The 288,358-nt window shown below is 39.5% G+C and overlaps 2 protein-coding genes across 2 annotated transcripts in view; both read left to right on the top strand.

Annotated features, from left to right (window-relative positions):
- Window positions 1-5,524, top strand: part of zc2hc1a (zinc finger, C2HC-type containing 1A) — a 9,501-nt gene extending 3,977 nt beyond the window's left edge. Inside the window, exons 5-10 of the mRNA XM_053342336.1 lie at window positions 637-778; window positions 994-1,151; window positions 2,984-3,089; window positions 3,221-3,296; window positions 4,302-4,406; window positions 4,954-5,524. Of these exons, the coding sequence (XP_053198311.1) occupies window positions 637-778; window positions 994-1,151; window positions 2,984-3,089; window positions 3,221-3,296; window positions 4,302-4,406; window positions 4,954-5,089 (723 nt within the window). The 3' untranslated portion in view covers window positions 5,090-5,524. The remainder of the gene's footprint in view (window positions 1-636; window positions 779-993; window positions 1,152-2,983; window positions 3,090-3,220; window positions 3,297-4,301; window positions 4,407-4,953) is intronic.
- A 54,290-nt stretch (window positions 5,525-59,814) lies between these two features.
- Window positions 59,815-275,486, top strand: ctnnd2a (catenin (cadherin-associated protein), delta 2a). Its single transcript, XM_053342297.1, has 24 exons — window positions 59,815-59,943; window positions 111,737-111,849; window positions 140,519-140,553; window positions 141,489-141,593; window positions 145,528-145,700; window positions 150,543-150,597; window positions 151,443-151,662; window positions 152,006-152,123; window positions 152,946-153,078; window positions 157,751-157,924; window positions 169,303-169,609; window positions 196,351-196,483; window positions 205,607-205,820; window positions 218,796-218,982; window positions 230,299-230,416; window positions 235,250-235,432; window positions 238,969-239,142; window positions 241,794-241,944; window positions 255,681-255,930; window positions 259,988-260,072; window positions 268,665-268,791; window positions 273,628-273,759; window positions 274,044-274,114; window positions 275,064-275,486. Exons 1-24 carry the CDS (start codon window positions 59,815-59,817, stop codon window positions 275,484-275,486), a joined length of 3,810 nt encoding a protein of 1,269 aa, XP_053198272.1.
- Window positions 275,487-288,358: the final 12,872 nt, after the last annotated feature.

Here is a 288,358-nt window from a genome sequence, read left to right as displayed (position 1 = left end):
ACTTAATGAACTTGAACTGTAATCCGCTAGGAGGAAGCAGGAAGCCAGTAAGGCTATCATGCTGCTACAAAAGGCAGCTCAGAGGACAGTGAACTACTTCTGTCAGAAATAATTAGCTTTAGAGGGGACTCAGATTGCCACTATGCAAAGAAAAAGGACTCTGTGATTTTCCTGTTTGTTTGTCTATTCAGCCTTGACGTGGAAAATAACAAAATGAATTAGTGGTAAGAATGAAGGCATGAGTGTCAGCTGATCCCTGACTACTAAGAAACAAAATTGAGCATTCAGTAAAACTGGGGCTATGATGACAAGGGTTTCCAGGTTGAGAAGGATTTTAATAAATATGGAATAGCATAAGCTAAGCCAAGAAAACGCTGCAGGTTATAACTGGCTTTCTGGTGGTTCAGTAACATTTTATTATTTGTTTGTTTAGGTTGAGAGTAATTAGAGAGCGAGAGAGAGAGGGGGTTGACCTCCTTTCCAAACCATGCAGTTGTCAGTCAGCTCATCAATAATGTGGCGACAAATTCAGTTGAATTCCTGATAGCACATCAGAATGACGGTAATGAGGTTCATCATCAATAGCCGTCTATGGCTGGTGTAAGAGAGCGTCTCCTCAATGTTTCCTCCTGCCAGGCAGAGCCACCTAAGAAGCAGTCCAACTGGCGCAAGAAACATGAGGACTTCATCGCTACCATCCGAGCTGCTAAGACGGTCACTCAGGTCATGAAGGATGGGGGACCTTTACCCCCACCTCCTCCTCCTACTTACGACCCAGGTAACATGCATCTCTACAGTAAATGGCTTTACCCAAGAAATAAACAAACAGAAAAAGTTGATCACAGGCAGACACATCATGGAGCATCAAGTAACTTACATGTTTATGTTCACCAAGCAAAAATGATTGTCTCTATATACAGGATTTATCTTATTGTACTAGATTTACAATAGATACATTTAGGTATGTTTTCTTACCACTTGCTTTGTCTTTAGACTATATCCAGTGTCCTTACTGTCAGCGGAGGTTCAACCAGGGTGCAGCTGACAGACACATTAAGTTCTGCCAGGAGCAGCATGCCCGTATGCCCAGCAAGGGCAAGCCAGGAGACACAAAGAAACCTCCTACTCGTACACAGACTGCACAGCTCGGCGTATGTATACACAAAGAGATTATGTTTTTTGTTTAATTTGAGTTTATTTTACTTGATTTGACGTCTTTGAGTCGGCATTTACAACCATTAACGTACGGTTTACAACCATTCGGGTTGTAAACAGACCTTTGTTTTCATGCACTAACTGTAATTTTAGTAATATAAAAAAGTATTGATGATACAGTGAATACTTTAAATTCACACATAGGTAATTTGTTGCTTACAGCTTTCTTTTTGTGACTAAAAAAACAGCATTGTTTACTAATAGCAAGCATAATCATTCATACACACACACACACACGTATATATGCACATATCTGTAAATTGTCAGTGACATGTTTACCAGTTTTCTACATTTTTACCATCACAGCTCTCTTTTCAGTGAGTGACAGCTCTCTCCACTGTTGCACTGCTACAACAGAGCTTTCCTTATATAGAGAAATTGAAAGTGGTAATATGATAATTACATTGACATGCCTGTCAATTTAGAATGATGATTCTGATTCACTAACATACACACAGTGATGGGAACAAATTGGTCAATGCACACATTAATCTGACTGTAACTTTGCATGCACATTTATTTTTCTGCACAAATTAAAAACATGTATACACACATATTATTGAATGAGGCCCATTGTGCATGTGTGGAAAGCTGTGGAAAGCTTCACAAAGCCATAACCAAATATTTGGTCGGGCAGTTCTCAATTCTGCATAGCTGCCAAATCTTTGTAGTTAAGAAGTGTTGTTGGTAAATGCATAACAAGTTGTCATCTGTTATTACCATGGCAGTACACCCACTTTGCAGCAGTAGTAGAATTACCAGTAGAGTAACTTAGCAACAGCTAAGCACATGACTGAGGAGTTAACTCTGCAGGCAATAAAAACAGCAGGTTTTCTAATAGGTCAATTATATTTGCTGGGAATCTGTGTAGTTCAGTCAGTTTTTCTGTTCTTATAGCTCTCACAGATATTCTTCACAGTATTTGAAATCATCGTATTGTATCTGTTTTTTAAAGCCAAACCCTCACACATGTTGTTGTATCTGAAGGTTTCTCAGTGCATGAACAACTTTTAAACAAGGCCCAAGTACACCCCAGGGTATGATGTGATTGCAGTTATGATCCATTTTCAGACGTCATTACAGCTTAACAGGAAGAGACTATACTCATGCAGTTATTGGCTCCTCGTGCACTGGACTGGGAGTGGTGAGTTAGAAATCTTATGATAGCAAGGAAGGGGAGTGTTTGCTCTCAGGCTGCATCTCTGATTAAGAGAACAGTTAAGTTTATATATAGCATCAAATCACAACAAAAGTTATGTCAAGGCACTTTTCACATAGAGCAGTTCAAGACAGTACTCTTTCATTTAATTTCTAAGAGATGTAACATTCCCCGACAGCGGCAAGGAAAAACTCCCCTTTTTAATTGGGTTAAGATATGATGTATTTGAGGATAGGGATTTTAAATTATGTTCTGGGTTTTAGGTGAAGCCAGTGCAGTGAAGCTAAGATGTGAGATTTTGATTTTGATTTGATATGTTAAATCATCAATTTCACCAGTTAAGTTATAAAATGGCAAACTCTGCTTCCTGTCATTATCAAATTATTAAGACTGGATGGCAGGGTGCTCTTTTGTAACCCTCACTTCATTTTCTATTCAAGAAAGCTGTACTACTACATACTGTATTACTGTACTGTATACTTACCGTGTCATTTCTGTGTGAGACTCTTTTTGTGTTCTCTAGCCAATGACCTCTATAGCTCTAGTTTTATATAATATATGTACTTATTACACCGCTTGTTTTTAGCCATTGTGCCTCTCTTTCTTCAGTACAAGCCTCCTGGTTCTGTAAAGAAGGCCAACTCTCCTGCTGTGTCAACCATACCTTCAGCCTCCTCCCGTTTACCTCAGAGATCAGGCTCTGGACAGTCCACTGGTAAGAGCGCAGCTGTGGTGATGATAGACTTTCAAGTTTTTCTTTAGTTACATCACAGTTATTACATTGACTACAGTAACACACACATTGCCTTGTTCTCCTCTCTCATTATTTGTTCTCTCCCTTTCAAGGAATCCCTTCCAGTAAGATCTCCTCTGCAGGTTCATTGAGGAGCAATCCCTCCGGCCTCACAAGCCCCCCATCTGGGTCAGTACACACATGTGCAACACATACAGCCACACATACTTCTTTTCAACCAAGGCAGTTGGAGGGCTGGTTCAGAGCCTGTGACTAATCTCAAACCAGCTCTTTGTGTTTTAACAGCCAAAGAACTGTCTTGCAACAAGGAAAACTGGTTCCAGAGCAGCACCAATACTTTGCTGGTCCAGGAAAGAGTGGATTATCATGGCCAACCAAAACCAAATTTATTGCATCCAGTCAGACTAAAAGCGGTCAATATGTCACTTTTTAATAAGAAAGTAACCATATAGATTCCCACATGTGGTCAGTCCTGTGTGGACATGAGGGACATGAGGGAGCCGCTGGGTGGTGTTACAACATATTTAGTGACCCATCAGATTCTGTGACCTGTAGTGAGGGAAGAAATTCTCAATTCCTTTAGCTACTAATGTAAAAGAATCTGATATATTAATACATTTAACAAAGTACATCATCAATACTGATGAGTCAATGCCTAAGCAGTCATTAGCAGTTTGCTCATAATGGCATACTTAATTGTTCATTTCGTAGGTTACTACAAGGGGAATTAAAGCTGTGATGTGATGTCTTCCATTGTTGTTGTGCTTGGTTCTTCTTCTTTTTTTCTATTTTATGATTGTTGGCAATCAACGTAGCAGTGTATTACCGCCACCCACTATGTTGGAGTGTGAAGTGCTTGAACTTGGTGTTAGTATTGCTGGGAAGCCAGAGGGTACAATTACATAATAATTTGGCTTTCTTTCCTATGGAAAAGGGGATAACAGACAACTGCAGCCTTGTTCTTTACTTCAATATACTGATGGTATTATTCCTCAGCTATTTTGTGCTTTCTGCTAACGATAGTATCCCTCATGGACAAATGTGTTGATATACTGTATTATCAGCACAATGATTCACTGACAAATACAATCATTGCGTAAAAAACAACCCCTCAAGTGGTTTTCATTTGCCATGTCTCTCTTCTCTTTTGTTTTTCTCTGTTCTGTGTGTTAGTGCGGGAAGTAAGACCCGATCAGTCGGCCCTGGCTACGGCTCTGCGAGGAACACTCAGTCTGGGATAGGACTCAACAAAAAGAAAGTAGACAACTACATAGCTAGGTGAGTCAGTTCGTACATTTGGTCAGAAGAAAGTTGTGTGAGAATGAATAAAAGAGCACAACAATAGAGACACCATATATGGTAAATGGACTGTACTTGTATAGTGCTTTTCTAGTCTTTATGACCACTTAAAGCAAATACAGTCTTTCTAAAGTATGCTGACCTCTTGTGGTTTGGTGATGTATTGCATACAGCTGTAGAGTCTGTTGCCATTCTTTAACTTGTTTGTATACACACTCTTGGTAGAATGCATGTCTAATTTGACAAAATGTGTTTTAATTGTTTTCAGATCTGCTTTGTTATGACTGACATTCATTTGCATATGTTCTAGCAAAATGGTGTTTTACACATAATCAACAACACTATTATTTACTTCATTTTCTTGGGGTTTGAAGTTATATTTTGTGTTTTTTTTTATCACAACACAGTGTACCTCAATATTGATTCAATTGATACTTATTATATCTTTTTGTATGTTATTCAAGAGCAACATTATTTAAACCTCTAGACATACTTTTTACTCTGCCATCTTTGTTCAATTTCTCAGACATGACATCGACGGTGAGAACGAAGTGGGCAATGGTGGGATGAAGAGTAAGTTCTGTCATGCTTGTGGAACCAAGTACCCCGTTGAATCCGCCAAATTCTGCTGCGAGTGTGGGATCAGGAGGATGTGTATGTGATGGAGGTCAGGAGCAGGAGAACGCAGAAGAAAGTAGGGATGGACTGGTACGCAAAATACCAACAGAGGGTTTCACCAAAGCTCCTAAGAATTTCAAAATTCATATACGTCTGTATTTTCAAAATTCAGTCTAGTTTCACAGCAGCAAAATGGTGTAATTGATCAATGACCTTACAGTGCTGTGTTTTGTTTTATTATTGTTGTTCAGCCTTCATATTAAGGCTGAGGGTTATCATTGGTGACTGATTACTATTATCTGCCCCTTTCATGACACAACATACAGTAATAGCCATAGTTTATCCTAAATGCTGCATTTGGTTAGTCCTTTTTTTTTTGGAGGATGATGGATCTTGGTGGTGAACTTAAGTTTGGTGAAAGTGCGATAAAGTTCATGGTATTAGAAGCTGACATGGCTGAAACGGGCGCATAATGCAGCTCATTTCTTTAGCTCTCACAGCTGGCTTCGTCCACATCTCTGCTGTTACACATGACCATTACTGCTGTGAAACTAGAGGTTACAGGGATTAACAATTTGTAATGAAGATAACTATTAATTAATAGTAACTCTTTCAGTCATGAGACTTTAAGGTCAAAAATGAATTTTATTGTCACTGGTCAATAATGAAGAGTTATGTAGAGCAGAGTCAGTATCAGCAATTGAAAATTGTTGGTGCATCCTTAGAAGAGGAGAAAGGAGAGAGAAAAGTAAGAGTAGATAAAAGCAAGGGGTGGGGTGGTAAAATGTGAAAAAGGAGATTAAGTAATAGTGTTGGTTGAGTCCTTACAGGTGGGTGTGATGGCCCTTGTATCTCGAGCCCCAGTCAACCGTGGTCTGAAATGCACCCCTTAATCCCATCTGCCTCTGCTCTCTCACAAACAGAATATGTTCCTCTTGATGTGCAATACAATTGACTACTGAAGAAAACAATGTGGGAGTTTTTCAAAGGAAATATTTTGGAATTAATTTAGGAAAGATATCACCTTTTATTGACAGGGACCAGTCCAAAACTGGACAAACTGTTGAAGGTGAGTCCTCCCTTTAAAGTCACTTTACAGGCAAAGGTTGTTTCCAGTTCCTGTCATGTTACCATTGCAGGCCTGACTTGTCTGAATAAATGTAGCATTTAACCTTTGATTCCCTCTCATTTTATACAATGAAAGTAGGTATTTATTTTGTTATTCCCTTTTCATTTTTACTGAATGAAAAATGGCTGCATTGTTTTTGTTAATGCTCTACACAATTAAAATGTGTTTTTATTTGAATTTGTATGAAACCTAAATTCACATAGATGTATTGCAGTTGTTTTTTCCTTTACAGTGTTTCTGGCAATTCAGTATTCAGTGCATTATGGTTTTTAGGATCAATAGTGCAGTAACACTACAGTCATTGTAAATGCTTTGAATGGGTGGAATATGGTAATGAATTAAGACAAGCATGTTTGCTGTTGTACTACTCAGAGGATGTTAGGCACACATTTTGTCAAATATTTGGCTACTAGGAATTTAAATAAAAAATCAGTCACTTATTAAAGGCATCCCTGTGTGGTACTGAAAGTGAGGTCTGATTTGGGCCCTTCCTTCACACAGTAAGTACAGTATACTTCATTTCCGTTGACTTTCAATCTGTACCACTGGCATTACAGTAACTCTGTGGTCTAGGGCTCATGAAACATACAGGGTAATCAGATTAGAGGCTTCCACAGGTACTAGAGCTGCTTTCACTTGACTTGCTGATTGATGACATCTCTCCCAAACATTGAAGTAACAACCGTGCACCGATATTATCACATCCATCCAAAGTAACAGACACGGTTTATGACTCAACACTGAGAAAAACTAAGAGGCAACGGCTTCTTTTTGATGGCCATAGGTAAGACTGTTGCCAAGTAATGCACATTATCATTTAACAGTGATTAAGTATGATAACCTTTGAGAAGTTGTTGTTCCCAGAAGGAAGTGCTCTTTGTGTCACGTGACAGGAAATTTTTGAAATAGACCAGACAGGTGTGTTTTCCTGTACTGATTACAATGGCTGATAGCCTGGATACAGTTGTGCACTTCATACAATGTATATCCACTTTCAATAAACTTTTATGAAGACAGCTGTGATGAAATTGTGACACTGTCTGTTGAAGAGAGAGGAAATAGAAAGCATTGTGTTGTGTTGTCAGAAAGGGTAATACTGTTAGTACAGAGTAACATACAGTAAGCTTTCACTTTGTTGTTTGGATATAAATATATTTGGAATACATATGCCAGGTCATATACACTATTAGTTGCTTTATGCATTAAAAACAAATATACATTTTATAAAAAGAGAGTAGCTGCATGTTATGTTATGCATTCTCCCTGACAGGAAGAGAAAATAGCTGCTGCACCAAAACTGAAACTAGGGGCAAAGGCTGAGCACTTAAATGTTTTTGCTTTTTGGCATTTCTGATACGCGAACCAACAAACTGTATATTTTAAAATGATTCTTTTTTTTAAAAAACTGTAATAAAAAACAAAATACTGAAATGCTTAGTGGTGTTGTGAGAAGCATTGTATCCGAGGGGCCAGGATCACTGTGTCCCCTGCCAAATTAAACATGCCAATTAAATGTATTATTATTATTACTATTATTGACGGTTTTAACTGTGTGAGTTCTGTTATACTTCAACAGCTCCAGCAACAAATGTGATGCGTGAGCTATCTGTTTGTATAGTCAGGGTGTATCATTGGGGATTAAGTGAAAACATTTCCTTGTTATACAATGGGTTGGTTGTTTTTGTCACTGTATAAAGTGTGAGGATTCTCTGGGAATGGTAAGCATTCTTCTTCTATGTCAAAAACAAATGTGTGAATTTTGCCCTCCTCAGGTTTTGTTTTCAGTTAAACAGGTACCATTAATCAAAGCACTAAGTGACTGTGACGGGAAAGTTTGTAAGACGTATCCCGGGTCTGTGTGCTGAACTCAGCCATCTATGGCAAAACGGGCTTTTAAAATATCAATCATGCTCAATGAATAATCAACAGTTTCATCTTAAGGACACTGCCAAAGACTTGACATGGAGCCTAAAACAACTCCCTGCACACAAAAAAACACACGGAGGAGTTTAAAATAACACAGATTTGCCAGGACTAGTTATTATAATCCAAAGTGAAAGTAAAACTGTATCTGAGCACCTTAATATTTCCTGGTCGCGCTTGAGCAATCATCATTAAGTGCAAGTAAATGTCAGAGCATATCTTTACAATCTGATTGCTTTTTAATAATAAAAAAAAGGCATTTTTAGCTGCACAAGGGCAAGGGCACCTTTTTAAAATTATCTCACAAACTAGTTTCCCTTTTAAACAGACTTTCTGCCATCTGAGAACTCCATGCAAAATGTATCCTGCACCTTTTGTGGACTCCATAAGACATTCATGTGAATTCTGCATGCATGTTGCTAGTAGCAGTACACAGGTAGGCCTAAGCACTGTATATGTGTTGGACGGCTTTGGAACTTTTTTTCTTTTTTCCCACATGGCTTAATAGCTGGTTTCTGTAGCTTTCTAGCTTGGAAACATATGTTAAGAGTCAGTAGTCATACAACACCCAAAAGAGCTGCAAGAGAGATATTGACAGGATAGCTTAAATAAAGGGGAAGCTTCCTCTTTCGTAATCCGATGAAGGACTGCATAGTACAGAAGCAGGACGTGAGTGTTTTGGGTTTTTTCTTTTGCTTCACAGTGTACTCGGGTGTGATCTCAGGTGTCCATTAACATGGTATTCAGCATTTTGTAGCATTCAGTCATGGTAGACAGGATTGCATTAGCTTTGCAAAGTTTTTTAATCTCCCTCCGGTTTTGCCTCCGCTCATTTCTCCTTTTTCTTGTTGCTGTCCTCCTCTTCTTCGACTTCACGTTGGGTTCTTTAGTCTGGTCAATAGAATTGAACAAACACTGCTTATCAGTTTAGTTTCTACATTTTGATTGATTTCATAAACATCAGTTAGGCATAGTGGTAAAACTAGAAGGTGTCTTTCATTCATGTGCACTTAAAGAACAATTCTTACCCCAAATCCAATTAAAAAGTTTGATCTCTTGCAACCATTAATACAAAAAAACTTTAAAAGTTAATAAAAACAAACAAATGAATAAAACGTTATAGTGAAAGCCAGTTTTTGGCTGGATTGCAGGGGCTAGCTTTGTCAATGCAAAAGACTGTCCCTGTCTGACTGATGAATCCTAGGTATTGACCCAGTCATGTCAAACTCTTGCCTTCCTTCTCTTTTGCCTGTGGCTAAAGAGTCTCTGATTTGCTCTGCTGTATGACTCAGACTTGAACTATGATGATGATTCAGACTACGAGCTTGAATCATAACATTTCAATCTAGTCATCCGCTGATTCATCAAAATGAAGTACTTGTACATAGCAGAAAGAATACATTCTGACTTGTTTTATTTGAATTGCAGCGTATGTAACTAACAACATAAAGGTGAGGATTCAAAATTGTTCTGAAAGCAGTGTGACTCAGAAATATAATTGAATATGAAATGGAACCAACAACACCAAATACTGTTTTCTTTTCTCGTTACCTACTGCACAAACATCCTTCTTCCCTCCACCTGGTGCTCATAAGAGACACATAGGCTTATGTTTCTATACTGTAACAGAACTGACTGCTTTCTAGTGAGTCACTAAGTATGTGGCAGACTGCAACACTTGAGTCTGCTGACATTCCCCAGTTTTTTTTCCAAAACAATGCCAAGAGAGACTGTGAGAATGATTTCTCTTTGCTGATGTTATTCAAGTACTGCATTTACTGAAAAATGCACATCTCCAGCACTAGTCAAACGTTTGGACACGCCATCCCATTGGACGATGTGTCCAAACTTTTGACAGGTACTATTGCTGTGCACTCAAATTTAACCCATTAATGTGTCATGACTTACCGGTTTCTCAGGACAGGGGCAACGTATGGATTGCAGGACAGACATGGATAGCTGCTCTGTTTGGGAAAGCCTTAGATTCATCATTTTGCAGGTTAAGTTGTGTAAGGTGCTCACAACATCCTGCAGAACAAAGGTATATGAATCTTTTGCAACATATTAAACAATTACATGCTGAGTGACCAGAAACATTCTTATTCAATTTCAGTAGCATAGCTGACCACCTTTGGTCTAGATAGGAGCTTTAATGCATCATGATTATACAACAATGATTGTGCAAGAAGTCGATGCTTTGCATAATTAGGTCAAAGGTTGATGGATGCTGCTTTCCAGGGATGCTGATATAAGCAAATCCATCACAAAAACTTTGAATGAGAGTGACATCTGGTTTCCTGGTAGCCTGAATGTGATTTTACCATAAATATTTATCACTATTTCTTTTACTATATTACTGTTGCATGCAGCTGTGTATGTACTGACCATATGTAAATGAAGAGCAGGGTCTCTATTTTTCTGGTCACTCTATGTACATTTTGTTATCCCAAAAATTAAAAGATCATGCAGAAAGCAAATAAGAGCTAATGAGTGACAGCTAAATGTAACATCACCATGCATTTGAGTTGACAACCACAGAATGATCATTACTCACTGTGTTGTCTGATGTACAGTGATACCTGCGTTTCAGTTCTGCACAGGATGCGTTTTGCAGCAAGGATGCGATATTTGTGGTCTAATGGATGAAAACATGACAGTGGTAAATATAATATCACTTTATTTGTGTAATTCATGAAAAAAAGTTGTGTACAGTCAATATCAAGGTTGATCCCTTGAGCTTAGCTGTAAAAGCTTGCTTAGTGCTGAATGACAACAAAAGTCCATGAGTGCAGAGTGGTAAAACATATGTTTAAAGAATATACAGTATAATAAATGAATAGAATTGGTGTCTGTCTTACTGCGTCGTTGAGATTAGTTTGCACCACCGCCATGTAATCGTTTCTGATGTCTGTAGGAGGCCTTTTGCTGCCACAGGACAGGGATAGAGAATGAGGTAGAAGCACAAGAGCAAAGAAACTGATGCGGAGAAGAGGCTGAGAGTTTGTATGAGTATGAGGGAGACAGGGAGATATGCAGAGAGGTCAGTCCACCATTCAAACTCATGCTTGGATCTAATACAGTTAGGAACCCCACTATCTATTTATTTCAGTACAGATCTAGTGAGGACTTGCACCTCATTTTAAAAATCCACTCCATCCAAATATCACAGAAAAAAACAATACATCACTGACAGTGTAACTGAAAGTTAGTGGAAAGTGACTGAATAGATTTACAGTAGTTTACTTTAGTATTCCCACTCTTTGCTACTTTTTATTTGATAGCTAGACTAATCAAAATGTTGCATGATATATGCTGATACCTTACATCATGTTAATGCGTCAGCAAAAATAAATCAATAAATAATCCAGTTACAACATCCTGCATAATTCTGAATATGTGAATACTGTCTATTTTTAAGTGGACCTCAACTTTTTTTTGGTTTTTCACTACATCAACATTAAGTGGAGTTCCTGTGAAACAGACGCAGTTCCTATAAATCCTCAACTAAATTCAGTTTCCTTATGACTGAGTTTCACAAGGAATTCCCCTCATTTATCAAATCCTTTCAGTCTCCCACATACAGTATATAAGCCAGTCACTCGGCGAGGACGGCAAGGGGACGGATGCGCGCGTCGTTGGCTCCCGGTAAGTTTTGGAAAACGACATAGCTACTACTCTGCTTCACACAATTTGTACTGTATGCTTCCCGCACTAACTAAGACCCGGCTTTGAATCAACTCGAGTTTTGAGGGTTTAATGTCAGTTTAATTCAGTGCGTCACCAGTTTAGGCCACTGGAGGTGACGCATTTATCCAGTGCGCGTTCTGTACTTACCATTGGTCATTCTTCATTCATCGTGTTTCTTCATTGCTGCTCAGATACTCAGTTTGCCTCGTTTTACACAGTGGGAAATTAACGCAGACAGTCGTCCTCTCACTTTCTCCCAGGGTGGTGGTGACGTTTGAGTGCAGGGATGGTCCTTTTCCACGTCCTGCGCAGCTCTCTGCAACCACAGCATGTGATTTTACTTCCGTCCTCTTAAGCATAGGTTTCACTTTACTCTCGGAGGAATTAACGTGAATAACGTCAGTCCCAGCGCTTTTATTTGCATGTGATGGATGAAGACACATTGAGTTGATTTACTCTGTTTTCTGCCACTTTCACAAAGTGTCACAAGTAGTTGCAGGACACAACTGTAGACTGATAGACTGATCGTTGGAACCATTCATTCATTAGTCAGGAGCACTCCTTTCTAGGGAAACCGTGCACATGCCACATGCAGGTGAGCATAGTGTAAAACCAACTAGGACAGCGATGGTGTTAGAAATTAAGTGCCTTGCTCAGTTCCTGAGGTGTGGGTGTTAGTCATTCCCTTCCCCACCCAGACTTTTTGCACGGGGCAGAGGTCCTTTTATCACACATATCTTCCCACATTAATTCATAGACAGATTTATTGCCACATTCATTTGAGTGATCAGTAACTGCTTTATCTCTAATTGCTTCATAGCTTAATCAGAAGTGAATCATAAGCTACAGCTGTGTTCCTGATGTGTGTAAACTGCTGCATGATCCCTTTGCTTTTTTCTGTGAATGCTAGGAATTGACAAGTGAGTTTCCACAGGAGCATTCTTGTAGAAGTGTCTAACTCCCACAATTATTCCCTACTAACTAAAATATGGGTCCCTTCCAAGGTTACATGTGAATACCACTAGTATGTATTTCTCAAGGTAAATGCTCTCAGCCTTTCTGTTTGTAAGTGCAAAAGCTCAGTCACCTTTAGCCTTTAATTTGTCCTTTGGAGCAATTAAAACAAATTTGTCTGCCAACCAAGAGCTACACCTATGCACCAATGAAGATAACAGCCATGAAAAGGAAACTAAAGCAATAAATGTCTACAGGGAGCAGTTGGTAAAGCGTCTTTATGGTAGAGGCTTAGGTGGATGCATGGAGGCTACTGGCATCAACAAGTACAACTACAAGTACAACTGTATCAACCAATGAAAGGTAAATATAACGGTCAAGCTGATCAAGCAGAGACATTTAGGACTAGGGTCATAAATCCACACGCATCTGTAGGGAAAGATAACACAGGCTTAAAATGGAGTGATAAAAGCCAAATCTTTCAGGGTTAGTTATTAATGTACAGAGGTAGAGTCCACCTCCTATACATGTCAGCCGTTCACATAACTATATCGAACCACAGTTGGAATGTGAACATGGCGATTAGGATCACAGCCAGTAAGCAATGATGAAACATTTGGTGATAAGATTATTTAGTAGTTTGGTCAATAAAAAACATCAAGGCATTCCTAAATGTCCATTAGAGAGCTATGTTTGGGAGGATTATATTTTGGCATCTGATCTGAAATATGCTTTTTACAAACCGTAAATGGATTATAAAGTCTGGATGTGGGAGTAAGGTCAGGCTCAGTGTACATCATTGACTTGACAGCTGCTTCTGTCTGAAACTGACTCATTGTACCTTTGCCAAAGAAGGATGAAAAGTGTTCAACAAAAAATCTGGTGAAGTTGTACTTTGTAACTGACACCTACGCCATTGCCATGTGAGGAAGTGCCTGGCACATTACCTTTCACCAAGACAGGTCTAAAGCATGACATCTTAACATGTGGGACATAACAAGCATGAATTGGAAATAGCAAGTTAATTATATAATTTCACATATGGATTGGACATTACTGATGGATCACTGCTACCACTCTACCACCAGACTCTAAGATATAATCTTCCATTCTAAAAAAACAGGTGGGAAGAAGCTGCAACATCTGCACAAAAGTTGTAACACAAACAGTTTAAAGATTAGACAGATTTGACTTTACAGTGATATTTCCCACTCATTTTCTAATGACATATTGAAGAACTGAGCAAATAATGGTGTCATTCTCATTTTCAGTGCTAAAGCCAGATTACATGAAATCAGCATGGAAGGTAGTCTTTTCTGCCAGCTGTTTACATCACACACATGAACCCCGCCTCCTCGCTGTTTGTTATGACTACTGTGCAAATAAATAATTTAATTAAATATAACATTGTTATAGTTTAAAAAAAAAAAGCTGCTACATGAGGGATTATACGCTTGTTATTGCAGACATTTTGGCACAGTAGGAAAATGACAGGTGTAATTATTAAAGTGGCTGAATTCCAATTAGCTGCTGGGTCCTGGTATTGTGCATGCTGCCATTCTGCCATCACTTAATGGGACAGTTGAATGAACTAGAGTCATCATTATTGTTATTACAAACATCTTTGCTTCTCCTATAGTGACAGCTCAACTTTTTATGTGGGAAAACCCTGTTGCCACAAGAGAACACCAGCTGATGTTATTGTATTTAAGGGCAGAATGTAAGTGTCTTTTTGGATGTGGGCTGTGTTTTTGAGGAAGATAAAATTATTTGCAAGCCTCTGCTCTGTGTCTGTTGTTATTAGGTGTGCCTTTAATCATTTGTATAAAGCAGAGTCTTCATTGTTTTAACGTGTGTGTGTATGTGTGTGCACTACAGTGCTGGAGTCTGCTGTAATTAAAGACATCCATCAGATTATGACAGTGGTGCCTGGAAGCATTGCATCGTGGGACCCAGAACGTGACCATGGTTACCCTGACAATGGCAATCAAACCCGCAGATGATGTCCCTCAGCAAGATTCCTCTGGTTTGCTGGTGCGTTGTGATTCACTCTCAAACTATGTGTGTCATTTGTGAGTTCATGTTCAACATTCCCTCTTTTTTTCAGGTGTTTTTTCAGGAGTTTCCTCCATTTTATATATCTTTTGGCAATAACAGTACTCTGTGTCTTCCTCATGAATATGCTGTTTATGACACCTAAGTAATAGACCAAACAAACTGGAACAAATTTTCAGACGCATATGCTTAAATATACTATGGTATATATTATAGCCTTTAGCACCTGCGCCTTTGCACTCCCAGTTAGTTTTGTCTATTTTATGATCTTGGACATATCATTTAACAACTTTAACAGGTCCCTTTACCTTAGACTTTAGAAAGATTAGACAAATGCTTTCAAGAGCAGGAAAGGAATCAAGTCCAGACTAAATAATAAAAGATAAGAAAAAAGTCTCACAGCCAAGAAACACTAGTGAGCCTCAGAGGAGGAAAGAAAGATGATTCACTACCCAGACTTGTTTCAAGTGAAAGTAGCTACTCTTTACCCAAGAAGTTATTCAATTTTAGGCTAGCCTTTTAGATAAAGTAAAGTTAGTTGCAGAAGCTAGTGACAGATAATTGGATAAACAGGAATGGGTAGCCTTGAAACTTTCATGCATATACATGTCTACTGTGTGTCAATATTTTGAAGGTGAGGGCCATTTACGGGTTGCTGCTTCAAAAAAAACAACGCTGATTTTCTCAGGCAAGACATTACTCTGTGTTGGGTGCTAATGGGTAAGTGTCTGATATTCTTTTTATTCTAGACTGAGATAAAATGCTTTAAAAGGCTATGTTCAACATTCTCAGGTTGCATTTTGGCTCCCGGTCATTCATTACCTTGAACATAGTGATCACTGTGCTGGAAAATGCTTCAAATATGAACAGAAATGTCTCTGAAATGTTGTTATAAGTACTATAGCTGGTCGTAATTAGATTTAGGAATCGTGTTTTTGAAAAAACACCCGTAGTTTCTGAGGACAAAGGAAGTTGGTTTGGATTTTCTTTTTTTTTTAATCAGACGTAAAGCGGAGTGAGATAGCTGTTGATGACAGCTATAGATGTCAAACAGGTCTTTCCAAAAAAAACATCTGTGGGAATGGTGGCAGGCTCCTGTGAGAAAAACAGCCACCTCTTTAATAGACTAGGTTAAAAGTCAAACACACAACTCCTTTATTATAACATATCCAATTTGTGATTTGTTGGCTTGTTTCTGTTTCTCTCTTTTAGATCATTACATGCTTGTTTCAGCACATTTACTGTAACATGCTTTGGTTTGGAAAGTTCCTCTAATGAGATGCAATATTAAAGACTTCAGATTTAAACAGCAGCCTTCAAGACTCCGACCAGGTGCAGCAAAGAGTGGAGTGACTTACAAATCATTTTCATTTGTAAGACAAAAAACAATTTAGGATTTTACTTTCCACATTGTATACCAGCTGTAGTGACTAAACTCTGTGAAAGTATATAAACATAATATTTACAACCCACCTATGAGTAAAATTCATTTTAACCCGTAGTTGTTCGTTTAATTGCTATTTAATCGCAGTATTTAATACCTAATTAAACACAAAAGACTATTTTCCCCCTCCAGTTATTTTATGTTCAAATAAGACTAAATATAAACTGGATGTAAACCTAAATGATCTAATTAGCTTGACTAAATTTTGAAACAGTCGGTATTATCTCATGATCTTATGGTCTAGATGCTTCTGGTAGTATCTGTGGACTTGTTCTTTGCTGAGTGGGGAGGGGAGTTGATCAGTTATACTGTGTCATCCACTATCTTTTATGTCAGTCAAAGCATAGTTTCTGGTCAGCAGAGCAAGCATCACAGCTTTCACATAAACACAACTGATGTCTGGTCAAGTAGGAAGCGTGACATGTAGTCATTTGTTCATCATTGCTTGTACATTTGAAATTAGTGTGTGTTTGCAGCATGCACACATACACACATGTACACGTCCCGCATGCAGCTTTGCAGAATGACAGACATGAGGGGTGTGACATCCTGGAATAGGTTGTTGCTTAATATCCTTTAGTGAAAACTACATAACTGAGACCGTTTCCCATAAACTGTTGCAAAACATTTTCTTAATGGGAAACTTTTGACCAACGTTTTGGGGTGTCGATTCAAGGAAACGAACCAAAAACCGGAATTTGCCTATGCTTGTGTAATATCACACATCCATTGTTGGAGATAATGTGGCAATGATTATATCAGCCTCCACTCAGACCAGATTAATGCTGATTAACAGTTTTGGATGACTTATCCTTATATTTTGCTGTAAAATTATACTTGAGGTTTTATTATACATGAGCTAACTCATATTTCCCACTGAAGAAAACTCCCTCTTAATAAGTCATCTCATGTGGATCCCTGTCACTCTCACTCCTTCACTGTTTTGGCTTCACACTATTCTGGTACACTGAATGCATTTTGTTTGTACTGTCCACCTCTGCAGCTTCCACCTGAGGGTTCTTTACTTCCATTCCCTGAGGGGAGATCGGTAGTGATTTCTCCCTGAGGGCTCATCTGCTGCTCAGTATGTTTCACAGAAGTTTGAAGACACTGAGCCCAGATGGCAAAACTAAACTAAATTCACCTTTTCTGAAACTGTCTTGTTTCCACAGCATACAGTTAACGCTACTCCTCTCTAATAGTCCACTTGATGAAAACCTGCTAGCTGTCGATGTCATATGGATAAATCTAGCAATATCCAAAGACTCCGAAGCAGACATTCCATCTAATCTAAACATACCGTGACTTGTTTTGTCTATTTTGATAAAGTGTACAATTGGATGCAAGTTTCTCTCTCTCTCTCTCTCTCTCTCTCTCTCTCTCTCCCTCTCTCTCTCTCTCTCTCTCTCTCTCTCTCTCTCTCTCTCTCTATCTATCTATCTATCTCTCTGTATCTCTCCCTCTGTGTGTGTGTGTGTGTGTTTGAGAGTGAACGAGTGAGTAATGACTCTTTTTTCCCCAAAGTAGTGCCACATATTCCATAAAAATAGGGGAAAACATGGAACTTTAACCAAAGATTTCTACGAGCCTAATTCTGTTCCATTTCCCTAAAGTGACCATTAAACCAGCACCAATGAAGGTTCACATGTTAATTCGTTTTTCATTTGGCAGTTTAAAAAAAAGAGTCACAGGCATGCCATTGAAGTGAGTCAGTAATACAGCTGCTGTAAGAAACTACTTACAACCCCTTTTTATAGCATGACCTCCAAATCTTCATTCTCACACACATATTCAATATGCCAACAGCATTCCAGATGTTGGTGGGTGTACACTACTACAGTGGCATTTTTAACTGGGCTCTGAAGGAGAAAAAAGGCATAATTCCTGATTACAGTAGGTTATTCCAAGTATTTTGAGGAGGAATGAGGAGGAAGGTTATGCACTTGGCATAGATATAAGCTGATGTGTTTATATGTATGTTGAAATGTCTCATTGTGGAATGAAAATAATATTTTGTCAGTTTCTGTGATTTCTACATTTGAGATGCTTTGGGAGGCCCTGCACGACAAGTCATAGCCCGAGCTAATGGCGCCCCCTAGTGATTATTCTGCAAACATGTAAGTGCACACAAACTCACCTTCACACACATCACATTTACAGAGAGCAGTAGAAAGACACTTACTACCTTATTATAATAAATATAAAGACATGAAGTGCACAAGTTAAATCTTATTGAACTTTTCTCCTCAACCTGTAAAAAATCTGTTCCCAGTCCATCAACAGCAGGCTGAGAAGCAAATGAATAAACAAACAATATTTGTTTGCAATATGGGAGAGATTTTTATTATTTACTTTTCAAATTCCTTCTGCTCTTGCAATATGGGATGACAGAATAATGAAGGGAAATATATCTGTTTTGTCCATATGCGCAGGATGAATACAGCAAACACTAACAGCAAATTCTATATTGGCATGACATTACAGAACAGGAAAAAAAAGAGAAGAGATACAATTCAAACAGGCAGTGAAAGCAGACTGCAAGACCAACCTGCTGCAGTAAATTAATGAAACTGAAACAAGCATGGAGGGCGATAATGAGATTCTTGATTGCTATCCCGGTTTGCCACAGTGTCAGCAGTCCTCTGGCTTTAGCGACTAGCCGATAGCTTCAAAATACACAAAGTTCTCAGTGACTGCTGTTCTACTGAGTGCTTTTACAATAAAGTATTACACCTATAATCAAGACTTTGTTCATTCCAGTATCAGAAATTATGTAAAAACACCTAGAGTATTTTATATTTCATTACAATTAGTTAACAATTATTCTTACTTTCTACAAGTTCAGTGTACTAAACTTGTTTCAACAGCTAAGTCAGCACATTACTGTTAACTTGTTAAAGTCTTTGTTAGGCTAAGGCACATCAGCTGTAAGATAAAGATAATAGTAGGTGAGTCAGGGATTTTGGAGGGGTTTTGTTGTTGTAGTTAGATATTACAAGCTGAATGTTGATTTAAAGTATTCATATAACAATTTTTGTCTGAGACTGAGTCAACCTTTTGTCGAGAATGCTTACATTTCATCTGCATTATTAAACGCATCATTGGCTTTGCATAGTAGACTGATAGAATGAAATCCACTCGGGTATGACTGTTAAATCACATTACAACAACTGTTCATTCATTTAATGGAGATGACATTTTTAAAGATGTGTGTTCATTCATCTTATTGTCTTTCCAAATATATACCTGTATGTGCAGTTTTAGTGATGTAATGTACACTGCTGATAATTGACTCATACCAGTGTTGTATAAAGGGTACAAGTGGCATAGCAGAATAAAAAGAGCGGAAATTTGTGTGATATTGGTGGATGTGACACAGCGAAACTCTGATTAAAGACGTCTCATTTTAAACCGTCATTTGTGAAATTTCCTCCTCCGTGATTGATTCTTTTCCAGCTTCCTCTCCCAACATTTCCCATCTGTATGAAAATGAATATTAAAGCTCCACAGTGTCTGGTTGCATTCATTATTATCAACATTTGTTTTTTTGTTTTACCTCGACAGGATTTCTTATTATCCCACCACTGCAGTAACATCTTATCTAACGCAAACTACATTTGGGTAATTAAATGTGCAATTTTCTACTGTTCAGATTTAAATGCAAGCTGTACCACAACTGTTGGGGAAAACAGAACATTAATCAAACGTGGTGGTTACATACTGGAGAGGTTTTTTTTATTAAAGAAGATAACTCAAACATATTTCAAAAGCATTTCACAACAAAAAAGTTATTTTATGGCACAAAACAATCATTGCTGTTTTTAGAAATGACAAATTTATAATAAAGAAAATCACCTTGCAAGCAACAGACAGTTAAGAAGGAGAGAACGGAGACAGAATATAGCAGCGACACAGCCAAAAGCCATAACTCAACATAATGAAGATGCCTTAGTGCTCTTAAAGACAGCCAAATCTGAATTATGTGAAAGAAAGAAAGAAAGAAAGAGAGAAAGCACTGACTGCGCAGAACACATGATGTAGCCAGTAACACCAGGCTATCTGAAATACTCAGCACTCCTCGACCTTGGGAAACCAGGTGTGTGTGTGTGTGTGTGTGCGTGTGTGCGTGTGTGTGTGTGTGTGTGTGTGTGTGAGTGTGCGTGTGTGCGTGTGTATGTGTGAAAAGGGAAGGAGAGGGGACTGGGGAGATAGAGTGCAGGTCAGGTGACATCATCATCATCATAACCCCATAGGGATCTGGTCTGGTTGCCATGGAGTGTGTTTGCAGAGGGGTATACCAACATGGGTGGGGATGAGGTAAACCACATTAAACTGGAAGGTTAAGGCATGAATTGAATGCTTAAGGTGAGCTATGGGGTTAGGTATATAGGTATATAGTGGTGATGGTTAAGGTCAGGGATTTGGATTTGAGTGCGCATGTAGGGGCTTTTACTAGAGACAATTGATTCCATTGATTACTCTCTTCAAACGCACGAGCACATGTTTATCACATAACAGTGAAACGCAGCTCTTCCTCAGTTGTATGATTGGGGAACATGTAAGGCACTGAGGGTGCAACATGCCTCCCAGGCGTGCCAGTGGAGCTTCACTGACACTCCCTCAGTGCCCTGTCAAAAAAAAAAAAAAGCTGAAAAATCCGACTCTGCACATATGTCACACATTAAATAGATGAGGCAACTCCCAACAGCCTCCAACCACTTTTCCCCTGAAGATGGCGCTCCATATCCTCGTATGACAGCTATCCTGCGTGCGCGGCTGTGCTTGTGTGTGAGTACGAGAGTGAGACAGAGAGCTGCTGTCTGCCTCCTTTTTGGTGGTGGTGCCTTCCCATCGCTGCAGTGCTTGCCTCTCTCTCTCTCTCTCTCTCTCTCTCTCTCTCTCTCTCTCTTCCCCCTCTCTCTCTCTACCCCTCTGTCTCTCTCTCTTTCTTTCTTTCTCGCTTTCGTACCCAGCGCCTCGCTTCTTCATCTTCCTCTTCCTCCTCCATCTCCTCCACCTTCCTTCTCCTTCTCCCTGCGGATGCCTCAGCCTTGCACCCCCGGCCCAGCATCCCGGCAAATGCTCGCTCCATCCCTGGCAACTCTGGACGCAGGACGCAGCGAGAAGGCGCACTGCTCCGTTCTGATCTGATCTGAGCACACTGCGGATTGACTTGAAAGAGAGGCGGACCAGGGGCAAAAGGGAAACAAGGAGACGCCGGTCGCTGACAGTGGCCAGGATCTCATTTTGGTAAGTCATCGCGTTATTTTCTCCTGTTGTAGACTTAATATGATCTGACAGTGAAGGAAAGGGTGACAAGTCTCCAAACGCCCGTGCTTTTTAGTCTCTTATCATTCATCAGAATGAGACGTGCTGTTGCAGTTTGGAGATGCGCAGGAAATCTGAACATGGTTAAGACTTCTGGATCGTGCATGCTGGGTGATTTGTGGAAACTATTAGTTTAAACATGATGTCTCGCTTTTGATAACAAGCTTGCTGGGAAGCTCATCTCAGAAACAAGCGTCCGACTGTTCTCAGATCATCCAGCACACAACAGATATTCCAGCTGACTGCTGACCCAAATTCACCAATGGTTGTGCGTAAAAGTGCTCTCAAGGTGCGAAAAGCCTCTTGTAAACAAAGAAGTGGGGTTGCTCTTCCACGCTAGATGACTAATTATTTTGTTTTCACAACTCCATTCTCAGCCATAAGTTAAGCTGTTGTTATATCCTTAAAAATGTGATACTGACATGTTGTTGTGGTATAGCATGGTGCCTGACTTATAATTGGACCATATTCTGTTATGAACAGTTTGGCTTTTGTGGCACAGTGTGTTACTAATAAACCAAATTACCTGGGGGATACCCATCAAGTGTTAAATTGCTTTTTTCACTTTGAGGTTCAGTAGCATGAGTCCAAGAGGTGACACGGGGATAAGAGTATGGGTAAGACTCCGTACCTTTCCCACTACTTGTATTTTGATCAATAGACATTTGCAGGAGGGGGATTGCGCGCTGGCAGTTTGTCAAGGGCGTACAATATATCCCGCAGATGATGTGGAGGAGAAGAGGAGAAGAAGGAGGAGGGCTGGGCTGCTGTTAGGCACGCTGTAGGTACTTGCACAGCCTACTGCATGTCAGCACTTTGGCAGGTGCATGATGGACAGCAGAGGCACAGTTGTACAGAGAGGGAAAGGATATGCTTAGGTTTATATTACATTAAACCCTTTGTCTTTGTGCTGCTTCCATACAAAACAACTTTGCAGGTTAGGCAGCTTCCTCTGTGGTCAGGTAAGCAATCGAGTAACAAGGAGAATCCAATCGCCTCTAATTCTCCTCAAACTGACCTCTGGTGCAGGAATATGGGGATATAGATTTTTGTTCCTCCCTCCCATGTCCTCCATGGACTTCCACTCCTCAGTCTGTTTCAACCAGCATGTTATCCACTTTTCCAGTTCTTTAAGTGATGACAGTACAACACCCTCCTTGCCCACGAGCCACACATCTTCAAGAGCTTCAACAGATTTTTTTATTGTTGAAGGATAAGCAGTATTACTAAAGACCTATCACTGTGGGAACTGTCTAAACTATTCTTGTGCATTCTCTCTCACACACATATGTGCACACACCCTCCATCCCCTCTCTAAATTTCCTAAAGATTAGCTTCTTTTATGTCCAGTGAATGTCTCCAGTGGGCATGAAAAGCCTCGTCCTTCATCGCGGACACAGATTAAGCTAATTCACACAGCAGCGCAGGCCTAATGCCTAATCACTATGCTGTGCCGGCAGAACAGAACAGTCTTTATACTGTGGTAGCTGGGAGAGAGGGAGGGGAAGACAGGGAGAGAGAGCAAAGGGGGAAAGCTAGCCGCCGGTGCCTATTGATCGGACGGAGGGACTACTGGCAGGCGTCCACAGGATGGAGTGCTGACGACAGTCCAAAGAGCTGCCGGGATGAGCTGGTCCCGCAGTTGCCTTATAGAGTAATGCTGATGAGAAGGGAAGAGTTTGCATTATATTTATTCTCCTAGTAGCCGAGCAGGATCAAGGAGGAACTGAATATACTGGGGTTTTTTTTATTCAATAAAAGTGGGGTAAGATTTAGTTAGTGTGTCAAACAAGTTGTAACAGATCAAATACCTTTCTGTTGCCAGCTTTGAAGTTTGGATATTTGGTCCATTGTGTGGTGAGAGAATTGGCATCAGAATTGTCTTTCTTTGCTACACAGTGGCTTCATCCAGTGTATGATGGAGCTTGTAGTCTATACACTTTGAGCCTGGTAGAATTTTGATGTCTGCAGTGAAATTTAATCTCCTTTAATTTGATTTTTTTCTTTGACTTGATAACAAGACAGAAATCTTTCAGTGGTATGAGACTACCTCCATCCTTTCCACTCCACAATGAGACAATGTAGAGAGCAGAAAGATGTGTCCTCTAGCAGCAGTATTGGGAACACCTGTCAATGAGGACCTATAGGCAAGCGTGCTGTTCTACACTCCCTATTAAAGTAGGCAAGGCCAAACAGTTCTTCCTTACAGTGCCGCACTGCACATTTACTATTTCAACACAGACACAAGATACATCCCACATCTCCTAAATACCAAAACAAGCGAGAGTATCATCGACATTGACAGCGGATTCTACCAGTCTGAATTTAAGACGTTAAGTATTAGATGACTGCAGAAAATGCACAAATAGCCTTTCTCCAGATGAGCTATGACACCCGGTAGCAAATGTGCTACTTCTGTGAGGCGTGACACAAGCCCAGAGGCAACATTTGACGTTGTTCATTTTTTCAATATGACAAGCTATTGTCACACTTGTTTTGGGTGCAAAATTAGATTGTATCTTTTAAAAGCAGTCTAATTACTTGTGATTTGAAATGTACTCCTTATGACACTTTCTCCTTGAACACTGAAAGATGTCTAGTTTCTGTTATAAGGAAGTATATTGGTCTGTAGGTCAATATGCAGTTATGCTACAGTAGATTGTACATGCTTTCTATCTACATCTACTACATGACTGACAGAAATAAAAAACAGACAGGAGACAGCTGTAGAACATGAAACACCATCAAGATGAAAAAGGGGATGTACTGTAGAACAACTGCTTTGATTTAACACTTTACTGTCATCGAGCAGTTATCTGCTGTATGCTAGACATGTTTTTCTCTGTACGTCCACTGAAGTGCAGCGTGAATGGGCCTCAGGCACCGGGCAGACATTTGGTCCATACTTGCTGGGTTGCATTGATTGCATATTCATGGTCACAGGGGAGGTGCTAATTGACAGCCACAGAGTGTTCATCAATCAGATGACTTGATGCTTGTGGTAGTGGCTAGATGCTTATGGGCTTGCTTAATGACATAAAAAACACTGATGTGCCAGTGCTAATGGACATTTTTACACTATCCCCATTACTGTGGAATTGTTACAAGATTACATACGTTATGCACCATTAACCCTGTAATATTACTCTTCCTCCCTTTAAGAGTGCTGCATAGTGCACCCAACGTTGCTATCTTGTGTCCAGGTAATATTCTAGACGTTACACTTTGTGCTTAAGTGTGTCCTTGTGAGTCAGTCATGAACCAAGTCCAATTATCATTGCTTTCTATGCTGTTGTTAGTCAGACTGAGAGTGAAAGACGTCAGCAGCTTGCCCTATCACGAATACATTTAACCCTACCAAAGATGCTGCACTGTGTTATTCTCTTCATCTTATTTTATATCCAGTGGTTGTTAAAAGTAAATACTGGACAGAAAACATATTCTTCAAGACAGAAATACTAATAAATATGCAATTAATTTAGTGGAAATATGAGAATTTGCAACACTTCTCGTAAACATAACCCAAACCTATCTAGAATTTTAAAGTAAACTAAAAGTAAAAATGATTAATTGAAGCATTAATGAATAAATCATAAATAGTACAACTCAATGCTGAGGCAGAAGATTCCAACACACAATGTAATAAGCTGATCTTATTGAGTGAATTTACATTAAACTAAAAATATTTTCACCTTTGATCATTGGGTACATTTGACTGAGCACGACTGAGGCAGCTTATTGCTCAGACTGAGATCCATTTGAAATTGTGTTCAAGATGAGGTATATGCTTCTAGCATGGTGTAGTGATAGCAGGCCATTCTGCAACCAGAAGGTCTGAGTTCAAAGCCCCATTTTATTACCACAGTGTCTTTGAGCACTCCAACTCAAAGGATGTTGGTTTGTCACTGACCCTTTGACTTCTCTGCGAGGAGAGGGAAACAGATTTAGAAACAGACTTTTAATTTTCCTGAGTTGATTCCTCAAGGGAATCAGCTGAGGAAAGCATGCTTAATACAGTGCATATTAAATTGACTCACACCATGAGAGAATGATAGAATGATAATTCAATTGTTTAAAGGTCAAAGGGGGGTACAGTAGATACAGGAGTGTGCAACATTTTGCCTGTTTAAATCTGCACTTTACATTTCAGTAGCTCCAAATAATTTTGCTAAAGGGTGAAGGTACACATAGTCAAGGATAGAAGGCTCTTTTCTGTTTCAGCCCCTACAATGGGAGACAGGAGATAAGACTTAGAAATTCCCCCAATCATTTGTCAGGTACTTGGTTACTGCATAGTTCCATGACATCAACTACAAAAGTAGGGTCAAGCTTGGGCAGCGGGTATTTAGCTGTCTGAGGTGTCCTTGAGCTTTTAATCTTCCTATCAGCCATGTATCACACACTTTCTTCTCACACTGTAAAAGAAAGAAAAGAAAGAGTCGGAGAAAAGTTGTGCAGCTTTAACAAAGCATTGGATTTATGGCTCGATTTTCACTGATGCCACATGTAGTAAAAATATATAGCCTCATAGTACTTGAGGGTGGTAAAAGCTAAAACCATTCACCAATTGCTGTGTATTGTATATTGTAGTGATTAATGAGAGCAGGACTTTGAGGAGCGCAGCAGTAGGAAAACTGGGGGAGAGAGCGAGAGAGAAAGAGAGAGAGAGAGAGAGAGAGAGAGAGAGAGAGAGAGAGAGAGAAAGAGAGAGAGAGGAGGCATGCGATGTGTCAGTGTTGGAATGAGTCCAGCCGGGAAGCAATATGTGTGTGAGAGAGTGTGGTGTGTGGATGCCTGCTAGTGTGTTTCTGCCGCCGATTCTCCTCCCATCTTCTAATGAGCTCACTGCAGATGGGACTCCCTCTGTCAGCCCACTAACCCTCCTCCTCTTCCTCCAATCCATTATCCTCCTGTGTTCCCTTCAGTCCTTAGTATGGAGGAAGACGTGGATAGAAACAAAGAAACACAGAAAAGAAAGAGGAAAGAAATATGTGATGTGACAAAAAAAAAACATGAAGAGAGAGGAGGTTAAGGATGCAGGTGAGAGAAGAGGGAATTCACAGGTAGGGGTAAATGGTGAAAAAGATGGGGGAGATGGGGTGTAAAGTGAAAGACAGGGAGTGGAAAATAGAGAGCTAGTGACAGAGCTTGTTGGGGAGTGAAGTGAGAGAGGCTTGTAAGGCAGTGAGAAGTGGGAGAGGAGGAGAGGCTGAATGAGAGACCAAGAATCATCAAATGCAAGAAGTGATAGAAAGGTGTGAGGTAACAAAAAATAGTGCAGCACAACAGAGTGTGATGAGAAAAAGCATTAAACTGCACCATGCAGTATTTACTAGTGTCAAATGTTTAAATGCTGCATTAAAAAAATAAAAACTAATGCTATGTATTTAATGCATGCCCTACAGTGAAAGCAGTATATTAGCGGTTGCCTAGCCATGACATCATGTCTGTTCCTTCCACACTGTACTTGCTAAGCTATATTAATAATTGGCTCCACTAGCCAGGTCTGCCTGAGTTAATAGAGCATCAAAGAGAAGCCTTAGCTGGAGCGCAGATCATCTTGATTTCCCCGGGTGAAAATGTAGTCAAAAGTTGGCTTGTGCATGTATGACTCTGAGTATGGAAGTGTGCATGTTTGTTATTCTGTTGGTGTGTGACCTTAAACACATGTGCATTTTGTGGGTTCATCAGAATCCATATGTATCTACAGCTTTCAGAGTCTGTGGTCTACGCCTCTGCTTCACCACCTACCTGTCCTTTTCTGGTGTACAGAAATGACTAAAACACTGAAGTGCTCCCCTTTTCCTGGCTGAACCTGCACTTTGACCCTTTTGATAGGGTCTCTATACGTGTGTGGAAAAAGTAAATCAACAGTTTCCAGTAAGACTGATTGGTCTGAAAGATGCTTCAAAGGGATTCACAACAAGCAGGTGTAAGGGCGCACAGTGGATGGCGGGCGTGGCGCATGTGTCTTTGTTAGTTTCCCCCAGCGCAGTTGTTATTTTCTCACCCTGCACCCACGATGTCTAAACGCCAGGCGCTATAGATCGTTAAAATGGGGCCCTAAGGATCAGGTGACAAAATGTTAGAGTTGAAGACAAAGAATGAGCAAGAGAAAAGAAAAAAATACCATAATGACATGTTACGTGACAGGAAGCAGAGATTTATATTATTGTTGGCTTCATCTACAGTCTCTTTGCACAGCAACATAGTATTATCTTTCTGGCTGGTCAAGTGGGAAATAATGTGTTTGATGGGCTATGAACACCTGCGCCTGAATGTGTGTGCGTGGGCAATTGTGTGTTTCTTTCTTTTCTGTTCTTTTAACACACATATCATTGCTTTCTCAGTCTAAGCAAGGCCACACAGTGTTATTGATGTGAAGCACCTGATATAAGCCAATATCATCCAATAGCAGACATACAGTACCAACTCTGTGCAGCATTTACAAGCAAGGAAAATGTTAGCTAATGCAATTTTGGCTCTTGCCAACAATGAAAACTGCACATTGTTTGAATTCAGTCCCAGAGGGGTGCTCTCCTCCAGGTGTGTGTAGTCAAGATGGTAGCAAAAACAGGAATTTATTCATCTCATACCAAACTTGAGTGGATAATTACATGTTAAGTATGGAATTAATCTGCAGATGCTCCAGTTCATGATGAAATGAAACTTTTCTATGGGTGTCAATTGTTGAGTGATGACAAAGGCCAACACGTGGCCTGTAAAAGACTAGGTAAGCCTTGTTTTTAGCCTAGCCAATTGCGAATAATGTTTTTTTGCTATGTTACTAAAATTTGGCACCTATTTGGCATTAAAAAATAGTATTAAAAAAAGTGACTCACCACAACCATGAGAGGCCCTTGAGCATACAGTCATTTTGTGCACATTTAGCACAAAAAAAATATTCCGCTGCTGGGTCTAGTTGTATATTTGTATCTGTCCGACCGATTAGCTGCAGACAGATACACATATGAACACATGCACACACATGACTGAATGCAGGAACCCCTCCAGGCTTATATTTGACAGAGATAATAATCCTAAACTAAATTGTAGAACAAGTAATGCATCTGCTGGCTCACTTGAGACAAGCTAACTTAAATGTAAGGCAGTTGAATTTTAAGTCACAGTGAACAGTCTCACCTATAATCATGATTTTTCCATCTATGGTGTCAACTCCAAAATGTTCTCTCCCATTACTTTTTAGATGGATTGGTGTCATGATTATCCATTCAGTATGGCTCATTAGCGTTCTCTTTTCCACTTTAGCAAAGAGAATAGCAACACCTGCTAGAGTACAATTCACGGCCCTTTGCACTCATACACATGAATTTTGAAGTCGAACAAATCATTACTCATCAAATATTGAATTTCTTCCCCTGTTTGACATGCAGTTCAAATTTAAATGATAGAGAAAATATTAAAAAAGTGACAGCCAAATGTACATATTAATGTCATCTCCTGCAGGCAAAGAGTTTGAAAGTGTGCCGTAGCAACTTCACAGTGAAATATTGGCAGCAATATTGGCACAGAAAAAGCTCAATTGGCAAGTGACGTTTACTAATAGTCTCTTCTTGGTTATTTTAGGGTAGTTCTTTTATTTAATGGTGTGCTAGATGTCTTTGGGGGCTTTGCAAGGTAGCAAAAGGTAACTGAACTAAATTGAGCTTTAATTTAATACTTGGGAGGCTGCTGTCTGTAACTTACCCACAACATGCTCACATTTACCATCCTGGCTAGTCTGTGGGTGTTTCATACTTCTAGAAATGGTATGAAAAGAACAAATGAAGCAAAAACTTCCTGATTTATCTGAACTAAGAGGTCGCTTATTGGCAGTTTGTGTATACAGCGGGAGGGTTTTTTGGCAGTAATGCAGTGTTTTAGAATTTCATTGCACGTATTCACATATTTTAGCAATTTATTTCCCAACTGATACCCATATTTGGCAGTATCACCTGAGTGCTGTCAAAGTTAACAGATGTTCGATAAAAGATGTACTACCTCAGTACACTTGGCACAGAAACATGCTTCAGTATCCAAATATTATCAGTACTCAGATGTTTGTTTTTTTTCTTCTAATTTTTACAATGTTACTGAATAGGCAAAACATACTGGTATTCAATTTATCCATTTTTTGAAAGTACATACAGATATATGCCATGAAAGGGTAATGTCTTAACGTAGTTCAGTAACATTTGCAGTTTTTGATTATCCAAAGACAAATTAATTACTGATCTTAAGATTCCTAAAAAGATGACTTTTGTGTGTTATTTAAGTATATGTCTAATCTAATGTTTTTAAAGAAAAGAGTTGTGTATGATAGTAGTTTTATAGCTAAAATGGTATCATAAACAAAAAATCATAAACAAGTGTTACTTTCTGAGTTACATTGCTGGCCAATATTAAAGAAATATTTTATTTAAAAAAATATTTTGGTGATATTAGTGCACATTTATTGGCATTGACTTATCTTTATTTCACAGGCCTGTAACATCAAGAAAGCTTTTTTCTTGTTTAACATCAAAACTAAAGCAAGTTGAAATATGATGAAAATACCATGAACTTTGTTTTATTCATCAAAATGACTGGCTTGTTGTATAAAACATAACCTAGATTTTCCTTGTATCTGTTACTTTATGAAAACTCATATTGCTTTACTTTACTCTCCTCATTCAGCAAATCTTGGATAATCCTTGATCCCCTTCCTGCACCCACACACACACACACACACACACACACACACACACACACACACACACACACACACACACACACACACACTGGTGTCTCTATCTTAAAAGCTTGAGGCTAGCCAAGTGGTATAAATGCCATACCCGCTGCCTGTGGTCGGATCAGTAGACAGCCCATCAGTGATCCTTATCAGCGGTGTATTGCTGTGGCTTCTTCCACCTGTCAATCAAATGCTCTCTCACATCTGTAGAGGGGGATTTGATGGAAATGATGGAAGAGAAAGAGAGAGAAAGAGATAGAGATCATACCAATATAGCCCGTTTATGGATCCAGCCACCTTATTTTATTGCCCTGGCTTGTGGCTTTAATGTGTGTGTGGCTTTGTGTTACAATCAATGACTAGAGAAAGGAGAAGGTATAGAGAAAGAGAGTGACACCACAGATCAGAGGTGGCAAAAAGAAAAAAAGCAACATGGCAGGAAAGCAGAAAGTGGGAGGTGCTTTTGGGATAAAAGAAAAAGGCACGGTACATGACATGCTGGCCATGAAGTTAGAGCAACCACCTGTAGGACACAGACCACATGGTACAATTTGTAAAGAAGAAGCTGAGTGAGGATTTAGCTGTAAATGTTCAGCCTGTCTAAAAGAGGAACGGCAACTGAAATAATGTTTTGACCACAGGGTGTTTTATTAGGTTGTTTATTGATGTGTGTTGACACAGGAGAGCTACATCCGCAGTCGAGCCTCAGCTCCCGCTGTCCACATTATTCGATTTCATTTCACAGTCCCAGAGCTAACAAAGGCAGGTTTTCTGTCTAGCTGCACATTGTGCTCGTTCCAAGCAAAGCTCATGTCAATGTAAGCTGTGCATGCTCTATCCTGATATTAAGCATTTTTTATTTATGGCCAGCTCCTCCTGAGGCATCCTTTGTTACACAGCACTACCAACAATAAAATGCTTTCTTTTAACTTAACAGTTTACTGAGCAGGTTATTCCTGTTGGCTAGATCCAGATTGAAATACAAGCGTATCTCCCCTGGACTGCTGAGTTGCTGAGTTATTCAGGAGTAAAGAATGATAAAGATCAAGGTGCATGTTTTCTTGAGTTGATGATGGTAAGCCCTGAATTATATATCATAGACATCAGGAAGAGGAAAGCTTCATGTTAAAATCCCAAGTAAGCATGCAGTGGATGCTGGAGATACTTTGCAATTTGATGAAGTTCAACAAGCTGGTGGATGGGATTATTCTTTTTCTGCAAAGTCTGGGAGGTGTCAGAGTGGAAACCTTTGAGTGTGTTGCCTCGAATCATCCCTTTAAATTACTAATTATGTGCTTATTATACACTTATTTTCTCTCTCAGTCATTTACTCATTTATAACCTCAAATTATTGGCATTCTTAAATCACTTAATTCGCCCTTTCCCTTGAAAAATCAGCAACACATCTTCTCCAAGGGATGCAAAATATAAACCAATGTTGTGTTTGAGAGCCAAATTATATATCTCATTGCAAGATTGAAAGAAAATAATTGAAATGTATATGGTTTATAGCTACATTGTCAAGTAGATGAGGACAAATGATAATTTAAGAGTCCAGTGTGCAGAATTTAGTGGCATTTTGCAGAATGTACAGACTGAAAATAACAATTGTGTTTTTTCTTATCTTAGAATGAACTCTATCTCTATAGGGTCCTCTTCCACGAAGCCCACCATGTTCACTGCCATTTTGCATCGCTATGTTTCTTCAGTAGCCTAGAACAGAGAAACCAAACACTGGCTTTAAAGAGAGCCTTTGCTCAAACAACATGTTGCTTCTTGGATGTCCCTGAGTTGTTAAAGTAATATTAAATTATAAATAATAATTTAAACAAAACAACTAAATGTTAATGTCTGATAGCTTTAACAAAATAACATACACATGTATGCTACACAAAAATAGGTATTTTCTGTAAATAAAAGATAAATAATAGATTCCCCTGCTGCTCTCCTCATCTCCTAGCTACTGCTGACTGTGAGATCTGAGCAGGTAGAAGCTGATAGTTGACTAACTATAACCAGGGAGCACACTGCAACAAGGTTAATGATCCACACAGTCACATTATATCATTGATATGACGCGCAAAAGCCATAGTAAACCGATCGGTTTTTGTGCACGCGCGCAGTCACTCTCTAGTGCGCGCTCTTGCTTGGTCGCTCCAGATTCCAGGATATTGTGTCTCATTTGCGGACGTCAAGGAGCCGCTATCAATATGCTGGAGACGCGTGGAACGTCCAGGAGAGTCGGGTTGTCTGCTTTTGTTATCCCCCTACTTCAGTAGCTTATGAAGGGAGGGGGCAGGTTGTGTTATGAAGCCTACACCGAAGCCAGAAGCAAAGTTATATGGTTAACTAGCTGCTAGCAACTTCTAATGAAGTCGAGCAAGTGATCAACATAGTTAACGTCATGTTACTTCAAGCACAGAGAATTTGAGTTTTGAATCAACTATTCTCCCACAGGCTTGGAAAGGAGAGAGTGAGGGGAGGGGTATTCAGTTCACTACTGGATACCACTAAATCTGACTCACTGTTCCTTATAACAATATTAATTTGAAGGAGAAGTTATAAGGGCATGAATTACTAACCCGAGGGAACAAAATAACTATATTGAGAACACTAATAAGTAATTTGAGGGTGTGGTTTGTTATTTGAGGGTTGAATTACTAATTTAAAGGGATTATTTATCAAAACCTCCCCTGTTATTTTCTCTAGTTCATAGTGAAATAAATGTTTTAGTCATTCCTAGGTCAACCATGTCTCCAATTCCTCCAGCACTCCTGAAGCATAGGATTCAATGACTTGATCTAGGACACTTGATAAGAGGCTCAGTGTTCCACATATTCACCAGGCTGCAGTCAAATTCACTCTGAAACCTTGTTTTTCCCACTTGTCTTCAAAATGTATGCTATTTAATAGGGATGTACAGAACATTTTTGTTAGCGAAGGGAATGCTGTGATTACCCATTTGGCATCAAATTACCCGTAACATTTTATAATAAGAGTACAACGAATATACTTATGTAATGCTTAACTAAAGCATGAGTCATGATGATTTATTGCATTAATCAATGCAGAATGTATCATGAATTCCTGTTGCTCACTATTAACAAATGATCAAGTCACTATTACTTTATGTGATTAACTACCACTTAATAGATAGTCAATTAATTAATGTTAATTCACAGTTACTTACATCAATTGATATGCCACCAAATTTGCAGAATTACAGGAACAGTAAAGTACATTTTTACCCATTTTATCAGCCTTTTATGAAGGTGTCAAATGGTAGATGCAAACATCTACATATTCCTGTATAACCCAATTGTGTTTCTGCCATGTTTAAAAGCTAATATTGTTAGTATTTTACATAATCAGTTTGTTTAATGTGTTAATCTTATACCCACATAAACTATGGGTATAAAAACAGACATTCATTAACTGACTATCTATTACATATAAACTCATCACATAAAGTCATGGTGACTTGATGATTTGTTAATGGTGAGTAAAAGGAGTTCATGCTACACCCTGTATTAATTCATGCAGAAATCTCCCTGACTCGTGCTTTAGTTAAGCATTATTTAAGTATATTATGTGAACCCTTATCATCCAGTTTTGCCAAATTGCCTCATAAATTGCATTTGATGTTATTTCTTCATTCCCTGTGATATCTCCTGCTTGGATATGGTGTACAGATCCCAACTGTTGCTGGGCTCTAGAACTGCAAGTGCACATTAATTTCACTCATCTGTCTTCTGTGTTGTATCTGCTATGTATAATTCATCAAGTAACTCTCTGTTGATATCCGCATATAAATTAACTTAGATATTGTGCAGCTCATGAATTTCTAACAGCATATGTACACAGTGGCACCACAGCAGTACATCAGCTCTGCTGTCTCTTGCTTGTGAGAAATGGAGTGAAAAAATATTTCGTGTTTTGGAATGTTTTCAATCATGAAATGGGTTAAAGAAAAGAAAGAAAAGTGGCCCAAAGGCTTTTCATGAAATGTTGCAGACTTTTGCAAAGCTGAGCCACCCCTCACTGTTGTGCGTATCAATTATGGCTGGAATCTGCTGGGGTCTGTTGGAGATATGTGGCATTGAAGCCGAAATGAAAAAACAAAAGGACAACATGGCTGCTTGGGTGTGTCTCTGTCTCTGCTGTTGAGTGGAGCACACTCGGTAAAAAGCTACATTGACCGAGAGAAGATCAGAAATGCGGGGGAGGTTTGGTTGTTTTAACCAACAAATAGTTTCACACACAATTTAAAAATAAAATAAAACAAAGTGTCTTGACTTGTATATTCAAATACCATCTGGTCATTTCTTTTGTAATTACAGTTAATTTGCAGTATATCTGCATGTGTTACTTTGCAAATGTTAAGGTCCAGTTATATTTAGGGAAGGTCTTTGGTTTTAAACAGACCAAACAAATGCAGCAAGCACATTCTTTGCAAAATGCTTCAGTCATTTGCAAAGACAAGACACCCCTTGCTGTTGTTTAGGCCAATTAGGCTCAAAATCTGCCGGCTTTGGGTTTGTGCCAGATTTAGAGTGAGTGTCTTTATGTGTCAGAGAGAGGCCTTTAAAAGGGATTGAGAAAAAAAAGACTTGCAGATTCCCAGAAAAAACACAGAAATCTCACAACACACACAGACACACACACACACACACACACACACACACACACACACACACACACACACACACACACACCGTTTCTGTCACTCTCATCTCTCTTTTCTCCCCTCGCTTTCTCTCTGTGGACTGCAGATAGACAAGACGACACATATTCTAAAACCAAGAGACAAAAAATTGATTATATACGCTACAGTTGCAACAAAAATCCACTTTGGAGCCAGGGAATTTTACACACACACACACACACACACTTACAGGCACAGACACACAGAGCCACTGCCAGAAAACCGTGGAGGTGGGAGGGTTGACTTAGTAGCTCCCTGCTGCACTGATACCAGTTTGCTTATGGGATATTAATTCAACTAATTTGAGCTTCATCGAAGACATGGAATGATGGAAGATGTTTTCTCAGTGGGTCTCTGCAAAGGAACGTTTGGCTCATCGACCATTCAGATAATTTTTTTTGAATAATGAAATGAACTCTATGGTTCTCTACCAGGTGAAATAAAAGGATATTGATTTCACAGATGTAACAAACAAAGCTGGGAAGTACATTATTACTGGCACGTTTCTTTATGTCTTCCCTTATAGATGATCAGAGCCACTGTTTCAGATTCAAAAGGTCACATCTTAATGAGGATTTTTACTGTATGACATTAACCAGTTAAAGTATGAATCTCATTGTGTGCCAGGTCAGGAATTGCTCATAGATGGTATCATTTCTCACGTGCATGGCCCCTAATGATTTCAACCTCTTTTTTGCAGATGCGTGACAAGTTTGTTGAACTGTTGAATAATCCGGGATCACAAGGTCTAATGAAACCAAAGGCACGGTGAGGTGTCTGTCTTTGATCAGGGTTCTTAGCCCCCCAGCACACCAAACCTTAAGCTGTTATGATAGGGGATGGGGGGGGTGGGAGGTGGGAGCGGAAGTTTTTAGATCCTGTCAAATGTTTCAAAGCATTACATCATTTCCATGTCTTCCAACCGGAGAGTATTGCAACAAACCTTGTTTTAAAAGGAGTCGATTCCTTTTGTTGCCCATAGTGTGATTTTGATGGGTCAGTAAGGAACGTTCATAAAGGAGACACACACAGGATGTGACCAGACACATGGATGCACAATAGAAACACACTTAGATGTACACATACACATAAACGCACACTTCTGTTTTGTATACAGAGTAGGATGTTCTGTGCAACAAATTGAATTTCCATTCTCTTATGGTTAGTCAGGCAGTGATACGCTTTCTAATGTTATGGTGCATTCAAAAAGACAGCAGGAGGCCAGAGAGAATACAGAGGTCTCCATCAGCTTGAGGCTGACTGCCCTCAGCCTCAAGCCCAGCGGTGGACACTCTTTGTCAGCTGACTGGTGGGGGCTGAATGGAGACGGCTCCATGCTGTGTCTGGCTCATGCACATATTGTTATTGTGCACTCACACACACAGAGAGACACACAAATACATGCAGGGAACATATCCCAGCACACATACTGTAATCAGTTGAGAAAACATACACCCACTGCCTTGTTTACTTGTCTTTGTCACATACACTGCAGGGTAAATCGAGGGTCAGCAGGTTACCAGCAAGAGTCCAGGGTGCCATCAAGGTCAAGAAACCATGGTAACTATTAGCCAGGTTGCTTTGGTTGCTATGACAGCGTAGAGATCACTGGCCCACCACATGGATGGAGTGATATAATGGGTCAGTAGACTTTGTGAGGTATATGCTGAGGTACGATAAGTTGATACAATATGCAGCTGTAGTACAGGTGAGGTGAAGTGGCTTTAGTTTATAATTTACACAATATATTAACAAGATTTTTTGAGATGTTTTCTTAATCCATCTGTAGTGTTACTCATTATGGCATAGCTGCAAATCTATTTTTCATGTTCATTCATATTTATTTCTCATATGTATTTATTCATGTGATAACGGCATGTGTAGGAATACCAAGGCAGGCAAGATCTCATTAAGCACTGCCTAGTGGGGGAGGAACTGATCTATCATTGAAGCAGGATCATTATTACCTGTTGGAGGGGAAATTTGAATTTGAAATTCTAATTTTATAGTAGCAGTCTGTCATACATGCTGGTGAGGGAATGACAAATGCCTGAAAATATAACAGAGTGACCTTTGATTGCTTAAATCTCAGAGGCAAAGCTGTGGTCAAAGCAAAATCAATAATGTCATTAAATATCAGGGTAGCAGTGGTATATAGAAGGTTAATCAGTTGAATTTAAGTCTGCAGTGCATTCAGTGTTATTGCGTGTTGCTTTGTTGCCAAACTGTGGGCAGAAAGGACAACAAGACAAGCAACAAATATCCATTTAATGTAAATCTAGCTGCTGCATTAATTCAGACATGTCCACTTTCACTTGTTATGTTATGTTTTACAAACATAATGAGCACCCTCCAGCCAATCACAATCAATCGCAGACCAAGGCAGAATTAATACACAGTAATGGTTGCGTGATTAAAATTAGATTAGCATGTGTGTCAAATGCATCATGTTGTAAATACTTTGCTATTGATTATTCTTGTTGGCTTTACAATGGTGAGATGATTTTATGTAGTTAGCAGCAGTAATTCAGTCAGTGTAAAGTACAGTTGCTTCCACCTCATAGCAGCATGACATTACTTGTGCTATACAGCATCATGCATTGACCCCACATCAAGGCAACGTAAGGATAAAACAGCAGACAGTGTAAAATTCATAGCAACAACTAAGGGTTATGTTCTCATTTTATGTGTGGGTCTTGCATTGTTAAATATTACTTAAAATTATTACTGCTTTATGGATCCATCTTCCAGTTTATTTTTGTTTCCTTGGCAACTATTATTCACTGAATGTGATAGGCTTGCCGTGGGGATGATGTAATATGTGTGAGTGTGGGGGAAGGGAGCTGTAAAATGTACATTGGTTGTGCATGTTTTCTTACATGATTATGTCCCTTAAAAAATAAGTTGTATACTTTGATGAAAATACAATATCTTTCTACTAAAAGGATATAATAATCATGTAAGAAATAATATTTGGAACCAAAGATCCAGTATTAATCACTTACTGAAAATAAAATATCATAGAAGAATATGAAAATGAATGTACTTTATTCGACCCTTAGAGACACACCATAGACCTGTTTTTGTTTTTTTTAGGGGGGCAGGAGATAGTAGGTCAACAACGTATGCCACATATGTAGAAGTGGTATACAGTACATCATCTGATGTAGCTGGGTACCTAAAGATTAATTTAAAATGTAGTTTAGTACTGTGTGCTAAAAGTTTTTTCTTGTCATTAATCTGTGATAATCATTGTGTTTTGGTAAGGCATCTATTCAAATGTTAAAAATGTTAAGGTGGCCATTCCCATGCTCTATTATATCTAAAAAGTTGTTGTAGCAATTTATGAGTTTACGCCATATCTTATACAGAACTGGTGCAAAATGGAACCATTTTTGACCACTGGAGAATTTATTTAAAGATCAAAAATACTGTTTTAAGACATCAAGACTTTGAGGAACACCACAGAAAAATGTATGCTGTGTATCAAAACATTTTGAGAATTTCATTTTTCGGGCAATTGGATGGCAAGCACTTCTGCAGAAATATTCAAAAACACAAATTTTAGAATAGGTGGGAAAAAAACACGAGCTCCATGGATTTTGCCCAAAACTGCATGGGATAAGCATAACATGGACAGGTTTGTAAAGGGGAGATATTTAGCCTAACTTTGGAGCATTGACCTTGTTAGCATGACCTTACTGGTACTAATAGATGCCTTAGGCCATTTAGTTTAGAATCCACTTATATATGCTCCTGTGAATCTCAGAGGGTTTATAGTTGTGAACATGCAGGTCTTCTATGTTTCACAAACATGGGTGCCTAACCAATCCTAGCACTTGTATGCTACACATGGCTTGCCAAGAAAAGCAGTGGAATCCATAATTACACCGGACTGTTAGCTAACATGCTAATGGATGCCACCATATGTTTACAAACATCCACAGATACACACGTATATAAGAGCAGGGGTTAACAGATAATTACAATAGTTATAATTAAAATTAAAGTAAGTTCTCTTTCAAATCAAACATCCGAAGATTGAAGTGGAAAGTATTGTTTGTGCAACTGTATTTTTATTTTATTTTATTTACTGTATTGTTGTTTAAAGATGTCATGTGATATGCTACTTCAGTACACAACACAAATATTACTGGGACCACTACAGAAAATTGCATATTTTCTAATATCCAGGAATTCACATTATAGACACTACTACTGTCTATCCCTAGGACAATTAGCCACAATTTCACACATTGACCATACCTGGTCCAGCCGTGTACCAGGTTTTGACCCAGTCTCGCCTACTCCTACGCAGTGCATTGGATTTATAATGATGTTCTGTCCCATCTGTGTTTGTGTGTCTTTGTTTTCATGGAAACCTGTTTTGAAAGCATGAGTCAGGATTCAGGCAGAAGTAGCTTCTAACCTCACTTACTTTATTCAGATCAGACAGAGTGCGCTATATCTGGCTTTCAATTTTCAGGCATGTGTACATGTGTACACACAAACACACACACACAAATTCTGTACTCACACAGTTAGACTGGCTAACCAGCTGCCCCAAGGCCTTTTGGCTTGTGAAAAGGGGCAGAGAGCTCTATTGTTTTCTCTGTGATTCAGTTATTACACAGAGATTAACACAGTGAAACTCTTCTGTGACACCCAAGGGCTTTGGACCCAGAGAGAGCGAGCACTGAATGCCTTTATCTCTCCCTCTTTCTACTTTTTTCTCTCCCTATCTCCTTCTATTTCACTGTCTCTCTGACAGACACACACATAATTGCACATGATGTTGCGCACTTATTCAGGCATTGCCAAACAAACAGTCGCAATTATAGCTAAACATGGTGCTCGCACACAAACACACACACACACACACACACACACACACACACACACACACACACAGACACACACACTGTCCATGCATTTGTCTGGAGCAGTGTGTTCAGTGGCTGATAAGGAGGAGAATGGGACAACAACATTTGAACAGAAATGCCAGCACAGCAACAATTCTTTTACACACACACACACACACACACACACACACACACACACACACACACACACACCTGCCACACACACTTGCACACTTGGACAGTTCATACACATGTACACACACACATTCATAGGTCATTCATAGGAATTCTGCTCTTTTTTACTATTAATGATGGGACATGCTGTGCATGACAGCTGCAGCAGCAAACAAAAAGATGTTATAGAGTTACAAAACACATTTGAAGTAATTTACATTACAAAACAGTGGAAGGTATTCAAACAGTGCATTTCCAGCAAGACTTTTGTCTATTCAGAGAATGACTGTATGTAAGATACATGACAAAAAGAGTAGGCTAAGGAGAAAGATACAGGGAAGCAAGAGGAATGATAAAGACCAATAAATGGAGGAAGGGAGAAGTAGGGGGAGAGGTGAGCGAGCAAAAGGGTGACATCATGCTGACAGGACTGAGGCAGCAGAGTCCCAGTGGGATCTCCCTTCCTCTGACAGATGTACGGCATCTCAGTGCGATCAAACACAGCCAGCAGGAGGACTTTCAGCTTGGAGCAGCTGGAGGAGCATGAAAATAACATCCAAGCCTTCCATGTGTGCCTTCACCTCGGTGTGTGTGTGTGCGCCTGAGAGCGTGTGCTTCACACATGGCAGTTGACTGTTCATATGTATCACACATCAGATGGTATCAGTATACTTTCTAGTTGAATTCCCTTCACAACATGTCAACACAGAGCAATATTTCTATTTGCACATTGTATGCCAAATGTGAGGATTAATACATGAGTCTGGTTCAGTTACAGTAGCAATGCAAATCATCAGATAAACTGACTGTTAAACTGATAATTGTAACCAGAAATATCACACACAATTGGAATTCAAAACTCAACTCAACCTTCTCAGATTTAATAACATTTATGCAAATATGGCTAAAAACAAAGTAAGGTGTTTTTAATGTCTTATTTAGCTTTTGCAGAATCAGAAGTATTTAAAAAGTGAGGACAAATAATATACAATTTATGAAATGATCAGAACAATGCATTGATTGAGCCACCCTAACCCTAATATTTCAAGAGCCAGCCAATCTTTTTCTTTTTTTCTAATTTGTACTTACAAGTGGTTTCATAGCTCTTATATTTAAATATCATCTCTCTTCTCTCCAACAAGTCCTCCAATGCAGAACTGCTTTCACAACACTTGACGTTGATGGCGGCATGTGCATGTCTGCATGTATTTTGCATTTGCGGATGCTGTCACCTCATGTAAATTATATATGTATTAAATGTCAAGGCTGTGAGGGATAGGATGTGTGAATGATTGTTGATATAGCCGTGTTCCCGACAGCTCCCGGGCTCTCTTATCCCACTCTCAGGGGAATACTCTTCCCATCATGCCACAGCACAGCCACTACACTGAAGCTTTATAGGTTTCAAACTGTGGTGAGCTCTTCAGTCAGCAGACACTTTTGCTATGGTTGGGAAAGAATAAGCTACATAACAAATGGGACGTTGCTGCTGTGGATGGAGTGGAGAGGCAAAATGTGCATCATCGAGTTCCAAAAGAAGCTATACTAGCTACGATTATTTTACATATATATGGTTTTCTTATACATTTTGCATATTGAACTTTAGGTTGTACTTGAATACCACAGACTACCCTTTCCATGAAAGAAAAAAAATCTATCCAAGTCCAATCAATTAATAATTTATTGGATAAAATGTCAGAAAATAGTGTCAAACATTTCCAGTCTTTCCAAGTCCAAAATTGTGAATTTCATTTCAACCAAGAGTTTCCCACCAAGTCACTGAATTAACATGAGTGAGGCACTGTATTCATACTTTATGTATTTTTTTGGTTTGTAAAACAGCTTGTTACATAACACTGTGTTTGTGAGTGTATGTTCAGGGATCTAAAACTCACAGAGGCTCACATGATTATCAATACTGCAGCAGGGTATCTGTGAAGTCTCTTCTCTCTCTCTCATTCTCCCTCTCATTCATTCCTGTTATTCCTTCTCCAGCTAGCTCTGTCTTTTCCTCTCTAGCTTCTTTTCATATTCTTTCCCATCTTTTCTTCTCTCTCCCTCTATCTAGCTCGTTTAGAGGACTGACCTGTCAGTTTTGATCTCCCACTCTCCAAGTTGCTGCCCTACTTATTTAGAGGGGGTGGAGGAGGGGTTGACATCACACTGATTGGAGAGTGAAATACAAATAAGAACAAAAACAACTGGAAGCTATCTCAGAAGGAGGCAGAAATTAGTGAAAAGGACAGAATTATTGGAACCCTGGGTCTGCGTGTGATATTTCTTTTACTATCTTACTGTACTATAACATTCCCATGTTTACTACAGTATGTAAAACTAATAAAAAAACAGTCTGATACAGAATGACCACCCATTTTCTTTGGTCCTGTATCTCATTTTCCCCTCTGGTTCTGTCAAAGAGGAATCCACTCTTTCATTAGATCACACACTGAGTCAGGCCTGCTGTCTCAAAGATAACACCCAGGTAAATGTTGGCCTGTATCCCCTTTGAACGCCAATCATATCTTCACCTACAAGACAGCGCATGATGATAATCGCGGTCAAGGTTATCGACTGAACACACTATGCCCTCATTGCTCTCTGTCTGTGCAATGTCTTGTCACACACGTTCCCTTTCTCCCTGTTTGTGTCTCAAATAAGTGTTTGAGATGGGATACAGTGGCGCCGCTTTTAGAAGCACTTCTTACAGTCCAGTCACGCTATCCTTCCACCTGTCAGAGTTGCTAGCAATGCGTGTCATCTTCAGCATTAACAGGTTAGTCCTCGATAAAAGTCAGTGGCTCAGATGATAATTATGCAGACATGGGTGAGCAATGACTTAAGAGTGATGCGTGTTGGCATTTTCTATGAGTTCCAGAGCACTTCAGAGGAATGATGTGCTCATACAGTGCATTTGAATGTACAAGTAGATTGCAGGTTTATATTTTTTTCAAAGTGTTTGACATCTTCAAGTCTCTAGCTCGGTTATGCAAGCCACAAGAAATTACTCTGGACAGATTGCCTTCACTTTGTTTTCTAAGGCAACAGCTGTGCAAGGTGTTTTGATGTAGTTTGTGTTTTCATCCACTAAATCAATGGCTGAAGCTCCCTTTCTGTCTGATTACACTGATGACATTAGAGGTAACACTCATTTTCAGCACCATGGACAGCTCCAGGATGTGTCTTCATAGAAAATAGCTGGAGTCTGCAGTATTATTTGGAGCTTGTATGTCCAACATTGGCTATCACCAGCCCGAACCCTACTACAGGGTGTCAAAAATCCAGTCAATGCCCACTCATTATTAATGCCATCCAATTTCCAAAGTTACTGAGGCTCCTTTTGGAACTAGTTGCCCTACAGGATTGAAGTCATGCTTTCCTTTCAATTACATTATTGAAGGTTCTGAAAAGTTAAAGGTCTCTTAACATGCTACATTTAGCTATGCTTTTAGTCAAGGTACTAATGATGATTCATATCCCCATCAGGGCCAGTTGGATCGTGCTGAACTTGAAGCATAAAAATAAAAAAAATCAACAGAAACACAAAAGCATTAGCAGTAGGAGAGGGCAACATAATAAGTCACAGGACATTATACTTTCACAGTTGTGGGACAGGAAAAAACATTTCCTTTGAAATAAAAGTAAAAAATATATATCATTGGAGTTGTCTGTGATTTACAGCCACATCCCAGGAGCAATAGATGAAGATCACACGGTATTCTGTTTTCTTACACAGTTGTCCTTTCCCAGAGTCAATCAATTACAGTTACAGTTGTATAGTCCTGTACTGTGGTAAATGTGCCTTTGCAAACACTGTGCAATGTATATGACGCTTCAGGTTTCCTTGAAGGATTGCAAGTCAAGGACTGTAATATTATACAGTTATGTATGCTTTGGGATAAATACTGCTCTGTAAGGCTAGAAAGCCTCTTAAAAGAAGAAACAGTTGGAGCCAAGGCTAGCCTTCCTTCAGGCAGCTGTTAGCTGTTAGCCTTTATTCAGTAAATGGATTTGGGGATATCGCACATGATTACATGCATGTGTTTCCGTGCTTCAGGAAATGCAGGCTATATGAAATGGGTTTTTGCTCATGCAATATGTCATTGCTGTCATAAGGTTTACATAATATATAAAACGTGGAAATGTTCCACACAAACATGCATGTTTCTATCCTCAAAATGTAGGCCAGAAAATACATTGGAATGTGTAGTTCCTTTACAGAGAAGGAGGTTAAGAAATATCTAAGAAAGTGAGACAGTGGATTAATGCCTGGTCTGCTGACTGATTGATTCTGAAACAAATGATCTCTCTGAGCTCTGATTCGTGCTGATGGTAGGACTCTGAGCTCATCCAGGAGCACTGGGCACCATCAATAAACCATGCCATACAGATCACTCAGTCACTGAACTGTGACAAGTGGGAACTTAAAGGTTGTAAAGGTTGTACATGTAGCAATTTTAAGCATAATATATCAAATGTATGACTACTATACTTACAGAAAGTTGTGAGACCATAAGGCTGGTATTGCATCTATCACACCCATTGCCTTTCATAAAAATGACTGGCTACTTATTATATAAACTGTTGTTTCTTGTCACAAGCACAATATTGTCATGGCACTTGCCCCTTCTTCACCATGAAAGTTGAGAAAATCAGTTTGGTCAGCGTCAAACTGTGAAGGTAAGCAGAATATTTATTTGTACCCTTTGCGTCATGTGTAGATGACAGCATGCTGATTATAAGAAGATTATCAGCTGCACATTGTTCTGACAGGTGTGAGGGAAGTCAGAGGTAGGTGTTGGACAAAAGATGGAATTGTGACTCAGGAAATAAAATGTCTGTTTTCTTCCCACCTTATCTCCTACTTTCTCCTTTGTCCCTTTGTTTAATCTGCAACTATGGTTTTACATCTCATCCTCTTGGTCACTTTTGCTCATATGCTCCAATATTTCCTCTACATTGCATTCATCTTTGTTGCTGTGAGGGGCAAGTTACTGTTACTTCCAAATAAATAAATATAAATATATACATATATGTGTAAATATATCTTGTATCTTGGGTTTCTGAGGTGATATTGGAGTCTGTTGTTTGCTGCCTTCCTGCTGACAGCTCTTCCTCTCGGAGGTGACAGTATTATTTCAGATGTGTTAATGAGCCACACTATCTATTAGTCTGCCAGTCAAGGTGATGAAACCTGCTAAAGAACCATCATTGTTTCCGGGCACCAGGCACAATGTTGCATTTGTTATCATATCACTATATGTCTTTTCCTCCTGCCAGTGTTTTATTGTTTCAGTCACAATTTGCATTGACTTTTGTCTTTATCTTTGTTACTCTTTGTTTTGTCGAAGATTGAATTCAAATTGATTCATTTTATTGATTTATTAATTTATTTGACAGGGTTGATACATGTCGTGCTTGTTACATTTAAATAAAATGCAACCAATACAGGCATAGAGACTAACATTAAAAAAGACTATTACTATTAAAATAACTACTACAAACAGTAGTTGAGACAACAGTACAATTAAGAACAATGACTGAAAATGAAAATGAGCAACAAAAGGGAAATAAAGCATGTATGCTTTATAAACCCATTTATCTCAGTGTTCATAGAACTGCATTTGTTTAAACCATAGTTTTGCTTCAGTAGCAAAAGCTTTAAAATTATATGTTTTTATTTCTGTGGTTCTGTGGGGCTTTAACTGGAAAAAGAGGAATGACCGATTGGCATATTGAGTTTTGCTGGTTTGCAGTCACCACTAACTTCTGCCCTTGTTGTGGCTCCTTTGCTTTTATTTTTTAAATCATTTGACTGACTGGTTATGGGGCAAGGCCATTCACACACTTTAAAATCATTTTTTTTATAAAAGAGAGATTTATAAAATTCTCAAAGCTTAATAAATTATACTTCTTTCCAAGTCAAGTGCATTGTGAGTAGACTAATGAAAATGCCATATTTAAGGTCAAAATTTGTAAGTCAAATATAACATCTCAAATCCCATTGGTCCATGTGTTGAACCTTAAGCGTGATGATGCATCTTGACACTGAATAGCCCAAGAGGTTGCTGTATTCATGAAGAATTACATGCTTCACAGCCATTTAGCTGAGCAGAACACCCGGCTTCTTGTTTTTACTGTATAAACAAGCTTACACCTCACTCTGTGCTCAAAATGTGTTTTTCTGTTTGTTCATGAGTACAGAATTTTATGACTAAATGAGTACTGAGAGGTAATCCACTGTATACTGTATGCACACACCATTCAGATGCTGCTCTCCCACTCCTATACCTGTGGGAATAGTGGGTCCAGGATCAGATGGCACCATGGTGGTCTCTATGCTTGTCTGTGTGGCTAGTTTCCTGTCTCCTAACAGTCTCCCTTCCCCACTATCCTTCTTCCTGCCTTACAGATGTCTAAATGAAAGCCACAGGGAGGGAAGTTTACAGTAATCTGGAAAAAAGTTGGACTTATTTCTACCTCTTCTCCCTGGTTTCTCTGACTGTGGGGGAAGAGACTTCTGACTTTATATGCAGCTGGTTTCTCCTGCATGTCTGCAAACCCAGCACCCAATCTAGGTCAACCATCTCAGTGCTTCCCAGCTGCCTGACTGAGCTGTGTGCGTGTGTGTGTGTGTGTGTGTGTGTGTGTGTGTGTGTGTGTGTGTGTGTGTGTGTGTGTGTGTGTGTGTGTGTGTGTGTGTGTGTGTGTGTGTGTGTGTGTGTGTGCGTGCGTGCATGTGTGTGGCGTGTGTGTGTTGCACTTTCAGTGCTCCAGGCTACAACAACAACAACAAAAAACTGAACTATATTTGCTTTTTTTTCCTTTAAGAGAAATCTATTAAATATTAATTTTTGCTATAGAGGACTTCCAAATAATTGGTGTACTTGGAATAATACAGTAGAGTATATCATAGAAATGCTGCAGTAGCAATAGCTGGAGGTATTGATTGAAATAATCAATTTTGCTGTCTCTGTTGACTGCTTGCACTGGGGCTTTTGAAAGCAAGCAAAACAGGCCTCAGGCATCAGATCATAATTGTCTGTGACCAGCCTCCTGAATCACAGAGGCTGCTGGAGCCATGCGATCCACAGCCACCTTCAGTTTCACTGTGTGGTCTGATTTTGCCTCTTTTGGGGTTATTCCAGCTTGTGCATCCCTCCAGAGGGAATATAAATTTGACAAACATCCAATATACAATTTCAAGACGTGCATATGAATGTAGACACATTTCTTTTAGCACATTTATAAGCTCAAGTTGTTGTTTTATTCAAGTTAAAAAATATCATTTTTAATATGCCAGAAAGTCATTATATGACATTTGCAACTCATGTTTAAAGATTCTTGAAATGGATAAATGGAGCCCTAGGAATATGCGCTCAGTTGTTGATTCAACTTTATGGTACTTTGGAGACTGCAGCTTGAGGTGCTAGTGGATTGTATTGTTTTATACTGAGAGGTGCTTGTTCCATTTATATCAATGAGGCTGGGAGATTAAACATTAGAAACCACTGCCATTAAAAGTAATGTGTTCTTTTAATATCCTTCATTCAGTACCCATCATCATACCTTTAATACAAACTGTAGTTGTAGCAATAGCTGGAGGTTTGATCTCCCTGGTTTCTAATTGTTGTATTTATTTGCAAATCCTAATTTGATGAGTATGTAAGAAACTGGAAACTCTGCATTGCATTCAGGCAATAATTCATCATTAGAGATCTAATAATGGAAATTGTCAAATAGGAGATAACCTTCATCTGAAATCTAAGAAGGAAGATGACATAGAAGGTCTTTATAAGACACCATACATTTGGGAACTAAGGGACTAAAAACACTCCTCACTGTCACATCAAATATGTCAGTTGGCACCCTGTGTTGTAATATATTTAAACTTTGACCACAGGACTAATTGACCCACTTTGAATAGTTCTAGGGATGTCCCTTTCAGACTTACTCAATGACTGTTTAAAAATACAGCAGTTATTTCAAAATGCTGCACATGGTTTAGAGATCAAAACTCATTAAAATGGTTCCCAAATATGCAAAGAATAAATGGTGTTATAGCCCACCCATTGTAGCTGTTTCAGTTGTTTGTTGTGTTCTTCACATCAATTCATGAACATTCTCCACACGAGATTACTGTATCTATATATAGTTGTGGGTGTGTCCGCATATTTAAAATGTTTATGAGTGTGCCTATACATGCATACAGTTGTGAGCTGTGATGTGGTGTGCACGTTTGTTTACATGCAGGTAACATGCACCCTCTCCATCCCTCAGCATCGCTAACTGAATTATGCATTATTCAGAATTTAATTTTAGACTTCACATAGACGTAAATTGGAGCTATCAATCATCCAAGACATTCATATGTGCCACACTTTGGGAATCATTTTTGAAAGGCAAAGCAGTCTTTGGGACTCGGGAGTGATTGGCTGGGGAAATTGGCTGTTGAAATTATAATTATTGTTTCTTCATTTTCCAAACTTGCCTCATTCTGATGACATTAGCATCATTAGCCATATGTTAGGGATAATTATTATTTGAGATTTCAGGATGCTGATGAAGTGCACACCAAGAAACACAGCTTGTGAGTTGCAGTATTGTCAAAACTCTGAAAGTCAGATGCAAAGTTAGGTCTAATTTATATGTTCCTCATTTTGAACAGGAGAACTTATATATGAGAAATCATATGACAAATCAACATTTGCTTGAAATCTAATAACAATGTATTAGCTTCTGTTAGGCATATTTAAGCACGTCAAAGGAAATATTCACTGAATGCTGACTTTCCCCTGGGAGCAACAGGAAATGCTTTGTGTGTTTGTTCTTGATAAAGCCAGCCTACAAAAAAAACCAAAACATAAAAGAATTACAAGAAGGTCAAAGAACCAGCTATGAATCTGAAATTGTTCCAAATTTAGTAGAACTTGATATTTGTTTATTTGCTGATGCCTTAAGCTGTGTTGACTACTGTACTAGTCAGTTGGCTGTTATGAATATGCAAACATGCATGTTTAGTGTTTATAATATGGTGCCCAGAACTGGTACAGAGGTATGTTGTGTAAATCTAGATTATGTTAAATCTAGATTAAATTAACCCAAGTTTATTTTAGTAAATCAAACTTATGTTTATAAAATGTAATTAACTGCTTCATAAGGGAGGTTTGTATATGTGCCAGTCAAAAGTTTTTAGCACACTTTCTCATTTGAGGGAAAGGGAAGGTGTGTCCAAATTTTAGACTGGTGCTATCAGCTAGACCCCTGTTACCATGGAAACATATCCTTCTTTTCCACTAGTGCTGGTCAGGCTAATTTTCAGGCTTGGCTTCACCTCAAGTTTAACAAGTGTTACCACCAATTTGTCAGACTGAAACACAGTTTTCAGTGTACCTCCTTGAAAGTTACTCTTTACTGCTGCACTTTGAACATGAGTGAATTTACATTACCAGTCATATAATATCAAAAAGATGCTATCTTAAACTCTGAGTTAATAACTTTTGGAGTCCTAAGTAGGCTATCTGCACAGCAGGCCTTGATCCCACAATGTCATGACCACAAGAGCGCTGCAACGGATGATTACTATATATTCGTCTCTGTTTGTGTCAAAGTCTGAACTCAATGCTGCTCTGCTGCCCAGTTATATTTATAATATTTATATTAATGAATATGTGGTTATCTGTATGGAATATCACAGTTTTGTTTTCTAAACAGTGTCATCATGAAATAAACCAGATTTGACTTTGAGTTGGTTTTATGAAACAATAATAATACAGGTTTGGGTTGCTCATTCAAGACAGGCTTTTCCCATTACAGCACACTTTTCTGACTCAACTCTATGACACAACCTTCACTTGTGGATACATTTCACAAGACAGTAGAGATACAGTAAACTCTAGTCACTGTGCAAGAGAAAACATCCAGGCTGTTTAGTAGTGCATTTTCTTCCTCCAGTATATTACTTGCTAAACACTGAGTGGCTGAAATGACACATCTCATATATCCAGCACAGCAGAGGTGAGTTGACGGCAGAAAAAAATCAATGGTAAACATGAGATTTTGGTGACAGCCTCTCACAAGTAATTCATTGTAAAAGATTGTAAGGTGTCAGGTCCTCCTGCAACAACAAACCACAGTTTTATGGGTGATGTCACAGGCCCCCACATGTCTTACACAACAGAACAACACATATTAACACCACATAACACATAATGGTGTTGTGTGTCTAATGTCTTAAAGCCCAATACACGAATACCATTGCAGTGTAATGCTTACTGTTTGGGTCACACTTAATACAAAATTGTGCTGAGTAAGTATTTAAATAGAATACTGTAAGAGACAGGCTATTATTTATTATTTTTCACAAGGAGCCTTGTTTAATGATGTTATACATTAAAAACAGGACTATCATTTTACCTGAATGTTTGGGGCTTAAATTTATTGTGATTAAGTATAATTCTTTGCCTTTCAACTTATTTTAAATGATTAAAAAAAATAAATTCAAGTCAACCTGCAGATCTTATTAATAATATGTCAATTTTCTCATACCCCACGAGTCTTGCCTTTAACTGTAAGATGCACTTATTCAAGGCAATACTGGGAAGACCTATAGGAAACATAATGGAGCATGTTGTGTCCTTATTGACGGAACCGTGGTCATGCGAATACTCTCTTCCCCCACCTATTTGTATGTCACACCTTGTTATGGTTTGCCTGCAGCACAAATCCTTAATTGAATATAATGCAGTCCTTGCAAGGACTGATATGCAAATGGACACAGTTATATTTAATGTCACCAGTTGGATATCATGGGATAGGGAAAACTGCTGCCTCTATTTTAGTTGTTGCCTTTTTTAATAGTAAAGACCCCACAAATGTTGTAGATTAAAAACAGCCTTCATACAGCCATATGACGTCATGACAGCTGGCAGCCCGACTTTTGCACAGAATGGCTCCAAATTATGGCAAACAAGCAGGACGATAGCTCCCGGAAAGGAGATATTTTGGCTTCACTTTGCATGGCGGTAGCAGAGACTGTACGCGTCACGAAGACAGTGAATTCAAGTCTTCGCTGATCCACACAGGTATTGCAAAATTATCTTTCAACGGGTGAAAGTGCCAAGGGAGGTGTTGTAATGTTTTCTGTGGGTGTGAAGTGCGGAAAGTTTGCAGCTATCCGTTTTAGCTAACATGCTAAGTCTTGGCGTATGTGTTGTCAGGTGTGTTTTTAGCTTTAGCTAGCATCATCACGGGCATTAGGCTAGGTAGCTGTGCTAATTTGCAAACAACGGGAAACGGTGGAGGTGTGAGCTAGGTTTTGGTTGTTGTAGACAGTTTATTGCCAGAATATGATGGACGATTTGTAATGCAGGCACCCTGTTTAGTTTTCATAATATAGTGGGAGTAAAAATGAAGTGTACTATAAGTAGCCTTTTAATTGGGCTCCATGTTTCTTTGTTAAATGTGGGTATTTTTATCCTGTCAGACTCGGAAAAGTTAACTTTAGCTGAATAAAAATCATATTCTTATACATTAAGTTGTGGTTGGAATACACAAACTTGAGAGTAGTTTCAAATAGCTACTCTAAAATAGTTATAAATGAGGACTGGCTTGAGCAACAGACTAACTCTTCACACTCTTCATTGATCCACAGTGCTGTCTAGCCTGTGTATCCCTTGCTGCTGGTTAAGATATCCTCTTTGTCTGAAGAAAGTAAGACTTACTATAAGCTTTTTCACAGCAGGCTTTCTGGCTTGTCACAGGTGTCACTGGCTCTGTTCTAGTCATTCATTCATTTAACCCTTACTTAAATCTTGAGGGTTTATTGAGGGCAGGTCCTCAATTTAAATGATTTTTAAGAGAATAAATACACATAAGAACAACATACAACAAAAAAACGAACAACAATAACAGGACACAGTTAAATAACAGTTATATACACGAGGACAGTAGTTTGTAATCATAGTTTTAATTTGAGTGTACAGCACAAAGGCTAAAAGCTGTTCTTCCTAATTCAGTGTTTGACATGTAACAATGATGTCACATGGGACATCGAGTATCAGCCAATCTGTTGATCGTGTAGAGTAATGGCTATGGGACCAGTTTAAAATGGAAGTGATGTATGGTGGCATTTTGCAATGAAGGGTTTTGTAAATGAGTAACAACCAATTCCTATCAAGTCTTATTTTTAGTGATGCCCATCAGGTGTGTCTGTAAATCATGACAGTGTCACAGTGAGTCAGCATGCACAATACCAGAGCCCTGCAATCGAAGCATCTACTGTAAATTCAGTCAGTGTTAATTTTATTATTTACACCTGTGCTTTCCGTGCTGCAGCATGTCAAAAATCCATGAAAAATGCCTATTGTGTTTCAGCATAGATCTGCAGTAGGATTCAAGTTTCCCCTACAGTATTTCACATGCCCAAGGAATCTCCTTTTTGTACATCCATCACAAGATGTCTTCCAACCTAGGCTGTATTTCAAAGCCTTGTAAATATTTCAACAATGTCATTTCATGTGAAGGGGAGAGGCATGCTTTCAATTGTGTTACTCATGGGAGCTACCCACTCAAACATGCTGGGGACAATGGCTTCCTGAACACGCAATACTTGGGAACCTGGGCTGGGGATGTAACAGGAGATTTGGCAAAAAGACAGAGACAAAATATAAACAATTCATACAGCCCCATAGTACATTCATGATTATTCATTCATACTAGCTACAGCTGCAGTATATTGCTAAAATTTTGAGTCTGCGTTAAATTTTGATGCACAGACATGGAACTCTTAAAAAAAGACCACAGTGCAAGTAGCATGGACAAAATTGAACGGTCCATTATTTCAAGCTCACAAAATAAGAATACTTTGACACTACCCATAAAATAGAGTATCAGCATCAATGATTAATATGTTTGCATTGCTTTCTGCAACCAAGGGGCACAGCTTGCTGCAAGCTGCTGGCGAGACAATCAAACCAACTAGAATTTAAATGTAAAAGTTAGAAGACAGAATAGGTTGAAAAGAGGATAAAGAGAGAAGATAAGGTCAGAGGGGAGAACAGGGTGATGCAGCAGAGCCAACAAGGCATGGAGTCAGACAGCTGAAGGGCCATGAGGTAAAAAGAAAAGAGACCTCACAAAACCTCAGAGGAAGGTGTGTGCATGCACTGAATGTTTTTGTGTGCAGGCATGTAAGGTGTTTTCAGCTGGAAGGGTTCAGGTGTGGAGGCCTGTCAGGTCATGGTGTTAGCATGGGGCACAGGGGCCAATCCTGCCAAATCCTCTGACTCAGAGTGTGAAAAACCTTTGCGTTTGTACTTGCATTCATGTGTTTTTCTTTTTTAGTGTGTTGCAGAAATACTTTTTTTCAATGCCTGGAAACTGGGAGACGAGGTGTCAGACAGTCTGTCAAATCTTTAAACTAGTTGACAGTCAATGTGTTCAATTCCAAATCCCTCAAACAGTATTACTGCTTTCCACTTACTAATCAATACACTGATTTGTACATTGAATGTATTTAATTAAATATCAATTCACAAACAAATATTGTGCATATGCAGCACATCTTTTTAGGATCCTTATTTATGCCATTTGTGAAAATGTGACATATTTAAGGATTTATTGTAGTCCAATAGAAAGAAAATGTTTACTGATGAGCTTAGTCAGCATGTATTAAAATGAGCATAGCAAACATAACGCTTCATCAACACTTTATCTATTACTGGTAGCAGTAAATTAACCTCATGGTGTGACTAGCAAGATGGTATGATTAACCTAACAAAGCTTTCAAATTGCTCTTAAAATATACAGTGAAATACAACATTGAAAATTATACACACATGAATAGAAGCATGGTTACAGTGTATGGTTTATGGAATGAATGTTGGGAAAGTGCAAAAAGAAACCTACCAAGAGCAGTTATCCTCATGAGTACACAATGTATGTTGTAGTATATTGTTGGTTCATTAGTTGAGCCTGGATAGCAGACATGTGCCTGCCAGGTGTAGAGAGTAAGATATAGTAGTTCCTCGGCTGCTTGTTCAGTTGTCTCCTTTGCGTACTATAAACTAAAGAAATTAGTCAGAGTAAAACTTCAAAACTGTGATGTGAGTTTTTTGTGTTTACTCTTCTCCTAGGTACTCTGTTAAATACTAGGTCCTCTACCATGCTGTCAAAAACACGAGGCTCTGTCTGAGCTTTTCATGTCTTATCTAAGTCTGTGCCAAATGAAATGTCAGGCCATCATCCCGCCACAGTTTAACAGGAAGCCACACAACTCAAACCAGTTAGAATGCTCTGCAATTAAATGCGTCCCTAGAGCTAGAAAAGCTCTCTCTAAGCTGAGGTTCCTGTTACATTGTATGCTGCAGGACGCAACACATCTATTCAGTAGCAGCTCAACTGTGCCTGCCGACAATAGCACAGGAAGAATATTTGGGTGGTGGAGTATTGTGACATTTGATGGCAAATGTGTTGGTACTGGGATTATCTCTGCAGCAGCCAATATACAGTCAGCCAACTTAACAATTTTCTGAACGCAGCACCTGTCTGTGCACTAATCACAAAGGGTTTGTGTCTGCTCTGTACATGATCACTGGCTTTCTCAGCCAATAAATGGTTCACAATGATGTTTATTGTTGTATGCAAAAGCTCAAACATTGCATTGCTGCAGGGCTTGGATTCAGGACTTTGGTCTTTGGCTCCAGGACTGTATTTGTCAAAATCACTCAAAACCTATTTCGTTTACTGAATGTAATGTCTTGCTTGTATATGTCAGTTGACTGAATATACTGAGTAATAGAGATTATGTGTTGAGCCAGTGTCACACCATGCTGTTTCTTAGTGTCAGTAAATGCAGAACATCAACATGGAAGGTAACAATAAATTATTAATTCAGAGTTAAACACGCATTGTCCTAGTAGTGCAAAAAATACCCAGCCAGTTGTTACAGATATTTTGACTTGTCTAAACAGGTGTAACTAATAACAGCTGTATTTAATTTAGATGTGCCAGTGCAGGGGCTCTGGTATTGTGCATGCAGGCGCACTGGCGCGGCTTACTGGCACAGCTAAATGGAATAGAGCCATCATTAATGTTATTAGTCACACCTGTGATTTTTCTGCCATGTGAAAGGTCTATTGTGCCTGTTTCATAATACAGTAGGTTTTACTGCTGCAAACATGGTTTGTGGAACCCAAACCAATCCACCACTCCACAAATCTATTACCAGGAAGCCACTTATTAAATTATTGATGGAGCACGTGTTTATGATGGGTCATTGTGTTGTGGCAGGTCAGGGCTCCAGTTTATTGCCAGAGGTGTTTACTGTAGTAAACAACTGAAGGACTCCAAATAAGGTGAGGTGAGTCCTTCCTCAGCCCACTGACTTGCATATTTGGCTGTCTCATTCAAGAGAAATGCGGCAGTCAGCCAGCTGGTATAATATGGTCTTTGCTGGGGTTCTGGTTGCTCAGGAGCCAAACTCTGGTGACTCATCTCCACTCAGGAGGGGAGATGCCAGACACAGAAGTGGTATTTGTCAGTGAGAGTGAAAATAACCATCTGCAGGCCGTCTCGCTAACATCTTTTATTTACCGACACCACCCTGTCTTGCCTGCTGTCTGTCCGCTGGCTAGCTGACTGGCTAATAGACTGACTGGATGTTTGATTTGCAGGCTGTGTGGGTCCTCGCTGACTTGTTTTATGTCTGTGTAAGCTGACTGACTTGCTCGTCGCTAATGGCTCACACACCCTCAAACGTCTATCTGATTAGCTCTCTTAAATTACATTACTGTAAATAAATATTTGCTATCAGAAAACCTCCTTAAAACTGTAAAACGCTAATTAAATCCATGACTAGACTAGATTGACTAGACCAGTGTGTGTGCATGCAGCATGTATGACTCTAACCAAAGCTTGCACAGATTTGGATCTCCATATCAGACGGTAAAAGTGGAGGGCTGAGACTAACAGCAAATTGTAAACTAAGAGACTCAATGATCAAATGCCCTGCTCAGTCAGTTCATTATTTAGTCTTTTACTGAAGTCGAGGCTGCTGTATTGACAAAATCTGGTCCCTATGGTCTGTTCTCTCTAAAACTCGCAGACCAATTTCCTGATTTTCCCGACTGTGTGTGCGTGCACTTTGCGCCAACAGGAATGATAAAAAGGCTTTTATTGATGAATTAAGACAATTACAATCAATGTTATTTTACCTAATGGTTCTAAATCATGAACAACATGCTACTTGCTCTTTTGTAACACATCATGAGCAGAATGTACAGTCTGTAACAGCTATAGTAAAACGGTGTAGACATAAGAAATCTGTAGTGTGAATCTATGTCCTGGAAAAAAAAGTTAATTACCACAGAACAGCGGCTTCATTCTACCAGTTATTTTTAACTAGAGCATTTCAAACCAATCAGCTGTCCTTTTCCGAATTTGTGTCAGTTATAGAGTAAGACCAATGACTGGAGGGGCTAATGAGGTTAATGAGGTTTCAGGATTTGCAGTGACCACTGACTTGCTGTGTATTTTAGACAAAAAGACAATCTGTGTGTTTTCAGTTAGCGTCTGATCGAGGACCAGGCTACAGACAGTCAAGTCTCACACAAAGGAAATGTCAATTCATTGTATGTCAGTGTCAGAAAATCACCTTGTATATAACTGAAAATTAATTCAATTTATTAACAAGTAGGGGATAATTGTTTGTAGCTGGTCATCTCTAATGTTTTGTAAGATATATGACACAATTGTAAAGGTTTCAGTGTTTATGGCATCTAAAATATTGCTGCCTTTATCCTAAATAAAGTAATTAAAATCGTGATAAGTGGGGCATCACATTTTAACGAGTGTACAAGGACCCCGATTTGTGAAGTGACATGCTGGCAGTGGCACAGATGAGAGTGTGATTCTGTGTGTTGCAGACTAATTGCTGTATATAAATAGAGGCCACGCTTTGATACTCACTCACATGCCACAAGCTTATCTAGAGTATCGTAGATTTATGGGTGTTGGACACATGACAGACTGACATGTTTAATGAAGTATTTCTAAAACTGTCATGTTCGACTCGCTCCTCTTTCAAGAGAATTCAAGTTTGTATGGCATCCTGGCATTTTAGTATAGGGCAAAAAATTACTTTCATTTTTGACATTGTGACGATCCCCTGACTTCTCATATTCTCTCATACTGTACTGTAAGACTCCACCTTTCTGGCTGAGAGTCTCTCTACGTCCCCACAAAGCGTGTTTGATTTTCTATTGTCTGTATTTTGCCATCACAGGGTTTTGGAAGGGTTTCTCCAGGGATTCCCTATAGTGCTGTCTTGCATACATAATTCCTTTGTGTGTCCAGTAGTAGGAAATAGGTCCTTTTGTTTGGGGGATGCAGTAGTTAGTAGTTATTTTTGGTGAGGTGATTTGTTTGCTCAGGATGATGGGAGAGTCTCGTCTCTGTGAAAATGGAAATCAATGCAAGTTTTGTCTGGCTGGTGTACTGAAAGGTACTAAGTAAACAGGTGTTCCCCTGTCAGGTTCAGGAGCGTTACTCCTTTGGGTTTTGTCTTGTTTGTTGTTTTTACTAGTGCTGTGGAGACCATGGTTAGAGCATCTGGCTCAGGAGCACATCCATGGTTCAGGAGGTGTCACCAGTCTGGTTGCTTTCCCTCAGCACTGAGTTTCAGTGCATGAATACCGACCACCAGTAACTTCATGAAGTCCAGGGTTGAGCGTAGGCAGGTATTTATGGTTAGGCAGGCAGCTAGAGGGACACAGTTGTATGCTGTTTATGTCATGGTCTTTGGCTTGTGCACCAGTGTAGCCTTCACTATTCATTGCATTGATTTTACACCTTGAGTAAACCATGGCAAGTGTGGAAGAATTTTTTGCTTCCCTGTCAGAGGACATTTCTATGCACAAAAGAGAAGGTGCTGAAGATCACAGAATATTGTGATATTGATATTGGAGATAAATGTGCAAAAGAAAAAGTGAAGGCCATTTTGAGATCAAATTCATTGGAAAAGAAGGCTTTGATTGAAGATCCGCCAGCTGTTTCCCTGTACTGTGCTGTCTCCATCCTTAATGGCAACAAGTTTAACATTTGACCAGCAAAAAGAGTTCCTTATGTTACAACTTGACCATGACAAATTTGAATTAAAAGCAGAACTGGCTGTGGAGAAGATATGTCAGCAGACAGAACAGGCTGAGAGAGACAGGCCTAGATTGGTACTAATTAATGAAGGCTAGCTTTCAGCTGTTGGTGAGTTAAGTAGAAAGGTGAATTATATGCTGCAAAATGGGATTGAAGAGCCCTGTTCTTCCAGTTGGTCCTCACCATGCTTGATCGTTTCAAAGTCAAATAACAAGTGACGTTTCCACTCTTACTTTACTGTCACCAAATCTGACTCCTTTCTGCTGCCTAGGATTGAGAGGATTGCGTAAATAAGGTTGGCTCAGCAAAATTTGTCAACGTATTTGATCTTCTTAAAGTATATTGGCAGATTCCCTTGTCCCAGTAAGCGTGTGAGATAGCTGCTTTTATAACACCGACTACACCCTACTCCTACACTGTGATGCCCTTTGGGATTTGGAAAGCACCAGCTATGTTGCAGCATGTTATGAACCTGAGCCTAGTGCCCTCAAACCATGTGACCCTGCTTTCTAATTACTCATTATTTGGCTTCAGCCTGCTTCCCCCTCTCTTTTGTCATGTACCAGGTCATGACGGATACTTCTTTTAGTGGCATCTAACAGTGAGGTTGCAGATTAGAATATCCTTTCTCCTCTTTCTACCCTTCCAAGTGTGTAGGGGAACCTATACTGGCTGCAAAACTGAAAAGGCTCTCTCTTGAGCCAGTGTTTGGTTTGTCTGTTCTGGGCTACTGTAGAAACATCGCAAGCTCTGTGCAAGAGGACCTGCTCACAATGGAGATATAAATGGCTTATTCTAAGTTATGAAAACACAGCAATTATTTTCAGGTAATCATACACTACTTAAAACATACTCATTTTTTAAATTAATATTATAGTTCATTTCTGCAATGTCTGTTCCATTAGAAGCCATTAAATTCTACATGCTGAACCTTAAACACTTTTACAAATAATTCATTGACGTTTTACTTATAATAGCTCACACAATTACCATATTGCATCTTGAACTGTGTAGAACAAATATAATATATTCATATAATGTCAGACCATTTGGATTTTATTTGAAGTTATTCCAAGATCACACTATATTAGTATCAAGTCGTTTCGGGTGTTTTGATAGATGCTGGGATTTGTATCTGAACTCTGGACAACTGTATGCATTTATGTTGTTTCTTTGAAATTCAGCTCTTATGAAACTTATGAAACTGCAGTATGATTCAAGTGGCTGCAACTGTAGATCAGAGTGGTGGTTTTTGTTAGTAATTTCAGTGCAAATATACAGTAACTTGAGTTTTTACTTCTAACACATGATGTTCAAAGCAGAAATGTTAAAATAGGCCATCATTTCAGAGATGCAGTCATTGAACAACAAGTTCTACATTTCTGCTGCAATGCTGTTACTCCATTTCTCCAGATCAAAGTGGAATTGACTGGATAATCCTGCATAGCTTCAAGGTGATAGCAGAGGTCAACATAGACCTCTCTCCAGTAGATTTATTTAGCTTCTTTAAAACTGGGTTGACATGGATATGACCATTATTACACATTACTTTTCTGTGCTACTTAAATACTGTAGCTGTACTTCAAGGACCTAAAGATCATGTTTCTTCTTTGTGTGTTTAATATTAGCAATGCCGGTGCCAGAGCAACCTGCAGAGCAGGAGAAGGGGGCCATGGTTCCCCCTGTGATGCCAGCATCCAATGGAGACAGATCTGAGACAGAGACGACCTCCTCCATCCTGGCCTCTGTCAAAGAGCAGGTAGGAACTTTGTCATGTACATGGTAAATGGGCTGCATTATATAAGCCTGTCTGGTCTCCCAACTGCTCAAAACGCTTTACACTACATGCCAATATACACACACACTGACACACTCATGCACTGATACAGCACATATGCACGGTGCCAGCCTGCTCATCACAAGTTTTAATGCTCATGCACAAACATACACTCACACACTGATGGCACAGCCTTCGGGTTTAGTATCTTGCCTAAGGATACTCCAACATGTGGACTTGAGGAGCCAGGGATCGAGCCACCAATCTTCCGATCAGTAGACAACCTGCTCTACCTCCTTAGCCACAGCTGCTCATGTGTACATGTGAACATATATGCCAACTGTAATGTGTTCAATTTTGATAAGAGAGACACATTTTGGCTTTAGGTTCCCTCTCTTTCTTTTGCTCTTTTGTCTTTGTGCCCCTTATAGCAGCCCTTGAACAGCTTGCTATGAGGGGGGGTCAGAAGGTTGTCACTGTTATTCAGGGGAAAAGGCGCTCTGCTGCTTTTAAGTGTTAAAAAGAAGAACCAAAGATTGATTAGTGCCAAGGGAATGCAAGAGTTTAATGGACTGAAATGATGGCGATTATGGGGCAAGAGCTGTAGCCAACTAGACATAATTGAAAAAGTCATTAAAATCAAGGCAATTACTCGATGGGGAGCGTTGGAAGGTAACTGCAGCGCTGCAAGAGGACAGGCCGGATGATGATTCTGGCTGGTTTCAGGTTAGAATCTGAAATGGGTAAGAGGGATGGAAATGAGGTACATGGAAAAGATGGGAGAAGAAGTTGAGAATAAGAGGATGTCAGTAGGAGGTGGGTTGGTTTGGTCTAACGGAGGATGGGGATGTGTGTAAGACTGTTAAGCGGTTAGCAATTAACACATTTTTCCATTAGAAGTTACTGAGGTGACATGTTGGACTGTGAAGGCCAGGGTGAGAAAGCACAGAAAGGGTGAGAATATACATTTTGTAGAATAAGTTCACAGTCAAGGAGCATGTGTGCTGTTAGGTAAGTTTGCACAATTAAATCAGTGTATTTCTCTGGGTTTGTTTTATACATAGTTGAAGTATAAAATAAACAACCTCACACACAAGTATGCCTGCAGTCCCTGTTTGCAAGAGGAAGTGACATTCTGAGTCTCGAGCCCCTCTGAAAAAAAACCTCAAGATCATACTAATTGAATTTAGTGATTTGTGTTTAGCCTTGGACTTATTCCTTTGTGTAATAGGACTCTGTTTCATTTAGATTTAGCTCATCAGCAAATGCAATACACCATAGATTTATCATTTTGGGAATCTACATTGGCTCTGAAGTTCTCCTTAATTTAATACCATGAAATATTCCATTTACCCTTAAAAAATGAAGGACAAGTGCTGATGGCAATTTGAGCTTTTTTCCCTTGCAAATGGCATTCATTTGTGTGTGTGTGTGTTTCTTTTTTCTACTAGAGAGTCTCTCTGTGTTCTTACATTACTGAATCACTGAAGCACGAGTGTTTAGTCACATCCCTGCATTGGACCAGATTTGAACCAGCAATTCCCCCCTCATGTTGGGAGAGCAAATGTACAGAAAGCTAATGTTTACCCAAAAGACAAGGATCCCCCCCCCCCCCCCCCCCAAATGTAGCCAGTGTTGACATCTTATTTTCCTCTAAAGCTCTAAAAACTCCTCCCCAATATAATGGTAGGGAAACCATTACACATGTTGATTTGAGACTGGGTTGACATGGCAGCACTTTGGAGGGAAGATGCAGCAGTGACTGCTGAAGTGTAGTTTACCTCATCAGAAAATGTCTCATTGCTCCTACATTACCAAGTCACTGAAGTGTGTCTGATTTAGTCAGATCCATGGAGCTTTACTGATACGAGGTAACATGTTAAAAAAATAAGGACAATGGTATACGTCATGCTGTGGTGGTGTTCATCCAAATATGTTTACATAATGTTTAAAGAAATTCTTTATACAGTCCATTCTTTGTGTGTGTGATTTAACTGCATATGGGGTACATACGGTACAAAAAGGAAAAAACCTTTGACCCCCCTGTTGCTTCAGTAGAGCTGCATTGCATAGGAGAGGCCTGTGGTTTTACTGCATAGGAATGGTCCAAACTAATTACTGGATAACAAACAGGAAAGCAAATAGAAAAACCCATCTCTACTTAGGCTACGTAACTTGAAATTGATAATCACCTCTAAAGATCAGAGGGGCTGGCAGACTGTTATATCTCCACAAACAGTATTGACACTCACATTTAGGCAGTATGTCATCTCCTCCTGTTATGATGTCTCTACAGCAGTCTCACCACAATCAATTCATGACACTTATTTTGTTTCTGAAATTTCCTCTAAAATCAATAGTTGCAACAGTTGACTCAAAATGTCCTCCACTGAATCTCCTTCTACATCTCTACACACATGCCTGTAGATAAGGTAGTGTGGATGATATACTTGCCGTCTGCAGGTCTACTTGCATAACACCATGATATTTAATGAATAATACATATTCACACCAGGCGCACATGAATATCTGCACATCATAATTGATGGTGTCGACAGCATAGAACTGTGGTGTGTGATTTTAATATGTCCTTCATATTAGCACATCTTAAAAATAGATCCTTTTATTAAAATTGATTTTCACCTTTTCCATGATTTGTAGCTTTTTGTGTGCCCTACTTGTGTGCATTTTCAGGTGTGTAATGGATGCGTGATGTATATGTAGAAAAAAAGGTTGAGTATAAATATAGCTCTCACAATGTCTCTGTTTCATACTGATATTCTCTCTCCAGGTTTGTGTGTGTGTGTGGCCTTGCATATGAACATATTGCTCCAGTAACCCAGCGGGCTCACTCCCATTGCAGCACATCATCATGCCTAACATACACACACACCTCTCCTCTACTGTGGTTGTCTTGGCGAGGATACCCACATGTGAGGATACACACTTGGCTTAGACTCTATTTAGTAGACACCATCTGTCTACTTGTGAGTCTTGGTGTGTGTTGCTAGTAGTTAAAGAAAAAGTGACATGTGGTATGTTCAAGACAGTGTGAAGATTTCTTGCTTTTAGCAGTGGGAGAATGAGACACAATTAGGGATAGGAAGCAATTTGACATTGAATCCATGCAGTGTGCTGCTAGGGAGACGATGATGGCACAGACAGTCATGAAATCAAGCATGTGTTGCTAAAGAGATGGTTAAAGGTGTTTCCTAGTCATTGGGACCAAAAATGAACATGTGAAGCATTTCTTTATCATCTCCATGTATTACAATCTTAATCACTCCTAGTACCACACTTGTTTTTTCAGTTTTCACACATCTTCCAGGAAGGCATACAAAGGTTCCCCGGATATGACTTGAGGGTAGTCATACGATGTTTCTGAAACTTTTAATCACATCAGTATGAAATAAATTGCAAGAAAGAACTATATTTGAAAAATACATTATATTTAGAATTTAAACATATGATTTGCCTCACATATGTATCTGTATTTATACATTTAATACATTTCAGGATTCAGTAATATTTTTCATACGCTATATTTGAATTGGAACATTCTTGGGTATCAAAGAACATTTTCTCAAAGAGTTGAGGGTCAGTGTAGCCAGTGAGCTCAATGGGTAATTTCACATCCTCAGACGACAACTCTGTATTTCTCTAGTTAAAATGTTCATATTAAACAGCTGCTGTACTGCTACAGTTGAAGTCATTTGAGTTTCTCAACATGCTTTGCAAAATGTTGCATCATGTCTCAACTTGCCTCCGGAGAACTCCACAGAGGCCAATTTAACCAGTGCTGATTTGCTCTACAATCTATCAGTTTTCTGCATATTTTCATTTAGCTGGAGTTAATGTCTCGTTCTGTTTCTGGAATATGCCCTGGCAATTTAACCTTGTTTCTTGCTAAATTATAGTCTGCATGTTTTCTCATGGTTTTCTTTATCCCTGATTGATAATGTGATTTAATGATTCTAGCTATAATGACTTTAATGAAACCTGTTTTTTTTGCTGTTCTGAACACCCAGCAGCCAGTTAATCTTTCCTGAGAAAAAGACTTGATGTTTTGAATGTATCATCTCCACAGTTTATTGTCCAGCCAATTTATTATTGCCATCAACAACATCGTAATAATGCTAATTTTGGGATCTGGGGTGGGAAACTATTTTGTGCCCTTAAAAGCCTGAAAAACAAGGAAAAACATACATAGCCAAGGCCACGGGGTAAAAGTGATTAGTATTAGAGTTACTGGTGGCTGCTTGACTTAGACATGACCAAAGCTTTTTTTGTTGCTGTTTTGATAAATAAACACAGTAAAACATGGTAAATAGACCACAAATAAATACATAAACTAAGAAGAAATGTATGTCTTTCATATTGGGTATCATCTTGTGCTTTTATTAGCTTTCATCTGGAGATCACTGTAACTGTTTTATTATTTAGTTTATTGAGAGCATCTCAGTTATGCATTCTCCCTCTTTTTAACCTAAAAATGTAGACTCATGATTTAAATGCATTTTATATTGTTACATTATATATATTTAGATTTTGTGTTACTGTTGCATTTTGTGGCGACTGATTGTTTACTGATGTTTCCTTAATTCTTCAAGGGCATTTAGTAATGGGGTCAGAAACTAATGGAATAAACTGGCTTCCACTCTGCGTTGTATTTGAGTTTATTGTGTTTATACCATTTGTATCATAACTGATGTGCACGATTAAGTCATTTTACAATTCAACCCATTAAAACCGCTGTGATTACTGCCTGGATGATGCCACTGTAGCCCGGGATCAAGTTTTACCTAAAAATGGAAGCTCATCAGCTTTGACATAAATAAAGCTTTGCCCAATTAACAGTTATTGAATATAAGACCACACCATGCCATTAAACTGTAATGCACCCAATGATATATTTCTTTTCATACTTGTGTTAGCCAGTAGAACATCACTATTTGTAGTATTGCTTTCATATACTTTTTTTGTCATATTTACAGTGTATTTCTAGTTTTATCAAGCCAGATGTGAAGTATTGAAGTTTATTGAATTATTTTCTTGAGTTATTAGCTTATTGTGTCACTTACCATACTCGTCATGCTTTTTAGGAGATAAAAGGGAGAGTCATTTCCTGCTTTTAAGCTCTCACTGACATCATCAGTGATATCATGTATTTGACATATGGGGGATTTAATGTGTTCAGTGTTCAATGTTTTGCTTGGTGTTTGTATTGATGTGTACTAATTTCCACTCATGGTAGGGGATATGGAGAATTGTTTATGGACAGTGATACGGTAACAGATGCAAGTAACCTTGTTGTTTACCTGGTTACATGGTTTCTGCCTAAACAGATAGGAGGGCTTATTGCTTTAGAGATTTGTTGGTTTGGGAGAGTGCAGAAAGCAAAGAGGATGTCTTTGTAGCTGTGTGTGTGTTCATGCATATGTTTGAGGTTTCCTGAGTTGAGACAATTAAGATTTGTTTGTTTTTCATTTTTGGTTACATGAGTCTGAATAATCTTTGGCTAAGCTCTCCCACAATAACACTTTGTATCAAAATTATGGTAAAACCTTTTTCATGAAAATTACAATTTGATTAAATACATTCCTGATTCCTCGTGTGTGGAGGTATCTGTATGTGTTTTGGGGCAAGTAAAGGTGATAACAGATATTGATATTTATAAAATGTTTGTTTTACTTGAATTTAACTAACAAAAAAAAAGTTTCCATCTAGAAGCATATTCATTTACAAATAGTAAATATATTGTATCTGTAATTTATATGTTCAAAAAGACAGATTCGGTTTGGTTTGGTTATCAATATAATTATCATTTTTTATAATTGTCGTCATCAGTAATATTTTTTGTCAAGGTTGTAGTTATATGATCATCACTGCCATCTTTGTCATCTTCCACATCAACTAAAACACTTGGTCTTCCTGCATGTTGTTGAACAACACTGTGATCATCCCTCTCTGAGTTTGTTGCATGTGAACTCAAAGTATCCATAAACCACTTTTAGTTATCAAGGGTTCACAACTGATGGAGGCTTTCAGTTTGCATATTTGAAAGGTAGCAAGGTCTTCTTCAGAGCTGATAGGGTAATGTATTCTATCCTCTAGACTGCTGGTTATTCTCCAGACTCCTTTTCCTTTGGTGGAATTCAAGTGCACTTCATTGGCCTTTAGAGTGAGCGGAAAAACTTTCCTTTTGCTAATATGCTCTCACTAAGCCTGACTACCACTCTGGTTATTGACTGTGCATATTCTCAACACAGTGATTTTGTGTAGGTGTCTGTGTGTCGCTCACAACTTGCTCTCAAAGTAAATTTGTCCAGGTGTTTGTGCCGTCTCTCCTGATAGACTTCTCTTTTTCTCGGCCGAGGGTAGCTGCAGTCTTTAATAAGTCTTTAAAGAGCAAATCTGAAATGTGTTAAAAATGTTTTCATTTGAATTATTAAACTTTGAGATGGTACTGGTGAGAACACACTTTCACCCACACCTGTTGTTTTTTGGGCATTGTCTTTTTATTTTAGTATACTTTACAATAGCAGTCACCCTGGTAACAGTAACATTAAGTGTTGGGAGTTATGATATTGGTGGAGTAAAGCAGACTGTCACTTTCTTTTTATGTCTGGTCACCTCGATTTCACTCTCTTCTTCTTACTCGTAACTGTCCACTTTATAGTGATTGTTGTATTTCCCCCAAACATGTTTGTTCTGGTTCCCTTTCCTCTTCTTCTTTTTAAGTTTTGTGGTGGCTGGCAAACTATAAAGCAACTTGCTATTGCCATCCACTTCTATTGGAGAGTGCCTTTGTTTTTCCCCTCAGAGTCTTTGTTTATACCTGTTTTCTTGGGAGCACAGAAATGATGGTACTTTCAACCGGCACAGCTGGAAGGTGGCTGTGTTACTCAAGTTTCTTGACAACTACTTTTATTGGAGACGGCCATGTTCTCAACATACTACATGCACACCAATAACAACACTAATATGAAGTGTACATTTTAGGGTAGATGAGATGAGCAACTTCCTAATCCTGTATTTTCATTAACACTTATATTTACATATATAAATCTGAAATAACTGAATTAAAAAGTACTGTGTGCTTGTTAAAGCTTTGTCTGAATATGTTTGTTGGCCTCCGTCTTTACTCAGCCTCAGGCTCATTTGGACTCACTCTTGACTTGATCCTGTCTGTGTTCAGTCTTAAGGCCAATCTACATGGAGGATGTTTATAAAAGTGTTTCTGACATCCATCACTCACCAGACTCACAAAACAGAAATTCAATTGTAATTAAAAGCTAACAACATTAAATTAGTTATGTAAGTTTTGTTTTGACATGTGAAGCATTTTGTTTGACGTAATGAGTAACTTTGGAACATAATTCATTGGATGAAATATTTTGAACATCTTAAATGTGATTTTTCATATTCGTAATGTGACTGATTTAAAATATATCTTTTAGCCCTTATGATCATTTGTTCTGCAGGACAGGATCTTACATTTTCTTTGTTGAGCTCTTAAAAAGCCTCAAAAAGCTTTATATTTGACTTCAGAAAGTGTGCAGAGACCCTCTGTCCACATCTGCCTCCTCTGTCCTTGCCCCTTTATCGATACCCTGTCTATTGCTGCAGTTGACAGCTGTGTTTTGCAGCTGGTATAAATTAACTCTGCCTCAGGGTCAGAGTGATGGGAAAGAAATGGATACTCCCACACCTAACGCAATCAATACAGCAGCTGATGAAAACCCTGTATCTCCTAAAAATGCAAATGTATGACAGGCTAAAAAAATATTTAGTGAAATTATTAATAATTGTTTGGAAGGGTTTCATAAATCTGTGGCTCCTGAAAATAAAATGGAAAACCAAGTAAAACCTTAGTTTATGTTTTTAAAAAAGGTAAAAAAAAGGTTTCTTACTGCTATTACAACAATGAATAAGACTGTGCTTGGCACCTACCTTTTCACCTGCATAATACATACCCTTTCTGCTGTGGCAGCAGGTAATTTTGAAATGACACTGTCATTGCCACTTAACACACCTCAAAGTTAAAACTTTTGACAGCACATTAAAAGAGTGGATGCTCTGGTTCAAAGCGTTTTGTGCTTTGAACAGATCTGCCAACCTCTCTGCCAGTGGTTTTCAGGCTGAAAATTGAGTTTGGTGCCTCTTTCACTCCGTGTCTGTCCTCAGTGTCCTTCAACATTTGTCTCTTTCATTGTGCCAGTGTGGGAACAGATCACTTAGCCGGCAGGCAGACATTCTGGACTCTGTGTTTGTGTGTATGTGTGAGAACTAATTGAACATACCGTATGTATTACAGTATGTGTTCATCAGTGCGTGTAGTATAGCTGTGTGCCTCTGCCTGTCTGTGTATGTGCCTGTGTGTGCGTGCCAGTGCGTGCCTGTGCGTGCCTGTGCGTGTGTGTGTGTGTGTGTGTGTGTGTGTGTGTGTGTGTGTGTGTGTGTGTGTGTGTGTGTGTGTGTGTGTGTGTCTACGAATAAGTACACTGTAACTTAAGAGATGGTTGTTAGGGAAGAAATTGCCCTGCTCTGCCAGTAAACACACTCAGTAGGAAATACATGGATGCTTTGTACACACATACACACACACACACACACACACACACACACACACACACACACACACACACACACACCGATATGATTACACTGTGTAGCCAAACCTGTCTTACTGCAGTGAAGCATTCATTCAGTAGAGAGCAGTGTTGTGTGTGTCATCCACTCACAAAGTTTATCTCTGAGGAAGCCTTCAGAAAACATGGTTCACTCTCAAATGTCAGCTGCAGTTTTAATGTTAGAGACCGACTCCTGATGATGACTGTGTGGTTTTTAGATGAATGCAAAAAGCTGCCGAGGTGAATTGTAATGATTTTCATTCAAGTTTGAGTGGGAGATATGTCACAGGAGTAGTTTCCCCTCACCATTTACACACTGAAGGAGCATCTGTGGAAGAACAGGGAAGAAAAGGGTGGTGCTCAGCTGCCTAAACCTGGCTCATAAGTGATGTGGCTGGTGGAGAATTATTAGCTGGCCTGAAGGCTGTTGTGCACTTTGGCGCTGTTGTTGTGTGTGTCTGTGTGCACGTGCAAGCGTGCCTAAGCTCGAGTTTGTGTCTGCCAGTGGTGCTGCAATGTTCCATTTAGTCAACATCACCCAGCCAGCACCCCCACTGTACTGTCACCATCATCATAACTGGCAGCTGGCAGGCTACATGCTACTGCAGCTGCCATGCTTTGGGCCAAAGAGAGAGTGAGAGAGCTCGAAGAGAGAGAATAAGCAAGAGAGATGACACGAAACATGAAAATTCTGCAATGTGTGTGTGTGTGTGTATGTGTGTATGTTTGAGGTAGAAGAACGGGTGAGAAAAAGAAAGAAGAAGTAGGATTAAAGAGAGTGGAAAGGACAGCGGGCACAGGTAGAGCAGCAGGAGATTTGAAGAAAAATTGATCATTGGATAAATTAAATGAGAGAGGGAAAGAAAAAGGAGAAAAGGAAGAGGGAGTGAAAGGAAGGAGAGCTGAGTTTCAGTGGCAGCCGTCCAATACCCAGCACTCTGAGACAACCACCAAACCAGACTTGCCAATTACTGTTTGAAGGTCAATCAGTGAAAGTGGAATCACGGTACAATGCTGTTTGTACACTCTGTGACGGGGATAAATGATCCAATACAAACACTTTAAAGCAGGGCTGACACTATAGCAGTTTTAAAATCCTAACCAACTGAAATCATTGAAATCAGGCTGCATCATGCACACAAGTAGAAACTTCACAGATGTTCTTCTCTCTAATCTCAAACAAGCACAAACGTCAAGATTTGAAAATGATGCATCACGGACTATAACATATTATTATGATTATCGTGTCAGACGAAGCAATGCACCACCTGATGTGGTCTCACATGAGCTCATTGGGAAAAAAATGAGTTTCAAACAATAGAGGCTAACATGGTGCAACAACTTAGTGCTTTGCAGTGAGAAAAAAGAGTAAGGTTAAATGAGCCTGGATGAGAAAATGTTTGGGAAGATGCGGTCAACACAGATTGTCTGTTCTTCAGCGAGCACTGGAGGTGAGATATTAATTGTCAGATCTAATATCTGTCAGCAATAGAATGCTAGCTAATATTAGCCTTAAGGACATTACAGTTGTTTGGCAACACTGTCAGCAGATCTGTCAGCACCTTGTAGACATGACTCTCTCATTGGCTATTGTGGCCCTGCTCGAAAAGTAGTGACGTCATCATCCAGATTTTAAATCCTAAATATCAAACATGTTTACAGGTTTCATCGGGTCCGCAAGCAGTTTGGTTCCAGATTTGATCTGTAAACCCCTCATGCTACCAGATAATCTGGACTGAACATCAATACTGACCAAGGTCCCAGATGAGATTTTCCCTCCAATTGTCAAGAAGGGTGAATTGGGGATAAATTGGCACAAAATTTCAGTAGTCTGAGCCTGGCTTAAGACTGCCTGGAAGCTCACAAACCAAAAAAAAAAAATCTTTGTCAGGGATAAACAACCACAAAGTAAAACCTTTCCATCAAAGTTTACAGTATATAGCTTTATAGAAATGGTGCGCCCTCAACTGCACTTTGTGCTGATGATTTAAAAAAAGCCTGTTGCAGGACTTGCTCTTTGCCTCTGTAATGGCCAGCTGCAGGTGCCTCCTCTGTCAGCAGTCATGATTTAAGCACAGCTTCACACACCTGGTGGAATCTCCCCTAACTCAATGAATGTGCTCAGTATTGATTTTTTTACTGTATGATCAGAGTAATAACTGCAACCCACTTTCTATCAGTGCATGGATCATTTTCACTGTTGTTGTTGTTGACCGTCATAAAAAAATACTTTTTACTTCGAACTAGCTGTTTGAAAATAAAGCAATCCATCTAAAATGAATATTTGAAAGTGTTCTGCTGTCCATGAGTGTATGCACAGTGAAGGCACAGTGAAACTATGCACCCTCCTTGCAGCTGCATATCATTTTTGTTTGTGGAAATGAGATGTCAAGATCTTGAAAAATCAAGAATAGTGTGGAAACAATGACATGGAAACATCTATTCTGTGTTACTGATACTTCGTTTTTATTGATGTTTTACCGGAGCATGATCACGATAAAGATAAATTAGAGTAAAATAACTTTTCTCAGTACTGACAGCTTGTTTTAAGCCATTATGTTCTGTCTGTTCTTTGAAGGGAGCTAACGTGTGTCTACAGCAACTGCAGACAACTGAAAACTGGGTCAAAAGTCTGCAGCCTGCCAAGGTTTTCCCCATGATGCTCCAACAAGCCCAGACTCAATGTGTTCTTTTGTTATGTGTCTGCCGTCCCCTCCCAGAATTATACCTGGTCATTTCTGAATGATGCAGGATCCTGTAGAACCAGGAAGAACAATGACATTGTTAGACAGGAAACCTAATGAGGCGTGAAATCAATATGTACAATCCTGCCTAACCCGGGGCATGCTGGGTAATGGAGTGTCAGGAGCGCTTTGGAGCTGTTTTAATCACAGGGACCTTGGAATATCCACTCGTAAACAGGCTGGTTACTGCCAAAATACTGCAACCTCCTGAGATGTGTGTGTGATTGTCTGTCTGTGATTACTTTATACATAATTGAAGAAAACTGTGCGTCCATATGCCCGTACCTGCATGAAACAAAAACAGAGCAGTGTGTTTGTGCATCGCTGCATCAATTTAGTGCGAGTGGGACTGTGCAACCCCCATTATCGGTGTGTGATCATGGCTCAGCTGTAAGGATCACAATGACCCCCCCCCCCCACATCCCCCACTTATTCCTTCTCCCTCACCTGGGCTCTGTTTCATTAGCCTTTTAACGCTGCGACAGAGCCTAGCGCTGATCCTGCATATGAAGTAAGAGCTCTTCCTGCTAATCACTTAGCCTCCACCCTCCTCCGCCACAACTTTCCACCACCATCTGCATGCTAATGCTACCTGAGTCTCAAATCAAGCTCAGGCTTGCATTTGACTGCATGCTGATGAACTTGTTAGCAATATCTTGAATGCTAATATTCCAGTAGACGAAAGAAGTAATGTTCAACCTGAATACTAATAATATATTGAATTGGAATACCTACAAGTAGCACTGCAATTTTAACGCTAATGGCAACATTTTGCAGATAGCCTTTCTTAACTCTCATTCGTTGAGCAAAAATGATGTGTTGGATAGCTGCTGGCATGAGGCAGTAAACCAGTTTTCCAGGGTGATTCAGTAAAACCTAACCTCAGCTGATTTAGTTAACAGTGTAGGATTGACTCTTAATCAGTTTCTCTGCATTGATCTTCATTCATATTATTACTCTGCCTGTCTATGGTGTGAGGTGTTCTCCAGGGCTCAGCAGGTCTAAAGCGATACAGCTGTGCACTGTGGTAATGTTGGAGTGAGCTAGCACCCTGGGGCTATGAGTGAGGCTCGGAAAACTGCATGGGGATGTGTGAGAAAAGCATCGATTAATTGAACATGTCTGTCAGGGCCCTTTGTTTACAGGCAAAGCTAAGCATTGAGGTCAGACACCAGGGGAGATGTTCCTGTTGGATAGAAGTGGAGAAACATTGTTGCTAAGTCCTTCAGCTGCTCCACCGTCCTCTCTGTATTACAGAAAACCACCGCAGACACCGTGGATGCTGTTGAGTGGGCATCTGAAGGGTACCTTTCCCACACAGGCTCCACACTGCTTTTACTTTTTCCAGCTTTACTTTTTTCATCAGTTCGTGTGGGTTATTACTTAACTGAAGCCGATCTCTCTGTTGACTGTCTCTCCCACGCTCCCTTTTAAAACTGAACTGTGCTAATGATACAGTGTTATTTATATCCCTTCAAGAGGTCATATAATGCCCCTTTCTCAGTTTGATATTTTCATTATTAATGTCTATTTACAACCATTAGCATGCTTTCGTGTTAAAAAAAGCTCTTGGTTAGAGCTGTGCCAGTTTCACTTAGCCTGAAATGAACTGAAAAGCCCACTCTGTTGTGATTGTCATGAAAGTATGTCAGAAATTAAACCAGAGTTCGACTCCCAAGTTAGCCTAAAATTCTAAAAACATTTCTGTTGCTGTTGTTAGCGTAGTAGCATAGCATAATGGTCAGCACAAACATAAAGGTGTTTGCTAACTTTAGCTGAGATATTGCCATCAAAAATAAAATGAAACCATTCAGCTCTTCTGTCCTCTGAGGCTTGGGGCCAATGTAGCATTTTTTACAGTCAATAACAGAGCATTTAGAGTGTTTAGCTCTTAGCTTAGACATGTTTGCTACCGGTTTGATTGCTTGTGAAAATAATAATGGCTACTATTGTCTGGAAATCGTGGTTGGAGAATCAAAGATTCATGGGTCATTGTAAATTCAATGAAGCCCCAAGTGATGAGGTGAGAGGTGGTATCAAATCTGAATGACTTGTTGAAACACAAATTCAAGCCACTGGGTGTTTCTCCACAGTTTGTGTGTTAGTAGGCACATAAGAGACCCAAATATATAGTTGTACTGAAAAAGTTTTTCATAATATTGCTATATTATGAAAAAGTCACTTTTTCAGTGCTAGTTGTGCCTTTAAACAATTCCAGCTCCTCTTTTTTAATCATTGGAAGTTTAGTTTATGTACTACCATTCAAAGATTGACTTGTTCTTTAAGCTTGGTGCCACTTCATCTGGTCCTGTAGACTGGCTGACATGATTAGAAAACATGAGACGGCCCTGTGTGGTTAAGCTTTATCCCTATTTGAGAGGAAATAGGCCTTTCATTCTCCCTGAGTCCCTATCGATCTGAAAATGAGAAAATGGAAAGATTACTCTGTGATGGAAAGAGCCATTAAAGAGTGTGTGGAGGCACACAGGCTCAGAAATTCCCAAGTATTTATCAGTTTACTGGCATTTTTTAACCTTATTTATCGAGGGATTGCTTGCTGATTGTGGATGCTCTTTTGAACAGCACTTCAATATACAGTTACAGCGTGTGCCATTTCAGGGGCTGGAACCTTCAAAGCCTGAATTTCTATAGACCAATTGCTGGTCTATAGAGATGGGAAATATAATGTAGCTGCATTAATTCTCCAGGTATTTGAAGCAACCATAAATGATACGTATATCACATGAATTAGACCAATTAAAAAGCCAATTTTCTTGTGTATAGCCTAGACATGTTAATGAAAGGCCACTCTATAGAAATGTCAGGGTTCTGCCCCCATCTGGCTCTGTATTGCTCCACCAGTCCACCATATGCACTCAGACTTTTCCCCCCGTTTGTTGAACTGGACTGAGTGGGAGGAAGGCAGATAAGATTAACGTTATATTTAAGGACCACTTGAGATACTATTGCTCTTTGCATTGGCCCTTTGTCCAGACATGTAACTGCCTAGTATGTAATACATAGTCTATTGGAAGAGTGAACACACGCGAAAGCTAATATATTTTACCTAGTTAAGTATGAGAATGTTTGTTAAATTACTAGATTGTTTTGTGAATGTGTTTCGGGCTGGTTTCACTGAGCTTAGTGCTGTCAAGCAATTCAGAGTTTTTTTAATTAAACAGATCTGTGTTTTAGGCTTCAGTTAACATGTCTCTCAGATTATCCTGCAGCCCATTTAGCTCTGTAGCACAGTGTGTTTTATTTACATCTGGCCTGCTGATATTTAAGGCTTTCTTGAACATATTAGCTGTTTTGTCTGGGTTTTTGGATTTCTGTTTGCTCTGTGTTTCCCTCATGTTTTTCTGTGCTTTCTATTCCCTTCTTACCTCATCTACACACCTGGTCTGTATCAGCCTCATTAACCCTGCCCTGCTCTCTGTGTCTTTCACAGCCAATCATCTATTTTCCTGCTCTCCTGTTCCACCTGCACCTCATCAGTTGAGTTTGTATGTAAATCCTGGTTTTTCAGTTTAGTTCTGTTGGATCCTTTGTTCTGTATTCAGTACAGTTTTCCATTGCCTGCACTAAAGCCAGAATAAAGAAGTCATTCTTAAGCTTTCTCCTGCATTTGACCATCATGGGTAAAATGTTCCAGCTCAATCAATGAGGTGAGATCGTTGGCAAGTTGAGGGACTGTGGCTAGGTCAGACATGTCTGTAATAACATCAGGATAGAAATGATTGAACAGTGTAGCTTAAAATTTACTTAACAAGATTTATGGATATGGAAAAAAAAGTTACAATGATTTTGACTTTGTTAAACCTATAATGGTGACTGTTGCAGTGGTGGCCAGTTGTCCAAGAATGTAGAAAATATACCACAAGAGTTTGTTTCATTTAAGAAAAAAAAAGGAAGGAGCTAGTTTTTGGGCCATGTCCTTCAGAAAATCACAGAGAGTTGCACCTGGGAGCTCTAGAGTACAAAAAGACGTCTATTGCCAGACAGAGCAGCTCCACAGGGGTAGTTGAGGGTGCCTTGATTAAGGGCACTTCTATGATCATTGTTTAGAGCATAGAGTGTTTTCTTGACTGTCGATTAGTGTGCTCACTTTTAAAGGGAAACTCTGCTGATTTATAACCAACATTGTATCATTACTGTGTCAGAAGTATATGCAAATGAACAATGTTGAACTTACCTCCATGTTTCCTGCACCCAGAGCTCTCTGCTCATTTATCAGCAGTTTTGCCGGGTGACGCAAAACACGTAATTCAATGGTCTTGTGACGTCCCTCTCTCCCTTTTTCCTTGGGCTTCTTAGCTCAGGAGCCCGTGGGTGGGACTAGAGGACGTCAGGGAAACTACCTCCACCTGTGTAGCTTAGGCCTCAGCCTATTTAGCTGGCTGCTTTGTAATTACTTGTTCTCTTCTCTTCCTTCCAGGCCTCCACCAACCAGATGGGTTAGACTTTTGGGTTTCGGTTGTGTTGGCACATATCGCACCACACATTTCACTCATCCACACACTGCATTCATGACTGATAAAACTGATTAACATTGTTATTTAACTTATGTTTGTAATAAATATTATTTTAGATACGTGTTGTCATGTGTGATTCCCATTTCTGTTATGGACTTTGAGCCGGTTCGTAACAGTCTTCACAGGTCTGCCTTAGACTACAAACTACATTTCCTCATTTTCTGTAGTGGTGCCTTCAAGGGCTATCTAGGAGACTAAATATCACACCGTTAAATCAGATAATATTGTGGAGAAGGAAGCTACCACCACCTGAGCTACATTACAACAACAATCAAAAGATGGGCCGCTGAGGATCATCCAGAGAATGGAAACAGACTGAAATCTCTGCACTTCATTTTTATTTCTGACAGGATATTATATCCGACTTTAAATCTTGATACAGAACAGCAAGCAGCTGTTTTATGGCTGCATCCAGCTTGAACACAATCCAGAAATAAAATAGGTAAAAGAAACAGTGTTTAGTTGAGCCCCCCCCCAATAATTCCCAAACAAGCCAAAATGGAGATGGAATTGTACATAATGATGAAAGGCCTCAGTAAAGAGATCCAGTCTTTGCTAAATGGCTGCTCTGCTGACCATAAGCATAGTGTCAATAGAGTCCGTTAGTCTGATGGGACAGGATGTGCGTAATGCATTCTGGTTGTTGTAAGATTCCCTTTTAAGAACGGTAGGTCTACAGTCTTTTTCTCAGTTTTCTCTAGTCATAGGCCATTAATTTAAAAAAGAAAATTGCACAGTTCTACTCCATAGGTGACCTAGTTTTAAGAAATGATCATATTCAAAGTGGTGAATTTCCCCTTTAACTGGCTGCATTTACTGTAGAGGACAGAAAAGAGGGAATGTATCATCCTGCCTTTGGGTATACAATCAAGTTTTATTCACTGGCCTTTTAAATTTGGTCCTATAGCCCTGCTGTTTTAAAGAGGTTTTTGCTCCTCAGCCTGTAGGGAAGCTGCTGTCAGTGTACTATCCAGTCAGTTACTAATGCACAACATGCTGACTATACAGTCTTGTAGCAGTTGTCTTCTGCTGCATCAAGCCAGATCAGACCAAGTTGATTACTCTTCTTGTGTATTACAGTAGGCACAGTGCTAAGTGAACATGTTGAGTTACAAAATATAACACAGCGGTCCACACTCTACTATGTTAATGTCAAACTTAGCCATGTGATTCTCAATAGATTAATGTGATTTAATAAAACTCTACTCTACTACAAAATTTAAGCTCTAATTAATAAATTCAATTACCATTTAATTAACTTTGTTTCACCTCTCAACAGGTAACTTGAGATATTCAGCACTGAATCCTACTTGCTGTTGTGCATTCAATTCTATGAGTGGTTTAAGTTGAAAGGAGCTGTATTCAGTGCAGGACTATATTTGTTGTTTTAGTAGACTTGTTTTTATGAGGCATACACATGCCCATATTCCTGGCATGTTATATAACATTATGTCCCCAGTGTATATGTTACCATGTGCCTACTATATGCCACATTACATCTCCATATGCTGTTCTGCAAAGTTTATTTTTGACTTCAGTTATTTCTATAGTCACATTGAGTGTAATATGTCACTGCACTACACTGCACAGCGCAGCAGGAAAGCTCAGCTAAGAGCTTTGCACAACACTGTAGCCTTCTCCCCTCGGCATTCTAAATAGATAAATTATGATCACACTCCTCTGCACTTGTCTGGCCGCCAGGGTTGACATATACACTGTAAAGAGACTGGCTAATGAAGAATGGCTCTGTCATTGGAGTTGTCTCGGAAATAAGGCAGATCACTCCATCTCTCTCTTTCTCTCAGTCCTTCCTTTTGTTTTCTCACTCTTTCTTCCTTAATTCCCTTATTGCTCCATTGCACCTCCACCCATCATTCATTCCAGTGTTTCGCTCTCTCATTGCATCCTGTCTGTATGGAATAAATGAGGTTTTGCTGTTGCAAATGCATCATAGCATACCCCTCCACGCTCCTCATCCCCCCTCTACCCATAGTGCTTTGCGGCAGTTGGAGATGTGCATCTAACCATCTCTAATGAGCTTGCGTTCATCACTGTTGTTGTTGTTTACGGTGAAGTAATTTGTGGTTGCCATAGAAATTTTCTCTGCTAAATGTGCCTATCATTACTTTGTGCTTAGTAGCTTGGAGGCGGGCAGGCAAATGAAATTTGATTAATGTGATTTGATATCATTTTTCCATTAACTTCTTGAGGAAAATAGATGTTTGAAAATCTCTGTTTGTGTTAGTATATTTTAAGTCTTTTTATGGCAGAAGATATGCAGAGAAATTTCACTTGTTTTGTATCAGTTTTTATAGCCGTTCTGCCAAGTATCCCTATACATTTATACAACTTGGCAGATGAAGTGACTCAGATTCTTACACTGATTAATAAGATTAAAAGACTTACTAAGATGGGTATTTTCCAAAGGTGCAGAGTATTTCCTGAATCCTCTCTACTGTGAATGATCAATTGAATTTTGACAAGCTGTGTCATCATGTAGGAATTCCCTTTGAACTATGTTTCTGGACCAGCTGCTGAATACTTTAGTGGTGTCAAGGGCAGCTCCGCGCAGTCTGGCCTAAATGTAAATGTCAGTAAAGATGTTCTAAAAAATTTGTCTTTCTGTCTTTCCCCTTTCATTTTTTATCTTCTTCCTTCCTTTGGCCTCCTCTCGGGTATCAGTGATTCTCCTTTTCTTCTGATCTCTGTTTTCTATCTACCCCCCCCCCCCCCCTCTCTCTACCTTTTCCTTTCTTGTCCCTCTCTTGCTCTCTGTCTGTCATGTGTCCCTGTGGTTAAGCTCTTCTTGAGTTTGCTACCAGCAGTTTTCATTGCTTTTTCACCTTTTAACTTAACCTCCATATTTGGCTTTTAAAAAATGTTGCTTTATTTCCTTGATTGCCCCCATGCTGTGGAGTTTCTGAAACTTTGCAGTATTTGCTTCCATGACCTATCAGACGCTACATCCCTAACCATCCTCTGCTGCTTTTCTCTTTCTCTTCTTTGCCACTCACTTCTTTCTTCCCATTCTCCTTTCATCTGCCACAGCCTGTTATCCTTTTAGCCTCTGTTACCATTCATCAGTCTTTTCCCTCTCCCTACCTACCACAGTGCTTTTCTTCTCCTTCCTCTATTGCTTTGCTCTGCCTCCCTCAGGTGGCCTGGCTTAGACCAACTTTGCCCCTTCACCTCCATAGCAATATAGGGTGTAAAGGCTAACACAACCTTTCTGTCAGGGGAGATTTATTCCCTCACCTTTTGGAGCTCTTGATCAGGGTCTATGTGCATCTGTAATCTGCCTCTGAAAGGTGAGGCATTCACCCCGCACCAGCCTGCTTTGGCCCTCCTGGATGGATGGCTGGGGACCGGATCTGTCAACGTGGCATTAAACATTTAAAACTCAGTCTGCAGATCACTGGAAGCATAGCAATGGAGCCAACAGTCTTCGGTCTGGAAACCGCAGAGGGAAGTAGACAAGACAAAGAGAGAACAAGAGCGAGAGAGCTAGACTGTCGGGGGACAATGAGAGAGGGAGGGAAATCTTTTCCTTCCGTCGTTTTCTGAGAGACAGTAGCTATTAGTACAGATGAAGCGCTCAAGGTGGAGACAATACCCCATACGTAGCTGTTGGCCAAGCAAACCCATCCCAAACAGGTGTGACCATGCATTGTTGTAATGCCTTTGTTTCCATCCCAATAATCGAAAGTAGAACAAAGTGAAATATCTCAGTAACAAAATTCCAAGGTAACATCTTTACTCTCCCACAGCTGTGCTATGCATACTGCTGGTCCTAGTTGGGATAAGCAGCTCTGAGTATGTTAATTGGCTGTCAGTGTTGCTCACAACTCATAATTTTCAACAAGCTGTTAAAACGAAGATTGAGCGACCATGCTGTGCTTGTTCAGGTCAAATAGTTTGGTTAATAGGTGGGCCCATGTCTAGAATTTGGTAATGTTTTGTTGCTGTTTTTTGCAAATCATGCAGAATAAAGGAGCTTTTTAGTATGATGACAAACTTTGCTGAGGGACCAGCTCTAATTGAAGGTCTGTCACTGATCCATAAATGATAATTAACTCAAATTAACAAGAATTTCTGCTGACATTTGTGTAACGGCAATTACAACACATTGAGGCAGTAGAACAATCAACGGCATACACGTTCTCTGACAACACGTCTATAAGCATGTGAACACGCATACACACAGGCTGAGGTGGACACGAAAAGTGAAGTGCAATGATAGGTGCGTGACCAACCTGACAAAGATCCTCTTGATCCTAACACGAGCTGAGCTTTTTTTCAGCTGGGATGCGAGAACAGCACTGTAACACCTGAGCTCAGTGTCAGCAGTCCTTGCCTCCTTCTCACCTCTCCTCACCTTTTTCCACTACTCTCCCGCTACATTTCCACACCTTTTGCTCCCACCCTTCTGCCTCTGATCTCCTCCTTTCATCCTCATCTCACTCCTTCCCTGTCCTTCTCTATTTATGTTCGTTTCTCTCCGTCTTTATTCTGTCACGCATTAAACAGGAATTTCACATTGTTACATGCCATAAATACAAACAGGTTAATAAAGCATTTTTTATTACAAGCAGATCATTGCACAGATGCAGAGCGCTGGGGAAATAATTAGAGGGACGCAGTCTCAGAGACGAAGGCAAAGAATAGAGGAGAAATATAGGAGTAGACAGGGGAGTTGGGATAGAATAGAGCGGAACAGAATAGAATAGGGAATGAGGCCATGAGAAAGTTTAGAGAAGGATACAGAGGAGCATGATGTAATAACTCTGATGTAAGGAAAGATGGCAGGGCAAGGTGGATAGATGAAGAGGGATAGAGTGAGGAACTGAGGAAGAGGAAACGGGAGAAGAATGACAGAGTGTGACTCAGAAACAGAGACAGAGAGATGGGGCGGAGGTGCAGACTGAGTGTTTGCCCCGTGGGCCTGGTTGGCCAAAGGTAAGCCAGCAGACAGCGCAATGTGTCACTCCACATTTTGTCAACAGCAAGTTATTTCTGGAGGATAGGAGCTTCAACCTTAGCGGCTTAGACTTTTTTATTTATTTTTTGGCTGCATGTGCTTGCGTGTGTGTGTGCGTGCTACTAAGTGGTGCACGGGAGCATTCAACTTCCCATGATAGCCTGATGAAATACATCTCCCAGAAGGCCTTGCTGACATTTTCTTTTTTTGTCTTTCAATCCTCAGCATTGGATTTGCAGCATAGGATTTTATGCATGTGTGTGTGTGTGTGTGTGTGTGTGTGTGTGTGTGTGTGTGTGTGTGTGTGTGTGTGTGTGTGTGTCCTCCTCTCTTTTCCTCTAAGTTACACCCTAATGAAGCTTTTGACTTCTATGGATCATACAGTCTCCAGAGACGGTTGCACATGTCCACACTTCTCTCCCTGTCTGTTTTCTCTCTCACTCTTTCACTCTCTCGCTCTCACACACACAAACACACACATTTCCTCTCCCTGTCTACAAGGCTTAGTCCCATTGTTTACATACGGATAATCCCCAACACTAACTCTAGAAGGAAAACCTTTCAGAGAGTGTAGCTCATCTACAGCAGCAAAGCGACATCTGGACTCGAGCATATTTTATCATATAATTGGCCTCACAAAACAGTAGTAGCTTAGCACTTAAGAAACAATATGGTAACAGTCCAACAGGATTTTCTACCGTTTGTAGAGGGGAAGACACGAGCAAAGGAAATAGGTTGGATGGAAAGTTGATAGAAGTCCGAAACAGGAGGAAGAAAATCAAGAAAGGATCAGTGGATGGATGGATGGAAATAAGGGTGGTCAGAAGGAGGAGTGGCAGGAAGGTACCAGAGGAAGGAGCTCAGGACTTAAGATGGATAAAAAGGTGAGAGAAGTGTGACGGAAATAGAAAGCAGTTCCGGAGAGAAGAAACTATCTGAAGACAGGAGATAGAAGAGTGAATGAAGTGTGAAGAAGGCAGGGATGAATTCTGGAGCCAATGACAGACGGAGGAAGCCAAGAAGGAGAGATAGAAGGAAAATTGGAATTGAGGAGGAAAATAAGAATGTACTGTAGCAAAAAAAAAAAGATGATCTCCATGCTGGGCCTTTAGGTTGGTTACAAACACAAATTATAGGCTGTGTGTTTGTTTCATTTACCATAGAAATAAATATTCTACGAGCCAAATCTAGATGGCACATCACAAGGCAAGGAACGTTTGAGCTCTTCTCTCAAATACTGAGAGCAATTAAGCAGCTTCATAAAGCAGTAATGACTGACAGAATATGAAACTTAAGTATCTCAGGTAGAATAAACATAAAGACAACTGGTAACTGGCTTTATGACTATGGCGGTGGGTTGTGCTGTGCAGCCCGTGGCAGCTTGACATAAATCAAAATGGCTAAGGGTGCCTGACAGAGAGCTACTCGAGCGTGACGTGTTTGCATGATGGTGCATATGGATGCTTGGAAGGATGAGTGGATGGGTTGGAGACAGACGTAGAAAGAGAAACCAGTTATGAATTTAAAGGATTAGGACAAAAACGAAATATCAGCAAACAGCATCTCAACGGATAGCTGATTAAGACACAAGAATGTTGTGAAGGAGTGTGTTTTTATCTGGTCGATTGCTATATGCAAAGCCACGCACGCACACATACACACATGTTTATACTAGTATACCTCTCCAGCCCTTATTGTCTTTTCTCATGTCTTTTTCCATTATGGAACAAATGCTAAAAGCTAAAGTGCTTTCTTTTCAGCCCTAAATTTGATAACGGGGTCCTAAAAGGTTACGCTTTGCACCTAACACCACCTAACATGAAATCTGGAACATGGTGGGAAATGAGAGAGTGAAGTAATCACATCAGCCAACACCTTAATCATGTTATACTCTCCAACAGGATTCTTATGTCTATCATCTGGGCACTGTGGTTTGACCCTCGCCAACAATACAACTGTCAGCTTTTAATCTAGAAATGTGACCAAGGAATAGAACTATCACATTGTTTTGGTAGAATTGTGATGGAAATTACATGTAGTGATTAGTTTTTTTTTTTTTTTTTGCCAATGATTAAACGGATTGCAACACTACTTAAAAAATGAGACCTCCTCCAATTTTCTTGGTTGTCTGTAACAGCCTGTGGACTGATTTCTATGTGAAGGACTTAGACCAGTTTTTGCACACACAAACCAACCAGCATCTACCACCACACAAATGGTACTATCCAACTAGAAACACCCTGCAGATATTACTTCTCTAGCTAATGAGACAGTTAGCTGCCTCTGTCAACCACCACACATTTCACAACAAAACACCCCCACGATGTCATGTTGCCCATGCCCGAGCTTACACAGCTAAAACAACATTATTTCCTCAACACAGGAACAAGAAAACAAGCTTCAGAGCGATAGCAGAACATAGCTTACCCCCTTTTTTTCGTTGGTAGTCCAAAGGTGGTAATAAGCACATTTTACAACAAAACCACAGCGTGTTGCTCTCCGGCCATAGCTCGCTGAGCCTTCCAGTGTTTAGTAAACATGGTTGGTACAAAAATGGGGGCTTGATTGATGCACATTTTTGTGGGTTGGGTGGTGTGGATTGGTGCCCATGTGCGCACATATAGTAAGGCTGTCGAGAGATGCTTTGCTGAGAAACGATGCGAAACACGTTAGAGATGTTTAATCTCATTATGAGAAGTGTAAGTGTGGAAAAAGACATCACCTGCAATAGTGCCTGCAGCTTACTAAACAGCCACCAAGTCACTAATGAGAAAACTGATTCTCACGTATACAATTTGTAAAGAGCATATCATCAAAGTCCCAATCATATTTCTAGCTTTCATTTCCGAGCAAACCCAACAGAGGAATAAATACATGTGTAGTACAATTTTGTAGCGTTTGACAATTTTTGTTTCTTTGATTGCCCAACACTGAGGTGTGTGGAGTGGCACAGCATCATAGGGAAGTGTGCACTTTTGTAGCCTAGCTCTTTTTATTGCAACTTTTTTAATCACATTGGTAAACAAAAACTTTCACAAATAATACTGTCACCAAAAAACCATGTAGACAATAAATCTCTTGAATTTGTTTTTAATTTAAGAAGGGATATCATCTGCTCATTCAAGCGTATCGGGAGTTTTGTATGTTAATATATGGCGTGATTAACAAGATCAGCATCCTCTGTTCCCTGCTGCTCTGCTCCCTGCTGCTTTAATACAGGATGAGAGGAACTGATATGATAGGCCAGCTTCACCTCTAGTTAGTGTGTTACCAGAGATAACAATATATTCATCCTCCTCTGGCCTCTTTTCCAGATTGTGCTGTGCCTGGATTGAGAGTCAATCCCTGGTACAATCCTTAGCCCCCCCCCCCCCGCCCAAAACATTTAGTACATTCTCTATGACAGGTGTTTTCATTGCCATACAGCTGTTACGGGATATAAAATTAATGATGTCCAAAGAGAAGTATTTCCAGGCATCAACTGAGGATTGAGTGTTGTTGAGTCTTGCCATTAGGAGAAGGAAATGGAGATGCTTTTCCCCAAGGCAGCATAAACCATCATGTGATATTTTAAACCATTAGGCCAGGGTGGAAATCTGTAGCAAATATCCAGCTGGCTTGACATGCATTATACTTTCCTATATGGTGTATTCCTGTCATCTGGTATTATTATAAGATTCCTTAAAACCATCACTATAAATTATGTGCAAAATCTGTTGAATCTAGGTCTGACATATACACACACTTGGTATACTGTACATAGAAACACACACAATTAAGCGGAGTCATCTTACAGCCTCCTTCAGGCCAGAGTGTGTACACATGCACAACTCACAGTGACATTTCAATAAACCTATGAACGACCTCACTCCCAACTATCTCACACCATTCCATATATCAGCTGCACAGCTTTGCAAAGCAATAACCAAGCAAAGAGCCAGAGTCAACCATCAACTCAGAATAAAACAGATTTATCGCATTGTCTTTTTGTTTTCTTAATTTTTTTCTTCTTCCCATGAAACTGCAGTATGCTTGAAGGTCATTTATTGGCTCATGAATGTTATACTGCATTTAGAGAGAGAGAGGGAGAGGGAGAGAGAAGAAGAGACTATATGGGTATGCCTATTTTTTTATCCCTCTGCACTGTATTAATTGATGTGTGTTACTGTGTAGCCTATATGCGCTGTATACAGTTGACTATGTCTTAATTCTCCAATATTATTTATATTTTCCAAAGCCCACTCCTGTCCCTATTCACGGCAGGATTAACTTGCCTCTGTCAATACCCACTCTTTCTCGTTTTAATTTAGAGAGGATTCGTGGAAGTCTATTTCTTCTCCTCACAGGCTGAACTGTTTGAACAAACTAGATTGTGAAGAGACTGCTAAAGAAGCAAAGTATATGATGTGGGTTGGAGACATACCTGTCCACAAGTGGTTGACCGTTGAGGAAGTAATTTCCTCTATGGTATTTGACAGGTTTGATCAATAATGCCACATGACTAACAGTGAGTCACAAGACATGAGAAGTTATACAACAAAGTGATTAGATGATAGTTTGTCAAGGCAATGTGATACTGCTTCTCTCTACTCGCTGGACCTTTGTGAGGAAAGGAATGAGGAAAAAAAACCCCAAGTATATACAATAGATTATCCTTCGTTTATATTTTCTTTCTTCTGTATTCTGTGTTTACATGTCCTCCCTTCTTTGTGTTTAAAAGTTCATTTTAAGCACTGTGTGTGTCCTTCACATTTTTGGCAGGCTGTCTAACCCCAGCTGTTTGTTTCCTGGTGTCCCTGTAAAGATTCACTTTTTTTCACATGAAGAGGAATATTTGATTTCTAAGCTGCAGAGCAGAAAGCTGATAAGGGTTGCTGTTTTGCATGCAGATGTTCCATGTTTTGTCTTGGCAGATCGTGTCTTGAACTTGGCTCTGCTTTGGCCGGGACTCAAAATCAGCACCAGCCACCAGCCACTAGCCAAATGCTGGTTAAAACATGCAAGTGGCTGCTAGATTCACTTCACTCATTGGCCAGAGAAACAATTGTAATCTATTGAGTGGCTGGTAACATTTGAACATTCACTAGTCATTTGGCTCGTGGACAAAAAGTTAATTCTGAACCTTGGCTTTGGCTATCAACCAATGTCTTGTTTTGGTGTACTCCATTTCTCTCTGTGCTTTTCTGATCAAGCAAAGAAGCTTGTGCACTTTTCAAAAACACACATTATGCACAGCGCAGTTAGCCATGTAAGATAAGATGTTACGTTTTTGTCATTTATTTTGTATATTGTATAATTGTATAAAATATGAATGGGTTGCTACGGACAACATTTCAGAGAAAGAAAAGTCGGTTGCACATAGAGACATGCAGTTCCACATCTCTTTGAAACAGCTCAACTGGAAACTTTTCTTGGTGATTGTGAAGGTGCTACCTGTGCATTTGTGCTTGTGGAAGTGTGGGTATGTTTGTTCTCTCCCCACCTCTCCAGAGGAAGCACTCAGCAGTCCCTCTCCACTAAAAGTGCTGAGTGTGAGGGATGGTGTCAGATGACAAATCTAAGGGACAAACTGCATCTAAAGCAGACATTCTTTATAGGCTGTCCTTCACCCCTCCAACTCTCTCTGACCACCGTTCTCTCCAACTATTTCTCTCCTCTTCATCTCTCAAATCATTCCAATTTGTTGTCCATGGTGAATAATGAAATATGCAGATACATACTGTACAGTATATAACATTTTAGTAGCACTTTGTAGCTCTCTTCTCTTCTCTTCTCTTCTCTTCTCTTCTCTTCTCTCTGTTCTTCTTGTTTATCCATCCCCTCACTTCTTCTTAGAATAACAGAAAGCCAAAACAAAGTGATGCTGTGCATCAAAGAGATGACAGTGAGTCATCAACCCCCCCATGATTACTGACAGAGCATTTCACTGTGGGTAACCTCCGCCGTGAACAACTTTCTCAGTGGGTGAGGTTTAAGGGTGTGTTTGTATTGTGATTGCTGTGAAATTAAGGGCAAAACACTGATTAAATCCTCAGGATAAACTGTTCTTATGGTAGTGCAGGCAATAAAAGGTTTATTTGTGAGACATGAACTAGAATTAGAATGAATTAGAATTAGAAATTAGAATATGAGATTTTCCCATCACAGCAGCAACAATTACACTCTTAGGTAAAATGATTCACTCTGTGTGTTGATTCAGTTGCCGTTAGTAATGTGTATGTCAGTCTAGGGCAGTTAGATTTTGGCACCAAAAATAAAATCTGGCATTGGAACAAAACCTGAATTGAAAAAAGGAACCATTGAAACACTTTACAGGTTGTATTGGCACTGAAACAAGCATTAAAAAAGTAAGTAGTGTCTGTCTGTGTGTTCAATCTGTGTTTTATCTTACACTCTGTTTCTTTCAGTGCTACTGTTTTCAGTTTCAACTCTCTGTAATTGGAGAGACTACATATCCAGTATGCCTTGCAGTCTGAGAAAGATACCTGAGGATGATTGCAGAGATTTTGAACCTGATTGTTGTAATATTTGCTCTAGGACTGTTAATATGTTACTTTATTAAATTTTATATTTTTTCAGGTCAGAAAGTAACTGTGTAAATTCCCAATATGTGGTCAGTTTATCCAAATAACACCTGTTTGTAAATTTGCTGTAATGTTTTGGAGCCACTGGCAAGGTGAGACCAAATGTGAGACAAAATTGAACTGTCACTGTTCTAACTCCATACATCCAAGAATTGGCCATGTAAAGTATAGAATTGTACATTAGTTAGAGGTAGAGTCAGTCAGATTTGAAATAAACAAATATAAACCTCCCTTCATGCTCCCTGAGAAGCTCCGACCCCCAAATTCATGAGCATGCATTGCCAAGCAACGGCCAAAACACAATATGGCGGAATTCAGAGTCACTGCCTTCACCAGGCTGACTGCCAGTAGAAATTTACTCAACTGAAATAGTTTGCATGTCGGCTCCATGGTAAGAAATAAACAGCATTTGTATTTATTGATTCATTGATGCGAATAATCAAGTTCAATACACATATGAAGAAGGATATTTGTGTGATATGAACAGCTGCCTGCTCAGATTACACTTCACTAAACATGACAGAAATGTCAAAAAATGCAGGGGTCTCCTTGAGACTGCATCGGATTCAGTGTGAATTGTTACATTTAATAAAATAGAAGTGTATCTGTTCCGTGAGAAAACAGTTTTTATGTGAATTGGCCACAGCCCCCCTTTCTCTCTCTCCAGTTTGCCAACCCTATCTCACCATTCAATGGCTGCTGGAGACAGGAAACTGTCATGTCCTCACACAGACAGACAGACAGCTGCTCAGATGACCCCCCCCCCCCCCCCCCCCCCCCCCAAATCCTGTGCACATAAACAAACGCCCCCTGTTGCTGATTGGCCGGACTAGTATTGTGTGTTTCGCTTTGAGTCATTGTGTTTACATGCCCATTTACGGAGCCAAGGCTGTGTATGAACACCAGTGTTTCTTTTTTTTTTTTTTTTTTTTTCAGCACAAACACTGAACAGACTGCTAGCAGACCATGAGGACAAGAAGTGGATTGGATTAGAATTGCTGACTTTAACTTTAAATGTGGTGTAAAATACTGTGCTCTTTGAGGGAGCTTTCAAAGAACCTGAGCAGTGATGAGGATTGTGCATAGAGCTAATCCTCCTTAATAAACATATGTGAACATTAATCTTTGTTAAATCAACAATCCAAAAAATACCACATAAATTGAGGCACCAATATTGTGAGGCACAAGATCATAATCTGAAGAGTAAAACAGTGAAGGTGTCAGATTATAATATGTTCATGCTGTAAAATTCATGAATATTATTGGGTGTTACTGGCCATGGAGCTGTGGATGAGCCAATTAGAATGAGTTTAAGTGAGTCAGGTGAGATTTCATACTCTGCCTGAACTTAAGGTATCATTCATTTATGACGTTTCAGTTCTAACAAAGTGTTTCTCAGACAGTGGCCCACATCCCTAAACATTGAATAGTTTTACTCAGATATTAATTACATGTATGAACCATTTCTCTTCTCCACTTCTGCTGGATTTATTAGCTTCTTCACTCCTTCAGGGTGCAAACTTTTTTTTTTTTGTCCGACAGCCAAATTGCTAAAATATTCAAACTTTACCAACCACTCAACAAATTATCATTGTTTTATTTTTTTGGGGCTGGTGAGTGAAGCAAATTTAACAGCCACTTGCATATTTTACCATTATTTGGCTGGTGATTTTGTGCCCTGCCTGTCTGTGTTGCTTTCTTGCATCTCATCTGTGTGCATAACCCCCCCCTGCTGTCATTCACTGCAGTTATTCCTCTCCTCTCCTCTCCTCTCCTCCTTTTTTAAAAATATCATTCTTTCCCTGTTGTCATCCTTCCCTCCTCCCGTCTGTCCCTCCTAGTCTTCATCTCGCTTAGAGGGGGGCCGGGAGCCATGTTTCTACCTAATGATGCATCGCAGAGAGGAGAGAAAATTTGACGGTTAACAACCTCCTCTCACTCTTTCCCAGGCATGCACACACACACACACACACACACACACACACACACACACACACACACACAGAGATGTGTCAGATATAGGCAAGGATAGACTGGAATCACACACAGCTTATTAATGCAGCAAATTTGAGCCAGCTATTCACTCCTAGCCTCTGTGTGTCATTTCACAAATCAAACTTTTCTCTTGTCACATGAAACTGGTCTGAGGAACATAAGAAGCTGTGTGGTCATATGATCACGACCAAGAGTCTGCATAAATACATATACAGACACATACAAGAGTACACTTTCATATACATTCATATGCAGTGTGACCTAAAACTGAATGCTTCAGAAATATGATCAATAACTGTTCACTGCCTGTAGCTGTAACTGTTTTAGCTGATTATATTGTTTATGGATGTGTCCTTGTTGTTTGCTTGTTTGTGTTACTTTGTTTGTTTTTCCATGTGTAATCTCAGCGAGATGGAAGGTTGTATATTTAATTTCACAATGACTGGCTTTCTGCTTTATAGGATCTGTAGAATAGAATAAAAGTCAGAATCAACAATTGGCTTCAAGGCAGATATAATTTAAGACGTTTAATCTTACAAACACTAGAAGTTAAGAGGACGTGTAATTGTTAGTTTAAAGCTCTGAAATAGCCACATTTGCTCAAGATAAACTGTTCTCTGGAAGGTAAACCCAAAACTCCAAACAGATTTATCCGATTTTACTTTTAAAAACCCATTACAAACATGATGTTATCTATAACTCTCAAGTTATAGTCAGATGTAAACAATGTAGAGAAACTCTAGATGCTGGGTTGTTACATTTAGTTACATGTAGTATTAGTAAAACCTACTCTGACTCATTTAGTGAAACAGATCTAGTCAGAGTATGTTGTGTTTTACAAACGCTGCCCTGTAGGAAGCCGAATGAGTTGAGAAGACTTTCTTCTTCATGGATATTGCTGTTGCTCTATTTAACTCACTGAAATGACCACATCTGACATCCTTTTTTCATCTGTCATTTTGAAAGCAATCAGATAGCAAACTGCAGTAGATATCACTAGAATTTTGCAATTTGAGTCAACTTTCACAAAGTGAATGCAGTTGATAATTTTGGGATTCGCTGTTTTGCCAAGGCTTCAACTCGTAATGCCATGAGAAATTAGCATTAGAGATACTTGAGTTCACAAAAATGTGTCTCCACATACCTGGAATTATATGTATTCACTTATATAGGTTAAATTAGAAGGGGAGTAAAGGTGATATTTTGGTATGTTGTGTTTACATATTGTTTGTTTATTGCAATGATAAGTGGCAATCTTTTTTATTACGCAAGCAAATCAAAGAGAAAACTAAGATAAAACCGTTTGATGTATGTTACTGCTACATTTCTGGGATTAAAGACATGAACAAAGAGCGCATGCCAGTGATGGCTTCCATACGTTTCATACTTTGATTGACTCAAACACATGCAAATGCGCTTATTGATTTACAGACTAATTATATATTCATATGCAGGACTCCCATGCATATGCACATGTGTGTGTATTTACACATTTGTATTTGTTTATGTGCCTATAATTTACATGCAGATTTTCCCCTGCTTTCATTTTAGCTTAACTCCCTCCCTCTCTTCCCCCACTCTTTCCCTCTCTCTCTTCTTGCTTAACCCTCCTCTCCTCTTTCTCTCCCTCTCTCTTTTTCTTTCCACTCAGTGACAGCCTCTCTGTTGCCAATTAGTGGTGGAGTCGCCATTTCTCTGTTTGCCTTCGGAGATTACATCTCTGTTTGTGTACACAACCCACAAATGAGACGATCCACTCCAAGGCCTGAGATCTAGTCAACAAATGTACTATATAGGGAGGTGTGTGTATGTGTGTGTGTGCACTATATACATGATATATGAACTATATTTATACAGTATACAGAAATCATTCCTTGTTGGTTGTTTGTATGTTTATCTGCCCATTGCTGTCTGTTATGTGTGTTTATGTCTGTGTGTAGAGCTGAAGACTTTCCTGGTGGTTCTGTGCCAGTTTGTCTCTGTGTTCATCTGAGCGTCGCTGTGTGTAATCCTCAGATGCCTTTTTTTTTCTTTTTTTCTTTTCAGCATAGTCTTCCATCCACCTTGATCATAGTGTTTATCTCAAATGAGGAGAAAATGGGAGGAAAATAAACAGAAATAGAAGCCCTAAAAACAGGATATATTGCGTGGCTCTTAACATTCAAACTGGCATGGGAAGGAATTGTGCAGCATTTTAGGTAAAAGAGGTGCACATTTTGCCCACCCTGTGATCATACTTTTGGGCAACACAGTGGATCAATGGTTAGCACTTTTGCCTCATACCAAAAAGAGCCTGGGTTCAAACCTTAGCCGTGCCAGGTTCTTTCTGTGTGGAGTCTGCATGTTCTCCCTGTGCTCTGTTTTTCTCCCACCATCAAAGATGTGTGATACATTTAGTACACCCTGTCAGTTCTCCTGACCAAGGAACTGGCAAAAGAACTGGAGTTGTTAGGACCCATTTATACTCAATGTTAAACACGGAACGGATACGGACGGAGCCTTCTGTCCAAGCTGCCATTAAAGCTTACGGATACGGACCAAACGGAACAGTACCACCGGAAACCATGGGGGGCGGGGGGCTGTGTTGCTTTCACTACTCGAGACGTAGCTCTAGTGAGACACAAAGAAGAAATAACAATGGCGGAACTTTTTGAGGAAAGGTTGTGCGAGTTGGTTAGAAACTTTAAACATATCGTTTTTGTCTTCTATGCAAGAGGAACATTATCAATATCTCCTCCACAGTCGCTATGTTTGTTTTTGAGTTTGTTGTTGTCATAAACGTTTGACTCTGCGCTGCCCCCTGGTGGATGTATTGATTAACATCCATGCAACGTAAAGGACGCATGGAAGTATATGAGCAGTAACGGTAACATTGTTTGAAAAGGACGTAAACGTTTTCGTACGTATGTTGAGCATAAATGGGCCTTTACCTGGGCGCTACTGTATGTCAGACTATTTAAAACTTATTTTTATTCTTCTTTCCCTTGTTTTCTTCTTTTTTCCTGTTCTTCTTCTAAAACTTGAGTGCCTCTGAAAAGGACGTTTTGTGTGTCAGCACATATCTATGTAAAGCTAGGACAACACTTTATTTGATACTTTCAGCACTAGGTATGTTAAAGATGTGTTAAAACTAACACATACCCCTGCTTACAGCCAGGTCTGACGAGGAGACATTCTGATCTGTCACTTTTACAAAGTCATATTCCACCATGAGCTGTGCTGAATGTCTGTTGCACTTCTTTGAGGCTCCACAGCCGAGCAATGCAAAGTCATACAAAAGGTTTCTGACCAATTTGAATTAGACAAACGTTTCAAATATCGAGTGTATTTTAAAAGACAATATTGGTGTGAAAAAAGTTCACTTAATTTAAATCTCACAAAAAATCTTACCTAAGGGTTATGATCTGATGCTCAAACAATACATTTGTGACTATAGATCTAATGTATACTGTACATTGAGTTAAATTCTGTTTACTAGAAGTATGTAAATCCCACAAAGAACAGCTGAATTTGTAGCTCTTTTATGTTTTACATTTCTGAGAGTCCCAGGATCAGCACCATGGACAGCGGTTGTGACATACTTTGGTGCAGACTTCAATAAATAATCTACTGGAGCGCTACAGGAAAGCAGGAGAAGGCTGTACACTCTGGACTGATCTTTTGCAAAACATCTGATGTAAAAAATATTTACAATCAAAAACATAATGATGCACAGTGCTGTTGTCAGATCTTGCATTTTGTGCAGTAGAGGCTTAAGAGTTATTTTCCAGCACTACATTCAGTGAAGTCAGCATGTGTGTAAGCGTAATTGATGCACTACAGTATTTCATGGACGTTACGCCTTAGAACATTAATGACAAATATTATTATGAAGAACTCAAATAGCTACTCAGTATGTGGTGATCCAGATAAATATTTGGTGTCATAGTAATTACGACCAGCATGCAAACAATATATGTGTGTGTATATATATGAATACACACACACACAGCATTCTCTTTTTCCTAAACACAAACACTGACATGTCCTCACACTTGCTAGTCTTTTTCATAATGGTGTGTAGTGGTACAGGAAACTCACACCTGCTGTCAGCAGCTGTTAGGTAATAGTCTTATAGCCAAAACCTGCAATGCAGATGCAACACCTTCAGTCTATTTAGACACATGTGTTCAAATAACTGGTTAAACTAATATGCTACAATATGTCTGTCTTACAGCTGGATACATTGAATTAAGGTGATTACATCTTTTGAGTTACTTAATTTTCTAAGTAATTAATAACAAAATAGTCATGGAGAACTGTTTACAGAGGAGATTACACACCTTACTGTGGATATCATCCCTAGGCACTTGCTCTCTTAAAGAGTTTATTATCATCAAAAGTAGTATTCAGACAGTGATATCCTTTTCTCAAACCCTGAACCTACTTAGGATACCTCAAGGCTCTGAACATGCCTGTTGGTGCCTGCAAGCAAGCTCATCTGAGTTTGTTTAAAAACAACAATAAATCTCTTGATATATTTAATTTGTTTGATTTAGAGATGTGTAAGGGCAGCAGCAGCCAGTTACAGATTTATGACTGCCTGCTCACATGGTGGCGAATGGCAATCTGTTCAGAGCTGTGTCCCAGCAGAAAAATAACACCTCTCATAGCGGTGAATCATCACTGCTTCCGATTCACTGAAAACAAGCAGTTAATCTGATTCCCCATTCAGTTTTAAAACTACTCGGAAATTTCACGGTAGTACTGAGGTTGAGACTGTGGAAGGGAAACACCATGAGGTTCACATAAAATAGGTTATTCTGGGTAACACAGATGGGGTCTAATTCTGAGACACATTTAGTATTAGATAATGAATGTTGTTGAAATGCCAGCTAATGCAGGAATGCACTTAAAAAATGTTTAAAATTTTATTGAAAATATATGAATTGAATTGAATTACTTTTAACTAAATTGTAAGGTGTATTCTTAGTATACATAGTTACAGCTTTTAATGCAGTAAAAATAAGGATTAAATCTAACAGCTAAATGTTGCTGAAAATGTAGCTCAAGCTAAAATAGAAGAAACCGAGGTCATGAGATGTCCCTGTACCCTTGATGTCTTCATAAAGGAAATGAGACGACCGGTCAAATGGACCCTCAGGGCGGTTAAAGCATGATAAAAGTGAATTTTTGTCGACACAGAAGTGACCGCTCCTTAAACGACCGCTACCTCTTTATGAAAATGAACACTTGACATTTTCCTATGGCGATCAGTAGCACATGCAGCCCTTATTCTATCTACATGTGGAGTGGAGATGGAAGGAGGAAGTGGTTAGGATTTAACAAAGAAAAATATATTATTAAAAATCATTTCCCCGAAAGAGGGCCACTACATTCTCTGTCACAGACATACAAGGATGCACACACTTTTTTTTCCCACATCACCCTGGATGTCTCTGTTTGTATGTGGCATTGTGTCTGTGTTGATTCACTTCATATTAAATGGGCCACACGCTTCCACTTTGTTGAAATTGTGAATGCTTTATTTTAACAGTGTGAATGAACTCTAAAGAAAGGAGCTGGCATAGAAGCTTGCTAAGCCCTTTACACATCATAGAAAACTGTGCCGAAGGGCCTGTCTGCGATTTTATCATTGTCATGCTTGTCGCTCTGGTTTAGGCTTAAGGACTTGCATACTGTAACTGTCTCTCTCTCACACTCACACACACACACACACACACACACACAGCCGCTCTCATGTACCTGCAGACACACACACACTCTAGACAGAATCAAACACATACATGTACATCCTCATGCGTGCACACACACACACGCAGACACTCACACTCATACGTACGCAGACAACAACAGACAACAAGACTGAAGATCCCACCAAGATACCCTCAAGCTCACAGACACCTATAGAATTATAGAGCAAGACACAACTTGAAGCCACTTTCCACTATTCAGTAGCCATTGACCTCCACTTCCTGTCCTTTTCAAAGCCAGCTATGCTGACAAGAGAACTTCTTGTACTTTATGTGTGTGTGTGTGTGCATGCTCCATCTCTTACCATCTTAAGAAGACAAAATAAAAAAAATCATTTCTCTTATGTTTGTTTTTATTTTGGTGCTGATAAAAAACTTGGTGCTGATAAAAAAAATAGTCAATTGCTGTTTTTATACAAGAAGCAATGAGAAGTAAATGTATAGGCGTTCTACCTTATTGGCTGTAGCTGCACTTTTGTTGACACATTTGGATGGATTGAATGCTTTATTACTTTTATGTGTATTGTTTGAATGAGCCAGAGTTAGTCTACATGTGTCTGTGTGTGAGCATGTATGGGTCTGTGTGTGCTTGCACAGGCTAATCTATCAAAACAAGTGTTTGTGATTGCCAGTGGATGGATGACCTTTGGGGCCTCCCTGGAGTCCCTTGTCAAGTCACGTGGTGGAGATAGAGGAGAAGGGGAGAAAGAGCTGACAAAGAAGTCAAGGAAGACACTTGCTGGGTGAATAAGTGTGCTTTTTTAATCCGTTGTTCATGGAGGGGTTTTGCTGAGCATGCTTGCTCTTTTTCAGCATCACCCTGCTTCATATTTATGCACTTGCACACGGTCTCACCTGGCAGCTGCCCAGTACAGCCACACTCTACTGCTATACTTTATAGAGAGTCAATAGAGAGTGAGTGCCCTGCTCAAGGGCACACTGCCAGTAAATGTTGAGAGAAGGCAGAGTATTTACACATTCACTTTATTTGCCCAGAATTTCCCAGCTGGTCTGAGAAATTTAGAATTGCAGCCTTCTGGTCACAAGCCATTTCTCTAATCTTGAGGCCACCACCACCTCTAGCTGAGTGAATAAATCGTGTCTCTGGAATATTAAATAGAATATATCCATTTTACACTCTAAAACACATTCAATGGGTCCTTTGTTTTCTTGTTTTTAAATATAATACATACTTACAATCACCTACTCTAGCCTATTTTTGAACTCTGAATCTTTCAAAGAGCATGTTCTACAGCAAAAGTCTCATCAAAACACTCTCAGAAAAACATGGACAACAAATTATCAAGTCTTTCTGGATACTTAATTATGCCCCTTTCCCAGTTTAGCATTTGCATGTTTTTTTAATGGTCAAAAGGCAACCAGTTACAGCTGTACATGCCATGGATGTAGCCCTTCTGTTTCACTCAGGCTGTTTTGTGTCTGCTTAATGCCCCTCCTTCTGATTGGTTGATTGGCAGGCTGTCCCTCCCTTAAAATGGTAGGTGACATTCTGAGTGTATAGTGGTGACATCACAACCTTACAGAAGTCCAAATAGCTCATTTATAGGCACAGTTTCTGAATGAGGGCTGTGTGCATTTCTCTGTGGAGTGAGCATTTTGATACTCTCACAGTATTAACATGGCTCCTAGACCTGCTTTATAATCAAAAAAGCATTGGAAATTTCTCTTTCTACACGGTGTCGTCTTTCAAATGCATGCCAACATGTGTAGTACATGAGCTCAACAAGATGTCAATTGAAGCCAGATGTTGTATCTCTCTGCCAATAAACACAGCACTGCAGATTCATCAGTGAACTCTTTACCATTAGTACAAGGAGATGCTGCCAACTGAACAGCACCAAGTTTCTAGATAGCTTATACACACCTGCTTACTGGGTGTGCTGTGAGGGGATATGTGAGCATACACACACACACACACACACACAAACGGGCACATAGAGCTGTAATGGCATTTAGGCGGTGACATTTTCCAAGTGACATTTTGTCTGTGGCCAAACCCATATTCACTGAGCGTGAACCCAATCGTGTTGTCTCAAACACTGTCATGGAGCCAACACATACATGTGCACTTGCACACATGTGCACATGAACACACACATACACACTATGCCTAATTATGCCAGATAAAAATAAAAAAATAAAAAAATGAGAGCCTATAGACTAATATACATTCCAAACCCATTCTGGAATTTCAACCTTTCAAGCCATAATTCTGATTTCTCAGTCTCCAAGCTGCTTATATATTCTGTTTTTGTAACGTATACAATGGATCTTCATTTCATCACCAGTCTTTTATATGAATTGTTTCTACATATAAAATGATACATTAATTAAATTGTGGTGACAGGAAATCATTTTAATTATTTTCAAAGAATTTTTTGCAAATTTAACAAGGTGAAGACAAACAAAGCTTTGCTCTAATGAGGCTGACTAATTGGACTTCATTCTATTTTAAACAAACACCTTGATTTATAGATGTGTGTTTTACTGCTGCCAACATTATTAAATTAAATGCAGCCATGACCTAAAGGCTTCAGAGATCGCTGAACATATCAAAATGACCTACTGAAAACTATGTGAATACACCTCACAAGCAGTGACGTGCGGTGAGGTTCATGTCTGGTGAGGCACTGACTTCATCACAATCAGATTTACAAACATATGAACCCTACAGAGTAGCTTATTCACCATTTGATTGGCAGCAGTTAACAGGTTATGTTTAAAATCTCATATCAGCTTTCTTTACACATACAAACTGTAGCACACAAAAAAACACATTTAATTTAAAAAACGTTATTATGGTCTTACCTTTACTTACTTATCTTACTTACTTTACTTGCCGACTAGCTCACTGTAGTTGTAGCATAGACTGTATGAGTTGTAGTTTACTGTCACTTATTCTGCAGCTAATGAGTCGTAATAAGAATCACTGGGATCAGGAGCGCCCCCTGCCATGAGGCCGGAGAACTGCGTGCCTCACTTGGTGACTTTTTGCAGCCGTTTTATGCTGCTCAGCACATGAAACACGCTACAAACACTGTACATTATATCATCAGCTACACTATGGAAATTTAGTTCATATAGTAAAAGTGTTTGAACATGTTAATAGCGACATACAGAGAGACAGCTGTACAGCTGTACTGTCTCACTGCATAGCATGCCAGCGCAGTAAACCGAGTCATTGCGCAATCCATGGTGAGGCTCGCCTCGCTGCTGCCTCACTGCGCGTCTCTTTTCAGTGTTTGATCAGTACATGTGAAAATTCAGCGATTTTGAATTAAAAATAATCCGAAACTGGTAAAGTTAGATAGAAAATAACGTTATAGTGCAAATCACTGGACAAATATAACCATTTATTATTTTTTTCATTTTTAAGTCTTTTTCCATGATAACAGGTGAGGCACGGCCTCACCTGCCTCCCCTGACCGCACGTCACTGCTCACAAGTATTAAATAAAAAAAGAAAGGAAAAATGAAGAAAATGGCTCAAATTGTATCCACAGCTGGTGGTTTATTTAACACTTCCTGAGTGAGGGTTTATTATCAGTGGGATTTTACAATTGCAATAAGTATCAAATAAGGCCAGGATCAAGCAGTGTTTGTGAAGTACTTTTTAAAGTTTGTTTTTAATATGAAGGGAGATGAACTGCTTACCCAGCCTAACCATTGTTAAGGTTTTGGAGTTGGAGAAGGAACAGCCACATGCTTAAGTCATTGCAGGTTTCATATTAAGCTTTCAGTCGATAAGATCTCATCAGAGCATATTCTCTCTTCTATATGAGGGAGATATTTTTGTGTTCATTAATAGACATCAGGTTGCAGGTGTGACTTGTGATTGTCTTCTTTTAGAACCTGTCAGCCAAAAAGGGATCATCAGATTGTCAGAGAGGGAGATGAACAGTAAAAGCAGTCTCAATAAATGCTATTGAAATTAAAGCAGCTGTTTCTGTCCTGACACTAGCTGAAAGAAATCTCCAAAGCAATCTCCAAACAGTTCTATCAATGACAGACAAGGAAGGAAATGCTGTTAATGAACCCAACTTATCTGTAAATGGAGACCGTATTTTTATTAAGCACTGTAGATTTAGCACAGATGATTTTTTCTCTGCTTTGTTCTGTCGCTGTGCTGTATTACTTGTATGTGTATTTGTGTATGCCGAGCGCAAGTGCATATACAGTGTTTTATCAGGAGACTATAATATTATGTTTGTCCACGTCTGCTTGCCGGTGTGGGTAATATTGAATTAGCTATTGCACAGGGAACAAGAGAAAGACAGAAAAAAAAATGATGTGAGTATTTACAGCGGGAACTATGTAGTGAATAGCCCTGCTTGTGTAATACGCACTAATTAGACGATTCATCACAAGTTAAATACAGTAGAACTTTGCACAGTATTCACAGAGAGAGAGAGTAAGATAAGGATTAGTTTGTGCGGCACGTGAAAACTAGACAATCTGTTATTCTAGACAGTTAATCACAGAGGAGTTAATCACCACAGTAGTTCACCAACAGGTTCACACACATTCAATCAAGCATATACCACAAGCACACATACACCCACACACATAGGCATTCAGGAAACAGGCAAAATGGGTGTAGCCAAATTACTTTGATAAAGGCTGCAACACAGGTGATTTTTCAGTGGACTTTCAATCAGAGGAATGTTTCTGAGCCTACAGAGATTTAACAATGACCATTTAAAAAAAATGGCCTATTTTAAAAACAACATGAGACAATCAACACACTTTGAAAAAAAAGGCCAGACAGTTTCTTTGTGAACAACAGGTTCAATTGTCTCAGAGTATACAAAATGATTTAATGGTTCAGGTTAAACAGTCTTGACAAAGCATTAGCATTGAATTCAATGAGGTGAGCAAAGGAGGAGCTGTACACTTTTAAACAGATTAATAAGACACTTCCGCCTTTGTTTCTTTCACGTTGTGTGAAAGCTAAACATTATGCATTATGTCTGACATCAGGTTATACTGAACATAGTACAAACACAGCAGACACACCTGGAAACACTGTCACTCCAATCATGCCTTTATCAACAGTTATGTAATTAGACATTTGGAGTGCAGCGCTGTCTTTGATGTTTCCCATTTCCCTCTGTAGAAGAGCTTGGAATTGATCCTCAATGCTTGTTTGAGTGTAGACTGAATTGTACTTACCTCGTGCTCATTTTATATTTTATGGTAACAATTTCTAATGTAAGGAGTATTAAAGGACTATCCTTCCTCTTTCATTATACTGAATTTTCTTTTTTTCCCTGACATTACAATATGCAATTTGACATACTGCTGCAGCCATTTATACATATACACACTCACATTTAGACACATTTAGACAGCAAACTATCATCCTTCTGATTAGTGCATAACCCTACCTCCTATGCCACAACTATACCATAGTCTGCATGCCGGCATGTACTGTATGTATCAACGTTCCAGTCCACTATTTTCAGTCTAGTTATGGTTTCTTATTTGCAGCACATGAGCCCTAACACTTAAAACTGTGTGAACACACATTGAAAAAGAGGGAGACATAAGGAGGAGAGAGTGTGACAGTGTGACAGAGTGAGGGGAGAGAATGAAATTAGAGACTAAGAGAGAGATGATTTCATTTTGCTCACTGAGCCTTTAAATAATTTAACGAGGCAGAGATCTGTCAGAGTATTGCTGTGTTTGTGTGTTGAATATTTATAATGCATATAAAACTGTTATGGACCAGCTGTTGGCGGTCATATGTCTCAGGTCTGTGTGGTATTATTAAAGGAGGTTTAGAATCCAAAATCTGAACACATTCAGTTGCTTCTTTTGGTAGTCACCAGTGGTTAATAGTCACGTCATGACCAGGATTCAGGGGTTTCACTTATAAGAGTATGGCAAATATTTTCAGTGTTTTTCATCAAGTGACAAACTATTAGCCCCAACAGCCTCATGAATAGCTTATTTTCAGCTGTTTAGTGATGTGGCTCTTTGATTTGGCTGTCTTTGAAGCTGTTTTCCTGAATTCCTCTTTGCCTAGACCAGAGATATTTTAATCCTGGGCTCATATTTATCAAACAACTTCGAATTACTCCGAGGACTTCCACTGAAAGTTTTACAACTAAAAATACTCCGAACTCAGAGTAGAAAGACTGAGGGTGTTATGAAGTTTTTCTACACCAATTTGAGCAAAGGTTAGAAGTTCTCCTTTTAGGATGAATGGCGTTACAGTTCATTTTAAACTCTTAAATGCATAATGATAGAATGTTTTCCTATCAGTTATATTAGTTATATTAACTCATTCAGTATCTATAGGACTGTTATTGAGAATTTGGTGCATCTAAAATAGAACAAAATACAAAAAATACAATATATCAGTTATGGCTATATAATGAGCTGATTATATAAAGGTAGAGACTAAAAATAATGTTGCCAAAACTTACTGTCAGCTGCCTTGTTATTAATAAACACTGTCAGTGTAATGGATCCCAAAATTCAGATGCTAATAATTGGCTCCAAAGCTGTCTTGAGCATACAGAATTTAAATGAGCATCAGTTGAGAAGGTAAAGAGATACAGAACATCATTCCCAGGTGTGACAAAGAACCTTTACATAGCTCCATCTACTGTCAAACGCATTCTCTATGTGTGTTTTCTGGAGCAGCCCTCTGAGTTATGTAATCTAAATCCACCACAAAACATAACTGACAGGGTATTCTCCTATGATTTGTATACATCTCTGACTCCCTCTTCCAAAAACAGAAGTCAGAGAACCCCGCACTCATCACTAAGCAAAACCCAGACTCACTTTATTGACAGCAAAATTACTTTTGAAATTTCTGGTGAGTATGTGAGAGTATGTCTTATAGCTTTGACATCGGAAAAGCACTACATTTCTTTGTATTGCTGCCAATTTCACACTCTTACATGGGTAATGTCGCTTTATCCATAAAGGCCATAAAGGCATCACACATACTGTATATTCATTGCCAGCTCAGCTCAGCTCAGCGCAGCTCAGTGTAGTGCCATCGCTTCTTTCTTAATATCATTCAGTCTTCCCTCACCATTTCCTGTCTTTGTGGGGCATTTGCTCTCATTCTTAATGAACTCAAGTGTAAAAATTGCAAGAATAAGATGGCAATTCAGGCGCAGTGTATTATCTCTTGAATTCCGTAATGTTTTTATATTTAAAAGTGCCCACATTTCTGCTTAGTAAAGAATGGGAAAAAAGCATTATGCATCAAAATGTACTTTGCAGTCATGCAATATTTGAATGCAAAAACAGGCTGTATTCACAGTGTGTCATAGTATTAAATGTTGAAAGTCATAAAAATCTTGAAAATGTATTTTTTCTTTCTTTAAAAAAAAAATTGTCACAGAAAAGTAAGATTTAGAAAGTAGATATTCATGCTTCAACACAAGACTAATGTGTTATTTTGGAACTGAATATTTTGAGGACTTCACCATTGTTAATTGTTTATATATTTATTATGCAAATCAGTTTTTACAGCATAGGCAAACCATTTTTATTACAAAAACTGTTTTCAATTTCTGGCACACCCTCCTACTCCTTTTCTGTTTACTTGAACAGAATTCACAGGAGACATTACTGGAAATAACCCACATAATCCAGTACGACGACTCGCCCACTCAATTCTGTGGACTGTTAAATACAAACTCTGCTATTTACACAACTCCTGTATTTAGGTGGGTACTCATGAGACATATCTTTGGGAAGCTAATATGAGGTACAATCAACACATTTGTCAGACCACTAACAATCAGACAAACAGTTAAAGAATTAGTGCCACTGACCTATGAAGCCTTATATTACTCCATCAATTGATAAAACGCGGTAAAAACAGTGTTACATTGGCAAAGGTCCAGTCCCTTAAAATATGTGGGTTGGGGGTCGTTGAAAAGAAATGCCTGCCCCTATTCTTTTATGTAAAGGCTGAGTCAGTAGGAACAGACTATGCTGATGACTGGTGTTTCGTATAGCCAATGAAATTATGAAGACCATTTGCATTTTTAATTGGTTCTATAAAGCCACAACAGCAACATTGTTAATTTCAATAGTTTGGTGTGTGTTGCTTTTTATATAAACCAATTTTCCACCATAGCACGTGTTCTGACTCTTATATGAACACAATTTACTTTAAAGAAAAAGAAAAGCACTACAGTATGTTTATGCTTCAGTTACTCTGAAGCAGCTTGTTGAGGCAGACATTTTTTGATTCTCTGTTTACAGTAAGAGCAGACCTGCTGGGATTGACAGTAAAATAAGAATAGGTGACCCATCTTAAAGGTCAATCCACCTTAAGTAAGCCTGACCAGGCCTTCACTTTTCCAGCAGCTGGGAAAACAACAGACAAGGCTTTTCTTTGTCTTGAGACACACTGTAGTCTGTACTGGACATTTAGTGATTGGCAACTTACTGCTAGCCTTTTCCCCTGGTCTCAAGTCACTCTTCTGTCACTCACTCTGCTCGTTTAACCACCACATTACGCACAACAGAGCTACACTACTCTTATAACATTACCTTTCTCCTAAATGTCATTTGTAAAAAGAAAAGGAAGGATTCTTGGATTTTTTTTCAAAACAATTTCATGATAACGTAGGGTGCGAGTGAAAATCATTAGTAGCCCGTTGATACTAATGATTGTATGAAATTCTAGCTGTGGTGCTCAACATTCTGAAAAAATAAAACTGAGAGAAACATTGCTAGTGTTATTATTGCTACTGATGTGCTGTCCATTACATTACCGTTGTACCCATAATCACATTAAAGAACGCCCCTCAGGTACTGCTGCTAATGTAAATTAAATTTTGTTAGAAGCGGGCTGATACAGAAAAAGGCCAGTCATCACTGTGATAAGAAGGACTCGTACACATGGGTACAAAAGTAATCATGTGTCATGTGTTGTGGAAAAAGATAGGTGTTAATGAACAAAGCTGATTCAGAATGAAACCAGATCGAGCTGCGTAATGTTTCTTAGTCAAGTATCACAGATGTTTGCCAGATGGCTGTCCCACCTGCATACACACCTACACACTGATGCACACATGTACACTGATACACGATCAAGCCAAGCACAGTCATGCATGCATACAAAACACATGTTTCCTTTATTCTATCCATCGTAACCTACAATCAGCGTATGTTCCAACTTCAGCTCTTATTTTAAATGATGATTAATGTTCATGACCTTGGTCTTATTTGGCCATCATTCGAGTTTTGATAACACTGTGCTCCCTAGAGTAGTTGCTGAGATTGTAGAAAAAGAATGATGTGGAAAGTCACTCGAAGATAGTCTGTTTAAACAAGCCACAGGTAAGCTAGACTTATTAGGAAGAGAAAACAGGTTTTCTATGCATTGTGGAATTATTAGCGACATTTCAGTGTGATCATATTCTGTTTTTATTTCAAAATAAAGTGCCAGGTGTTTGTTAACCTCTTTGATTATTTAACTCAGTTATTTGATTACTCATTATTTGACTGACGTTTACCTTGTCGAACTATAGCAATGTAGCTTTTTCCAAGTTTTTCCTCAGTTACTTTTATCATCATCTGTAATCATAACCAGTCATACAAAAACAGGATGTATGTTGCAATATATTATAATTACCCCTCCAGTCAAACCTAATATTACTGGCTTCACATAAAAGTCCTCATTCAGAATTCTGTATCCTAGTTTTGGTTCTCACAAAGATGGAAATACAAGACATGCCCCATGGCAGGTAACCGTAAACCCCACTGTTCAGACTCGGACATACAATACCCACATTGTTGGAGGAAAAAAAAAAAGTCATTAACACGTCCTCTCTTCTCTTTCTCTATTTCTTGCACACACACGCACATTCAGAGGGAGTTGATCAGGTATCTCTCCCCCGGCCATCATATCATGTGACTGTCATCAACGGACATCTTACTCTCCTGTCTGTCTTCCTCACTTACTTTCTCCCTATGCTCTTCCCTGTCCTCCAATTCTTCCTCCCTCTCTCTCTGTGCTGCTTCTTTTCTGACTCGTGGATGACTTTTCACACTCATTAAAGTGACAGGACCAGCAGAGTTTGGGGGAGAGAGAGAGAGAGGTAGGGGTAGAAATGAATCTGGGCTATATTTGAACCATACCTCAGCAATGTGAACCACAGCTGCAAGCTTAGAAGGGAAGAACAGGGGTGCTGTGTGGGGGATGTTTAATATGCATGGGAGTGACAGAGCAGAGGAGAGTGACCTTTTTACCAGCTCCCATTCACACATCCCCTTCCCACTCCTTCATTCCACTCATCTCATCTCACAATTTTTCATTCCTCTCCGCTGATTGAGGAAGGGGAGAGAAAGAATGAGAGAGGGAGAGAGAGAGAGTGTTACTTCTCAAATAGAAGGTCATAGCTCTGTTTGATAGCCTTTTGTCTCCCATCCAAAAACAGCACTGTTAATAGCTGCCCATAGGCCACTTTATAATGATTGGGCCTTATCTCTAGACACACACAGACAGTCACACAGAGACAGCACACAGTGGCTTTATGGTGGCAGGCAGGACAATTTAGCTTAAACGGAGAAAGAACTATACTGCTGTTAGTTCACATATTAAAAGCGGTGAAACAAAATGAGGGATGGCGCATGCTCATTGCTGCGATATGTGCGATCTGTTCGTGCTCCAAAGTGTTTATTTGTCTCTATATCTGTGTGTGTCAGCGTATGCACGAGCTCTCTACAGTTTAGATCTTGTGTTGCGTGGGACCAAGCAGGTAAACCCTAAGTGCAGACACTCAAAATCGAGGAGACATGGATATGATAGAAACAAATTATTCATTGAAAAGTGTGTGGAAAGGGAATGCGGACGTTGGGAAGCTGGTTGGCTGGGCTGGTTAGCTGGGAAACTGTGGCTGAAGCTTGGCCTGGAAGAGAAGTAGAGCTGATGAGACAAGATGAGCCGGGAACCAGGGACCAGAGTCAGTGAAAGTGAATCATAGAATAATATGAGTTCTGGAGAAAAAATAATAAGAAGAAAATGCTGAATAGCAAAAACAGGTAAATATTTTGGCTCAAAACATAGCAAACTGACTGGCAGCCTAGTCTACAGTCTCACAGCGTGGAAGTGGCAGAGCTGAGTCTTTTCCACTCACGCAATCACCCACACAGGGAGAGAGCCACCGGGACAGCAGCATCAGGCCAGGAAGACGATGAAATGAATGTAGAGGGTGTGGAAGATGATGTCCCAGGAGTTGATCTGACCTTGCATGGCTGCTATTTATCCTGTCTAAAGCTTAGATGTGTGGCTTATGGCTGTGTTATCTCGCATTCTGTCCCATTATGTCACCCCAATATTTATAACCCTAAAATGCTGCCTGTGTTTTATTTGATTGCCTTTGGAAAACCCAACTTCTAATGAAGATGCACACACATGCACAGGTTTGCATACACAGAAGTACACACATACACAACACATCTCAAGTACTAATACTTTTTTCTGCATGTGGGATTAATTTAGCAAAGGCAAAATTTATTCTCTACACTTTTATTTTCTCTACTGTCATTCCAGTTCAAGTTTAAAGGGTGGCCGTGTTCATAGTAACATAGAAAGCAAGAGTTGAAAGTGCACAAAGCTGTAACACAGTTTTTGTTGTTGTGCAGCCCTCCAATTAGCTTTCTTTGCAATGAAATGTTCTTGAAAATAAAATTGGAAATGAAACTAAAATGAAGGACAGTTACTTTCCAAGAACCTGTAGGAGACCTGTCATATCCCTCCAGGTGTTGGTAAATTGTTTTCACTGTTTGATGTTGACTTTTGGGAGACAGTGACTGACCACACCATTTGAAAATAACTAAAAAATAATGACAACCCGTTTCAAGAAATTGACCTGAGTAGTTTTGTCACCCTTCAGTAACCAGAACGAATGATGTTGGAACCAAACAGTGTTTGTGTAGTTATCTACCATTCAGTTAACTTTAAGAAAGGCATTGTAAAATGCATTTTGGTGGATTATGTAAGGGGGAAATATTGCAGGAAATTTTTACTGTATGTTGATAGTGATGCTGCTGTGAATCAACGTCAGCATCCACACTGAGTACACTATATTTAGATTGAATATACATTCTTTCACTCCAAAAGCACTTGTGACTAGCCCACGGCCACCACCATCTGCTTTTATAAGGGAAAGACTGAAAAACATATCCACACACCTCTGTGATGGCAGTTGAGGAGCACACAGGTACTATGTTAAAGGGTAGGAACTGTGTGTGGGAGGAGTCAGGGCCTCATTTATAATGCTGGGGGGGGGGGTGGATTGGGTTTTACAGTTGCCATAGAGACCTTTGTGGCTGACTGCGGCTGCTGCTTCCTGTCTCCTATTCATTCCTGAGAGGGAGGCAATGACACACACGCACACTCAACACATACACAACATAGTGGAATCCTACACCTTGTGCAGTATGATAGAAACACACAGACGAAGCACAAGGAGTGCCAGCTGAAACTCCCCACTCATCAGTTTTTGGATCTTTTGAACTTTTGTTCATGCCTGTATCAAGGTAAAATATACTCCTGCACACAAAACAAATTAATTGTTTAGCAATTAGGTTTCAACTATGCATTCAGCAGAGCAACTGGATTTTCATAAAACACAGAATGATATGTATAACTGCTGTGACAAGTCATATCTTTTGATTTGAATGTTGATGCAATCGCAATATTAAGTGATGCTCGTTGTATGTTGATCCATTATCAGCACTGTTCTATTATTCTTAGTGGGATCAGACATTCAGGTTACATTTTGATGTATGGCAGAGACTTGCCTCCAGCAGGGATACAGTTTGGTTGGTTTCCTTTAATGTACAGTATGGCAGAAAAAAACAGTTTGTTTCCTAATTTACTGCTACAAGTGTCAAATCTTAAAGATGTTAGTCCAAGTACTAAGGATTTTAGCAACTATGTGCCATAGATGGTTTGTAATACATGACACATCTTTCCATCTTTGTGTGTCAATATTTCTTATAATTCACACCTCTTTTATTCTTACAGTTTATCTTGGCATGTCAAGTTTATTTACTTGTATATGCCTCACTTTTCCATGCCTCACTGTTATATTTATGTTAGGTTTGTCATTGAAAAGGAGCTCTTGCTTTATTGCAGCCAACGGCCAATCTAGTCACACTGTGTTAGAATATTTCCTTACATTGCCAGTACAACATGAATTTCTTTCCATCCATCTGTTGATTTTATGTTTGTGTCAGGTTGAATTTACTGCCCGTCATGATTTCCAGACTTTTGGTAAGTGAGTAAGCTTTTAGCGAGTCAAATGTTATTGAGCTGGCAGATGTGTGCTGTGCTAAAAACACAATTCAAAATACGTTGTCAATCTTTTTTTTTTTTTTTTAGATTTCTTAGGTGTAGCAATTATGACAGTGTCACACTTTTAACAAGTGTAGCTGCCTGTTCTGGCAGTGTGTCTCAGCTGCAATTTATATCTGAATTAACTGCTGTTAACAACACAGTGGAGTACATTGGTGCTCTCAGTACAATACATAAAATGAAGTGTAGGTTTCCAAAAAAAAAGCTCTCTGGAGGATCTTCTAGCATCCATAATTATAGAGATAGATAAAAACAAAACTGCAGTACAATGTTTCTAAATAACTGCATGCAACTTCCTGTTCCTACATTAGGTATGGTAACTTCCAATGTGGTCTTTATTGTCTTGTAGTTTCAGCTAATCAAAATGCACAGCAGCATGTAATTGGACGAGACAGGTCCACTAATTTCTCTGGTAGAAATATGGTTATTATTCCTCTGCCAATTTATGAAAGTCTTTGCACGTAGCTGTCCCATAGGCATTATTTATATAACATATCGCCATACCTCTTCCTTAGGCTAAGGGAATTGAATAAATACAATATGAGACAAAGTGACAAAGGGTTATGCATAATTTAACACATTTCACCCCGATACTTAACAGGTTTCCAATCTGTTTTGGCATTCAGGCATTACTATGTTACCTTAGGAGGCATTTAAGATTCTTTACTTTTGAGGCATTATATATAATCAATTAGCATAATGCTACTTTAGGTGCAGGGATTTGCATTTTTACACCTTGAGGATTTAAAACATTTGCAGCTGTGGCAAACAAGGTGACAAAGCAGTCTGCAGTGGGGAGCAGAGAGGGGCTTTGAAGCGAGGCACCTCAGTGTAAAACAAAGCTGTAATTTAGAATTACAGATCCAGAGGGTTAATAGACCCTGCACAAATTCCCAGCGTCATCTCGCTTTGCAAATCATAAGGGTGGCTGAACCTGCTACTTTGTTTTTTACATGCATGAGATTTATCTCGTTGCAGGTACTGCAAGAAAACTCTAGAGAGCAATTGCAGACAGAAGGTAGAGATATGAATGGAGGAAAGCCAGGAGTATTGAGTGAATGGAAAAAAAATGAGAAAAGAATGAGAAGAAAGTGTATTTGTAGTTGTACTGCATAATGGCACAAGTTTCACTTATTAACAGTTTCTATGTGAACTCACAGCAGATGAGCTCTGCACTGGGGCTTTTCATATATCATAACGTGTGTGGTAATGCCTCCTAAATAAAGGAATTTCCTACTGAGAGATCAATGAACTACTACTACTACATGTATATGTTGGGGGCTTGCTTTTGGCACTTAAGTGTATGTGTGTGTGTGTGTGTGTGTGTGTCTGTGAGAGAGCGAGAGAGAGAAGAGGGAGAGAGCAAGAATATAAATGTGTGTGCGTGTGTGTGTGTGTATGAGGAAGGCAGGCAAAGAAAGAGTGTGCATATTTATGAGCAAGTGGTTGCTGTAAGCGTGCGTGAAAAAGGGGTGAGAGAGTGAGGGAGATGAATTGCATTGTGCTCTGTAGTGTTGGGGAGGAGAGGGGATTGAGGTTGGAGACTTGAGATAGCGACTGGGGATCAACTCATTCAGAGCTTCAAATGGCTTTGAGAAAACCAATCAAACCAGCATACACTCTCTCTACGACTCACACACACACGCACACACTCACTCTCTCGCTCTCTCTGTCTCGCACGAAATGCACTCAGTCGTACATACACAATATCGTCAGTGGGGCGGAGTCGACTGCACTATTGATCCGCTTCCATGTGGGCAAGATTAACTCGAATGCAACATGCACACACACACACACACACGTATGCACAAACTTACACATAATGATTTTGGGTTTGAAATCTCATCTGTCTGGCTCATAGCTAGATTACTGATATAGTACTGTCAGTAAGCCACTTAAATAACTAATGTATCAGCACATACATACACAACCATGGTTTGGAGAGTGTGATGCATTCATGGAGTCAGAGTTCCTCCTCCCAGAATCGACCATCCATGCTGCCTTAAGCAAGCAGCTCCCACCAGTCCCAGTGAGTCTTAGCATGAGTGTAACCTAAAAGGAAACTGTAGCCACATATAAAATCATCTAAGTCTTTTTTCCTCCATGTTAACAAGGAGCATACAGTCGAATTACAATATTCACGCTGAGAAGTAATTTCCATTAGACATTGTGTTATGTGTTATGGCAAAGTTGAGCTTGTTTCACTTGGTTCTGTTGCTATTCTATTCTTTGGTCTGTATTATTCTTCACCCTTACATCTAACATCTAATTTTGTTTTTTGTTTTGTTTTTTACTTCAATACCTTATCTATATTAAATCTGAAATTGCTGATATTTTTTGGCCACTAGGGGGCAGTAGGAACAAGGTTATCACATATTATCACGTTATAGGGTTATTCTTCTTATTTAGACAACTTACAGATACAGAGCAATATGAGCACTCATTTAGAGTAGTGTTGATGAATTTAAGTCCAATATCCATTCTGCTTTAAGCTCTGTTGATGTTCTTCACCAGCTGCTAAGCTAATGTTGTAGCTAGTAGGCTGTGTATAGTGGGATTTTTGAGCTTCTTCACTGAAACAACACTATAAGAGTGTTATGAGTGAATCAAAACAGTAAAGTTATGAGCTGGAAAAGCAAAATAATGAACAAGACACCTATAGATTTGCCAAGTAAGTGCGCTGTTGTTAATGCTAAGATTTTTGCTTTTTATTTATTTATACACACACAAGTCAATACAGGTCTGTAGTGTGCCAATTTTCAAAAGTGAATATCTCTTTTGTTGAATGATATAGGAAAAAGTATTCTGGGAATAACAAACACTTATTTTTGGGAATAAAAAAAGCAACATGTCATGAAGGAATCCCACTAATATCTACATTAAACACATTTACAGTTTTTACCCTAGTTTCAGGAGGAGTGCTTCAACTACTCCAGTGACAGCCCTCCCACACAACATATCGGATAGGATTAAAAGGCTTTTTTGCTCATGAATTTAGAACACTCTCAACCAGTCACTCCACCTCAAACCTTTTCTCACCTGTCAGTCACATTAATGTTAATGGTGACGTTTCATTTCAACTGTCGCACAGCTGTCTTCCAGCCGCAAACTCTCTCTCATGACCTGCAGCTAACAATGCTTCACATCTCCCAGTCTCATACATACTTTGTCTGTCTCTGTTTCCTCAGGAGCTTCAGTTTGAGCGCCTGACCAGGGAACTTGAGGCTGAGCGTCAGATTGTCGCCACCCAGCTGGAGAGATGCAAGCTGGGATCAGAGGCAGGCAGCATGAGCAGCATCAGGTAACATGCAAACCGTGTGTGTATGTGTGTGTGTGTGTATGTGTGTGTATGTGTGTGTGTGTGTGAGAGAGAGATCAGGTAACACAGACTGTCCCCATCTTTTGTGTGTGGTGGTTGGTGTGTGTGTTAATGTGTATTTGTGTGTGTGTGTCTGTGTATTTGCATCTGTGTGTAAAATTTAGTGGCATCTAGCAGAATGAATTTAGCAGAAATTGAATATAATATTCATAAGTATGTTTTAATTAGTGCATGTTCCCCTGAAAGAATCACAATCATTATGTTTCTGTTACGCAGCCACCATTCTCCTACATGCTTGGAAGTTAGGTGGGGGTTTCTGTTTTTTCAATCTGCAACTTCATTGCTTGATGCCACTAAAAAATCCTGCACACTGCACCTTTAAACATTGTCAGGTAAAACACGTGTACATGTGAGGGGGTTATAATTTCACCAGCTTTATAAAAAAGTGTATGTGAGTGTCATTGTGCGACACAGGCACGAGTATATGAGTAAACTTACAACATGATGGAACAGGTTCTGGGTCCTTCATGACACCAGCGCTGACTGCACCATTATATATATACCCTCAACCTACACAAGTACACACACACACACACACACACACACACTACAGCATACACATGCAGGGCTTCTCCTCAGATCTTTAGAGTGATGTTACTGGAAAAGAACAGTGTTCCCCCTGCTGTGGGGTGCATTTATCAGCAGGATGGATTAGGACAACCCTAAGGTTGCAGGCAACATCACACACACAGATAAACACACTTACACACAGACGCGCACACACACACACTCGCACACATTCACACACAGAATCACACATACACACGCACACACACACACACACACACACACACACACACACACACACACACACACATCAATGGCATTATATAGGGTAAAACAACACTGAGCTTTCATACACATACTGTACAGACAGACGCACAACACAACATAAAAAAACTATGATAACAAGAACCTGCACACATTCACTGTCACATACACACTGTGGCAGTTACAGAGGGCTTGCTAGCACATTGACACAACCCTTGACAACATTGCTGAGGCTGTGACAGTACACACCTTCACCCACACATATACATGGTCAGAAAAAATCCTTGTGGAAACTTTGCTTTGCAGTGAGGACTCAAACCTCAGTATTATGCTTTCTGAAACCCCTTTCCTCACATTATGGCATTAATTAGCATATTAGCCATGGCCCCGATACCCTACTTTGTTACGTTCCCCAATTATAAGTGACCTTTCTGCTGCCAAACTTATTTTCAGATGAGGCAAAGAGAGCTCTTAACAGAAAGGAGTAAAGATGAGGGGGGGAGAGAGATATGTGTGTCTGTGACTTGCATGCTAAATTTGAATTTTATGCTAACAGTTCAAACCTTGAGCTCAGTATTTGTCTCTCCACTCACTAAATCACTGTCCTCTCACATTCTCTTTGATTTAGAGTTTGCCTCCCTGTAAATAAAAATCCAGAGTAAAAGTAAAGTTTGGTGGAGTCAGGATAAATTATTTACTCCTCATATCAGTTTTGGGGCGTTGTCCGCATCTATGCGCGCAATTGTGTGTATGTTTTTGTTTTTGCATGAATTTTGCTGTCATGTCAAAGAGTCAGATTCATATAAATTCAGCATCCCTCTGACTCCCTCAGGCAGCTTATTGCATAAGTACACAACTCTGAGGGGGGGGCTGAGAAACAGAGCGCGTCTGGAAAGAAAAGACAGTTAAGAACTTTTCCAATTCATTCTGTGTGCTCCAACTGAGTCTCAGATGACACTTTTTGTTGAAACTTTAGATGATTCCTTCCTGAGTTTGTGTTGCAGCTCCATTATTTGTTAATATACCCGGATGGGAATTCCTAAAAATAGCATCAACATCAAAAACTATTTAATTTTAAAGAAAGTAATTGAGTTTTTAACCTTTACAGTACAAAGGCACAGGTGAAATCATTATAGTGAAATAATGCATGTACATATGTATACATATACAGCAGTATGGTTTATTTATCATGTTTATAATCCTTGCCTCGCCATATATATTATGCAAGCATTACATATTTAATCTTCTCTACTGCATTTCCTGTACAGGAAATAAACTAAAATGTTTCCACAAACCTACACTTGCAGAAAGAGACAAAAACGTAAATAACAAACACAAAGAAACTCTTAGGTCCTAGGTTTTCCTAGTGGTACATTCCAGGTAAAATATGGGCCTATTGCGCTACCAATCTAAGCAGGCTACATTTTCCCTGTTTCTAATATATTTGTCCCACTCATTAATGTTTCTATAGGACATTTGCTCATAAGAGGATACTTTACCAATTTTAGTAGACCTCCACTGAAAGGACAGGGTTCCCTAGTGACTTTTACCCCCTTATTAAAACCTGTGTACCAACCATGATGCAAGTCAAAAGCCAGGCACACTGTAATGGGAAACTTGTAGAGGATCACCCAGTATACGTATAGCCTTGGTTCAAAATGAAAATCCTCAGAAATTTCTGAGATACATTTGTGGACCTGTTTCCAAAGGTTTTGGATGGGGCATGAAATATAGTGCCCTCTTTGTCTGGGGCCTGACACCTTTCCTTTCCTTAAAGCCTAGTCTCTGAAGTTGAGAAGGTGATGAGTAAATTGGTAGAGAATTTTGAATTGGATAAGCCTAATTCCAATATCCCTTGACATTTTCTGAGAGTTCCAACAAATCCCCTTCCACTCCTGTACACTTAATGAAAGGCTCAGGTCCCATTCCCAGGCTATCTTTAGAGCATTAGGAACTGTATTGGCCAAATAAAAGACCTTTGAATAATAAAATGAAGCCTTGTGGCCCGTTTTATATAGCCTACCATAGTGACATCAGTGAAAATATCAAAAATTTGAGGGGAATTTCTGGGTGAACCAAAGACCTGGTGTAGTAAGTGCTTTAGTTGAAACTTTTGCCCGAGCTTAGATCTAAAAAAGGTCACAATCTAGGAGTAGCTTATTTACCGTTTTGAGAGTGTTATCTGTGTATGTGAGAATGCCTTTATCCACTCAGTCTTTTCATAAGAAAGGGGCTTTACCTATTTATAATTTGGGATTCAACCATATACTTAACTCTGAGTTAAGAGAAGGATGTAGATTGAACGTGTGGCATATTATCTTCCATGTATCCTGCAGATGGAATATTATAGGGTGGGATTGATACCAGGGGGACAATTTGGTAGACAAGCAGTTCAACAGAGTGAGAGGAGACCCTATCACCTGCTCCTTCCCATGCTATGGTGGAGTCCTCTCTGGGGGTAATGCCCACTGAGCTAAATGTCTGGTACTAAAGGCATAATGATAAATTGCCCTCCATGCCAGCCCTAAACCCCCCTATCAACCAGATGTTGATAGGGGGAGTGCATCTGGAAAAACTCTCTAGGTATGTTGATAGGTAGGGATTGGACAAGATAGATTATTTTAGGTATGCAGTTCACCTTCAATACATTCACTTTGCCCCATAACGGTAAGAAGAAACATCAGATTTCTTTTTTAGCAGGGGCTCAAGGTCCCCCCCCCCCATAATTTCCCTTAGTTGATGAGGAAATAAAATACCTAGTTAGCTCATACACGCTTGGGGCCATTGAAATGACCCTGCATAGAAGGATTTGGGGCAGTAGGACGTTTTATAGATCTCTTGAAATCTATCTGAATGGTCTGAATCGTTAACAACCTCATGTATTCTCATTCCACCATATAGTCCGTTTTCCTTCTCTAAAATCTTCCTTGAACATCTTATACCCAATCTGTTTATGGGCATAAATTCAGTCACATAGCATTTGAAGAACTCTGCTGTAAAGCCGTCCTGGCCAGGTGATTTGCCAGAAGTTAACATGTTTTTATTTTTATGTATTTATTCTTTCAGTGTCCTGGTGTGATTTTTTATTTTTATTTACGCTGCCGGCTGTGTCAGATATCCAAACAAAACTCTGGTGTATTTGTAGGTGGCTAACATGGCAGGCCAATAATGTCACTGTTACTGAGTTATTAAGTTGAGCTCTAAATAAACCATATAACCCTTAAAGCTAAGTCTAGATTTCAAGACCACATCACAAATTAGAGTCCTTCCATAATATTTTATGTATTTTAATTGATTTTACAAAGTTTGGAGATAATTTCAGCTCATCTGTCAAACTATTCTCCACTTGTTACTCTTGACCCTGTGATTTGTTTGCCTTAGTCTGATGTGAGGCCATTAAGGCAAAATCCACTCCAAACATAACTCCCATATATTATTCTCATGATTTTGGACAGGTTAGTCAATATTTTTGAATGATGCAGCTAAGAAAGCAAGGAACCGAGACTCTGTCTTAATAGAGCCATCAAGAAAGGTTGTCTGGACTTGAGTATTTTTTCAGCAGCACAAGGTGTGTCACTTTCATATAATGAAATAATTTACTTAATTTATTTTTTCTAACTGGAAACATGATTTGATGTCTTATTTCTCTCAACATACATGTTAAACGTGTTCACTGTAGTTTTATCTGAACTTTGTACAACTGTTTGGTTGCATTTGCTTTATGCTTTTGAGAATGTCTGCATGCCTGTGTTTGTGAGTGAGTGTATGTGTTTGTGTGTGTGTGTGTTTGTCCGCACCAGCAATAGTCTGTCTGCTGTCAAGTTTACTGCAAATCACAGTTGCATCATCCTCTGATTATCACATCAGATATAGAGGATTGGCTTAGCTAAGCTTTGGTCTGCTGACAGCTCACAATATGCCACTCGGTCCACATTCATTCTTGTGTTTGCTTTAATCTGTCAATGCGTGTCTAGTAAAACGTGTGATGTGCATTTGTCTCCTTTTCTGTGCTTATACATACACATGTGATAGATCACCTCAACGTTTTCCCCAAGGGGCATCAACTACAGCTTGAAATTGAAGCCAGTGATGAAGTCCTTTAAAGTGTAATACCACTGACGGCTGTTGTGTTCTGGTGGCAAAAAGTCCTTGACTCAAATAGACTCCCATACAAAAAGCGTCAACTTCTCTAATGAAATACTTAGTCAATACATTTGTTCAACAAGTTATTATGGTCTCATTCCCTAAATTTGGGCCCTCTAATAAGTTTTCTGGTCGTCATTTTTTAAATGATTGCTCTGTTAATAAGATGTAAAAATGAATTGCAGCTTTGAGTTCTGCTGTGTGGGTGTTGATTGACAACTGTGATGACAGCTGGCTCACCTGCTGCTCTTGCAGGCTGCAGGACTCGCACTGAGTCAAACTGTTTTCACAATATTTCACTGAGTTTAATGTTACTTGATACCTATGGTGTTAGTGTGCTAATGTTAGCACATGTCTGCACTGCTCTATGTTCCTGGCAAATTAGCATGTTTCTCAGACTCCCTATATGGGAAGTTCTGGCTCCAAACGGGAAAAGATGGCACTGACCGTAAGCAGCAACTCTGAGTTTTAAACTAGCTCAAATGCAAACCAATGAATGACTTCACACCTTGCTGCCTATCTTCATGTACAGTCTATGGTCTGCCCTTTTTTGTTTTGTTTTGGTTTTCTATATTGATTGACATTATCCTTTATGCAGTTTCCAACAGGCCCTGTTTTTCTTTCTTTCCCCAAGCCTAAGTATAGATATTTGTGTCTGCAATATAACTGTGAATGATCAGAGAGAGTCTGATGCTATTCAGAGAGACAGCGCTAACCTTTCCCATGGTCTCCAACATCACCACTCATTTTCTTCTCCTTCATCAGGGTCTCAGTGACAGGCAGCGGCTAAATATAGAGTCTAGTGGTTGGCTCTGAGTGAATAGGTGTTATAATAAAGCACAGGGTAATAATGAAGGAAGGCACTGGGAGTAAAAATATAGACAGATAAATAGACAGAAAAAAGTCTCTTTTTATATATGCTATACTATTTTATGTCATTTCATGATAAACCTACAGTTATGTTCTCTTTTTAAGTTTGGTTTCTTCTTTTATGAGAGCATATTCTCTCAGACATGGTTTCCTGTGGCCTGTAAGCTGCAGCCATCACAGTCACTCAGATGTGGGTCCATTACTCTGTTAGAGGCTTGTCAGGGTGAAAGTGAACTTAAGCATACACGCTACCTAGTACCCTGTAGTTGTGTGTGTGTGTGTATGTGTGTGTATTATCATTCCAAACGTGTGGGTTTTTGTATCCCCTCTGTTTGTGGGTTTTTGTATAGCACATGCTTGGAGCGAGTGCTGTGTTTGCCTGTCTGTGTGTGTTCTTGGCAGCTGCTGTGAGCCTGCATGTCCTTAGTTGTGTTCCGCTCGATAAAGCAATTCAGGCATCTCCATGGACTCCTCCTCAGAGCTGAGGACCCTAAAAAATGCCTGAATGTGGTGCAGCAACCCAGGGCATTACTGACTAACATCTGTTCACACTGTGAACTGTTGGCATGCGACACAACACTTTACAAGAAGGAAACACAAACCGGCGCGCACATACACACACACACACACACATGCAAAAACGTAGACTCCAAACGCCATGCCGCGACTAATTTATCATTTCTCTAACATTAGTGGTAAGTGGCAGCCAGTGGGAAACATTTGCTCCTGCTGTCTTTTCTGCCTGACTGGCTGTGCAGCTCAAGCCCTCAGTGCTCTTTTTAAAGGAGTATGTAATGAATTTATGGTGGATGATTTCAGTTAGTATTCATCTGTTTTTCACCGTTACAGTGATCTCAAGTCAAACAGTGATGTAGCACCAAATACTGTAAAGATGTCGTTTGAAGTTTATAATGTATACTATAACCGAATAATGAGTTAATTTATTCTACAGGGCTTTGAAGTAAACACAGGGAGACATACAGGTTGTTGATACTGTTTGAGTAGCTTTTACATTGCTTCTTATTGAGCCTTTATGTTCCCAGGTTTTTGAGGTCCCATAACAACCTATTTTAGTTAAAACTTTGATTCTGAACTTTATATTTGTTATACTTTATGTTAGGTTAAGTGTTTTATAATGAACGGTGAAATAAAACATCCATAAATTAAAGTGCAGTTCCTAATGCATACATTGTCACAGACACCAACAGATTGCACAGTGGTTTTTTTCATATGTGCAGATTAATGTACAGTTCCTCGACAGATTCAGATCATTAAAGGCCCCTGAGCGTGTGTCTGCCTCGCGGTTCCCTCGCTAGGCATTTTAAGATGCGTTATTAGTGCAGTAAAGCACTGGCCATGAACTGTTGAGGAAATGATGTGAAGCTCGCTACTAAGCTAAACGTGGCTTGGGGCAATAGATTATCAAGGCCATATATGAGATGTCACGTAAGCTTATGGATTCACTGGCTAAATTTAATTATGTTGTTGTCATATTCCAGTGCCTACAAACAAACAGGGTACCAGCTTGATGCCTTGTGGCTAGTGTTATGGAGTTTTTTATGCATATATGAAATGATAGATGAGGAAATGTGGATATTATAGCAATCAGTTATACTTTATAACAAATAGTGAATAAATAACACAGCGCAGTTGTAGTAAACTCGGGTCATTAAAAAGAAGAAAAGGGAGTAACACATAGTGTATTATAATTCACCAATTATTTTAACTGGAAAGGTCATGTCAGATAACGGGAATTCAAGGCGAGGTACGCAGACCCTCAGTTAGTATACAGATGACAAGGGAAGTTGAGCGAAACAAGTGTGACCTCTAAATGAGTGTTTTGTTGTGCTTAATGGAATTGTTAGCATTTAGTGAAGAGAGATGGGGGAGTATCGATGCTGAAGGCAGGAGGGAGGCGACGTAGAAAGAGCGAGGGAGGGAGAGAGAGAGAGAGAGAGAGAGAGAAAGAAAGGACAGAGGGAGAGAGATGGCTAATAAATAGCTTTCATTACCCAGTGGCAGCCACAGAATAGGTTCATTGATTTATTATTTTTCATTTTTTCCTGCTCTCTCTCTCTCTGTATCTCTTCTACGTATGTTTTCATTGTTTCATTTTCTCTCACTATTTCTCTTGATCTACCCATCTATCTATTTTTCATTCTCATTTATTACATTTATTATTATTATTTTGGTTCACTGTATTATCACTGTACCTATAAACAGAACCCTCTCTCTCTCTTTTTACTAACCTGCAGTATAGTCTGTACAGTGCTGGATATCAATGTGTGTGATAATCATGCATACTAATACACACAAAGACCAGTGCATTCACACACACAGAATTTACATTGCTGTTATTCAGCATTTGTATACCATGCCATCAGTGGCATGGTAACACCCCAAATTTGACATACAGAGATAGAAATTATACCTGGCAACCCTGGAGAGAGATAGAGAGAGAGAGATATAGAGAGAGAGAGAGATAGAGAGAGAGCGAGAGAGAGAGAGATAGATGGGTACAGAGAGAGAGAGAGAGGGAAAGAGAGAGGAAAGAGTGGGGTGTAAAGTTCATGTCCTGAGGCAGTAACAGCTTTCTGATTGTATTGTTCAGACTTACACATCTGCCCCAAGACCCCTCGGGTAGGTCAGAGAAAGGTAAAGCTGCTTGTTTAAGTGCGTGAGTCTGTGCGTCTGTGTGGGCGGGCGAGTGTGTGTGTGTGTGTGTGTGTGTGTGTGTGTGTGTGTGTGTGTGTGTGTGTGTGTGTGTGCGTGTGTGTGTGTGTGTGAGAGAGAGAGAGAAAGAGAGGGCAAGAGAGAGAGTGAACAAAAGCAATGAGTCACCACACACGCTTGCCCTACTGCGCGTCAGTGCTCAATCCCAGAGCCTAGGACTATTCTAATCAAGCTGTGACATTTAGTTGGACACCAGCAGGGACCAGCGCCACTCTTTGTGCCTCGTGTACGAACACACCCACACACATCCACACGCATTTCCTCACCAGTGCAAATTCTTTAGGGTGCTAGTTCAGCTCTGACTTGTGGGACATGTGCCTTTCAGCAAGACACTGAACTCCAGGCTACTGGCTCCCGATGGTTGAGCCAGGGACTCACATGGTAGCTTGCTGCCGATGTGTGTGCGAATGGATGAATGAGAGGCAAATTGTAAAGTGCTTTGGATGAAAGTGCTATATGAGAGACCATTTCCCGAATGCACACCATTTTTCTTCTCTTCTGCCTCTCCCCTCATCTCCTTGAATTTCTTTTCTCTCTCCCTCTCTGCTTTCGTCTCTTCTCTTCCTGTTTTCTAAATCTTTGACATCAGTGTTTTAAAATATAGATTAGAATACATTTTCTGTAAGAAATGAATGCTTTAAATTAGTCATTTTTAATAATTCACAATGTTGCTTTGTACAAGGTTGACTGAAAGTGTCATAAAGCTTGTTCTATAATCATATTACAAAATGTTGATGCACTGTAAAATCTTATTATATTCAAATCATTTATGCACTAAAATATTGCATCACATTAGTTTGAAACAAGTTTACAGGCACACAGTACACATAGAAGTGATTTGTGTTTTATATGCGATTTAATTTATTGGACATGTCCGTCACATTCAGACAGCTTTTAGACTTCATCATGCGGTTATCATTTAACAGCTTTTTTTGTGCTCTCTTTCTGTCCCTGACCACCGTCCTGCTTTTGCCACGGCTAAAATACTATCCAATTACATTCCTTTATCTCACTATACCCCACTCTCGTCTCCTGCGTTGGGTGATAATAGAGGGATCCATCACACCATTAGCTCCAGGCGGTTTTATAAGCTCAGCAAAATGCTGCATAGAGGGAACTCAAATTATAGGCTGCTGCATTATACCTTAAAATACGTCTTGTGTTTGGGCCCATGTGAGCGTGTGTGTGTGTGTGTGTGTGTGTGTGTGTGTTTGTCTGTTTGAATGATGATGAAACTGCGAGTCATGCTCCCCCCTTAATGACTGATGATGCATTTCCAAGAGGAGAGGAGAAAAATGGTGGCAGGTGGCAACATCTCTCACACCACTGTCGTCCCCACTGTCTATCTTTCTGTCCGCCTCTCTCTGTGTTGTTTCATCTTTCCCCCATATCTATCCATCTTTATTCCTAAATTACGTCTCGGCTTTTCTGAATTTCAGCAAGTGAATTTTTTAAAAATTCATGACACATTTCACTATACTGTATATTGAGGAAGCCTACTTACAGCTTCTGAGTTAGCTATTATTTCAATTAATATTGCTTATCTACATGCTTGCTTGTGCCTGTAAAGACATGCAGACTTAATGACAGAAGAATCCATATCCCTCCCTTGATAATACACTGATTAAAGAAACAATATTTTAATTATGTTGCTGATTGATAAATGCACTGTTATCCCATCTTTAACGAAGACTTGGAAGTCAGAGTCAGCTACAGAGTAACACTTGAATGTGGGAAGGGATTTAGGGATTGATTGTTGCTCTGGGCCACTTAAGTACAGCCAGTGTATACCAAATATACTACACGCCTAAATCTGGCTTGTCCAGTCGATGGCTGGTTTCTTGAATTGCAGCCAGAACAGTCCTCTGCCAATCCTCACGGTCTAGCTTAAAGACACTATGTGCAAAATGTGAAACCAAAAGGGGTGCCACTTGTCTTTGCTCGTTTCAGTTTGCTATTTTGATGGGTAGCTGTAAGCAGTTGATTTTTCAGCTTGTTGTTCTTCCTTGTGGTAAACATGAGAGCCATGAGAACTGACCTCTTTCTTTGTGAAGGAAGGTCAGTATCTTACTTTTACAACAGTTTTCTTGTTTAGGACAAATCATATCTTGCTGTCAAACAGGTGTCAACAGTAGCCCATGGCGGCAGCAGCAGGTGTAATAGAACTACATGAAAGGAGAGTGAAAAAAATAGTCTCAAATAAGGGAATGAGCGAGGCTCTTTTTTTTTTCAGTACACAGCTTTGAGGATTGTGAATCTGATTGGATCCAGTCTTCTGTTCCAATGGCGAAAAGCTGTCTATGCATGTAATACAATATCATGCTTGTGCAGTCGTAGAAATGGTTGTCATCATTCACTGCTTCTGCTAATTTCTTCTATGTGAACATTTTAGCTTCAATGTGCAGCAGTTTTTTTTGTCCATATATAATCTCTATCAGGTATGGGTTTCATTTACACTCTTTGAGACAGTGAACCGAGGCTATACAGTACCCTTTAATGTGTAAAAAAGAAGTAAAGTGTCCCTAAATTCTGATACAGACATACAATTTTAATGTGGGAAGATAATTGACCACAGTGGATTCCCTGTTAAGAATCAAAAATAGTTCCAGCTTGATTTGAGATGTAGTTGAGATGTTTTTTCATTATGTTTTATAATTTCCTTTTTGTTTTTAAATGATGTGGCAGCACTAAATAAAGTTATTCCAGCTGTAGATGTGAAGGTGGATAGATAGGCCATGTTTATTCCTGTAGGAGTCAGCATCTGGTGACTCCATGTCAGCGGCAAGGAGACGGAGGCCTGCAGGGCCAACAGCAGAAGTGTATGTGTATGTACATGTGTATGTGTGCACAGTCGTGTATATGTGTGTGTCCTCATGCTGAGGGGAATCGGGGGTGTTTGGTTCATTAAACATGCAAATGCATGCTTATCTTCCCCCAACACCAGATAGTGGTGAGAATAGATAAGAACCAACCAAACTGTGCCAGGGAAGCAGACAGAGAGAGAAAAATAGAGAGAGTGTGTGTGTGATAGAAAGAAAGTGAGAGAGAAACACAGACAAAATACAGAGAAAGATAAAAAGAGAGACTGATTCTAAAATGTAAGGTGTGGGGAAAGAACAGAGGATAAATGATCTTATGAATAAATGCTGTTGAAGGTCTTCCCAGAGGTGGAATAGCCATCATGACACCTGATGGCTACATGCATGGTCTTTTTAAAAAATCTTTGTTTATGACTTCAATAGCATGATAATCCCTAATGACAGTATTTTGTGTGTCCGAAGTAGTTTTCTTTGTTTGTTTATCCATGTCACTATGCCATCACTTCTTCGTCACACAGCTCTGATCACATTTTAAACGTGGATTTATGCTGCATCCTGCTGCTGCTTTTGGCATTTTCTAAATGACAATAATTTTCCCAGCAGAACGTTGTAATTACAGGTCAAAACGGTGTGATGGATACTGTATCATTGGCATTTGTTGATGTGTTTATTGTTGCCTTATTAGTCTAAAAAAAAGTGTTTTCTTGTTAGTTCCCATCTTCAATGTTCATGTGTTTATGTCTAATCAGTGCTGAAGGGCTCCACTCTGTACTGAAGTTACCCTGAACTCATTACAGAAAACTTTCATTGTGTGTGTGTGCTTCATTTGCTTTGGCACTCCTTTTGACTTTGGTGCTTATAATTATTCTGAAGGAAAGGGAAAGAGAGAGAGAGAGTGTGTGTGTGTGTCTGTGTGTGTGTCTATGTGTGTCTGTGTGTGTGTGAAGGCAGTTATAAGTATGCATTTATGTGGGATTATGGTCTCTGCTTTTTCAATTCAACAGGAATAGCTGGAAAAAGTGTATTTGCATTCATCAAGCTTGACAGGCTATTTCTTAATGTGTGTGTGTGTGTGCGTGTGTGCGTGTGCGTGCGCGTGCGTGCAGGATCACACATGTGTGACGCCCTGCATGCCCGCCTGGCTGTCTGCTGTCTTGTAGGCATGTATTTTTCTATGTATGAGTGTGTGTGGTGACAGTGGGATCAGTGTTGGGGAGAAAAGGTTTCCATTTAATAGGATTAAAGTAAAGTGGTTTCAAAAACTGCCAACTGTAATTCATAGCAGTTATGATTAAAACACAGTGATTCCTGAGATGCATTACAGAGAAATACTGTAGGTGAGTTCACAATATTATTGGGATCTACAAAGTATGACGTTATTTAAGTGGGTACAGTTCTTCATACAGTACAATATAATATTTAGTACCTAAATCATAATTTGCAATACTGGTTTACCACCAGTTATGGAATCTTTGGAGTATAAAATATCTTGGAATGCAGTGGAATTAAAAATAGCTCAGAGGAGGTACATCAAGTGAAAGTAACCATTTAGAGGAATGGTAAATGGACTGTACTTATATAGTGCTTTTCTATGACCACTCAAAGTGCTTTTACACTACATGTCTCATTCACCCATTCACACACATTCATACACTGATGGCAGGGGCTACAACGCAGGGTGCCAATCTCCTCATCAGGAGGAAACTAACATTTACACATTCACACACTGTTGGCACAGCAATGGGAGCAATTTGGGGTTTAATATCTTGCCCCAGGACACATCGACTGGACTGGAGGAGCCGGGAATCAAACCGCCAATCTTCCAATTGGTGGAAGACCGCTCTACCTCCTGAGCCACAGCCACCCCAGAGGAGGCTGAAGCCCGGGCTTTTTACTTGAAGGTGGCATTTTTACATACATTCACCTCAAAAGTTTTTACTGTGATCAATATCAACATCAGGCACTAATAGCACTGAAATATGATTTGAAGGTGCTTAAACCACACATGGTAGTTCAAAGGAGTGAAGGCAAAGAGCTGTTGAGGTTTAATTCTCCACTGACACATAACCACTACTTTTTTCAGGTATGCTCAACCAACCATCTCGTTTGTATTCATTTTGTGTACTACGGGTATATTTGAGATGTATTTATATAGAATACTGTCGGGTGATGTGGCTAATGATCAACATCAAGAGACTTAGAGAGACCAAGAGAGGGAAATGTGAGAGATAGTGAGAGAGATGAAGAAAGGAACGTATAGAGAGATTGGGAACTAGATGAGTGAGAAAAGGAAGAGGGAAGGTGATAGAGACATAATAGATGAAGAGTTGACAAGTATATATGAGAGACATGACAAGAATATTTAAGGGGGAAAAAAGGACAAGGTGAAAGCAGAAGAAGTAATGAAGATATTTTGTCCCAGAGAATGTGTTCATGTCCATTAGCATGCAGGTCTTAGAAACTGGGCTGCTTTCAAGTTCTTGTCCTTCTTAGCAATGTCCTCAAAAGAGTCAGTGCTAGAGGTCCCCAGAAAGTATATGTGTGAGGGAGAGAAAGGCATAGAAACTGGGAGGGCAAGAAAGTGAGAAAGAACATGACTGAGTTTGTCCTCTGGAGGCACTGTACCCCGAGGCCAAAGGAGTCAAAGCCTGGAGCAGTTTGAAGGGAGTGTGTGTGTGTGTGTGTGTGTGTGTGTGTGTGTGTGTGTGTGTGTGTGTGTGTGTGTGTGTGTGCGCCAGGGAGAGGTTGTTTTGGTGTCTGTACACTGTGACACGCCTCTTGTTTTCACAAAACCAAGTTCTTCTATTTAACTTTGTGAACCTTACCAGCATTTTGTCATTAAAACATATAATGTGAAGGAGACAAAAATCGACAAACAAGGCAAACTGTCTGTTTAGACTCTGGGCCTTTATTCTGCGTCGTTACCTCTGGTGCCTACATGAATACTAAAGCCTGCAGCAGTTTGAAAGCAAACAGAGAGACAGGACAAATGATTGATTGGATTCATTCATTGAGACATAAAATAATGCACGCACTATGCTGTGCTGTGCTGCCCAAAACATCATATTCCCACAAAGACTTTATAGAGGATTTAGATTAACACAATAAAGCTGGCAAGTTTATTTCCTGTGGGCCAGGGGTTGGATGTGGGGGCAGAGTCCTCCCAAGAGCCATAACTGGATGCTGTGCTTACACTTTTCATTGTGACTTTTATCACCTGCTCCCAAATCGATTTTTGTTTGCATTGTAACCCAATGAGTCAGACGGCATCCTGGGTGTTGAAAGTCGCTCGATGATTTAAAATAGAGATAAACTAAATGAATTCCAGTTTGTATTCATAGTCCTGGATGTGAGTTCAGTTGTGTCTAAGCAATGCAAAGAGTTGGAGAACAGCAGGTGAAGGTTCACATATTAACTCATGCATGTGGCCAAATGGTACTGTAGTGTAGGTACTTACAATGGACATTTGCATGTCAGCTTGCAGTCTTTTAACAACAGATTTGTATGATGCCTGTCAATTTAATTTAACAGGTCTAAAGTGGCTTGTTTGTTACAAAACATTTTATGAACTTAATTTGCATGAAGCATGAACAGGTGTCAAATTCACATCAAAATGGTGGTAACAAGATCAAATACTGACACATTTTCACCAATCCAGAAAAATCTACCAAACTAAACATGCTAGCGTGTGTCAACATTGCTGTTCTGGTCTTAGGATGAAAATAATGTTGGCTTCTGTGCTTTTTATTATCTTTCTAAGAGACCAGCTGTCTCATAGCTAGCCTAAACGTGCTAAGGTTGGCATCTGCTATGAGGTTCTAGCCCTCAGGTACCTCCTCTGGCGAAAAAAGAGCATGCATCTGTGCAGCCCTCTCTAGATGAGATGGATGAAGATGAAAAGAGAGAAAAGAAAGTGAGTGTAGTGGAAAATGATGAAGTACATTTTCCAGAGGGGGATGTAGTGAACACATCAAACTCCAAGTTTCTCTTTTTTTCTTGTTTTGTGATGGTTGTACATTTCCTGCCAACTATTGATACGTTTTTACTACTGCAGAAATGGCCTAAAGTTTGTAAACTGGATGACCAAAGTCTATTCATTATGAACAGAAGAGAAGTGAAAGGGTATTGATCACCGTACATGGACTTCTTCACTGCCCCCCCCCCCCCCCCCATTTTTTTATCACAAGTTTGTGTGTGTTCGATTCAATTGGATTTCTGGTTAAGGAATAAATGTATAATCGATGGAAGGTCATGCTTTCCTTTGCTGTATTGTGTGTGTTTGTGTGTGTTTGTGTGTGTGTGTGTGTGTGTGTGTGTGTGTGTGTGTGTGTGTGTGTGTGTGTGTGTGTGTATGTGTTTACAGATAAAAGTAAATAAACATACAGAAAATCACCAAGAAATAACCTGCCGCTGTCATATTTGACTCTAAAAGCTTCTTATTTTAACACTGTCACTGAACTGAGTCTTACCATCTTTTTTTTTTTGCATCTGTTTTTGAAAGATGTTTGCAAATGTTGACTTTGGCACATTTGGTGCCTATTGACAACAGTCTGCACAATGATAAGAATTAGCAACTGCAATGCTTTGAAGCAAAAAGAGAGACAGTAAAATCACTCCCAAGTTAGCTGCACACTACTAAAGCCAGATGGCGCGTGTGTGTGTGTGTGTGTGTGTGTGTTTGAGCTGTTGAGTCATTGTGGACCAGACATGGTGATATATTGTGATAGCCAGACCAGCCAGCTCCTCTCCTACCAGTTAATTAAAACCTCAGCCCCAGGGTCCCACTGCATGTCACATCACATCATTCTTACCAATCAATCACACATACATGCATACATTCCCACAAATTGTATGTATGCATTCATATCAGCCTCATCAAGTTACACACCTACACATACACCTACACTGGTTTGTGTAATAGAGCATGAGCATAATTCATTTTCATTGTAAAGGGTTCATGTCACCCTCCTGTGGAACATTAGTTATCTGTAGCATTAATTACAGTGGTGTAAATAAGAAAGAGATGAGTGATAGGCCCTGCGAGGCATTAGTATACAGTACATGACCATGTTATTGTCTGTAGGCACAACTTGTCTGAGTGTATGGGCATAAGTGGAGTGAGAATTGTTGAGAGAAAATGATTAAATACAGTAAATCCCATGAGTTTGTTATTGTGAGGAGTACAATGTGTCCACTATAGCTTATTAAAACTCAAACAAATGGCTCATTAAGTGAATAAATGCTTGAGCCAATCGCGGCCACTTTAGTCAATGCTTGGGATTCCACCAGATGCATTTCAGAGCAAATTACGCTCTACTCTGCTAAAAATACATGCGTAGTCTATTTTTGACGGACGCTGCATCAAGCTGCACAGAGTAGATGGAGCTGTGCAGGAAGTTGATCTTATATCGCATCACTACATCAACTTTACGTTATAACAGGTGGCACCAGGCCAAATAACTAAGCAAGTAGCAAAACTGAAGAGGCTTCTAGTAGATTTGTTTGCTCCTCACGCCTGTTACAAGTTTACTCAGCATTACTCCTGTTTCATCTGATTTGACATGTTGGATATTGTGCTTAATTTGAGTTGAGTCCTATAATTTTCTCTGTGTGTGTGCTTATATTTTTACGTAATGACTATCCTACTCTTTGAATGGTCTACCCTGAATCATGAATATTGACAGTATGAAGCTCATGTTGAGCCATTATGCTGATCAGACACTTAAGCAGCGACAGTTCCTGTGTGGTATAAGATTACAAGTGTGTGTGTGTGTGTGTACATGTGTGTGTGTATGGAGCAACAGAGTATTGGTAATTGGTCTCATGGGGCCCTCAAAGGGAGAGACAGCATAAGGCGAATAACCTCTCCCCTCTCACATGCTCTCTCACACACATACACACATACACACACACACACACACACACACACACACACACACACACACTAATATATCCCTCTACTGGAGTGGAAGCTGCTAAGAGTAACTCTGTGACTCCCACTAAATCATTGGTTAGATTATTCTCCGGGGGATGAGTGATTTAGACTGTCATCTGCTTCTGCCCCCAAAGCTCAGAGATGTCCCATCCACCCATGACATCACACTACTGCCCTTGAATGTGAGTCTGTGTCATATCAGTGAGTGTGTGTAAGGGTTTCACTATGCCTCATGGGCTGCAGGAGATTACAGTTTATTTTGCAGACAAGATACAGACGGCGAGGGGATTTTAGCTTGTTGTATAAAAGAAAAATTACTTGTGCAATCACATGTCCTCACACATAAATGGTTACACTTCAAGAACACGACGTACCTCCTTCTGCTCATCTGAAGGAACAGATTTGTGTAGTTGTGAATGGGAGGAGGAAAGTGTGCAATTGCCAAAACATAAAAGCTGTTTCACCGGGAAGCCGAAAAAGTTATGAAAGTGTTTCATCATTTTCAGAAAGTAATATGTCAAACGGAAGTGGCAGATGTATTCCACTGCTTTCTTTTCACAACATGAAATGGTGACAACACAACAGGAAATTTAGAGTGAAATATTGGAATGAAGACTTTCTCATTCAAGAGAATGCGTGTACACACACACACACACACACACACACACACACACACACACACACACACACACGTTCTTATTCAAGAGAATGAGAAAGTGTTTCCAAACTTCTGTATATGATGGAAAACCAAACTCAACATCGGTGTCTGATTCATGTCAGAGACGCATTCCAATTTCATAAAACTTGCGGCTAGTTTTACAAATGCTCTGATGATTGAGTGTACATAGTCCAGACCTCCATTATCAGCAATGACTGTTTTACATGTAGAATCAATCATCGGTGAGTCGCGCTGGGTGAGGCCAAACTGTTTCTGACTGCGAGACAGCAACACAGTTGACAAATAATGATTGTTGTTCCCGCCTTTGGCCTCTGTAACCTGTGTTAATCCCTCTTTGCCTAATATTAGGCTGTATTCATAACACGTTGGTGTGTGAGCATGCTTACTGGAGTTGACAGCACAACACATTTTTTATTTTGCTCTTACATCTATTCATCTCTTGCTGGACACATTTGAAAATGCATTTTCTGTGGAAATCCAGTTCTTTCAAAACACCACTGAAAACTATATAAAACTTGTTTGTTTTTTTTACAGCTACTGTGTGTATTTGTTGCCTGGTGGCCCACTATTTTCGCTAGTTTTTTTGGGCCAACAGTGTGCTGATATATTATCCGTCCATTTGACTTTAATGTGCTTGTGTATTTGGCAGCTTGTGGCAGTATTATTCATACTGTATGTATATTTCTATTGTTATGCTAATGCTAATTATGACTACTTTGTCACGTGATTATTGTTCAGGCAAAATTACCTTAATGAAGCCAACAATGCACATCCAATTATCCAATTAATATTACTCTTAATATCACATTATAACTGTTTGTATAACATTTTGCATACCATATAGTATACAAGTCCATTCTAGATATGTTAAACAAGGTTATTCCATATTGCATTGTAAAGTATTTAAAGCAGGGTTTTCAGTATAGGCTTAGGTAGAGGAATGTGTTTCTTAGTGTGTGTGTGTGTGTGTGTGTGTGTGTGTGTGTGTGTGTGTGTGTCTGTCTCTGTCTCTGTCTCTGTCTCTCAGTCTTCCCTGTTGATGTGTGAATGTTTTCTTTAACAATTTACTTTAAAGATTAGAAATGCCTCTTTCAGTAATTGTAAATGTTTCCATGGTGAACTGTGCCTTTGCAGTGCAGCTTCATATTGATGTAGTCTAGTATGTATGCTGCCTGCTGTGGTCTCGTTTCGGCTCCTGACAACCCATGTGGTCTGGAAGGACTGTAGCATGCTGAGTGCACCATTTTTTCCAGCAATCTGTCTTGTATAATTGTAGAAATAATAGTTATTAGTGTATGTATATTTCTTAGTATTCCCCGTCGTTAGTTTGCTTAGTTGTGAGTCAGTAAATCATTCCTGACAAAAAATGAAGCTGTCTGCTGCGGAGCAGGAGAAGACTGTAGCTCTTCAGCTCTGCTCAGCTCTCTACTATATTCACATTATAGAGAATAATTAATATTTTTCTCATTAATGATGTATTTTTTCACCACCCGCGACCCATCAGCTATTAATCAGAATGTAATTTTCTGACCTGACTGGCCCAATCCGCGGATTAACCCCGGCGCTCGTTGATATAACTGCAGCCACGCATCACTACTGGCACATACAAGCTATGTTTGATAAGTGTTTAAGGCTTAGATTATGACAAAATGACCACAATAATATATTGGAATCTTATAAATGTGTGCTTTAGCTACTCACACACAGCCAGGGCAGTGCTGTGTTTTGTTGAACCAGTGTAACATATCTGCAACGTCCTGCCAGCAAGCTGTTTGTGACTGTGGGGACAAAGAGACCAGTACCGAGGGAATATTTCAGGTCCCACATTGATTAGCCAGCCAGTGATGGTACCTACAGTAACAGCATGAGAAGACATGCTCCATTGTAGCTCTCTCTAAATGATTCAGCTCTCTCTAAATGATAGTTTAAAATAAATACACAGAAGAATTATATAAAATCCCTTTCGTCCTGGAGAACATATTTGTTCACCCAAATACATTTTCTACTGTCCCTGGGACAGCGGGACACTATTAGTCCTGAGCCCGTGTGTGTGTATGTGAATCTTCACTGACCTTGAGAATTTTGCTAGTAAATACTAAGCACAGAATTGGAGGTAAGTGAATCACCATTATATTTCTTTGATCTTTGATTACATTCAGACAGTCGCAATCTTTTTCAGGTACTGTATATGGATGCCTGCTGTAGCCGTTTCCAGTTTTTAAATGACTGCTTTATTAACAAATTACAGTATGTTTCTTATTTACTTACCACAAAATTGTCCAGTGTGCAGATGCTTATTTTGCATATTTCCCTCACTGTATGATCTACAGTGTAAACTGTGCACAAACCAACCAACCAAACTAATGAAATCCAAAATAAGCTTGCAGGAGATATCTATTTTATTTAGAGTTGACTAATGTATCAGTCTGTATCTGTAGCTCAATAATAAGCAAATGTTAAAACTTTTTTTCTTTTGCTCCATAATATAGTAAAAGTGAAACTTCTATTTCTAACATCTCATAATATGTGTCGTATAGCCTTTAATCTCCAGTTCAATAACTTGTCATAATAGTCTTGTTGCAGTGAGCCTTGTTAGATGAGTGTAAATATTAGACACCTCCTGTCTGTGTGGAGCACAATAATACAGGGCACACCCGGTGTCAGGCCAGCCGTCCCTGGTGAATTATGCATGGAGGTATTCTGTCATTATCTGTGTGGTGCAAAACGACGATAGCCCACCTATCATAATAACTATAATAGCTTGGTGATTTAGCCACACACAGCAGATGTTCCAGACCTGAAATAGTGCAACCAGCAGGTGCTGCTAATAGTGGAAACCCACATTTGTGCATGTGTATGTGCACACGAGTAAATGTATGAGTACATGTACACACACACACACACACACACACACACACACACACACACACACACACACACACACACAAAAAAATACAGTCTTGAGTAATGTACATATGTGGCCATGTAATGTGTGCAATTAAAACATACTCTAAAGTAATTGTGTGTGTGTATGTGTGTGTGTGTGTGTGTGTACTCTACCCATATATAATATAATATTTATTTATTTCACTGGAAACTGTTTACATGTTTATTATTAAAGATAAAGGCGAAGACAACTGATCAATTTCTCATATTAATCAATATGGTCTCTGTGGAGGAAACACACTGAATATGAACATGCCGATGCAGGATGTGGTCGAGGATTTCTATTATTTTCTAGACAATGATTTAAAAAAAAAAAAAAAATCTTAAAATACTTTGGTACAAACATTGGTCAAGAGCACTCATACCAAGATAAGAACAAAAAAAACATGCATATCCTATCATCAAAGTTAGATTATATTTCAGAGTAATCATGATTACAATTATAATATAGTGATTGGATTATTACATTTGTCGGTTAAAGACATACTATTGGTCCGTTGATCCCAATTAGAACTATAATACATTTATTCAACAGTACAACAACTTCTTTACTGCTGAAGTTCATCTTCTTGCTGCCTTAGTTATGTGTGTGTTATGTGTGTGTTATGTGTGTGTTTTTTTGTGCGGCTTGAATGTGCACGTGTGACGCACATAAAAATAAGGCTGTGTGATAATAGAGTAGATCTATTCCGGGTGCAGTTAAAAATTAGAGGACTTTCAGATAAACACAGAATACTGACACACACATGAACTTTTAGTACATGCATGTGGGTTAAACATCTGGATGTGAGTGTGTAGAACTTGAAAGGGGCTGTGTGGGAGAGGCAAAAGCTGCAGAGAATTGAAACATCTCTACTGAAGTTGTCAATACCATGGTGCATTGTTTTCTTTGTTTTATTTTTGTGTTTTTGTGGGAAAAGAAGTTTTTGTTGCAGCTGTCAGTAGTCAGGCATTAGAAGTTATTTCAGTGAACACTTTGACTAGACAATTCTCTTCCAGCCTGACTGTTGAACTGTCATTCAGCTGTCATATTCACAAAAGTTTGTCCTCAGCCTTGTTGAGCACACAATAGACTGCCTTCTGAATAAAGTATCAGTGAGCTTGCATGCGGGTATGTGCATGCAGGAACACAGATATACATACAGTAGTGACACATATGGTATATAATGAAAGTAGACAAGCCATACATGCATCCACATAAACAAAAATACAATCAGCTTTTCAGCCTCAGTGTTTTGTCATAATTTTTCTTTAGTCTGAGTCGTGTGTATGATGCAGTTTTGTGTTAATTTCATTCTTTTCATTCACATTGTTATTTTGCCCACTCTCAACACAAAGGCAATTTCAAATCTCTCTACCTCTCTTTCTCACATACGACACACTCCCCACCCCCGCATCCTGAGGAGAACATAAAAGCCCACTCTGCCTTGATTGACAGATTACCGTCATGGTGTCACACTGTCATGCCGACAATGATAAAGTACAACACTGTTGTTATGACAACCACCAGTGGGTAGATGTGTGTCCACACAGCAGACAGATCTTAAAAAATGATTGAGTGGTTCCCAAACCAGCTCCACGCCTAAAAGTGAGTAGGCAGGATTTGGCTTGCATATTATTTCCCCTCGAAAGAATTAACTACATCATACAGAGGTTCATCAAACTTTCACAGCACACCTGTGTATATAAGGCTGGCCTGATTCTGCACTGCTCAGCAAATCAATTATTTCTCTTGATACTGACCTTCTGTCCAGATTTGAAGATATTCACATTTTGAACAATTCAATCGATAGGTCAGTGGAAGTTTATACATTTCCAACAAAAGTGTGTTAAAAGGAAAACCTGGTTGACATGTCGTCAATGTTCAGCAAGAGCTTTGGTTGGTTGCTTGTGAACAGTTGGCTGAATTCTACTGGAAAGATTTCACAAATTCTACTGAGTTCTGCTGTGCAAGTGAAAGTTAGATGAAAAAGTGATTACAGCCCGCCAGTGCTTCCCAGTGGTGAGGAGTGTATAATAAATAATAAATAGATGTAAAACTTTATTTAGAGAAGAACTGTATCCTGTGTTCAGAATCATTGCAAATATTGTATTGTTATTCATTGTCTAATTGTGTCATTACTAGCTTCCATATATTAAATTAATGTAAAATTGAACTGTACAGTATATACAACTTATTTCACTACCCACAGTTAGTCAGAACTGATCTGTCAGTCAAGTTGCTTGCAGTGTGAACTATGATAAATGAGAGGAGAATGTTATGATAGTATATTAAGTATCTTTGTTTTTTAATATTTGATGTCTGATGGATACATATTTTTCACTAATCAATACATATACTGTTGACATAATGTTTTTTTTTATCTCACAACTCTTGAAACTGAAATGCTGATATGTTGAGTAATTATTCAACATATTAGTTCCCAAATGTGTCACTGAATGTGCTTTCCAATCCTCTGTATGTCCTTAAGCTGTCTCTCAACATCTTCAGAGTACGTCAGCAGAATTTCAAACACTTAATTCACATACAAAGAATCAACATACTCTGACATGATTAAATGGAGAATTTTGTTTAAGATTAAGGTTTAACAATTTAAAATCCCAATTTAAAACATATGGAAGTGACAGAGGGCAGTGTTGTGTGGAGGGGCTTTTTTGTGATTTATCTAAGCTGTTCCTCATTAGTCAAGTTGTTGGCCATTAGTCATCTACAATTTGGAAATGAAGGAAACATTAAATCATTTGTTCTAACAAGTGTCATGAAATTTGTCTCCAGACTTTACTCACATAGCCACCTGCTTGTATATACTTTAATGAGGAGATGCATTCATTTAACATCATTCCAAGCAAATGAGCAGCTTTACAGCTTAATGAAAAGGCCTATGAAATGGGCTGGACTGCTTCGTAATAACCAACCTCCCCCACATTTGGCTTAAATGGTTCATCATTCAGGTTTATTTCAACCCTGATGAACAGCAGTCAATCTGACAGCTGACATTTTACAAAGGTTGGAAAACAGGGTGGTGCAGTTGGAAGGGGGATCACCCCTCTGCTGGATGGCACGGGTTCAAGCTGCCATGTCCAAAGCCATCCATCCTGCTCATTCAGTTATCCTTGAGTATGACACCGAAATCCCTCACAGCTCCTGGCTGTGCTGTAGCTGACCTTAACATCTGACCTGTTTGCAAGCAAAGATGGATGAATATCCACGTAGAGATAAAAAAAAAAGGTAGTATCATTTCCTCAATATTCATTAGTTCCTAATTATCTGACTACAAATTAGTGATGCTCGCTTACCTATTCACTATGTGTAGAATTTATATGTCATTCAGTTACCTTACATTATTATGAGTTATTTATTTTAAAACTTGAGAGTTCTGAAACTGAAAGAGGTATTTGATTCCCTGTTAAAAGTACCTGTAGTTCTTGCCTACCTGTTCCTACGCTGGCCACATCACTGGAAACTGATTATTAGTTGACATGCCTGGCTCCTCAATAAAAACACACCCGTAATGAAATGTGGATTCAGAAAGCCAGGATGTGTTTATGGCCACTTATTTCAAGTAGATTAGACCTCTGTAATGGTCTTTTCACTGCTCTTCCAAAACAATCCATTGATAAACTATAATTAATTCAGAACTCTGCTGCCAGGCGTTTAACTAGGACAAGAAAGAGAGAGTATACAACCACAAATTCAGCTAGCCTGCACTGGCTCCCAATGTCTTTTAGGATTGATTTTAAAGTTAGTTTACTTATTTACAACACTCTCAATGGTTTGGGACTAACCCACATTAATAATTATTTGTTGTTTTATCATTCTTCATAATCCATAAAAACAAGCAAACTATCACACAAGTAAGAAAACCAGCAGCTCAGTCTTTTGAACTATTTGCACTAAAACCATTGAAAACATATTTATTTAATATTGCTTTTAACTAACTGTCTCTCTTCCTTATTTTATTCTTATCTTTTACATATTTTATTTTTCTTACCTATTCCTTTGTTTTATTTCTATCTTTCACATATTTTGTTGTTATTGGCCTAGCTGCTCTGGCCTTTGCTTCCTCTTTCCTTTGTTCTTCATTTGATTGCTTGGTTTTTATCACATTGAATTTGCGCTTGAATTAATTCACCTGTTTTATTTACTCTTTTGTTTCTTCATTTTATTGTAAAGCACTTTGAGCTACAACCTCTGTATGAAAGCTGCTATATAAATAAACTCTATTATTATTATTATTGTTATTATTACTTCGTGATGAGATTTTTGTAAACGTCAGAAAGGGCATTACGGTCTATTAGGCTTCTGTTTTAATGCTGACAATAATGAAATAGCCCAGGTCTGCACACCAAGCCTGCTATTTATTCCTTTCTCTAACACAACAGGATAGCAATTATTAAAGATGTGGAGTGCTTTTAGTTCCGTGTGTGTGTGTGTGTGTGTGTGTGTGTGTATGTGTGAATTTAACACCTTGTGTATGGAGAGGTGTTTTAGTTTTATCCGTGTGTACCTGTGATGTATGTAACATGCCATCACATATGCCAGTGTGTGTATGTAGGTAGGTAGGGAGGTAGGAAGTCATAAAAACTTGCTCTGTGTAGAATTGACATTTTTATGCATTAACCTGTAATATGTTTTCTTGTGCTCTGTGGGAGCAAACAGCAGATGCTTGCATGCTCACACACACACACACACACACACACACACACACACACAGGCAATCTTATCAGGATGGGCAAGTGTTCTTAAGTGCTACTATCTGTGAAAGGAGGCAGCTTGAGGATTTGAGCAGAACCTTATTTGGCAGTGTGTAACTCTTTCAGAAAAATGCTCTCCAAGCTGAGAAGTAATGACTCATGAAGGATGTGGCTGCTGGGATTCCTGTCTAGATGGTTTCATACGTTTATCTTAAACACATTAATAGGTCACACATTTTGTATTAGTGTACTTAAAATGAAAAAAAAAACTGCACTGCAATTTTTACACTCCTCTTTAACAAAATTTCTCCAGTACAAGATAACACTTTGAGGATCATTATAAAGTGCATACTGTATTGAGTACATTAGAATATTGTATCTGCAAGCATTTCATTTTAATACAAAATAAATGAAAAGTTTCTCTTACACTGCAAGGCTATCATACCACCAGCAAGTTGGCCTTGCTGTGTCATATTTATGAATTCATTAGCTCTACCTTTGGTACTTGAATTTCCATATTTTCCACAAGACATACTGTAAACAGACATGCCCATGCACACATTTTGACTATAAGAGCAAACCATATTTTTCTTCCAGGCTTCATATTATATTTGTGAATACTACAGTAAACAGAATATGTGGGGTATGCATGCATGTGGGTTTCAATGGGAACGGTAGAGGACGCTGTGTATAGCAGTGTGGCGGTGCAGAGTGAAGTTGTGAATATAAAATGTCTCTTTAATACAGGCTCACTTTTAAAAGAGAGACACTGCCTCGCTCCGTGTAGTGTTGTGGCATCGCAGGCGAGAGTGCAATGTTGTGGAATAATGCTGTGCTTGTTAAATCTCTCTCCTGTCTATCAGATCTCTGAGTGTCTCATTCCAACTACACTTTAACACAGTGCCACAATGTTTATTGCTGTTAGCACTTAATAATACGATACACACAATTCTGAGTAGTTGGAAAAAGTGAGGAATCAATCATGGATTCAACCTGGATTTCTTTGAATTGAGAGCGATTTAGTAGATAATGAGAACAGACTTGGAGATAATATGTTATTGATTATGTAAAGATAACTTCACAGATATCTGTAAACATACTGATCACTTTCCTCAGTCGCTCTTGATTAACTCTGAATCTAAATCAAGTGTAAATAGGAGACTGAATCACCTGAAGATAAAGTTGGTTTTTGCTTTTGACATTATTTTGGTTCATTTTCCTTCCCTCATGACAATCAGAACCATCGTTCAATGAAAACTAAACAAACCTTAATTGATAATTGATTAATGACCATGTAAACAATAACCAAACTTACCTCAATAGCTGTCCCCAGGGCCTATGAAACTTACTATGCCACAGCAGAAAAGCACAGCTCAGACTTGAGTATTTATTTTGGGGGTAATATAAGCAGAAATCATGCAGACACAGTCAAAAATATCACACACTCACAGGCAAAACGTTTATATTGATTCATGTGAGTATTTACTTAGTAAACAGATAGCTGAAGAGTGGTATCAAGAACAATAACAGTGGGGCAATAGCAATAGGTTTTACCAATAAAATGGACATGTTTAGGTTACCCATGGCCATGGTTTGATTTGAACCATGATTGTATGCCGGTTTCTGCAGCCTAACTCAAAAATTCACACCAGAAGTGAGACGTCAGCTCCACCGAAGCGTCCATCCGTTGAGTCCATGCCAACTCCGACCCCTGATATGGTCGTCACGCTTCAGAACCAGCTGTCCAGTCAGCAGCAAACATCCTAAGGTGCTGCAAGGACAGCAGCCAGCCAAACTGTCCTTAACAGGCTGACTAATATCAGAAATTCAGGGAGAAAAAAATATGTTTCAGTGCAAGCAGTAAATAAGAAAAAAACAAAGGTACACTACAGCTTTGATCCTCTTTTCCTTTACAGCTGTTTCCTCTGCCTCTGTGGCATAGTACTAACAAGTCTATATATTACGACATTTAAGACACTGGCACTTCAGAAATAGGCTGCTATGTGAATCAAAAATGATTTATTCACTGAAATGAATCTACGAAAGCTATTTGGAAAATGCCCATCTCTAGCAGACCATTACCACCAAGCAGACACATGAACACATGTAAATGTATTCTCTCATTCTAATATACCCCAACAAACGTGTACACACATGACGGCACACAGGCACAAACACACAGGACACAAATTGAACAATGACACCACACATGCGCACACGCTGACAGACATTCAATTAGAAAGTCGGGTATGTGGAATACCAAACAGTCTAAATGGGACAAGCGTAGACACAAGCCAACTGGCCCAGACAGCCTGTCTAATGGTGTAGATGAAGTCAGATGAAAGAGTCTATATGTATCAGTTAGTCTGTCCGTGTCTGCATTGATCACACAGCAGGCAGCTCAATACTCGTCTCTAACTTTCTGTTTCCCTCTACCTCGCTTTGTCTTTTTCTCTATCTTCAACCCCGCCATTAATCACTGATCAATTGACAGTCATCAAGAGAATGGAAAAGAAGTTGTGTTTATGTGTGTGTATGTGTGCATGTCCCCGTGTACAACACTATCCATTTGAGAATAGAAGGACTGTTACTTGAGTATACAACTTCATTCAGTGAAATGTTAAAGTTTTAGAAGAACTTGTCAATGGCTGACTAACAACTAAAATGACATTTAAGAATGAGTCGTACTTTATATCCTATTATTTTGTTTGTTTGTTTAACTCCGCAGAATTGAACAATGAAATATAAGGCATAGATTTGTATTCATATATATTTAATCTAGGCTACATGTATGAGAATCTGAAGGTGACTGAATTATATCTCCATTTAAATGTTTTACCTTCTGTTTAATAGAGGTTACATTTCCTCATACTTTGTAAAGCATTCTCTTGTAATCTGCCTTTGACGAAAAATCTTGCTGCTACTCTGTAGCTGTGTTGTGTGCTATGTTTCCTCTTTTTATCATTGACTCTTATTATTGACCATCTCCTTCTCTTGCAGTTCGGCAGATGAGCAATTCCGCTGGAATGCTCAAGGTAAAGTTGAGCATGAATATTCGTTGGGTTTAGTTGTCATGTATTCAGCATGGTTAACAAACACACACACATATGCATGCAGAGGTACTGTTGCTTGAAGTCACTACTCAAATCCATCTTTTACTATAGAGTTGTTTTTTTTTTAACACAAACAATAAATCATACATACCAGTGTTGACGAAATCTTTAAGGTTTTATGCTGGATGTGAAATCCCTGACTGCAACAAGTATCTGTAACACATCTTGCAAACTATTTGTAACGCATTTTGAGTAGAAGGATTAGATTTATTGCCCAGACACCAACAAGGCCTGTTCCACGTCAGGCATGATTGACACGCTAGGAAAATTGTGTGTCAAGGAACATTTGGAATTTATACCTGCAGCCCAGTAATGTATGAGCAGAAGCACCCACCCACATACTGTACCTGATGGATTAAAAGATGATTGCCGGCACACACACACACACACACACACACACACACACACACAAATGTAGCCACCAACTCAAATTCATATCGGTGCATCAATGTGGTGCCAGATCAAGGCCGCTGTTGGCGTTGACAGTCAGAGTTAATCTGTATGCGCACACTCTCTCCTCGTTTCTCTTGCTCATCTGTTGCTTTCATTCACATAAATCTCCACATTTACTCACACACGTAGCATTGACTTGATTACACTTTTTGAATAACTTAATTTCCAGTTAAACAGCTCCCAGGGCAAACTTATCAGGGTTCTTTCCATTTTATAGTCAAAGTGTCCTTCAGCTTATAACTAAGTCATAATGTGTGGGTAGATTTTACTGACTGTGAAAGGAGAATATTGAGGTTATAAGACAGAGAGGTCTCATTCTTCTCTCTCTCTCTCTCTCTCTCTCTCTCTCTCTCTCTCTCTCTCTCTCTATTTTCTTCTTTGTTGTTCTCTCTCTTACTCCACAGCGGATGGACAAAAAGATATCGAGGACGAGTTGACCACAGGTTTGGAGTTGGTGGATTCCTGCATTCGTTCCCTCCAGGAATCAGGAATACTTGACAGTGGAGAACGTAAGTGTACTGATCAGCAACTGTGTTGATTGTGTACAAGGCGAGGGGCATACTAATAATCGAATCTAATAATCTAAAATCTCTATTTTAATTCCAATTATTTCAGTCCATTTAGTGCTATTGACCTAACTCAGAGCAAAGCAAAACCGCTAACCAAACAAAACACTATTCCGTGCAAAGAGCTTTAAGATACAAACTGTAATTTTTATGTTTATTTGCATTTGTCCTTGAAGGATTTCATTTGAGTGTGGGGAAATGAGGTTTTCCTGAACTTTAACACATGATAGATCAAAATCGGGGCCTGCTTAACTCTAGCAATTATTCTCAAAGTGTAAATAAACCTGTCACTGCATCAAATGGAATGAATCTCATTTTCAGTTGTCATGCATAGCCACTCAATAAAAAGAGCATACTGAGTTTGTGGAGAAAGAAATTGTGGAGAAAAAACAATATTAATGAAAATGATACCTGTGGTTGGATACACCAGTTTAATTATGGGTTATGAAGTGTGTTGCTTTTTTTGAAGAAAGAAAAATAGAAAATGTATTTATATTAGTCATTATATTAGTCTTGCGCAAGTAGATATGTTGCCTAACTCATTTATACTCACAAGTTGAGTCGAGGGAGGATTTTATTCCATACTAGATATTAAGTTGAGTAAATATAGTTAGATAAAGTGTTTCTGTATAGTTGAATATATTCTTTACACAGCAAAAGTAAGAGAAATGCATTTTCTTACTAGTTAAGCCCTAGTTTGTCACTGAAATGTACACTGCCATTGCTCCATTTCTGTGGAGCTGGATAGATAGCAGCCAGGCAGAACACAGAGATCATAAACATACTGGGCTTCATGCAAATTTTTGCCTCTCCTGGATTTTTAACAAGAAAGTCTCCAGCAACTTTTTCCACCCTGTAGACTTTCTATCCTGGAAAAAGGAACTCAAACAATGATTGAGAGGCAGCCCCGTGTATGAGGTCTCACTAAATGTGCTTGGCATTTTCTTTGCAGGTCATTGGTTTTGGAACACTGCATTCCCATTTTCACTTATTGTCTGCTGACCTTTTTGATTGTTGATATTTCTATAATGGATGGCATTTTAAGAACTCACACTGTATGTATTGCACAGCACATTTTCTACGTGACAAGTATACTCACATGCTATACCATAGGCTTTACCACGTGTCGTTTTTGGCATTAGTAGAATGGTTTTGCCAGTGTGGAGCACCTATATAAAATGTGTATTATATATGCACATAATGACATTGAATCTCCTTACTGCATATGGTGCATAGAGGCTGTGGTTGTAGAATAACACAAAAGCTGCACAGGATAGAACTTAGAAATATGTTCTGAACTATTTTCATCAGAATTGCTGTCACTGGTTTGCTTTGATAAGAAACAGGTTGCATGTTTAAGCTCATGCACATGCACAGTGGGGTAACATGTCAGATAATTTGATGCTTATCTTGTTTGTAGGAAGTGCCTGAGTCCTCGTCACTCCTGCCTTTATCTGTGTCCAAATAGACAGCACTCTCAGTGTGAGCACTCTTATTGTGGGTGCTCCATACCCAGCTGTTTTTCCCATTTTGCAAATGGATTTCTACCAAAAGCATCACAATGTGTGGGTGCAGATAAATTCAGCATAGCTTTCAGTCTGTGTGTGTATGTATGTGTGTGTGTGTGTGTGTGTGTGGTTGTGTGTTTACCCCAAATGGGAGCACTGCAAATAGCTAAGCGGTAAATACATGGAATAGTGACATGTCGTTGTCTTCAGTGAAAGGTTGCACAAACCAGAGAGGCTTTTTTGCTTTTAGCTGATGCAGTAGAACCACATAGACAATTATACACCGAAAGACCCCAACGAAGAGTTAATGTCATGAAATGCACTTCTAAAACTAACCTTTTTAAAAAGGTACAAACCTCATTTTAGGTTTATGTGGGTAAGCGTGTCATACAGTGAGGAAGAATATGATGTTCAAATTTGTCTGGGTTGCTGAAATATTAATATTTTGGAGTGACTATGGAGACTATGAGACTCAATAGAGACATGAAAGGACTTAAAGCCCTACTTGTGACAGTGTTTTTTATTTAACCCTCTCACTCACACATATATTAATACACACGCATAAATAGTTCACAAACTCTTGAACTCCTGAATACACTTGAACTATTTCCCCATCCACTAACGTAATGACCGTCCTATTATCCAACCATCCAGCACAAACACACTCGACGTCACATGTGTGAACGCTGCAACAAACATACACAGTTTTTGTCACAATGTAACACACAATGTAACAAACACCAAGGCTGAGTGATGATGAGTTTGGGAGCTCCCACTCGCACAAAGTGCTGTTTAATAATTCATAAAAAGCAAGGGATGAATCGAGATGAAAAAAGACAAGTCTTTTGTGAAGGCGAGAAGCAGAGGAGTTGATCTTGGTTCACAGCTCACAGACTCGCAGGGAGAAAGGGATTCTGGGGGAAGAGAGAGAGAGATTGAGAGACAGAGAGAGAGAGAGCAAGCAAGCAAATAGATATGAGAGAATAATAATAAGGGGCCTTTGTTATTTTTGGGTGGAAAAAAAGAAACTAACATGTCAGGGAGCTTTGGGGAAGACCCTTACTGTAGGCTATTCTTGATATTTAGAAATTTGAAATCTGGAAAGTAAGGAAAAACAGACTTTTTGTGTTGTTGCTTTTTTAAATTCTACAAACTGTAATTACATATGTGTTACATAAAAGTCAAAATTTGAATTTGGAAATGGAGAGAGAGTAAACATAGCAACTTCATGCAATATTTATACACTTGTGAGAGCACAGGTCACACACCTAACTGCTCTTCAATAAAAACCAAACCACACATATAAACACACATACTGATAAGCTATTTAAATACCTTACACACACCACTGACTACAGAGTGGTTTGTAATAGTTCCCTCCAGTCCACCTCATCACTCCATACACAGTTCAGAAGATCTTAAAAGGTGCCTTATGATGTTCTTATTCCCAGTCAATATAAGCTGTATGTGCTCAGCATGGGAATCAAAGAGAAGGGATTATCATTTGATGCCACAGCAGCAACTGCTTCAGGTAGTTGGAATGATGCTGCTTCTAAAGTGAGGGAGATGAGGTTGTCATGTGTATGTGGTGTGTGTTGCGAACACTTTGCTCAACTTCATCTAAAGAAGATTTGGTTAATATATTCCTCTACGTTCAAACTGTATTTTTTTTTTTTTTTTTTTTGGAATTAAAATGACAGTAGGGATTGTGTTTGGTTTGTAGGCTGTTGAAGTTTATGGAAGGGTAAAGCAAGCGTACTCCAGCAGTTTAGGTATGTAAAGCCATATTCCGAATATGCTGCATAGCTGGATAAAAACGGAACAGAGATAAAACCAACTGTTAAATGATTTCTTCTCAACAAGAACTTCCATATATCTTACACAAGGGGGTCAAGTGAAGTTTTGTTCAAGCCGACAGTACAAGGTAAAAATTAACATGTTTGGGGAGGTAACGTCTCAAGTTGTAAGGCATTTATTAGAAATTTCTTCTTCTCAGCCCTCCTCCTCCTATACTCCCCATCTCCCTGCTCCTCCTCCTCCCATTCTCTCTGTTCCTCTGTTTCTCTTTCCCTCTGCTAATAAATTATGTATGCCATCTCCAACTCACGGAGTGCTGCACTGCTGCACTATCTGCTCTAAATTGCTGCTCTCTCTCTCTCTTCCCCATTTCACTCTTCGCCTCTCAATCTCTCCCCTTCACGCTCCCCCTCTCTCTCTCTCACACTCTTAATCTCTCTCTCCTCACTCTTTCTATCTCTCTCTCTCTCTCTCTGTCTCACACACGCGCACACACACACACACACATATACAAACTCAACTCAACCCCCACCTCCCACCCAACCATACACCACTCCTGTTTCTATCGGTAGGACCGGCTCTTCTTTCCCAGAGTTCCTTGCAGCTCAACTCCACCCCGGAGGCTTCGCTCCAGTACTCTGCCAGCTACCATAGCAACCAGACCCTCGCCCTTAGCGACAGCATCTCCGCAGCAACTCCTCAGCGCAGTGGGCAGGTTGGAGGAGCCGTGCACAGCTACAACCAGGTAGGAAATACCTCTGAACACATACTGAGAATGCTGGTGCTGCTGACGATGAATAAAACAGCAATAGGACAGTCATTCTTACATTGGTCTTCCATATAAACTTAAGATTATCTTCTTGAAAAACTTGTCTTTCAGTTTGCACAGTTAGCTGACCACCAGATATTTTATTAAAGTAACTCACATGAAGTGCGTTCTCCACAGTTTCTTTGTACTTTTTTGCTCAATTAAGGCATACAGAGTGTGAAGAACCAGCATTATGTTAGCATACACTGTATAAGCTGGTGCTCAGCTCTCTTGCCGCTCCATTTTTTTGCTTCAGACTGAGCGAACATCGACCTTCTTTTTCTTCTTCCCTTTTTTCCCCAAACACTATCTTGGATAGCACTTTACCAGCTACACGTATCTGACTCTTAATGCCTTCAGCAAACGCAGACTTGCTGATTTGTTTGACATGAAAATTAAATGGAGCTGTTCAGTACATAAGTTAGCACATATTTATGCAGAATTCCACTTCATCAAGCTTACCAAAGTAAACAGTCCAGTCCCAAAACTTTGGCTTTTAAAACATCTTCTGCTTTTTAGTTTAAAACTGGTTAGAAAGAGACAGGTAATCAGATCCTCATTCTAAAACTAGGAGGCAATTAAATGCACACAGAGAAATCTCAGCAAGAGACTTGTTTATAAGGACTTGAGGAATAAAGCTGGAGACAAAGTCACATATTAATCACAGCAGTTTGTTGATGAAGAGAGAAACTCCACACCAAATTACTTTTCAGCCTACAGGAGCTAATTATTTCCAATTTTTATGTCCTTAACATATCAGTGGTGATACACAAACTGTACATGCACACGTGTACTCTCACCCACACATCAGTGAACAGCTGCAGTGTTTCATTAAAAGATATTTTCAGTGTCTCTGGCAAAGGTTTAATTTGTTATAGATGTTTGTGAGTTGAAAATATTATTAATAATATAATTAATAATTACAAAGCAGATATTTATTATTTAACAAGGACCACAGCTCTTTGAGAATACTTTTTATGTATTTTTGCCAGCACGTTTTTTCAGCAAGGTTTCCATCTTTGAAGTGAATAGATGTTTGTGTCATGTTACTTTTTCATTTGCTGTGTGTTTGTGTGTGCAGTATGTGCCTGTTTGTTTACTCATGTGTGTGTCTTCTGAAAGACAAAGGTGAAGGAGGTGATATCTGTCTCTGTGAACACATGCATTCATTTCCCCCTACAGTCACACCAAAGCTCATTTCATAGCTAGTTTCAGAGAAAGCTCCCATTCCCTCCCTTAATAAATAAGAAATACAGGAGGCAAAGACAGAAAGATAGAAAAGCAGACAGACATATAAATGGATGGACAGATGAGGCAAAGGGAGTATTATTATTATTATTGTTTTCTGTATTTTGTTTTCTGTAATTGCTCTTGTCCTGCATTTCTTTTGTATCACAGTGTTCCTGTCCTCTTTTCCCTCCTCCACCCTTCCTTCCCTGTCCTCTCTGCTCACCATCTCTGTCTATGTAAGCATGAGTTTGTGTGTGTATTCTCCTCTCTGATGTTTTTGGCTTGTCAGTGTAATGGGGCCAGTGTTGTCAGCAAGGCTTGTTGCTCATGAATAGCTTTACACAAGCCAAGTGCTGCTAGATGGGCAGCTGCAGCTTGCATGCATGTACAGTACATGCATGGTTTTGTTGCCACGTGCACTCGGGTGTGCATATACACTCCATGTGTAAATGAGTGCTTTTTTTAAGTTTGCACAATTGACTGTTTTAAATGGAGTGAAAGAGAAACTGAAAGGTCTAGCATGTTGCTGCTCTTCTGAAGGATATTTATAACTCTGAGAGGTCCTGCTTTAATAATGCATGGATACATGGCACCTCAAACATTCCAGTGTTTTACTGGAAGAGAAAAGAAGCAGCACTGCACGATGACATGTGGTAGGATAGAGAAAGTGTCCTATCTCACACACAGTGTGTCAGGGTTTCTATCTTTTAGTTAACTCAGCCAACAATTCATCTATACTCATCATTTATTTACGTCGTGAATCACCCATCCATCTATTCGTCAAGTTATCTACCCATCTATCTATCCATTCATCCACAGTACACAATCTAATAACATAAACCATTAATAAGGTTCTTAAACTCAGTTTTGTGGCCTGCATCTCATCAGTCTTAGATCTCTCACTTGGCTTCATAACCTACTAAACTATCACAGGGGACTTATATAGGAAATTTTTATGGTGCACACTGTTCTGGATAGTGGCTCATATCCCGATTAAGGTCTTTTTCTGGCTGTATAGATGCTTTTAATAATCCCACTCTCTAATACCCTTTTATCCATGTGCGCTCAAACAAACATATCAAGTTACAATGTACACATACCGTAAAATTCTTACATGTACTTTTGTTCATAGGTTCCATTAACAAGTCAAATAATCAATTATTCTTCTTTAAGAATACAACGTATATGAAAATATAAGAAAGGTTCAGTTAACATACCTGGGATATAATGGTACAATTATGGATACTACTGATAGAAGCACATTATCCCTATTTATACTGTTTATTTTCACTGTCTGCAAATGCTCAGTAGTAGCAGAGGAACAATGAAAATTATTTTTTTCTTTTTAGCAGGAAAGGCACATCAAAATCGTGACTCCTTGATCCAGAATCTTTCAGTGTTATTTTGACTTACTTTAGTTGCCAACGCATTTCTGTGAGAAAAAACAGGCAGAAATTCATTTTAATTCTGGCAACAGGATTTAAGACTAACTATTTAAGACTGAGCTACTAAAGGTATACACCCACACAGCAAATATAAAAACAATTAAGTACAAATTAGACCAGAATATTATCCATAATCTCTAATGTTATACAGCCATATCTGATCTCTGATTTCATACCACATATCTCGACTGTATAAATGACTCCAACAGCTTATTATCCTGACAGGGCTGCTTTGGAAGTAAAAATCAGCCCATTGCTTGTAGCTCAGTGAGATAAAGTTACAGCTTCCGCCAGGATTTACCTCTTGTGTGTTTAGATCAGGATGGATCTAGCAAGCCAAGGTGAAATGCTATACACTCTCATAAGCATTTCCACATATACACAGGAACATGCAGACAGATACAATGTCAAAGCATTACTGATTCAAGAGCATGTACTGCTTACTGTTTATTTTACCTCTTTCTCATCATACCAAAGTATCATTCTCTAAATATTTATCAATATGTCCCTGCCTCTGCTTTACTGCATGTCAGATTTCTTAGAAAGAGACTGCTAATCCACTCAGCCAGAGATAAATCAGTTTCTATGACCCTTCTGCAAACAAAACAGCGCCGCAACCAAAGTCCTGTTGTCTTCAGCAGAGAAGCTTCGGCTCATTGAAAAGCAGGAAAATATAACTAGAGACTGCCATTGAGAACATAATGGGACACTGCATGCTTGTGTGTGTTGCTATATTTATTTATTTGCTGAGCAGGCTTTTTTTTTTCTTCCAACAAACCTTTCTCTACAATTGTACGGCTGCACATAGTCACACCTGGGAACGCTTACGTAGAAACGTAACTCCAGATGGTTTATATATGTGTGAGTAGCTGTGTGTGAGGCTGTTGTGGGGCACCAGTTATTGGATGATCAGATGTTTGAGGTCATTAAATGTCTTGGTGTCTTGTTTGTTTATACATGAGTGATTGAGTGTGTCTCTGCTGTAATATGCAGTATAAAGACACAGATATATCAACATAACATCATATTTCATGTGCGGAAAGAAATTCAACCTTCTTCAATGAAGCAAATGTAGAAATACAGATTTTTGCTAGCCCCTCTTCATCAATGCATCCAATTATGAGCATTACTAACATTTTAATGTCAAGCAACTTTGAGTGTTTCAAGTACTTAGATTGCCTAAGTGAAACAATATGCAGTGGGACCAGTGCTCCAAGGTGACTCGGTGACTGTGTGCTTGCATAATGTGGCCTTGTTCAACTGAAGCCATGTCAGGCTGGTAATAATGTATTAGAATCACCTTTACAGCTCTAAGCGTCAACATAAGGCTATATGAGGCTCGGTGGAGCACTGGCATATGCTCCCCCCTACCGTCTCTGGAGACTAAAGAGAATATATCAGGATAACCCAGCATGTGATGTGTGGTAGAAAGGCTTTTCACTCGTTCACACTTAATGTCGCCTCACACACTGATACATGACTTTTTGACTTTATTACATATTGCAGTCAAAGCTGTAGGTAGCAGGACAGTGGGAGGGCTAAAATTAGCATTTCTTTCTACTGACCTCCATTCTTTTAAGTTTTGGCTCAAAATGAAGCTATAGTTGCTGACTTACATTCATGACTTACATATATAGTTCGTTATTTGTGAATAAAGGGGTTCTGTGACAATACAGTATATTAAGACATTAAATTACTATAGCCCGTGTAATCCTTTCCTCTGCTTTGAGTAGGTGGTGCAACAAGGCTTTATGTGAGATGATTTCTGTCAGCGCAGCTCAGAGGAGTTCATGGTCTGCTTCTATCAGTCTGTTTGAATCACCCCTCTGTTTTCTGTGGGGATTTCATTACCAGCTGCTCTAAGTTCATTCGGGACTCCTCAAAGCCTCGACTGAACTCATTGTGCATAAAAAGTTTTGATGGCCACTACTCTTTATTCTCTTTTATCCTATTTTTCTTAACATTTTCTCTCCCTTTTCCCCTCCCCCCGACTTTTCCTTTCCCCACATGAACCACTCCCTCTATTCATCTCTTCTTCCCTGTCATGGTTTCCTACCTCCTCTCCTCTCCCCTTCACTCACTCCCTCCACTACACGCCCCCCAGGTGACATCTAGTCGTGCAGCCCAGCAGCAACAATCGCAAAGTGGGGCAGGGTCAGGTAAGAACTTTCCTCTCCCTCTCCTCCTCTTCTTTTCTGTCTCTGTTCATAGAGACGCACTGTGGTGAAGCACTGTGCAGATGACATTTGAAGACGCTGACAGGCATGCATGAGAATTTTAATATAAAAGCTTGCAGAATGTTTTCAGAGCCTGCATTAGACTGTTGAGTAAACTACACTCAGCACAGATACTATATTATGTTTTGACATGTTAGTGCTACTCCTCCGCATTCCCCATAGTCAAAACATAGGGTATACTGTATTAATTCTACTGTAACCCAGGTTAGTTTTATTTCTTTAAAAAAAATTACACATTGACAAACACACCCAAAACCTCATCTACATCATATACCTTTTTTTCCAGGGTAAAATAAGCTGGTTATACATACACAGGGCCAGTTTGTCATCTGATTAGTGTCTTTTTTGTGTTTTCCTGTTATTGAACAATTCAGGTCAGGCTCCTTCTCACAGATTTTAAGTGTATGTGTAGTTATTGATGCACACAGAGACAAGATAAGCAGGAAAACGTAACAGCAGGCCATGCACTTATCCCTTGAATGAACATTTATTCAAACCTTGCTTTTTGCTTTATTGCTTAGCCAATCTTTAATGTGTGTTTTATACTTTTATTAGCCTGTGCCGATGTCAACCATCAGCTTTATTTTTGTATTTTATTTTTTTCCCTCTTTCTGTCAGTACAAGTCTAAAGTAAAATGTCATGTATTGGCCTCTAGATTACCTCTGTGTATATGTACTAAACCAGCCTCACTGCTGTCACACTTTTTTATTGTTTACCCCTTACTCCCTTGCTTATGTTGTTTTCTCTCCTTTCCCTTACTCTCCAGGTATCTACTACTCCAGCTCCACCTTGCCCGCCCAGCGTGTCAGTTCTCCTCTGTCTGGAGGAGGAGGGGGCTCGGGGTCTGGTTCCCCTAGTAAGCTCCAACGCCTGGGATCATCCTCTGATAACCCAGGGTACTCTACCACTCAACGCCTGCCTTCCTCCTCCTCCTCCTCCTCTCCCAGCAAACAGTCTCCTGCTAATCGACTGGCCAAGTCATACAGGTAGAGCGCTGCAGTGACTGTGACATTGGTTTTCATGTATTTCTGTTGGTGCTGATGTTTAACCGAGTCAGGCGCCGTCTGAAGGATAAAGAGACTGACATTTGAAAGAATGAATGCATTCAACTCAACCTCCTCTCTCATATGTTTTACGGACAGTATGAGAGGAGAGATAAATGAACAGCGAGTGACTACAGTAAAAATAGAATAGAATGACTTTGAAATATATGCATACTCATATAGTTGACATATCATAGAGGAGGTATGTTTTTGTGTGTGAAACAGATATCTTTTGAAGTCATGATTTAACAAACGAATGATGTTACTTTGCCCATTTGTCTTCCAGCAGCACAGTTGCTGTGACAACAGGAGGTGGGGGTGGGTCTCCCCTGAGGGTGGCATCTCCACCCAACTCTACTGCAGCAGGCGGAGGTGCCAGCTCATCATCATCACCTCTTCACCAGGTACAGGACGTCTCACACTCATTTTGTGTTAACAGAGTAATAGATAAGAATTATTTGATTGTGAAGGTATAATATGTGGATCGTCAAGTTAGACAGAATAGAAAAATGCTAGAGGTTATAAAACTGTTAAAAAAAATTCTTGTGTAATATTATAGCCATATTATTGATTGACACCATGCAGCTGGGTGTTAGAGGAAAGATTACATTCTTTTCCAATTTGTCAGATCTTTAATCATGACGAAGAATGGTGTAGTGTGGCTTCAGAGCAATTATAAATTGAGTCATATCTTCAAACAAAAATCTATACTTGTCTGTTTTAGTCCTTCAAATGCCTAATCTTTTCAAATATCATTATAGTAAGATTTTGAAAAACTCTATTGCATACATTCATCATTCTGCACAACCCTGGACTCTTAGGTATATGTGTTGAGTGTTTATATGCAGTATCTCACATTGTACCATGGTGAGAAGTATTTTTAGCATGGGTGCTCACTGCTTGAATTACATCCATAACCCTAAGTGGTTTGGGCATGGTTTACACACACAGTGCCAATTTCCATTCAGAAGCCCATTTTGCAAATGTTTATCATGTGGATATAGACACAAAAGGAAATTGGCAAAGGAAACTGAAAAAAATACAGGTACAAGCTTGTCCCATCTGAACCACATGAATCAAAATATATCAACCATGTCAGCTGTTATATATTTGGATGCCAACAGACTGTAATCTAACGGGAAGTAATTGCACCATTTTACAGACTTCATCTTGTACATTCAAGCTTATTTTTAATATTTGACAGAAAGAGCCTCTTGTCTTTGCAGATGAGTTCAGGCATAGGGAGCTATGCCACTCTGTCTCCCAAACGGCTGGCAGCTCACCATGCTTCTGACCAGTATAAGATCTCCCATGAGCTCTACGCTACTGCAACACTTCAGAGACCTGGCAGCCTGGCAGGTGGGGGTTCGCACACACTCATGTAGTCTCAAATGTTACATACATAAATCCAAATCCATTTCTGGGACTCTAGTATCCTTACTGTATCAGTCTTACTGATGATGATGTCCTTTAACCAATGTTGAACGCAAGAAATTCAATCACATTATAAATATATTTGATTGAATTTTTGTTAGTCTGGATTCTCCATCTTTTGTCAATAGAGCATTTCTACTATAAGTGGGCCCTTGTCCCCCCATGTCAATACATCTTACTGCCTTTCTAAGAAATGTCAAGTGCTGCATCAAATGCTGTCTATTGAATTATCCCGTCACCATCAGTGTGTTTTGGTTAGCATTATCTACTGCATATTGCAGCAGTTTCACAAGAGAGTGTCAGAGTACATTTATGACTGCCCGCTATAAAGTAGAGCTTTAAAGGCATTTGTAACAAAATGAATGCACTCACTGTTCCAGCAGATATATTTGTGAGTTATAAGCTGTTTTTGAACAGGTCTATTGTAACTACCTGACAAAATCTGCTTTAGGAAGATTTAAATCATTCTCAGTCTAATAGTGTCTTAGAATAAGACCTTTTTAGTGTGTCTGGGAGCTGAATATATAAGAGTGATACTGGTCTTAAGGCAGTGTTCAGACTAACAGAGACTTTTTATTTGCTCCTGCCGTTGCATTGACTAGTCTATGGCTTTCTCTCTTGACTCTACAAAATTGAGTTGGCTGAGTGTCAAACTCAAAATGAAAATGTGTTGTGTCAACTGTTTATGGTTCATAGTAGGAGATTGTAAAATTTTATTTGAGGGTCGGCTCTTTGTGCCCGTTTAAATTAAACACTGCAGATAGCCCACTATTTCAAGGAGTTTAAATTCTCAAGACTTGTATTACAAGTGCCATTCAGATGAAAAGTAATTTTAAACCTTTGCCTTTTTATCTTTCATTTGGCTTTACTGAGATGTACAGTGTGTCCAGCGCTCACCCTTCAGGCACTGTAGACACAAAAAATGATTTTGTCCCCGGTGTCAGTGATTTTCTCTTCCTACTTTAAGAGATAGTGAGTTTTTTAAAGATTTTGAATATCCTTCAAACACTTTCTTTATTATCATCATTATTATTATGATTAGTATTGATATTATTATTATCATAGTGGTAGCACTAGTACTAGTTGTAATGGCAGTAGTTTTTTTCTTCTAACCCTTTCATGCATATATCTGTATGAGCTAATGGTAGTTCAAATCCTCAATAAAAGCAAACATGTTAGATCACAGTAATTTGCCACATGTTGACTATTTGCAGATAGTGTTTTCATGAATGTCAAGCAACAGAAATGAAATATCTGCCCAGGTTAAGATTTAGATTAAATCACATAGCTGTATTTTAAAGCTCAATACTAAGTTTAATTGATTAGTCTATTAAACCCAGAGCTACATTGAAGAAGAACATGACCTTCATGCTTCACCCTGAGGGCATGGCTCTGATCTTAAAGCAACATTTGCAGTTTCATCTCTCATGAAGACTTTAAATGATCAAGAAAAGAAAGGAGTGAGCAGGAATAAGTCCCACTGGAAAAGACGTCTCACACTGTTAGCATCGTTACCATACCTGTGACATGTGATTTTCAGAGTCCTTTCATGGGCTTGGATTGCCATGTCGTGGTTGACTTTTTCCAGACAATCTAAGGGTGTCTAATCCTGTAAATGTATGAATTTAACTTTCAAATCCTTCACTCTAATTTTGTCCATCTGTATTTCCAAAAAAGTATCAATCAATTTAGTCAAATTACTTATAGATACTATTAATCAGAGGTTTGCCTGTTCCCAGTGGATGACATCCTCTTGTAAAAGCACAGCAGAGTTCATCTCAGTAGCCTGTTTGGAGAGGTACAGCACCTACTCTACAGCTGCGTTAAGCTGCGTAAAATAGAAATCACCTAAAAAAAGAAATTACTTGTCATTTCTTTTTCCATGAAGAGCCCGAATGATAAGTTCCATTGTGTATAAATATTATACTTAGTAGTACAATAACCTGATGTTGTATGCAGAGGGAAGAAATGAATGACTGAGAATTTCAGCAATACTTGTAAAAATCATCAGTAAACAGTATGGAATTGATATTGAGAGCTGACTGGTGGTTGAGATTGTAGCTTTGAGATATCTAAACATGCGCTTCTGTTCTATTTTTGATTTAACTGGCCCAGACAATTAGATGTATGCGATCAATGATATTGGAGGTTCATTCTCACCATCCTGTTAGAATTACAATAGGTGAGAGAATAAAGTTGTTAGCTGTTTATGTTGATAATAGCTATCTTTTACTGCCTGTATGAATGTGATATTTAGTTTGTTTCTTTTTTTTTCTGCACAAACATGACAGAGACATCAAGGGACCGGAGTTGGTTTTTTACATTTTGTTATCCTTTTTAAATATTTTACTGAATGAAACATCATGGGAGGGCATCTCTTTCTTTTTTTCCCACCCTTTTCTCCTTCCTTCCCCCTGCATCATTCTATCTTCTCTACTTTAAGTTCCCTCTCCCTTTGAAAGAAAGAGGTCAGTACTTCTATGAGTGGGCCCCTGTGAGTCAAAAAATAAATGAATAAAGAAATAAAACCAACTCACCAAGACTTCAAAGACGAAAGGGATAGGAGGAAGAGAGCGAGCTGGGATGAGTCATGCTGTTAATGGGTGTGTCCATGACTCTAATTAGCGCTCCTTCATGCATGTCTCTCGCTGGCTTCTTTTCCCTTCTTTCTTTCTGTCTCTAAATTCTTCTTATTTTCAATCGACCTCAATGGATGTTTTAATGTCAGAAAATTGAGGCTCTTTCTCCCTTCATGTCTGTCATTCTCATCTTTATCTCTCTGTGTCTCACTCCCTTATTCTGACTCCCTCTCCGTCTTGCTGTTTGTCTTCGCTATCAGGCTGCTGCTGGCTAGTAGAGTGTGACAAGACAGCAGCCTACCTTTTCATTGGCAACGGAGGTAAACAGGCCAGTCAAGTTACCACACTGTTGAGAGGACACAGTTACATGATCCGCAATAACCTCTTTGCCACGGTCATGCCCCAGACAGGTATAATGAGGAAAACTTGTCCTTTGCCATAGTGTAGTGCAAGAAGTGCAGGCAGGGTCCTGTTTATCCCACCTGGCAGAGTTTTCAATAAAGAAGGTTTAGGATTATAAGTCCTGCTGTTTTCTGCTTGAGTATTCACCAGCTTTGCCTGCTTTGTTGGACAGTTAAGACAAGTAATAGACACCAGTCCTAAGCTGTGACAGAAACTACAGCATGGTTATATGAGTGAATGTACTTGATCCTACTGAGATGGCAGAGTGCCTCACATGCATTGATTTTTGATATGATCTGAAAGATTGAGGGGTTTTTGACTCTGTTAAATTGATGTTGGATTCACACGGAGGTTTGAATCTGAGACTCCGAGGACTGCACTCTTTCTCCTTCGCTCAGCCGCTGGAAAATCCTTGGCACGCGACTTGCCTTCGACCCGGGGCTAATATGATATGATACGACACTAGCTCCACTGGACCGTCACTCTTTCTCTCAGTCGCTCACAGCTTTCCGAATCTGTGTGTGTATGCGATGATGTGCACGTCTTCCCACTTTATCATCCTCCATGTCACCCAAGCCCTACTGACTCGTTTTCATATTCACCCCATCTCCTCTTCTTCTCCTCTTTCCTAATTTAATTTTGCTCTCTATGTTTTCAGAGGGAGGCCCCTGCCTTACATTTGTTCTGCTGTGTAATGAACAAATGCCTGCTGTCAATGTCTTCCTTGCCCTGTGTATGTGGGATTCCTGCCAAACACAGAGCAAGAGGGGCGACACTGCATCTCATTATTTTATAGCTGACAACCAGCAATGTGGTCCGAGGAGATTTAACAAAAAAAAAAGAAATACAGCGACAGCTCTCTCTCTATCTCTCTCTCTTTCTCTTCTTTTCTATCTCTTTCGATCTGTCTTTCTTTCCCTATCTCATCTGTTTCTATGCATGTCGCCCCGGTTTATTTTTCTTTCCCTCTTTCTCTATTTCTGATGTTGTGCAACTCTAACTCACCAATTGCCCTAGCACAACCCACACACCCCCATCTGTCCACTTTATAAATGGTATGCTGTCTGTAACTTGGCTCGCTTTAACATCAGCAAATAAGAAAAAAGGAAAAGGTTTTAGGTGAAGACGGACAGGTCTAAAATTATAGGACCCATGAAGGCATTATTTTGTCAACTTACTGCTGTTTTCCTGTCCTCTTGATTTTTCTTCCCACTCATCAACACTGATACCATATTTTGCCCATCATCACCACACCTGTTCCCTTTCTTTTCTCTGGTCTCTCTTGGGGGTCCATCCATCTTCTGCCACCTTCATCTGCCCTCATTTCTGTCCTTATCCCCCATCCGCTTCTTTTCACGTTATCTGTTTGTCTTAGTATACTCTTTTCATCCTCCATGGTCCTTATCGCCACCTTCCCATTCCACTTCCTTCCTAAAATCACAAACTATGTACCCAGACTCATCTTCTTTCCTTCCCCACTTCCTTAAAATCTATTTATCCAAACTGTCTTTAAAACCCCTCTTGTATCTTTTCTCACTTTTGCCTCTTGTTTACTTTGTTTGATTCTCTCTAATGCTATTATTCTTATATCTTTTTTTCTTCCTCTGTCTCTCCAGGTTCTCGTGGCTCCTACAGTAGTCAACACAGTCAGGAGCCGCTTCGGCCCTTGGGGTCCCCAGAACACCATATAGATCCCATCTATGAGGAACGTGTCTACCACAACAAGGGCCCTATGAGAAGCCTCAGCCAGAGCCAGGGGCCAGACACAGGCCCCTATCGCAACAACACCGGTAAGGCACTTTTACATACATTTGTATAATTAGTCACAACTGTACCAATTTCATGTGTATGTGTGTGCGTGTGTGTCCCTTTTTTGAAGATGCTGTAGCAAGGACCCACCTTCCCACCCCTGACCAACTGTAGACAGGCAAAGTTTATTGAGTCTAGAAAACATATACTTATTCATGGAGCTGGGATAAATGTATGAGGAAGTGAAAGATGTGTTCTTAAATTACATCACTTTACATAATTTTATCAATCAATCAAACAGCACGCACTCACCTCAAGTTAATCGAGGCTTGCATACTCAGTGTCAGGTATACATCCATGCAACAACACTAATGAGGTATTGTGCTTGGGTATTGTATTGCATTTTGTGTACTAATTTTTATTTGATGCTATATATGTTTCAAGGAGCGTAACAAACAGAATGTTACAGTGCATTTCCTGTTTCGGTTGAGGCTACTTCTGTTCTGTACTGAATAGTCAACTCTGTACATTTTCAACAACTGCACCCAGCTTTGGGACAAATGGGGAAAATACATTACAGGTAGTAATGAATAACAAGTATAAAAAAAGCTATTTCCTAGCCATTTTTATTTAGAAGTATACATTTGTGTTTCTCTTCTTTCTTTCTTTTTTTTTCCTAATTAGGAATACAGCACAGTCGGGCACATTTTCTATCACAGTCAGACATACTCATTCTCACCCGCTTCCTCCGTAACTCCATTGTTGCCAGCAATGTATTTTTAATAGGGCCTCATTGAGCTTATCTCAATGTGGGTTTAGGTACGCCATGTTAATCCCATTACCGTATCGTACCCACATGAAAACACCCAAGTCGGTCACGCCGCGTTCACAGCTCCCTCGATGTCATTAACCAGCCTAGCCTTAATAGCTATCATTAGCATTTGGGTCAGAATCATAGCAGTAAATATGCCACTCTAGACCAGTGTTCGAGTTGATCAGTTTGACTCACTTGAAAGGAAAGAGAATTGCCTTTAAGCGCAGAGCGTAGCTTTTGAAGCACATTTCAGAGTTAGGGGGTCATTGGGTTTGCTCTTATTCTTGTGGGATATTGCTTTGATTACTGTTAGTGAAAATTCTGTACAGCGCGTATAGTGATAGGATTGTCTTTGCGAGCAGGAATTAATGAAATAAAAGCACTTCAGAAGTGTACGGAGATGATCCACTGTTATCTATAATTTACTGCTCCTTGTATTTGTAGTTTCAATAGATGGGTATAAGAAAACTCACAAAGAGAAATTTGCACTGCAGCTCCAAAAATCAATAGAGTGTGGATTAGACCGTGTACATTCAATTGCGATGCTCGAGGTTTACAATACGCTTCTCCTATGATACAGTATTTTAATGGATTGTCTCATGTTGTTTGAGCTAATTTCTCAGTCAGAGTGTATCAGCATGAGCCTTTTTTCTCTTCATATGTAATTTTATCCCCCACTGTGCTTTGGCCCTTGCATCTATACCGCTAAATCAACACACCAAAGACAACCAGCACCTTGAAGACACCGGGCCACAATGTTAAGGCTCAGCCTAAGAAGAGCATGTTTTAAAAGTCATGTGAACAGTATGTGCAGTGACTAAAAGGTTGTCTAATAAGGATTCATAATGCACAGAGTGATAGTGCATAATGAACTGATAAGGGCTGTGCTGACATGGTGAGCAGTAAGTCATTAATTATGTCATAGTGCCTTTTCTTGGCAATGGCAGGCTCACATTATTGGTTCATTAAGCTGGCATGAATCAATGTAATTAATGCTATAACTCATTCCTTTGGTGGCAAGAGAAGGGGGACGTTACTGTGGGTATTCACTCCAAAACTGTAAAAGTTGTAGTATTTGGTACACAGTGTCAGTCTAATTCAAGGCCAATTCAAACGAGGCACTTGCAGTCAATTGATGCTCGCTGTATTCATTGAGAGTGCGGGCCATCACTTTGCTTAACTGGACAATTAACTATGAAGAGGGGCTGCATTATATAACAAAAGCAATTTAAGTCACTATAATTGTACATGCGCTAGTTTTTATAGCGGCTGTTTCCTGACCCAGTTTAGGACAGAAGAGAAATAGGGACAGGGAGCAAACAGGACATAAAGAAGAAGGTGAGTGGTGAGTTTACAGAGGCAAAATGTCAGTATTTTAGGATTTACTTCATGTTTTGAGGAACCTGTGATTTGTGTCTACTTTCATTGCAAACGGCAAACTCTGTAAGTCTGCTGGGATTTTCTTGCAGCACAGTGGTTATCTGTTGGCTCAGTTTCAAGTGCTCCCTATTCTACGCAGCTTTCGTATTCCTTTTACAGTGATTGTTAACCTGAGTGCTGAGTGAACAGCAGTAACTGCCTCTAACTACTGAGAGAAACTATACAACTATTTATAAAATAGAAATAGGAAGATGCTACTAAACATCTGCTTCACTGGTATAACTGTGCGCACATCTGTATCTGGCCAAACCTCTCTGGTGTGTACACCCCTTTGGTCCTCTTTTCCAATCTAGCCAGGACATTCAGAGTCATCTATGCCTTGTACAATATTTTTGTGAGTGTGTATCTGTGTGTCTTTTGCACTAGGCACGTGTGTAGGCAGTGACATGTAGTTTTTCATTCTTGGATTAAACCAGGTCAGCGCCCCAGAGGACTGCAGGTTAATGTGGCCTATTTCAAGCGATTATGCATGGTCTCAGCGTCTCAAACACACACATGTATACACATTCATTGTGGTACAAGGAAGAATCACAGCAAGGAAAAGCCTCAGGTTGTGGTTTACTCATTTGTTTGTTTTTCTATAAAAACATTATGTACTTTTGAAATTAGCCTAAACGTTGTCACTATACTTTACTTCCTATTTTTGCAGTTTCCATAGTTTCCATGTTGGTCTGGTTCTTTCTGTTCTCTTCTGTTCTCTTCTTTTCTCTTCTCACCTTGTTAATACAACATTTACAGCTGCACATCAGTGAAATCTTTGCATAAACTCCCTCACCTTTTCTCATCTTCTTATCTTTCCTTTTCTCTGACATACGCTGTGAGTTTTCTCCCTTTTCCTTGCTTCACTCCTGTCGTTGTTGTTACATTTTTGCCTCTGTACCTTCTCCTTCTTATGTCATGAAAGCCATCTTGGTCTATATTAATGACTCTGACCACTGGGAATAACAGCGGCACTGAATGGATGTGGCACTTTTTCTCTTTAATAGCTTAACATCAGACCTTCGCGTAGCTCAGGTGGCGACAGTGAGAATGAGTAGATTCACTGCCATGGCTATTTGTCAGGCACATCTAGTAGCCAGTTTGAGCTATTGCTGTTGATAAGGGGTGTTATATAGCTCAACATTGCTCCCTCCAGTATCTTCAGAGAGAGACAGACACAAATTCTTCTACAATCAGTAATCCCTAAGCCCCTAAAACAAGGTTATTTTTTTCTCAGCCATTAATGAATTGAGATAACCTTATGAAACACAGCTGCATTTAAAAAAAAATTGCCGATTGCATATCTTCATGTGGCATACTTTACATTACAGTACATTTTACCATGCACTTTTTTTTGCCATTATTCATCTCTGGACACTCCTGTAGTTTTGTTTAAGTGTTCAGGCCTTATCACCTGCCAACCAGACAGCATGAGTAGTGTTTTATGCTGCAGCCACTCCACAAGCTTTGCAAATGAAGAGTCTTGTTTTGATTATTTTGAATTTTAGTTTAAATCATTCTTTGATGTATGACACTTATCTTATTGAGACTTTCTGCATTGGAGATATGCACACATGTTGATATCAGGCATTTTGAAGAAACGTGTATATACTCAATTTGAATGAAATACATTGTGCTTCTTAACCTTTGGCTTTATTTCTGTAGCCTTGTTCTGTCTTTAGTCTTCTCTCTTACTGGATGATGGGCACATATATTTGCATGATAGCAACATTTTTTGGGCCCCTAGTGTGTTTTTCCTGATAATGCCTTTCTTAGTGCCTGTTTTAAGAAACACAAAAAAAATTTAATACACACTTCTTAACATTCTACAATTAAATTCATGCAATTTCTAGGACAAGGGATCAACTCTGTTACATAAGCCAATAGTGCATGGGTGTATGTGTGTTGTGATGTTTCCAGAAATCAAAGCAGGATTCTTTTTTTTTTAAGTTAAAAAAAAATGTTCGAAAGAAGTATGAGAAAATCTGCTTTGCATCAAACCATTAAACCACTCTTCTTTCCCCTTTAAATCTGCTGTGTTCCTTCTGTAATGAGTTCTGACAACCTAATGAGGGGGAGTGTGATGGAGGAGAGAGATGAGAGAGAAAAAAACAAGCCCAAGAGAGGAGGGAGGAATGGGTAAAGATGTAGAACGGGTGCACTTTCTGTGTCTCTTCTGACCAGAAGGCAGGAGAAGTTCAGGGTACCTCTCAAAAAAGGAGAGGGATAGATTCTTGAAAAGGAAAAAGAGAAAGGAAAGGCTCACTTTATTCTGCCAAATGTCCTCTGGTGTCCAAATGTGGTTTATAATACTAATCATAGCCACTTGACTTGTCTCTGTGTGTGTGTGTGTGTGTGTGTGTGTGTGTGTGTGTGTGTGTGTGCGTGTGCGTGTGTGTGTGCGTGTGTGTGTGGTATGTGAATCTACAGTTGATGGAGAGCCAAAGATTTAAACATTGTTAACACATACAGTACACACCCACATTTGTGCATACATACAGTACAGGTACATTCTTTTATTACATATAGGCATAAGTAAAGTGTCATTAAATGGATATGTATCATGAACTATACATCCCTGTATGGCAGCAGCCCATACAACATACTGGTGGTTATTCTTACAAACAAATTCTTTTATGTGATCATTTGACGTCTTGACAATAAAGCGCCTATAAGGTAGAAGCTTTCTTAACATTTGTTCAGAGATTCAGGATCATAGAAATGACTTTGATATCCAGTTCTGAACCATGTTTCCTGATCTTGAAACTCACTTTCAAATATTTATTTCGTATTTTTGTTCCTTGCACACAAAACACATAAGGCAAGAATTGGATGCAAAACACCTTCATTCTTCTAGTATGTTTGTATGCACACAAGGCAGTGTTTTCTCTGATCAGTGCATGGCTCAAATAGTTTTTAACGAGTAGCATTATGAAATGGACTAGTTTCAGTACACCTGATTCACCAGTTCTTCGTCAATTAGTGCCAGATAAAACCTCAATGCAGGGATCTAAAGCACCTTGGCTTTTAGTAGACCTTTTGGCAGCAGCATCTCCCCAGTCACTTTAGTGTGTCAGTCATCAGGCTTTCCCTGTCACCAGGTTAGATTAGGTTTGTTTGGCCAGGATAAACTTCAGCTTGGCCTCTGATCCTGCTGTTCTATTAATGAAGCTACTGTCTTTTGAACCCCAGTAAAGGGTGAGTGTTGAATTTACACTTACTCACAATGTGCTTTTAACTCCACTGTGAAAGCTGCTTGAGCGTTGGGTTTGTAATTGTCATGCTGCAGCTTTCTCAGTAAGGTTTTAAGAGTCGTCTTATGATCCTAATTTAAGGGTCAATTTCAAGTGAAATATGTAAAAAATAAAGAGACAGAAAAAGGAGGGAAGCAGGGCTTGAATAAAGATAGCGTTTTAGATGTAGTTCTCTGATTTCTGAGGATTTCCTCTGTCCAATGCATAATACACAATTTGGCTTCAACCCACTGTATCATTCATCTTCTTGGACAACATCTCACTTTCCAAAGTAGAATCCAGGCAACGTATTACGTGGCTTAAACTTTTACAGTATTTACAGTGACTTTTTGCTGAAGCCTCAAAAAGCTTTAATTACTAGCTCAAAGCATCTGACATACTCAACAGATCAGCACAATTTTTTTTCCCCTTGTGAAAACATATGGCACATCCTAAATGTAGGTTTAAGTTGGTGGTGTTAGTCACCCCACACCATCCGCACGTTACACACAAGTAAAAAAAAAAAAGAAAAAGTGTGTTCTTAATTACACACTAGTCACCACAAATACTGTTAATACCCATACAGAAAATGCAAGCACAAACACCCACACATACGCACACATATTCTTCTGGTGTCCCATGCTGTCTTAGTTTCCATGATTTGCATATTCTCTGTTTTATCAGCAGTAATGAATTCATGTCTGTGTATAGAAACATTCATTTGTTTTTGTCCTCAGAGATCACATGGATAAATTTGAAGCCAGCGCAGCACAAAAGCAGCATTGACTGTCTTCATCAAATGAAAAGAAACATTCATATCTGCTGTGTAAAACATGTTTTATTTATTAATGGCTTCACAGTTTATCATTGTATAGATTGCCTTTTACCTCTCTGTTTGCTCCTTACCTCATTATTCTTCCTTAGCAAACTATAAATACAATATAAAAATGTGTTCTCACAGTGGTTACATTACTTTTGACATATATCTTAAATGTCAACATCGCTTTGTGAATAGTTTTGGAGTCTTTTTCACTTTTTCACCGTTACTACATATCTAAGACTAAATGAAAGTCAAATGTGCTGCAGAAGCAAGTATGATCAAGTTAAGTTGATATCCATCCTTTTTCTGGCCAATGTATCTTATTCAGGGTTGTTTAGGGAGCTGGAGTATATTTTAGCACAGAGTGGGCGAGAGGAAGAGTACACACAGAGGAGGACACCTGTCTGTATTCGGGTAATACAAAGACAGAAAGCACACCTGGGTGATGAAGAGTGCTTAGTATACCTAACCAGCATGTGTTTGGACTGTGGGAGGAACAACGAGAGCACCCGGAGAAAACCCACATAGATACAAGGGAATATGTAAACTCCATACACACACACAAAAAACCCAGCAGTACCGACCGGACCAACCTGCACCAACCTCTGTGCACTATGTTTATTTTTTTGTAGTTTTTGTACAATAGATGTGTGTGTCGCATGCAGTAACTTTATGCTCTGTACAATATAAATATCTTCAGACAGAAAGTAAAGAAACTTGCCTTTTTACGACATCCGCTGTTAGCCTTCCACAGCATGAACATTTAGCAGCAGCCACTGGCCTAGAGCCCCTGCTGAGTCTAAGTGGCGTGCTCGGAGAAAGACATGGCACCTTGACTCATGGAGACAAGTGTCCTACAGCTCCCACACTGTAAAATACTGTAGACCTGATACTGGAAAGTGCAAAGGAGGGCATTTTTGTGTGTTTGTGTGTGTGTGTGTATGTGCGTGCGTGCATGTGTGTCATCCAGTGCTTCCAGCTCAGGAACATCAAGAGCTGTGTGTTGGCCAGGAGGCTCTCCCAGGGATAAACAGAGGGAGAAACTAATCCTTACTCTCCTCCACATCCAAGCAGTGTGTGTGTGCGTGACTGTGCATGTGTGCTTCATCCATTGCTGCTGTAGGCAAGGTTGCGTGTGCAAGCTGTTGCATGACCTTAAAGCATTAGGAAAAGATATGTTACAGGCACACATGTTTAGTCCGTGTCAATCACTTGCATATTTAGAAATCCATGTTTTAGCATTTGCCTGTGTATCTTTGTGAGTGTGTATATGCGAGAGAGATAGAGACTGTACTGAGGGGTTTTGTGTAATCGTGCTGAGCGCTGAAGCGTGTCGAGAGAAAGGACATGTCCTCAGCTCTGATCACATAGTCTACTACAAACACAATAGACGGAAAGAGGGGGAGAGATAGCGAGACAGAAGGGTGTTAGGGAAGAAAGGGAGAGGAAAAACATGAAATGAATGGATGATGGAAGGAGGATGACAGACAAAAAAAAAAATCAGCGAGGAGGTGAACTACAGCAAGAGAGGGAGGGAAGGGATTGAAAAAGGGAAGGTTTCAAAAGAGATGGGCGAGAAAAAAGATGGATAGAGGTAAAGACCAGGAGGGACAGATCTAGAGGGAGGGAGAAAAAAGTAAAGAAGAAAGGAGAGAAAAGGGCATGGGAGTGATGGTGGAAAAAAAAGACTGACAAATACAGAGTAGGACTGAAAGAAATGGAGGCAGAGATGAAAGAATGAGGAGGGAGGATGGACACGGAAAGCTCAGAGGATTGGTTTGATCCCCCTTAATTTTAATTTTTCCTCTCCCTATCTCTTTCCCCCCTCCCTGTCTGCCTTTTCCATCTTTTGTACATTCAGCGAGGGCTCCCACGTCTCAGCAGCCCGGAGAAAAAGTCAGCCTCGCTCTAAGCTAGCCGGCCCCTCAGTCGACTGGCTAATTGCAGAGGTATCACTGTGTCAAATGACTAATAGAGTTTCCCTTCCCGTCGCTAATCTGCCAGCAGGAGCACAGCCGCGATTTGTTTACTCTACACCGAAGCAAGGGAATACAAAGACACACCCGCCCTTTTATTTCCTCTCAAACACAATTTCACGCCGCCAGAGCGCTAGGTGTGAGAGGTGTTAGTGTAGCGTGCATGTCTGTGTGTGTGTGTGTCTGTTTGTGTGTTTGTACCTGTACTCACGCAGCACATTTCATGATTTGTTTAATATTTCATGAACCTGCACAGTGACTGAAAGACACACCCTCTCAAACTCATGCATGCATATTATACTTTGTTTTGCTAGACTTGTGACTACCTTTCATTTCTATGTTTATTTCCTATGTTAATGATAAGTCTCATCACTGTATGCTTAATGCAAACCTCAAATCAATTCCTAAAGCCAAATCCTAACTATAATTTACTTTGTGAAGAAGTCAAGCTGAAAACTCCCAGCGGTCCCCACAAGGACAGGAATACAAGATCTCACACACACACGTGGACTGAAATGCATACACAATGACACACGCATGCATAAACAGGCACCCACACGCTGATTTTTTTGCCATTCAATATTGGCCCCAAAGGTCAAGTCATCAGTCAGAACACACCATTACTGGAGCAAATGATAAATTCAGCAGCACTCCATTTACTTAAGCTAGGAGAAGAAGAGAGGGGGAGCAGACAGTAAGATTGAGTGAAGAAGAAAATGGAATGTATAAAAAGGTGTGGGGTAGCTGAATACAAAATAAGTGAATTTGAAAACAAAAGCGAGGAGCAAAAATTGTAATTTTGCCAGACCATTTTTTGGAGAATTTCTATGTCTTTCTGTACCCTGCAATCTCAAAGCTTTATTTTTGCTGTCTTTTGTTTTTTTCAGCTTACAAGGACACCAGTATTCAGTGGTCAAAGAACAGGCTATAAGAGTAATTTGACAAGCAATTTTTGTATGTTGTATTTTTCTCCTCTTTTCTCTGCTCTCCCACCCACTCTTTCGCCTATTTTGGTGTCAAGTCTCTTGGCGAGCGCATGCTGTCACTGGTGGTGTTAGCCTAAAGCCCTGGCTACTAATGAGACGTTCAGAAAGACAGACACACCACAGACAGTGTTTAAAGAGTACAGAAAAGACTGATTTGCTTCTGATGGGAGTGACTCTGCTTCATTACCCTCCTATACCCCGTGTTCTGAGCGGCTCTACTGATGCTCCCTCCATCGGTCCGTGTTTCCTCCCTCTCCCCTCTGGTTTGGCTCTTTTCTAAACTGCAGCTCCATCCCTCATCTCTCAGCTGTTTCTCTCTTTTTTCCCAGGCTCTCTCTCCCTGCCTAACTCTTTGGATCTATGTCAAATTTGGGGTAGCAGTAGAACAGCTCACACAGCCTTTAGCCTCTTGGGCATTGTATGGCAGAGCCTTAAACTTTAATTTTTCACTGTCTGACTGGCAAAAGATTTTTATTAACCTGATTTTTGAGTTAGGAAATAAAAAGAAATATGCCAGTGTGGTTACATTATCCAGAAGACTCCTCATGCCTCTGTGGGCTGACTAATGGACTTCACCAGACTCGGTGAGAAGGATTTAAAGAACTTTGGAAAGTAATTGTTAAGGATTGGTTTAATCTTCCTCATGTACCAAATAAGTGGGGCAGTTTGAACGTGAGTGTGTGTGTAAAGAAAAAGAGAGAGAGAGAAGTGAAGGAGAGAGAGATAAGAGGGTTGTGAAGGTCAAGTAAATGCCACCACTCAAGACAGCCTTAAAGAGCAAGTTTGTTGGTCACATAATGATGAGACGCTCAAGCACACTCAAACTCACAACACCCCCCCCATTCCATTGTTAATTTAGTATTTATGTATGTGTAGTCTTCTGTAAAGTGTAAATGTGTGTTTACATGTGTTCTGGCTTGTATGTGTGTTGTACGAGATGCATGGGAGTGCTTGCATCCTTACTGGTATGTGTGTGTGTGTGTGTGAATGTGTGTGTTTTGTGGTTTGTGTGCGTTATCCCATCCAGACACAGTTAAAGGCTAATTCTCTTTGTAAGAGTAGTCTCATCGGCCCATGTTAAAGCCTCAGTCAATCACATGACCTCATATTGATTTTAAGGCTCTGTGATTTATCACATACTCCCCTAAGAACACATTTATGGTGTTTTTGCATGTGTGTAGGTGTGTGTTTCTGTGTACACATACCTTGGTCCTAATGACAGATGAGATGGATCCCCCCCACACCGTCTGTCTCAGTGTTTTTACAGGCAGAGAAACGAGGCCCCCAGACTCACATTAACACCTTGATATATCACCGATCCGCTGCTCCAACACGGCAGGGAGGGAAGGTGACAGCTACTGGGCCCCTGCAGGCTGCTTACATCCCTGAGCAAATCCCCATTCAATTTCCATCTCACTCGAAAGTGAGATAGCTTGGTGTTTTATTTATTTATCTTATATATTTGTTTTTCTTTTAGTCCTCGATGCTCGCTGGGTAGATGTCTCAGTTTGTCCTTGCATGGGAATTGCAATTGCAAGCTAATTAGTTATTTGAGTGACAATGCTAACACTGATAAACCCTCAGTGTTGTGGAAAGTGTTGTGAAAGTGTTTTTTTGGAAGTTGTGGGGGGGGGGGGGGTGGTTAGGGCACTGCACCTCACACAGATATAGAAATATAGTTCAGTTTGCTAAAGTATCTCAGTCAGCTAAAGTCACCTCATGATAGTAGATTGGGTTTTGTCCCAGACATCGATTTTAGCAGTCATTGAAAGGATCTAAAATGTCTCTCTACACTATATTTGTTGATCTTTTTCTCTTTTCTTCTTCAATCCTTCCCTCTGTTGAACATTGTTCCTCGTTGTTAATCCTGGGCATGCGGCCAAAATGTATCCATCCATATGAGACACGCTTGTCTTTTCCCAACAACCTGTTCATCTTTCTCTTCTCTTCTCTTCTCTTCTCTTCTCTTCTCTTCTCTTCTCTTCTCTTCTCTTCTCTTCTCTTTTTCATCTCCTGCCATCCTCCCCACTCCTCTCCGTTTGTCTTCTTCCTCCCTTCTCTCCTCTTCTCCTTCCACCCCCTCCACCCCCTCCTCTGCCCTGTAGACCTATCCCAGCGTGTCCATGACCAGGTCCTAAGTTATGTCCTCTGTCCCTACTTTCCCACCATAGCTCCCTCCTCCCCTGGTGTCGACTCCGCCCCTTTGCAGCGCACAGGAAGTCACGGCACAGGAACAGGAAACTACAGTCGTGGCGGGACCAACAACTATGCCACAGTGGGGCCAGGCTACACCTCAAGCAGAGGTGGTGAAGGGGGAGACGTGTATGGCTCAGACCCGTATGTTGCAGACCCTTACCGCACCCTGCAGTACTGCCCCTCTGTGGTGGAATCACCCTACAGCAAGTCTGGACCTGCCCTTCCGCCGGAAGGCAGCCTGCAGCGCTCACCTTCTATCGACTCTATCCAGAAAGACCCCAGGTAGGATGGAAGGGGGTGTGGTGTGTCTATATATGTTGTGGGGATTTCATTGGATCACAATGTGTGCTCAAGAACACAGGACCCTTAAAAGAGCTTCTGTTCAGTACTTGAAGACTTACTTTAGTCCTGACCCCTACTCTAAATCCCTACATATGAACAGTTGTGTCTCCCCACAAAGTGCCAGCTCCAATTGTGTGTGAAAAATTAACTTAAAAATGTACCTAATAATTCCTCATTAACCAACACAGCAACAGTGCACCAGAGGAGCTTTAATATACCATACCTGCCATACCTGGCACCTTGACTGGTGTCAGTCAAAACAATATCTACTATCACTCATTGGCTGTGTTCGAAACCGCATACTACATACTTCTATACTACATACTTCCATTCTACACACTAAAGGACCAGATAGTAAGCAGACCGTTTACACTGTAGTAAACTACATGATAACCCACAATGCATTTTGTTCCTACCCAAGCTGAAATCAGCAGGCTGAAGCTGATTTCATTTTAGCTCTAACTCTGTAAATATACCGCTTTATCGATATTTCTGAGGTAACCAGCACAATTACTAAGTCATCTTCCAGGAATGTGCACTTGCACTCATTTGATTGGTGACTGGTGGATTAAGTTGTATTGTGTTGTGACAAAACTTTTCTGTTAGACAATCCTGCATATTTTTGTCAGAGCCCCCTTCACATAACCCCCTGCTGTGTTAAAACAGCATCCTCACTGAAATAAATGAGAATGCAGCGTTTTTTCCTCCACAGTTCTAATGTTAGTCTTAGCACTGCCTTATTCCCATCAGGGATAGGGCTATGCAGTGTTACCACATATGTGTAAAGAAAAAACAAGTAATAAAACAGTGTTACTCCAGTCACACATCGGTTGCTTTAGAAGCTCTATTTCGCCTCCCTTAGTGTCGTGCTGTGTGTAAAAGAGTCCTACTGGGCTGTGATCACTTCCATCCTCTTGTCTCCACAATTAAGCAAAGCTCACTCTCTCCTCTTTATTTATATATATTTCACAGGCCTCTTGATGTATAATTCCTTTAATTAGAGTGAGAGGGGCTGAGGCATGCATGGATCAAGTCTCAGCAGCACCTGTCAATCATAAGAGGGAGAGAGAGACAGAGAGAGAGTGAGCGAGTGTATGGGAGACAGAAAGACAGGGAAAGAGTATAATAAAGCGAGGTGGCTGCAGAAAACCAAATGATGAAAGTGCAGAAAAAGAGGATGACCATTGGAGTGATGATACATTTCATAACAAACACATTCACATGAAAGGCATATGCACAGTCTTTCTAAAAAGCAGACCAAAAAGTTGTTTTTATTTTCAAAAGTTTGTGAAACTTTTGTTGCTTGCATCTTTTGCATTTGGTTGTCTGTGTACACAGAAAGTTCTTCTTGAATTTAGCTAGCGGTATATTTTCTGTTTTCTGTAAGGTGTACCAGCGGGTTTTGTGACAGAAGCACATTAGTCACACAGCATCAACATAAACAGTTGCAACAGTAGGGAAAAATAAGTTTCTCGAACAGACACTGTGGAGTAAGCAGCAAGAAGTGAGCAAAGGTCAGTAAGATAAGGAGCAGTCTCATGGGTTGCAAAACCGCACATACACACACATGCATACAGTAAACACACTAATGTTTGCTTATGGAAATTACAGCAGATAGAGGACAAAATGTATGGCAGTGTATAATCCAGGAAAAAATGTTATGCACATCACAAAACCTACATTTTGAATGTTCATTAAAACATAATCTTGCAAGTATATGAATATGTTTATTTAGTTGGAGAGATTAGATTTTATTTTCATTCATTAAGTACCTTGCTGTGTTTTATTACTGTGCAGTATGAAAAAAGCAGTCAAATGTGCATTTACTGTTTAACCTGCTTGAACAAAGGCAGTGAAAACATTGAAAAGTTGATTTCTCAATTTTTGTCAAAATGGTCTTTCTTCCATATATCATCCGTGTGTTTTGTCAACCTTTTATTAAATTTTATCACTGGAGATTAGGCTTGGGCCGATGGGTGATACCATCGTTTAAGCGCAGATGGCAGACAGTCATTGACTACTAAGCTTCAACTATCATAATATGGTGATTTAAATGGCTCCCTCCCCCAACCCATCTTTTACATGGATTAAATTACTGTCATTGGCTGTAGTTTGTATTAGACTTATGGTAACTTAATGACTATAGTTTCTCGATGAGTTTCCCTCTCCTCTGTTTCATCGTGGGCGGGGCTGAGCGCTCCATGTGTGTACTCCAGTGCAGCAGAGGAGAGACAGTGAGCCATGTGAAGTATTTGAGTTGATGACAACTGCACAGTACTCCCTCCCAATATCATTGTCAATCACAATTTTTCAATGTGGATATCATCATATGCCAATTCTACTGACATCGCCCAAACTGAAAGTGGAGATGACATTATTTTCCTTATTGTTTAAAGTTCCACATAAATGCATGTCTTTTTACATTTATACTCATTTGCATGCACTCAGAGTCAGTAAGACATCTTGTTTTACCTTTGTTCATTCCTAGTTGCAGAGTATTTTAAGATAAAGCAGTCTATCAACCACCATTACAGAAATACAGGCATTTTGTACACTGATTTAATATTTTGTTTTTCTTTGTTGGGACCCCCTGCAGAGTTCAGTAAAAGCCTGTTTAATTAAAAGTAACAAAGTTATTCATGACTATTTTAGAATTAAGACATTACTAGCTGGAGCCCAGTGGTGTGAAAATGCTCTGGAATCAGCGCGTTGTTTACTTTTATACATGTAGGCTAGCCATGAACTCCTATTCATTAAGAAGCAGACACAGACAAAGTGCAGAAAACTGGAAAAAAGAGAGAATGTGATAATTAGTGATTTTCATAACAATATCACTTTGTCCTTTCTCCTTCCCAAATCCTGCAAACAGCATACTGCTGTTTATGTGATCAGGCTGTTCTGACTGCAAGTGAGAAAAGACAAAAGATAACAAGACACAGATGACAAAACCCAAAATAAATATATTAAGTCTGTGATTGTTCCTGATGCTGAATGTGCTCCTGTTTTTCTTCTCTCTCCCAGAGGAGATTTTGAGCTCAATGACATGACTTGATTAAATGAACATACATAAAAAGAGTTTAAATGACTCCATATCATTTCGATAACCAAACTGCTACCTGCTACAGTACATTACCATTTGATTACCATTTTTGAGGTTTTGTGCTCAAATCTAGATCAATGTCAGTTTATAGCAATTTGCATCTTAAACAAGCATTAAATTAAATTATTATATGAGAAGCTGTTTATTTAGGATTACTCACAATATCACTATACACTCGCACTGTCAAACAATATGAATTCAGTGCAAACAATGTAAATAATATAGCTTTTATCATGAGTATTAAATATCTCGTACAAGTTTCTTCTTGTTTTGTTTTGTCTTTTATTTATTTATTTATTTATTTATTCATTTTTAATTGTTCAGAATTTCTGCTCTAAGAAATATGTCTTTGAATTCTTGAATAATAATATCAGTGAATTAGAGCTACTTGTTACATTTCTCTTTGTGATGGGGTTAAATGGCCTCCTACTCAAACTTCACTCTCTCTCTCTCTTGCTGTAATTGGATCTAGCTGAGCTAACATGAAGTGCTAAATGAGTTAGCAGCTATTAGAGACAAGAAACACTCTGCGTGAGGGCAGAGGTGTGTGTGTGCGTGTGTGTGTGTGTGTGTGCGCTTAAGAGGTGTCAATGCATTTTTTCATCATCCACATATTGTATGCATAAATTCTGTATGTTACTGTATCATCTGTAGGCGTGTGTGTGTGTGTGTGTGTTTTTGTGCGTGTGCGTGTGCATGGCAGCTAGTAACACAGTTAGGGGCAATTACAGCTGCAGAAGAGTGAGCATGATAGAGCAGAGGTGAGGACAGTGGCACAAAGAGAAAACTCAATAACCACTAATGGATAGGAGTGAAGAAAGGAGAGGAGGAAGAGGGAGATAAGGTAGATAAGGGGAGGAAGGGAGGTACACATACATACGAACACACACACACACTCATGCATGCCTACAGATACAGTAACACACAGAAGGATGAAGCCAGAGGGAGGTGGCAGAGGAAATGAGGGGAGGGAGGGAGGAAGAGAAGAAAGGAGGCACATGAAGAGGTTGGGATATAAATGAAGAAGGGGAATTTGATAAAAAGGAGAGAAATGGAGGGTGGTAGACAGATAAAAGATCAAGATGGGCAGAGCTGAAGAGAAGAAAGATGGAACAGAAGTGAGGAGAAAGGGCATACTGTAAATTTTGTTACCCTTAATTGTTTTGGTTGTGGTTCTCTCTCGCCACAAGAGGAGATTCCTACCCCACTGAGTTTCCTGCTTAAATAGAATATTAAAAACAATGTTGGAGAAAGAGGAAGAATATTGAACACAGACCTACTGAATCAATACAGTAAGGGATAGTAGGAACGCAAAAGCCAATAATAAAGGAAAAGTAAAAAGAAGTAATACAGGAGATCGGGAAGGGAAAAAAGCAAGACATTTGTTTAGGGAATACAGGAGACATACCTTGAGGGATCGAAGGAAGAGGAAGAAGAAGAAAGGAGGGAGGGAACGATGCAAGGCGTAGTGGGGGTTCGTGAGGAAGAACAGGAGGGAGAGAGAGAGTTGAACATTAGCTCGGGGAAATGGGAGTTAGGGACCAAGGAGAGTGGGGGCCAGCAGTTATTGTTACAAAGCTTAGGAGCTTAGAAAGGGAAAGCAAGAGAACTGAAAACATCATGCAGGGGGGAGTAACAGCAAGTGTGGAAAATTCACAGTGTTGTAGAAACGAGGATTGACAGGAAGGACGAACGGGGGGGGGGGTAAAAAAGTTGCAAAGTTGCGATCAAAAACGAGACGGCAGTATTGTTTCAGCTGTGGGGGTGTGCTTGACTTATCTCATCAAACACTTAATCTGCCTGAAACAGACACAGCACTTCAAGATAAGAGAAATCAAACTCTCCTCATTTACATTTTCTCCACAAATTCAAAATATATTCTGCTTGCAATAGCCAGTAAGCAATAGTGTTATGTTGGAAATATTCTAGAATGATGATGATGAACAACATTTTTCGTGGTAACAGTAGTTAGGAAAGCATGGGTTAAAGCCAGATAGATTGTTGCAACAATAAATGTAAAACATACAGTACATTGTGTAGGTAAAGGTAAGCCCCCTCGCCTTCCCCCGTCACTCTGCTCACATTATTTGCTAGATACTATAGAGCTGCTGGCATGAAATTGCTATTTACAGTACCTTGATATGATGTGATCTAGTCTGACATGTCACTGTCACCGCTCGCTATTTATTGTCACTGTTTGTTGGCTCACAGCCTGAACACAGTGCTCTATTTATGGAAAATCTGCAATGGTCAGCGGTGACTCTGTGCATGTCTGTGTGTGTGCGTGTGGGCATGTGAATGGGTAGCATGTGTGTAGGTTTGTGCGTGTCCAAGGCCTGTGTCAAAGACTGGGAAACGGAGACTGTGTGTGTGCTGTGTGGCAGACATTCATATGTGAACGAATAGTGGCTGATGCAATGAATTCTCATCTGTTACACTGTCTAAAGGACAATGATATGTCATTGTGTGTGTGTGTGTGTGTGTGTGTGTGTGTGTGTGTGTGTGTGTGTGTGTGTGTGTGTTTAGGAAAAAGAGAGAGGGAGAGAGAATTATGCAGTGATTACTCTTGTTGTCACTTGGGCACTAGTGTCAATGTTTATTTATGTGCAAGTGTGTCAGAAAGAGAAGCAGGGTGCTTGTATTACCTGCGACCATTGTCTGTTTGTGTATGTGCACTGGTTACATATGGTTTATATATGACTCCACAGACAGTACACCTGCTTTAGATGGAAATTGAGTCACTGGCAGCCTGCGTTCGTGTGTGTGCGTCTATGTCTGTGTGTGTGTGTGTGTCTCTGTCTGTGTGTGTGTGTGCGCCTTGACCATAGGATTTTATTCAGACAGGGAATATCATGCTCACTTAAGTGAAAGTAAGACCCCTTTACATCAACGGTACCCAGTTTACCAAACTACGCACCTGGGAATTTCTATTGTTTGTGAACTGGAGGCAGATTATGTTTCCATGGCATTGACTTGAAGCAACTCTCTGCTCTGTTGTGTATACAGCTGTGGCCAAGTCCCACATCCTGAATTTAATGCAGCATTTTCAATAGTGTTCTCGCTGGGCTTTGCACACAAATATTACCCTGCATATGTAATTATTCTGTTTGGTTGGTAACACATATTAGCAAGATCTTGCATGCATAATCTCCTTCCTCTTCTTTCTTTTACTCAGGAATACACCTCCCATCATGCCGTTTGGTAGTGATCCAACTATTTACTGTATATAAATATGGATGAGGTGGTTCCACTTCCTATTGCCATGCAAAAGTGAAACCAAAAAATCTCCTTTCAGGGAGCTGCCATTGTCAATTTGGAACGTGCAGGATACACCCACACACCTGTCATGCCACGTCACGGAGGTTTTAGAGTGACTGCCCTAGCTGCCAATCACGATATCACACCACCTTTTTTATACCATCAAGTTAATTAAAAACAAACCGTCAGAACAAACATCAGTGTGACAAGAACTACCTAAACTGACAGAAATCGTCTTTGGAAAAAATGTATTTGATGTGAACTTTGATTTTTTTAGTTTGGCTCATGTCCCATCCGCTAGCCAGGGTGGAGGTTTCTGGCACAACTTCACCTACTTCCAAAGTGCATGGATAAGGAAAAAATGTCGTAGAGGAGGACTTTGTTAAAAGACCAACGCATTTTGGCTTTTGGCCTTCATCAGGGTCATCCTATTTACTGTAGCCAGACACCAGGGAGCGATTTTTTGACTTTTGGGCTGCTGTCATGCCATCCAGCTTTATATACAGCCAATGGATTCAACATATACAGTAGCTCAAACGAAGAAATGTGCAGAAGTAGGACGGAAATGGAAGAGTTATCCGTGATGCATTAAGATAAAACTGCGACTTTAGCTCACACTAATTAGTTATGAGAGACAGTAATTAGTGTCGCCCACCAAGCACTCTAACTATGCATGTTAAAATGTAAAATGATTAATATTTGGATTTGGTTTGAGCTATATTGGATACAGATTGAGGGGATTTTGGAAAATGAATGGAAAATTCTGTAAATAAAGTAAAATATAAAGTAAAATATTATTAAAATGCAACAACTGACTTGCTTGAAAGTGACATGAATAGAGAGAAAAGAAAAGGAGTTTGAATGTTTCAGAACCTTGGAGAGAGACACAAAGAGAGACAGTTAAAATACTTCAGGACCATGGACAGGGACAAGAGAAAGAGAGTGAGATTCAGCTTCTGTGATTAAATGGATCTGCTGTTTCTATTCACCAATTGTACTAGGTCTGTGACTACTAATAATATGATCATGTCGATTTTTTACGGATGAACACAGGATTAAATTATTCATCTAGTCCCCAGGATTGCACATTACTTTGCTATTGTAGACAATTGACATTTTTCCCCTAAAATGTTATATTCATCTTTTTTTTGAAAAGGTCTGATTTCATTACAAGTTAGCAGCTACTTAAATCATTATGGCTGTATAAAAAACCCATCCATGTCTGTTTTGTTCAAATACTGAATACCAATTTGTATAAGGGAACTAAATGATGAGAGAGAAGTGAAACTTTGTCCAACTTTATTTGCTTTTCTGCCTGCAGGGGAGTAACTGTGGTTCTGAGAACAGCAACTTTAATGTTACCTCACCATGAATGCAGCTTGAATGAAAGACAGAGAGTAAGGCAGAAAAGGAGAGAGCTGGTCAATCCCTTTTGTCATTTGTTATTAATCTGTGTTCAACATCAGATAAAAAAAAGAGAGGAAGAAAGAGAGAAAAAAATGATGTAAAGGATGTAGCAATGAGAGAAAGATAAAATGATGGGTTAGTAAACGGATGAGTCAGGAAGAGAGAACAAAAGAGGCAGGACAGTAAAAGGTGTGAGAGACACAGTCCCAGGATGAGCGAGGGATTTAAAGAAAGCGAAAGGAAGGAAGCGAGTGAGACAGATAGAGGAGAGGACACACTCTATTGGCTCTCAGCACGGCCCAGGGGTAATTTCCTCTCCACATGAGAAATGCATGCTGGGATATGGAATCACCTCCAAGGGAGGGTAATGATGCATTGCCAGAACCTTGGCCCTGAGGCACAGCTGTGTGTATGTGTGTGTGTGCGAGTGTGTGCGTGCACGCATCTGTGCCCTGGCCATCATCCCTGCCTGTTCTGGGTAAATTGCCCATTGTAGTTATTTTCCTTTTCTGAGGTGGCCTATCTGTGTGTGTGTGTGTGTGTGTGTTTGTGTGTGTGTGTGTCTGTGTGTGTGTGTGTGTGTGTGTGTGTGTGTGTGTGTGTGTGTGTGTGTGTGTGTGTGTGTGTCTGTGTGTCTGTGTGTCTGTGTGTGTGTGTGACCTTGGGATGATAGCAACCCTGTGTGTCTGCCTTCTTTTCTGCAACGCTGATCTTCTCCCTGAATCTGAGGCCTGGGAGATAGAAGGGTAGATGAACCAGAGACGGACAGACAGATAATTGTGAATTATGTGACATTTTAGACATTTTAGTATTTAGACAAATGGAATGTCTTGGCACATAGATCACACACACATAAGTAGATGTTTAGACTAACAATCAGATGATATTTGGTATCAGACAGTCAGAAATCACAACATAAAGCATGGACTTAATTGCTTTGTTCACTGTGGTCTCAGCGTGTGTGTGTGTGTGTGTGTGTGTGTGTGTGTGTGTGTGTGTGTGTGTGTGTGTGTGTGTGTGTGTGTGTGTGTGTGTGTGTGTGTGTGTGTGTGTGTGTGTGTGTGTGTGTGTCTAAGTGCGCACACACTGATGTGTGCAGTTGGTAATGAATCTGTCATGTTCTTTTGATCCAATCATTGCATTATTGTTTTTTATGGTAATTACTGCCACTAACATTTCTTCGATTAACATCCATCAAACCTATTACCCACTTAGACAGGAATACAAACACACTGCTAATGCAGTTATTCAGCACTACTAGCTAATCTATAGGGTAGGAAAAAGAAAGGTTAATATATGTTTCGGCTGCTTCATACTCAACTGAAGTGAAGCAATAGATGCTCCCCGTCTCTCTTCTTCACACACTCGCACAGCAGCTCTGTCTCCTGACACCAGCGGCATTTGGGAGGGATTATGGGAAAATGTCACACCAGCAGAATTACAGCAGAATCTTTTCTCCTCCACACGCCTCACTTCACCTCACTTCTCCTCTAACTCATACCTGGGAACAACACAGTCTAACCACACTCCATCTACTGATCTAATGATACACTGGAGGAAACTAAGCACAAGTATCATCAATATAACCACAAAGATCCATCGTAACAGAATTAACTTCTCTTTAACTTAATGTGTTTAGAAAGAAATATTTATTCCCAATCTTTTGGTGAAATATCAAATTCTTCCCTCCATGCATTTCTTTTGTAATCAGAGTTCTCAGATGAATTGGATAATAACAAATCGTATAATTCTGATATAGCACCTTTACTTAGATACGTATCTAGGTCATACTTATATATATATCTATATCTACATCTTGAAGTTTTTCCAATCCTTTTGATGCCCATGTTATGAATACAGCATCAGTTCTTCCTGGCGTGAAACACTGCTTTCCCCAAATATGACTAAATTGAGATAGTAAGTTGGGGTCTTCAATACATTTTTTCACTTTAAACCACACCTAAATCATATTTTTAACAATAGGATTAGTAGTTTGTTTCATAAAATTTGGTAACGTATCTGAGTATGACTACAATAGTAGAGGCAAGCTTAAACCTTCTGATTCCATTTCCTTCCACTGAGGAATGTTCTTTGTTGAGAAATAAAATTTAATGGATCTTAATTGTACTGCCCAGTCATATTTGGGCATGTTAAGCCTCCATTACTATATGATAGGTGGAGCAAAAAGAATCGAATTCTAGCCGGCTTGTTTTGCCATATAAAACCGATAAATAGCTTTTTTTAGTTTCTGAAAGAAATCTTCAGGTGGGGCATTCAGGTGGTCAAGTGGTTAGAGCGTATGCAACGTATGCAGTCGACCCCGGTTTGAATCCTGGCCGGAGGTCCTTTTCTGCATGTCACACCTCCCTCTCTCTCCCATGTTCCCTGTCTGTCTACTGTTGAATAAAGGTGTCTATGTCGTAAAAAATCTTTAAAAAAAAAAGAAAAAAAGGTGAAGGCAGCAGAATGTTTTGAAATGAGTACAGTATTTTTGGGAGAACTTGCATTTTTGTGATATTAATTCTACCAATCAAGGACACCGGCAGAAACATCCATCTGTTGATGTAGGGTTTTTTTGTTATGGTGCTTTGTAAAAGCTCTTTGATCAAATATGTTTCCCAGAGCTCTGTCTGTATGTTCTGATGAGTCCATCTTCCAATTGAGACAAATTTCCTCTTTTATAGATCTCTGGGTAACACTCACAGTGAGTGCAGAGTCTGTCTTAGTTGAATGCTGGCAGAAGTCAGTTTCATGTGTAACACAGCGCTATCAATTTAAGTGCCCTCATGAGACAGTGCTACTAAGATTTTATTTTCCCTTGGACTTTAGTGCAGTCTTGCATGAACTTGGCGCTATCGACTTTACACTCAGAGAAATGTATCTCGTCTTTAATTACCCCTTTTATTAACGTCCTCCACAGGCATTACTGTCAAGCAGTTGTACGTCTTGCATGCCACTGCTGTCGTTGCACAAGACTCAGTCTTCCGTGGGTCTGCAGATGTTAAGGTCACTGAGTTGTATATCTTATGTGCAGGAGAGGGATCTTGACCTTTCAGCTGAGTTGCTTGCAGGAAATCAAGCGTTAAGTGCTTGTTATTGGACCCAGCGGGACTCAGTAATGACCTAAACTAAAATAGAACTAAAATAAAGCTGAAATTGTGAGAAGGTAAAAAAACTCAAAACAAACAGTTGAAGCAAAGAGGGGAACAAGTTTAATGAATAAAAAGTCAACTTCTGTAAAGGTAAACTCATTGTAGGCGGTGTGCAGAAAGGCAAGATTTGTTGTGCTCAGCAGAAATTATAATTACAATTGTTTCTCATCAGAGGTGACCACATTTAGCCATGCTGCTGTATCCACCAGCTGTAGAGGTAAAAAGCACATGCACAATTACAATCATCTCAAAATACATCCCTGTGGATGGCAGCTTACTGAAGTAAAACACTTACTCCCACCCCTGCTCCTCTTTCACTGGACGAAAAAGGATGTTAAAGACACATTTTAATAGGTGGACAAGTTGTTCATGAGTCTATGCACAGTATGCTCTCTTTTTATCTGTCACACACTGTAGTTCTAACCTTTTCAAACTCCTTGTAACCTTTTTGACTGCTTTTCTTTTGTTCCATGAGATTTCAGTTTGTTTCTTGGCTGAGTATGAAGACCTCTCAAATAACATTTTGACACATGTAACACTTAAATCCTCCACTGAGGCACTTGAAAACGCTCGTGTGTTAGTGTTGGAACAGAGAGGGACAAAAGACATACTGTAAGAAGGTCAACAAGGTCCTTGAGCTATATTCAAACACAGAATCACAGGAGTATTAAGATAAATACAGTTCAGCCAATGGGGGCAATGCTGTACGTTGCCGAGGAAGTGGGCTTGTGACTGGTCATTGGTTCAATACCCAGACAGTCAGACTGAATCTAGATGAGGAAGTGAAACAGCAGCGCTTGAATCTGCCTCCTTCCAAATATGAAAAAACAGTCATATTAAATGGATCTGTTTAAATAAAGGTATACGAATAAAAAAGATTAACTGATGACTAAGTGCTGACGGTAGCCATTGTCAAAGGAACCTACAAGCCAAAATAGTTATTTACTATGTGGAGAAACACTGCTTTTTACCATGTAGAAATAGCTGTTTGGCAGTGTGCTTTTTTCATTATTGTAGTATATTAGTTGTCTTTTGATGTATTGATGATGAAGGAAACCACCGCTGACACATCTCACTTGTATATTTTAAAGGTTTTATTACAAAAGAGAACAGTGTCAAACATCTAATCTTGATAGAGCTCCTGGTGCCGATCTGAGTCTCTCTCCCTACTCCAGTTCTAACAACATTATATATAGTTTCTTACCTCTAAAAACTCCACCATCTGTACATTTGGTCAGTCAGGAAACACAGCCTCTGACCCTTCATCTATGGCTAGCTTTTAATCTTTAACCTAAGTAAAACCCTCTGTTCCATGACCTATGACTTTTAACCTTTAACCTAAGTAAACATCTGGTTTGGATATAACGCTATACCACAAGGCAGAGCTAGGATGTCACAAGATATCACAGGATAAAGGCAATATAGACACCACATTATTTATTTTCATCCCTGGAAACTCCTCAGTTTTGATCATAGACTCCCTGCTTGTGATTTGCAAAGTCAATCCAATTTTTTTTCCATTGAGACATGATAAAAAAAAAAATCAGATGCATCCTAGGGCTGCTGACGCAATTTAGAAACAGTCCTCCATCATCCATCCATTGCCCCATCTCTCTCTCTCTCTTTTTCTCTCTCACTCCCTCTATCACACTTCTTCTGGTAGAGAAGGTTAGACAGTGATGATGAGTTGGGGGGTGTAGGCATTTATCCAGTGCCCCGAGTGTTTTCTCCCTCGCTCTCAATCTAAACACACAGCTCTCCCTTCCTGCACTCCCTGTTGTTCTTTGTGTCTATTAAAGCTGCTTGTCTCTACTTTTTCAAAAGTCCAGTCCACTCTCTCTCCGTCACTTTCTCTCTCTGTCTAGTTTGCTTCCTCTTCTTTCCTCTTTCAGTTTTTCTCCTCCTTTTTTACCACAGGGTATGAGCCTCTTCTCATACTTCACCATACTGATGACAGTCATATTTTCATGGTTGCTTCTGAGTGTGCAATAATGGTGGGAAAATAAAGTGTGAATGATACAGAGAAAGAAAAATGGAGAGAATGGTGAATTGAGGAGTTGATGGAGGGCAAGTCTCTGTATGAGTCATTGGACAAGGTTGTTAGCGTTGTCTATCTCCTCTTAGTGCAGGTGTGTGCATGCTTTGAGTACACGTATGCATCTCTGTGGGCATTGGCACATACTGCAATAAGTAACATGTGCATTCAGGCGTGATTGTGTTTGCTTCTCCCCTGTGTACACTTTGTACCCTTTGTATTTTCCTGAATCACTTCACTGATTTTGCACTCTTGAATGTCTTGAAATGTCATTTCTCAATGCCAAAGCTTGAATGTGGTGACAAGCAGACCTCATATTTCAGCTGATTTAAGCAACGTTTAAATACTTCAGAATTAACTTTCAGTCAAAAGAAAATAAGTGTTCATTGGTTCAGTTTCTATACTTCCAATGTAAATGCAGTCATCAGTGAATATACATTGAGGATATATATCGACCAATTTCAGCTCCATGTCTTTTCTGTATTGTTTTATTTCTGTCTCACAGCTGTTAAGTCAAGTATTGCTTGAGCTAAGTAATAGTTTCACTGTTATTCCATTACAGGTTTTACTTTCATGCCAGCAATCATTTTGCAAGGATGGGTGAACATGTGGAAAATATGTTTTCTTACCAAATTATACCACTTTAGAGAATGCACTCATCTGTGTCATTGAAATGTTGCTCAGTGAACATCAGGCAGCAAATAAACCCAAACCTCCGATCAAACTGATTAAAAAAGTGGAAAAATAAAAGATCACCTTGATTCCCCGATGGAAGGAGATAGTGTTTCTGTAGCTGTGTAAATATTTTTGTGAAATCTTTCATTTTACTGTGTTCAGTGGACCCGGTAAGAATATAGTCTGCCCTTTGTCACATTGTATAACCTCAGCCATGTTGGAGCTCTAGCATGTGATGTTTGTATTGCACCGCTCTGTTCCTTATTCCTCTCTTGCCTCCATCCCAATCTTATTTGAAGTGGATGACTGCTTTTAGTCTCACTTAATCCGCTTCTGAAGGCTGTATTAATGTGCATGTGTGTGTGTGTGTGTGTGTGCGTGCGTGTGTGTGTGTGCGTGTGTCTCTGTGTGTATGTGTTTTTGTGTGTGTGCTTAGGCAGGTGTGTAGCTGAATAACACACATTATCACATGAGAAATGTCCAAATCTTAATCTTACATACAGGTAGCGCATTCATTATCACCATTTTTGGGTCAAATACTTTACACAAACATGTCATAACAAACACATGATCAATTATCCAACATCAATATAATTATAAAATCATCATCAGTATCATAATTACAACAGTGTCAATCTGATCATCCTTATTTTTTACCATCACTGCCCTCCACCTTCTCATGTTTCTCATAATGTCCATGTAGTGATAGCAGCCGTCAAACAAGAGTCAGTGACAGAGCCTCAGTGTGAGATACTTTGGTCGGTAAATTTATTTTGTCAAAATTATTTTGCGGCTGTGCTCAAGGGCTCTGCTGTGCCCCTGAGGATGTAATTGAAACTGTTCACGCCAATTCATTTTAAAGAGCAGCAGCCAAGGGAGAAACTCTGACAATGGTGTAACTTCATCACTCAGTCAGTGAGAGACATTTGGGGTTATAGGGCTGGTCTGCTGCCGTCTAGCCAAAAATAGTGTTTTAATGTCATTAACACATGACAATCATTACTACTAATAATCTCATAAACTGTGTAATCAGCATTATCAATGTCATGATCAAGTCTGGTTTGTCATTGTTTAAATTATTCCTTTTTATCTTCTTATTCATACTCTTACTCTTTATGTCATCATCTCCATCATCACTATCATTACCAGAATGTTCTCTGTATTGTTTTACACAGCTTTTTGCAAGTAAAGTACTGCTACCACTTTTCTGCGTTGTATTATTGCCCCTGTGTGAACTAATGAGAAGAGCAGGTGCATAAGCCAATCATTGGTTTATTAGTTTTTGTTCCCTCTTGCGTCACCTTCACTGATTGCATCTCCCTCTCTCACAAACACACTGCACACAAGGCAATACTGAAATATTAATATGCCCACACCTAACCTCACACAGTTCCCAAGGACAGTTTAGTCCCCTCAAGGTGAACTCTATGTTCAAAATTACCCTATAATACCTGGCTAGAGGAAAATCGAAATGAATTATGGAGCTATTCAGTTTTAGATATATAAGAGCTGCATAACTACCTATTCTATAGAATAATTGTTTGAAAAGTAGATGCAGGTTTGGAAAGGTCTTTGAGAATGCAGCATATTTATAGTGATAATTTGAATTAAAGGTTTTGAAAAGGGCAAATGCTGCTTGTGTCTACTTAATATGCAGACATGGATAGATGGCATCATCCCACCATCCACAGGCCCAAGGGATTAGGGGGCCTTAAAGCAGAACCTCAGTGTGAAGTGATTGTTGTTGTCATTGGAGAACCAAACTGCACTTAATTAGTAAATTCATTTTCATTCCATGACACAGCTAAGACGTCATGACTTCCAATAGAGGGAGACAGTGCATTTACATGATCTTCAGTAGCCAGGTTACTTCTTGCAGTTAGCTGATTTATTAAACATTTTTATAATAAAGGTTTATGGAGTCAGGGGTCACAGACAAATTCATGGTCAAATATTTGGGGTGATCACCTTCATGGTTCTGCCCCATGTAGTGTCTGATATGTAGTGCCATTTGACCCCTGAGAGGCCCCTACAACGCACTATTTAAGATAGACTGTTCCAACACTGAGACATAGAGCACGTAGACAGCAGAGGACACGTTACATGGCCCAGCAGCCGTGAGTGAACTCCAAATGGAACCTGTCAAAGAAGATTTTAACACACACAAACACACACACACACGTGTGGCACATTGTGTGAAAACTGTCTCCATAATGATAAGATCAGAGCAATCACCGTTGAAACAGTTGACATCTGTTGGTGTGTCTGTGTGTGCATATGTGCGTGTGTCTGTGTGTGACAGAGAGAGGGAGACAGAAGGCAAAAGTGTGTGTGTTTATCTGCATGTGTCTGGCAAGTCACCTCTTGTTTAATTTCAGGGTAGGTTTGTGACCTCTACAGTAAATGTCTGGTTCTGTAATATGAATCTGCCAGCAGACGAACACATTACACACATGTGCACACACAGATACAGAAAGTTCTAATGTCCAAGTTGACCTTATCAGTTTAATATTCACATGGCAGAATAATTCTAGATGATTTGTGGTTGCATGACACACACGGACACACAAACTGACAGTGTGTTGGATCTTCATTAGGTGGCAAGGCGTGAAGGTGCATGCGCTGGTCATGCACACACATACACGCAAACACACACACATATACACACATCCTCATTAGCATCATCACAGTAAAAATAGCTCACCTTTCTTGTTTGTCATTCAGAGGCCAGAGCAGACTCGTTGACATGATTGCATCTCGGCTTGCAAATCAAGAGACAATGGGGCGGTAATTTTTCAGCAAGCTCTTGTTCATCCACTAGCTTAATCTTCTGCCTGCACTTTGATTGGCGAAGTGCAGTGGATGGGGATTTGATTGGTCAATTTGTTCCCTTGTGTTGTATCATGGCTGAACTTAAGAGTGGTTATTGTTATCATCGCAGCACATGCTGATGGTGGTTCACGAATGTCAGTTCTCTCATCAATCAATGTGTGCCAAAACCTCCTGCAGTCTAAAGAGAGTTGCTATTACTCAACTTAAAGGCAGGGTACAAACATTTACTACTTGGCTTTGGATACTTGTGCCAAATAGGAGAGTAGTGGAATCCATAATAATCAGCTAACATCTCTCCTGATAGTGTTGAACAGACCTCCTTGCAGTGATATACAGTAATACTTAACTATGGCTTTCTTAACACTTAGGACATAGTAGAATACACAAATCACTCCCAACGACAATAGCTGTTTTATAAAGCCCACTTTTTATACTCTACCTATTACTACAACCATATTATTTAGTACCCTTTCCTTTTACAGTACCCTAATTATAATAAATGGTAGTATATTATTGGGTAATTCCCATCGGTAATAAGTAGGTAGATACAATGAAGTAAGTACAGCTGGAATACCAAGAAAAAACTCTCTCTCAATTTTACCCATCAGCTCAACTAAGTACTATGTAGTTGTGACTGGATGAGGTTTGTAATAACTCAGATATCATGAAATACTGTAAAAGGAAAGAAGGCAACTCATTCTTGGAACCATATCCACCATTATGCTGAAACGCTGAAATATCAAAACAATTAAGGGACCATAAAAGGAAAGGTTGGAGCCCTGTGTTTCTTGAGCTTTCTTCCCGTTAAATGGAAGTTTTTCCTTACTGCTTTTGGCAAGTGCTTGCTCATGTGGGAATGTTGGTTAATGAATGAAATGAAAGAGTCAGTCTAGACCTGCTCTATGTGAAAGTGCCTTGAGATAACTTTTGTTATGATTTGGCACATAATAAATAAAATTGAATTGAATACCAATTGTTTTACAATTGAATAGATGTTCTGAGACAAACACGTTATGTTTTATTTCTGCATTAGACACTGTAGAATACAAAGCTCAATCTTAATGAGTGCAGTGTGTGATACATTGAAATGGTTTAGGTCACCTTAGCCTCTATTGGCCCCTTCTAATGAATGCTTGACTGAGTGTATGTTTCACTGGCCTATTGTTTGGCTCTGTAAACATCCAGTAATTGCACTGTGTAACGGGGGAATAGTGCCACCAGGCTGAAAGTTATTGATCAGCAAATATGGGATGATAATAATTTGCCTCTTTGATGATATGAGAATGTGTGTTTGTGTGTCTTGAATGCAGATGGAATGTGCACGGGTGTTGACTTGAGTGTGTAGTTTATTGAATGTTGAATGCAGCATGTGTTTATATTCGATAGACCTCGGATGTGCATGTGTGAACACCCTTGTGTGTGTGTGTGTGTGTGTGTGTGTGTGTGTGTGTGTGTGTGTGTGTTTATAAAAGCACACCTGTCTGTCAGCTTAATGCCCTATTCGATTAGACCTCCAATTCTGTGTGTTCAGCTAATTGCATGGGCTGGTGCTGGCATTTGTGTTTTCCTTACCCTGGAAAAATCGCTCCATGGCCACGCACACTAATGTTCCACTAATGTTCCCCCATGCCAGCGTCACATACACACATTCACACTCTTAAATGACATTTTCTACATTTTAATTTTCAAGTTGACACACTTACCCAGAACAAATTATGGAAAGGGCAAAAAGTAAAATAAGCCAACATTCATAAACTGATGCAAATTGATTAAGTATTTCGGCAATAGAGCAGTTCAGTGAACAGTGACACAGTAAAAGAACAGCGCAAATCCAAAAGAACATTTAAAGATAAAAAGCACCATTCCTCCCTTACTCCGTGCATGCTTTGGATTTGACACTTTTTGCATAATCACTCCTTCTACTAAGTCAGGACTTGGACAAGAATTGTAGATGAAGTGCACTTTTTTCTACTTGAAAGAAGAGAAGTAAAGCTATGAGAAGAACTATAAGAAAGTATTTTATTGGTTTAAGGACATGAAAGCAGATAAAGACAGATTTTTGACCTCATCAAAGAAATGTGAGGTTATTATTTTTTATTCTCAGTAAAGTACCATAATTATTTTGCCAATCAGCTTGAATGCCTTGTCATTTTGAGTTCACTTACCCCTCACGTTTGATTAATGCAAAGAATACAAGTATTTTAACTTCCACCTTATTTTCTCACATAAAATAGACAATTATATATTACAATACTTAAGACATATGTAATATTTAAAAGCACATATCATTATTTATTAATCATGTAAGATAAATAGAAGATCAAGATCAGCTCCAATTCTATTTTATTTTCTTACTCTAATTACATACATTGCATTTCATCACCAGCTCTTTTCTCACCATTATCTCTCTCTCTGTCTCATTCAGTGTTAGTCAGTCTCATTCACCACCTCTCATTCCTCTAACGCAGTCCTTTGTCCACTTTTATTCAACTTCCTGAAGCTCTTATTCCAGACTGGAAGATGCCATAGAGAAAGAATATTGATTTTTGTCTTTGTCTGTGTGGTTGCTGCCTGGGCACCGATGGAAAAACTTGAGACTCATCCGCGACAGAGAGAGAGAGAGAGAGACAGAGAGAGAGAGAGAGAGAGAGAGATAGGAATGATGGTATGTGCAGAGAATAGGAGGAATAGAAGAAGGAGAAAGTCACATGTGGCTTCTCATACTGAAATGATGAGCTAGAGAACAGAAATGATCTACTCTTCCTCCATCCATCCCATTCATCATTCCTCTACTTTACACCCTCTGCAACACATTCTGTTGCTCATATTCATGGCCTCTCATTTTCTTTTCTCCTCTCCTCTTCTTCTCTGTCTTTCTCATCATGATTTACCTTCTGTGTGTAATTTTTACTTCCTGCTCACATTTCTATTTCCACAGAGAGACATGTTTTTTGATTACCAGAGTCATTTCCATGCGCTCAAACTGGGGGAGCTGTATGTAAGGAGGAGGAGGATGGTGACAGAAGATGAGGTGTTTTCATTGCAGCTGACTCACCACAGACTTTTTTTTTGTCCACTGTTTATTTCTGTATGGGTTTCATCCCAGGTTCCATCCAGCCATCTCTATCTATCCATTTGTCTGCCCTGCTATTATGTGCATCACCCTCTCTCTTCTCCTACCTTTCATTGATCCCTTTTTACTGTGGCTTAGACTTGTATTCTTCCACAACAGAGCTCCACACAGAAAAATCTTCAGTGGAGGGAAAGAGCAAAATGTGCAAAACATGCAATTTTTCAAAAGGCCAAGATGTTTGTAACAATTCCACATAGGCAACTGCTGCCAAGGGCCACAGTGGCATGTTTGTTTATTTTTAAAATGTTTTTGTACAGTGTATATATATATATATATATATATATATATATATATATATATAACCTAATACTAGAATAGAATAGAATAGAAATTCAGCTAAATCACCTACAAATAATGCCTTATAAAGTACACTAAATTAGCATGTTAATTGAAGTAAGATTTCACTTGGAAACTACTCAAATTCGAGGCCAAATCAGATCTGAACGACAAACTTAGCAACAACTTCAGCAAAAAAGGCTACCTCGGGGATGGCTGGCATGAACAAACAATCTGACGCCAGTAAGAGGAAGTAGAGATAATACTGCAATATTGAAGTCCTTTTGACTTAGCTTTTGACTTTAAGGGAGCATTTTTATGTAGTCCACCTCAAGTTTTGGAACTTTGATCATGTTTAACATCAACATCTAACATCATAACAGTATAAAAATAACAGAAAACCACAAAAACATGAAATGTCCACTTTAAAAGATATATATATATATATCAGCGCAAGGCCAAAGTCACATACCTTTAATGCCCATCGTCCATCCTGATCTGCTTACAGCTTTCCTCTAAGTTAAATAAACTAAACATAATCTAGGTAACATTGTGTTCCCATCAATATTTTGTTAAGCAGTGCAAATTAATTATGTGTGAAAATAATTCATGGAAACTTTTTTTCTTCATCTTGTTTAATGTGAGATAGAATATGTTTTAAATACTTGTTAAATCCTTACCCATATAGCACCACTATCTGCAGCTTAGATGAATCCCATTGGCTATGAGTGCCTAACAGAAATGTTCAAGTATTTGTCAGCAGGGTACATCAACTGTGTTTGCTATTTTCCTGGATAGCATCTTAATTAAGTTGCACTTAATTAAAGAGACCCGGCACTGCACTTAGAGTCAATGTTTGTGCATTTGCACCTATATCTTATTTTGCCTGCTGTTTATCTGTGGAATTGCTGAAGTCTCTTTTTTGTATTGACTGAATTTTCACTAATGCACTCTTCCTGAAGATGCATAGAAAAGCATTTGCATTCATGTGAACGTACACATGCAGAGGGGCTGATGCATAAAACACTAACACACCCAACCCACAGTAATGTAGACAGAAGCACAATATTTACTTAGATTCAGACCACCCATACACATGCTGTACAGTTAAGCATATATACATTTTCTCTCATTCCCTTAGATGATCAGTGTTCAAAGACATAGATAATATAACAAAAAGCTAGTTGTTGCAAGATGTGGTTAAAGATGTGAAACAATGAGAGGAATAAGTTGACTGTGCACTGCTCAAATGATTTAATAGCCAATGTTTGAAAAGTGCGCCATTTGCTCCTCTGTCAAAGTCAAACCTTTTCGGCTTCTCTAGAGTAACAGGAGAAATTTGATCACCAAGGCAGTAAATTACCTAAATTGCATTTTCTCTCTTTCTGCTGTTCATCCCACTTTTTTGTCCTCCTCTATTCTCCCAGTCAGTCTCACTCTCTCCCTCCCTCCCACACAATCTTTCTCAGCCCCCCTCCATCCTAACTCAGTGATGAAGATTGATGTTCAGGTCCTAATTAGCATCTGCTTTGGTATGCACACTGCCAGTCCCTCCATTCCTGATCCTCCAATCAGTTAACAGACATGACAGGCCTTGTCCAATCAGATTAAGGCCAGCGGGACAGGCTTCCTGTGTGGAGCTGTCACTCCAGATGCATTGTGGGCCCTGCTGATGGATGTGATTTGGTCTAGGAGACCCAAATCAGGTGCCTTTGGGTTTTTGAAATTGTGTGTACGATCAAGCACCATGTGAGGTTGTGAAGGCAGTGAATCAGATAAGATAAAGGTCAGGGTCAGCTGTAGTAGAGAGACTGTTCTTACGCCATTGCTCAAGGGCACTTCAAGGAATGGACACTTCTTTAAGATTTGCAACACCTTAAAACAACAAATGTAAAATTCAAGTAGTTAATTGACACTTTTCTCTAGCATGACAGAGACATAACCCGGTTTATATTGCTATAGTATTCCTGTAATGTACTGTATGTGTGGTGACAGGTATCGTATAAATATTCTTATATATAAAATGTAGTAGTAATGACAATGTCCAAGGCCATTGTACTCAGGTGCCTTTCTGGGCAGTCAGTTTGACTCTTTCCTGAACATGAGACACTGAACTTCATAACCCAGTGGCACTCATTTTTCTTTCTTTTTTTTTTTGGCTTGTCTTTATTTATGACATACTGAGATACATAAATCACCCATCCACACTTTGCCTCTGCTGTTTTGTCCGTATGAGTTCAGGGATACGGGGAACATGACAATGAATGATGCAACAATAGGAAGATGTATTGCTGTCACTCACATCTCCCCACCCCCACCCTCCTCCACCAGGCTGAGGTACTTAACTTATTCACAGCAATAAGCGTCACTATTTTGTGTGTGTGTGTGTGTGTGTGTGTGTGTGTGTGTGTGTGTGTGTGTGTGTGTGTTTGCGTGTGTGTGTGTATTTCCTGGCAGTTGACATACTTTGGTTTCTCTGTACATGTGTGTACATGCAGGTGTGTGTACTGTACATCAGTGGTCAAGTTACAATTTCAAAATTTGGGCAGTCCCTGTGAGACCTGGACATGAAAAAGAAAAAGAGAGAGATTAAGAGAAGTTTGCTGAAAAGAAAGAAGTCCTTTGATAATCCTTGCGTTTTTATGTGTTGTACTCTTCTATCACTTTTTGCCTCCCTACCCCACCCAACTTCTATGTACGTGTGTTCGTGTGTATGTGTGTGTCTGCATCAAAGCCCTACCATCACACAACAATCTTTTTCTCTGTCCCAGTTATATCACTCTGTCTCTGCTCCTTCCCTCCCCAACCCCCTCACCACCTGCCTTTATTCTCAGTATGTCAGACTGCTGTCCTGCCATATCTAGTGTTTCCATTGAAAGTGTTTCGCTGCATCACGCCTCCGCATGCCTGAAGAAATGGCAAAGTAACCAGGAATAGGGAACTGTGCCGCAGAGGTGCCACCTAATTTATTCTCATTCTGACCTCCAGAATATGTATCTCAGGTAAAAAAAAAAAACAAACTGCAAGTCAACAAATTATTTTCTGTTGAATTTATTACCACAGTAGGCATAAAATGATAAAATATAAAAAATGTGGCACAAAGCAGCAACATATTGTGTTGCAGATTCCTCAAAAGCTGTTTGGGTATTTATCTTGAACCCTGCAGTTTTATTGGTATTACCTCTTTGATCAGTTACCCCGTACGCAGGTTATATTTCTCTCTGTTTGCACCCTGCTGTTTGACGTCACTGGCCTGTCGCCTGGCAATGCGTCTACCAGGGCTGTAGCTCTCATTAGCACCTGTGTTGACATGACTGGCATCTCTTCTGAGACCTGTTTCTTCTTTCTCTATCCCTTTTTTTTATTTTTCTGTCTGCTTCCAGCTTCTTCCTCCCTGCTGTACCCATGTACATGTGCCTTCAGATGCTCTGGTTTTTCCCTTAACTCCCCTTCCTCATTCTCATTCTCTCTTTGTGTTTCACTCTGTCTCACTCTTTCTCTCTCTCTCTCCCATGCTCTGTTCTTCTCACTTTGTCTCTCTCCCTATCAGGGGTTTTTAATTAATGGCGAGCCATGATGCTTATCTTATCAGCAGATCACTCTGCTTTCTATTAACTACACTGACAGAACTGGGAGGCTGCAGGGGATGGATGACACACACACCCAAAACACACACAGCCATGCACATTAACACATTGTCGGATACATACACTCAAGTATAGACACAGATGGATATGAATACACTTGCAAGTGCACACACACACACACACACACACACACACACACACACAGAGAGAGTCTGACGGACACAAACTCACACAGAGGCAAACAGGCAGAGAGGCAATTGTGTCCACATAAACACACATCATGATCCTATCTTAATCTCGCCTCACACACACACACATACACATACACATAAACAAACAAACTGCCCTGATGGTATCTGGCTGTGTGATTTAAGGAGCGTTGTTTGAGGGTCTCTCCTCCTAAATCCTCTAAATGCCTTGGGAATCCCTCCCTCTTCCTCTGTCTCTCTATCTCTCCTTTACCTCCCTCCTTCAGTCCTGCTTTCTGGCTGAATGAACACTTATCATTCGGCAGATAAAGAGCCGTCCACGCTGGAGCTTGCTTTATCTTTGAGAGCCATGTTTACTCCCCGTGAATGCTCTGCTTTTCACAGATGTTTCATAGACCACATTCTCTTGATCCAACAGAGATGAGAGCACGGTGTCGAGGCTTCTTTTTCTGGTGCAAAAAAAACATCAGGCATACACACGCACATATACACATCCTCTAGTCTACCCCATCAATTTTAACTCCCCGGGCAGGTCAATATTTACCACATTTTCATGTTTGGGGCTGCTGAGCTAGGAGGCAAAATAAATCAACGTTTTTCACGATAACTTGATGGGGATTATAGTCAGCCGCATTTTGGCACAGAACAGTGAGCATGACGGTAGAAACAACAAAATCAATCCTCAAATACCACAGTCGATGGGAGTCGCAAAATTTCAACATACAGTAGGTTTACTTCAGATCACACTGAGTTGACAGTTTTTTCTGAAAGCATTGAGAGATAGAGAGAGGGAAAGGCAGTGAGGGGAGGGGAGTCACAGAGAAACAGTTTACAGAGTGTTTATTGGAGAAAACATTACAGTAGATTGTGGAGAAGCACACGTGTGCATGTGCACACACGTACACACACACTCGCCCACACTTTCTCGCGCACTCATAATTTCCTCATTTGGGGACCGTGGCAAAACAATTATCAGCAGGGGATAATACAATAAAGGAGACCATTTCCTGGGTATTACCAAGGGACAAAACATTTATTTCACTTTGTCCAGTGTGCTCAGAGGAGTGTAAACTCCTAATGGTGAAAGTATTGAACATAACTCACACCACTCACACTGCAGACAGCATGCAGGCAGCAATAATGCTGTGTTGTGCAATTCTTCTAATTTTGTACTCCTTCAGAACAATGTCGGGGCCTGTTTGAGTTCATGGTTATACTCATTGTACTTTTTCTATTAACTTGATTGCAGTGTTTCATTACATCAAGTCAATTCAGATGGCCTCCAATTTCGGAACCCATCAGCTATCTGACGATGATTCAGCCTCTGGGGTAAACAGCCAGTATTTTAGGGGTTCTGGTGTAGCCAGCTGATATCTGGATAACGAATATCCAGGCCAAGACGTTCTCATCCATGTGCCAGTCATTGTTTACAGTCCAATTAGCAACTTGACATGCAAGAATGGAGTTAGAGAGACAACACCCATGATCGGGTTGTTTTAAAAGTAGCCAGTTCACACTCAAACAACAGTTAAAAACCAAACAAACACTGATAGTTTTTGTGGGTGTTTAAGGTTCAGATGACGTTTTGGCCAATGTGTTTTACGTCTTTTATTCCCCACACAGATTTTTTACCTGCATGCAACCAAAGGATGTTCCTGCAGAAATCACCAGAAAGTTGCCCCTTGCCTACAGATTCTGCATTCATATGCACATATCTGTTTATAGCGATAAGATGTCCTCAAACAGTCATACCAAGTGGAAAAATAAGCTCTTGTCATTCAAGGTCGTAATCTCTACAATCCTCATTTTTGCGAACCACTTTGATTATAAACATTCATAGCTGTAGTCTTTTGTTCTGCATTTTGCATTTCACTTAAAATCAAATCAGTCCAAGTACGCAGACAAAACTGCAACCTGGAGTGGCACTTTTGTCTTTGTCTGCCACGGTCACTATCACTGCCATACTTAAAAACTCACTATACGTTGAGTCATCTGGCTATAGAGAGTTGACAGGTTTGCTTCACTACCATTCATTTCCTGTGTCAGTGACAGGTGAAGATAATAATGTTTTGGCAAATTGGGCCTTCAGTGTGTGATTTGTATCATCTCTGTCAAACTGCGTATTTTAGCTAGCCCGTCCTCCCCTACAAAAACAACAGTAAAGGTCGTAATTCCAGTAGCCTAAACCACCTACAGTTACATTTGAGGGACAGACGCCATCTTGCGTTGAAGTGACACAGTTCAGATAACGTCTATAGTAGGTAACAAATTACCATAATCTGAGGTGTCAGGTTGGGTGGATGGCTAGATGGTTAGAAGGACCAAAAAAGTCAAAATGGTGGACTGGATTTTTGAAAAAACTATAACTACAATTGTCATGGTCTTTACCGTTGCCATGACGACAAAGGTTGTCTGCCTTTAAGGAAGAAGTAACACCACATTTAAAGTGATAAAATGAACCCAACGTAACAAAGTGGGTTTTTTTTTTTGTTTTTTTTGTTTTTTTTCCCTCTCTAAACCTAACCAGACCTTATCAACAGCCCTGTCATACCATAAAACTAAATTATTGTATCCAGTAATTATTTTTTTAACAGCGATTTGTAACGGTTTTGGAAAGCTGTTACTAGAGGCAGCATATTAGAAAAAGCTCCTGTGGATCATTCTGGAGTGCATGGTGCAATCAACCTACTTGGTTGTTTAATTATGAGGATGTGTTGTGCTTAGCCTGTAGAGCTCTCTCACATAAGGTAAGAGCTCTCTGGTTGAAAACAGAACAAAGTCGATTTTGACTTTTGATTTAAATACCTCTCTCATTCATACTCTCTCATTTTATCTATCTGTCTGTCTTTCTCTATGTATACTGTATAACTGTGTTTGTGAACGTATGTAGTTCTGGTTGAGCTGGGAAGACTGCCTCTGATTTTATTGGACTTCTTTCAGGTAATCTCTTGTGTTTCGGCGAGATGTTTTGTTGAAGTTCTTAAGGAATCAAAGTGTCTCCGTCTGTCTCTCTGCAGAGAATTTGGGTGGAGAGATCCGGAGCTGCCAGAGGTGATCCAGATGTTACAGCACCAGTTCCCATCAGTGCAGTCCAATGCTGCAGCCTACCTACAGCATCTCTGCTTTGGAGACAACAAGATCAAAGCTGAGGTTTGTATCTACGTGTGCATGTGTGTGTTTTCAGTGTAATGTGAGTATTTGTTTAAGATTGAGGGTGTAGAGAAGGGAGTGTCTGTAATTGAGATGATTAAAGCCATAAAACGATGTGTATATATAAGTAACCATGGGACTTTCATATGAGCTACAGTCAAAACAACTCAGGCTGTTGGATTTGAGGAAGCAGTGCATCAACTAACCGGTTCTACACTGATGTTCTGCATGAGAAAGCATGCCATATTCTCCATCCCTAAGCTGTGCCTTCTATTGAGTTGTATCTGTAGTGGCAATAAACTTCCAATTAGTCCCAAAGTCATGAGTTTGTCTCTCAAAAGCAATTTTGGAAGGAAGCCCATTTGGAACTATCTAATAATCCCTTTAATAAGGCTAGCAGCACTTTAAAATGGCAGTGGCATGTGAAGTCACATTCACAGCCACAAATACAGAAAGTCTTCTGTCTTTCTCTTTTTTCAAATGCCGCTAAACACACACACAAACACACAAACACTCACACACCCCTCCAGACTCGATATTACTCTCAGAATCAATTTACCAGTACATGCAGGTGAGGGCATTGTTGATTTTTTCCTTTATGAAATTAATTTCAGTAGAGTCGGTCAATAGCTGCCTCTGCAGCCTCATTGAAAAGTGATGCCATATTCCTAAAATGCGCATTCACACACAAAGGAACACACATCAGCATGATGTGCTCACATATGCAAACACACCTAAAACACAATCCTAAAAGCTTAATATGCAAATATGGGAAAAAATACAACAGAGACATGAAAATTAACTATCAGGAAATGCAGGCAATTAAACATGCAAACGTGTAGACACAGTTACTTTCCCACCCACACAAACAAACAGAGACACACACACACACACACACACACACACATAAAAATAAAAAAAAATGCAGTCACACTTACATACAAAAGCATCACACTTGATTCTGCATCACACTCCCTCATCCAAGCAGCTCTGAAAGAAACCTAACTGTTCATGTTTTTTTTTTGTAATGGTTGTAATTATAGCCTGAATGGAGGTGTCCAACAATGGAGAAAATAGCAACTGTGTATTGACAGTGGATGCTTTGGCCTGCCTTCATCAGTCTGTTTGACTGTCTCGCTCAAGGCCCAAGGCACTGCTAATCACTATTTACACAAATTAAATCTGAAACTGATATAGCCAAAAATTTGATGCTTCACATTACATCAAATAAAAGCAGGCATTCACATTACATGCACACACTGGCACAGGTGCATACAAAGACCACATGCAGCACATGAATTATAATATAATAAGACACACAAAGAAATGTGCCTGCAACAATATCTCTTTAATAGTTTTTAATGAAAAACAAACTTAACAGATGATCACTAAGCCAGATATGGGATATTAATTCCGTTAAAGATCCCTTTGTAAGAATGAAGCGAGATATTGTGAAACTAATCTTTTTTTGCAGTGCTTTTATATTGTGGTGGGAGTAATTAATTTATTTTGTTATGGTAAATAAGAATATAATTCATCTAAAAGCCCTGTTACTCATGGAAGAGAACAATGAACCCATGTCCTCTTAACTGTTACCAACAGTGTTAATGATTTATTTTCTTCAATATAACAGTTCTACTCCTCACAGAGTTTGGTAATGACGTTGTTCTTATCACATTTGACAGTGAAAACAATACTTTTGTTTCCACTGGGTTATTTCTGAAATGTTTTAAAACTCAACAGCACCTTTTATAGCATTACTCTTGATCATCCAGAGAGACCCTAACACAAATGTTAGTATGATGTAGCATGTGTTAGAACATTTTGAATATCTTTGTGTCACATCCTCCTTATATCTCTGGCAGTAGTCCTTTAACTTCAGTCAAACACATTTTAAAAGAATTATTCAAAATAATATAAACACTTTATAGACTTCAGTAAGTGTGAGTCTGTGAATAGTACTTTTTTTTCCATTGATGTTTCCTCAATTTGTGTGCTAAATGTAATACAATGCCCCTGTTGTTCAGTGTACTTCTGAAGTATCTCAGTAGATCTTCAAGGTTGTGACAGAGCTTTTTTTCTTTTCAACAAGTTCCAGAGTTGAAAAGTAAATGTTGCTATGACTGACTTTCTGTTACCAAGACTACAGAAAACATATATAAGGATTTTAAGATGGTTAAATATGTTATTCATATGATTTAATACATGATGTGTTTTAATACATGATGTGTTATTAGTTCAGAGTGGTGTCAATAAAGTCAGATTGTTGGTAGACCCATTCAGTGACCTCTGCTTTTTGATGTATCTGTTAATGGTGCACATAGACATTTCAACAATCTTATATGTTTATTGCTAGCCACACAGGGCAACATGGATCTAGTAAACTTGGGTACAGTATCAAATTTGATGTATATAGACTGTAAGATGATCACACCTACTAAAACATAGGCTACAACACAAGTCACTATACAAGAAAAGGTCATCAGCGGGTGTCATTTATCTGCTATAGTGGTAAACAGTGAAGCTCAGCAAGGTCCTTCTTGCCGCAGTAATGATAATTGCTAGAGGTGACATCATGCAAACAAGGCTTCTGCTGCCACAACTCAACAAGATCTTCTTATGTGTTGGAATTGCCAGCATTTAATTATGCTCGTTTTTACCTCTTTGAACCTTTCTCACAGTATGAAAAGGACCACTGTTTTGGATCCGTGAACAAAGATATTTCTTTCATGTTGGTCATCTTTCATCTGGGACTGCCCAAAATCGCACAGTGCATGCCAGATCAAAGTTCTTTGATAATTCAGTAATAATTATTGGTGCTCATCCACTCGCTGTCAGTAACACTAAATAGGCTATTTACCATATATCCTTGGGCAAATCTATTATATCCTCCATCCATTAATAATCGGGTTTATTTGAGAGATTGGGAGAGATTGAGTAATATAGCCAGCATTTGTCATTGTAATATTTCACATTAAATGTAGATTATATTTGTAATCCTTATGATCTGTGATTGTTTTATATATGAATGTATGACTCTGTGGTTGACTCATATAACCATGGTGACACAGCCTGCTAGTTATTGTTAATTTCCACATGCCACATCTTATAAAACCAGTGCTTAGTGACTCTGGTGAGTGTGTGAAACGTGTTAGTCTGTTTTAAAAATAACTGTGGATAACAGTAGTTGAATATGCATTTCAGTGGCAAATAACATGACAGCTTTATTACACAGGGATTCATAACAAAGCAGATGTCACAGAGGATTATATAATAAAGTTTGACAGTGACAGTTTATTTTATTTTTTTCTTTTGCCAAAACTTGGCAGACCATACAAATAATTTCATTGTTAAAGGACAAACAGATCATCTGTGCCTGGTTATGGGACTGGAAGTCACGTATCCGTTTTGTCCTGCAGCACGTTTGCTCCCTCTTGTTTTAGTTTCACAGCTGTGTCTTCAATTGTTCAGAAAATATCTTGGCTCATGTTTACACTCACAGCACACACACAGTTAACTTTTGATAGTTATTTATGTGTATTTCTGTCCATTACTTATTCAACAATGTTTTGCATTCTAAAACCAAAGATGCCATTTTAAAACTTGACAGCTCCTCTCACAAAATAATATTTACTGCAAATTGAATCCAATGATACTAATTTAAATCAGTACATGACAATACTCCTTGTATTTCAAACAAACTCAATAATCACTTCAAGATTTTCTTTCTCCAAGATGAATATCTTTAAGCAATAAGCTATGAGCTTCTGATTTCCTGTGATGTTAGAGCTGCTTAGAGGAGTACTTATAGCCTTCTTAGCTAGTCTCAAAGAAACTGTACACCTCTTCAAGTGTCTTATTATTTTCATAAAGTGACAGTTACAGACCAGTAAAAGCCTTTGTCAAATATTGAATGTGTTTTTTGTTTTGTTTTTGTAATGAAACAAGAATGTTATTTTTAACCAAGCGCTTGAATGTTAAATTGGCACAAAGGGCAGTTTTCAGTTGAAGACTTAACACAGCTTGTATGTGTGTATCTGTTTTATCTGTTGGAATTGGCCATCTCATTTATTGTGCTTTATGAATGTAGATGGCAACTATTTGTTATAAGCACTGATCTAAAGACAGACACAGATGGCAGGGGACACACTGAGCAGCTAAATACAGCCACAACATGGCTGCTATTCGCCGCTAAAGAGATACTCTACAGGGGCAAGGGAGGGAGAGAGACTGTGACGGAGGAAAATGAGAGAGAGGGAGACAGAAGGAAAGAAAAGGAAAGGGAGTGAAGGGGAAAAGAAACTGAAAACAAGAGAATATTGCTGTCTGTTATCATGAATCAGATGCCAAGAATGCAGTCTGTTTTGGAAGCATGGAGAGGGGATGATTAACGCAGCAATTTGTCCCTGGGTGGCAGATGTGTGTGTGTGAGAGCGTCTGTGAGTGTGTGTACATGTGTGTATTTACCTGTTTAATCGGAGTCTGTGCATTTGGGTATATGGGAGTACATGTGATTCATTTTATTTAGGTGTGTCTATGTGTGAGATTATGTTAATGTTCAGTCAGGATTGTATATGTGCAGGTGTCCACATTTTGTGCCTTCATATATGCTTGTGTGTAGAGCAATAGATAGGTGCGTGTGCGTGTGTGTGTGTGTGTGTGTGTGTGTGTGTGTGTGTGTGTGTGTGTGTGTGTGTGTGTGTGTGTTTGTGTGTATGTGTATGTGTCAGGGCAGATGGAGGTCTGGCCTCAGCTCAGATTACAGTTGACCACAGAGACAGCTTGGCAGATTCATCTTTAGCATCATTTATAGCTGCTCTGGACAGATACACACAAACAGTACTCTCACACACACACATACATGGAGGCACACGTGAAAGCAGTTACCTATACTACACATGGCCAGTACAGTACATATACTGCACATTGACATGTCATCTCATGCATCCCAATTATGTACACCAACACACAAGCACACACACTGTGTCAGATTAAAGTTCAGCCACATCAGTAATTCATTTTGGGTAGCAGCCTTGTCGATATCCATTTATCCAACAGACCGGTTGAAGGGAGAAGAACGCACCCCCTGACTCTCTGTCATTTCTCTCCCTCTCCCCTCTCCCCTCTCTCTCTTTCTTACACATATCCATTTTGTTATTTCACACCCCCATAAATTCTGTCTCTCCCACTTTATTTTGGTATCAATTACTTTAATTTCTCCCCCTCCCACCTTTTTTAATAATTTTCATTTTTTACAGCGAGGCTTGATTATACAGTACAATATAAATACAAGGGTCTTTCAGAGGCTGGAGAAATTCAATTGCTTTTATAATGAAGGCATATTCCCCTTCTTTACAGTTTATTGTACCCAATAAGGTTAAGTCAGTATGGTTAAAATCAGCTTTCATATTTTCATACAGTGAAATCTGCAAGCTGTGAAAATTTGTTAAACAGACATCAGCATGAAAGATGAGAAAGATGCAGCCAATGATCCATAGCAAATACTGCAATCATACTGCATGCGTTTCTCCTTTCTTACACAGTGCATACTGCATATGTACAATTTTCCACTGCAATCACTGTAAAATTGAACTCCCAATGTCAATTATGTCAGTGGTACAACAATATGCTGAGGTGCCTCACTACAGGTGCCATGTGGTTGGAGTAGGGATGTAGTTGAAGTATTCACATAGAGAAAAAATCAACTGTTTTGGTTGGAATACTAGACAACCCTGATGTTAAAGTACAGCTTACAATATTTCCATTAAAGCTTAATGTAAACCCCACAGTCATTTAGCGTGTGTATTAGTTATATATATATACTGTATTCACATACTCTCCTTTCTGGCTCTTGGAAGCAGTCTAAATTATTTTTTAGCTCCCCTTCATCTGTGAGACAGACCATTCCTGGCTACTTGGCAGAGGATTTGGTCCCCGGTGTGTCGACATTGGGAGGTGCTTTTGATTTGTTCTCACTTGTCAGTAATTTATTTCTACTGTGCCAGTAAAACACACATGAGCCGTTGGAATTACAGTAGTAGTTGAGCTTGGCTTCTTGAACACTTTTTTCTAATATACATTATAAATGTACTTGAAGAAACTTGCTAACCTAGCAACATTAAGGCTAAAAACAACACATAATGCAACAAGAAAGTCTGACTTTTTTTCAATTTCCAGCAAAAAAATATTGTCTTATGATTGTCTTATCATAATCAGGCCAATACAGTTCTTTTAGAATGGTACTGTTTTTACCATAGATAATTAAAGAAAAAAAATGACATAAATTAAAAGGTACATGTGTGATAAGTAATCAATTATTCTTTTATTCTGTTACTCTAACTACTTAGTAGTTCATCAGTGACAAATTTTACTTAAAATGCTTTTTGTAATCAGTAAAGTTTTTGTTGTTTAGTTTTCTTGCCTCCAGGTAACCCTCCGCTATGCTGGTTTAAACTGTTTTCTAATCTGTTTTCTTTGGTCTTAGAGGTCTGAAGTGCTTAGAGTTTGTAGGTTGCTTGTAACAAGTTACTTAAGCATCACTTTGCTCTCTTCAATCTCATGAGTAAACTCTCTGTAAACTGGTGCCAAAAAGCCAGTAATACACTTCAAACATAGGTCTACATCTGCATCAACATTTGTGTGTCAGCATCAAGCTACTGTGACCACCAACTCTTCAAACAACAGAGTAAAGTCTGTAGTGGATTTGTCATGGTAGATTCTCACTGGCTGTGAATCTTATTGTTGATACAGGTGCAATAAATCTGCTGTGTCCCTGCCTCAGAACAATATTAGGTAGCCATAGGTTAATACCATGTTTGGCCCAGTTTAGAATGGCACCATAGGGAAATGTTAGCCTAGGGCCAGGAACTCAATTAGCCGAAAGGTTGAAAGGCTCTAAAATGCAGTTAGCCTCAGGCGAAGTGTCAGGTAAAAAAGAAATCTCTTGCATGTGCATATGCCTGCCAGAGTGTGTACATGCATGAACAGTTAAAGGGTGTGACACATCTTTACTGTGTCTCTTCACTCACGTGCAAGCAGTAAACTGTCTACATTGTGCCGCTTATTAGTGTTGACGTTCCATATGTGGTGACTCATGCACACTTGTTAGGCTTCACATGCCACCATCCCATGTATGTGTCACCCGTGTATCCCGCTGCCAGCTTTTACACCGGCAGCACCTCTGATTCCCACAATCCCAGCTGTCACCGCTGCTAACTGTTACCACGGCAATGCTGTCGCTATGGGTTACCAATAGCCGTGGCCGGCGCGGAACAGCAGGAGACAAAGACAAATCAATCTGCGCTTCTAATCTTCTTTACATGGAATAGAGGAATAGGAGCTGAGGTATTGGCAAGCCTTGTAGGTAGCTCAGAGGCAATACAAAGTAATAGCACTATGGCTTTAATGGAATAACAGATTAACTGTGACACAAGCATAAAGAGGAAAAAAGGAGAGGAGCAGAGATCAGGAAAGGAGAAGAGATCAGTTTGGGAGAAGGGAAGGAGGGCAGAGGGAGGAGGTGAGGAGAGGAACAGAGGTGAGGACTGGAGGGCATAACAGGGACAGCAAATCAGGCTGAAGAAATTGTGCGGCCAATGGAGCAAGGTTAGTTTGCCATCCATTCATTCAGATAATCACAGGAAAGGGTTGGGAAGTCTCTTCCATGTTCGTTTCTGTCCTTGCCAACTTATCTATATGGCAAACTCCAACCATCTGCTGCAGCAGCATAAAACAGATACTAATAATGGTTTTCTAGCACTTAATGTCCCAAGTCCAAGAGGCCTGATTACATAGTTAACTGTGAAAAAGTTTTTTCAAGTTATCTGGCTGAGTAACTCTTCCTGTTGCAGTACTCCTGAGATTAAATAAAAGTAGTGGAAAGTTCGAAGATTCTCTCTCTCTCTCTCTCTCTCTCTCTCTCTGTGTCTCTCTCTCTCTCTCTCTCTCTCTCTGTGTCTCTCTCTCTCTCTCTCTCTCTCTCTCTCTCTCTCTCTCTCTCTCTCTCTCTCTCTCTCTCTCTCTCTCTCTCTCTCTCTCTCTCTCTCTCTCTCTCTCTCTCTCTCTCTCTCTCTCTCTCACACACACACACAAACACGCACAGGTTGCTCTATCCATGTTCCTGCTTGTCTCCTGGTGATCGCAGCAGTCTGTTTCTGGTGATTAGTACTACACCCCTGTCGACTGGACTAAACTCTGACTGCTTTAAGCTCTTTGCCCCCCTAAGGCAGTTGAAGATCCCTGTGGTGGAGAAGCAATGTGGGAGGGTTTAAAAAACACTACCATAGGGAGAAGGCAATATGTGTTGCATCGTGGGGGAAGGCATTATGTATAAAACCAAAGTGCCCTCATCGTGATACCTACTGGGCTAACAGTCCTGTCTGCCATGTCTTCTCACAGAATTAGGATGTAATTATAAATCTACACTGATTGGCTTGTTTGATTTTTTTTTACTCTTTGTGTGTGTATGTGTTGCAAATTGCATCATATATACAGTACGCACAGAGTAGCCGGTTATATTCCCATTATTATCAATATGTAGGAACAGAAAATGACAATAAAAGAAAGAGACATTACATATAAGAATAAAAAGGGAGCGAAATAAAGACATGTAAACAGAGGAAATACTGACGTGAAGAATAAGAGAAAGATATAAAGTAGATAGAAGACTCAGTAGAATATAGTAGTTTTGTTAAATTACAAGCAAAACTGGTGTTGCATCTGTTTTCTTTGCCTCACCAGTGTAATTAATAGTGCAGTTTGTCAAATTTAGTGGCATCTAGAGAACCAAACTTCGCAGAAATGGAATATAATAGTTATAAATACTTTTTGATTAGTATTTAATGAAAAGGCAGCCATGTTGCGCCACTATATTTGTACAGTAGCCCAGAATGGACAACACAAAGACTGGACTAGAGAGGGTCTTTCTGCAGCCCTGTACCTTCTCCAACACACTTAAAAAGGTGATGGTAAAGGCAGTGGTTGGTTACAATCTGCAACCTCACCGCTAGATGACACTAAATTCTACACATGAACCTTTAAGTTTCATTTTGTGAAAGCACAGTTATTAGTATAATTGTAAAGGACAAGTACAATGTTCATTGATATAGTGTCTTTTCACCTTAGATCCGCAGACAGGGAGGCATCCAGCTGCTGGTTGACCTACTGGACCACAGGATGAGCGAGGTTCACCGCAGCGCCTGTGGAGCGCTGAGGAACCTGGTTTATGGCAAGGCCAACGATGAGAACAAAGTGGCCCTGAAAAACTGTGGAGGAATCCCTGCCTTGGTCCGTCTGCTGAGGAAGACAGCAGATGTGGAAATCAGAGAGCTGGTCACAGGTACAGTATCAATGACAAACTCACACTCCGATTTTCTGGCATGTATCTGATCCAGTGTAGCTGCAGTTATTGACTCTATAGCCTCGAGAGACGTTATAATGGTGCAAGGATATGTGTGTGTAATGTGTGTGTAATTTTATGTGAAAGAGTGCATAGAATTTGATGTGGAGGTGCAAGAATATGTCATGCTGCTACACAAACACACACATACAGTACATACATACCCACACCATATATAGCCTAGTACACACCTTACTGTACTTCTGCAAAATCTGTCCTTCTTTAAAAATGTTTTTGTTCATCATATGTTTATTTTGGAAACATCATACATGTATGGAACTTTTAAAAAAACCTTCATTTTATTTTATTTTATTTTTTACAGTGGATTCCTTTGAGCTTTAAACATATAAAATAGATCAATAATATCAATTTATTTCTTTATTAATTTAAATAATATGAAAAATAATACATAAAATTAAATTACACCAAAATAATTGAGATCATGTTATTCTAGTGATTATTAGGATGCATGTTGTGTGGAGAGTGATTAATATTAAAATGATCATTCATCATCTTACTTTAAAAAACAAGAGGTTTGACAGAAATTGTTGATTTATTTTCATGCAGTATTTTTACATGCACTTGAGTAACCAGTGTCCTTTTTTCCTGAAAGCTGATTTCTTAACTGTGAACAAGAAACTTGTTTTCTTGTATTAGGAGTATGGGATTAGACAAACCTGGTTTCCACAGGTACATTTTACTCCCTGGAGAACACTGATTTCTCTGCCATGTATATGTGTTACCAGGTTTCTAATCAGCTTTTTACAAGTAAGTATGGCAAGCACAATAACAGACTGCAGACAGAGAAAACATGGCGCTGAGCAGCTGGATGAAAAGAGAAATCATTACGCAATGTGAAGTGTCCTTGTGTCTAAAATAACAAAAACCTAGTAGCCTGTAGATGTCCAAATAAGCTTGTTTCCACCACTGAACATTTGACTGTCCAGCTGTTCCGATGCACCAGGTGCTGGATTTATAAAACAAGACAAAACCGGAGCATGATCATGAAACAGAATGCAGCCAAAAATTGTAATTGAAAATAAAACTCAATGAATGGAGCAGCCTTACTGTAGCCATGCACACATTCCTAAAGACAAACAAATACTCTTACATACTGTAGCTGCAGTGTGTTCAGATTTCATTTGACCTTGTCAGCACCAATAGTTGTTTAAGCTGAGTGATTTTACTTCTGAGGAATGTATACAGTCACAGCAACTTTCACTGAGAGAATATCCTTTATTTCTATCTTTTTTTTTCTTCATTCTTTGCTATTCATTCCGCAGAAACCAAGGTTGTACTTCTTGAATTCAGATACCCATTTGATATTCGATCACAGTTCTCCTCAACAGGCTAATAAGACTCTAAGGCATGACTTTTCAAAAGAATATAAAGGGAAGGCAGCCAACAAAACATAATTTCTCTTTAGAGGAATTTTGTTATGTTTTTAACTTACTTTTAATATGGTTAAGTTCCAATGTAATACAAAGTTTGCCTTCTTTATCTATATTCTTTTTTTTTTCATGCGTGGGTGGGTGCATGCAATCACACAAATGGGTCTACCTTACATTCAAGTCCCTAGCAGCGAGTGTGCTGTTTTACAATTGCTGGTCAATCTCGCTTTCGCCTTGGGGGGTGTGAGCAATACAAGTTAGCCAGTGCAGTGGAGACACACAGTTAGAGCAGTGCACACACCCACCCACACACGCAAACTTAGAAAAGCACATCTCCACACACACACACACACACACACACACACACAGTGCATTGCAGTGTATATTGTACAGGCAGAAGATGTATAGATTGAATTTTAACACCAACCTGAACTCACAAAAATTCCATGAGCGGATATAATTTGATCTCCATTTTCCTGATATATTTTGCAATATAAAGCCCACTAAGAATGTAATAATCACACATCCACACAGTTCACAGCTTCTCTCTCATACAAACACACTCTCACTCTCACATGCAGACATACACCACCTCAAGCATACGTGTAATCTCAGTGTGCAGCTACAGTTATTTTCCTGTATGACATTGATTCTGCAGCCTCAGGACAGGTAATAATGATGAACCGAGTGAATTGTGTTCTTGCATATGTGTCTATACAGGTTCAAATCTGTGAAACTAATGAAATTCAGCAAGTAATTATTAGTGTCTCCTATGCACACAGACAGGCTAAAATGATAGTTTTACTACAGTTCACATGAAATGACCTGTGATAGGTGGAGTGCTGAATACAAGCAGCCTAGCGCATGTTCTAATGAGCAGTTCTCCATGGCAAGTTAAGAGCATGCACAATGGCTCCCTTGACAGAATGAAAGAGAGCCAGTCCTTGTCTCTCTTCTTCTTTCCTGCCCTCTCTCCTCATTCGTCATCTTATTCTTCGTCTGTATTTCCTACCCTCTCGTCTTTCACTTCACACTTTATCCATATGCGTTTCTGGTTTTCGACATGATTCAATGCCTTGTATCACATTGAGCTGGACTGTGTTTATCTGCACTCATATCACCAGTGTTTCTGTCTCTCTGCTCAGACAAAAACCCCTTTTGTTGTACCAGGTTAGCCCTTAGATAAGAGGAGACATGTGCAGGCTCATACAAGATGATTGGACATTTCCAAAGATAAAATACAATCATACTCATTCACACTCACAGACATAGATTCAAACAGACACACAAACACACATAACCCGCGCACACATTTACACACCGAATACTGAGATAAAGTCAGTGGGGCCCCCTCATGTTCAATTTGACCTTTGGCCCTCACCACGACGAGGCTCATCTTCAAGTACACACACACACACGCATGCTCAAACATCCATCCCTAGACGCATCCCCATAGGTCACCAGCTCTCCGAGGAGACGGGGACCCAGTGGATCACAAAAGGACAGCCAGCAAGCCAGCAAGGAGTTTTGTCTCTCCCTTTAAAGACCATTTACATACTGATAACAGTACACTAGAGAGTGGTGGAGAAAAAAAAGGTTAGGATGGGAGAGATGTAGGAAGGAAAGAAAAAAAGGAAGTGAGAAAGTGTTCATATTTTCAAGACCTTTGATTTGCACATTTATTCAACACCACTGTGGCTTGTTCCCACCATATTCTATGTGTGCTCAAAGCTGCATGTTTATTCCAAATAAAGAAGCAGGAATATGCACCCAAAAAATCATATAGAGCATTTCAGAATCAGATTGTATTGGTCAAGCATGTTAACGCAGACTAGGAATTCACTTCCAGCCCATTAGTGTCCTTCAAGCATACATATAATATACAGACCATGTATATATTATTTATAGACAATAGACAATATGTAAAGAATGTGCAGATTATATAAAAGACTAACCATATACATACAATGCAAATGTGTGCAGACAAAAATAATGTGCATCATGTATGGGAATGAAATTGTGATGAATGAGTATTTGTACAATACAGTATTTGGAGATGTGATGCAGGGTAGTAACTATCTGAAGAAAAAGAGTAGCTATGGCATAGTAGATGAGGACAGTTATTCTGCCCTCCTGGAGTTTTGGTTTAGAGGGAAGCTGTATGGCCTGCCAGAGGGGAGGAGCTGAAAAAGCTTGTGTCAAGGGGTGTAAGGTATCTGTAGTCATTTTCCTGCCTGTTTCATGACTCCTGGAGGAAGTCCTTGAGGGTGGGCAGGGGAGTACTACTGTGTTTTTTTTCCCGCTGTCCTGTTTGCTGCAGTCTGTTCATATACTGTTCTGTGGCTGCTCCAAACTAGACTGTGATGGATGTGCACATGACAGATTCGATGACTGAGTTGTACAACTGGTCCAACTGCTTCTGTGGCAGACCATACTTCCTCAGTTACTGCAGATAGTACATCCTCTGCTCGGCCTTTCTGATGATCGACTTGATGTTGGTCTCCCATTAAAGTGAAGGGGGAGTTGTGCTGAAGTGTGTGTTAGCTAATGCTAATGTCTATAAGCACCAATCTTAGTACACACATTTACATGTTGGAATAAGAAATTGGGCCACCAAACCTTTATTCTTGAGTTTATGTCCACAAGAATCCAAGGCTACACTTATTTCTGCATAACTTGATAAAAATGTAGACAAAACATAGTTTCAAGGGCATTGAAATGACTAAACATATTATATAGAAAACATAACAGTTGAAACACTTACAGATTTCACCTCAATTTCTCAGTTGCTGCTTCTCTGTAAAAAGAGAATAATCAAAATACTGCTTACCGACAGAAAAACATGAATTCTCAGTAACAAAGTTGGAACATTTAGAAATAGTGGCCATAACATCAACCCATAATGTTGTGTATTTATCCAGCAGACTTCAGTGAGTCAGTAAAATTATGGTTGTTTAAAAGTAAAATTCCAAGTGGGGAAAAACAAAGGGGAAATCCACCCAGTGTCTCCCACCTCACAATTATATTGGAACAGAGTAAAAAAAAACAACAACCATTGTTTGTTGTGTGGGTGAACCTAAGAAGATTGACTGGGATTACGTGAATACATCTTGTTAAAGAAAAGATGCTGAATGTCTTGTGTTTTGAAAAAATGCAGATTAACTTCAAAACAGATATATTCATGCGAAGATACAATGTTAATATCACAGATGTAATTATGTTACATTTATATCTGCTCAGACTTTTTTTTTTCAGTGTTAAGCGACAGTCTGGCACCTTGAAGAATATAACCACAGCACTGCAGAGATGAAGATATTAAAAGCACAGCTTGGAGATGGAGTGGCTATTTAGGTGTGTGTGGTCTGTAAGCAGATTAACAAATGAATTAAATGCACCGCAAGTCATACTGCATCATATTTTGAGCTCTGACTTTTATAGAGTCATCTTGCACAAACACACACTCACACACACTGAAATTCTATCTAAAGCCCTGTTTCCACCAAAAGTTCCAGGTGCTTTTTTTTACTAATATCAAGGACTAAACTTGGAACTTCAATGTCCCTGAAGTGCAGTCCTGTTTGCGTTTCCACTGCATCTGATAAACCAGGTAGATCCTGCAAATTAGACCCATGAGGAATTCAAAAATAATGGCAGTAGTATTAACACATGAGCAAACAACAACACAGATTTGTCCTGTTCTGTGTATTTACTGCTACATAAGTTTGATATAATAAATGCATGAAAAGGAGAAATGCAGAGGAGCAATATGAGATGGAAACTAGGAGTGTCTGTCTCTACAGTATAACCTCAGTTGAGTTTTTGATGGTAATGTATTTCTGATTTAGAACGTAACTACTATAAAATATTCAGAAAATTATGTTTTATTTCTCTCATTCACCAGCTTTGTTCACTCTACCACTGCTCACTCATGCTTTCAGCTCGCTCACGCCATCTTTCTTTTTTCTCTGGCTCTATTTTAAAATGAGTCAGGAAGCCGACAACAATGCCTTACTTTTATTTTAACATTACCATCAAAATGTTCTTCCCTTGTCCTTAATCGATACAAGAGCACTTCCTGGTTTTGTGAATGAAGTAGCACGCAAGATGAAGCATATGCCCTGTATGTGTGTTTGACCAATAAGTGAGTAGGGACTTTTGGGGCATAAAACAACATCCCCAGAATTTAATTTAGACCCTTTGGTGGAAATGGAGGTAAAGGGACTAAGTTCCTTAAAATGTTCTTTAGTACCTGAAGAAAGTTCCTGCGGCTGAAAAACAGCTTAACTCTCCCTTTCTTTAAATCTTGCTGTCTTTGCCCTTCTCTGTCTGGCTTTCCTCTGCTGGCTGGCTGAGTGAATCAGTGTCATGCATCACTCTACCCTGTCTGTTTTCTCTTATACTTGGCATTGAACTACACATCTCAATTGCTTTCATGCCAGTACAACCATGTTTTGAAGTCTATCTGAATTTGCCTTGTGGAAAACCCTGCTGGTGATGTAATTCACCAGTAGCATGATTACTCTATAATTCAATTAGACATGTATTTTCTGTCAAAAATAGAAAGAATGTTGCAGAATGATGTTTTATAGTATATTCCACACATTTAAGTCTGTTCAGTGCAGTTTTAATATATCTGCTCTGCTAAGACTTTGTAATGCTTGTGTGTTCAGATTGTTCCCATTTTATCTGCATGGGATCAGTCTTATGACTCAAGTGTGATTAAAGACATGCCTTCAAATAGCTGATTCATATTGTAGACTCTCGTTATTTGGACTTGTTTAAAAGGAGTCTGAGGCTTGTACTTTAATTTCTTGGCCTGATCATTGTAGACTGTTTCCAATGTGAGTCCACAGTTTCTACAATGACTGGCATTAGTAGTAGTTTCATATACGGTATACAACTTTTGCAATATCCAGCTTTTAAAATTGAGTTTCCTTTACAATAGAACAGCCTTGAGTGGCAAAAAGGGACTTAACCCAGAAAGATCACTGGTTGATATACTTGTACGGGCTGAAAAATGGTAGACTGGAAAAAATAAAAATAAAGCACCACATTCTCCTCTTCACTTACATCTTTAAACCAAAATATTTTGGAGTGTAGTTATGATGGACAGCTCCCTGATGAGTCTGTATAAGACATACAAATTCCTTAATCTTCAGGCCAGTGCTGCAAATACCATAACAACAAAGCACTATAGAAAAAACTGTGTGAGCTTCTCTGAACTGATAGATAGTAAAAAGAAATTGGGTCTATTGCACTGTCAAATTGCATACTACTCAAAGCTTGACCTTCATTACTAATTGGTAGTTAAATGATTTGAAAGCAAGCAAGTGGCACTTGGTGACCACCAGAGGTTCATCAGAGGCAGTGGCACATACACAATCCTCAACTGCTTGACTCAAAACATAGTGATTGTGCTCCATTCATAACAAGTCAGACTCCTCATTACTGCCACTGTGCTCTACCCTATTCTTTGTGATTAAAGATCTAGGTCTGGGGAAATGAGACAGGGTACATGTTTTTTGGTGACCGGAAAACCGTTCCCTCAGCAATATATCCTATCTCCCTGTCGGTTCTGAAGTTTAAAATTAGACAAGCTTTATTGGCTTCCTGGATGTCAGCGTGAGGTAGATAGGATGGAGTCAAGGCTTCCGGGCCTGTCAGTCAAAGTCAGGTCGATGCAGAGGCTTTGGGTGTCAATAGGAGATGCTATCCTTACTTGTGGGCTCACCTTGAGGCAGTGGACCATGACATACCCCAGCTGCTGCTGCCGCTGCTTGCTCTCAAATGGTTGATGACCTGAGAGGTAACTGCTGAGGGACTTAATAGTTAAAATTCCTGCATTTATGGAAACACTTTAAATGTGCAGTTCTTGATTATTATTTAAAACCATAGCTGGTCATCTTGGCCCTATGAAAAGCAGACATATATGTGCATTTTTGTCCTCTCTCCACTATCAGACAACAGTCTGTTGCTGAAAATGGTTAGCGTTAGATATGCTAATATTACATTCTTAAAGCAATATTTGATACATCTTTACTGCCTCTATTTGTAATCATTGTAATGCATTGCTCGAGCAAGCAGTTTATCTCCACAAGTTAGTTTTAGAGTTGTCTCTTGTCACAAAGAGAAAAAGACTGTATGCTCTAGCTGACGTTAGCAACAAACCATAACTGTCATATTTTACTGCTGCCACCCTGTGCTGTATATTTTTCACCTTGTTTTCCTTTACTTGAAGGCATGAATTACTGCTCCATTTCGATATTCTAATCTCCATGTCCTGACTGTTGTTATAGTATTTGCCAAAGCCACTTTAATTTAAGTCAAAACTCGCAACCTTCTTTCAAAAAACGCTGGAGGACAGAACTCCGTCGAAGTCATTATGGTGGTTCCTGTGGGGAAACAAGATGACTTTAACAGGGTTTTTTCACTGCTTTTAAAATTGTTAATGTCCTGCAGAAATCTCACTGCAGCATTTTCACTGTGGGAGGCTCTGGTGGGACTGAAACCTACAGGCACTGACAAATTCACCCACAATGCAGGACTTTACCTTGTGCTGATAAATGATTTCCACAACCCCTACAGGAAGAAAAGTTTTAGGACCCTGGGGTCAAGTCAGCAATTGTTAACATGCTGCCACCCACAATGTCATCCAGAAAATCAGTATTTCTTTCTTGATTTCTCATTCACAGATTTCTGTAGACACATTAGCTATGTAATTTGTCGTCTTTGGCTTTACTCATCACCGGATTCTGACCTTGCGGCTAACTAATTCACATAGAGCCACACAGATGAAGGCTGTTTAATAAAACATCGCCACTTGAGGCCTAACAGGCCTCACTCTCCCCTTACAAGTCATACTCTCATTTATTCATGAATTCATGCAATCATCTCCCCATTTCCCCAAACCACACAGCTCCTAGGAAACTGTCCGTCAAGTGTCTGAAGGGAACCAATCAGAGGAGAGAGAGAAAAGAAGAATCACAGGCACACACACACAAACACACAGACATACACACAAGCTCTAGTATGATGTCATTGTCTGTCTGTTGGTCACCTGATTGTTATACCCATAAGGACACTGGGTTTAGTGAAGCATTACAGATCTATGTTTCTAGAGCAGGTGTGTGTGTGTGTGTGTGTGTGTGTGTGTGTGTGTGTGTGTGTGTGTGTCTGTATGTGTGTGTCTGTATGTGTGTGTGTGTGTGTCTGTTTGTGTGAGCCTTGAATTTGGCCAGTGTTAGACAGTGGCAGACACAATGTCCTTGCCCCAGAAAACACTGCATAGTCCAGTCTATACCCCTTCTTTTCCTTTTTCTTTCTCCATCTGCTTAATTTCACATTAATAATACAATTGAAATATCTGAACCACACCCTCTCACATCCTTAGTGTTTGTCGTATGTGCATGAGTTTTTATTCTACATGCAGGTTTGGTGGCTAGAGAAAACAAAAAAAAAAGCAGCTGAGTGGCTTTCTCTACAAGGCGGCAGACAAGTTGAAGTCGGGTCATCAGAAACAACACCTGTTTTAACCTGATTGCAATCAAACACTGGCAACACACGCCACTTGAGAGATAGACTGAAACAAGGAGTGAGAAACAGAGACAGAAAAAGATGTTTGAAAGCACCTTGCTTCATTTAAGTGAAGTGTTTTGCTGAATACCTGTCTTCCCCCTGGCTGAAGGTGCCTCTGCATCTTTGTTCAAGTGACTGTGTGTGTGCGTGTGTGTGTCTGTGTGTGTGTGTGTGTGTGTGTGTGTGTGTGTGTTCGTCCCTGTGTTTGTGGGTGTTTGAGCTTTTATCTTGGTTTAAAAAGACTCCATGAGAGGAGAGAGATTGAGAGGAAAGAGAGAGACTTGACACAGTCACACACACACACGCACACACACACGCACACACACGCACACACACACAGAGACTAAGTGAGAGCACTTGATTGCTGCCAAACAGTATACAAGGTCATCGCCTTATTATCACCCTCCTCTTCTGTCCTCTCAAGCTCTCTCTCTCTCACACACACACACACACACACACACACACACACACACAGTCAGTCAGTCGTACTCTTTCACACTCTGTGTCTCTTGCCTTCTTTTTCTCTTTTTAACTTTTCCCACTGTCACATTTTTTGTCTCTTATGTGATCTTTACTTGCAGAGTTTTATAGGCTCCCATTAAAATGGTCTCACTCTGACTTTATCTTGTACCGTTTTTCCCACAGTTAGTTTTGTTAAGCGTTTGGTTTACACATGCACTAGAGATATACTAATTTTTATAAGCTTGCTTCCACTGCAAAACAGTTTGCTATTTCTTAAATTGAGACACATTTGTCCTGTGAGGAAGGATGTGTGGAAAATGTTCATAGTGATCCCGGTTGCACTCGTATACAAATATATAATTAGCTTATTGTAATCAAGTAGTTCGCTTACAGTGTTCATTTTGGATCTTGTCCAGCAGTCTCCAGCTCAATCAATCAGTTTAGCTTGTCGGCTAAGTACTTTGCTGATCAGGTTCACAATGATTAGGAGCTCTGCCCTGAGACTGGACGGCTCAGGATCCGTCACCATATCTGCAGAAAACACAGTCTGTCAAGTGGATAACCCACGACTGCGTTTCAGACACTGCCTGGGATTTCTGACAACCAGCAGCTGTAATCCAGCAATTACAGGAGGTAAGCCACTAGCTCCGCTAGCCGTCAGCTCCGGGTGTGGCGTCCACACTGCAGCTGTCAGTAGCTCAAACTAGAGGGATCAGGCACAGCAAGTAATGCCGAACTGCAGATCAGTTAAAATGACTTAAAAGTAATCAAAAACCATCATTCATTTACTATATCCAGAAATTAAACTTAAAATATCAACCATTATAATTACAGTAATCAGATCACCGTCTGGTTTGGTACAACGGACGTCAGAGACCTGTACTGTGATTTGAAACAGCCAATAAAACTCAGTAAATAGAGACTCTCTCCATTTAGTTACTTCTTATTAATGTTAAACAAATACAAATGCCATCTGCATGAGAAATAAAGAGATGGGGGAAAAAATCAATCAATTACAGACATCACTATTAGTTTCCACTGTATGCATCTATGTGTGTTCTCACATGGTTTCTTTGAGTAACCTGATTGCTTGAGTGCATGTAACACACTGACTGGCTGTTTTTCACATCTCATTTTATCATCTTTTTTGTTTACTTTTCATGTAATATGTGTTGTTCTTCAATATTAACCGTTGTTTGTTGTTGTTTCTTATTCCCTCTCTTCTTGTTGGCTGTATTTGTCTGTCAATTGCAGATTGACATTAGAACTGACACTAGTGAAGTGTACTGTGAGGCATTGACACTGGCGTTGCTGTTGGCAACACAAAACTGGCTGCCAGTCAACACAGAGTGCCTCTATGGTAGTCTGTGTATAGTTTTTCAGTTAAAGTAATGAGTATGAGGATTTAGTCATATTTGTTATTAGTGGCACATTGTGCCCTTACTCTTGTCTCCATCTTTTCAGTAGATTTTTTTCAAATTTCTCTATCAAATCCTGTTTTTAGGGGATTTTTTTCAGCCTCTAAACAGAGGACAGATTAGGCTAGAGCCACCTCTACAGAGCCCTAAGGAATGCAGTGACTTCAGTGTTGCTGTTATTTTAGATGACAAAAAGTATCTCTATGTTTAATTCAGATTTATATTTAACAGGATAAAAGACAAATTGTATTGTGCATACTGGAATGAACAGGACATCTTTTATCTGACAGCCTTAAATGATTCATTCTGTGCAGAGCACACAGTGTCTGAGTTGTGCTCATTCTGTTGGGTGGTAGCTGGACAAATGAATGACATCTGTCATGTTGGACCTGCTACATCTGGGGGTCTGACACCAGATGCGTGAGAGATGGTGACCTTCAACATTGCAGCTTTTTATAGTTTGTCATATTAAAAACATGTTGCATGTCTCCTCAGTCTGTTCCTGTCTCCCTAAACCATCACTCAGCTCCTCCACCTCTCTTCCCCTCTCATTAGTTTTCTATTTTTGTGGCTTTCATCTTTTTCACCCTCTGTTTCACACATTTAATCTTTGTATTTGTTACTATCTGTTTTTGTCTCTCTCAGTAGGGATGACCAGTACACGCAGCAGGGACTAATTAACATATTTGGAATGGGTAAATGCTGTTGTGGCCTGTGTGTGTGCGTGTGTATAACAATGTGCAGTTTGTGTGTACATGACTGTGTCACAGCTGACCAACAAGGCTAGCGCTGTCACCCGTCTGCGAAAAGGCATCTGGTGTTCCATCTGACAAGAGGAAAAAGTGTGTTTGTTTTAGTGAGTGTGTATGTGTGTGTGTGTGTGTGTGTGTGTGAGCGTGTGTGTGGGATTGCATGCATTTGTGTGTATGTGCCTATACACATACTGTATGTGATTAAAAGTTAGCGTGTATGTGTGTGAGTGTGTGTGTGTGTATGTATTTCCTGGCAGTTGACATACAAACTAGCAGGTGTTTCTACCAGCAAGTATGCATTTACATGCAGTTTAATATGCTTATAGTTTATTTGTGTAATGTGTGCATGTGTGTCCTGTACCACACAGCATGTAGTAAATGATACACTGGGCGGTTGGCTTTCCACGTGAACCAACAACCTAATTCATTACCTCAGATATCATTGGTAATAGGTGAATTTGTGAAGTCTGCTTCCAGAATAAAAGAGTGAGCAGGGTTTTGTAAGTGATAAAAAAAAGAAATTAGATGTAATTTTCATCCTGCATTTACAGTCCTAAAGTACCACCACAATTCATTTGTGATGTGCCAGCGCAGGTGAAAGGTCCGGCTTTGCTCAAATTCCAGGTTGTTTTAATTTCTCAAACCAATCAGAGGAGCAAGCCCGAGCTGCTCTGACCTCGCAAAACGCAACCGAATGTATTTCCTTTGACATCTCTGAGAGGTTAATGGAACCATTTGCTTTGAAATTCCATAAAATATGTGCTCATAAATGATGACATGAGGAAAGTTGACAGAGGGAATGAAGAGGTGAAAAAGTAGAGTGGAAAAGAGTGCTGTCTTCACTTAACTGTTGGCTTGTGCTGTGGGAACACAGATTTGACAGGAGCATTAATAGAAAGAGCGTTATGCATCAAGCTGTGCTCTGTCAGAAATGTATAAAGAGAGATATCTATTGTGTATCCAGCTTAATGTATTTGACTGTTCATAATTAACGATCACATCAGAAAGTTTGAATGGGGAGGATCTTTAGTAGATATGAATATAAAGTTGTTGTTTTCATTTATTTCCATTTTATGTGCTTAATTACATGGAAAAAGTTTGATTTCCTCTGTTGACAAATGGAAAATTAACAACCTGGATTGAATTTGTATTATGGAGTGTTTTTCAGTATTGCAGACACATGCAGTTCACCATTAATTACTTCAGTACATTAATTTGCTTCTTCTCTACAACACCCTTTTTAATTATTATTTACATACTGCAATAATAAACCATATTTCTTAATGTGTGTTTCTTCGTGCGTGTGTGTGTGTGTAGGCGTGCTGTGGAACTTGTCGTCATGTGATGCTCTGAAGATGCCAATCATCCAGGATGCTCTGGCTGTTCTGACCAATAGCGTAATCATACCACACTCTAACTGGGACTCTTCCCCCAATCACCATGACGACCGCAAGCTCCACCTCCACACCTCCCAGGTGCTTCGCAATGCTACGGGCTGCCTCAGGTAAAAGCACACATACACACATACTCTCATTGTAGGGTATATGCACTTTTCCCTTGTCTCTCTCTTTCCTCATCTCACTGATAAATACAAACCCATCTATAAGTATACCACAACATGTACACATACTGTATTGATTATAGCTTTGTTTGTTATTTTTCGTAAAATGCAGTCTATATATTAAATTGTCATGTTATTGATTTCTTGCAGTCATACCGTAGCAGTATGCATAATTCACCCATGGTTTCATTAGGCTCCATAGTCCATCAGTCAAATTCATGATGTGTGCAAAATCATGAATAAAAATAATAATACCAACTGAGATTTACCATAATGAGACAGTTCTCTTTTTATATGTGATCGAATTTTATCTCCGTTGAATCTTCACTGCTGCATGATTATAGATGCATATATTCACAACTTACAAACAATAGTCTGTGCACATTCTCACTCTTGTTCTCCTTCATACTAACTCACACTTGTAACCATAGTAACTACTCCTCCACTTGTATGGGTCCTTTGTGTGTCAAGACTTTCTTTTTGGTGCATTGTACTGATTAGATGTTTTTAGTACTTACAGCTCGACATAATAAAGAACAACAAACGTCTTTGTTCATCAGGAGGCTTGTTAGTGACCTTTCAATAATCTGACAAATTCAGTCATCACTTGTCAACTGGTTTGCAACGCGTAATGGATTTATTGAAAGAAAAAGTTTCCTTAACAACGAAAAACTGCTTAGGAACAGTATTCAGGACCAGTGCATTATATACAATAACAGGGAAACACAAAGTTTTAATGCCAATACTAAAAAATATATAATTACAGTAAAGTTTTTTTTTAAACATGATGATCATTTTAATTTTTTATTAAAGAAAACTAATATAATCAAGACTGCTTAAATGTGTGACTTCTATTAACGGCCAATGCTGATGATCCCTTTAGCAAGACATAACCTACAATAAGCCATTGAAGCTGCTCCATATCAAGCACTAAATTATTTTACTTGTCAGCTACTATGCTTGAATAATTGTGGCATAACCAGTCACCTTCAATTGACATGAACACTGGTTTAAATAGAAATAGATTTTTAACCACTGTATGATACATACTATTGGAATATCTATTTTCATTCTATTTCTTAGCTACTGCAGCATGGCGCTGCACATGTGGATTATTTCCTTGATAATTGAAGAGAAGCCACATGTAAGAACGAGACAGTGTCTGTAGGCAGCCTCCAGGGGGTTCAGTGTCACAGCTGTGCCTTTGTGCATATGTATGTGTGTTCAGTCAAATCAGCATGGTGCACAGTGTGACAACTGCTAATGGCATGCAGGTTTGATGACTGCTCACACATGTAAAATAAGTGCAGTTGATTGTTGATGAGACAAATAGGCCAAGCCAATTTGTGTATGGAACTTTTATTCTGATGTCTTTAACTCTTACATACTGTTTAGGGTCAAATTTGACCCATCTTTTTTATCAGAGAGCTCTAAAAACACCCTAAATACTTTTTAATTTTAGCTCAACATTTGATGACTCCTCCTAATGACCCAGAATAAACAAAAATGCAGTTTTTGTAGAGTGTTTGACCCATATTTATTTAAAAAAATGATTATTATTATTATTAAATGCTGTTACATTCTTCACATTTAATACTATTAATTTGTTTTCTCCATACACACAACTTGTAAAAACTGAATAATAAACTCTCAGCTTTCTGAAAGCTTCATTAAGGATTAGTTTTGCTGTTTATCTGTGACTGATGATGACATATTCATGAATGATTTGTTGTGCAGAAATTTGGCAGCTACTAATTATGAGAGGATACTCTGGATGGTCTGAATATGAAAAGTGTGTGAGGGTTAAGAATATATGGAAAGCCCTTTAAATCATGTGCAATAAGTTGTTTAAGTAAAACTTTGAGCTATGCTGACATGTCACTGATGAAAAAGTCAGTGCTGCAAATTAGATGTAATGAGAGACTGTCTTGCTAAATTAAATGGCGGCCAAAACAGAGCCAGAACTTTAGAGTCTTTTTAAAATCACCCTGTTGACCATACAGTAGCAGTAACATACAGTGCCAGTCAAACGTTTGGACAGACTTTCTCATTGATGTGAATGGGTAAATAATTATTCAAGATCAGCTTATAGCCATATTAGGTTTAAAACAGGTCAAACAACAACTCAAACTTTTGCTAATTTCAGAAATGTATCACAGAAAAATCAACAGAATACTTTACATGTAACAACTTGCTGTATAGTTTGAGTTCTGCTGGTATTGAAATTTAGCCATGTTGTTAAAATTCTGCAACTATACACACTACAACTATCCCCTGCACAACTACAACTTGATTTTTAATTGTGGCTGTTAGCATCTATGCTGACTGGTTATGCATCGTTAACACAGGAAGGCAACCCTGCTCCTCGATCCTATAAACACGTTTTCATTTGTGTACATACACACTCACACAAAATCCACAGAGGACTGAGATGGTTTAGAAAAAAAACTGCATGTCCACTTGGCCGACTCTCTTTGAGCTGTGTACTCAATCAACCACCAGCAGCCTCTGGATTAAACCTCACCCCACTCGCTTTGCAGAGCTCCTCTCAAGCTGTTTTGAATGCTTATCTCCAGCTATTGAATGTTCCTTAAAAGGATTTCAAAGCCGTTCTGAAGATGTTACAAACAGGTTTTTGTATGTATTCACATCATTTTGTGTGTAAGGTGTTACATTGTGTGCATATGCATGTGCATGTGTGTATGCATTCAGTGTAACAAAGCAATGGCTTTGCTACCTTCGGTCATTATTCCTTTTGTAATCATTTTAAATATGAGTACTAGCTGCATAATTGTAGTCTTCCTAAATATCAAAAATGTATAATTATGAATATTAGCTTTGATATGTGTTTCAGCCAAACCTGTCTGACTGCTGGTTGATGAATCAAATGTATATCTCCTACCTATCAGCAGGGACACACTGCTGCTGTAAAGACATTAATCTGTATCAGCTAATTAAAAATATCCAAGAATATCCTCAATATGAGAGCACCATAGCTCATGTTGCACTACTGTATTATGATGGCTACCACCTTTGATTTTAATTCTCAAGTGAGACTACAGCTGGCACTTGTATTGTTTGAATGTAATTGCAGACAATGTCAGCTGAAAACGTGTTTGGAATGTGAAATTCTGTATTATATTTTGTCATGAAGCTCATGTAGTCATTAGCATTCTTAGCAGAACAGCACAGGAACTGCCGTTGGGGCTATGGTACAGGACAAGATGATTAAACACAATAACTTGATATCACAAACACCTGTACAAATCTTATTCAGTTCTCTCATGGCATTGCATAGAGCAGGTGTTATGTGTGGACCCCGGGGTGCCAGGCCTGCTTATCCAGGGATTTGTCACCTTTAGGCTCCTAGTTTTGCTCTTTTTTTTTTAATCTGTCTGTCATCTCTGTTTTAAGAAGCAGAGTCAAGACGGTGTGTGGGTGTGTGTGTTGTTTTTTTTTTGTGGGGATGAGTCAGAGGAGCAGAGCAATGTTTATTTAACTCTGATATTTTTTAGTGTCTTTTATTGGATTACAATGTATTATCCACCTTGGTGTGGATGGGATGACTACACTTTACATAAGGGATTGAAAGGCTGGCCCAATAGGTTATTGCCACTGAAATGTATTCTCATTTGCAGTTGGAAGAAATAGCGGTTTGCTTTGTGCTTTAGAGATAATGTGTTTTGTATTTTGAATGGGCTGTGTATCCTGGGAGCTACAATTAGTACAAATCTAAAATAAACACATTAATTGAATTTTCTGTGGATATTTGCTATTTCAGGGCAAATGAGCCAAAATGATTTCTCTTCACATATCCTGATTCCTGCATGTAGAAAAGAGGTGGCGAATGTAAGGGGTTTTTAACACCCAAATCACAGAAAACATATATCTCCAAATTAACTTCATATCTACTCCTGTGGATAGATATGGAAAGATACATTGCTGTTGAGATATTGAAAATCCTTTTATTTGATTTTTGGCATGTCAGAAATTTAATTCCTTTCACCTCCATATTATTGAGATGGTGACTGAAGTCTTAGCAGGAGATATTATCTCAAATCCTCTTGAAATAAAATATATATCTGAAGATTAGAGCAGAGAGAATGTAGAGCTGCTGAACAATGAGAAGGAGAGACTAACAGGGTCTCAAAGAAGGGAGCTGTAGCACAGAGAGTAATGAAGGTGTTTCTGCTGCTCTCCAGGGTTGTTTTCTATCTCACTATCTCTTCAGAGGGGTTAAAGTGGCACAAGGCCACAGTGTTCAAGTCCCAGTGTACCTCAGCTCAATTTCAGACCTCTCACCTCTCTCATTATCCCTTTGCTGTGTGTGAGCTTGTGTGTGCGTAATACAGTGGCTCCATTTTCTACAGTTGTGTGTCCATGTGTATTTGTTTGTGTGCATGTGTGTATGCAGGGTATGTATGTGTATGTGTGCATATGTAGATATGTATGCATGTGTCATGGGGTGTATATGTATCGTGTGTGTGTGCAAATGTACGCACACACATATTGGTGCCTGTTGAAAATCAAAGGTGTTAAAACGAATCAATCTCAGAAATTACAGCCGGCATGGGAAAGTTGCATGTGATAATGGAAATGAACTGGTGTCAAGACATCAGGTGTTTCGATTATGGCTATGTGTTAGTGTGTGTATCCATGCATGTGTGTATTTTTGTGTGTTCATGTGTGCATTTATCAAATGTAGGCCAAGCAGCTAATGATGCTGATGGACCCATATGTTGTGTAATTGGTTGGTGGGCATTAAGGGCCCCTGCCTATTCGCACATATTCACACACACGCACACACACACACACACACACACACACACACACACACGCATACAGTGTTATCAGACCAGACACAAGGTCTCCTGTGGAAGGGTTTCCATATCCTCCATTCATAGGCTGTTTACCTCCCTGCAGGTTATTGGTTTACAGCCAAGTCAGAGAGAAAGCACTACCCACTGCCTCCACACTGTACACACTGTATGTGTATGAGTGTTTGTCTGTTTCTGTACTTACTGGGATCACAGATTCATAAACACTTTGAATTTGTTTCACTTCAGACACCCACAAATGTGGGAGCGCAGGAGAATGAGTTATTAGATGAAGCAAGAATAAGGAGTGTATGGTCATGGATGATGTTGTTTCCATATTTATTTCATTGATTACCTGGTTTATATGCATGTGTGCCATATGGGTATGACCCTCTGCTGCCTGTGCTCTGATACACACACACCCATGCATGCACGCACACACACAAACACCCCCCCCCCCCCCCCCCCACCCCCACACACACACACACACACACACACACACACACATCCACACATCCACACACTTGTGCAGGGGCACCACACACCAGCTGTTTGAGGCAAAGTCACTCAGCGGTCATTTGTTCCTTGAGAAACATTAGAGAGCCATCTGCCCGAGATTCACTCCTGCTCACATCTTTCCTGTACATGGTGCATGGATCTTTAAACAGCTAAAACTATTAAAGGTGACTGACTCATTTCCTGAGCTATACTGTGGCATCTTGGGGAAAAAAAGAAAATGTTAAATGCAAAAAGTAAAACATATATAAACTGTTCAGTATCTTTTAACCACGGTCATTTTTGAACTGTTGAATGTTGAACTTTACCAAGCTTTAATGACTGCCAAGTCAGCTCCTGCAGGTGTCAAGGACCTTGTTAGTGAACTTCTTCTCACTTATGTGCGGATGCTACTTTTCAGTGGTCATGTGTCATGTTTTACCTTTAAGGATGCTGTTTTTGTATTGGCACTTCTGGTTGCATTGGTGGAGATTTTTTTGTACAGTGATTTCAATTTCAAAGCAAATGAAGACAGCTTGCAATCTTTCTGTGAGAGGAGGAATTCATAAATCCAGGCAATGCCATATTTAAAAGATGTGTTTGTTTTTGGTGAAGTGAACAGTCATTCAAAAGTAAGTAGTAAACTTTATTTCACCTCAACGCCTTTCAAAACCAGAATTACAATATCCCTCTAAAAAATACAACACCGTAAAATATAGGCGCAATGTCAGCATAGAGAAATACAGATAGAGCAAGTGATAGAGATCATATAGAGAAATAAAAACAACATTTTAAAGAAGAACGTAAAAATCTTTGCAGATAAAAAAGTTTGACAGGTTGCCAAACTGCATGGTGACTGGTAAAATTAGATGGGGGATGTTAGATGCTGGCCACAATTCTTGTTTTAAGTAAGGCACATAAGGTAAATAAGATTAGTTCAGTAAAGCAATGACCAACAAAAAATGGTTGTATGTGCTCTGGGCATCTACCATACACCATACATATATAACTGTATATGCTTGACCTTCATTCTGTAAAACAGTTCAGGCCAGTTTATTGGCTTTAAGATGATATGTAATACAGCTAGGTAATGCTGTGAGTGTCTAACAGCCTTCTTGCTTTCATGAGAATCTTTACAGAAAACATGACGCACATTCTTCACTCTAACCAAGGCTACCTGTCACCTGAAGAATCTGAGCCAACAAGGTTTTTTTTATCCTTGTCATTTAATACATATCTTATACTTTATTTGCCTCTGTTATAACTTGTGTCAGTTATTTTACTGTATATTTTATTTTACTGTACTATACTGTACTTGAACCTGGAATCAGCCTCAGTCTCTGTTTAGTTTCTCCATTCCTTTATAATTTCATCATCATTTGATCCAAAAAAAGAAGAAAGACATCTTTGTCTCATGCTGTACTTTTGATGATGCTGGCCCAGCAGCACTCTAGTAAATATTTAGTTTTTGTTTCCTTGGAAGAGGGCTCATGCCACATCAGTGCCACACTTCTCTCCATGTCCTAAATTTCCCAGGAGAGTATATTAAATGTTGTTTATTACACTTCAGGTTGACAGAAATTACTGAACATTACCTTCTAATGGCAAACGTTACCAGAGCCAGTACACAATGTATTTCTCAAAACCGTCTGAGGTAAAGTTGGGAATTGGCTTTGCTCTTTAGTGCTTGCACCAATGTCACTTTCCTGTTACTTTATTGCTGCTAAAATAACTGTTAAATTCTGAATGGAATGCTTAATCAAGTTCTGTGTCTTTTTGCTCAGTAAGTAATTATTTAACAATGGAGGCTAATGAGTTAGACTGAATTAATGAGAAGTGACATCAGATAGGATAAAGTGTAAGCCTGTAATGGACTCGTTAAACAGTACAGATTAAAGACATTCACAGACACCCTCATTCACACACACAGGTAACTGAAAACCAGCAGGTAGGCGCTTACATTCCCATTTTCAGTAACGTATTTTTAGAGTCTATGCACACATACATTCAAACCTTTAAAATGTCACCTTCCGTACTCATTCTTCATCTTCTTATGAAATATGCCATCTGATCTGAACCTCTCTCTCTCTGAGTGAATATCATATTCACTGATTATGTTACCAGAGACCATGAATCCCTTATGCTAGAGCGAGGAAGCTGACTTAAACAAACGAGCTAGTCTTATCTAAATATTCGGTGATGCAACACACTAAGATGTGAGAATGCCGGAGGACACATTATATCCAGAGAAAAACTTCTGAAATCTTGGCCTCTCTGTGTTTGTTAGTAACTAGCACAGAGGGAAAGGCGTGTTGCAGAAAGTCACAATATTTCATGCTTCATTACCAAGCCACTAGACTAACAAGCACATTTGTCAGACAGTATACACACACAATACAGACACAAGTACATTCATGCACATTGTGCAGACACTTGTGTTGTTCTCTTTCTTATATGTGTGCACAAATGCACACATGGCAACATTTATCTTCTGTCCATGGCTCAGCTGTGTTCTGACCTCTCCAGAGCAGTCAGTCCAAACGTACACAAGCTATTAAACCTCACATATCAGGAAGTAAATGTAGTTAGTTAGTTAGTTTCTAGGTCTTTAAAAGGTTTCACTATAATTTTCGTGTATGACTGAGAATCACAATGTGATACTAACAAGCTGTTGGAAGAGAGGAACCTTGACAATAATGATGAAAGTAACTTTTCAACAGTAAGTTTTCTAATAATTATCTTGTGACATAAAAAGCAGTGTATGGAGTTACTTTGTCTTTTACAAAAAAAGAAAAGAATCACATAATCGGCTAGATTTACTCACGGTCATCAAAATGAACCCATTCTACACCTGCCTGGACAGGGCTGACATTGGTCTGTGCTTATAATTTCCATTCTTCAAAAACATGTGATGACTGTTCTGGAAATGTCAAATTTCTCGTACACTATCTATATTGCTTATTTAAATCCTGTTTTGAATAATATTTGGGTCAGAAATTGGCTACTTTATTGCACAATTGTGCTTTTATTTCTTTATCTTCAAGGCATGTATGTTATGGAGTAACAGTAAGTCACTTATATCCTTGAAAACATTCTTGGAATAGTTGCAGTTAAAGTGACTGCACAAATGGCCACAGGATTGATATATGTAGCTATAGTGTTATGTACATCAAGATCTTTGTGTCCCGTCAGCATGTGAAAGACAAGACAATCTTATCTGTGCATTTAAAGTAGATGGAAAACATCCTTTAATGCTACGTTTTTCCCCATTCTTATTTTAGGACTGTAAATATTGGGCAGTCAATATAAAAAGAAAGGAAAAGCGTCCTCAGGCACTTGTTAGGCATGTGTCGTGACAGTATATGCCTATGTGGGCAAACACTCACATTTTGTGAAAGTTCTCTCACTTAAACATTTATGTGCACAACCAAGTGCCTTCACCTCCACCCATGATAAGGCATCAGATTAAAAAAGAAAGTTGACGGATATCTCAGTAGAAATCAGCACATTCAAGGCTGAGCGTTAAAGCAATAAATTACCCATCCTCTCTCTTTGTCACCCACCTACCTCCTGTCTTTGGTGCTTAAACATTAGTCAAGGTGAAGTGTTTTCACTTCACTGTTGTTTCATATCGACTCAACAGAGAATTTTGTCTCTGCTTAACGAGCTTCCCATCATGGTCTTGTTTGCATATTAGCATTCAAAGCTAGTGAAAATGACTTGACCTTCTCTTTGAAGCGGAGAGCCGTGAACGTGAAGTTTTAATTGAGTTCTTGTGTCTTCTTCTCTCCTCTTATTCTCTCTTTCTCATCAGTACAATAAATGATTGACCTCATCTCATAGAGTGGTGAAACAGCTGTGATATCTTTATTATGCCAATATGATGGATGAACTTATTCATTCATACTATAACGTCGTCTCCTCGTTCACACCTCTATTGTCCGCCTCATCTGTTTTTTTTGACATTTCACCTATTAAAGGAAGATGTTTAAACTCATGTGACTAAACTTTAGTAATTGGTCTGTTAATTCTTTTCATTTCTTGCTATCTTGTTGGACCTTTGTCTACCCCCACATCCTCTTATCTGTACGGCAGCATAATGGAAGTTCATTGTATAATAGTCAACAAATAAAGGATTAGTATATATCAACCAGCCATAAATGTAGAGATACAAAAGAAAACATAAAAGCTGTAGCTGTACATTCATGCAGGTATTGTAGCATGTGTTGGATGAACAGTATGACAGCATTGACATGTTTGCAAACTAAGGTTAGTGTGTTTTTGCCTCGTCTTACTCCTTGAACCCTTTTCTAAGACTTACTGCTACAACAAGACAATATTGCGCAACAGGGCATTGTGAGAGAGTCACCAGTGTCTCCTTCCATCATCTCTATTCAGCTGAATTGACAAGAATTGATTAGCTGAGAAAATCTATTCAGTGACCGTGACAATTAGTTTTAAGACATTTGGAGTGTGCTTGTATAGATTTGTCTCTCAGCTATTTACACATGCTGTAGAAAGACACAAAACAAATGCACTATACAGTACTTGTTATTGCTCTAATTTCTATTTCCCTAAAAGCTGTCAGCAGCATGATACACACACAGAAACACCATACTCACTTTGGAACATTTCCTATGTTTATGTGAATGCAGGAATTCATGAAGCTGGGTGTAAAGGTGCCTGTGTTTTCTGTATAAACCTGGCTATTGTCTTGCCTTCATAGCTCAATGAAAATGGAAAGTACTGTATGTCAAAAATAATAATATATCTATTTCTGGTACATCTGCTTTCTAAGTTGTTAGCCTATTCAACGTGTATCTGTTCCTTGATTTTTTTTGTCATATCTCATTAGTAGCTGCACCATGATTATCAGCACTGTGAGTGTGAATTCTAGACAAAATGTACCATGCTATGCTGCATCATAGCTGCCTCCAGTTATAAGAAGTGCACGCTAATGAATTTACATAAAGCCTTCTATATCTTAATATATCCTTGTTGAGTCACTCGTTACTAATTGTTATGTTCAGGTCAAGGGGGCTGTTGAGTGATCATGTAATTCTTCAAGTTAAAGAACATTTAATACTGTCTGTTCTTTCTGAGTGTTAATATAAAGCATCAGTTAGCTTTATGTCTACTTGTAGGCAGAGTCATAAAGCACTATAGGCTCAATCTATAATTAATAATGCAAGTACGGAAAGTGTTATGGATCAAGTATGATCAGCTCATACAACAGCCATCAAAAAATGCACCTGTTACAAATGCTGCAAAGGTAATTTTCATATTCGTGTTATTGACAGAAGCAAGTGATAATTTCATGCATGAGTCAGTGTCTGGTACAGAGCATATCTCCATGCTGAAACCCAAACAAATCTAACCCAACACCACCCACCTGTACCTCCAGTTCAATTAAATTCTATTCATTATCTCAGAGCATCATATTGGCAAAGCTGCTAATAATAGATGGAACAATATTGTTAAATTATCAAAGCAGCGTTGGTGTGGGTATTGGCTGTGAAGTTCAGCTACGAACTGTCTGACTAAAGCTGCTTTTTTTTCCTCTTCCTTTTCCTTTTTTTTTTTTTTTTTTTTGGGACTCAAGTCAAGTGCTTTAAATTGAAGCGAGCCTTCGGGGCATAGATTGAGATGTATCCAGAATTTTAATGCTCCCTTTTCAATTGTTTAGTTTAGGGAGAGCTGCCAGGTTCCCCCGTTTCTGTCTCTCACTCACTCACTCCCTCTTTCTCTCCCTCCCTGCTCCTGTCTCTCAACACCTCTTGTAACCAGCTTTCTTTTTTCTTTCATCTGTCTTTCTGTCTTATCTTCCCTTCCCACCAACTCTCTTTCTTTCTCCATTTGCCTTTCTCTTTCTATTTGGCACATACACAGACACATACACACACACATATACACACTCTGATCAGTGCTCCGTGTGTGTGTCTTGCAGGAATGTAAGCTCCGCAGGTGAGGAGGCGAGACGAAGGATGAGGGAGTGTGACGGCCTGACAGATGCTCTGCTATACGTCATCCAGACCTCTCTGGGCAGCAATGAGATCGACAGCAAGGTGTGTGTGTGTGTGTGTGTGTGTGTGTGTGTGTGTGTGTGTGTGTGTGTGTGTGTGTGTGTGTGTGTGTGTGTGTGTGCGCGTTCATTCATTCACATTCTTATCCACCTTTCCATCTCTATCCATTGTGCTTTGCATGAAAACTACACTAAGCAAGATTATCATAGAATAAATGTGTATTTTCAGACTAAACCAGGACAGAGAATTGTACCAATCCCACTTATGTCAGCGAAAACAAAGAGGAGGTGACAAATACAAAACAATAGCTGAATTTCTTTCCACTCCCAGCCACCACAAGTAAGAAGCATTTTAGTTTTCAAGGAGCACGCAGTTCATCATGTTTTATTTAGAGTGAATTAAAGCTCCTAAATTCAAAGTCTTGCGGCATTTCTTGTTTTGGCATTTAACTCCGCCAGTAGTCAGATTGAGTGGGTTTATTTTCACTTTGCATTTTCTGAGTGAGGACATGTTCATGTTGGCTTTGAGTGTATATGTGTGGGCCAGTCAATATAACATAAACAGTGTTGTGGATGACTGATTTTTCAAGGTCTCCCTGTCTCCTAGCCTCTCTCTAAATGGCCATCCTTAATCACTGTTAAACCGCCCGCCCCCCCCTCCACCGTCTGACTGCAGTCACCAGAGGAGTACTGCTGTCGCCTCCGTAACAAAGACTGATTGGCAGGTGAACCAGCAAGTGATCACTGTTGCAGTAGCGATGTACATTAGCTACGTGCTCAATTTGGTCTCTGACTGCTTTTTTCATCTTCTCCTTAGTTCTCCTGCTTTTCCCAGACTGCCTCTTCCTCCTACTGTCTGCTAATGTGACTGTTTAGCTGGCAGACTGATTAAAACTCAGCGTCAGAAACATTATTAATACCGGATTGCTCCACTTTACCAATAGTTTGTGTAGATTATTTCAAGAACGATGTATTTGACATTGGTTTTCTAAAAAGCAAGAAAGCAGAAATGATTAAGAAACACAAGCTAGTAGTTTAAGTACAATTAATATGTATTACTAGTTAAGCAGGTACACCATATGCTTGTATAATCACCATTGCATTGCTGATCTCACGGAAATTCCCTTCGCCTCAACTAATCATTAAGATAGTCTCTCCTTTCTGCCTTAGTTTTTCTCCTGTCTTTATTCAATAGCATGGTCTTTCAATTAAACAGCATCATTTATTGATTTCACATTCAGATTGTGTAATGCTCTCCTTCAAACCCTACCTTCTCACTCAAATAGCTCTTGCTCGCGCACAGATTTTCTCTGGATCTTCTCCAACTATATGTTTGCACTAGGACACATTGTTGCTTGCACAGATTTCCTGCTTCAGCTTCAGCCCTTCTCCTCAAACTCAGGCGGCTTTTGTGCACTCATGAAACGTCTGCTGTCAGATTGTTTGTGTCCCTGTTAAAGCCCCCCCCCCCCAACCAATAGAATCCCAGGTGTAATGATGACCATGGAAATGATCCGTGCCTCCTTATGGGCATGTTCCCTTTTCTTCTTAGAGCAGGGGTGGGGAACCTTTGTTCTATCAAAGCACCATAAATAAATGATTGAGGTAAAATGTATCCTTTTTTAATATTAATAGGAATAATTTAACTGTTACATGGACATGCTTTTTATTGGTGGTCAAATTTCACATTAACCTCTAATGCAATGCCTGGAACTCGTTTGCAAAGTATTTGATATCCCAGCTGGTTTTCCAGTTCTGGGCCAGTCTTGAGTAGAACCAAGTCTTTACAAGAGTCAGTTTTGTGAAGAAGTGCTCACAGCGGTATGTTGTCCTAAACAGAGATGCAAACTTCAGGGCATGCCTCCTTAGCATGGGAAAATGCTCAGGACCTTAAAGTTAAAGTTTATAGAAGCAGAAGGAGGATGTTTTTACCTAGCTTTGAGTCTTTGCTTTGCAGCTCAATGGTTTTGTGTTTTAGGTTGTCAGGCACATCAGCTGGTTCCACATTAAACAGCGTAGCAAATACGTTCAGTTCCTTTTGTTTACTTTTCATGTCCTTAAACCTCTCGACAAATGCCTGAAGGAGTTTTGCACACTCACTAGCATATTGAAATGGTATAGTAGGCTTTTGTTCTTGCATTGTAGGAAAATGCAGTGTGTTACCCCTTTCCAGTTTTACTTACCACAGCTTTCGTTTTCAACCGATTTCACATGTGAAAGCAGAGAGCTGGTTGGGACCTTGGAACTTGACATTCAGCTCTGAGATATACTTGGTAATGTCCACCGTGAAGGCCAAATCACACAACCATTTGTTACCACTGAATTCCACAACAGGTTGTCTTTCCATCTCCATGAATTGCCGTACTACAATTTTAAAACTGTGTGAGCATATTTGTATGACTCAGCCATCGCACCTCCCTATGGTAAACCAGATCCCTATGCTCTGATTCAAGCTCACTTAGTACTTCTTTGTACTGGTGGCTGTTTAGCCCTCTGCTTTTGATCACATTTATGATGGAAATGACAGTTGTCATTAAATTTGTTAGCTTCAGGGGATGTGCATGCAGGCTCTTCACGGTGACATACAACTAAATCACTTGGATTAAGACTGAGATGACTCATTTATTTTTTGACTAGTGCAGTTATTCCCTTGTGCAGGATAACCTGTGGGGAAGCCACTTAACTTTTCAAATGGTAGTTCATATTTGTTCATTTAAAACAACTTGCTCCAACCAATTCTCACCTTTGGTAGTGCTGTGGCCTGCAAACAGCGATTCCTTCCTCTTATCAAATTCGGCACTTATCTCAAGCACAAACATTTTGGCAGTATTTTTTAGGTCTTTTGTTACATTGCAGGCCAGAGTGAAAAGCTGTCCTTCAGTGTCTTTTTCAATATCTTGTGCCATATCAGTAATTCACCCTGCAACTATTCTTTGAGACAAACTGACACTTGGAACAGTTTTATTTTGTCGAATGCTAGGAACTCTACAGCGGCAACAAGGCACCCTGTCACAAATTCTCCTCCTGAATGAGATTTCAGCTTCTTAGCTTTTAACTCACTCACCACAGAACACTGTACCTGTCAGATTGTGGTTTTGTGAAAGCTGCTTGTTCAGCCCCCAAACTCCACTGACGAGCATTAACTTTATCCAAATACATTTGTCCTTGCAACTCCTCCAGTTTAGCATGATTCGATCTCTGATAATGCTTGAGACTGGCCTTTTTCATCACTGTGAGAGCATCCCCATAGATTAGGTATACTGGCTTGCCTTTTACTTAAGAATACTAATAATAATAAAATGATTTTTTTTTGGAAACCGCAACATTCTGAATCAACTGTTTTTTTTCTTGGACGTGCATGTTTAACTTGACCTTGACCTGGAAGGGACCACCTGAAAGGATGTTAGTCTACTTTTTTTTAATCTCAGAAAATAAGTAATTGCTGTCTAAAGATGTTTTTTGTATTTCTTCTACGCCCCAGACAACAGATGTCCCCCACTCCCGTCTTAGAGTGTGCCATACAGGGTGTCACTCCCACCCTACAGAGCATTATTAAATGTGCTTCACCTGCATTCTTATACAACTTTTGTAATAAAAGAACAGCTTATTTTCTTGCTGTGCAGGTCTGTGCAAAGCAGGGCAGGGTTTCAAGGGAAAGCATTACAAAATCTGAACATGAAATCAATGAATCATGCTCTCAAATTGAAAGACTACATTGTTGAATAAAGATAGGAGAAAAAGCCCCACAACAAACCTCGACGGAAATGCACAAGATCAGAAGAATATTCACTAAGTGTAATGTAAAAATGATGTGCTGCAGTCAATTTTAAGTGTGTTTTTGATAAAGACCCTAAATCCCTCCCGCTGTATGGCGGTTGTTCTGTTATTGAACTTGACACCTGACCTTCCTTTGGAGACAAGACGTGCCGAGTAATCATTTTAAAAGCAAAATCAACTGTCTTTTTATTCCCTGAACCATGCAGCCGGAAAGACTCGGGTACTGAATAAACGTGAAATAACAGATCGAAATATGAAATGTCACAGTAAATTGTAAATAATATGTAACTTCGCCTACATCAGTCTGTAATAGAATGTGAATAGAATTTCAGACATGACTGCAGCTCGCTGGAGTGAGACATTGTTTTGTTTGTTGCATCTCTTGAGGCTGTTCAATTACATTCCTTGGTTGTTTTTGTGTAAACCAACGGACAGACAGAGAGAAGATTGATGATTTGTCTTTGTTAATTCCCACTCTGTTGACTCGATGACTCCCCGTTCTCAATGATACTAAACACGCACACCCACATGAAAGTACACATTTACACATAGACATGCACTGCACAATGCGTTGCCTCTCTCATTCAGACACACGCGCACTCACAGGTTCCTCGGCTGGCGGGTGCGCCTCTAAACACGGTGTTTAATGGGGTGTGATACAATATATTGGGCTTGTCATTTTTCCTCATTTACCTGAGTTCCTTCTAATCTCATTTCAAAGTCAGAGCTAACAAAATACAGAGGCATATTACCTATGAGATTATCTTCCTTCTGCCTTCTCTCTCTCCGTCTTTCTACGTCTCCCGCTCTCTCTGTTTGTCTGGTTTCGTGGGTGTGGGTGCAAGGCCAATAGTGTAAAAGTGTGAGAGTAGGCAGTTTTTATTAGCATGCTTTGACTTTGAATTTGCTATGTTCTCAAGCGCAATGTTTGATTAAGTGGCATCAAACACAAACCTCCCACCTCAACTTTCTTACTTTATTCATTTATATCTCTCCTCTGTATTTCATCTACTCTTCTTCATTCTCCCAATCCTCTTTTCCTCCCACATTACTTCATCTCTTATCTCTCATAACTCTCGACTCGCTGTTTTTTTTGCAGACTGTAGAGAACTGTGTTTGCATCCTGAGGAACCTGTCGTATCGTTTGGCTGCCGAGACATCCCACGGCCAGCAAGGGGGTTTAGAGGAGCTGGATGGCCTGCTTTGTGATGCCAACGGTCGCGACGGAGAGAGCTCCGGCTGCTGGGGCAAGAAGAAGAAGAAAAAGAAGGGTGCCGAACAGGTAAGGACAGAGGTGATAGGAGATGATGAGGGTGAGGGGCAAGGAAATCACAGAAATATAGATGGATGAAATAAACACACAGGATGTGTTTTTGCAATCTTTTTTTGATGGTTTGACAGTAATGGCAGGAAAACACTGTTTAACAATTAAGTCCAAAATCTCCCATACGTAGGTGTTCAGTTGGGTTGAGATTTGATGATGAAGGCCATAGCATATGAATCATATCATTTTCATGTCAAAACACTCAGTGACTGCCCATGCCCTTTATGGAAAGGTCTGCATTCATTATGTTCCGCTTTTATTCAAGGTTTTACTTCACCAATCTGTGTACATGCAAAAAGTAGAGAAAGACAGCTTTCATGATGAAGCAGGGACACAGTGTGAGTAGTTGAGGCAACCTCCCCTTCAACAGGGACGTGTGTGGTAAATAATGGAGAATGGGATGAAAATCATAGATCACAGAGCTGAGTTGAAAAGCATTGGCTTCTTTTATAATATATCAGCTCATAAGCCAGTTTTTTGCAGTATTTTATCACTCTTTATATAATTGATGCTTTTTAACCCTGGCTCTTTGGTCAAAAGCCTCATCATTTTGAGTTTTTTCTAGTGTCTTTGTCTTGCTCCAGCCATTTCCTCATCTCTATGATTTTTTTAGGCTATTAGGATATATGTACTGTTGGTGGACTAGACTAGACTCTGGACTACTTGTCATGTTTTCAGAAAATCAAAAGCACACCTGACTGGACGACATAACGTGTACATGAGAGTTCTGCACAGGCCCAAAACTGAGACATGAACCTTTGTATGCATCCGTAAAACCCAACCAACTGAATCCGACTGGTTCTGCAAAATTTGAGACCGAAACAGAACCTTAAACCTGAAGCTACAAATTTGCTTTATATCATCGAGTGCAGACAGTCAGCTCACCAGGCTAATGTGATGCCTGGGCCACCCTTTGGGCATTGTTTATCTACTTGAAATGATGTAATGCATGGTTACAAGTGACTGACACGGTCAGAGAGAGCAAGAGAGAAATCCCTAAGAAAATAACAGTGGAAAATAACAAAACTCAAATCAGAGCAACACTTTATGCAATACAACAACTCAAATCTGACCAGTAACTATATTATGTACACATTGAGAGACAGACAGTAAGACAGGCAATAAACTGAGGGGAGACAGACAGGCAGCGAGGGACTTAAAGAGGGAAATGATGTGAGAGGAAACCAGGCAAGAGGGAGAGAGAGATGGATAGAGAGACAGAGAGAGTGCAAGAGAGAGACACAGGCAGTTAGACTGTAATGTAGTCTCCTTAATCATTTATTAGAGGTTCAGACAGCAAGGCCAAGGAGCAGCATGGGAGCCTGAACTGGACCTAAACACTCCTAATGGACTACTGGAGCACACACATATGCACACACACACACAGAGAGTAGTTTTCATGCTACCAGAGATATTATGTAGAATTATACTTTGTTTGAATATATCCAGCTGTCTTTTAAAAATTCTTGAGAGACATTTTTATGAGATTAAAGTATTTTTCAAGTGTCTTTCAAAGCTGAAATATGTAGCATTTTACATCGTTAATCTACAACTACAGTAAAAATGGAAGGGCATGTAGAGTTCATCCTTGTTTAATTAATAGTCTGACCAAATAACTTGAATGTGAGTGCTTATTAGTTACTTTAAATGGCAGGATTATTATTCATTTAGTATTTCCATTTTATGCTACTTTGTACTTTTACTCCACTTACTCCGCCTTTTTTTACTCCATTTGTACTTCACTGATATGTATTGTATTTATATTGCATAGCCACTTTTCAGATCAATATTTTATACACATAAACATGGGATCATACTTGTAAAATAATTATAAAATATCCTTGTTGTAGTTCGACCACCCGACAGTATAAAATGTCAAGTATAATTGTTAAGATTAGCTTCATATTGACAACTTTAAAATGCTGCTTGCGTGTATATGTCAATAATTCAGTATTAATGTTCCAGTAGTTTATTTGTGATAAATGTAACACTCTAAATGCAGACTGTTTGTATGAATACTGTAACTTTGATACTTTAAGTACATTTTGCAGCCAGTACTTACAGTAAGTACTTTTGCTTATATACAATTTCAGTATTTCTTCCTTCATTGGTTACTTTCCTCCCATTGTCAAATAGGACAGGTATAGTTACCTGATCTATTTCTCCATAGCAATATAGCAGAGTTTGGAGAGCACCTCCAACCACAGTACTTTAAATATTTCAGTTTTAGTATTTTAGGAACTACAACCATACATATAGTGTATACAAATGCATTGATTAAAAAGATAATATGGAATATTCCTTGAAAAAAATAAGGCTACATGAACATACGTTTCAAACAAACTAAAATATTTGAACGTGTTTGAGAAACTTAATCTCTCAAGATTTAAAAACACAAAAATAACATACATTTTTATTTCTGTAGGATGTCTCTAGGCAACAGAAAATATTATGAAAGTGTTAGTTAGGGTTAGTCTCTTGTTGTAGCTCCTCTACACACTTCAAACTATAAGAAGCCTTTGATTTTGTGATCAGAGAATCTATGTATAGATAAAAACATGCACACACTTGCGCACGCACACAAACACACTCTGCAGCACCTCTCTCAAGACACACACTAGCCTAGTTTACCTTGAGACAAGGGGAGGTGGGGAGGAAAGGCAGTAGAGCGAAACCGAGAAGGTCGATAGGGAGAGGAAAAACTGCAAACTGGAGAGAGAAGGATTGAAATAGAATAAGAAAATAGGGAGAGAGGGGTGAATAGGGAGAATTAGAGGAGAGCAAGGAAGAAGGAGGGAAACGAGGGGTAAGATATAAATGACAAGAAGCAAAGAAAAGACAAGAAATAAATACAAATAAAAGAGCAGGGAGGGAAAGAGATATAGTTGTGGGTTCATGACTGCATGAAAGAAGTGTGGGCATGTCACTCAACAAAGAGATTTCAACATCAAGGGACTCTATTGTAGTGAAGGAGGGGAAGGAGGTAAAAGGGAAGAGAGGTGTAGAGCTTTAGTTTTATTGCTCAAAGCAAGAGGAGGAGTAAAATGTTCTCTCATAGTCTCTGTTAAAATTCATCTCTTTTTTTCCCCTATCTTTTGCCCTTTCCCACCACTCCCCTCCATCTTCATTCTCGCCTGCTAAACACGGTAACAGGGAGTGATTTACTTAGAGGTACTTTGAGATGTAGTATGCTTTCATGCACTTACACATATGAGAATATACATTATACTCATCCACAGATTTCTATATTTCAATTGCCTTGGTTGGTGGTAAAAGACTGATGTGTGATCAGTAAAGTCCCATTGAAATCACATTAAATCCAAAAAGCAGATGGGGAAAAGTAGAAAACTGAATGAAAATTGTTCTCCTCTCTTCAAAAGTACAAAGTTGAATTCAAGACATAATATTGTCAGAAAAGGGTTTACAGTTTTCATACAACTATCTTTTCATGAATAAAAAAGAAATCTGTTCCATTCTTCTTTTCTTTCTCACAGTGGGATGGCGTGGGTCCCTTTCCAGACACAGCGGAACCCCCCAAAGGGGTTCAGATGCTGTGGCACCCCACTATTGTGAAGCCCTACCTCACCCTGCTGTCTGAATGCTCAAATCCTGACACCCTGGAGGGAGCAGCCGGGGCTCTGCAGAACCTGGCTGCAGGCAGCTGGAAGGTAACCGCTAAGTTTAAATTGTTTCCAAAACTCTGCACCTTCTTATTTCTGTGCTCAAATTGTCTCTGTCACACATAAATATCATAATAAATATCTCTGCAACTATTTTTAAGCCAAAGTTACAAAGTGCTATGACAAATTGTTTGTCAGTTCCAGAATTCAGGCCTGCGCTGCTGTTTTGACTGTCGAGTGTATGACCAAAATGCTGGTGATGTAGAATTTGAGCTGACACTGTTCTTGCAGTTGCTGAACTTCACTTTGAATAGAGCATCGAGTAAACAACGAAAAGTGTAAATGTATGCATGTTTCTCCCCATTTCATTGTCGATTATTGTGAAAGGAAGGGATTCATCAAAAACCTGTCCTTACCCAGCCGTGCAGTGAATGGAGAAGCGCACAGTGAACACAAATCTTTGTACAGATAAACCACAGATAAAACTGTTTACTCACATTGTAGGACAAACCACTTAAATGTGTACTAAAACTGATTATGTGTACACTACCTATATGATGAACAAGTATTATGTAAAATCTGTCCTCTCTCTCTACTGCCTTCATCAACAGTCCATTAACATAGTGCTGATTTGGCTTCTGTTTGTTGAAAAGTAATGTACTAACAAAGTCTGAATGACCTGTAATACATGTACTTTTATAGCAGACAAATATCCATTTATATTTTAACAAAGAGTTACATATCAATAAGGACACTAAAGATGTTTGGTGTGTGCAAACAAGTACTTTCTCTTCATTCAGTCTTTCTTTTTTAAACCATAGGCCACAGCACACAGGATAAACAACTCAAAGACATAATCGATTGGAAAAATTGTCTATTTGCTCGCTACTCCATCCTGCTGACTTAATATTACGAGTGCACGCCCATGTTTTTATATGTTTTATAGTTTAAAATACTGCTTAGTAGCAATGCAGTTACTGTAATAATGTAAAGGCTCTGAGCCTGAACACACCAGGGAGTACAGCCAGGGTTTAACAACAGCCGACTGATGGGAGCAGCTAGATCGTAATAATGTGTGAGTCATGCAGTCATATTGGATAGTATTGTTAAGGGCAGCTCTAGCCTTGAGGGAGATGGATATAAGGGTAAAAAGCAGAAAGTATGAGGGCGTAACCTTTAAATGACCTTGAAATGATAAAACTGCATCTGACATTGTAGGTTGCAAATACGCTATCGGTCGCAATGTTGAAGAACATTTTTAGCGTGGTCACAAAATGACGTCAGGAGGTAATGTTAATTTTGCTGTTTGTGAAAACTTGAACTCGAGAGGCAGTGATAGACAGGAGATTGCACTATGGTGGAGAGGCATGTCCCTGTGGTCCTGTAGATGTGTGTGGGAGGTGTGTGTATCTGATTTTGGTTTTTGTGAGTATTTCCATTGGAAGAGGAACTGACAGAGAGACAGAGCAACAGAGAGATGCAAGAGGAGGCTACAGTAAGACAAGGGAGGAGATGGAAATGGGGGGCAGGTGGTCCTCAGGAAATCACATTTTCTATTTTAGGGTCTTGCTGTATGCCCGTGTGTGTGTGTGAGTGTGTGGGTGTGTGTGTGTGTGGGTGTGTGTGTGTGTGTGTGTGTGTGTGTGTGTGTGTGTGTGTGTGTGCGCGTATGCGTGTGTGTGCTTTGTTGTGTCTCGTCTAAGGAAGCTACCTCTCCTGGCTGAGAATAGTACTGCTAACAGTTTCTGAAGAAGATGTGTTGGCGTACTGCTGGCACACTCTACGCTCTGCTCACTAAGCTCTTGGCTAAGACATATGATGATTTCCCTGGGGTGAATTATTTCCTGAAATTATTATTTGAAGCATAGTTTTCCCATTTTGGTCTCTAGAAAAAAAAGAAAAAAAACTTCAATGAGCATTTGAAAGGTGGATTATTCTTTTTTACACTAACTTTCTGCTTCACACATCGCTTACTGATATCCATTCTTGGGTGCAGTTCAGCACATCCCCAGTCTTCTACAGTTGACCCACAAGGCGGCACCACTTGAGCCTTTTAGGGTCGACTAGACTATTTAAGTGTGTCTTTATAGTTATTGAGGGAGGATAGAGTGGTCCCCTAGCTCAAAACTCTTCTATCTGGTTCATATAATTCTCCCTCTTACAGTGTATCACTTGTGAGTCAGTGTAATGCCTCAGTCTCTCTCTTATTGCCCTTGAATACAATATATCCCACTCGACCTCGCCCATTGTCTGTCTCTTCTGTTTTTTTATACCGCTTCCACTTGATTCACAGTGAGTCTATAGCCCCTTCTTATACAGCCTGTTCAAGGTGGGACTGTTCCACTATTTTTCCACCTCACCATTATAAAAAGTGCAACAATGGAACGGGGGGCATTTGTTGTCCTGCCATTAAGCCAGCATTGTAGTAGTCACACTGCCGGAGCAGCATCTATGTAAAAGTATGGCAGGATTACTGACATTACACGTCACACCTCTCATTCTGGAATACAGGCATGTATGTAAAATCACACGGGAACAGAGAGAGAAAAGAAGGAAAAATAGTGATATTAAATTGAGTGTTTGGAGGGGAAATCAATAACATAAAGCACAGATCTTTTATAAAGATGTCGGAAGTAAACTGTTTGGAACAATGGACCAAAGTACAAAATTAAGATCTTCCCCCCTGCTTTCCCTGTCAGTGGTCAGTGTATATCCGGGCTGCTGTCCGTAAGGAGAAAGGCCTTCCCATCCTGGTGGAGTTACTGAGGATAGACAACGACAAGGTGGTGTGTGCAGTGGCGACCGCTCTGAGAAACATGGCCCTGGACATCAGGAACAAGGAGCTCATAGGTGAGTAATGATGAAGACTTTGAAATATCTTCAAACTTGCATGGATTACTAGCCTTTCTAATACACTCTTACACTATTATGTTCAAAAACTGTGTTCTTTGTTTGCGAAGTTCAACCTGAAGCCCATTTTCATCACTAATTGCATTCTCTTGTAGTTGTTCTACTGTGGTCTGTTCCTGTCATGATGTGTCATTTAGAGTACGGGAGTCAGGCACTTGTATTCATCTGATGTAACACCTGGGTCAAGAGCTTGTAGTCAGTTGCACCAATTACAAGTACTGTAGAAGTAGAAGTCACCTCTGTCTTTTAGAGGTAACATGATGTTGATTGCTCACCCAGCCTGGCCTACCATGTTAACCTGATGAAGAATTATGGTACTGCTGTGCTGAATTTGACCCATTAAATAATGTTATTAATTAAGACAGTTAACTAATAAACGCAATCTAGTATCAAGTCTATATAAACAGACAAGTAGCAACTAAAGCTCTAAAGCTGCCATACATTGCCACATTATGACAGAGGAAGTATCATGGATGGGGAGACTATTACTACACAATTGTTGAGTAAAATCAATTCACATAATAATGTAATTAAGGTGTGTTTGTTGATGTCTGAACGATTCAGGCTAATATGGAAAGAAAGACTAAGGACTGACTAAGGAAATAAACAGGCAGCTGATATGTATTTAAAAATGAGAAGCTGGAGAAAGAGGTAGAGCAGGAGTGAGATAAAGGAGGAGGTGATCAGATCAAAGGCTTGAATTGAGCTTTGGAAAGCACAAGGTAGTAATGAGTGAGCCTTAGTCAGGCTTACAGACTGGCAGCATTACCATATCTAGGGACAGGGGATCACTAGGTAACACATTAATACATTAGGACATTTTTATATCACTGTGTATTTGTGTGTGTGTGTGTGTGTGTGTGTGTGTGTGTGTGTTATCACTTTCTCTCCCCATGGCTGCATCTGTATAAACACATTAATTGATATGGTTGCTTGTGTGTGTGTGCATGTGTGACATCACCCATCTCTGTCTTTGGTATCTATGATTATCGCGGCTTCCTAGTGAGCTCAGTGGTTTCTATAGCAACCCGGCTACCCTCAGTCTCAGGCAAGGGGAGTCTGGAGCCTCTCTGGGTTTTGCTGGAGTGGTGTAAAAATGACAAGGAATGCCGCCGGCAAAGCTCAACACGCCCATACTGTGATGGTCTGGCTGGCGCTCGGCGGCGGATTACAGGATAATTGAAGCCTTCACACAAAGACGCTTATCAGTTGGTCTTGAATTTTGTTTTTTTGTTTTGTTTCGTTTTGTTTTTCTTTTTTTCTTTCCACACCTGCAGTTTATCAGGAAGTCAGATACATAGAAAGTTACAAGTACATTGATCTATTCCTTTTCACCTACATACATACTTACATCTGCCTGTTAGGCCTATTCCAATATTTCTGAAATGCTCCACTTTCAAGCTATAAAAGCAGCCATAGATAACAGAAAATAAATATATAGATAATTTATCATCATAATAGAGTTTATGAGGATTTCTACTATCGATAAAGGATATTTTAAATTTGTTAGAAAAAAATTGGTAAACCTCCAAAAACCGTTCGTATACTCAGTATCAGGTGGTTTGATTCCACAGTTTGATTTCCAAATGTGAATGTAAATGTGAGTGTTACAGCTTGCAAACTTGCAGATTTTAGTTGATAGAATATGGAAGCAGAAATCATTCAAATGTAATTACAGTCACAGCCACTGCAAGATGTGTTGTTGTTTTTCTCTAATTAGTACTGGATCAAACTGGAAAGCATTGATACTGTACATATCAACTCAAAGAGAATTGTTACTGCAGTGTGTAAATGTTACCCCCGCAGCCAGCCAGGCACTGTAGAGTTTAATAATGTGTAATGTATAATATGATTGGTTTTATTAGAGTAACATAGTATTGCATGGCCAAAATGCTGTTTCAGCTCCCTTTAAATAAAGCCTTACTGAGCCATTTGCTCTTATATTGTCAAAATGAAGTATTAATTTGAATAAAACAGTCCACATTCTGAAAGGATTTAACCAATTCTTCCATTTGACCTTCTACAATGAGAACGGTGTGTGTTTTGCTCAGAAAATCATTAAAATGTTTGCTAATTGATTCGAATATTAGCGGTAATTGGTCCATTTTACTTTTAGTCTTTTATAGCCATTAGCTTTCCAAGAAGAGAAAGATAAAGGGGAGAGTTACAGAAAGAGATTCGCCCCTGTAGTGAATATGCACTTGATGGAGAGAAAAGCAAAACACGCAGGCTGATTGAATAATGTAATTACTTGCAATTTTACAGGGAAAATCAATTCACATTTGTTGGGCATTTTCATTTGAATACATGCTTGACTTATTCAGTTGTGGAGTAACATGATTTGAATCCTGCATGTGATAAGCCCTCAGTGGTATTTTTTAGGCTTATGAAGACACAATAAGACAGAGACAGGGTGATGGAAGCAAAATAAGATATGTAATAGCGATAGAGAGAATGAGAGGCATTGCAGATCATTATTCTCCTGTAGTCACTGTGGTACCATTGGGGATAGTTTGGCAGATTGATGAAAAAATAGGTACAACAGTGCCAGAAAACAGAGGTACATGAAAAATATTGTTCAGAGATTAAGATGGTCATTTAATTAAAGTTATTATTGAAAGTCACCAGTCCGGTATAGCTGATATATTTAGAAATGTGGATTACTGTCTTCTTAAACAAAGATCCCTCAAGCCTTTTGAGTGTTGAGTGTCAGAAATACTACTAAACTGTCAATTTTTCAACAGCCAGACATTTATAAGAGTCTCTTCACATGTCATTTATTTATTTAAGAATTGTGTCACCATTTTAAACTGGGCGGAAAGTGGCTACCCATGGTTTTATATGAACTCATGCTGTTTGGGTTTTTCAGTTTTTCTATACCAGCTGGACCCTGCCTGTTAGGTCTGGAACAGGCTTTAATAGTAAATCTTTAACAGTACTTGAAATACTTTTTAATATTAAAATGGTTTAATGTACCCAAAAATACAGCGATGGCAACCCTGCTCTGTTTAGATAGACAACCAATATTATTTAAATATTTTTCAGTATCAGTATGAGTGGAATGAATGATCACAAATCAGCTTCTCTTCCAAACTGTGAGACGGCTAAATTGTAAAGCAAAAAGCGACAGGCAGAGGTAATGGCACACAGGGACACAGAAAGATAGAATGGCTCAGAGATGCAGAGAAAAAAATGGAGAGAGGAAGGGAGAAAAGTGAAAGGGATCAGTCAGGGATGAGCCTTTGCTCTTGGCAAGGTGTGAGTTGATATGTGTCGACAGGAAAGAGGTAGAGGCCAGGCACTCCTAAGAGACAAGCCCCATTTGGCCCATGTTCACAAGCTATATCCAGCAGAGTGACTCTAACCTCTGAGTCAAACACCTTTTTCTACACCATGCATTTCTGGAAAAAAAAACAACAGTTTAACCCACAGTGACAAATAGATTTTACAGAGCAGTTTGTGGGTCCTTGTCAGATCTATGTTTCACCTAATTATAATATCCTTTTGCATGGCTAATCTAAAGAAAATCCCTCTGTCTGAAAAGCAAAAAACCAAATCTTCTTTTAAAACTCATACGATAGTGTGTCACAAACTGTTAGTGCCGGTAGGTTTGGCAGCATCACTGTAGGGGAATAGTTGTTTGCATGAAAGCTCAGCCAAGTGAGTGGAGATGAGAATCATCTTTCGCACACAATAACCTCAGTGTCAGACCCTCTGCAACGTGCTGCATGATTGGATGGCAGTGAGACAAGCAAGAGGGAAGGAGCAAGAGAGACACAAGGCTAGAGAAGGATGGATGAAATAAAGGAGCAAGAGGCCAATTCAGGCTGTGGACGATGAAACAGTAGAGAATAAGAAGAGAGAGCAGTGACAGCTTAAGACCTAACCACATATATATGCTTATATTCTAATCCCTCTGTAATATGATTTAGTGGCATATTGATGTCACTGAGAATCATTCTTCTCATCTGTCAATGTTTTTGTCTCTCTCCTGATTTCACCTCCTTCATAGTTTTTGATTTGCATAATGTACTGTACGCCTGTGCAGCAATGAATGAGTCCCATTCACTGCTTCACCGTCTGTCTGTGCAATTCTTCCCTATTTACTTACAGATGGTAATTTGACACACATGAATTGGGAACGGCACTTGAATGCCAAAAAGACACTCTATTATTTCAAATACAGCAGCCATTTACCAAAGGTTTTTATAAACACATGCTGTGTCTGCAATCAAATCTAAAAGAAAGTTACTGTTTAATGAAAAAAGGATGAATCCAATCCATATTTATTTAAGACAATGAATCAATTTAATGTGTTTTTGTATTTAGAGACTCTAAATGCTAAATTTAATTGGGTTTCTGTATTTTGCAGTAAGGGATTAATTTCAATTCCAAATATGAATTCCTAAAACAAAAACCTGTACTGGGGATTATATTAGATATGTGATGTATATAATACAAAGTTCAATGTGAAACTGTTTATGCAAAACTTTTTGAGTTACACTTTTCATACATCTATTAAAGCATATTGAATGTTCTAAAAGTTTGTAATCCTAACATGCTAATAGTGTTTGATTATCTGTCAATATACAAATTAATTTTTAGGAGGCATTCAGAATGTTTAGGATTATTAACAATTATCACAAAACATGTTATAGTTGGACTCAGAGATACTATACGAAGATATCAACAAAATTAGTCAGCTTCTAAATACCAGATTTGCTGGCTTCCTTTCACAGTTCAGGCTACAGTAATTGACCTCCAACATCAAACAAAGCTCTCCATGGTTTACTTGCTGAAGACCACCTCTTTCATGTGAATCAGGGGACGCTTGTTTTGGTGCATGCCCAAGTTTGATCGGGAAGCTCTCATGTTGGATATGTGTAGAAGCTCCGCAGCTCTGTTTGAAAGCACCTGCAGAATACTGATAACTAGAGACGGGGAGATTCACCGATTCGAATCAGCACACCAGCATTTATGATGCAATTGCAAGAAAGTGTCGACCGGATACAATTTGGGATGAATTCGCAATGCATGGTTGCATTTTTGCATCTGTAAAATCTGATTAATTTATACATAATTAGTAAAGGCCCTCTGCCTTTATTATTTAGAAATGTTACCAATAATTTTGATATTTAGATTGTTCCTCAAACACACTACCATGCTACAGCTAACTAGTGTGCTTCCATATAATTCTTCTTCTGGAAAGTGGATTATTAAACTATTTTGACTGTCTGGGTCACTGAGTGTATGCATGCAACTGGAAGGGACTTGTGAAAAGACACAAGTGTGTTTTGAGAGGTAAAAAAGAAACAGTATTTAAATGAGTTGCAGTACAAAAGAAGTAAAGTAAAAATGGAACTTTTTTTTTTTTTAGTTAATTTATGATTTGCTATATGCTTAAGAAACCAAATCAAACTCTCTGTATGAGGGAATGTACATGGAATTGCATTGTGTTGAATCAAATTGTGTTAAATCACATGGATCGCAATAGAGTTGAAACGTTTCATATCTCCATGGTAGCTGCTTCATATGTATCTTTAATGCATGGAAACATGGCAATGCATATTACATCAGCCTCAGGGATAGAGATGGAAACCCCTACTGATAACACATTTATTTGATTGTACAGATTGCTTACTGGTTGCAGGAGATCCCCTACAATATACTCCACTCTTTTTTTGTACTAAAAAAAAGATTTCTGATGTTTAGTCAAAAAAAGCACAACTTCCATCTATATAATCATGAATATATGTGAAAATCACAGCAGAGCCATTAAACCTGATAAGAAGGTAAATTGGCGATAAAAGTGACAAGGATAAGAACAGAAAATTACTCTTTGTCTTTGTTCTCTTGTCACACCCCACCTCTTATTGACTTTTATCCACCCCTTCCACTCTCCTCCCCTCATTTTCACTTTACCACTCTCTGCCCACCTTCCTGTCTACAACATGAATACTATACCTCCACCTATCATCCCTTTATTCCACACCCACTCCTCTTTCTCTGTCTCCTTCTCTCTGCCATTTCAGACATGAGCTCATAACGCCGCACCTTCCCTTCCCTTTCCCGCAATCTCTCGCTCTTTGTGTCTCGCATTGATGACATCAGTGCTGGGGAGTGTTACTGTGGAAACCAAAGATGTGCACCACAGGGATGTTACTAAATGCATGATTGCAAATGTGTGTGTGTGTGTGTGTGTATGTGAGAATGCGTGGTTATTAGAGGTCAGGCACTGTTATGTGCTCATGCAAATAAGCTGCAGAAGCTTCACAGGTTTAGGCCTTTGATCTAAACATTTTATCCACACACACACACACACACACACACACACACACACACACACACACACACACACACACACACACACAGATGATGTAGTATATTGCAAGATTACAGAATTGGAGAGTGTCCAGTTTTCCTCATCCGTGTCAACTTTTCAATATTTTGCCATCTCTTCTGTTAGTAGACTTCACATTGGTAAGAATAAAAAAACTTTGAAGGCTGGAGAGCTGAAGACAGTGTGGCCGTATCCACAGACTCACACCAAGTTGACACACACTTCTATGTCCCTGTTGCAGCAGTACTTTATGAAATTTCTGTGTCGCCTTCAGGATGAATCTCTTGTGTGTGAGGGTCTGGCATGTCTTTTATCAGCACACTTTGTTCTCTCTGGCATTCTCCATCCTCTGCTCCACTGTGCCAGACTGAGAGCATGACAGACAGAAATAGACATAGAGAACAATAAAAAGAAAGTGCTGTCATGAGATGATGAGATTTTTTTTTTTCGACATTACAGCTGTCCCTCCTGCATCTGACGTGATCTTGGGAGGAGCACAGCCACGTTAAATGTTGCTCAGGAGTAACAACTTATGTAAATGAGTTGTGCCCTCATAATTTTTATTCAAGAGAGTATCAAAATGTCTTCACTTATGACAACTCAGCTGATCACAGTTGACAACTTGCACAGTGTGACTTTATTTAACCGTCACAAAAGTAATTATCAATTTTCTGTCACTGTGAGTCTGTGTGTGTGCATACAGTGGGATTGCAAGCGTGAATCTATACATCTCCCCTAGCAGGCACATTTTTCATGCATGAAGCCGATCTTTAATGAAGCCACAGGTTCCTCACAGGGGAAAAAACATCCCCGCATTTCCTCCCTCTCTCTCCCTCTCTCCCTCCTCTGCAGTTTACGCTGTAAACCTGTCACCCACAGACATCAAAGAGAGACACAGAGGGTGAGATATAACTGGTGTGAAAAGCACCAAACACAGGAAGGCAGAATATTTTAGAACGGGGAAAGCGACGGCATGCCACTTTCCAATTTACCTCCATTTCTGACCTCTTTAAACCTGCTGTGTTTCATCTGTCTGTAGCCTCCTGCGCAGTTCATTTTATTTATTTATTTCTATATTTATTTATTCATAAGTTGAAAGGAATACACCTCACTTTGTGGTGGGGAATCAGTCTCTCTTTGGAGGTTATTCCTATCTATTTTAGCTTGATGAGGATCTGAAGATGTTGGTAATTGGTGACTGCAGGGTGTGTGTGTGTGTGTGTGTGTGTGTGTGTGTGTGTGTGTCTGTGCGTGTGTGTGTGTGTGTGTGTCTGTAATAGATGTTTTCATATGTTTGTGGCTGATTTCCAGAAGAGCTCATAATCCAGAACTGATTAGAATGCTGTATTATTTTTTTTTACAATTTGGATTATAGTAAAGGGGAAATGAGTAAAATTGAATTCAATAAAAATCCCCCTCCCAGCTCCCAGAGTGACAATATTGATGTTTGACAATATCTGCAGCTAGTTTGTTGGTGCAATTTTAGTAGAGACTTACAGTCAGTTTAAGCTTTAGAGGCTGACACCCAAGGACCATAAAAATGCCTCCATGTTTTCGTTAGAGGAATTGTCCCACAGAGCACAGATCAACACCCTGTTGCTTTGAATCTGGCGCCCCCTGTCGACGATGTGACACACTGCTAATGAAATCACACCTGGGAGGCTGACTCCAATCACACGGAGGACACTAAAGACACTGGTTTTGTCGCTGAATATTTTGATAGCAGGTATGGCACCCCATAATTATGCCACATTTGAAATTTAGCTGTCAGTCTATGCTCACTGATGTCAAATCAAAACATTGAGGTGACCACATTTTAAACTACAAGCTTCACCTGTTCAGAGAAAAATATAGAGTTTACACACAGGGTTAAAAAACACATGTCTATGTTTTCAAATGTAATTATTTGATACACAAATTACCAATTTATGTATCAGTTTTAATTATACACATGAATGTTCTGTTCACTGGCCTGTAGGTAATCAAATTGGTCCATCGTTTATCACATTCTCAGTTTCTATTCTTACAACTCAAAACTGATTTCATGGCTGCGAGCTAAACTACCTTATATGTATTAGGTGCTATTCAGTACAGAGCTCAGACAAGCCAGAGATGCTTTACAAACATAACATAGCCTGAAGCTTTTGATACTAGCAAGCAGCCCACCTCATAGACCCCAACCCAGTCACTGATAACTGTGTATTAAGCATCCTTTATTCTCAGACGGTCGGACGCCACAACCAATCAAACTGTTTCATCTTTCCTCGCATCACCCTGAGACAATTACCTCCAATTTTACTTCAATAACACTCTCCCTTCTCCGTCAGTAAACAATCAAATCACTCTATTGTTGAGGGTAATTGGATCTCTTTAAATCAAATCAGCCATTATGGCCCTGATGAAGCACGCCTTGCTCAGTGGGGGTTAGCGACACATGAGGGAATGCAGCACAGGAATACATTACCAGCTCTGCCTCCCAGGTGAAGACGGCTATATTGGAGGAGTTGTGTAATACAGGTTTATTAGACTGTGCAGTGATCAACACAGGGCTTGTTTCTCTCCTCGAGGACATGTTCCAGGTGAAGCTCACATTTCAGTGACATAGAGAGCAGATGTTAGAGCAGAGGAGATATGGCATTCCAACATTGTGGAGCTGCTGTGTAAGTCACAGTAGGACCTAAGAGTGGAGCGGGTCACCACCCACTCATGAAAAATCCATCTTAATTTGCTCTTCAGCTTTCACTTCTCATTTCTTTTGTCTTTCTGCAACTACCATAAGATAATTCTGAGGTTACAGGAATAACTGCTACATGATGTCCCTGACTTGGCCTCTGGTTGCATTACAATTTCGAGATTGATGAGGCTTTTTTTGTGCAGCTGTTTACATTCTAACAATTCAGATCAATCATTTATCAATACTTAAAATATAAATGTGCCCTTAAGAGATTGATTGTATATTTAGTGGTGATTAAAACCCAATATTTAAACAAATAATGTCCTCATCAGGGTAATGAGCACATCAAAAGATTGAGCTTTTAAAATGTTAAATCTTGCATTGACATTTAATCTATAATTCATCAATATGCTTCTTGCAAGCTCTGGGTATCATAGTCACAGGATGCAGGAAAGAAACCAGATTTTCTTTGGCTAATGTGGCGTTTGAGCAGAGTTTTGCCTTAGTTAAGTTCTCTTCAGTTAATTTTAATGTAGTTTTTGCTATTAATTTACTGATGCAGTGTTAATATGTGGTCATAAAATGCTGTGAAATATACGATAAAACCCACAGGAGACAAAAAAAAAAAATTGTGCTGAGATTTGTGGGTCTTATTAAATATGTCTTGCATCAAAGCAAACAATTGAGAAGAAACACACCACAAGCGAAACAAAACAAAAACAAACCGAAAGCCAGATAATGAGCAATGTGTATGGGATATGCGTGCATGCATGGATGCATGAGTGGTGTATTGTCAAGGTGAGGTGTGTGTTTGTGAGTGTGAGGCTTTCAGTCATGCTTCTTAGCACTCAGTGATTATCAGGAGACAGCTTCTTCCTCTAACAAGGTGTGTTATTAATGGCTGGAAATAACGAGGGCTTCTCCGTTTGATTCTTCAGCTATCAAGGTGTTTCACATTGCGTTCGTCTCAGTGTACACTAATGTCTGTGTAGACTTTCTCTTTCTTTCCATGCTACCTAGTCCTCTTCTCCACCTTTTCTCTCACTCACACATGGGTGACTGTTATGCTGTTTTCCCCCTCCTCCTTTCAACCTCTCTCTCCTTTCATATCATCTTCTCATTCCATACTCGCCCGCTGTGGGATGAATGTGATGATTTTGCAGAGGCTGATAGGAGTTTGCACACACCTGTACACACACACACACACACACACAAACACACACACACACACAAACACATAAGCATATTTTAAGGATATGCTGACAGAACTTTATCAGAGCATCTGTCTGTAAGCAGAAAATACACAAACACAGATATGGCTCCAATACAGAAGTTTCCACATCTTTTATATTTTTCTCCATATCCTCCTTTTGTTATTAGTAGATTCCCTACAGTCAGTCAGTTGATAAATTAGTCACTCACTCAATCAGTCAGTCAGTCAATCAATAAATTGTCAGTCTTTCACGCAGCAAATTATCTGGCAGTCAGTCAGTAAATTAGTCAGTCAGCAACTTTGTCATGCAGTCAGTCATTAAATAATTCAGTCACTTACTCAGAAATTAGTCAAACCATTAAATAAAGCAAGTCGTCAGTAAATTAATCAGACAGGAAATGAGTCAGTCTGATTCAAGTCAGTCAAATAATGAGTCTTCCTCTTAGAATGCAGCTCAACTTTGTCCTCCCAGCTAAAAGACAATGACCGCTTAACCTCTGTTCAGCCTGCCAGCCTCAGATAACACTCGGCCAATTAACTCACCACCCCGTCCTTATAGATAGAGCTTGCGTGTGTGTGTGTGTGTGTGTGTGTGATTGTTTTCATTCTAAAATGTATGACGACAGGGTTTTTTTTATACAAGGGCATATATGTACAATCAAGCATATTTGTGTACGCATTCCCTTACTTTATGAAGGTTGATAGTGTCATTTGATCTCCCCGCTCTGTGCATTGCTTCACTGTTCTCAGCCCTTCCCCGATCACTTAGACTTATTAGAGGTAATATGAGCGAGGGATTTACTACCGGCCCGTGAGAGCTCCTTGGGTATTGCAGTGATGAATTGGTGTGAGAAAAACATTAAGCATGATGTAGAAGTGTGGAAATTATTTTTAGAAAGGGGAAAGAGGAAGAGTGGATGAAGGAAAAGGGAAGATCGGTGGAATGGAAGGAGTCCAAAATCACTCACATTAAGTTAAGGCTACATTCAACAAGTGATGGAACTAAGCTGCACCCTACGAGGATGTTTTGTTTTTACTTTTATTTTTCTCTGAGAGTTAATGAATTCAAAGTAACACCATGAAGAAGACCAGAACTGTGATGCAGAGTGGCAGGTAGATAAGTATGAGGTAGTTTAATGCTATCGCTGTGAAAATGAGTTGTTTAGAATCATTTCACTACTGGAGGAAAAAAAAAACTCCCAATTGTGAAAAATCCAATAGCATTTTGTGTTTATTGGGAATTGAGTGCTTTGGCCTCAGTTTTCTCTGCTACTTGAAAAGATGTAATGGTCCACTTGAAGACGATACAGCTCTGGATTTAATACTTCCTGTTTTTCATCTACTTCATCTCATCCAGCGCTTCTGTAGAGGACTCAATTTTGTAAAACTCTAAATGCTGACAGTGACTCAGAGTGCCTAAAGAGCTGCTCTTCTGTGTTGTATACACACACACACACACACACACACACACACACATACAAACTTGCTGCTTTAAATGGCTTGCTTTGTTACTCCCAGCAACACATGTCACAGAGAGGGTAGACCGATTCATTCTTGTGGAGATACTCAGTTGATTGAAGTGTGCCTCTTAGCAGGTATTGGGGTAGGGGGCTTGTCCTAGTGGTTTTAGTGAGTGGATTTTGTTAAAATTTAATCACATCTCTGCCATGTTTCATTATTCAACCATCACCTCTATATCCATTTGACAGGTTTTTTTTTTACCTGAAACATGACCTGTGGGTTGTCTCACAGGAACTCAATATGATTCAAGTGTAATTGACAGGCTTTATAATGGTCAAGGCATTTCTTACCCCTTGACTGAAGCTCATGTTTCATGGATCAACTCAGACCACCTCAGTCAGCACAATCACCTCTTTCCTCTTATCTCTTCAGTTCCTCTCCAATGTTCAATTCTTCCACTCATCACCTATTTGCTCTGATCTCTCCTTTATTGGCCCCTTCTCCTCAATCATCTTCATATCCAGTGTTCTCTCCCTCTCATGGGAAACTCTGCTGTGAGTTCCTGAGTAGTTACCTCAGAAACACTGCAGGAAATAACAGTCAATTGTTTGGTAATTACAGTAAGGGACTTTCATTCTCAGGTTTATCACAGATGGGCTAGTCATGTAATAAACTTGATTTCCAGATTGAGTAATTACATAAAGAGTAATCACACAAAGAGGAAATCACTGGCTAAATGTTACATGACCCTATTTGCAAGACATACAATAAAACATTAAGTACTTCTATTAAATGAACTGTTTGTTGTGCTTTTACACACTGTTCCATCAGGCTCTTGGAAGTGCTGAAAATTAGATACTTTTGACTCTTTTTCTCTCATCAGACATTCATTCCCTTTGTGGCAGTAAAACATGTTACACCAGCCAGCTGCTTAGATTGAACCAGACTTCCTGAGATCTTGCTCACATTCACACTATAAACACACTTAAAGACAGTCAACAATAAGGCTACCATAAAGCAACCCATAATGCGGTGGTCTCTGTAGGAAACAATTTTTACAACCTCAGCTTTTTCAAATGTTCTAGTTTTATCTATATCTTATCTTATTCTTTGTATAATGGCACCATGTTACCGTCATACACATGCACATTTATATCTATTGTTACAAAATACAAGATGATTGGTCGAGCATGTTTCTGTAAATGATCTTCTATCTAAACGTTGGCTTACACTCACTTTATTGCTTCCATCTGCTGTACCTCTGACTAACTTAGTTTACGGGTTTCCTATTTGAAAGCAACTCTTGGACTTCTTAATTACTCTTTCTCTCTGTTGCTTCGATTTCGTCAACAACCCATTCTTTGAATGTCAGTTCTTTTTCATTTTCTTCATATGCCAGCCTTTTCACTGAAATACCACAAGTCACCCCTTTTATTGGATTCTCAGCATGTCTGAATTAGTGTGCGTGCGTCAGAGGATTTGCGGTGCGTCCTCTCAAACTAAAGCTTTAAGGAGTTATCCAAACCACTCCACGCTGTACAAAATTGCTTTATAATATATATATATATATATATATATATATATATATATATAAAGGCAACAGTAGTTTTATTACTTAGAGACGTTGAAGCATCTGTTAAGTTATTATTAGGAAAGTATGGATTTCCACACAGCAAGTATGGATTTTTATAACAGTCAACCATAAACACATGCATACCTGTCTATTTACATATGTGCCTGTACATGGGCATATACTCTCATCCCTACACATCATTTTTAAGACTGTACACTGAAAATTATACAATATATTCATGCTTTCAAATCAGTCCAGTTGTTTCTAATTCTGTCCTTTCTATTGTGCACAAAAATCCATCAGTGGGCAGTTTTTGCTAAATTGTCTCAAGCTTTTTTCAACAAAATTGGCTCTATATAGGAACATGTGCAGAGAATGAAATTTGACCAGTTTTTTTTGTCTCCACACATACCAGGTAAATATGCCATGAGAGATTTGATCCACCGGTTACCAGGCAGTAGTAGCAGCAGCAACAATAACGCCACCAGCAGTGGGACCTCCGGGACCACAGGCCCTCCCAGCAAGGCCATGTCAGATGATACAGTAACTGCCATCTGCTGCGCACTGCACGAAGTCATCACCAAGAATATGGAGAACGCCAAAGCCCTTCGCGATGCTGGCGGCATCGAAAAACTCATCGGCATCGCTCGCAGCAAGGGAGACAAGTAAGTAGGCCAAAGTTTTGAGAGCACAGTGCAAGACTAGGTACAGTTTGTCTGTGTTAGTAAAAGTACTGGTGTGTTTAAGATGAAATGAATATTCACACTAACTAGGAGATTAGCCCTAATTTTCCTCTGTAAGATATACACTATGCATATATGCTGCATCCAGTTCGTCTAACACTATGCTGAATCTGTATGTTTCCACTGACTGAAATATTCAAATGGAAAATGTCTAGATGTGGTGTGCCTCATTGCCTCAAAGGTCAGTTTGACATGTTTGGTATCTTTGGAAACCCCTCAGACCAATTAGAGGATCTTTCAGGGTTGAGGAGGGTAAAAGTGGTGGTTGATTAGACACTTGGTTTTTTTTAGGGAATAACACAGGTGACCTTGTACTTATGGGATTGTGTCTCAGCTGGCCCCAAAAAACTGCCTGTGAAAGTAAAAATGATGAACTGTTCATTTATTACTTTGATGCTGAAGTGACCGGTATGTGCATTTCAGAAGATTTAATTTGTTGAATGAATTTGGTGCCATAGCATTATCCAAATTTAAGTATATTTAAATTACTTGTATGTGGATGATTCTGTTGCAAAAAAAACACTTCAGGAGCAGAGAATACAGCTTTTTCTGTACTGTCACACCTCTAAACTTCCATATCATCAGTCTGTAATAAAGTAGCTGGAGGAACCTCACTGTTGAGGTGAATCTGTATAACCTTTGATGGTGGATGATGTTTTTTTTTGCAGATAGCATACTGGCTCAGGGCCTGGACACTGACGCTAGGCAGAGAAGATAAAAGCAGCAAGTCAGACTCTGGCTCTAAAATGTTCAAGTTACACTGTATTTGAGAGAATTATTCTGCAATACTACATGTGTTGGTGAATTCCTTCCTTCCTTCCTACTTACAGTACTATGAGTCCCTGTTTACATGAGTTGTGAGTTACGTGAATCCAAATTAAACAGTGGTGAAAAGCACTCAAATACTTTACTTAAGTACAATTTTGAGGTACTTGTACTTTACTTGAGTATTTCCATGTGATGCTACTTTATACTTCCACTCTACTACATTTCAGAGGAAACTATTGTACCACTACCACTCAGCTACATTTATTTGACAGCTTTAGTTCATTTTCAGGTGAAGATTGACACAACGGATAATATAACAAGCTTTTAAAATACAACTAGTGGTTTCCAACCTTGTTGAGTTTGATGTGTTAAGAAAAGCATTGTGGAGTCAGGGCTACATTTCAGATGTCTAGAAGTTGTTAACACATTCACTTAATCATTCTCAAATTTAGAGAAAATGTCATAAAACTGAAAACATCTTTGTGTATCAGAACTCTTTTTTGCCTCTTTCCTCTTCCCTTAATGATCTCATGACCCCTCAGATTTATCTGGCGACCCTTTAGAGGACAAGACATAAGGGCATTGTTTTGTTTATTTTATTAGAATTTTGGAAATGTTTGAGCTTTAATTGTAAAGCCAATGCTGTTTTTCAAAAATTTAGATGAGCTGGTCCTTCCTCTCTGTTCCGCGCTGTTTCCTTATTGGCTGAAGATAAATAGGTCCTTAGAATGTAAAACTGCACATGGCAATGTGCCAAGGTAGGTCTTTTGAGACCCCAACCAGCGGCCTCAGACACTCAGCAAATAACCAATTCACACCGTTGCAATTTTCTCTGCAACATTCTGAAACTGTTTCGTCTCGTTGCGAATCAATGATCTGAACTAGGCTTTATTATACCTGTCAAGGCATCATTTCACAAACCCCATAGTGTTAGCAGTGACCAGGAATGTAACTCCTGTCGTCATGGGAGACCGAGCAGGGTGTTCCTCCTAGCTGCTATAGTAGCCAACCAGCAGGTCAGGGGTTGCCATGACACCAGAGTGTTATCAAACAGAGGTCAAACATTGATTTATTGTTATGGAGAGAGAGACTCAGTCTATTTAGAGAACTGTGCTCAAGGGCACAATTACAGAGAGAGATGAGGTGCTGGAAGGAACCTCCATAAGTGCAAATTTCACAGTGAGCGTAGTTAACTGCTAATAGCTCACATATCTTCATTTTACTCAGGATTTTTACATTGAGGATAAATGCTCCTTATCAGCAGTGCCTTATTACATTTTCACAATTACACACTTTTGAAATCGGAAAATGCCCATTACAGTAGAACTACAGATAGCCACTGTTTACCAATTTGCAGTTGGAGCTTAAAGCTGCAGAAATCCAAATATTGGTATACAGTATACCTATACTTTTGAAATATTAAATACTAGGGTGTGACGAGATCTTGTGCCACACAAAGCTATAATAAAGGGGGGCACCAAAAACAAAAAAACCAAAAAAAAGATCAGTTTTCGACCGCTCATTTGTACGTCATGTCTTCTTTTTGTAATTGTACGAGTGGATCATTAACATTGTTACAGTGGGTGCCCTCGTTCTAGTTGGCGAATTAACAGCTTCTACCTGCTGAGAAGATCTCAGTCAGAAACAGGAGATGAGGAGAGATGCAAAAAGTAAAATGAGTCACACTACCAAATTATCACACAATGTATATGTTGTTCTACTTCTGTATTTATGTGATACAGGATTTGTGCAATTTACTTTTATTTCTGTGTTTTTTTATTAGCAATACGTTATAATTTGTGATAATTGGATTCTTTATATTAATTTATATTTATATATTTGAATTGTTTCTACTCTATAATTTACTTTTTAGTATTTGTGATTGTATCTAACTTTTGTATTTAAGTTTTTTATTTCCTTAAATACCAAAATTATCCATCTATAAAATACCTTTTACAGTGCTGCATACTGCATATGATAATTATATATTTAGAAAGTAGAACTAAAGTGATTCATTATAAGATGATTAGTTAAAACATTTCAAAATGCATCTGCATTATTTCCATTTTGTGAATTTCAAATAAAAAAAAAGTCATATATTTCTTCATTGAAGTTTTCTTAAAAATAGTGTTAAAATCTCGTCTCGATCTCGTGAACCCAATATCATGTCTCGTCGAGCTGAGTGTATTGTCACACACCCTTATTAAATACCAAAACAACTGTCCACCATACAAATTGAACAGTTTGACAGAAGCAGCAACCACATTTTGGCAATCCCTGAAATTCTGGCTCATTTTTCATACTGTAGTTGCTCTGTGGTGACTGGAATTTATTAGAGCAGTCGATTGCAATAAGTAATCATTTATGGTTCAGGAATCAAAATATTTGATATGGTGTGTAAGGCAGTGACACTACCAATGTCCATGAAGACCTATTTGCACCACAGACCATTACACCATATTTGAATCTGGAATACTCTGTGTTCTTTTTACTGCAAAAAATGAAACCCAGGGTGAAGCCTGTTGTCACAAGAATTTTCGTTCATTTTGGTGGACAAATGGAAAATGAGCATCCCTTCTGCTTCTCTCTCTCAATGTTAGAAGGGCAGGGCTTATGAACTGATTCCTACTAGACTCATTTTTCAGCTAAGTGGCTGGGATGGGACCATTAGCATGGCAGAGAGGGTCATTTTAAACTCATCTGGAAACTCTCAGTTTTTACGAGAGGAAAATCATTCTGAGCTGAAAAGAGCAATGACTGTGGGCAGAAATATGCATCACTAGAAAACTTAATTTTAATCATTTATATTTGAATTTGAAATACTCAACTTGAATAATTGCATTTAAAAATTGAATATGAATCACATAATTTCAGTTTATATTGTTTAACTTAAATAATTGCATTGAAAAACTGAATCTGAATAGTATTAATTGATTTAGAACTCAATTACAATAAACTTGAAAATGGTATTATGAGATTGAATGAATTGGATGTGATACAAATTCAGGTTTTAAAGCAAATACTGAGCAATTCAAATGTAAATGATTGAAATCCATAAATGGACTTCTTGCTCTTAAAGCTATCCCAAGTGCCACTGGCCTTGACACATCTTGTGCAGCTGGTAAAGACAGAAGACAGAACACAAAGAATTGTAACCTTGTCACACGGAATGGGATTCAGAAGGAATAAGTCTCTCTCTGTCTCTCCACAGACACTCAGCAAAGGTGGTGAAGGCAGCCTCTCAGGTCCTCAGCAGTATGTGGCAGTACAGAGACCTGCGCTCGCTCTACAAGAAGGTAACATGTAGTAACCATGTACTCATACTTTACTTTTATTTATTTCACTATCCCATAACTATCATATTTGCTGCATACTATTTAGAAGGTCACAATCATTTTTGTACATATTTCTGAAAGGTTTTGACATTTCTACTGATTGATTGCCATATATATATTTAACTTCAATGTTGACATTCATTTTCCACTTACTTTGATCATGTATGGTCAAGAGTGGAGAAATGTGTGGCCTCTCTCTGCTAGCACACTCCCAGCAATTAAGTTTGGTGTGGAATTGACTTATTTTATGCAATTATGCTATTCTAAATATATAACACATCCTAGCACCTCCTGCCATAAGCACATTGTCATAAGTGTCACAAAAATAGACCATCCATTAATTAATTAGTGCTTTGCAACACTCCTCTGAAGAGGTGTCCTCATATGGAGTAATTTATTGTGAACGTGTTAAAATATATATAATGAAAATTAACACTTTGGCAAATAAGAACTGGATATCAAAATGTCCAGCAGTGGCAGTCATGTTAATTGTATTAGGTTGTAGAAATAGCATCTTTATAATTAAAACAGTTATTAAAAGTGAACTGACTAGCAGAGAACAAAGCTGAATTCGATTTCTCATTAAATGACCAAGGTAGATCCCCTTCCAGACAATCTCTGCTTTATCATATTCATTCAGCAGATATTGGTTTGAAGACCTGTAATCTGTGTGGTGTGGTTTATGACCACCTGTAGGTGTTTATGTGTTACTGAGTGCCTGAGTGAATACGGGGACATGCGCTTGCAGTTCTTTTATATTTGTGTCTTGTGCAGTATATGCTTTTGTCTGTGTGTGCGTGTGTGTGTTTGTGTGTGTTTTCGCCTTGGGGTCAGTCATAACCACCACCAAACAAAAGAATAATGGGTTTCTGCTGGGCACCATCACAGCTGAGCAACAGTGTTTACAGAAGCAGAAGGATCAATAACTTGATGTTAGTCTCCAGCCTATTGTTGTTGAAGGGGGTTCAATGCATCCACACTCACACACACAGGGTGACTTAGATGCTGGCGGTCATTTAGCCCATCATGAAGACTGAATTATTATTCTATAAGTAATGCTGAAGGCAACAGGAAACTGTGGCCCATTAATACAAAAGCTAACTTGTAGCTCAAGAAGAACTACACAAACAGGCAAAAAGTGAGAAAGCACATAAGGTCTAGAGAGAAATGATGATGGCTGCGTGTGCTGCTCTAACTCAGACAAACTCTTTTAATTATTTATTTCTCTCTCTCTCTAACACACACACTCACAAACACTATTGAAACCTCCTCTTTCCTCCTCCAGCTCTTTTTCTTTCTTTTCAAATGACAAATTCACAGCACACACTTGCAGCTTGATTAAAAGTAATGACAGATGTTCTGTTCCTTTCACTTGTTAGTAATGAGTGCTGTTGCTTGAATGTCTGCCACCAAGGTTATCTGCCATTCACCGCACTAAAACTTTAAAGCCATAATCAACAAGTCTGAGTGAGACGTTTAGAAACAGTGAGTAACACATTCCAGGAAGGTGTCCTTGGCTTTGTATCTGGCTTTATCTCTGTTGGGGAAAGAAAAAAGAAGAAACACACAACGATAATTCATTTTTTAGTTACGCGTGTGTGCCAACAATTTCATGCACAGGTGCGAACACATATATGAAGGCACACATAACTTTTAAGGTGTTAATGCGAAAACAAAATCTCTCAACTATTTCGTTCCACCTGTTCTGAGAGACAAACAAAAAGCTTCCAACTTAATATCCAACAAAGTGACTTCCACAGATGAAGATGTTGTTGTGGGCTCTGACTGAGCTCAAGTCTTCCAAATTTTTTCTACTGTCACTTCAGGACAGGCTGCCCCATGGCATCAGTGTGTCCTCGCCTCATCCCGTCGACCGTGTCCCTTTTTTCATTTGTCATCCTCTCATCCTCAGTATAACACAGAACAGTATTCCCATGTGGCCCCTTGGAGCCTCATCTGCTTCACACTTCTTTAATCATCGCCACTGGATAGCATTACACTCGACTGGATGGCATAACACTCCAATGATCAGACGCAGAGGACATTGGCTTTGACGCCAGCCGGGCCTGATAACAGTCGCTTGATTTTGGTGGGCGGGGGCGACTATTTATTTGTTTACTTTTTACACCACCCATCTTTGTCTCTAATGGCAAATAAAACACCACACATTTTGAAACAATTAGTTTTGCATCTTTTTCATTTCACCCAATATAGTTTAATGAGTGAAAGACAAGACTTTTTCACTCCATAATAGCAAAAAGCCTCATCCTCATCCTTAAATTAAAACAAGATATTGTCTACAGTCAGGGTTGGCAGGGTTACTTTAAAATTGTATTCCGATACAATTACTACTTATCTGTTAAAAAATCTCTCTCAAGGCTTGAATGATATTAAATTGATATTTAATGAATGAATGACAGTATTGAACAAACGTGTTCAGCAACCAGTTATCCCCTGTCAACTCTGAACATGTTACACACACATAGTCATGTCAGTAGCGAACAGTTAACAAACATCCCTGCCAACTTTTAAGTTCATTGTGTGTGTGAAGTGTGTCATGCGGTATCATCCTCTACTCAAACCTTGGTGGATTACCAAGTTAATTTTTTCTCTCGTTTCTGCTCTGCTCATGTTTGGGACTTTTACAGTGCATGGTAGTATATTGTTCTTCACTGTAAAATGTGTTTTAAAATTGTAATCTCTTACTGTAGGAGAATGCAGTTACCTTTTTTGTATCCTAATTACATGACGCCATTATTATTACATGTATTCCGTTACTCCCCGAGCTTGTCTATAGTCCATGTTGTAACATCTCCATTCCTCCTAATCCTACATGCATCTTGTAAAGCAGTTAAAATGTCGCTGTTACCCAGGGCAACTTTCATTAAAAACAGCAGAAACCATTTAAATTCTCACACACTTTGACACTGTCTTAAGCAGTTCAGCTAGTTAAGCTGTTGTGTTATGCTATATACATTTACTCTAAAAAAATATATTTTTAAAGGCTGATAGAAGTCATACCTTGCTATTAACTTTCTAAATTGCATGAACTAAGCCTGGTTAGTGCCAAAGCAGCCTAATTTTATAACTGTGGAAATTGTTACGTTAGAGGATCCACACTTTGACTTTATCACCCGAGTGCAGAGCTCGAAATAACTGACTTTACTGCTAGTATCCCTGCATGACGTATTAGTTCATGGGTGTTTGGTGCTGCAAAAATCCTGTTAGCCTCCAATCCAAACATGGATTAGCATACAATTTAGACAAGAGTGGAGCCGGGTGTCTCGGCAAAATGTTTGTGAGCATGAGCAAAAAGGGGGGGACAAACAGAGGGCATCAAAAGAGGAAGAGGGCAGAAAGAAAGAGTGAAGTGAGGAAAGAAAGTGAGGTGAATTCTTGAAATGTTCGGGGTTTGAAAATAAGCATACCTGAGTTATGTGTGTGTGTGTGTCTAGTTTTGTAAAGTGGTGAAGAGTGTAGGGTCAATAATGAGTCAATTTGAGCTGTGTTGTTTGCTTTGAAGTAAAGTAAGTAATGAGAGCGTTTGAAACACATTTTCTAACTGTGGAATTTTGTGCATGGATATACAGCACATGTATGTTTGTGTCTGTGCATGTGAGTGTCTGTGTCTCTGAATCAGTGTGTTTTTGTCAAACTGCAGTAAGGAAAGTTAATCACTTCCTACAACAGTGCCATGGGAGCAGTCGAGGCTGAGAAAGAGGGAGAAAAAGAAGAGAACCGCAACAGGACTGGAGGCTGGGCAGCCCAGCAGTTTTTGAATGCGCTAAAATGGAAAAAGTTGAGGGGCCATAAATAAACAGTAACGCTGTATGAAAATAGCATCTGAGATGACTTGAAAGATCGGTGGTGCAGCAGTCATTAATAAACCAAAGCCAGAATGTGTTTGTAGCAAAACAAGCTCTGACTTTAGGATGAATCATGTATAATCGTCTCCAGAGTGCCGTAAAACTCTACTTTTACCAGAGTTTATTTGGATTATTTGACACAATGTGTCCTTGTTCAGTGTGTGTATGTGTGCTGTGTTTCATCTACAGTTCCCCGGAGGAAAGCCACAGGTCAGTGTTTTGAGTAAACAACAAATGTGCAGTACTGTTCAGTCTGGGGATAACAATAGAAAACAAGGACTTGAAACACTTTGTAAATAAACCAAACACACATACTAAACGCTAAGTTTTATACTGCATATTCACACCGTTACACTTCCTAATAACCATGTTGTATACTTAATATCTGTTGGGCTGCCATGCCTCATTTCTTGATAAATGATCTCGCCCAGGCACTTAATCAGACACACTCTCACACTCATATCACACACATATATCATAAACATACACAAATCACAAAAAGCAGATACACACATGCATGACAGATGGGGTTCAGGGTCGGAGAGATGCTGTGTTTGTCACACGTGTGACAGATTTACAGTATGCTCCAGCAGTGTATAATTGAGTATGTGGGTGTGTTTTTGTGTGAGAGAAATGTCTGCATGTACTGTATGTGCAAGTTCATTGTTTGCACTGCCTTGCCCTCTGCAGGATCATTGCACACATAATGTTCGAGATGTTCTTGTAAATAAAATGAACACATTTGAAAGAAAGAGGCCAGAAAGTTTGCACCATAAATGTCATCATGCATATTTCTTTTTCTCCTGACAAAGTAGCTGTCACAGTCTGAGCCTCCGACTGTAATGAAACAAACAACACACATGGGGTGCTTCAAGTAGGTCACAGCAAATACTTTGAATTATTTACAAATGCTTAGTTTTTCATATTTATTCCCAATATTTGGTTTGTACAGTTGTATATTAAAACGTGTATACAATATAAGCCTGACCTTTCAGCGATGAGATTCTCTTCTTCTAGAGATTGTTAAAATTAGCTACCATGCAGCATAAACAGGAAAAGACAGTGAGAAGGAGATGAGCGGTTTGGAAAACTTCAGTAGACATCAAACCAACGGCGGGCCTCAGAAGCTGCTTCTGTGTTTTGCCTGGTTTCTCTCTGATGTTCACCTGTGTCAGACAGGGAGAGGCAGAGAAAGAGGAGATGAAGGTGCGGTGCGATAGCCTGTCTCAGTGAAGAAGCGAACAGTATTTAAGGATGACACCGAGGCAGAGCTGCAGCACACTCTTACAGTATTTTGGGCCATTTGGAATAAATGCAGCGCTACAAAACTGGGTGCTGACTGATTGTTGTATTGTTTTCTGTGTTCACACGTGTGTTATGTTTGTATGTATGTATATTCTCTGTTCTGTTTTCTTCTTTTTTTTTCTCATTTACTTTCTGTGCCGATGTTGATGTGAAGCACTTTATAACCTGTGTTAAAAAAGGTGCTATTTAAGTAAAGTTTCACTTACTTCCTTATATACTTACTGTGAAGGTCAGTTCCTAAATCACCAGTACCACAAGCAACCAATTAATGCATGCAAAGGTCAGGGGCAAATTATTCCTGTGAGCAAGGATGGATCATATGAGAGTGAAGCGCTAGCAACTATAAATCTGAAAATCTAAGGGTGAAATGAGAGAGTGAGAGAGACAGAGAGAGAGAGAGAGAAAGAGGATTGAACGACTGAAAAAAATGACAATGTTCAGTGGGCACTGAGGCCCAGAGGGGACCCACCACTCATCATCTGTAACCTTTTACAATTTTTGCCATAATTTCCTTCTAGCATGATCGCTGCTAGACACACACATTCACTTAATTTGTTGGGGCAGTAATTGCTTTTTACCTCGCAGTCCTGCGACCTTCAACTAACCATCCAGTGATGGTGAGAGCAACAGGCAGAGTGGTTGCTTGGCAACCAGCTCTCCTTTTTTTCTCCTCTCAATTTTACAGTAGGAGCTGAAAGGAGTGTTAGAGATTGTGTGTGTTTTTCTGTGTGTGTGTGTGTGTGTGTGTGTGTGTGTGTGTGTGTGTGTGTGTGTGTGTGTGTGTGTGTGTGTGTGTGTGTGTGTGTGTGTGTGTGTGTGTGTGTGTGTGTGTGTGTGTGAAAGAGAGAGAAAGAGAAAGAGAGAGGTGGTGGGTGTAAAGAGAAGTAAAGGCAGGTAAGGAGAGGAGAATAGTTGAGAATAAGAAAGATCAGTTACTCCACATGGAGCAGGTGATTGGACATGTCAGCTTGCAATGTAAAGAACATACTGACAGACACTGAACCAGCATAACAGTGGTTTTCAAAATTGTGCAAAAACTAATAGAAATGACTCAGAAATGCAGCAAAACTGATTTGCTCCCATATGAAATTTTATATTTATTTAATCCATTAAACCTTGATATAGATATCAAATGTTTCAGGCTTATATGGAGTCACGGTTTTGAATACTGGACGGTATAAACATGACAAAGTCTCAGTGAAGACCTGGATCATGTAATGAAACTGTATGTTAAGGGCTAAAGTTAGTAATAGTAAAATTGAAACTTATTCCTAAGACCCAATTAATACATTATATATATATGTTCTCTTCTGATTATGAACATTAATGTGAATTCAATTATTGTTTTTCTGTTGCTTATAATTACATATCACTCTGCAAAATGCATTCGTCATACAACAGTCAGTGTTTATTTGAGCGGCATGACAGTTTGACAGTGTCCAATTGCACAGCGGTCCAGTGTACCATAAGGAGGTTACATGGTTTATAATGAGATATACTGGTATAAAAAAAGGAGAAAAGGAATGTGAAACAAGGTGGGTGAGAAGACTTGGAGAGTGGTGGATAAATAGTTGAGGGACAAAGGGATGGAGGGGACTGGAGTGAACTAACTTTGAACTATTCTACTGGGTGTCAGAGGATCCAGTTTTCTATTAGTCTTCAGTGCTGTGCCAGTAAATAGGAGTCAGGGGAGGACATGGGGGCCGTGCTCACTCCAGCCTTCTCTCTCTCTCTCTCTCTCTCTCTCTCTCTCTCTCTCTCTCTCTCTCTCTCTCTCTCTCTCTCTCTCTCTCTCTCTCTCTCTCTCTCTCTCTCTCTCTCTCTCTCTCTCTCTCTCTCTCTCTCTCACAGTCTATCTCTCTCACAGTCTCTCCAGGTCCATCCAGACCTCTGCCTCTCGTTACCTCTCCTCCTCTTGCCATCTTTATTCTCCTGTCATTACTCCCCCTCCATCTCCCTCCTCCTCGCTCTCATTGCTTTCTGTCATCTTTTGTCTTTCTCAGCTCTCCACCATTTCTGTCCCTCCTCCTTCTCTTTCTGCCTCATCTCCCAGTCGTCTCACTCTCCTCTTCTCCAGCCGAACTGTACTGAAGTGATCCACCTCTCCCTTGTACTCACAGTCACCACAGTCCAACCAGTTCCCCACTGCTGAGCCCCCAGACAGCAAAGCTATGATGGAACATGTCTCTATTATCTTTTATCATCTGCTTGTGCTTTGCTTTCTGAGGTACCCAATTATCTTAATGCTAAATTGAATTTGGTTCCAGCTCTGTGATTGTTGTTGACTGTCATAATCCATTTTTATGAAAAGGGCTTTGCTCCAATCATTGCTAAACTAATACAGATATGAAGTCATTGGCTCTGCAGTAATTATGCTCGTGGAGTTGTTAGTTGTATTAATTTTTTCTACAAGGACAGTGGGATATTCATTAAGCTCAGGCTTGATGCAAATATGTTCATTTGTGTTGTGTGCTGGACGGTTGTAAGAGCGTGAGTGGGTGTTGTGTATTTGTTAATGTCCTTCAGTATTCAGAAAACATTTTTTAACTAGAATACCAGGTTGGTAAACTCAAAAAATAAGATAATAATGTTACATTTTCAGTGAAGTTTACACACAAAGCTCCTTTTTGCAACAGACAATCAAGAACAAACTTTTCCTCTTAAACATTTCACATTAAGTCTAATCCATGCTGATCCATGGAAAATTGCCACTAAATGATTACACTGTCCTTCATCATGTCATATGTACAAAATTGTACATGTGCATGTGCCTTTCATCAATGTGTGTATTAGAGAAACCCTCTAAACTATGGTTTAAATACTCCCATCTGTGCTTTTGAGCGTGTACATGCTGTGACAAAGGTAGGCTACAGTCTATTTTGATATGATTCATCAACACTGAACCAGTTTTGTAGCCACTGTTTAAGTGCCACTTCATACTGTGCTCTTATCAGATGTGTGCTGTTAGAGTGTGTGTTGCTCCCTTTAAATTGTTTGAAATGGTTTAAAATTATTTTCATCCACAGGAAGTCACAGATATTTTAGTCGTAGCATTTAAGCGTTTCAAAAAATGGTTGGGTGGTTATGCATGTGGGGTTGAAAACATGTAGTCCTGAAATGTCTATAATAGATGAGTAACCATATGTGTACTGAGTAAATTCTAAGTTCATGGAGTTACAATAAATGTTTATCTCACCTACTTTGAGGTACTTAATTAAATATATTTAATGAGATTACTTACTTCATGTTTAAGGGGAAGTGACTACAGATCCTTTTTTTCATGTTTTTGTAAAATGGTCACACTTAGAAAAAGCCCTTTACCAACTGTATATTGGATTTTATGGTTGTTCAGTTACTTATCACAGTTATACTTGTCTTCCAGGACGGCTACTCCCAGTATCACTTTGTGGGCTCTGCCTCAACGATAGAGAGAGACAGACAGAGGCCCTACTCATCCTCACGAACTCCCTCCGTCTCCCCTGTCAGGACGTCCCCAAATAACCGCTCCGGTGAGACATGACAAATTCAATGGATTGATTATATGTGTATTATATCTGCTGTTTGTTCTGCTGGTCTCTTAACCAGTTTGAGTTTCAGATCTTCCAACTGAGAACATTTTTGTCAAGTGAGGTTCTTATTATGAGGTCTTCAGGTACCAAAGTTGGTTATGGTAAAAAAGGGGCAGAAAAGCTGTGGACTGTAATCATAGATCATCATACTTCAACCCAATTGAATTAAGGAGGAATTAGACCCAAGCCAAAGTAACTAGTAGGAAGAGTTTTTGGAAGAAGTTGGAGGCCTTAACTTGAGCATATGGATGATAGAATACAGGACAAGACACGTTTTCTGTTTGCATTACATTTGTTATTCAAATTCACAGTTAAACCTGCATTAGTTAATTTTGGTCACGTGGGGGCATTGAAAACACGCTAAAAACACAATATTGACATATTATCATATAAAGTTGGCTTGGCAAACTTGCAGCCAAACAGTGGCTTATTTATACATCAAGCAGACACAGAGAAAGCATTTTATTTTAGGTAATGAGTTGACTACCTGGTAAGTCCAATATTCACTTTCCCTTGAGCTCTGGTTTGGTCTCCCGCAATTCCTGAGAAAAATATGTGAATAGGCTATTTAGCAGGTAGATGCTCTACTATGTTCAACGGGTTGTTGTTAACTTTGTCTGCCATTCAGTGCCAGATAGATAACAGGCAGTGGGAGATTTATTACTGGAAACAGCTGCGTGCCAAAACACTGAGGTGTGACAATAAAAAGCTCTATAGAGCTTTGGGGAACTGCACAGTTGAGTGAGTGGGGTTACTACAAGCAATCTCTTCATTTATACATGTGTTTCAGTCACAAAGTTTTGTCTTACCTATAGTTTATTTAAAAAACTGCAACAAGAATGTATGTACCTTCAGGATGTGGGACATCCTGAAGGTATGGGATATGCATGTATCCTAATGAGTTATAATTAGACATTAGTTAGCCAGAAGCATCAACATTTACCAGTCGATCAGTCTTTACGCCAGGACTAAATAGCTGTTAGCACCAGTGCTCACCACCCACAGGCTTTCATGCTGTAAAGTGTGATTATCGTTAGCCTTTAGCTTGAGCCCATTGGCCTTCATGCTTTGCAAAGGGCGCATTAGCATTAGCTGTTAGCATCAGTAGTAGAAGGGCCTTTAGCTGTGCTTTCTCCACACCGGGCTTAGCAAGCTGATGAGGCAGAAAAGTACTTTTCCTTCCTCCCGGCTTAGCGAGGTCTTCAAGGACCGAGCTAAGAGAGAGAGACACAGGGAGTGAGGGAGGTGTGTGTGTGTGTGTGCATGTGTGTGTGTGTGTGTGTGTGCGTGTGTGTGTGCGTGCGTGTGCATGGAGGCAGAGAAAGAGAGAGGGATGAGATAAACAGAGTGTGAGATAAAGAGAAAAGGCAAGAAGGCAAAAAGAATTAGGGATTGAGGGATGGTTAATGGAGGGAGGAAGAAGTGAAGGATGACGAGTTGACTTTGGCCAGTGACATTGAAAATAAAACATTTTGAGATCATAATGAGGAGAGAAATTTGTGAACATCTGTATTACACTGGTGGAGGTGGGGATAAAATGGAAGATGGCTAGAAATGACTCCCATCTTTGCTCCCGCTCCTCCCATCTCTACTCTCCACGCCTCCTCCTTTGCCTTTCCGCTCATCCGCTCATTCTCGTTCACCCTTTTCATCTCCTCCTCCTCCTCCTCTTTGCAGTAATCCTACTTTCTTCTCACCTCTCCCTCTGATCTCTCACTCTTTACAGGCCGCCTCATCGCATGCACACACACACACACACACACACACACACACACCGGCATGCATCTGTATCTCCTCTCTGCATACGCTCCAGACAGCGATTTGGCCCCTTAGAGATGGATCAAAGGAGAAGGAGTAATGATGGTGTGCAGGCACACTGGGAGAGGAGAAGAGAAAGAGTTAGTGTGAGGAGAGAGTGGTAAAACTGGGAAAGAGATAGAGAGTAGTAGGGGAGGTTACCGGCTGCGAGCATGGCAGAGAGACAGAGGGACAAAAGAGACCTTTGCATCCATCAAGGCCCCCACGGGGTCCTGCCGTGTTTTGCACTGATAATAACAAATCTCCCAGGCTCTCATATCCAGCAGTTACAAGACAGGTCCCCACGGTAACCGTAACCAGTAGTGATGGCACCATCTCTGTGGGTGTCTGTGACAGGTTTGAGCATCCGCCTTAATGGAATCTGTTTCAGAGGTGTCAAACGATGAAAATTAAATATCAAACAGGTCAAAACATTATAAGATCCTCTTGTGCCTGTCTTCCTCTGTGTTTCTCTTGCTTTATTAAATGTTTGTCAATTTTATTCATCACAACAAATTGGTATCTCTTCCTGTTTATGTGCCTTTGTATAGTGGCATTTTTTGTGTGTGCACATAATACAATGTTTTATTAAGATGCAGGAAAAACTGTGAAACAGATAAGAGATGAGAATGCTCCTTTGCTTTTTAATGTCAAACATTTAAGGTCTGATTTAAAAGGAGAAGGAAAGTGATCCTTATAAGATGTTTTCACACCTCCACTTTTTAGTCTGGTTAAATCGTGTTCTGGTTTGTTTTCCTCTTTGATGCGATTAGTTTGGGCAGGTGTGAACACAGTAATCACTCTCGGGTGCAGACCAAAACAACTACACTGAGACCCTTTCGAGGAGGTGATCTCAGCCCAGCTCCAAACAAACTCTGGAGAAGTTGGTTTGTGTGGGAATTTGATCTGACCCGACTACTAAATGTATTCCGCAAACGGCTCCCATAGCCAGGTGGGCTTTGCATAGTGGGATTTGGGTGAGAGAATTTAACAGTTGCTGACAACTACCTGGAGAATCACTCTAGGTCAGACCTGGACTAGCACAACATAGTACATTTTATGTGTTTTCAGGACCTTCTTCCATGTGAAAAGAAACCAAACCAAAGCAAAAATGCACCAACTTCACATACTCATCAATTGATTTGGCCCAGAGCAAACAAACCCTTTGTGTTCAAATAAATAAGAGGTGCTCGGAAATCACTTTAAAAGCATTTATTCCATTCGAATACTCACATTTGTAAGTGTTTTGCCCTGCTGCTATTATCAGGTTATAGGAGAAGAGCCAATGAGAACAAATGTGTTTTTATACAGATTTTTAGAGTGCCTTTCTTCTTTTTTTAAAAAAATTTTTTGGCACAGAAACGTGGGAAATATTTCTGGTTTTGCAACTGAGAGTGGTACCCTCCATTGACTGTGTGTATGTGTGTCAGATATTCTTACACACATTCTAAGTATTGATGCGTGTGTGTTTCTCGTCAGTAGATACAGTTCCACATTCATCTGCAATTCTCCCAAAATCCAAAGTTGGGTTGAACGGGTCCAAAGATCTTATTTTCAGAATGTCCTTCACTTCTGAGGGTATACTGTATTTAAATACTATATGTATGGTGGGTAGTTACAGGAATGTTTAGCTAAGCAGACTGAAGGAGCTGATACACAGGTAGGCAGGATTCTGGCAATTCAATGTGTCAAGATAAGAGGGACTGAGTAAGCACTTTAAGTATGCTATAAGGGGATTACATAGTGACATGCTGAGTGTGTGTGTGTGCGCGTGTGTGAAAAAGAGAGACGGAAGGAGATTGGGAATAAAATAAAACACTGTACGTACAGTATGTGTGCTGGGTCTGTCCTTGTCTGTGAAGCATGTTTATGTATGTGTCTGGTGATGCATTCACCAGTAAAGTAAAAGTAAGTAGAGTAAAACGCTAGATTTTGAAATTGCAGTAGGAAGGTGTTTGAGAAGAAATCAACCATCAAGCTAAGATATACTATAAAAGTAACAGTACATTTTAAAATTAAACAAACTAATAAGATTACAATTTGCTGCTAGGCTAATCTTAAATAGCCATATTTAAGATTAGCCATAAAAAGCCATATTATGCTTTTTGTGTTTTTCTGTTATTTCTATACTGTTATGATGTTGGATATCTATGCTAATCATGGTAAAAGTTCCAACATTTGATGTCAATCATGTAAATCATCCAAATACACTCCAGTAGAGCCCCAGATTAGAAATATAGACTAGTAAATGTGCATAATATGTCTCTTTAAAGTATATTTATTGTCAGACTAACCAAATAACTCGTAGCTTCAATAATCTGACTACACAGTTCCCATCAACTAAGCCTAATCAACAATTCCAGGGTCACTTTGGCTTGAATGAAAAATGATATTGCAAACATATCCATTTTTATGTAAGTAACAGCATGAAATAACACCCACTTTATAACATATTTGAAGCATGACAGGTGGTGGTGGTGGTTGTACAAAAAAGTTGGGGACACCTTATGTTAACTGTACTGTACTGTTCTGGTGCAGTATTTGACCACACTGACTTAAGTGAACATAAATCTTTTGCATCCAATCCCATTACAATTGTTCTTAACATGAACTTGCAATGGAAGCAGCTCGTTAGTGACCTTCAATGTGTAGTTTGTCTGATTCACACTAACTTTAAAGCACACAAAGATATATGGTACCTAAACATGTACAGGCTATGACATTTTGATATTCACATAATGTGTCCAAAAACTGGTGTATGTGAGAGTGAATTCCCAGAAGTCTTTTAATATGCTTGAGGTGACCCTTTATGCTGACAAGCTAAATGATGAATAATGACTGTGCACCTTCAAAGTCCAAGACACACACACACACACAAATATAAGCACGCAGAGTGTGAAGGCTCATGCTGTTCTGGGTTTATTGCTCATTATTTGTGTGTGTGTGTGTGTGTGTGTGTGTGTGTGTGTGTGTGTGTAGCGAGCGCTCCAGCCTCCCCCAGAGAGATGATGAGTCTGAAGGAACGCAAGATGGACTACGATTCCACGGCAACCAACGCTGGTTTCCATAGCAACAAAGGAGAGCACACATCCCGGAAAGACGGCATGGCAGGTGCGTGAGTGTGTATGTGTGTGTGTGTGTGTGTGTGTTTGTGTGATGGAGAGACAGAGAAAAATTCAATTATTCTGTTTTACTCTGACGCCCCCACCCCACAGTTTTTTTCTCTCACAGTGTTTCCTAATTCCTGATTTTTGACTAAGCCAGCCGTAAAGTTTCCCACAGTTTAGTTGTATCCCTACATTATTATTATAAGAGGTAATAATTGTATTTATCTTTATCATTCATCCAAATAAAGGTGTTGTCTCACTCTTCTTTTTCCATCTCTTGTCATCCAGTTCAAGTATCCTGTGGGACGTCTACGTTGTTCCGAAACTCTTACCTGACTGATGATATCAAGCAAAACCAGGTGAGCTAATAGTTATTCATAAAAGTATGGCATGCTTTTACATATAAAGACACATAGCCATACACCAGCTCAGCAGAGTTACAAGTGTATGTGCATGTGTAGCCAAGTTCCTCATATGTTGACGTATGCTGTCAGGACAAGTTGGTTATTAGGAATGAGATAGCAGCAAGATGAAGGAGGCACACACACTCACATGAACACAAAAAGGTGTCTCACTGCGATAAGAGACACAAAACCAAAGTCTCCAATGGAGACACGCCCACAGCTCAGGCAGTATCAAACCACTGCAACCTAAAACCACACCCGACTGGCAATGAAAATCATTACCTCGGTTGATTGCGCTAATTATTTGCCTCTGTTTAATGAGTCTGCTGGTGGAGAGGGAGGGGTAATGGTAAGCACCAGAGTCTTTGACTGGGAAAATTAGAATACAAATGTTGTGGTTCTTGTTTGTCTGTATTAAAGACAATATGTAATATAATATAAGTTCCTTTGTATGCATACGAACTGAAGTTTTTCTACTTGCGGTTACATAAACTCCACTGAATAACTGAAATGGGTGTGTGAGTAAAGGGTTTTTACACATGTGACTCCATATTCACACATCTAGACACACACACACACACAACTAGCCTGTGAGATTTATATTGTTAGTGATGAATTGCCCCCTTCAATACCTGCATGTAATAGAGAATTCACAGCATGAGTCCCTTCCAAATTGATTCCTATCTTTTTTACCTATACTGCTTGCCTTTCAATCCCTTCTCCCCCATGACCTCACTCTCTACCTGCCAATCTCCTCTCCATCCCTCTACCTTCTTCTCCCTCCACTCTTTTCACTTTACTCCCATTACACACTTTTCTGTTATTCTCCATTGTTGCTCACTGCACATTACCTCTACCTCCCCATCTTTTTCCCCCACCTCTCACTTTCCCGTCACACCACCAGGCTCCGGTCCAGCCCTGCGTTGTGCCACCCCAGCCCCAGCAGGATAGTCCATCAACAGCCGTGCTAAAAGACTACGACCCCTACCCTCCCCCTCCTTCCTTCCCCCAGCCTCTGCCGCCACAGCCTCCCCCTCACAGCCAGAGCCGGAGCTTTGATGAGGCCTACTACGAGGACCAGGGACCTCCACCTCTTCCTCCATCCCAGCCACAGCCGCAGGTCCAGGTGCAGGCCCAGCCTCAGGCCCAACCCCAGCAGCCTCCGAGCACCACCGGACCACCCCGGGACCCACGGGAAGACCTGCGCATGCATCTGGGCCTCAAATCCACTGGCAACTACGTAGACTTCTACTCGGCCTCTCGGCCATACAGCGAACTGAACTACGAGACCAGCCACTACCCGGCCTCGCCTGACTCCTGGGTCTAGTTAGACTATGAAGATGGGGGGGCAAGAGGGTCTGTGTGTACGTGTGTGAAAGTGATTATTTTTGCAAGTGATCAACAGCAGAATCACACAAGGTGACAGCAATTGGCATATTGAAAAGGGATCTTGTAGCCTATGGCAGGATAATTCGTGTTCTCTAAAATAAGGGGATGAAAGGACCAGGTGGGATTAAAAAGTGAAGTCAGGTCGAGTGATTAAGAGAGACTGTGCATGTGCATGCCGACATTTTCCTTTTTTTTCCCAGGCCGCTTTATTTCTTCAAACTCAGCTCCATTGCACCAGTGTGTGGATAAAGGAGCATGTGGGACTAGATATGAAAAAGTATGTATGAAAGGGTGAAAGCATAGTGGGACATGGAAATAGAAATAGAAAAAAAGAAAATGATGAGGTGGAGAGGCTACAGAGAGGAGGTGGAGGAGGAGAGAGATGGGATCAAGAAATAATGGGGAGTGGATGAGAGAGAGCTTTTACTCTGTAGGAACAGGAAGTAGCCTGACCTTTTGTCAGATACAGAGAGAGAAAGAGTGGCGAAACAAAGATTGGCATGAAGGTTTTTGAGGAGGTCAGCAAGAATAAAAGCACAGAGAAAGATGAAAGCACATCAGGCACAAGGCAAGAAGTGGATGTTTACCATTTCACCTAAGTGATAAACGTAGCACTGCTTTTACCCCCCACACACACATGCACACATACTTTTTTTGTTGCGATGGCCTTGCCGCCTACATGGGCTTCTAAATTTGTTTTGAAGGAATGTCATCTACAGAAAGAGACTCTTCTTTTTCGTCATCATTCTTTTGCATCTTTTTTATTTGTACTTTTCTAAATTTTCACTTAAAAAAAAAGCGTTTTTATTTTCTGTGTACAGTTCAAAGGTGATATAGTGTGTATATTACACATGTTTTTGATGGAGCCACTTATGAAAATATGATTTTTTGTTTCATTCCAAGACTGACTACTGACTGAAAACAACAAAAGCAACAAAAATATGTGAAACGACAACACAAGAAGCAGAAAAGACAGACATTGTCAGGATGGATTTCAGTGAACACCTTTGCTTTGCCCTTTTCCCTGCCTGAGAGGAAACCCTGCAGTATTTGTGTTTTTCGCTCTCCATCAAGTGAATTTCATTGTGGACATGCTCAAACGTCAAAAGCAGTTGGAAGCTGCCAGAGCACCAGATTGGCAGAGCAGCATCAAGTCAACAAAAGTGCTTTTTCACTGCCTAAAGAATAAATGTGTATGTTTAAAGCACACTCTCTGTGATTGGAAAGGGTTGTCTTTTCCTTTTGGGGAGTTGATATGTTTGACCATGTCAATTTTCAGTGGTTTCTCATCATCACTTGTGCATAAAAACTGGTCCGTCCAACAAAAGCCACCGTGAATATCGTACAACTCAGTGTACACACTTGAGATAAAGAGACAGAGAGAGACATGACTTTGTGCCAAACTTTGACACCTCGTGGACCAGTCCTGGAGGACTTTAAAGGGACATTCTGTCGAAGTTTACAGACACTGACTGGATGACTCCCTCTGCTGTTTGTAATTTTTATTTTCTTGTGTTTTGATCAGGTGAAAACATACTTATCGCTGGGGATCATGGGTAACATCTCCCTTCCATAGATGTACAGTACAGACCTGCCTCTCTGTGTTGGCTGAGCATGTGTGGACGTGTGTATGTGTGTGGGTGTGTGTGTCCGAGCGTGCGTGCGTGTGCGTGCGTGTGCGTGCGTGCAAGCGTGCGTTTCTGTAAGTGTGCATGTATGTGACAGAATGTGTGGCCTGTGTGTGTACACGTAAACTTGAGCGAGCGTATCTATGCATGCATGTGTGTAGTAGTGTGTGTATGCCTCCGTTGTGTGTATGTGGGTGTGTGTTCCTGTATAAATCAATGTCCAAACAAGGCATTCCTACTGACAGTTTGTCCAATTTTACAACATGAAAAACCAAGGTAAAAATCACTAGAATGAATTGTTGATATAGAATGATAAATCTATAAATATATGAATATAAATATAAATATATATATATATAATTTTTATGTGCAGATGTCAGTGTCACTAAAAGCAACAAATGTTCGCAGAGAAAAAAATATTATGTGGTGTACGACAGGACTCTTGTTCACTTGACCTAAACGTGGAAACTGCTGATCGGGGCCCCCCCTCCCTTCCCTTCCCCATCCCCTCCCCTCCCTAATCGAGACAAAAGAGAAATCCCACCTGACATTGCTCAGGCTCTGGTGCGAGTTGTGTGTTATTGTGTGTCCATGCTTCTTAGATGACCCTGCTGAGAGAGGACCGTACTTGAACACAAGGAAAAATAAAAAGACTCTTTGCAATCAAACACCAAGACTGTTGATCATTTTAACACATGGAAGTTTTAGGAAGTGGTGTCCAGTTCTTTTTCTCAATTAGCAACTCTCAGATGTTTTCATTACGCACACATTGTATGAAGTGTTTCTATAACACGCTGAATTAATCATGTTGTGTGGGTTAAGCTCAGGCTCTTTGATGTGTTTTAGGATTCATTCACATGTTTGCTCTCTTTCTGTGAGTCTGTCTTATTGAAAACACCTCGGGTAGCTTTGAAGATCTAACACAGTTAATAGCATGATGTCAGAACGGTTTTCTTCCCATAACCCTACTTTGGTTCCTGAGCCAGACTTTTAAAAACAATTTGGTAAAAAAAAAAAGTTCAAATATTAATAAGATAGAGTAGATATATGGTTACTGGCTACTGAGACATTTTTAGAAGATATTTGACGCATGCATGGGATGAATACCAATGTGAACTTTATAATCTAAACCCATAAAACTGGTAAATGCAATACAGTTTAATAACCCTCCAACAAATGCTTCCTTTATGAAGCTTTAAATGATCAATTGTAGGTGACTGTATAATGGAGCACCACTTGAGCACATGTCATGTTCAGTAGAGAAAAAAATTAACACCTTTTAGATGCAATTTAATACAACACCATAACCACTTTATCAAAGTTTGCAACACCTTTTGTGACACAATCATAACAAAGACTGAATATTTGGAGCTTCCCAGAGGTATTAATTTAAAAGCTACCGCATTCAGTTGCATCACATTGTACAGATGTTCATGTTTCCACACCTAAATTGACAAAAGACATTAGTTGATGCATTTTTAGGGAGTTTATCATCCCCATTGACTGTTGATTGATTGTTTATTACCTTCATTGTATTCTTTTTTTATACAAGCTCTCTCTATAGATACAAATTCAGTCATTCTGTATTTGCACTGCTCCAGAAATGTATATAATAACTGCTGATAACATTTCATACAAAAGGAGAGGGACTGAATGTAGTTCTGATTCCACTTATTCAGCATTACATTGTTTAGAAATACAATGAAAACAGCAACACCATTAAACACATTTCAGATGCTAAAGACAGAATCTATTTGCATGCATTAGGAATGTACATCACTGACTTGGAATGCATGTATGATATCTTTTGAGCCATTGTACAGTATTATAGTAAGAGACTCAGTACAATGCAAACAGTGTCAATACATTCAGATTGCTTTTGCATGGACAATTTACCACTGTTGTCTCCCCTGGCTGACAAGCAGCACTGTTAACATCTTGATACCACCATCTATTCACACAAACATATTCGCTGGGGACTTGACTGACAGGCGTGTAGCAGCATGTTGTATGATAATGCTTTGGATATCAGCAGCATTCACACTTCCACTGATAATGACCCCTTTTGCGTGCCTTATAGTTAATGTACTTACACAGCGTAGCAGCGATAGGCGTGTATAAGCATGACAGGGGGCTTAGTATTTCACTGTGATGTTGCCCTAGAGTGACAGCAGCGGGACGTGGTTAGAGTGATATTAATAATAATACAGAGATGTAAAGCCAATGCAAGGGGCTCCTAAACCCACCAGCCTCTATTGTCATGTTAATGACAGTGGACAGACATCATAGGTGCAGTAATGGAAATTCACATTTTGTATTTTTCCCCATCATTTTCTTCCCTTTTTGCATCGCCCCTACGACTTTGATCCCATTCATCTAGATATCCATTCTGAGATTGAACTCAACTTGAATATATTAAATGAATGGGGCCGAGCTGGCGGTGGCTCCATTTGTTACAATCCATTGGAATCCATGTCCCCCCCCCCTCCTTCCTCTCTCCCTCCCTCCATTCCCCTTCTTTGATGCTGTCTAGGTTAAGCCTGTGAAATGTAGTGTTGGGTAATAACTCCATTGCGTTGATTATTAGCCTTCACAATAGAGGCAAGTCTCCTCTGTCTGAGCACAGTCCCGTAGTAGAAGGCTGGTGTAACTTAATGTGGCATGAAAATAGCTCCTCAATTTTCCTACGCACAGCCTAAACTACCCTGTTCCACCCTGCACTTGCCTCCGGCCTTCACTGTTTCACTTCCTCTCGCAGCTTTCTCCCCCTATAAGTCTCATAGCATCCCTGTTCATTCAGCCGTCACACACATCCAGCAAAACACAGAGGTGTGTATATGTGTGTGTACACATGCACTATATGTGCTTACATGCGCTTGAGAGATGGAGTGGACGTGAAGGGGAGACTGGGAGAGACAAAGTGAGATGTAAGGGAAAAAGAAGGAGACTGAGACATTGCAGGGAGCAGGTGGAGGGTCTGTGATTTATACTCTGCGGATTTGAGCGTGAAATCAATTTGTGTTAAAGAAGAAGTGAGGCTCCACAGAGCTCCTGTGTGCCACAGATAGACCTTGAAAAAATTAATGCTCTCACCTGAGAGAAGGAAGGTTGGAGCCTGAAGGAGACAGAAGGTAAAGGGAGGATGGGGATGGACAAGGTGGAAAAAAGGGCAGAGAAGAAATAGGAAAGTATGAGGAGACTTTGGAAATGATGGTAAAATGACATGTATAATACTACATGTAGAAAACTAGAACATTCAGATTTGTTTTTCGGGTATAAAGGGTTAGGGTTAGGGTTTTGCTGTCAAATGTGCCTGCAACAGCTGGCAGCTGAAAATAAGGGCCCATTCAGAGACAGACTAAAGTTCAAATCATATGAGTTGCTCTCCGTTATGTTTTTTTAAAAGCTCTGAACATTTTATGACTTTTTAATTTGCATATAGCTAGAGACATCTCCCAGATTAAGCATCTGAATCCAGATGTGCAAATTATCAAATAAAAAGAATCATGAGGAAAACACAAAGACATATGCAAAAAGTGAAAAGAACATTTGTTACTTATAGTTAATAGAAAGTTTGTTTTGCTTTGAAACAATTTCATGTTACTGCTGCTTAACACCTTAAACCTGCAATAACTGATTGATTTGGCACATGGGTACAATGGAAACAATCTGTGAAAACAACACATAACCATATTACCTTATCATTTGTAATGCAAACAGGTGCTTGTAAACACATCCAAAGGATACATAGCAACATTAGCATTCATTTGAAATCTTTTCTTTTAAATCCAATATTCATTGTCTTTTCAGCTCTGCTATTGGTCCACACCAGCTCCTGACAGAAATATCTGGCTCCTCAGCTGCTGTTGATGTTCACTGGCTTTTATCTAAGTCTGTCTGTCTGCCATTTGCTACTGGGCAAGTAATGTACAGTGGATTTGCTTTCCTACTGAAAATACACTGCTGCAGCCAAAAATGATGCAGTGAGAGTGAAGTGAAACAGTAAGTGTAGGGTTGGAAAAACCAAGACAAAGGCCTAAAAGATGCTATAAGGCTTCATAGAGTTGTGTTCTAACTGTCTGTGGGTTCTTTAAGAGCAACTCCTTACTATTACACATACTCATTAGATTAATTGTTAATATAAAAATACTGATTAGCCACATTAAAATAATCAGTTTGGTATCAAGAATGCTGAGATATGGATATAGTAAGAGCTTTTTGAAGAGGTGGAGTATATTTGAACAACTCAACAAGTGAGCATCGTGTGGGTTTTTTTTTTGACTCTGTGGTTTCCAATTTATGTCTATTTTGGAGGAACTTGTGAGTCACACCTCCTTTCACCACAACTTGCAAGTGTGTCCATCTGTCGTTAAAATGATAGAGTTTAAGTCATAGGCTGAATCATCGTGCTGCATTGGAGACAACACCCTAACCTTTGCACATAACTCAAATTCAGAATTGTTTGGAATCAGATGCCAACCAAACTGGAAAAACATATGTAAATAGTTGATATTAATGGCTTACATGTATGGTTAGATTGTTAAAATTGAAATGTAATGTGTGTGGTTTACTAGCAAATAGTGTGTGCTAGACTTTGCTTCTTTATGACTGAGAAGCTGCAGCAGGAGGTAAAGATAAGGGGGTAGTGTGATGATGGAGGCCAAATTGCTGAGGACTGAGATGAGATGTGATTGAAGAGATTAAGTACAGGAGAGGAGAAGGTGGACAAACAGGACTCTAGAGTAGTACTCCTAAATCCCCACTTATTTGAATAAGGTACATGTACCTCTCATTTCTCATTTTCCCTGCTGTCATAAATTCTGCTGCTTTTACCAGCTAAGCAATGACAGATAAAAATATGGCAGAAAGCCTCCACACAGTAAGATATTCAGTACTTTTTGACATGGGTGTTATCATGGTTCATTTACACCTGCAGGAAGTGGCAGGATGTTTCAATTTGATCCTTGCCAAGAATTTTTTCACAGAGCACCAGGACTGAACAGTGCTGATTAATGTGGCTAAAGATAGCCACAGAAAAATCAGTAGTGATGGAAAATCTTTGTGAAAAGCTCAGCAGGATTAAAAATTCTGAACCAAACATCAGTTATTGAAAAAAGATTGCACTTATCAAACCATCACAGTGAATGAAGATGTCAGACGTTTAATGCATTGTTGGGATATGTGTTTCTTATCGTCTTTATTTATTTTTGATCATATGAAAGATTGCTTTATAGACCAATTGACACAAGGACATTTGACACTGTATATGTTTTTCAATTGTCTGCATATCCCTCCTAATTAAACACCCTCATAACCTTGAACATGTCTGCATTAACATCAGTGGGTTGACTACAGTGCAGTGTGTAGTATGAATTTTTTGAACTTTTTAAAAATAATTGTTGCAGGTAGTAAAGTAAAGGTTTAATAGCTGATTTTGCACATTACTGTCAAAATATAACAAACAAATGAAACTATTACAGATCTTCATTTTGCAAACCATGTTTGTGTTGTGTATACATTTAAATTCAGTTATTATAATATTCACAAACAAAATGTTCTGATTTCTTTGTACAATGACAATAAAGACATTCTGTTCATTCATTAGGGAACAGTGTGCTGAGGTAGTAGTGACAAGTAGGGTCACTTTTTCATACACTTTTACTTATTCAGGAGAAATTCACTAAGAGTAATGCTCTCTCTTCTAGGAATTCCTGGATCAGGTTCACATAGTTACATACATTCACACCTGGAACCTGTCCAGAGTTTACCACAGTGTGATCTGGAGGCCACTGAGCATCTGGGGTTAAGGGTCCCCACTCAGATTTATCATCCCGGTTCAGGGAAACTAACCGATGACCCTCAAGATGATCACAAGTTTGCTTCTCTAATCTTTAGGTCAACACTCCCTCTATATATCCCTGAATCTGAATTATGTTTGCTATCACTAAAGTCACCCCCTGCTGGCCATTATAAAGAATTCAGGTTTAAGTCACTTCCACACTGACTTCACTTTTCAGTCCCAGAGCTACCTTTCCTGAGTCTGACTCATCTCCAGCAGTTGGATGGTGGGAGCCTGGCTCAGGAAGGATGAGGGGTATTATTCATTGTCCGTTGAGCCTCCACATCATACCAACTTTCTTGCATTTATGTTTCCTTCCTCTTCTTGCCACCTGTCACTTGCAGGCTTGTATTAGTAAAGACCAGCCTTCTTGATGTTTGGCAGCCAGTCAATAGGACATCGACAACCATGTGATTATGACAGAAGTATAACTCAGATAGTATGTCTCTTTACCATGCAGCTATCATTGCTCAACTTGTTTTAACTGAAACCTGTGCACAGGAAGAGATATCATTTTTTTTCACTTTGTTAACACTGCAAACCCTGAATTCATTCCAATGCACAAAACAAAATAATACCAGGAAACTTCTCATGCTGAAGAGAATCCATCCATAGCACCAAAAACATACAATGATGAGTGAGTATTTTGCACTCAGATGTGAAATGATAGTTACCTCAGGTGAACCCAGTCCACAGGCAACTGGGAAACTGCCCCCACACTCTCTGACTTTTCCATGTGCTTGTAAGTAAAAAACACTCCAGATTTACTGTGTCCTAACTGAACTTGACCTCACCCTTCTTGTATAAGAGAGTGAGAGCAAATGAAGTAAACCTGCACTGATCAATAAAGCATCACATTATTGCTAATCAGTCTGCTAGTTGTACCGCTTTATCTGTCTTTCCTGTCCTCACTTTCCACCTTGTTTCAGTTTGACTGTGATTGACACGGACACATGCAACTAAGTGTAAGCTCATATGGATGGTTCTGTCACATGCACGCTGTAGCAAGCACGCACACACTCACACCATAAGGCACCTTGTCAGGTATTGAATAGTTAATGCTGTAGAGCAGAACAGAAGCCATGGTTATTCATGTGTGATAGTGCTGCTGCAGAGGACCCAGCTGGTTTTCACAGAGTTATGTCAGTGTGTGTGTGTGTGTGTGTGTGTGTGTGTGTGTGTGTGTGTGTGTGGGAGAGCGCGAAATGGAGGATATGTACGTGTCAGAGGCATGATTCCATGTGTGTGTGTGAGAGAGAGAATGTGTGTGTGCGTACACCTGTCAGTTTGAGCGGATTCACTCACCTGTGACGTCCTCATTCTGTCTCTTTGTAAGCCGTCACTGAGAGGGCTCCTCTGAAAAGCCCAGGCAACACGCGCGCACACACACACACAGACACACACGCACACACATACAGTCATATCAGCCATGGGCAGGTGTTGAGATCACTGACTTCTGAAGAGGATTTCACCTATGGCAGTTTGAATGTGTGCCACGTATTTGCACCTTTGAGTAATGAATGCTCTCCCTCTCCCAGTCTCGCATGGGTGTGTGTACGTCAGAGAGAGAAAAAGGCAAGGAACAGAAAAACATGGTGGAGGGAGACTGACACACAAAAAAGAAAGTCTGAGGGGGAGGAACAATTTTGCTGGATGTGGAGCTCTGTATTTGTCTCACTTCAGAGTGTTGCAGTTTCTATCGCTGACTCCTGAGTTCTTCTGGGACATCACAGGCCGAGCTTTGTCAGAGTGACAGCAATGATAAATCCTGCAGGACACAAATTCCCACATACAGTAACTCCCTGACGTAGTGGAGCTGCAGTCGTCCATCTAGTGGCCACATATGCACACACACTCACATGCATGCACTCATGGACGTACACACTAGTGACAGGCAGGAACACACACACACACACGCACACACACACACACTTGACCGGGCTGCACTTAAAGCTGGGCAAATGTTTCTGATAACAACATGTTTAACTGAGCTTCCTCTATATTTCCTGATTCACCTAAAGGCTGCCATGTAAGGCAATAACTTTGGTAACTAGGTAGATTTGGTAGCTAGGTAGTAACTAGGAAATAACTCAATTTTATCACCACTACTGACATGTTCTATTTGCTTTTATATGAAAGAGTTTATTTGAAATATCCACATTTACAGATTTACTCCAATGGTTGTCCAAGCTACTCACCTGCTGACAGGTGAGTTAAATCACAAAATGTTTGTCTACAACATCTATATTTTTGAAATCCTGTTTTATGAGTGTGAGCAAGCTTTTGTTATATCTGTAAATGAGAGTACATTGCTGTGTGTAGCAACCTTCCAAATGCAATCCTACTGTATGTATGCTGTCAATCATTTTGAGAAAAACTGCTCAGATGAACAGGATCACAACTGTAGAGATCAACTGTATGAAGTAAATGTGAGCTGTATTATCATATATTTTGAAGAGGTAGAAAATGTAGAAAGATCAGTTTTATATTTTCTAATTAATTGTGTTTTCACTCAAACAGCATTTTCTGTAGCAAATTAATAACTTACAAGAAGGGAGACAAAGCAGTCCTCACACATGCATGGACCACTATGGTCTGTCAGTAAGGATTATATAACATCTCTGCGGGTATGAATGTGTCCAGTCTGCCCTCTCTGCAGGAAATACTCCCTCACGCTCTTGTCATCCATAAGAGTGACATTGTAATCAGCTTGTCTTTTTAAATGAAAGTTAACAAAGTTCAAACATTTTAATTGGACACCACAATTCATCTTTTTTATCAACAGACTGCGTCCTGACCTGCGAGTGAACTCCTGGCCTTTTGATTGGTTGTCAACACCCTCCTCAGGGACACTAATGCCCTGGCAACAGATTCTCGCAGTTTGAGGACAAATGTGATGCTGGGACCACCTCTCTTCTGCCAAAAACCATTGGTCATCAGCAGTGTGTGTGTGTGTGTGTGTGTGTGCAAGAGGGGCAGCATTACTGGCCACATAAAATAGAAATTCTTGGAAATCAACTCATTGCATCTGTATTTCTAACACTTTTTTGTTTGTGTATCTCAATAATCTCAATAATTCAAATGTTCTCAATCAAAAATGGTGTGTGTGTCTGTGTGTGTGTGTGTGTGTGTGTGTGTGTGTGTGTGTGTGTGTGTGTCTGAATGAAGAACGCAGCTGCCACTTCACACTGCAATTACGCCACTACGGAGTTGACGATTGCCCTGTATGCATTACTTTGACCACGTGGGACCACTTATGTAAATGAAGGCACGCACACACATCAGACTCATCCCTCCTCACACATCATGTACATTGCAGTTATTTACATACATACATGGACCCCCACCCACCTAAACTATAAGCTAACACACCACACACTACAGAATATAAATCTTTACACCATTTATTGCATCACTCACACCGCTCTGCATTCCATAAGTGTATGGATAGCTTTTTTAAAAATGGTATTCTCTCCTCTCCGTTGCCTTTAACGCCTCTAGGCTTTGCCTGCAAGCCTCAGCTCTGCCCAAGGACACTGTCATGTCAGCCAATTAATGAACCACTGTGGACTTATGGTGCAAAAACTGAAAGTAGGTGGTCACTAAGGTCACAACTGTCAGACACACACACACACACCTACAGTAGCACAGTTTTCTTACCCTCTGTTGGACTGTCTATTTTTCCTTTTATTGCTCATCCTGCTGTTTTGGCTCAAAGGTGAGAGATGGAAACAAGCTGCTTCATTAGAAGAGTTCTCTGCTTAATAAATGTTTTTAGAGGCTGTGTAGGTGGACAGCTTGAAGTTTTGTAGTGTGTGCTCATAGTATTTAAAGAATTTATTAATTGGAAGTCAACCATTTTTATTCCCACAATTAACATTTATAAAGTATTGCAGTTAGACAGCAGCTTGTGAGCTCAATTAGATATTTAAATATGTGATTTCCTGTCACAAAGCATTTAACATCCTTATCCAGGTACATTTATTGGTACAAGCACTCTTTATTCTTTATTTCTTTTACGTGTTCTTACAGGATAGGTTCACAGTTTGCCTTAGACTAACAGTCAGATGTCACTGTATGAACAGTGAAAGAGGTTTTTCTCACTATAATCATTCCTCCTGTTCACACTGACTATTAAAAGATTCCCTGTGCTTTTGGTGTAAGTGATGGGGACCAATTGTGTTCACACAGTCATTTAAAAGTTAATGTGAAGCTTATATGAGGCTTCAGCAGTCTGAGTTAGTCCAGTGGATATCTGACACATTTACAGTCTTTTTAGCATCAAACTCCCTCTTTGTCTTTCCTCAGACAGTGTTTCCCTGTTGAGCTGCAGTGGAAGTATAGTAACGAAAAGAGAGACTTTGGCACTAAATAGACTGTTATGTTGAAAGCTATCTACTTGATATGACTCATTTGAACAACTCAAGCTTCATATTAGCTGTGAATTATGGCCCAAATCACTTACATTAGATAAGGGATCTTCTAATGATCAGTATGAACAGGAGAAATGATTATGGCAAGAAAAAGATGTTTCAGTGTTTATTTGGGCATCTGACTGTTCTTTTGAGACAGACTTGAAACATTGTGAACCCACCCTGTAAGTGTTTGTTTTTTGTTTGCAATAGAATATATTATACACAAACAAAATATGGGGGGATCAACTGGGATAATTCAAATGACTATCAGAAAATAAATGGATGGCAGTGGATGTGCTCTGTGCGATATCTCGTGCGACCAGACGGTATTTCAGTGATCGCACGAGATTTTGACAATGTTTACAGCTTTAGCCGTAGCAGCAGAGTAAAAGCCATCAAGTGTTATTTTAATAAACTCCTGGTGTACTTACAAACTTTCCAATGCATGGATTTATGAGTAAAGACTGTAGAAGTTTGATAACAATCCAGGCATTATTAGTGGGGTAATTTACGAGAGACACAGTTGGTTCCATTAGCGCCTGTACTAAGCCATTTGGCTGATGGCTCTAACTCCACTAATTTGTGACCAAATTAAAAAAGGGGGTGAGGGGGTGTTTAGATAGACGTAATGGTGCATATGACGCTAGGTTGAAATTATGCCGATCCATCGCTTTAAATCAGGTACATTTTAACTAATTTCCTCTTAAACGTGATGAATATTACAATCCATTACTACTCTCATGTGGATACAATTACAAACACGTCCTTAAATGATTGGGAATTGATTAGCCTATTTTTTGTTTGTGTTTGTTTCCTCATGACATTTTAAATCAATATTAATGTTAATAATAATCATTGTAAAAAAAAAAAAAAAGAAATTTTTTTGTTAACAACACAAACTTTGGCTTGTGCACACCAGTGATTTTAA

Source organism: Scomber japonicus, chromosome 21, assembly GCF_027409825.1.
Source record: "Scomber japonicus isolate fScoJap1 chromosome 21, fScoJap1.pri, whole genome shotgun sequence".
Taxonomy (NCBI): Eukaryota; Metazoa; Chordata; class Actinopteri; order Scombriformes; family Scombridae; genus Scomber; species Scomber japonicus.
Note: the sequence above shows the minus strand (reverse complement) of the source record. Positions and strands in the feature narration are given on the sequence as shown.

What these genes read in the sequence shown, in the direction of transcription:
- ctnnd2a (XM_053342297.1), top strand. Translation starts at nt 59,815, where the DNA reads ATGCCGGTGCCAGAGCAACCTGCAGAGCAGGAGAAGGGGGCCATGGTT. An exon ending in AATACTTGACAGTGGAGAAC is followed by an intron (nt 141,594 to 145,527) that starts GTAAGTGTACTG and finishes TTCTATCGGTAG; the next exon opens with GACCGGCTCTTCTTTCCCAG. An exon ending in CATCATCACCTCTTCACCAG is followed by an intron (nt 152,124 to 152,945) that starts GTACAGGACGTC and finishes TTGTCTTTGCAG; the next exon opens with ATGAGTTCAGGCATAGGGAG.